At 43.0% G+C, this 287,706-nt stretch overlaps 7 protein-coding genes and 3 pseudogenes across 16 annotated transcripts in view; 4 read left to right on the forward strand and 6 right to left on the reverse strand.

Annotated features, from left to right (window-relative positions):
* The first annotated feature begins 25,497 nt into the window (after window positions 1-25,497).
* On the forward strand, window positions 25,498-158,648 carry TAOK1 (TAO kinase 1). Of its 2 annotated transcripts, none has more exons than XM_037494974.2 (20): window positions 25,498-25,776; window positions 69,326-69,548; window positions 85,550-85,621; window positions 97,598-97,699; window positions 98,879-98,924; window positions 99,501-99,597; window positions 100,704-100,817; window positions 103,524-103,615; window positions 108,350-108,443; window positions 110,272-110,353; window positions 115,986-116,153; window positions 118,786-118,989; window positions 121,232-121,366; window positions 127,304-127,540; window positions 129,020-129,148; window positions 131,363-131,566; window positions 134,218-134,457; window positions 139,388-139,600; window positions 140,538-140,720; window positions 148,769-158,648. In XM_037494974.2, the coding sequence occupies exons 2-20, from the start codon at window positions 69,417-69,419 to the stop codon at window positions 149,228-149,230; spliced, it is 3,006 nt and encodes a 1,001-aa protein (XP_037350871.1). In that variant the 5' UTR covers window positions 25,498-25,776; window positions 69,326-69,416; the 3' UTR covers window positions 149,231-158,648. The 2 variants fall into 2 exon arrangements, with proteins under 2 accessions (XP_037350871.1, XP_054545410.1); XM_054689435.1 differs by lacking the exon at window positions 25,498-25,776 and adding an exon at window positions 25,920-26,385.
* Window positions 33,501-33,655, reverse strand: LOC119232766 (putative 60S ribosomal protein L39-like 5; annotated as a pseudogene).
* LOC119232765 (gametocyte-specific factor 1-like) lies at window positions 63,684-64,869 on the forward strand (annotated as a pseudogene).
* A 1,846-nt stretch (window positions 158,649-160,494) lies between the features above and the next one.
* ABHD15 (abhydrolase domain containing 15) lies at window positions 160,495-168,929 on the reverse strand. The gene is made up of 2 exons (XM_037494021.2): window positions 168,049-168,929; window positions 160,495-165,503 (listed from the first exon to the last, which is right to left on the reverse strand). Exons 1-2 carry the CDS (start codon window positions 168,927-168,929, stop codon window positions 164,978-164,980), a joined length of 1,407 nt encoding a protein of 468 aa, XP_037349918.1. The 3' UTR covers window positions 160,495-164,977.
* Window positions 168,930-170,854: 1,925 nt separating this feature from the next.
* TP53I13 (tumor protein p53 inducible protein 13) lies at window positions 170,855-175,389 on the forward strand. 2 transcript variants are annotated; one of them, XM_037491620.2, is made up of 7 exons: window positions 170,855-170,937; window positions 171,126-171,194; window positions 171,408-171,449; window positions 173,730-173,858; window positions 173,988-174,176; window positions 174,269-174,824; window positions 174,943-175,387. In XM_037491620.2, exons 1-7 carry the CDS (start codon window positions 170,872-170,874, stop codon window positions 175,053-175,055), a joined length of 1,164 nt encoding a protein of 387 aa, XP_037347517.1. In that variant the 5' UTR covers window positions 170,855-170,871; the 3' UTR covers window positions 175,056-175,387. The 2 variants fall into 2 exon arrangements, with proteins under 2 accessions (XP_037347517.1, XP_037347518.1); XM_037491621.2 differs by lacking the exon at window positions 173,988-174,176 and having other exon boundaries at window positions 174,943-175,389.
* Window positions 175,390-175,646: 257 nt separating this feature from the next.
* GIT1 (GIT ArfGAP 1) lies at window positions 175,647-192,048 on the reverse strand. Its single transcript, XM_037491618.2, has 20 exons — window positions 191,719-192,048; window positions 184,813-184,946; window positions 184,285-184,397; window positions 184,059-184,164; window positions 183,346-183,563; window positions 183,168-183,262; window positions 182,788-182,830; window positions 180,881-180,929; window positions 180,386-180,458; window positions 179,714-179,811; window positions 179,171-179,282; window positions 178,910-179,043; window positions 178,590-178,742; window positions 178,254-178,484; window positions 178,112-178,165; window positions 177,869-177,955; window positions 177,715-177,788; window positions 177,419-177,601; window positions 177,222-177,285; window positions 175,647-177,054 (listed from the first exon to the last, which is right to left on the reverse strand). The coding sequence occupies exons 1-20, from the start codon at window positions 191,768-191,770 to the stop codon at window positions 176,842-176,844; spliced, it is 2,286 nt and encodes a 761-aa protein (XP_037347515.1). The 5' UTR covers window positions 191,771-192,048; the 3' UTR covers window positions 175,647-176,841.
* Window positions 192,049-195,489: 3,441 nt separating this feature from the next.
* On the forward strand, window positions 195,490-215,175 carry ANKRD13B (ankyrin repeat domain 13B). 2 transcript variants are annotated; one of them, XM_037491932.2, is made up of 15 exons: window positions 195,490-196,058; window positions 207,934-208,069; window positions 208,231-208,355; window positions 208,439-208,484; window positions 209,092-209,235; window positions 209,324-209,513; window positions 209,591-209,657; window positions 210,882-210,963; window positions 211,751-211,815; window positions 212,053-212,183; window positions 212,316-212,473; window positions 212,593-212,745; window positions 212,852-213,015; window positions 213,095-213,171; window positions 213,709-215,175. In XM_037491932.2, the coding sequence occupies exons 1-15, from the start codon at window positions 195,945-195,947 to the stop codon at window positions 213,947-213,949; spliced, it is 1,893 nt and encodes a 630-aa protein (XP_037347829.1). In that variant the 5' UTR covers window positions 195,490-195,944; the 3' UTR covers window positions 213,950-215,175. The 2 variants fall into 2 exon arrangements, with proteins under 2 accessions (XP_037347829.1, XP_037347830.1); XM_037491933.1 differs by lacking the exon at window positions 213,709-215,175 and adding an exon at window positions 213,462-213,702 and having other exon boundaries at window positions 195,920-196,058.
* On the reverse strand, window positions 206,760-207,837 carry LOC119232935 (60S ribosomal protein L35a-like; annotated as a pseudogene).
* On the reverse strand, window positions 214,897-222,778 carry CORO6 (coronin 6). 6 transcript variants are annotated; one of them, XM_037491936.2, is made up of 12 exons: window positions 222,708-222,778; window positions 222,037-222,077; window positions 221,341-221,605; window positions 219,836-219,958; window positions 219,252-219,381; window positions 218,979-219,160; window positions 217,787-217,906; window positions 217,239-217,343; window positions 217,006-217,151; window positions 216,602-216,659; window positions 216,271-216,501; window positions 214,897-216,178 (listed from the first exon to the last, which is right to left on the reverse strand). In XM_037491936.2, the coding sequence occupies exons 3-12, from the start codon at window positions 221,536-221,538 to the stop codon at window positions 216,056-216,058; spliced, it is 1,416 nt and encodes a 471-aa protein (XP_037347833.1). In that variant the 5' UTR covers window positions 221,539-221,605; window positions 222,037-222,077; window positions 222,708-222,778; the 3' UTR covers window positions 214,897-216,055. The 6 variants fall into 6 exon arrangements, with proteins under 6 accessions (XP_037347833.1, XP_037347831.1, XP_054544878.1 ...); XM_037491934.2 differs by lacking the exon at window positions 222,037-222,077; XM_054688903.1 differs by lacking the exons at window positions 222,037-222,077; window positions 222,708-222,778 and having other exon boundaries at window positions 221,341-222,028.
* Window positions 222,779-227,143: 4,365 nt separating this feature from the next.
* Window positions 227,144-287,706, reverse strand: part of SSH2 (slingshot protein phosphatase 2) — a 263,078-nt gene continuing 202,515 nt past the window's right edge. For both annotated transcript variants that reach the window (XM_037493772.2, XM_037493771.2), the window contains 11 exons: window positions 283,884-284,005; window positions 278,749-278,817; window positions 277,907-277,972; window positions 272,001-272,195; window positions 267,571-267,664; window positions 267,309-267,437; window positions 258,998-259,044; window positions 253,963-254,109; window positions 248,500-248,700; window positions 236,848-237,682; window positions 227,144-234,125 (listed from right to left, as the gene is read on the reverse strand). In XM_037493772.2, the coding sequence (XP_037349669.1) occupies window positions 232,035-234,125; window positions 236,848-237,682; window positions 248,500-248,700; window positions 253,963-254,109; window positions 258,998-259,044; window positions 267,309-267,437; window positions 267,571-267,664; window positions 272,001-272,195; window positions 277,907-277,972; window positions 278,749-278,817; window positions 283,884-284,005 (3,996 nt within the window). In that variant the 3' untranslated portion in view covers window positions 227,144-232,034. The remainder of the gene's footprint in view (window positions 234,126-236,847; window positions 237,683-248,499; window positions 248,701-253,962; window positions 254,110-258,997; window positions 259,045-267,308; window positions 267,438-267,570; window positions 267,665-272,000; window positions 272,196-277,906; window positions 277,973-278,748; window positions 278,818-283,883; window positions 284,006-287,706) is intronic.

Here is a 287,706-nt window from a genome sequence, read left to right on the forward strand (position 1 = left end):
ATGTCCAATACCTCACATCATTCTTTCAAAGATGTTCCACAGATGTTTGGACTGGGGTTTAATACAACGATCTGACTGGACTAGTGAGATGCAGTCGATAGTATACAGCAAGAAGTTAATTAGTACTGATTAAATGAATGAGATCAATGTGGCAGCCCCTAGCAGTGACAGTTGAAGGGGTAGGAGTATAAGAAATCATGGAGGGAGGGCCTCCCTGGTGGCACAAGGGGAGAAGTCTCAGCACTATCAAGCTATTGCCAGCCACTGCAGCATGAGTTTGATCTCCAGCCAGGGAGCTAACCCATATGGCACAGCAGACATCTCCTGTCTCGCCAGCTGCTCCCGTCAGCAGTGTATCTCAGTAGATCCCCTGCTCTGCTCCCCACTCTGTCTTTGGTGAATCCTCTCACCCCCCACACCTCTTGCCTACACCACAGTTCCTGTATGTATAAATAAATAAATCTTTAAAAAAATATATCACTGAGGGAGAAGAGAGAGCAAGAAGAAAAAGGAAATAGCCAAGAACAACTAAAGTCTGATTGAAATTGATCTGATTGAAACTGGTGTGACCAAAAGAGAAATTTGGGTTAGACTCTGGGAGATCCTAAAACTGCTATTTTTAATAAAAATGAGAAGATACTTGATTTTTCTCTCTCTTTTTTAAAGATTTATTTATTTATGCATACAATAGCTGGGATACAGGATAGAGGTACTAGGGTGGGGTGGGTAAGAGAATTCACCAGAGACAGAGTGGGGAGCAGAACAGATGGACTGATTGAAATACACTGCTGAGGGGAGCAGCTGGCAAGACAGGAGAGGTCTGCTGTGCCATGTGGGTAGCTCCTTGGCCAGGGATTGAATGCGTGCTGCAGTGGTGCAGGTAGCTTCATAGGTGTTTTCTTAAGCCCTTGCACCACCAGAAAGGCCCCATTAATTGTTTTTTAAAAAGATTTATTTTATTTATTTATGCATACAAGAGCTGGGTACATAGGCCAGTGGTCTGGGTGGGGTATGTGTGAGAGAAGGACTCACCAGAGACAGAGTGGGGAGCAGAACAGATGGATTGTTGAAATACAACTGCTGAGGGGAGCAGTGGGCAAGACAGGAGAGGTCTGCTGCATCATGTGGGTTAGCTCCCTGGCCAGGAATTGATCTCATGCTGCAGCAGCTGCAGATAGCATCATAGCGCTGAGACTTAATCCCTTGCACCACCAGGGAGGCCCGGATGCACACTAATTTGTATTAAAGTTTCTTTCCGTTAAAGGTCTTAATATGTTTTGTCTTGATGTGACAGATGGCAGAAACTATTTAGAACAGGCAGGCTTGGGGGTTCTGGGGTGCCGCTCTCCCTGCCCTGTAACAGTTTCAACTAGATTGGTATTTTTTATGTTCTCATAAAGAAGACTGGGCATTTTAAAACAATGGGATATTAAATAAAATGGCATTAAGTCATAGGAAAGTTGTCTCTTGCACAAAATGGCTAAGTAGGGTCTCTATAAAGAACTGTAATTAAAGGGGAGTGAAAACAAATTATTTGCTTAAAGTTTCAGTGGGTTTAATTAAAATGTATTTATTGGAAGAGCCAGCCCGTTCCGCATGCAATATGTATCTAAAATACTTAGAGTTCTAGCAAACAAATCCAAAGACACTAGCATAGATCAGTTATTCCTTCACCTTTCTATAGGAGAGGCAGTATAACCTAATTATTAAGATTGAGGACATTAATATTAGACAGGCCTGGTTTTGCTTCTTGGTTGGTCACTTCCTAGCCCTGTGACCTTGTGCAAGTTACTCAGCCTCTCCAGGCCTAATTTTCTTGTCAGTGCTACATAGATAGGTTAAGAACATACTTTAAAGGGTTATTATGAAAATTAAATGTAAAAATTAAAGATTTTAGCCATTGCCTTAAAGGCAATCCCTGGCACATTCCTTTTTTTTTTTTTTAAGATCTATTTTTTTATGCATACAAGAACTGGGGTATAGGCCAGAGGTGTGGGGGGTGAGAGGATTCACCAGAGACAGAGTGGGGAACAGAACAGGCAGATTGACTGAAATACACTGCTGAGGGGAGCAGCGGGCAAGTCAGGAAAGGTCTGCTGCACCATGTGGGTCACCTCCCTGGCCTGGGATCGAACTCTTGCTCCAGTGGCTGCAGATAGTTTCACAGGTTGTGTCTTAACCCCTTGAGCCACCGGGGAGGCCCACATTTCATTTTTAAAAGACACAATAGCAGCAATATCCAGTACTTGTTATATATCAGCGATTGTGCTTAAGTCCTTTAATGCATTATATCATTTAATTCTTTGAAATAGGTACTATTTCTTATCCCATGTAACTTATGAGGAAACTGAGGTTTAAGGAATGCCAGAATCAGAGAACTGTACAAGCATCTACTCAGCACAATCACCCTCAGGTGTGCACATGCAAACATACTCATGCAAACAAACGCAAGGGCATTTACATACCCATTGTTGCCAGTCCCACATTTCCTGGCACTTCCTGACTGGAACTGGAGGTGCTGGAATTGCATAGTGGCATTAGTGGAACTGGCTAGAGGAGCTCCTGTTCAACCAGCATGGATGTTTTAATGAAAAGGATGATGATGTATTGCAAAGGGCACACATCTTATCCTAGGGTCTTGAATAAGTCTTGTAACTAAATCTTTGTACCTCAACTTCCTCAAATGTAAAATGAGGGGGCTAGTACAATTCTAGAATCCTCTAACTCTAAGCTGCCCTCAAGCCTACCACCTTGTATAGGCAGTTCTATACAAACATCCTCGCCCCCATGGCAACGGCCACTGGGCTCTCAGCAGTGCTGGTAGGCCGCCCTACTCCAGCCAGCAGTACTATTTTCATCACAAATTCCTGGGTGAATAGAGGGATTGAATAGGGGAGGGATCTGTGCTGGTCAGAAATCTTAAAGCCCCTGGCTTTAAAAGAAACTCTGGAATAAATTGTCTGTGGGTGGTATCTATGAACTAAATCAGAAGAACAGCATCAGTGTGTAATTCACAAAATCTCCCTTTTAGCAGGTAAAGGAACTGACTTAGCTGAGATAAGATTTAAAGGGTCATTTTGCCACAAAGTGCTGAGTCAATGAGTGGAGAAGACTGTGGCCCAAGTTCATTAGCATTGGCGAGGATGCCAAAAGAACATTGCCAGAATGTGTTTAAATCAATTCAATTTTCTGAGAAGTGATTCCAGTACTTATTTCCAAGCTGGATAGACTAGTAAGACTCTTATTATGGTGGACATTAGAAGTACAGGGACTGGGACAAAGGGATGGAAGATAAAAGTGTGAGAGAAAGAGAGCATCTCTTTTCAAGGAAAGCAGATGTGCCTATATAGATATACTCTCTATCCCCTACTTTCTATTTTCAATCCTTTGAAAGTTGTTTTCTGAGTCTGTTGCTGGTAATGGTGATCATGACAATGCTGAATTCACAGGGAGAAGAAACTCCTGCTTTTTCCTCTCTAGTGCTTTCTTAGATTTGAGCTGGAGAGCAGAAGGAGGCACCATCATTTTATAACTGATTAAATTAAGCAGATGCTCAATAAGATACTAAGATACTGAGTTTAAAGTATGGACTTCTGGTTCCAGAAGAAATGCAAAACATACTTCACCCCTAAGGACAGAGTGCTAGTAAGTCTCTGCCGCCTCTTTCTGGCTGCCCACTGAGGCGTCTGCATTGCAAGGGCACTGAGGAGAGAGGATTGTGCTGTGGAGGTGGGAGGTTGGCAACCAGACTGGTGAAAAGGAGAGGTCTATAGTCACAAACAGAACTGACTTCACAGAACTGGAGGGATCCTAAAGTGATGGATGGTCTCTGCTGAGATACAGGAGTTTTGACATTCAGGGTAAATTAAAGCTGGCAGCTGCTTACAAACCTGTGGATTTTAGAACTTGCTCTTTTTCCTTTTGCCACTAGGGGGTAGAAGATGAAAAGTGATTCGAGATTTCGCACCCTCTCAAACTGGCTATTCAGTCCTGAAAGAATTCTACATTTTGGAAGGAATTAAATCTTGGTCTTGCTAAAATGTTTATCTGGTTTATTGCCTACTTAACATTTTCAATGGGGCCCTAAAGTTTCTAGAATAAACTCAGAGGTGAAAAAAATGGCATACAAAGCTCTTTCCAATTGTCCTTGATCTTCCTTCCTAACTTGACTCTAGCCTACCACTCTACTCCCCACAGAAACATATACAACCCTAGGGGAAATAGTGAGGTGGAAAAGGCAATGATGGGGCCTCCCTGGTGGCGCAGGGGTTACAGACACAGCGATATCAAGCTCATTGACAGCCACTGCATCATGAGTTCGATCCCTGGCCAGGGAGATACCCACATGGCGCAGCAGACCTCTCCTGTTTCGCCCCCTGCTCCCCATGGCAGTGTATTTCAATAGAGCTGCCTGTTCTGCTCCCCACTCTATCTCTGGTGAATCCTCTCATCAACTCCCACCTTTGGCCTACACCCCAGTTCTTGTATGCATAAATAAGTCTAGGAAGGAAAGAAGGAAGGAAGGAAGGAAGGAAGGAAGGAAGGAAGGAAGGAAGGAAGGAAGGAAGGAAGGAAGGAAGGAAGGAAGGAAGGAAGGAAGGAAGGAAGGAAGGAAGGAAGGAAGGAAGGAAGGAAGGAAAGAAGGAAAGAAGGAAGGCAAGGGTGTTGGACCCAACCAAAAGCTAGTAAATCATCCTAGACTCCCCCTTTTCCATTATGTCCACATTCAATTCTACTTAATTCCTGTCTTTTCTACCTCCTAGTTTAACTCTGTGAGGGTAGGAACCACATCTACCTTCATCATTTTTTGTATCCTTAGTGCCTAGCACTCTTGGTAGGAGCTCATTAAATATTCATTGCTCAAATTAACACATGAATAAATCCATCCACACCCCTATTATCATCCTAGTCTACTACCATCTCTCACCTGGTTTGCAATAGGGCCCCAAGGGCTCTCCCTATATCCCCCTTTGCTCCCTGAGATCCATTTTATACACTGCAGCAAGAGTGACTTTCCTAAAATGCAAATTTGCTTAAAATCCTTCAATGACTTCCCATCTTTCTTAAAACAAAAACCATAACCCTTAATATGACCCACAAAGTACGTACAATTTAGCACTTTGGACATTTGCTAGTTATGTTATAGGACAGGGAGAGGGGCAGCCCAAACCCCAGCAAACCTGCCTATTCTAAATGGGTTCTGCCATCCGCCACATCAACACAAAACATATGAGACTTTAATGGGAAGGAACTTTAATAAAACTAGGAAACAATACAGGTAAGGCAAAGAGTCTAGTTTCTAAATGAAGCACCCAAAGTTACCCGTCCCCTCGTGGGTAAAAGTCCATCCAAATGGGATTGGCCCAGAACAAGGCCCCAAAGCCTGCCACAAGTCTACAGCATCTTCCAGTGGGGACCCACAAAATCAACATCAACATAAAAGCTGCCATTGTCACCTCCCCACGGGTCTCACCCACATCTGTGTCACCCAGTCTGTTAGGGGGAAAAGGATGTCCCAAAGCAAATTCCATATAGGCTTTGTGGACTCCACCCCCACCCCAGGTCAAAGCCAAAGACACTGGGAACTCCAAATCCCATCACCACCAAAGGGAAGGTGGCTGGGACCTGAGGGTGAGGTTAAGCAGCCAGGTGGATACAAAAGGCAGACACGTGGGCTTTGGGGCTCTCTCCATTTTTGGCTCTCGGCCAGCTCGCAGCGTCCCGCCAGCTCTGAGAGTGACTTTGGGTTTCCAGGTCGTCGGATTGGGTAGGACGCATTAAAGACTTTATTTCCCTATTTTCTCCCTGAGTTGTATATTTTCCTTATTTCTTTTTCTCTTGTAAATAAACCTTTTATTAACCCTTTTGCGTGTGTCTGTAGTAGAGTATTCATAAGTCCCTTTAAAGCGCGCGGGTGAGGACCCACAGCCAGGAACCCGTTTAATATCGGGGTTGCTCTATAACAAGTCCACGACCAAAAGACAACCACAGTTTCTTCACGTGTCTCTAGGCTCCATGCGCCTCCTCCAGGTCTCCTGGCTCCATCCTGCTTCCTTCCTCAGTCTCTTCTCCAGCTTCTCTTCTTCCTGCTCAGCTCCACCCTCCCTTGGGTGGGGCAGGGAACCTCCCCCTTTCCTGGGGACCACCCTGTTACAATTATGTGATCATAAGATTACTAAATCTCACCAAGTCTTGGTCTCCTCATCTAAAAAATGTGAACAATAATTAGTCTTACCTCATATGGTTGTTGGAAAGATTAAATAAGCTAATACATATAAAATGCTAACCATAGCGTTCAGTTCTGTGTTGATCTGAGTCATGTAGTCCCTGCCTGCCTCTTGCTATTCTCTCCTATTTTTCTGGCAGCCTCATTACGCTAGTTTCAGATCCTGAAATGTGATGTGCTTCTTTTTATTCCTACTCCTTTTTCTGGTTCCAGTGAGTCACAGGGCAAGGGATAGCTTCTAGGGTCAGAAAAGAATAGGAAAAAGCCTCAGAGGAATAAGGAAGCCTCCAGAGATAAGGGCAACAAATTCCAAAGGGGATTAATTCAAACACATCCCCCTGCTAACCCCTACCAGGAGCAACAGGACATTCCCAAACAAGGACAATAATGAAAAGGGACTGTAAGGTAAGGACTGAGATCTAAGATATAATTCTGAGCACAGAGACATTAAGATGGAGTGAGCCCACCAAGAACTAATGAATCACAAAGAGACTGATGGGGCTTTAGAATAATTAGGGGGGAAAAGGTATATATTCCCTGAGGGCTGACTCCTTGCCCCTCCCTTAGCTGGTCCATGGCCAGGAGTCCTACTTTGTTTCTGTTCTTTTTCTCCTTAATAAACTTCCTTATATCTATCTCTATAAATGTATTTGCCTCTTTTTGTGTACTTGTCTGAAAGTCAGCGAAATTCCTACTGCGGCTTCATGAGACACCAACCCATGGTGGTCTAGTGGCTGAGTCTCAGCGCTGCCACCGCAGCCTGGGATCAATTTCTGGCTGGATAACTTGATCTGAAATTATAGTAACACCAGTGTAGAGTACTTCTTCTAAGTCTTTCGTGGCCCCTGTGTCTGGTTCAGGTGGCTCCATAATGGGTTCCTGTAGCATCCTCTATTACATTTATCATGGTGTTTGTTATCCATTCTTGGTATAGTGGCTGACATCTAGCAATGTCTTAATAAATATCTGTTGAGTCAACTTCAATCCCTCTGCACACCTCTTTTCTATGCTCTTTTTATATCTTAGTTCTTATTTCTGTTCTAAATACATCACAACTGCTACATCCATATTTCCTTTACAAAGGAAACTTCCCCACCTACGGTCTCTGTTGAAGAGGCAGACCTCGGTAGTCACAGTTCATGTACAGTTCATGGCCTTAGCTGACTGGACCAAAATTGGCACCTGATGCAACAGTGGAAAATCTAGAACCTCACCAGCAACTTACAACATGGCACCAAAAAAGGAGTTGGTTGATCCAATTCTGTCTTACTCTCTAAAATTTGAGTTAGAAAAAAGATAGAATGTGGCTATTAATAACAAGAACAGGTTCTAAAACAATACATAAAGAAAAGTCATGATTAAACTCAGAGTCCAGATAAGTCATATCTATGAGGAAATAGAACTATGAGGTATAGACATTCACACAAAACAAATAATACGTAATCAGTTGGTAGTGACCAAAGAAGCCCTACCAAGAGAATCATTAAGTTATACTAATGACTGAGGATCAGGATGAAAATACCTAAAGTGCTATCTATCACTTGCTTCTCTGGACTGTTAATATGTATTTGGGTTTCTGTAACATGTGTTTTCTGTTGAATGTATTTTTAAAATAAGATCTTTGCACTAAATGGAGGGAAATGTCTCTTACAACACAGAGTGCCTAGCTAATAAGCTATTCTCTGTTTTGGGAAACCAGGCATCCTTCAAGGCTGAATTTCTGGCCCCTTACAGGTAATTACATTATCTGTAATTAATGCTTTATCTGTCTCTATCATGTGGATATCAGGCTGTGAACTCTTTGAGAACAGGATAACTTGTCTGTGTTTCAAGGCACTACACTCTGTCTAGAGACATGCAGTACTTGATGCATATCACCAAATACTCTTCTAACCACTTTACAAATGTTAATTTATTTCATCCTCATGAATGTCCTCTGGAGTAGAGACTATTATTTTCCCCATTTCACAGATGGGGAAAGTAAAGCACAGAGAAAGCCTTGCCAAAACTGCAAAGTAAAGTATAGAGAAAGGGCCTCCCTGGTGGCACAAGGGGTTAAGTGTCGGCACTATGAAGCTATTGGCAGCCATTGCAGCACAAGTTCGATCCCCAGCCAGGGAGCTGACCCACACAGCACAGCAGACTTCTCCTGTCTCACACGCTGCTCCCCTCAGCAGTGTATTTTTTAAAAAGATTAATTTGTTTATGCATACAAGAGCTGGGGTACAGGCCAGAAATGCGGGGGGCAGAGGCGGTGAGAGGATTCACCGGAGACAGAGTAAGGAACAGAACAGGCACACTGACCGAAATACACCGCTGAGGGGAGCAGCCGGCGAGACAGGAGAGGTCTGTCTCCCCATGTGGTTTGCTCCCTGGCCGGCTGGGGATTGAACTCCATCAGAGGCTGCAGATTGCTTCATAGTGCAGTACTTAGCCCCTTGCGCCACCAGGGAGGCCCTAGCAGTGTGTTTTAGTTATTCTGCTCCCCTCTCTGTCTCCTCTCACCACCCCACACCTCTGGCCTACACCCCAGCTCTTGTATGCACAAATAAAAAAATAAATATTTAAAAATTGAAAAAAAGGTGGAGGAGGGATTCCAACAAGGTAGTTTGGCACCAGGGTCTATGAATTTAATTCCTTTGCTATATAGCCTTTATCTAATTTGGAATATGGACAAGGAATGTGAATATTTGAATACACAGTACAAAGCACTTTCACACATATTGTATGAGGACAGTAGACATCAGTTCTAGCCCCGAAACACAAGCACTTAGTTTCTTCCCACAGGCACAGAAAAATAAAGTGTAAGTAAAGGACACATACAGATCTATTTTGTAAACTTCATGGCCCCTTATTGGGGCTAAAACCTGAAGTTTGGTCAGATTTCAAAACCAGTGTCTAAAAAAAGGATTTTATTAGAATATGAATCCTTTCATCTGGAGCAAAACAGCTACATTCTCATTCCAATAACTGAATCTCTCCATAAAACAGACACTTGCGGGAATTATATGGTGTGGCAGGGCGGGTGGATAGAGTGATGATTCCACTTTGTCCTATTGTTTTTAAAGGCATCTGAGTTTAGGGAGCGCCTATAGATATCTCTATTGGTTGCTTCAAACATTTTTGGGGAGGTTGCCATGGCAACAGGAAGCCAAACTTTGGGGGGCTGTTCATTGGTGAGTAATCAGGAGACAACAGAAAGGAAAGCTCTTTTGAGAAGCCTGGCATTGTTTGGGGCGGCAGTGGAGCAGAGTGTTTATATACTGATAGAGGGTAAATCCAATGCCTCTTGCACCATGCACAAGTAACTTCCTCCAAATTGCCTATATTTGAGAGAACTGAGTCAGTGACCGGTAGAAATGATTGACAGTAGCAAATGTTTACCACAAGAATGTTCTTAAGTATTTTTGGTGCTGTTTAAGGACAGCAAGAGGCTTCAGGTGCCTCAGAAAGTGAGGGAACTACAAGAGATGCCCGTACACGAGTGAATTCACCTGAAAGTGAGTGAGGTATGTATTTGGACTGAATTCCTCCCATCTGGATTTTGCTGACTACATTGCATCAGAAAGTATATTCCTTTTGTGGAGCAATTAGAGTCTAAAGAATTGTGCTTCCTATGTTATCTTATTTTATTTTATTTTTTTAAGATTTATTTATTTATACAAGCACTGGGTACAGTCAGAAGCGCAGGAGGGTGAGAGAATTCACCAGAGCAAGAGCGGGGAACAGAACAGGCAGACTGACGAAATACACTGCTGAGGGGAGCACCAGGCACGGCAGGAGACGTCTGTCGCACCATGTGGGACCCTCGCTGGCGTCCGGGGATCGAACCAGTGCTGCAGAGGCTGCAGGCAGCTTCGTAGCCCAGCGCTCAACCACTGTGCCACCAGGGGAAGCCCACCTTATTTTATTTTAAAAAAAGATTTATTTACTGATTGCACAGAAGAACTGGGGTGTAGGCCATAGGTGGGAGGGGCAGTGAGAGGACTCACCAGAGTGGGGAGCAGATTTCACTGAAATACACTGCTAAGGGGAGCAGTGGGCGAGACAGAGATTTGCTGCACCATATGTGGGTTAGCTCCCTGGCCTGGGATTGAATGCAGGCTGTAGTGGTGATAATGCTGAGACTTAACCCCTGTGCCACTGGGAAGCCCCCTCCTTTCGTCACCTTTAATCTCTCCCCATCATCATCCAGAACTCTTATAGGAAGCCTCAAGATTCCCGAATTCTACCAGCCCCAATTCCTGATCAGGATTAAGGACCTTGATTCTTTCCCAAGCACTTTCCCACATCTCTGATTTTCTCCCTAGAGTAGGAGGCTCTGGGGGCCCACAGCTGACGCTGCCAGGCACAGAGGGTTGAGTCATCCTGCAGGCGTCAGAGCTGTTAGCAGCAGCTCTGATGATCTGTATGCAGCTCCAACTCCCTCTCCAGTTCAGACTTTTGGAGCTGTCTTGTTAGAAAGTAAAGAACAGAACACAGATGGCTGGTAACAGGATCCCACAGGGGCCTCCTTTCCCACTGAGCCCATCCTGCTAATCCTTTTATAAGAGTAGAGAAAATAAATGGTGAATGGAGAAAAAAAATAGGAGCATTCTCCAGCTACCTACTTCATTTCCCAGACATATTCCCTTCCTAGTCCTTCTCATTCACTTCTTTTCTGTTCCTTCCTCCCATTTTCTATCCCAATTCCTTATACACTGTAGTATCTTTGAAACTGACAGTATTTTGCTGAATGCCTTTTATTTAACCAGGAAAATCTAATCCATACATGTACAAGAAAATCAAATATGCTAAAAGTTCAGAGTAGCTGACTTTATCAGCTTTCCCTTATGGCGATCCCTTTAGTTTCTTCTCTTGTACTGAGGTAGCAAAATGTACAAAGAACACAGATTTTGGAGTCCGAAGGAATGGGTTCTAAATCTGTCCAAAAAATGAATGGACAGGGCCTCCCTGATGGCATAAGGGGTTGAACACAGCACCGTGAAGCTGTCCGCAGCCTCTGTAGCACGAGTTTGATCCCCAGCGGCCAGGGAGTTACCCACATGGTGCAGCAGACTTCGCCTGTCTCCCCAGCTGTCCCCTCAGCAGTGTATTTCAGTCAGTCTGACTTCTGTTCCCCAATCTGTCTCTGGTGAATCCTCTTGCCCCCCCCACCTCTGGCCTGTGCCCCAATTCTTGTATGCATAAATAAATAAATCTTTTTTTTTAAAAAAATTAATGGACAAATACATAAAGTTAAAACATAATAACACTGTGGCTTCCTCAGAGCTATCAAGCTATCACCAGCTCCTGCTGCAGGAGTTTGATCCCTGGCCAGGGAGCTAGCCTGCCTACTGCTCCCCTTAGCAGTGTTTTAGTAGATCTGCCTGTTCTGCTCCCTGCTCTGTCTCTGGTGAATCCTTTCAACCCCCTCTTTCCCCAACACCTCTGGCCTATATCCCATTTCTTGTAAATAAATAAAATAAATCTTAAAGAAACATAATACTACTCTGTCATTTACTAGCTTCTCATTTGCTGCTTTACCATTTACTGTCACCTTTGGCAATTTACCTAATCTTTCTGAGTCCCAGGTATAACATCTGAGGATGTATATAATAGTATCTATCAATTGGTTTATAGATTAAATTAAACAAGGGTAAAACATGTATTGGAACATAATAGATGTGCCCAGTAAAGATTATTTCTATTTCCTCCCTTTTTAAAAAAGATTTATTTATTTGTGCGTACAAGAACTGGGGTGTAAGCCAGAGATATGGGGGGTGAGAGGATTCATCAGAGAGAGTGGGGAGCAGAACAGGCAGATCCACTGAAATACACTGCTGAGGGGAGCAGCGGGAGAGACAGGAGAGGTCTGCTGGGCCATGTGGATTGCTCCCTGGCCAGCCTGGGATTGAACTCAGTGCTGCAGTGGCTGAGCGTAGGGTAAGGGAAAAATGTCAGGCTTTTTTGCTCTCCCGCCATTAGGATAGATGATGGATCCTGCGGTCCTGAATGCATGCCTGATGGCGGGCACCTGGAATAGGGTGTGGGCAGATGTAGATAGGATTCACCTGGGCTAAGATTGTGCTTTTTTTTTTTAAGGGCGGCGTCACGGGGACGCTAGTAGAAGCTGAAAGAGAAGCTGAGAGAGCAGCAGAAGCCAAGAGAGAAGCAGGAAGGCCGGAGAGCCCAGATAGAGTGAAGACTTGCTGGGGGCTGGGAGGTCTGCCAGCCTCCTGGGCCCCCCCCAGCACCCCTGCCTGCTGTGTACCTGGTAAACCCCAATAAATAAAAGACCTGCAAAAAAACCACTGAGGACTCTGACTCCTCCTTTACCTGGTCTGCAGGATCATAGAAAACCTGCACCTTGTCTGTTCCTGCCCCTACGCTGAGATAACTTGATAGTTTTGTCTTTACCCCTTGTGCCACCAGGGAGGCCCCTATTTCCTCCCATCTTCTGCTGTAAGTGCCAGATCTCTGATTTTTAAAGACTCTGAAGAGAATTCTCATTGAGAAAGGTAGCATCCATGCTTAGGTGCTGCTAATGTAACTGAAGAGAGAAAGGTGAGTGGGAAGTGTATATACATGCCTCACAAGAAAGAGCATCAAGATTTTGTAACAACTAGCATGCACTTATACTAATGTTGCTTCCTCCCCTCCTCCCACCCTATTTTAGGGATTCTTGGTGAAGATTGTTGGTTTTGTGCTGTTGGTGGCAGCATGGTTGATACTAACTTACTTTCCTTGAAGATAAGATGCTGGGTTTCTGATTCACTGTGTGACTTTAGGTTAGTTATTATCCTTCCCTGGGATTGACCAGGACAGTGTCATTGCTTCTCTTAACTCCAGGAGAGGAGGGTTGTTCAAAGTTTGTGTAAACTCCAAGAGAAAAGTTAAGTGTGGTTTGGTATTATCCTTGGCACTGAGAATACCAGAAGTGCTTGTACATTCAAGTCAAATGCCACTGTTCAATTTATGTGATTACCAAAGACTCAGCTGACACAGGACTGTGGTTTGACATGGTTCCTTTGTTCCATATAATAAACATGTGTAATGTCAATTATACTAATGTGTTTTGCTCTAGTTAAAACAAGGAGGTTGATGATGAGGCCAGGACATGGTACCTCATTCTCTCTGACCAGGCTCTCTCTGACAACACGTTTTTCCTGTCTCTCTTTGTAACTGGTAATTAGGTTCTCAGCTGAGCTGTCAGGAATCTTGACAGGTTTCATAGGCAGTCACCATCTGACAATTTACAACTCTGGACTTTTCACAGCTGGCATGTTCCCTCCCAGGGAACCAAAGTTTCTCAATCCTAAACTCCAACCATTCATAGTCTCAATTGAGAGGAAATCTAGATTTTTCAGTTCATTATCCAATTTCAAGGCAGACTCTTGTGTCCAGTGGTGGTGATGGGAAAACCTCTGTGTTCATGTGTGTTCTCTATAGTCAAGATCAACTCTATGATTTGGCAATGGAGTGGGAGTCATGGAAGCCGGAAGTGACATCAAAGTATGGAAATTCAATATAAGCTTTCAAAAAGAGAGAGAAGAATTGGTTAAAAAGTTGTCCTTTCTTTTATTTTGAAAAGCTCAACCCTGGGCCTCCCCAGTGGCACAGCAGGTTGAGCGCAGTGTTGTGAAGCCGTCCATGGCCTCTGCAGCGTGGGTTTGATTCCTGGCTGGCCAGGGAGATATCCACATGGCGCAGCAGACCTCTCCTGTCTTACCCGCTGCTCCCCTCAGCAGTGTCTTCAGTCCGTCTGCCTGTTCTCCTTCCTGCTCTGTCTCTGGTGAATCCTCTCACCCTCCCACACTTCTGGCCTGTACCCCAGTTCTTGTATAAATAAATCTTTTTTTTTTAGAGGCTTTTTTTTTTATTTATTTGTTTGTTTGTTTTGTTTGTACATGCACTGGGTACAGTCAGAAGCGCGGGAGGGTGAGAGAATTCACCAGAGCCAGAGTGGGGAACAGAAGAGGCAGACTGATGAAGTACACTGCTGAGGGGAGTGGGGGGCGGCAGGAGAGGTCTGCGCGCCATGCGGGACCCTCCTCCAGTGGCTGAGGAGCAGCCAGGGATCGAACCGGTGCCGCAGAGGCTGCGTGCAGCTTCGCAACCCAGCGCTCAACCGCTGCGCCACCGGGGAGGCCCTATAAATAAATCTTAAAAAATAAATACAAATAAAAAGCTCAACCCCTGGGCCTCCCTGGTGGCACAAGGAGTTAAGTCTCAGTACCATGAAGCAATCCATAGCCACTGAAGCACGAGTTCTATCCCCTTTTTCTTAAAAAGAAAATATATAAAAAGCTCAACCCCCAAAATTGAGTAGGAACTTGGACAGATTTTTTTTAATTTAGTTTTTTAAAGATGTTTTTATTTATGCATACAAGAACTGGGGTACAGGCCAGAGATACTGGGGGGTGAGAGGACTCACCAGAGGCAGAGTGGGGAGCAGAACAGGATGACTGACTGAAATATACTGCTAAGGGGAGCAGGGGGCAAGACAGGAGAGGTCCGCTGCACCATGTAGGTCACCTCCCTGGCCAGGGATCAAACCTGGGCTGCAGTGGCTACCTACAGCTCCACAGTGCTGTGACCCAGCCACTTGTGCCAGCAGGGAGGCCCCAGAAAAGATATTTATACACCCATATTCATCATACATTATTCGCAATAACCAAAAGGAGGAAATAATACAAAGTTCATTGTCTGATAAGCAAAATGTAATATATTCACACTACTGAATACTATTCAGTCTTGAAAAAAACAAGCAGAAAATAGAGTAGTTGTTCCCTGAGCAGAGGGGGGAGGGGCAGAAACAGAATGGAAATTGCTAATAAGTATAGAGTTTGTTTTAGAAGATGGAAAAACTCTTGAAAATGTGTAGTGGTGTTGTTTGCACAACAATGTGAATGTACTTATGCCCCTGACTTCTATACTTAAAATGGTCCAAATGGTAAATTTTGTTATGTATACATATCTTACCATTTTTTTCCAAAAGCTCAATTATCTTTGGGATGAGGGTACCTAGGTAGTTGATTAAATAAAATAAATCTGTTTTTCCGAGTATGGATCAGAAATTGCTCAGACGGGCTCTCATGTTTATCTTGATAGCAGTGGCCAGACTGTACCATAAAGTCTCTTGTGTTGCTTATCTCTTATTTTTGTTGCCCAGCATCCATTGCCTCTCTCTCTGGTAATTGTACCTCAATTGCTGGGAACCAGCTTCTCCTCTACTCACAAGCCTCTTCTTCTTGTGAAGTTGACCCTAGGTTGCACTTTGGGAATGGAACATGTTTATCAGGACTAAGCCAATATGTGTACCACATTTTTGACATTTCCCCAGGTCTGGCTCAGGGATATGCAAATGATCCAATTAGAGTCAATGAGATGTGGCAAGATAATTTTTTTTCTGGCATTTTTGAGAAAGCTATTCTTTTTTTTAAAAAAAGATTTATTTATGCATACAAGAGCTGGGGTTCAGGCCAGAGATGCAGGGGGGTGAGAGGATTCACCAGAGGCAAAGTGGGGAACAGAACAGGAAGACTGACTGAAACACACTGCTGAGGGGAGCAGCAGGCAAGACAGGAGAGGTCTGCTGTGCCATGTGGGTTGCTCCCTGGCTGGCCTGGGATCGAACTCGGGCTGCAGAAGCTGTGGATTGCTTCACAGTGCTGTGCTTAAACCCTTGTACCACCAGGGAGGCCCGAGAAAGGTATTCTTATATCCTGAAATTTGATGATGACAATGATAGCTATAATAAAATCATTAATATTTATTAAATGTTTTTTCTATGCCAGGGAAAGTTCTGAACACTGAATTGTTTTTTCATTACTCACCACATTAAGTATATTGGGTAGGTACAATTATTCCCTTTTTATACATGGTAGAACTAAAGAACAGAGCATTTTGATCAACTTATTAAACTTCTCATAGCCAGTAAATTTTGAGGCCAGGTGTTAAACCAGCTTTACACTGAGTTACTGTGCTCTATTGCCTTGGGAGGATGTAAGGATTGGAATTGCTGTTGCCTCTTGCTGTGTGGTCCAGATGAAAGGCAAAAAATTTGAACTCCTGGAGATGAAACTGGATTTAAGTCTCGATGCTCTAACTACCTGAAACCAGCCCTACGTCTGAATATTTTAACTTGTGTGAGCTAAAATATTCCAATTTTTCTTAATACTTTGGATCTGGTTCTGTGTTACTTGCAACCAAAAAGTCTTAAATGACTTATCCCAAGAATAATCGTGATATCTTAGTCATCTCTGTATCCATAGAGCCTAGCATAATGCACATAATTGACATTCAATAAGTGTTTGCTATCAACTCAATTATCCCATAAATATTTATGTGCTAGAAATTGGGTTAGGTGTGGGAGATAGAAATAAGAGTGAGTAAATGAAAGCTGTTAGCCTGGAGTATATGACAGCACAACTGCAAAGGTTAGTGTGATAGAGAACTGTAGGAAAACATATACACACATGCTAGAGTTCCCAGGAGGTTTCTGTCACCTTGGCACTATTTGCCTGACTAATGGGCATTTTCTGGGTTCCTGCACATGCCAGATATTTTCAGGATTGTCTAAGGATTCAAGAATGTCTGGAAGTTTCCTCCCTCCCAAACTGATGTACATACCAGATTTATACCTGGCCTATCATATAAACCACATGTTTTCTGCTGTGCTTCTGTGTTGCATGAGTATCAAGAGTAAACTCTGTAAAACAAGTGTGTCCTGTCCATTGTTCTGAGTTATAGTGAAGATCAAAAGAAGTCATCAATTATAAAAATTCTATTGTGTTTGGGTGATAATTACTTTTGTTTTTACCTAACCACAGCAAGTGCTAATATATTCTACTCTAGCCATCAACCCCACAAACATCATTTGACCTCACCAGTAGTTCTATTGTAATGAACATCTGTTGTTTTTGTCTGTCCAGAATTTCTCCCTCTTCTTCTGCCAAAAAGTATCCTACATTCCTTTGGAAAGTTTCTTTTCAACCATACTGTGTTGTTTGTTACTCTGGACCTGTTGCCACAAGGTGGGCATACAATTCCAGGTAGTCAGTCAAAATGTCTCACTCCTTTTTGAAGTGACTAGCCCATGGAAGGACATATGACAAACAGCCCAATCTAGGCCACTCAGAGCTATTCCTTTGGATTTTATATACTATTATATGAGAGTGAAAAGTTTTCCTTTGCCTTGAGGGTCACTAAACTGGGAGAACGCAAATCTGGACTTATGTGAACATTCCTCTTAATCCACTCTGCCTCCACCCCAGTTCAGCATCCCTCTGGTGCATGAAATAAACTACTAATACTAAGCTGGAAGTTTTCCTCAGTATGATCTATGTGAAGTCTGTTAAAACCTTTTATGGAAATGTGTCTATGATCTGTAAGACCCAAATTCTGATTTGCTCATCCTCATAGTCTCAAATGCCTTAAATTCTATATTTCATTATTTTAAGATTTCTGTCTGAGACTATGAAAAGGAGAAATAAAAGATGAGTTTTTTTTTAAATTTTATTTATTTTTTAAGATTTATTTATTTATTTATACATGCACTGGGTACAGTCAGAAGTGTAAGAGGGTGAGAGAATTCACCAGAGCCAGAGCGGGGAGCAGAACAGACAGAAGGACCGAAGGACACTGCTGAGGGGAGCAGCGGGCTGCAGGAGAGGTCTGCACGCCATGTGGGACCCTCCTCTGGTGGCCGGGGAGCAGCCGGGGATCGAACTGGCGCTGCAGAGGCTGCGGGCAGCTTCACAACCCAGCGCTCAACCACTGCGCCACCAGGGAGGCCCAAAAGATGAGTTTTGTTTTTTTTTTTTTTAAAGAGGCATGTATTATTTATTTATTTGTTTGTTTGTTTACACATGGGCGGCAGGAGAGGTCTGCGCGCCATGTGGGACCCTCCTCTGGTGGCCGGGGAGCAGCCGGGGATCGAACCGGCGCCGCAGAGGCTATGGGCAGCTTCGCAACCCAGCTCTCAACTGCTGCGCCACCGAGGAGGCCCCAAAAGATGAGTTTTTTTTAAGATCTAAAAGATGAGCAAAAGAAATAAAAGATGAGATTTTTAAAGATTTATTTATTTGTTTATACAAGCAGTGGGCACAGTCAGAAGCACGGGAGGGTGAGAGAATTCACCAGAGCCAGAGCGGGGAGCAGAACAGGCAGGCTGATGAAGCACACTGCTGAGGGGAGCAGCGGGTGCGGCAGGAGAGGTCTGCACACCATGTGGGACCCTTGCTGGCAGCCGGGGATGGAACCGGCACTGCAGAGGCTGTGGGCAACTTTGCAGCCCAGCGCTCAACTGCTGCGCCACCAGGGGAGGCCCCAAAAGATGAGTTTCATGATAACAATTTACATGGTGCCATTTGATAACTAGACTAGATCTCTGATCCTGCTCAGAGGTTTGGCCAGCAGTTGGGAAAGAGCAGGTTATATAGGAAAGATCACACAGTGGGCAAGTTTAAGTGGCTGGACAAATTCAAAGTTTGGGACAGGGCTTCTATCACTAGTGATCATAATACAACATATCAGTAAAGGAGACATCTGGTTCAAACCAATGTTAGAAATCTCCTTGATTTATTCCCTATGTGTAAACAGTGTCACTGATAGCATTCAGTCACAGGGTATATTACACTAGGTGGCAGCAGTGGGAAGACCCTCCCCCATCCCCCAACAGTTGTACCCTATCTGCATACAAACCACAGACAACCTTTTAGCAAAATTCAATTCATGGAGAAAAATATGGTACATGGAGTGAAAGAAAAGGGGAGCCAGAGAGAGACCTAACAAAATTCTTTTAGTCCTTGAGGCACTGGACTTTTAAACTACAGGGCCTAATAAAGTTTCTTTTTTTTTTCCTTTAACTGAATTGAATTGTCACTTTCAACGAAAAAACTAATTATTGGGCCTCTCTGTTTGCACAGGGGTTAAAGACAATGTGCTATCAAGCTGTTACCAGCCACTGCAGTATGAGTGTGATGTCTGGACAGGAAGCTGACCTACATGGCTCAGCAGACCTCTCCTGCCTTGCCCCCTGCTCCCTTCAGCAATATATTTCAGTAGATCCATTTGTTCTGTTCCTGACTCTGTCTCTGGTGAATCCTCTCATCACTCCCCCTTCCCGCCCCCCCCACCTCTGGCCTATACCCAGAGGTGTATACATAAATATGTATGCATAAATAAATTAAAAAAAGACTTTTAATTATGATGGTACTACTTAGTAAAGAGAAGGCTAAAGAGGAGGCCCCAAGACACTCCCAGGCCAATAGACTATCCATTTATTTATTTTTTTAAGATTTATTTATTTATGAATACAAGAAATGGGGTGTAGGCCAGAGGTGTGAGGGGTAAGAAGACTCATCAGAGACAAAGTGGGAAGCAGAACAGGCAGATTGACTGAAATACACTGCTGAGGAGAGCAGTGGGAGAGACAGAAGAGATCTGCTGTGCCATGTGGGATCAAACCGTGCTGCAGTAGCTGCAGACAGCTTCATAGGTTGCATCTTAACCCCTTGCGCCACCAGGGAGGCCCATAGACTATCCATTTATTTTACATTTTGATTGTTAGCTGTTTATGTTTCTTTATTTTATTTAAGATTTATTTTTTATTTATTTATGCATACGAGATCTGGGGTGCAGGCAAGAGGTGGGGGGGGGCGGTGGTGAGAGGATTCACCAGAGACAGAGTGGGGAGCAGAACAGGTGGGTCTACTGAAATGCACTGCTGAGGGGAGCAGTGGGCAAGACAGGAGAGGTCTCTTGCGCCATGTGGTTAGATCCCTGGCCAGGAATCAAACTCATGCCATTGCAGTGGCTGGCAATAGTGTGATAATGCTGAGACTTAGACCCTTGCACCACCAGGGAGGCCTGTTTATGTTTATGCTTTATATCCTATATGGCACAACTCTGGTAGGAATTTGTGTAGTTTCCTCTGTGTGTGTGTTTAATCCTAGCATATGTCAGCCAAAGAAAAGGGCATGACAAAATCACCAATTGCTCCTGAAAATGCATTCCAAAAACCTCTCAGTTCACAAACATGCTGCCCAACCCTTCCCACATTCACAGATGTCCCAGACAGTCATGATGCACTCACTGATCATGGGGTGCCTGCCAGAGGGTAGTGTCAGAGCACTAGGCTGAATATTGACCTCCTTACACATACATAATAAGAGCTAACACTTTAAAACATTTTTGTGGGCTAGGCATTTTATGTGTTATCTTATTAAATCCTCACACAGCCTTTTGAGGAAGATTCCCATTTTAGAAGGAAAAGAACACTGCCTGATTATGAAACTGACACAAAGTAACTTAGTCACTGACACTAGTAAGTGAAGGAGGTGGGAGTCCACTGTCAATGTTTTTAACTATGCTGTACTACCTTCACATCCCCTGCTTGATATCTTCAGGGCTAGATTTCTTTTTAGACTCTGGTGTGGTCCCTTTAACTTATTCATGGTTTGCTGCAGATGTTTATCTGATAGACACCTGAGACTGAAAGGTTTCTAGGTCAGGACTTTCTTGGACTGAATGGTATTCTACCATTGTTAGGGTAACTTGGCCCAGCGTTTATCTATTCCTGTGGGTTAAAATGGAAGAATTTGCTGCCTTTTCTGGTAGGACATTTAAAAATGATTGGCCTTTTAAAAAGATACTCACAAAATGGATCCAATTATATGGGAGTGCAGAGAAACAATGCTCACATCAGCCAGTCTTCGGTAGACATGCTTAAGAGGGATGTGGCAACCAGGCTTAAACCTGCATGGGAGGTAAGGAGAGTAGTTAGAAGGCAATTACAGTCAGTACCTCAGGTGAAAAACAGATATATGGACCACCACAGGAGAGGCAGTGGGGATGAAGAACAGGAAAAATCAGAGAAATGTTCATGATTTGGGGCCTCCCTGGTGGCACAAGGGGTTAAGTCACAGCACTATAAAGCTATCCACAGCCACTGCAGCAAGAATTTGATCCCTGACCAGGGAGGTGACCTACATGGTGCAGCAGACCTCTCTTGTCTCACTAGCTGCTCCCCTCAGCAGTGTATTTCAGTCAATCCGCCTGTTCTGCTCCCCACTCTGTCTCTGGTGAGTCCTCTCACCCCCAGACCTCTGGCCTATACCCCAGTTCCTATATGCATAAATAAATAAATCTTAAAAAAAAAAAGAAATTTTCATGGGTTAAAACCACACAGAAAGCATACTATCTGCAAGTGTTCTAAGCATTGACTTATTATTTTCCTATAATGAATAAATTTAATTTGAAAGGGGTAAAATTTTAAAAATTAAATGACTTGATTTTATTGCAGTATCAATTAATGATGTTTTCCTATTGTAAAAATTTGAAGTTGAAATGATACTCTGTTTGTGTGTGTGTGTGTGTGTGTGTGTGTGTGTGATTTGAAGAATTTGAGGAGAGAAGCTTATTAGTACCAGACCATAGATCATAAACACTGTTTTGTGAAAAAAAAAAAAAAAAAAAAAAAAGAGAGAGAGAAATCTTAAGATTCCTTATGTGTTGGGGAAACAGAAAGGAGGGGAAACAGAAGTGGAAGTAAATTTGAGATAAGTAAATACTGGGGATGCAATGTACAATATGATGACTATAGTGAACACTGTTCTATAGTTTATTTGAAAGATAGTATGATGGTAAGTAGATCCTAAGAGATCTCATCACAACAACAAAAAAAATTTTTTTTAGGTATCTATATGAGATGATGGACATTAACAAAACTTATTGTGATAATCACTACACAATATATATAAGCCTAATCATTATGTTGTATACCTTATATAGCACTGTATGTCAGTTATATCTCAATAAAATGGATGAAAGGGATATTTACCACTCAGATGCAAAGTGAGGGACTTGCTCAGATCCTGATTCCTATAAATGGACCATAAAAAAACATTTTGGAAGCTACTAGGGAAAACTGAACATGTACTGGGTGTTAAATAATATTAAGGAATGACTGTACTGGATGTTAAATAATATTAAGGAATTACTGTAAAGGTGTGATAATATTTTGCTTATGTAACAACAAAATCTTTGTTAGCGATACACATTGATGTGTACAGGTGAAATGTTATGTTGGTTCACTAGAGACTGTTGTAAAAACACACCAGGATGGGGCCTCTGTGGTAGTGCAAGGGGTTAAGACACAACCTATGAGGCTGTCTGCAGCCACTGCAGCACGAGTTTGATCCTCGGCAGGCCAAGGAGCTACCCAAATGGCACAGCAGACCTCTCCTGTCTCCCTCACTGCTCCCCTCAACAGTGTATTTCAGTCAGTCTGCCTGTTCTGCTCCCTGCTCTGCCTCTGGTGAGTCCTCTCACCCCCACCCCCTACCCCTGCACCTCTGGCCTGCACACCAGTTCTTGTATGCATAAATAAATCTTTAAAAAAAAAAGAAAGAAAAAAAACCCACTGGGATGGAAAAAATGAAAGTTGTGGTATAAAAGGTGAAATAAGAATGAGAAAATGGTGACAGTAGTTGAAGGTGAGTCATGGAGATTTTTAGCATTCTAGCCTACTCATTTTGTGTTTGCTCAAAAATTTCCACAAAAAATTAAAAACAAATACTATTGGAAAGGCTAAATCTCTTTCTACCCCCAAATGTATGAAATAACTAGACGAGAACATTCTTGCTCTAGTACTTTCCCGAGAAGGGATAGGTGAAGGGACATGGTTTAAGATTGGGTAAAGGTAGAGGAGCCTCAGGGACAGGAAGGTTTGAGTGGTGTTGAAATCAAAGAAGAAACAGTTTCAAAATGGAAGGAGTATCAACTATGTTAAATATTGCAGCTGTCAAGAAGGAAAGAATTAGGATGACTGTATTAGACACAGCAGCAAAGAGGTCACTCCTGACCTTGGCAAGATCAGTTTCAGTGGAGGTGGGAAGATAGACAACTTTTCCAAGTTTGGCTGTGAAGGGGAAGAGAAGGCAAGGTAGTAATCTCTTTTCTCCCCAAAGTGAAAGAAACTAGGGAACTTTTTTTTTTCTAAAGAGTTAATTTATTTATGCATGCAAGAGTTGGGGTGTAGGCTAGAGGTGTGGGGTGGGTAACAGGATTCACCAGAGACAGAGTGGGGAGAAGAACAGGTGGGTCTACTGAAATATACTGCTAAATGGAGCATTGGGCAAGACAGGAGAGGTCTGCTGTCCCATGTGGGTCAGCTCCCTGGCCAGGAATCGAACTCCTGCTGCGGTGGCTTCGGATAGCTTCATAGTGTTGAGACTTTAACCCCTTGTGCCCTTAGGGAGGCCCACAAAGGTTTTTTTTGTTTTTTTTTAGGGAAGTTTTTATAGTTTTTTTTAAAGATTTATTTATTTATGCATACAAGAACTGGGGTGCAGGCCAGAGGTGCAGGGGTGCTGAGAGGATTCACCAGAGACAGAGTGGGGAGCAGATCAGACAGATCAACTGAAATACACTGCTGAAGGGAGCAGCTGGTGAGACAGGAGAGGTCTGCTGCGCCATGTGGGTTACCTTGGCTGGTGGGGGATCAAACTCTTCTGCAGTGGCTGTGGATGGCTTCATAGTGCTGTGATGCAACCCCTTGTGCCACCAGGGAGGCCCCTAGGACAAGTTTTTAATGCTGAGGATGTTTCCATTTGAAAGAGGTCTCTCCACTCCGCAACCCCCCCCAACTCTGACCTGTTCCCAGTTCTTATATGCATAAATAATCTTTAAAAAAAAGGGGGGGGGGGAGGAAAGAAAGGGAAAAAAGGACTGACCGAGTGTGGATCCTTCCTATGAGAGAAACTATTGAGAATAAATTATATGTATATCCAACTGAAACAGATAGCAGAGTGAACTGTGGTTCACTCTCCTAATTTACTGTAACTTGCAATGACTGTTCTGGACTACAGTTTTACTGGTATTTCTCATAGAATACATCTATTAATCTCAGTTATTCTACTGATTGAAAAACAAGATATTTTGGGGGCCTCCCCGGTGGCGCAGCGCTTGAGCGCTGGGTTGCGAAGCTGCGATGATCCCCTGCTGCTGCCGCCACTGCTCCCCTCAGCAGTGTACTTCGGTCCTTCTGCCTGCTCTGCTCCCCGCTCTGGCTCTGGTGAATTCTCTCACCCTCCCGCGCTTCTGACTGTACCCAGTGCTTGTATAAATAAATAATTAAATCTTTAAAAAAAAAGAAAAACAAGATATTTTATGACGGCACTTTGGGCACACCTTTGGATTAAATTATTCTCTTTGTAAACTATTTAAGGGGCTATATACCTTAAAAAATACTTTCCATCTCACCACAAAAATTGATAGAAACTCTACCCTTTTCTTCCATTAGTACTCTTTAATTTGCTGTTCTTGTTCCAATAATTTTCTCGTCCCTCAACCTAAAAAATCCAAAAAGGTTCAAGAATTTGTCTTTTTCCTACCATTACTGACATCTAAGGCGGTCTAGAGCTATATTTCCAAGTTTTATCACCGTTCCAAAAATTATTACGAGCTATTAAAATCTCAGAAGTTCAACTGCACGCGGATACGCTGACTAGGGTTGTACCAAGGTCTGCGAATGTGATATTCTGCATGTGAGGGCAAAGTCCTCAAACGCAGGGTTAGTAGTGGTGGGCGCATGTTTTGGAAATAGGAAGAGAGAAGGAGAAAGGGACCGGGAAACTTTTCTTTCTCAGTGTCCCAGGACAAATTGAGCGCCCCGGCCGCCCCGACGCGCAGGTGTTCCGCCACCTGAGGCCAGGCCGGCTGCGGGGCCGAGGCCTGCCGGGAGACCCCGCCCAGAACAATTCCTTGCGCGCGGCCGCGAGCCCGGAGCGCTCACGCAGCCGCGTTTCACGCAGGATCTGGCCTGTCAGGCGGGAAATCTCGCGAGATCAGAGACTGGGATGACTGTCGGGAGGAGGGGAGTGGTGTTGGGGAAGGGGGGGAACCTGGGCAGCGGCCGGGCTCTGTGGCTTCAGGGCTCGGAGAGAGAGAGAGGGAGGGTGGCAGAGCGAGAGAGTCGGTGCCGCCGCCAGCCTCAGGAGAGAGGAGGGGTCCCATTCGCTTGTGCCCTTAGCGGGCCGAGGGCGCGAGGCACCCGCGAACCTTGAGGCCTCAGGCCCCCGGGGACCCCGCCCCGCAGCCGGCCGGCCGGCCCGCGGCCTCTCCTCTCTTTGTGAGCGCCCCCTTCCCAGGGGTGGTGGTGGTGGCGGAGGGCTGTGCGTGGGCCCTCCCGCCGAGGGGCCGCGGCGGGGGACCGAAAGGGCCTCGGCTGTGTGAGGACAGGAGGCGGCCGAGGCCCGGGCCGGTTTCCCCGAGGAGGCGGCGGCGGCGGCGGCGGCGACTCCCGGCACTTCCCCGCGCCATCTTAGCTAAGCCCCAGCGCCGAGGGCACCTCCTCGACCCCGGTAGTTCCCTCGCGCCCCCCCTCCTTTGCCCCTTGTCGCAGAGCTTGGGCTGGGCGGCTCGCTGGGGCTGGGAGGGGGGGGGCGGCGTTCAGTCGCCAGGCCCCCTCCTCCTCCTCACTCTCCGTGGTCCAGCGTAGCGGCCACCCGAGCGCTGCCAGGGGCTGCGCCTGCCTACTCCGCCCCAGAGCTGTCGGCGAAAGGGTAAGGACACCTCTGCTTTGGGAAAGGGAGACATGGAGGGGGCGGGGAACTCGGCCCTCTCAGGCCTCTGCGCCGGAGGGATGTGGGGGTGGGGTGGGGGAGGGAGACTAGGAGGGTCTGTGATTCTGTGGGTGGGGTGAAGAAGCTGGTGAGCTGGAGCCCTCCCGTTTTGAGGGGCGAGAGCTATTACACTCCCCTTTCCTGAGGGTCACCGGAAGAGGTGGTGGAAAGGGATGTCTGGAGGAAGGTGTGGCTCTCATAGGGAGACTGGGTCGATGTGCACCCCATTTAAAGGCGCGAGGTCCCTTTCCCTTCTGGTCCCCCTGCTCCTCCCTCTCCTCCTTTGTGGTGTCTGTGTAGCCTTGGGAAGGGGGACTGCTCTTCGTAGCCTGCTGAGTAGGTTCCTCCACCACCCCCTCTCTAGAAATCTATACCCCTCTTCTGTAGGGGTGATGGAAGCCTTTCTCCCCCTCCCCATCCCCCTTTGCCATCCTTTAGTCTACTGCAGTGCTGCAGAAGTCCAAGGCAGCTTCTTCATACACAAGACCCGTGTGTACACTGGAGAGCGGGGGAGCTGGAGAGGGAAGTAATGGCGCTTCTCTTGGAAAGGTTACCCTTTTTCCTTTGGTTTTAAATCACTTACAGTATCGGCTTAATACTCTTCTCCTGAGATCTGTCCCTCGGAAGTATACGTTTCTGTTGTTATTGTTGGGGGATATGGCCTATCTACAGCGACCCTGCCATGTTAGAACAGTTTTGCTGTCTCTCTCTGTTAAGCGCTCGATTGACATTTTTTTGCGAGCTTATTGGGTTTTCAATAGCATTCAAAAAATAATTTTTCTTCCTATGTGACTTGTGTATTTCTTGAAGAGTTACTAAAGATGGTTACACACCGACAAGCTGTCCGATGGGCTTTCCTTCTCCCTCAGCTTTGCATTTTTAGGGTTAACACTATTTTGTATGACATTGAAGTGGGAATTTTCTGAAAATGATGAGATTACAACTCTTTCTATAGTGAATACTTTGTTATTTAAAGAAATGAAAAAATAATTTGCTTGATGATGCTCTGATAGGTTATCTTATAGTCATGTTATATTTTTCACTCTTTTTGCTTCATGTCATGTCATATTTGTTTAAAACAAATCATTCTATCTGGTTCACAATAGCACTTGTTTTGTCCTTAGTAGAAATAAAGATTTTTTAACATTCTGGAAATGTGTTGCCAAGTACTTTTTGTCATTAGAGTAGTATTGAAATCTACCATTGGTCCTTTTTTCTTTCATTATTTAGATTTACTGATGAAGTGATTTCAAAATGTTCCATATATAAATATTCACAGGGTTAAATAATTTTTATTTAATAATGAAGTGGTAAAAATGACTAAAATATATAAAGATAGAGTTGTCTTATTATTTTATTTTGATGTTTGAACTTTACTTATTGGGTGACTTATATTTAAGTACTTCCAAGCACCATTTAATTCCAATTAAATGTTGTCCATCAGGGCTTTTTGGGTGTGTTTTGTTGTATTTTGAAACTTGTTTTAAGACACGGATTTAGAGATCTTCAGTGGTAGTTCTAGGCACTTATTTAGTTTCAGTCATCCTAGTTCATGATTTTGATAAAGACACATTTACCATATGTTAAATTAGTTTTATTTTTTTCTCAGAAGATGGAATTTTCCTTGCTTTCTTTATTCCTTTTTGATTTTATCTGAATTCATTTCAACTTTAAACAGCACTACTCCTTTGAGTGGCATGGAGCTGCATGTGATGGTGTATATATAGTTTTCCTCTATATGGCAGATTCTGATTCTCTGTATTATGATTTGTTGATGAAAATAAATCCTATAAACTAGCATATGTAAATCCAATCATACTCTCGGTAAAGAGCAGTATAAAGCTTTTATTATGGAAAGATACAGGTCGAGAGGATTTGTCAGTAAAGGCTACATAACTCAAGGATGTACTCATAAGTAAATTACTTGCTATATTTCAAGCAAGTATATTCATTATCCTTTCTATATTTAGCTAGAACTAAGAGGTACCTTTTAGCACAACTGAAAAGAAACCTTGTTTTCCATAGCTGGTAGAAACCCAGCTCAAAGAGTTGTAAATGCTCCTGATCAATTAGATAAATTCTTTAAAAGGAAAAACGTCTTGAGTGTTATTTCTGCTGATCTCTGATGCCCTCTTAGAAATGAGAATACTGAGAGCTGTTAGTCTGGGTTAGTTGATTCCAAATCAGGATGGTACTTCTTATGTTTCTAAATAGTTCATCTACAAAATGGCAGTGTACATCATCACTTCCTGTTCTTTCACAACTGGCTCTTTCTCTGGATTCCCTTTTAATGACTTAATTTTTGGCATTCTGATATTTTATTAATTTGGTTAAAATTCTCATGCTTTAAATATGGAAGAATTTCTAAGAATCTACTAGGTTTAAAGACTTTGAATAGTCTAAAATGATTTTGATGGTAACTTGCTTACAAGCCATAGTTTTTGCAAATTTAAACTCAGGTTTTAAAGAAATATATCAATGTACAGGACCAAAAATAGAAATGAACTATTGAATAGAATATATAAAATTACATTTTATATAATAGACTTTGGGAAAACTGAATGTGGCAATTAATTGTGTTCTGTAAAACAAACTTTCTGTTTAGCTACATGTTATTTGGCTCTCTGTTATGATGTCATACCACTAATACGAAAGAATTTGATTTAGTTACAGAATACCAGAAAGACTGGATGCTTTTAACTAAACTATGAAGAGTATAATTTAAGAATTTTCTGATACTAAGTAGGTACGAATACATAGTAAATCCAGAAATTATCTGGGGGCCAGTCAATTGTTGGTATTGAAATTAGAGTTGAAATTTGTTAATATAACCTGGAACTAAAATTCTGTTTTTTATTTGACTGGTTTGTGTATTATAGTCCGTTAAATTTTACTTTGTATCTTTTTTTAAAGATTTATTTATGCATACAATAGCTGGGGTATAGGCCAGAGGTGCGGGGGTGGGGTGAGTGAGAGGATTCACCAGAGACAAAGTGGGGAACAGAACAGGTGGATTGACTGAAATACACTGCTGAGGGGAGCAACAGGCGAGACAGGAGAGGTATGCTGTGCCATGTGGGTTAGCTCCCTCCCTGGCCCAGGATTGGACTCCTGCTGCAGTAGTTGGGGAGAGCTTCATAGTGCTAACACTTAACCTCTTGTGTCACCAGGGAGGCCCTTTGTATCTTATCATCAATAATCTTTACTAAGGATAATTTATTGCACTCATCCTAATTTAACCTTTTAGAAATTAAGAACTTTTTCGTATTTATTAGTTAAGGACTGCTGCTTAGTTCAGGATCTCATATGAATTGTGTATAAAATTGAGATTATTCCATTAAATAGAGTGCCAGCAGGTTTGTCTGCCATTTGTTTTGTGTACTTATTCATGGGTGGATTATTTTATATTTTTTATTTTTAAAGATTTATTTATGCATACAAGAACTGGGGTATAGGCCAGAGGTGGAGGGTGGGGGTAAGAGGATTCATTAGAGTCAGAGTGGGGAACAGAACAGGCAGATTGACTGAAATACACTGCTGAGGGAAGCAGCAGGCGAGGCAGGAGAGGTCTGCACCATGTGGGTTGCTCCCTGGCCAACCGGAATCGAACTCATGCTTCAGATAGCTTCACAGTGTTGTGCTTCACATGATGTGAATCGAACTTATGCTTCAGATAGCTTCCCAGTGCTGTGCTTAACCCTTTGTCCCACAGGAGAGGCCCATAGATGGATTATTTTTGATAAGTCTTCAAGATTTCATATTCTTTTTTTTTTAAGACTTATTTATTTATGCATACAATAACTGGGGTACAGGCTAGAGGTGCAGGAGGTGAGAGGAATCACCGGAGACAGAGTAGGGAACAGAATAGGCAGAGAGACTGAAGTACACTGCTGAGAGGAGCAGCAGGCAAGACAGGAGAGGTCTGTGGTGCCATGTGGGTAGCTCCCTGGTCAGCTGAGGATCGAACTCATGCTGCAGAGGCTGTGGACAGCTTCACAGCGCTGCGCTCAGCCCCCTGTGCCACCAGGGAGGCCCAAGATTTCATATTCTAAGTGGAAAAAGATACCAGTATTATTTCATTCCATTATATTCCATTATTGGATTAAAGTATATTAACTTTAAGCGGTACAAATAATGCTTTATTTTATTTTAAAGATTTATTTATTTATGTCTACACGAGCTGGGGTATAGGCCAGAGATTTGAGGAGTGCGCGAATTCACCAGAGACAGAGTGAGGAACAGAACAGGCAGACTGACTGAAATGCACTGCTGAGGGGAGCAGCAGGCGAGACAGGAGAGGTCTGCCGCTCCATGTGGGTAGCTCCCTGGCTGGCCTGGGATTGAACTTGTGCTTCAGAGGCTGCGGATTGCTTCATAATGCTGTGCTTAACTCCCTGCACCACCAGGGAGGCCCTAATACTTAATTTTATTAAAGATGTTAAATACCAGGCCTCTCTGGTATAGAGATTAAGTCTCAGCACTATCAAGCTATGACTAGCCATTGCAGCTTGAGTTCCATCCCTTGCCAGAGAACTAACCCACATATGATGCAGCAGACCTCTCCTGTCTCCCCCGCTGCTCTTCTGAGCAGTGGATTTCAGTAAATCTGCCTCTTCTGCTCCTCACTCTGTCTCTGGTGAATCCTTTCATCCTCCCCACTCCTCCTCCCCCACACCTCTGGCTTACACCCTAGTTCTTGTATGCATAATTAAATAAAAATAAATCTTAAGGGGCCTCCCTGGTGGCATAAGGGGTAAGCACAGCACTGTGAAGCTATCCCAGAGGTCTAGAGTTCGATCCTGCCAGCCAGGGAGCTACCCATTTGGCGCAGCAGACCTCTCCTGTCTCTCCAGCTGCTCCTCTCAGCAGTGTGTTTCTCAGTCAGTCTGAATGTTTTATTCCCCACTCTGTCTCTGGTGACTCTTCTAACTCCCTGCACCTCTGGCCTGTAACCCAATTCTTGTGTGCATAAAAAAATAAATCTTTTTTAAAAAACTTAAAAGATGTGTCATGCCTTTTAAAAAATTCACATGAATTGAAAAGTTGTCTGGAGGGACTGGAAACAATAATTTTCTATTGGGATTTATCTGTCAACATTTGTTAAGTCCTTTTTTTTAAATTAAAGATTTATTCAGTAGCTTCATAGTGCTAAGACTTAACCCCTTCCTCCACCAGGGAGGCCCTGTTAATTATTTCTTTATCACTTTTCCATTTGTGCTAGAAGCAGACTTTTTGTTCTGAAATACAGAATAGGGCTGCATTTTTTTACCTAGTGACAAAATTAAGTGACTCATAAAAGGTGAAAAGGTTTTTCAAAATATAAGTAACTGGCATCTAAATAAAAGTACAAGTTAACATAATATATACCTGTTAAATGTGCTAAAAGTGGTATAGTTATTTAATCATAATGGCTTTTAATTGACCAAACTTTATTTTACTTATTTATTTTTTTTTTATTTTTTTTTAAGATTTATTTATTTATACAAGAACTGGGGTGCAGGCCAGAGGTATCAGGGGATGAGAAGAGTCACCAGAGACAGAGTGGGTAGCAGAACAGGCAGACGGACTGAAAACACTGCTGAGGGAGCAGCAGGTGAGATAGGAGAGGTCTGCCGCACCATGTGGGTATCTATCTGGCTGGCCGGGAATCGAATCTGCGCTGCAAAGGCTGCAGACAGAGCTGTGCTCAACTGGCTGTGCCACCAGGGAGGCCCTACTTATTTATTAATTTATTTATATATTTCCTTGTTTGTTTATTTATTTATTAAAGATTTATTTATACAAGCACTGGGTCAGTCAGAAGCGCGGGAAGGTGAGAGAACTCACCAGAGCCAGAGCAGAGATCAGAACAGGCAGACTGACGAAATACACTGCTGAGGGGAGCAGAGGGTGGTAGAAGTCTGCTCGCCATATGGGACCCTTGCCTGGCAGCCGGGGATTGAACCGGCGCTGCAGAGGCTGCGGGCAGCTTCGCAACCCAGCGCTCAACCCCTGCGCCACCAGGGAGGCCCCCTACTTATTTATTTTTAAAGATTTTATTTATTTTATTTATGTGGAAGAACTGGGGTGGAGGCTAGAGGTGTGGATAGGGAGATATGGGGATGGGAGGGGTGGTGGTGGGAGGATTCACCAGAGACAGAGTGGGGAGCAGAACAGGTGGATTTTTACTGAAATACACTGCTGATGGGTGCAGTGGTCAGACAGGCGAGGTCTGCTGCTCCATATGTGGGTTATCTCTCGGGCCAGGGATCCAACTCAGGAGCTCAGGTCATAGTGGTGACAGTGTTGAGACTTAACTCCGAGGCCAGCCACCAGGGAGGCCTGACCTTTTAACTTTTTTTTTTTTTTTTAAAGATTGATTTATTTATGCATACAAGAACTGGGATACAGGCCAGAGGTGAGGGGCCTGAAGAGATTCACCAGAGACAGAGTAGGGAACAGAACAGGCAGATTGAGTGAAATACACTGCTGAGGGGAACAGTGAGTGGGCGAGACAGGAAAGGTCCCTGGCTGGCAGAGGCTGTGCACAGCTCCTCAGTGCTGTGCCACCAGGAAAGCCCCTCTTCTAACTTTAAAGATGACAAGAAGTTAATTTTTCCTTTTGATAGTTACTCAATGTAATAGTGTTGTGCAGACTTAGAAGTGGGTGAATTGCTTCAGAAAGACATTCAAAGTTTAGTTTCTGAGAAAGCATTAGCTAATAATGAATGCAACAAAATATTTTGATTTGCAGCCACCAATAATAATATAACTGCCGCTTAATATATCTTAGTTTACCATTTATTAGCTGTGTAAGTGATTTATGTAAGTTTTTAAGCTTCATTTTTTCCCAGTCTATAAAATGAAACTTTTATAAGGTTGTTAGGTTTAAATGGGATAATCCTTGTTAAGTACTTAATGGATTGCCTCACACATAGTAAGCACTCAAGTTGTTGGCTATCACATACTGATGGCTTAATAAATGTTTGCAAATGAATACATGGAGTCTGTTATTTAAGAATTAATTTAATTTCATTGTTTTGGTTTTGGATTTATACATTTGAAAAGCAACATTTGTGTTTGGAAGGAATAGTTATCGTTTGTAACCAAGGCTAGGTAGCTTACAAACCTAATTTTTTCAAAGAAAGATCTTACTGAAATCTGCAGCACATGGTGGATTCATTAAGAAAAAGATGCCTGCACAGACACAGGTGGGCAGCAGTCTAAAAGGGCAAGAGCTGCCAGAGATCTCACATTTTTATTACTGAGCCTACCTACTAGGTGCAGAAGCATACAAAGAGAAAAATAATTGACTGAACATCCAAACTATGATGTAGTAAGTGTGATCTACAGTAAGGTGCTGGTGATCTTGGGGCCTCCCTGGTGGCGCCAGGGGTTAAGACATAGCTAACTGCAGCCACTGCAGCATGAGTTCAATCCCTGGCCAGGGAGCTACCCACATCACTTAGCAGACCTCTCCTGTCTCACCCGCTGCTCCCCTCAGCAGTGTATTTCTGTCAGTCTGCCTGTTCTGTTCCTCACTGTCTCTCGTGAATCCTCTCACCCCCTACACCTCTGGTCTGTACCCCAGTGCTTGTATGCATAAATAAATAAGTCTTTAAAAAAAGTGCTGGTGATCTTGATAGACGCATAAACATGTATGCCATCATCTCTTGTGTTTCTCCTTACAGACCTAGTTTTATTCTTTGCCAGTGTCTCCTCTTAGAATTGTACCTGATTATATTACCAGTTTTCGTTTGAGTCCATTGGGAATGGAGTGATTCTGCTTTTGTTTCTTGGCCAGGAATTGTTTGCTCCTGAAAGTGTTGTGAGAAGACATGGCAAGGAACAGAGTCCAAACTTCTTGTACCTATAATGAACTACTTGGTAGTTCCACAAGAGATTTTCTTTTTCCATGCTAGATATAAAGCCTAGTCTAAAGAATGAAATTTACTTTCTCTCTGGTACTTTTTTTTTTTAAAAGATTATTTATTTATGCATACAAGAATTGGGGTATAGGCCAGAGGTGTGGGAGGTGAGAGGGTTCACCAGAGACAGGGTGGGGAACACAACAGGCAGATTAACTGAAATACACTGCTGAGGGGAGCAGTGGGCAAGATAGGAGAGGTCTGCACCATGTGGGTCACCTCCCTGGCCAGGGATCGAACTTGTGCTGCAGTGGCTGTGGATTGCTTCATAGTGCTGTGCTTAACCCCTTGCACTACCAGGGAGGCCTGGTACTTCATTTGTTTATTTAAGAATTATTTTATATCCCTTATCTCTTGGAGCTCTTTTCTCCATTCCTGGCTTTGAAGGCATCCATAATACTGCTTTCCAGATCTTCCCTCCCCCCACAAAGGTATCCCTTCCTTTATAAGTGTGTCCTCATTATGACAGTGCTTTATATTCCACAAACATTAGGTGATGATTATTTGTCATTAAGACGCATTCCCTGAAGGAATCCTGTCTTATTTTCCCAGCTTTTGAATAATTTCTACAAGCTTGATATTTGTAGGAAAGCAAGCACCTTCCTATGGTTATTAGTTCTTCTAACCTAGTACTCTCAAAATTTCAGGTTATGAGCCTTGAGTGGTTTGTGAGTTAAATGTAAAATTATAATAACTTTTTTTTTTTTAAAGATTTACTTATTTATACAAGAACTGGGGTACAGGCCAGATGTGCGGGAGGGTGACAGGATTCACCAGAGACAGAGCGGGGAACACAACAGGCAGACTCACTGAAATACACTGCTGAGGGGAGCAGCGGGCAAGATAGGAGAGGTCTGCTGCACCATGTGGGTTTCTCTGCTGCCGGCCGGGATTGAACCCGTGCTGTAAAGGCTGCGGACAGCTTCACAGTGCGACCCTCAACCACCTGCGCCACCAGGGAGGCCCTATAATAACTTTTTTAAAGTGAAAAATAATAGGAAATATCAGTGTAGTATGTAAGAGCAAGATTGTTATGGAAACTTGTATTTTTATGTGTTCTGGGGAGCCTAGTTTTTGAATTTTTATTTTTTTTTAAAGATTTATTTTTATTTATTTATACAAGCACTAGGTACAGTCAGAAGCGCGGGAGGGTGAGAGAATTCACCAGAGCCAGAGCGGGGAGCAGAGCAGGCAGAAGGACTGAAGTACACTGCTGAGGGGAGCAGCGGGCGGCAGGAGAGGCCTGCGCGCCATGTGGGACCCTCCTCCGGTGGCCTGGGAGCAGCCGGGGATCGAACCCGCGCTGCAGAGTCTGCGGGCAGCTTTGCAACCCAGCGCTCAACCGCTGCGCCACCGGGGAGGCCCAGTTTTTGAATTTTTTTTTTTAAATACTTTTTTTTTTTTTTTAAGAGGCACGTATTTTATTTATTTATTTATTTGTTTGTTTGTTTATACATGCACTGGGTACAGTCAGAAGTGCGGGAGGGTGAGAGAATTCACCAGAGCCAGAGCGGGGAGCAGAGCAGGCAGCAGGACCGAAGTACACTGCTGAGGGGAGCAGCGGGCGGCAGGAGAGGTCTGCGCTCCATGTGGGACCCTCCTCCGGTGGCCGGGGAGCAGCTGGGGATTGAACCAGCGCCTTGGAGGTCGCGGGGAGCTTCGCAACCCAGCGCTCAACCGCTGCGCCACCGGGGAGGCCCAGTTTTTGAATTTTTTTTAAGATTTATTTATACATAGAAGAACTGGGGTGTAAGCTAGAGATGCGGGGGTGGTGGTGGTAAGAGGATTCACCAGAGACAGAGTGGGGAGCAGAACAGGCAGATCTACTGAAAATACACTAAGGGAGCAGAGGGCTAGATAGGAGAGGTCTGCTGTGTCATGTGGATTGGTTCCCTGGCCTAGGATTGAACTCATAATCGTGTGGCTGCAGATAGCTTCATAGTGCTGAGTCTTAGCCCCTTGTGCCACCAGGGAGGCCCTAATAGCACTGTCTTTAACCCCTGCATCACCAGGGAGACCCCCAGCATCAAGCCATTTCTTTATGTTTTAGTTAATGTTTTTTAATTCACTCATGGTAGTAGTTAAGGGTTGGTATTTTAGATTGATTTTCCCTGATTTTTTTACACTGAGATTAAGAGGTTTCAGAAAAAGTTTATGAACAGCATTACTAAACAAGGTCAAGGTTTTTCCTTTTTCACACTTGGGTATTCAGTGATGCTCAAAATTGGATAAACTTTACCTCTTTGCCAGAAATGACCATATCCTTGATTGTAGAGACTAAAATTACTTATTAACCTATAATTGTACTTAAAAGGAAATTTGACTCTTTGCTGTTGCTCTGAAACTCTGTAGGGTATGTGTTATACTCTTTTAATATGTAGTGTTTCAATGATCTCATGCTGTGTAAATCATAGGTGATTGTGATGTTTTATGTGAACCATCATGTTATAGGAGTACAATATTTTAATTGGGCCTCCCCTGGCGGCGCAGCGGTTGAGCGCTGGGCTGCAAAGCCGCCCACAGCCTCTGCAGGGCCGGTTCGATCCCCGGCTACAGGCAAGGGTCCCACATAGCGTGCAGACCTCTCCTGCAGCGCCCGCTGCTCCCCTCAGCAGTGTATTTTGTCAGTCTGTCCATTCTGCTCCCAGCTCTGGCTCTGGTGAATTCTCTTACCCTCCCGCTTCTGACTCTACCCAGTGCTTGTATAAATAAATAATCTTTAAAAACAAAACAAAACAAAACAATATTTTAATTGATTTCGTTTCTTAGAATTAAATAGTTTTGAGTCCAGAGGAGCAATATAATGTGCTTATTTTCAGATTCTTTACTTTTGTTGTTGTTAATGATAATTTTTCCATTATCTAAAAAAAACCAAATAATTTGAAAATAGAGCAGTGAAGAAATTCTTTTGTCTTCATTTTAGGTACTAACAAAACATTTTGTGTATTATGTATGAATGTTCAAGTCTGTAAAAGGATGTGAGAAGGAAAGATTGAAAAATTTCTGTTTAGGAAAGAAATGTCCTGTAGTGGAGAGACTTGATGCTACCCATAGGAAATGACACTGTGATTGAATTGATATACCTATAGATATATATACCTATATATATATATATATCTATATATATAGATATATTGATATACCTATAGATATCTATAGATATACCTATAGATACATACCATATTATATTAAATGGGTTGGGGAGAACCACTACTTTCTAGAATGGCAAAAATATTGATGTATGAATTTTGTTTTTGTAATATATCAGATAATTCAATAAGTTAGAAGAGTATGTTTCATAAGCTTATTGGTATAGTAAAATGTGATTTTTACAAAAACTTGGGTTGTTGTGAAATGAAATTTTCTTTTTCCAGTTGAATAAATCTGAAGTAGATGATGGTAATATTTAATAATCATGTAAGTATAATTTTAAATGTTTCAAAAAATTTATTACTTTCTTTTTGCACTTAATAGTTTTAGTCTAGGAACTGACTTGGATTTTGTGCCTCTGAGGAACATCAGTGTTAATTTGTTTAAAGATTTATTTTTATTTATTTATGCATCCAAGAACTGGGGTGTATGCCAGGGTGTGTGTGTGTGTGTGTGTGTGTGTGTGTGTGTGTGTGTGTGTGTGTGTGTAAGGATTCACCAGAGACAGAGTAGGGAGCAGAACAGGCAGATCTACTGAAATACACTGCTGAGGGGAGAGCAGGACAGGTCTGCCGGACCATGTGACATGTGGGCCAGCTCCCTGGGTGGGGATTGAACTTGTGCTGCAGTGGCTGTGGATAACTTCATACTGCTGAGACTTGAACGCTTGCACCACAAGGGAGGACCAGAGCGTAATTTTATTTTGAAACAGTATTCTTTTAAAAATCTTTTTTGAAACAGTGATTAAGCTCTTTGGTTTACTCTTACTTAACATAGAAATCCATTTCATTTTAATACTTTTTGTGAGATACATAGTTATAATTTATGACTTGTTGATCTGTAGTAGGAAAACACCAAATCAAAATAGTATTTGATGGAATTTTAATTTAAAGAACAAGTTTAGGGGCGTCCCTGGTGGTGCAAGGGATGAAGTCACAGCGCTATGAAGCAGTCCACAGCCTCTGCAGCACTAGCTCAGTCCCTGGCCTGCCAGGGAGGTGACCCACATGGCGCAGCAGACCTCTCCTGTCTCAACCGCTGCTCCCCTCAGCAGTGTATTTCAGTCAGTCTGTCTGTTCTGCTTCCCACTCTGTCTCTGGTGAATCCTCTCAACCCCGCTCCTCTGGCCTATATCCCAGTTCTTATATGCATAAATAAATAAATCTTTTTTTTTTTTTTTTAAAAGAATCAGTTTAGGCAGTAAAGTATGTAGCTTTAGCAGCAAAATAAAATTTTGTAACACATGTGCTTATGTGACTTTTGAATGTTGCATTCTAGGCGCTGTACTATCAAAATAGGTTCAGTAATGATACCTCTCTTTATTTGTACATTTTAAAGTGCTGTTTGCTAGGGGCTGTGCCAGGATACAGAAATGAATAAGAGTTGGCCCCTCCTGTTTTCCAGTTTAGTAGGGATACAGATTCATAAGCAAATACATGTAATAACGCAGTGTGAGATTTCTGAACTGTGATAATATTGGCATTTTAGGTAGGCTAATTCATTGTTATGGGCCTTTCTGTAGTGTAATATAGATATTTTGTAGCATCCCTGGCCTTTACCCACTAAATGCACTGCACCCCCAGTTGCAATCATCAAAAATGTCTCCAGACATTGCCAAATGTCCCCTCGGTAACAAAATCATTATGAATGCTAAGGTTATGGTAAGTGAAATGGAAAAAGAGTTATTATAGTAGAAGGGAAGTAAAGAAATGTTAGGTGGAATGATCCCGGAGGGAATGAGATTTTATAAGGGTTTTGAAGAAAGCAGGAATAGAAAGGGTATTATATACTGAGAACATGAAAGATCAGTATCTAAGAACCCTCTTAGAATTTGACTACTAATGATTTGTGGTTATAGGTTATTTAGATGGTTTGGGATAGATATTTGGTAAGGTGAAGCTGAAAACGTACTTTGGGGCTATATCTTTTTTCTTTCCTTTTAGTTACTTAATTGAGGCACAATTGATGCAGCATAGTACATAAATAATCTATGTAAACTTGTTGAATTTTTGCAGATATATAGTCATATAACCACATGCCAAACAAGATGTAGAACCTTTCTAGCCCCTCTTTCAGTTACTTCCTAAAGCACCATTTTGTTGTGCTACTGAGTGACATGAAAATCATATAAAATTAGGAGCATGAGTTGATCAGATTTGTATTTTAAAACGATTACTCTGTAGGTATGGACAGTCAGAAGTTCATGTGGGAGATTAGTTAGAAGGTTATTATAGAACTCTTAAGGGGAGTAGAGCTGGCATGTATTTGAGAGTGATTAAGGCAGAAAAATTGATGGAAATTGGGACTTACTAGATGTAGAGGAAAGGATATATTGAAGATGACTATATTGCAAAGGGACAAGAATATTTGGCTTTGCTTGTGTACCACTCAGGAGAGATCAGATTATGTTGTGGTAACAAATAACAACTTTCCTTATCTTTTAACAGGACATTTTTTGCCTAACCTGCTATTTGTATAAGATAGGTTGGTGGGGATTTCTATTTTGTTGGTCTTGCTCATCAGGTGGAGGTTCTATCTCCACATGTTTCCATGATACCCATCACAGAGGAAGGACACTGTTAAAAGACTCACTGGCTCTTAAACAAGAGCTTTGCGTCATTTTGGCTTGTATTTTATTGACTACATCTAGTCTTGACCTAAGGGGGTTTCACAGAAGATAAGGAAGTACAATCCTGTTTTGTGTGTCCTGGAGAACTGAAATATTCCTGCTATGGTAGATATTTGTCATATGTTGAGTTTTAGCTTATTTAGTCATTTAAAAACTGAATTATGTTGATATTTATGGTAAGAATTTTAGTAATAGAGCCACCATTTATTGAACTTTTACTGTTTACAAGTACTTTATAATATATTTTCTTACAAATTTTTACAATATCCTTGCAAGGTAGATGGAAGTCCCATTTTATAGTGGGGAAATTGATGCTCGTGAGGTTAACAACTTGTTTTAAGATCACATAGCAGTAAGTGATGGAGTTCAAAGTACAAACATCAACCTTGAGCTGTACTCTGCTTAGTTGAGTAGCACCTAATTGGTGGTAGAATGGAAGGAGGAAAAAATCATTTTTGGTTGACTGATATCCAGTCAAATATTGCTAATTAGACCTAATATTGTTAATTAGACTTAAGTGAGTTAGCAGTGATATTTTTTCTGTAAATAGCACTTTTCTCCAAGATTTTTCTGTAATTTCACAAGTTGGGATATTTCACTATATATATTTTTTTATTTTATTTTATTTTTGCATAGAAGAACTGGGGTGTGTGGGGGGAAGGGGATGAGAAGATTCATCAGAGACAGAGTGGGGAGCAGAATAGGCAGATTTACTGAAATATACTGTTAAGGGGAGCAGCAGTTTAGCTCTCCAGCGCTAGGCCACCAGGGAGGCTCTATTTCACTTTTTTTTTTTTAAAGAACCACAGATGAGAAGCTGCTGTTTGTTATCCACTAATTCTGTTTTTTTTTTTTTAAACCACCGTTTATTTGATTTCTGCCCATATCATTCTGCTGAATCTTTTCTCTGAGACTACCTATTAATTATAAGTATTTGTGTGTAAGAATCTTTCACCTATTCTTCTTTATGCATGAAATGATAGTGTATGTATAATTTACTTTTCTATTACTCTCAGTGAGGATTTCCTTTCAGGTATGTGAATTGCTAATTATATGAGGATGTTGGTAATTAGAATGAGAGGGAATCTGACTGTCGGACATAGAAAAGTTAAATAGAAGCCTGAGTCAGGAGTAAGAATTTTTTAAAGGAAAACAATCTGTAAGATTATCTTTTTAACTCTGTTGGAATAAAGGGGCTTATTTTTGAGAGACTGACAATACTTTGACATGGATAGAGCCAAGGTTCTCTATAGGGGAAGGCCTGTGAGAAGGTAGACCAGATCATTTTCATATTCCAAGATATCCTTACATGTTGGCAACGTGGTTGGTCTTTTGGAAAATCAATAGCATTTGTTTTAAAATCAGAGAGACGGGCCTCCCTGGTGGTGGAAGGGGTTAAAAGTCAGCATTAGGAAGCTATGGGCAGCCTCTGCGGCATGAGTTCGATCCTCTGGCCAGGGAGCTAACCTACATGGCTCAGCAGACCTCTCCTGTCTCACCTACTGCCCTCCTCAGCAGTGTATTTCTGTCAATCCACCCGTTCTGCTCCCTACTCTGTTTCTGATGAATCCTTTCACCCCCGCTCCTTTAATCTACACCCCAGCTCTTGTATGCGTACATCAATAAATCTTTTAAAAAAATCAGAAAGACCTTAAATGATGCATTCTTTAAATTATTTAGAATAAGCTGTAATTAACTATCCATAATATTAAATTCAAAAGCGACAACAAGATACCATGTAAGTTATCTGCCCCTGCCTATCTCTTGCCAACTCATACGCCTTCCTATAGGCAACCACAATTTCTTGTGTATCCTTCAAAGAGCTGAATGATAGATTAGGCATGGGTTGGGGAGGACCTTTTCGTATACATGTCTGCAGAGGAACAATACATTTTTACAAGCACTTAATCAAAATTTTGAGGACATGAAAAATTCATAGTTAGCAGATATATTGTATGACTAAATTAGGATATCTACATGCTATTAGCATTCTCTTAATGATCTGGTGTGTGCAAAGAAATGTAAAAATATTTTCTAAGAGCCTAATTTTCTTCTGACCTTAGTCCTTCTACCTTGCTTTTGTTTTTAATATCTTAAGTGCCTAAAACATCAGTTTATTAGATTTTCAGAGAGCAGGACTTTGAGTTTAGAGAGAGATTGCCCTCCCTTTTTTGCAGAGTGCCATATTGAGTGCTAGGGGGAAAAAGTGTTTATGAAAGACAGAATTCACATGGAGAGCAAGTTCATGTGTGATATTTTATGTCTTCCAAGTCCTTGTAATACTAATGCTTTTTTTTAATTTTTTTAAAAGATTTATTTATTTATTTATTCATTCATTCATTTATTTATTTATTTATTTATTTATACAAGCACTGGGTACAGTCAGAAGCGGGGGAGGGTGAGAGAATTCACCAGAGCCAGAGCAGGGAGCAGAGCAGGCAGAAGAACCGAAGTACACTGCTGAGGGGAGCAGCGGGCGGCAGGAGAGGTCTGTGCGCCATGTGGGACCCTCCTCCGGTGGCCAGAGAACAGCTGGGGATCAATCTATCATTGATCTATCATTATCATGCGCTAATCTATCATTCGCAACCCAGTGCTCAACCGCTGCGCCACCGGGGAGGCCCACTAATGCTTTTTTTGAAAAAAGATTTATTTTATTATTATTATTTTTTTATAGAGTCATGTTTTTATTTATTTGTTTGTTTGTTTATACATGCACTGGGTACAGTCAGAAGTGCGGGAGGGTGAGAGAATTCACCAGAGCCAGAGCGGGGAGCAGAGCAGGCAGAAGGACCGAAGTACACTGCTGAGGGGAGCAGCGGGCGGCAGGAGAGGTCTGCGCGCCATGTGGGACCCTCCTCCGGTGGCCGGGGAGCAGCCGGGGATCGAACCGGCGTCGCAGAGGCCGCAGGCAGCTTCGCAACCCAGCGCTCTACCGCTGCGCCACCGGGGAGGCCCTATTTTATTATTTTTTAAAGAATATTTTTTTTTCTTTTTTTTAAGATTTGTTTATTTATCCAAGAACCGGGGTACAGGCCAGAATCACGGGAGGGTGAGAAGATTCGCCACAGACAAACTGGGAAACAGAACAGGCAGACTGATGAAATACACTGCTGAGGGGAGCAGTGGGCACGACAGGAGAGGTCTGCCGTGCCATGTGGGACCCTCGCCGGCAGGCCGGGATCAAACCTGTGCTGCATAGGCTGCGGACAGCTTCACGGTGCGGTGCTCAACCGCCTGCGCCACCAGGGGAGGCCCATAAAAAAAGATTTATTTTTAAAGATTTATTTATGCATATAAGAACTGGGATACAGGCCAGAGGTGTGGGGAATGATGGGATTCACCAGAGACAGATTGGGGAAGAGAACAGGCAGATTGACTGAAATACACTGCTGAGGGAACAGCAGCTGGGACAGGAGAGGTCTGTAGCATCATGTGGGTTAGCTCCCTGGTGGGGGATCGAACTTATGTTGCAGTGGCTGCCAATAGCTTCATTGTGCTGCCACTTAATCCCTTGCACCACCAGGAGGGCCTAAATTTGTTTTAATAGTTTTCATATCAACTAGGACCATACATGTTGTCTTGTTTTACAAGATACCCTTTTATTCATGGCTGAATAATATCTCATTATGTATTTATGCCACATTTTATTTATCTGTTTATCCATGATGGATACATTGGTTCCATATCTTAGGTTTTGTAAGTAATGCTGCAGTGAACATGCAGTGCACATATATTTTTGAGTAAATGTTTTTGTTTTCTTTGAGTAAATATCCAGAAGTGGAATTGCTAGATCATGATCATGGTTTCTGTTTGTTTTTAAGATTTATTTATTTATGCATACAAGAACTGGGGTATAGGCCAGAGGTGTGGGGGGTGAGAGGATTCACCAGAGACAGGGGGCATCAAACTCATGCTGCAGAGGCTGCGGACAGCTTCATAGGTTGTGTATTTAACCCCTTGCACCACCAGGGATGTCCATGGTTTCTATTTATAATTTTATAGGAACTTCCATACTGTTTTCAATAGTGATTGTGCCAGTTTACATTCCATTCAGTGGGTGCTTAAGGGCTCCCCCTTCTGTACACTATTGCCAGTACTTACCACTTGTCTTTTTTTAATTAAATATTTATTAAATATTTATTAAATGCATCATCTTTTTTTAAAATTTAAAAAAAAATTTTATATTCCCCATACAGTTGTATGTTCTTCATTAACTGTCCTTTTCTCATTACAAAATAATCCTTTTTATCTATGGTAATATTCCTTATTCTGAAGGTTCTTTATTAATACAGTGAGTCCAGTATTCTTTAAAAATTTAAAAACATTGTAGTGAGAGTATCATTTTTATGTTTAATGTGAATATCTTGTTGGCAGTTTTTTAGTTGCCTTTCGCAAAATGGTTTCTTAGTCTACATCTGCCTTTATTTTGGCATGTTCTCAGGCCATTTATATTTAATGAAAATAACAATATGGTTGGGTTTCAATGTTCTTTCCTGTTTTTTTTTTTTGTGTGTGTGTGTGTTGTTGTTCCCTGTTATTTATTTTCTATTTGCCCCACCTTTGAATTGTTCCTTTTGTCCTTTTTTCTGCCTCTGATTATTCAGTTTTATCTCCACAATTGGCTTGTCAGCCACAATTTTTAAAAAAGTGGCGGGCCTCCCCAGTGCTGCAGCGGGTTGAGCCAGGGAGCTACCCACATGGTGCGCAGACCTCTCTTGTCTCGCCCACTGCTCCCCTCAGCAGTTTTCAGTCCATCTGCCTGTTCTGCTCCCCGCTCTGTCTCTGGTGAATCCTTTCACCCTCCTGCACCTCTGGTCTGTACCCCAGTTCATATTATAAAATATATCTTTATTTATTTTTTTTTTAAATTTTTTTTAATAGAGGCATGTTTTATTTATTTATTTATTTGTTTGTTTGTTTTGTTTACACATACACTGGGTACAGTCAGAAGCATGGGAGGGTGAGAGAATTCACCAGAGCCAGAGCAGGGAGCAGAGCAGGCAGAAGGACCGAAATACACTGCTGAGGGGAGCAGCGGGCGGCAGGAGAGGTCTGCGCGCCAAGTGGGACCCTCCTCTGGTGGCCGGGGAGCAGCCGGGGATCGATCCGGCGCCGGCATAGGCCGCGGGCAGCCTCGCAACCCAGCGCTCAACCGCTGCGCCACCGGGGAGGCCCCTATATCTTTAAAAAAAATTATAAAGTAGGTCCTCCCCGGTGGCGCAGTGGTTGAACGCTGGGTTGTGAAGCTACCCGCAGCCTCTGCAGCGCCAGTTCAATCCCCGGCTGCTCCCCGGCCACCAGAGGAGGGTCCCACTTGGCGCGCAGACCTCTCCTGCCGCCCGCTGCTCCCCTCAGCAGTGTACTTCGGTCCTTCTGCCTGCTCTGCTCCCCACTCTGGCTCTGGTGAATTCTCTCACCCTCCTGCCCTTCTGACTGTACCTAGTGCTTGTATAAATAAATAAATAAATCTTAAAAAAAATTAAAAAGTAGCAATATGAATAATAGTCCTCTTAGTTCTTTTTATTTTTTATTTTTCAAAGGTTTATTTATTTATGCATACAAGAGCTGGGTTACAGAACAGAGGTGTGGAGGGGTGAGAGTATTCACCAGAGACAGAGTAGGGAACAGAACAGGTAGATTGATGGAATACTGCTGAGGGGAACACGAGGCAAGCCAGGAGAGGTCTGCTGCATCATGTGGGTCAGTTCCCTGACGGGGGATCAAACTCGTACTGCATAGGTTGTGTCTTAACCCCTTGCACCACCAGGGAGGCCTTTCATTCTACTTACTATCTCTATAGATTTGGCTACTCTAGAAACCTCATATGAAAATTATCTCATGGCAGTTGGCCTTTTGTAATAGCTTATTTTACAGCATTAGGTTTTACATATATATTTTTTATTTTAGCCAGTCTTAGGTGTTATCACCTTTCTTATTAAAGTATGTTTTACTGTATATACCATTCTAGATTGACAGTTTTTTTTCTTGTGCTTAGAAGCTGCTGTGTTATTATGTTGTTATGTTTTGACTCACATAGTTTCAGATAAGAAATCTGTAGTCTTTTTATCTTTGTTTCTTTGTAGGAAATATCTTTTCTCTGACTACGCTTTCTTTTTTTAAACTTTCTAAATATCTTTTCATTCAATTTTCTTTAAATAATGACACGTTGTATACTTTACAGAAACATTGCCTTGAAATGAGGTTTTTTTTTTTTTTTTTTTTCATTTTTCTTTCCGACTCTCAGCATGGAATAGTCTTTTGTAGACAGGACTATTTTTATTCCAAGGGGAATATGATTTATTCTCTTAAATAAACTTTCCCAAACATCTTTCTCTAAACAAATTCCTATATAAACAGAACCAGTCTAAATTCATGTAATGATGTTAGTTTTCTTTTTTTTTAAATATTTATTTATGCATTTAAGAATTGGGGTTCAGGACAGAGTTTCAGGGGGTGAGAGGATTAACCAGAGGCAGAGTGGAGAGCAGAACAGGCAGATTGACTGAAATACACTACTGAGGGAAGCAGCAGGCGAGACAGGAGAGGTCTACCATGTGGGTAACTCCCTGGCTGGGGATCGAACTCATGCTGCAGTGACTGCGGATAGCTTCATACGATGCGTCTTAACCCCTTGCACAACCAGGGAAGCCCCTAAAGTTAATTTCTAATTAATCCCCTGGTGGGGATCGAATTCGAACTGCAGTAGCAGTAGCTTCACAGTGCTGAGACACAACCCCTTTTGCCACCAGGCAGATCCCGTTAGGTTTTTCTTTTTAAAGATTTATTTATGCATATAAGAGCTAGGGTGTAGGCCAGAGGTGTGTAGGGGTGGACACGAAAGTATTCACCAGAGACAGAGTGTGGAGCAGAACAGGCAGATTTACTGAAATACACTGCTGAGGGGAGCAGCACACAAGATAGGAGAGGTCTGCTGCACCATGGTGGGTCAGTTCACTGGCCAGGGATTGAACATGTAGTGATGATAGTGCTGAAGTCTTAACCCCTAGGCCACCAGGGAGTCCCCAGTAATTTAGATTTTTAAAATTCCAGTTTTGTTTTAATGTGACTTTAGGTAAGCTTGAGGCCCTCATCCATAATGTAAATATTGAATATCTAAGGTACCTTTTATCTCTAATGTTCTGCTTCTGTTTATGTTCTGTTATATTTATATACAGAGGTAATGTGCCCTATTTTTATTTTGAAAGCGATTTTAAGAACTTTTTAGTACATCAGTAGAAGAAAAAACAATTTTTATCTTGTAATTTTATGTTACTATTACAGAAAATCTATATATTGAGATTGGGGAAACTCACAAGAACTTTGTTTTCCTTTTGAGCAAAAATGACAAAAAGGCAGGATTTGTGTTTTTACTCTCTGTGAAGATTTAAAACAAAAGTCATGAAACATGTATATTGTTTAACTTGGGTACCTGCCTTTTCTTTTGGGAAAGGAAGGACACAGACTTACAATTGGGTGTTCATGTAATGGAATTTATAATGGAGATAACTGAAAATACATATATCTTAAGTAATCGAAAGTAGTTCATATTTTGCTGTTTATGCCTCTCAGGAATTTAGTATAGGCTCAGTTGCTTATATTTTAAGTTTGGCCCTTTCCACTTTAAAAGCTTTTGTTAGGGGGCCTCCCAGCTGGGTACAGGATTCAAAGGGGTTAAGTGTCAGCGCTATGAAGCTATCCAAAACTGCAGCAGTTCAGTCACCTGCCAGCCAAGGAGCTACCCATTTGGTGTAGCAGACCTCTCCTGTCTTGCCCGCTCCTCTCCTCAGGAGTGTGTTTCAGTCAGTCTGCCTGTTCTGTTCCCCACTCTGTCTCTGGTGAATCCGCTCACCCCCTGCACCTCTGGCTTCTACCCCAGTTCTTATATGCATAAATAAATTTTTTTTTAAAAAAAAAGCTGTTGTTAGAATATCATATTGGACAAATCTTAAGACAATTGTTTTTTCTTTCTTATTTTTTCCTATTTAAAAAATATTGAATACACTCTGCCAATAGTCTTGGTTTATACACAGTCAACTTTGACTCAATAATAGCTTCAATTAAAAATTTACTTCTATGGACCTTGAAGTATAATATTGGACCAACCATTATATTGTTATTTACATTAAATAATTATCTTAGCTTTCACTGTTTATTTTAATCTAGTGACTTGACTTTAGGTTTACCACAAAAAAGTGCTTATAAACAATTGGCATATTCCTGTACCACGTTCCAGAAATTCAGATTTAGTTTTTTTTTTTTTTTTTTCAGATTTAGTTTTGATGAGGGTCCTAAGAGTATGCATTTTAATAAACTCTAGGTAATTCTCATGCAAGGGACTGTGAACCATACTTGAACACAATACAAATGTGCACCAATAAATTATATATACTGTCTCCCTTTCTGCCTATTAAAACAGGTTCTTTTATTGCTTCTCTATATAATTTCTATATTCACACTGACATTTTTTAAATACTTGCTGTTTATGAGAGTTAGATGTGTTAGGTACATGTATTTCAAATAACTAAGGCAACCTCTGCCTTTTTTTTTTTTTTTTAAGATTTATTTATTTATTTATACAAGTACTCGGTACAGTCAGAAGCGCGGGAGGGCGAGAGAATTCACCAGAGCCAGAGCAGGGAACAGAACAGGCAGACTGATGAAATACACTGCTGAGGGGAGCAGCGGGCAGCTTCACAACCCAGTGCTCAACTGCTGTGCCACCAGGGAGGCCCAGGCAACCTCTGCTTCTAAGGAACTTATCTAGTGGTAGAGGAGACATGTAAACAGTTCAGTACAATGAGATGATGTAAGTGCTAATTGAGTGTAAACAAATCTATGGAAGTGGCACATACTGACAAAATTCATATATTATGCCTGGAATAAGAGTTGTCTTAAGGAATTTTCCCAGTGGAGATCATATCCAGAAAACGAAGAAACAAGAGGAGTTTGGTATGAAATGCTTATTGGTTATGCACTGTGTTCTGTACACATACTTCATTTAACCATCACTTATGTCCCTGTGACATAGGCATTATTCTTTTCCCTGATTCAAAGATGGGAAAACAGTGGTCAGTTATTTCCCAACAAATTAGCTCCCAACACTTAGTATACTGGCTGATCAGTTTTGGGACTTAGATAATATGATCCAGAATATGTGAATTTTAAGTTACTGTGAGTTCAAATTCCTGAAAGGATGAACATTGTGAAAAACTGAGAGACCTTTGCCACTAGAAGACAGTAAGTTGAAAGAAGATGAGGCTTTAGTGTTAGACTATGCAATCCTTAATACCACGTTAAGGATTTTTTGTTTCAACTAAAGTACAGTGTAAAGGCTTGGAGTACTTAAATAAAGGAAATGATATAATCAGATTTGCATTTTGAAAGGTCATCTGTTTGTAGTAGACCAAATGAATTGGAAGGGGGCCAAGAGTGGATGCAATGGTACTATTTAGGAGGTTGTTACAGTTAGATAAAGTGCTAGCCTGTATGAAATAAAGACACATGATTGTAGAGATGGAGGAAAGAGGGCTAATTTAAGAAAGGTTCAGGAGGACAAATTTATCTATTTATTTAGTTATTTAAGATTTCTTTATGCATACAAGAGCTGGGGTACAGGCCAGAGATGCGGGGGTGAGAGGATTCAAAAGACAGAGTGGGGAACAGAACAGGCAGATTGACTGAAATACACTGCTGAGGGAGCAGCGGGCGAGTCAGGAGAGGTCTGCTGCGCCATGTGGGTTGCTCCTTGGCCGGCCAGGGATCAAACTCATGTTGCAGAGACTGATTACTTCATAGTGTGGTGCTTAACCCCTTGCGCCACTGGAGAGGCCCAGAAGGACGAATTTATATGACATGATGATGGTTGGATTATGAGAGAAGGAAAAGGGGTGTCAGAAATAACTTAGGTTTCTGAATTGCTGAATTGGATACATTAGGTTGGTTCGCTTTATTTTATATAGGACACAGTAAAAAGATAAGATTGATTTGAGTGATTAGATTATATTAAGTTAGAAGTTTGAGATATTCAAGTGGAGATGTCAAATATAAAGTTTTACAATATCCTTGAACTTTCTGTATAGTAAATAAGATTCCTATTCTTTTGTTCCAAATAACATAGCTTATTAGTACTTTTTCAGGGCCTTATTACCCTATCTCTTGAGTTACTAATAATAAAAAAGAATACAGAGTTTGACTTTCAGTTATTAGAAGAGAGCGTGAAAAGGTTATTCAGTCTAGAAGGCAATTAAGGCATGTATGTACGACAGTTCCTCTTTTGGAGAATGGCAGAACCAAGAATGTACTCTGGAAAAAGACCAGTAGAAAGAAGGTGAAAATGGCTAACTTATATCTGATACAGCAATTTAAAAGCAATCTGTTTTGATGATTGAAGTTAAATATTTCCTTCCTTTTGGTAATAAATTATTCTTGGCTTAAGAAACAATTATCCAAGTTACTGTAGATCCTCAGTTGAAATAATTATACCAGATTGAAAGTGTTCTTTCTTTTCCCATCAGATTCATTGGTGCTGTCTGATAAATCACTGTAGGATTACGTCTTACTTTTGAGCATATTGGGTATTATAATTCCCCCTAAATTTTCATAAAAAATAAGAGGTATAAGTAGTATTTCTTATATAAGTTGAAAACATTTCTAAGAGGTTATTACATTTTGATTATTGCGTTTGTCAGAAAATATGTTGCCACACTTGAAAGTATTGATATTGAACTAAATATACTAAGCTTTTGATGCAAATTTTATAACTTAAATATTATTATTAGTATTTGTGTTATTGATCCTTTAAAATTCTCTAAAAACAAAAAAAAAGGTTTTAAAAGTAATTCATGTGTATGTAGAACATTAAAACATCCCTGATTTTACCACCTAGAGATATCATTGTTTTAATGTACTTCCTTTGCTATTGCTTGTTTCTGTTTTTTTTTTTTGCCATAGAAGAACTGGGGTGTAGGCCAACGGTGGAGGAGATGAGAGGATTCACCTGAGACAGTGGGGAGCAGAACAGGCAGATCTACTGAAATACACTGCTGAGAGGAGCAGCGGGTGAGACAGGAGAGTTCTGCTGCTCCATGTGGGTTAGCTCCCTGGTTGGGGATCAAACTCATGCTGCAGTGTCTGTTGATAGCTTGATGTGCTGAGACTTAACCCCGTGTGCCACTGGGGAGGCCCTCCAATTTTTATTTCTGATTAAAACTCATTAGTCTATCTTTGATGTATAAAGTTTAGGATTTTTATACTATCTTTGATGTATAAAGTTTTGGCATTTGATGTATAAAGTACATCTTTATACTATCTTTGATGTATAAAGTTTTGGCATTTGATGTATAAAGTATAGGAATCTAGTTCAGTTTTTTGAAATAGAAAACCTGGAAATGGGAAATAGTTTTTGCATTCTATTTCAGTTCCAATAAAATGAAAGAATTTTGCAAGGATTATGGATCTGCATCTGGACTTGGGATAATGTCTGGCACATTAGCAGTGTCTTCCATGGGTAAAGGGGAAGATGTTAAAAAGATAGTACACCATTCATAACTGCAATCCCAAAGTTAAACATTTTCCAATATTATTTATTGAGTATTCTCTTGGAAATACCATCTTTATATGAATTCAAAGTAATATTGGTTAGTGAATTTTGCTTGTGTTTTTTCCCTCCTACTACTAATGTTATTAATATGAATGTTAAAGCAGATTTAATCGTTTTCCTATTATTAGGCTTTAATTAAAAAGTTGCAGGACTAGGGGCCTCCCTAGTGGCACAAGGGGTTAAGCACCACACTATGAAGCAATCTGCAGCCTCTGCAGCACGAGTTCGATTCCTGGCCAGCCAGGGAGCAACCCTCATGGCGAGGCAGACCTCTCTCCTGTCTCACCCGCTGCTCCCCTCAGCAGTGTATTTCGGTCATTCTGCCTGTTCTCTTCCCCATTCTGTCTCTCATGAATCCTCTCACCCCTCGCATCTCTGGCCTGTACCCCAGCTCTTGTATGCAGAAATAAATAAAATCTAAAAAAAAAAAAGTTGTAGGGCTAGTACAATGACTATCCCTTGAACTCATATATGTTGACATATATGATAACTTGCTATATCACATATACACACATTTTTTTCCCTTGAGTGATTTAGTTGTAGACATGACTGTGTAAATACTTAAGTATGCGTTACTTTAGAACAAGGATCTTGGTTACTAAGTACAGTAGAATTGCCATTGTCAGGAAATTTATGTTGTGTTTATGTGTGTGTATGTGTATGTGTGTATATATATACTTATATAAATAAATATAAATATAAATAAAATTCCAGTTTGTCACAATACCTTTTAAAACTAGACACCATTAACCCCTATCCCCAATCCAGGACCATGCATTACATTTATTTTCCGTATCTCTTTATTAAATATCTGGAATATTTCCCTGGTCGTGGTGTTCCCCTCCCCCCCCACGCCTTTGTCTTTCATGACTATTTTGAAGAATTCAGGCTAATTGCTTTGCAGTTAGTTTTGACAGAAAATCATCTTTGAGATTTCCAAATCTGTTGGTGTGGAGTTATATCTAAATAGTTTGACAGTCTCTTTCTTTCCTAAGTCTTTCACCCATTAATATTTTTAGAAGGCTGTTTTTCAGTATATGCATAGAATTTTGAAAAGTTTAAACAAAAAAAGTATTTTGCAAAGTTGTAACTTGTGTAGATTTTACAATATTAAATTAAAAAAATTCCTGTCTCATTCCTACCTTGTATTTAAGTTTCTGACACTTCTAAGGATCATCAGAATTCTACTGTTTTTTTATTTATAATTTATTTTTAAATTTTTTAAATTTTTAAAAATTTTATTTATTTTACATAGAGGCATGTTTTTATTTGTTTGTTTGTTTGTTTGTTTATACATGCACTGGGTACAGTCAGAAGCGCGGGAGGGTGAGATAATTCACCAGAGCCAGAGCGGGGAGCAGAGCAGGCAGAAGGACCGAAGTACACTCCTGAGGGGAGCAGCGGGCGGCAGGAGAGGTCTGCGTGCCATGTGGGACCCTCTGGTGGCCGGGGAGCAGCCGGGGATCGAACCAGCGCTGCAGAGGCTGCGGGCATCTTCGCAACCCAGCGCTCAACCGCTGCACCACCAGGGAGGCCCTGTTTTTTATTTATAATTTAAAACGTCACATGAACTACATTCATTGAAGACAAAATAAACTAGAAAATATGGAAGCAAAATGAAAATTAGTCTACTATAAATTTTACCACTCAGATATAACAGCAGTCAACATTTTGGTCAATACCTTTCCAAATTTGAGGGAATTTGTGAGCGAGACATTACAGGATTTTCCATCAATGTAACTGTGCTGTGGTTTGCTTTTCCCTCCTTTAAATAATGGTTACCTGGACCTCCCCTGGTGGCGCGGGCCGTTGAGCGCAGTGCTGTGAAGCTGTCTGCAGCCTCTGCAGCGCAGGTTCGATCCTGGCTGGCAGGGGAGAATCCCACATGGCACGGCAGGCCTCTCCTGTCTTGCCTGCTGGGGGGTCAGCATTGTATTTCAGTCAATCTGCCTGTTCTGTTCCCTGCTCTGTCTCTGGTGAATCCTCTCACCCTCCCCTGCGTCTGGCCTGTACCCCGGTTCTTGTATGCATGAATAAATAAATCTTAAAAAAAAAAAATAGTGGTTACCTTATTAAACAATGAAAGAGTAGAAAAGTATAGGTACCATATGATCTCGCTAAAGGCAAACAACTGGGAAAAGAGGCCAGCATTTAGTTACTTATCAAGTATTGTAAATAATTATTAACGGTGATAGCAATTAATTTTCTAGTTGTTAGAATCTCGATTGGGGGGGGAACTAGAGAATGAGCGCCTGTGGAGAGGTAGAAAACATGAAAATACTAAACTTTGTTTTATTAGGTACTAAGTTTCTTGTAAATGCTATGGCCACAGAATAAAATAGTATCTTTCCAGAAGTAGTTAATTGTATGTACAAGATTTGTGTGTGTAACAGAATACTTACTGATGGAGCCAGAAAAAAAGGACCATTTTGTAACTTCTGAAATTACTGATTTAAGTCATTTGATGAAAGTATGAAGTATATCTCCTTTACATTTAAAATACTGTAATATGATTCTTTCACCAGCTACCTGGAGCTAGTATCAAGATTATGCAGATTTATGTACTTTAGCTACATAGAAGTCCTGTGGTCACCAGACCACCCATACTTCTGACCAGTGCCTCAGTGGCTGGTGATAGCTTGATAGTGCTGAGACTTAGTGCTGGGTCAATTTTATTTAATATAAATTATACCTAATTTAATTTAATTAGAAGGTATTTAAAACAGTATTTGGGTTAAGCAGCAAATTGATATTTATTGATATATCGCAGAGAAGTATTTAATTAGTACTTTACTATTAAGGAGTTTGCAGTATAATTAGAGGGAAAATACACAGTTCTGTACACAGTCACTATATCTTAGAGAGTATTATTGAACCTCAGATATAAGTGCATTTAGTTTTTCTATAACAGAACAATGGCTTCCAAAAAAATCAACATATTATGGTAAATTACACAGTAAAGCCACACGCTTATGGAGTTAGGACCATAAGACTCAAAGCTTTATCAGTGACACACAAAGAAAGGAATCTAGTAGAAACACAGCATGTTTTTACATGTTAAATTATTAATAAAAATATAAATAGTACAATAAATACAACGTTCTCCCTTGAAAGAGACCTTAAATTTGTGGAAATGGATGGTGGAAGGTTTGCAGCTTGAGAGTTACTGTGATGTCATGAAAGACAGGTTATCTTGAAACTGTATAGAGAATTTTAACACCAGAGGTAAATGGGTATGCATCACACTTGTAGTAAACTGAGGTATATAATATATGTCTAAGGTGTTTGTGCTTTATTTATTCTTTCATGACTTAGAGTTTTTATTAGGTTTTATTATTTGGGTGTGATGGAGGCTTACAGTACAGGAGATGACTACCACTGGCTTGGTCGGGAGGGAGCAGGAGGAAAATATGACAATAACCTTTATTTTGATTTCTATAGGAAGAAAGAGGTGAGGCAGGCTAATAAGTTTGTGATTGACTACTTTGAATTATATCGGTAGATTTTGGGATATAGGAGTTGATCTCAGTTGTCTGGTACTGGGCCCTGGGGATTATGGAGAGGGAAATACTGACTTGGTGTGTAAGATGTAGATATACTAGATAGTTGGAAATACGGATTTTGGACTGGCTGGTTTGCATATGAAAAATGTGCTCTTAGGTTAATTTTTCTGTCTCTAGAGTTTCTAGACCTGAGAGGAACAAAATAACAAGGATACAGAAATTAAGAAACTATAGTTATGTGCTTTATTCAGCTACATGCTGTTTTCTGCATTCCTCTAGTGTTTCTCAGGGATGAGATTTCATATAAGTAAAGGCATAACTCACTATATTAAAATTGTACATACTGACTGTACAAAGTAGTATACAATATTTGACACCCCTTCCCTCCTTAGCAGTTTTACTGCAAAATTGTAAATTAAAATATTGCAATTTTAATGCAATATTACATAAATTTTGTTTCATGTTAATGTAATTCCTTGGGACATAGCAATATCTGTATGCAAAATAATAGTATAGTTCTGATCTTGAGAAATTAATCCTCTGAAACGGAGAAGTAGTAGGTATAGAATTAGATATTCTGTATTAAGCATTTTCAAATCTAATAGCCGTATTAAGCATTTTCAAATCTAATAGCCGATCAAATCTTCCACTCCATCAAAAGAAAGCAAGCCCACAAGGAAGGTTTCATTTGAAAAGTATATTTCTTATCTCTAGTGTGATAAAGATTTGAGATCTAGTTCAAAAGGTGATCATTTTTCTCTTAGTGTTTTTCTTTCCTTATTTTATGGACTAGGACTTTTAGTATGATGTTTACTAGAAGTGTTTATAGTGGACATCCTTATTTTTATGGAACACTTTCTTTAATCATTAAGTGTGTTAGCTGAAGTTTTCTAAAAGATAAACTTAACCAGGTTAATGATGTCCTTTTCTACTATGGATTTTTTTGAGAGTTTTAATCATGAGTGCATGTTGAATTTGTCAAATTATTTTTCTGCCTCTGTTGCTGTGATCTTTATTCCCCCTTTTTTAGGCTATTCAGAATGGAGAATTAGGCAATTTTCAAAAGTTAGAACTTTTATATATTACTGGATTTGACTTGGTAATATTTTGTTGAGCATTTTTGCTATTATGTTCATGAGAGATGGTCATAAATTGTTATTTTTAATTTTTTTGTAATGTTCTTCTCTGGTTTTGATAGGCTTATAAGATGGGGACTGATGTCTTTTTAAAATAAGTTTGAAGCATTTATGTAGAATTGTTATTACTTGTTCCTTTAATGTCTGATGAAATTTGATAGTGAAACTGCTTTCACTATACTAGAGTTCGCAATGTGTGAAAGTATGTATTTTTTAATATACATGACTACTCAGATTATTTGTTGTTTAGTGAGTTTTGGTAGTTTTTATATATCAGTTTGTCTTTTTCATCTATATTGTCAAGATTTAAACTTGGAGCTGTTCACTGTATTTTTCTCATTCTTTGAATGTCTTAGGGTCTGTAGTAGTATATATTCCCACTTTGATTTTTGTTTTCGGTAATTTTTTTTTTTAATATCCAAAAGGGCACGTTTATTTATTTATTTTGGGGGGTATGTTTATTTAAAAAAAAAGGAAAAGAAAGGAAAGGAAAGGACACTTGCAAAGACACAAGCAGGCAGGAAGAGCTGCCTCTGAAAGGGACAGATTTGTTAAGTGAGACACCTCGATAGGCACGGGTGGGGCAGGAGAGCTGCATTTTTCTCAGTGATTTGTATTGTTCTTGTTTTCTTTGGTTGGTTTGGCATAGGCCTTTCAAGTTTTGCTCTTTTTTTTTTTTTTTAACCCCAAAGATCCAGCTTTTGGTTTTACTGATTTTTCTCTATTAACTTTTTTGTTTTCCAATTTAATTTATTTCTACTCTGTTCTTTAAAAATTTCTTCCTTTTTTGAGATATAATTGAGAATAACATTCAGGTGTATAATGAGTTTTGATAAATGTACATATAGTGAAAGAGTTCTACAATAAGTTTACTTAACATCATCTTGTATAATTACAAAACTTTTTTCCCTTGTGATCAGAACTAAGATATGCTCTTTTCTTTATATTACTTCCTAACATTCATTTCTTTTTCCTTTCCAGATTATTTTTTTTTTTTTAAAGATTTATTTATTTATTTTATACAAGCATTGGGTACAGTCAGAAGCGGGGGAGGGTGAGAGAATTCACCAGAGTCAGCGGAGAGTAGAGCAGGCAGACTGACGAAGTACACTGCTGAGGGGAGCAGCGGGCAGCAGGAGAAGTCTGCACGCTGTGTGGGACCCTCTTCCGGTGGCCGGGGAGCAGCTGGGGATCAAACCGGCGCCTCAGAGGCTGCGGGCAGCTTCGCATCCCAGCGCTCAACCGCTGCGCCACCGGGGAGGTCCCTTTCCAGATTCTTGAGATGGGATCTTAGATGATTGATTTTAGAGCTATCTTTTTTTCTAATATAGCTTTCAGTACTTTAAATTTCTTGTAGGTATGGCATTAGTTGTATTTTTTTAAAGATTTATTTATTTATGCATACAAAAACTGGGGTATCAGCCAGAGGTGTGGGGCGTGAGAGGATTCACCAGAGACAGAGTGGGGAGCAGAACAGGCAGATCCACCAAAATACACTGCTGAGGGGAGCAGCGGGCGAGTCAGGAGAGGTCTGCTGCACCATGTGGGTATCTTCCTGACCAGGGATCAAACCCATGCTTACAGTGGCTGCGGACAGCTTCCTAGGTTGTGTCTTAACCCTTTGTGCCACCAGGGAGGCCCTGTATTTTTTAAAAAAAAAATATTTACGCATACAAGAACTGGAGTGTGAGCCAGAGTTTGGGGTGGGGGGGTAAGAGGATTTACCAGAGAAAGTGGGGAGCAGAACAGGCAGATCTACTGAAATACGCTGCTGAGGGGAGCAGCGGGCCAGGCAGGAGAGGTCTGCAGCGCCATGTGGGTTGCTCCCTGGCTGGCTGGGGATCGAACTTGTGCCACAGTGGCTGGTGATAACTTGATAGTGCTGTCTTTAATCCCTGTGCCACCAGAGAGGACCGGCATTAGTTGTATTTTTATGTTGTATTTTTATTTTTACTTAATTCCTGTCTCTTCTAGTTTTCCTTAAAACTTCTTTATTGACCCATGGCTACTGAGAAGTGTGTTTGTTTATTCCTAATTTTTTTAAAGTTCTATTTCCAATACTGATTTTAAGTTTAGTCATGCTGTGATCATGTAACATTTTGTATGATTTGAAATATTTTACACTTGTTAAATTTTGTTTTATGGCTCAGAATATAATCAATCTTGGTGTAAATACCATGTGGACTGAAAGGAATGTATACTCTGTTGTTACCAGGTGGAGTATTCTAGAAATGTTCTTAGGTCAGGTTGGTTTATAGTGTTGTTTGATAGACCTACTGATTTTCATACCTTTTTTTTTTCTCTGAGAGATTTGTGTTGGAGTCTTCCAGTGTTGTTATAGTTGTCTTATTTCTCTTTGCAATTGTATAAATTTCTACTTCTTATAACTTGAAGTTCTTTTGTCATGTATATGTGTATAAATAATAGGATTTGATGAGTGGATTCATATTCATTTGATGAGTGTAATTTCACTCTATTCTTTGTGATATTCCTGGGTCTGAAGTCTGTTTTGTCTGATATTAATATAACCAGGCCAACTGACTTTCTTTTTTCTTTTTATACCCCCCCTCTCCACACCCAGCTCTCTTTTGTTTAATATTTTGCATTTAGAGCAGGTCTGCTGGCAGCAGATTCTTTTAGTTTTCCTTCATTGGGAATTTTTTTTGCCTTCATTTCTGAAAAAGACTTCTGCTAGATGATATAAGGGTTTCTGTTCTGGTTGGCAGTCCTCTCTTCTCACCATCTTAAAGATGTGATTTCACTTTGTGCTCTCCATTGTTTTTGATGAGAAATATGTGGTCATTTAAATTTTGTTTATCCTCCTTCTTCTTCTTTTTTTTTTTTTTTTTTTTTTTTTTTAGCATTTTGGTGTGTGTAGGCCTGATTTTCTTTGAATTTGCCCTGTTTGGGATTTGCTGAGTTTGACTTTCTAAATTGTTGTCTTTTGTCAAGTCTGGAAACTTTTTTGCTCTTACTAAATTTTTTTTTTCTGTACTCATCTACTTTTCCTCTCTCTATAAAGCACCAGTGATGTGAAACTTAGATAATTTTCAGTTGTCACACAAATCAAAAAACTTTTTCAATTTTAAATCTTTTTTTCCTTCTCTGTTCTTCATTCAGTTCAGGTAATTTTTGTTACTTTGTAAATTTAGACTCTTTCCCCTGTCATTTGTGTTCTGCAACTGGGTTCAAGCACGAGTTTTTAAAGAATTTTCTGATACTGTTTTTATCAGTTCTGAATTTTCCATGAGGTTTTTTTTTTAATGTTTCTATTTCTCTGCTGAGAACTTATGTCTTTCTAAATATTAGAAATAATTTGACTGTGTTAAAGTATTTATGTGATACTACAACATGAGTCATCTTGAAGTAGGCATCTATTGGTCCTATTTTCCATTGATAATTTGTCACATTTTCCAGTTTTGTGTGCATTATTTTGTTTGTTAATTTGTTCTTATATGTAGAATCATTCTGTACATTTGAATGTTATATTGTCTTTTTGAGTTCTGTTCACATCCTCTGGAGATTCTTGATTTGTTTTAGCCAACAAATGTAGATGACAGATTTGTCTCACTTTCTGTAGTTGGTAGTTCTAATAACATTTTAATTTTCAAAGCATTTGTTTTGCTCTTTGAATTTGCATTAACTTTTGTGAAGTCTGGGTCTTGGGAAGTGGTTTCTTACTTCAGTTTTCTTTAGTGTATATAGCCTTTGCTACCTTTCTTTGAGTCTGTTTACACATACACAAATCAGTATTTGTATTGTTTATACAAATGATACAGAATTAGGAAGTTAGGGATATTTTCCATATCTCCTCTCCAGGATTTATCACATACATTATAGCTTCCAGTGACATTTTCCCACTTCCTTTGACCAGAGAGACCAGTTTCTCTCAGAGTAGTTAGGCCTCTGCATTGTACTGTCCCTCATAACTGGGAGTTGCCTCTAGATGGAGTTAAGGGAAGAGGAAAGAAAAAAACAATGGAATTTCATTCATACTTTTTAGGCATTAGTGTGTCCGCTGTTTCCTAGTTTCTTCTAGCTAGAGAGATTGATTTTCTCACAGTTTTTGTTTCTGGGACAGTACGGTTCTGTGACTGAGACTTTCAGGAGGGAAAAAAGAAAAAGAAATGTGATTGCTTCCTTCTGTCTAGCCCAGGCCACCCCATCCCCCCCACCAGCCCCAATCTGTAGAACACCCTTTTCTTTGTCCTTTGGAAAAAAGAGCAGATTTCTTTAAGGGTTTTCTTGTTGACACCCTCAGTGTAGTTCTTAGGTCAAAGACGTGATTAAAAAAAAGGAAAATAAATTCAAAAACCTCATGGCAAAAACCACTATTCCTTTTTTTTTTTTTTTTTTTAAGATTTCTTTTTTGAGCCTCCCTGGTGATTCAGGGGTTCAAGTCTCAGTGCTATCAAGCTATGGCATGAATTCAATCCCCATCCAGGGAGCTAATCCACACTGTGCAGGGGCTAGCCATGTGCTACCAGGGAGGCCTGAAAACCGCTATTCTTAAGCTTTGACTTCTCTCCCCAGTCAATTATATTTTCTCTTTATGGAATGTTGATATGTTTCCTTTGGTTATTTACGTATTGGTTGGTTACTCTAAGTTGTGTTTCTCTGGATATTTCAGTTTTTCTGTTACTCAGTTTACATAGACTATTTTTTAATGCACTGTCTTTTGTGAGTTAAAAAATTCTAATAACCTTTTGGATGTTCTCCCTAGTTAATGTATTATTCCATGGTGGTGCAGGAGTTAAAGACACAGCACTATCAAGCTATCACCAGCCACTGCAGCACGAGTTCAATCCCCGGCTGGCCAGGGAGCAATCCACATAGCGTAGCAGACCTCTCCTGTCTCGCCCACTGCTCCCCTCAGCAGTGTATTTCAGTAAATCTTCCTGTTCTGCTCCCCACTCTCTCTGGTGAATCCGCTCACCCCCCACACCTCTGGCCTGTACCCCAGTTCTTATATGCATAAATAAATAAATCTTTAAAAAATAATTCTATTTTACTTTTCTCATATTTAACCCAAAATTTCTTCTTCTTCCTTTTTTTTTTTTTTTAAAGATTTTTATTTATTTATGCATACAAGAGCTGGGATATAGGCCAGAGGTGCGTGGTGGGGTTGGGGGGTCTGTGTGGGAGAGGATTCACCAGAGACAAAGTAGGGAACAGAACAGGCAGACTGACTGAAATACACTGCTGAGGGGAGCAGTGGGCGAGACAGAAGAGGTCTGCTGTGCCATGTGGTTGCTCCCTGGCCAGCCCGGGATCAACCTTTTGCTGCGGATTGCTTCATAGTGCTGTGCTTAACCCCTTCTGCCACCAGGGAGGCCCCCAAAATTTCTTTTTTTAAAGATTTATTTATTTATACAAGAACTGGGATACAGGCCAGAGGTGCAAAACAGGCAGACGACTGAAAACACGGCTTGAGGGGAGCAGCAGGCGAGACAGGTGAGGTCTACCACACCATGTGGGTGTCTCCTTGGCCAGCTGGGAATCGAACCTGTGCCACAGAGACTGCGGACAGCTTCACACAGCTGTGCTAAACCTGCTATGCTACCAGGGAGGCCTCCCCCAAAATTTCTTAAAATTGTTAAAGTATTAAGTGATTGCTATTTAAATTCAGATAATACATACTTTCGGGCTACCAAGCAATGCTTTTCACAACCCTTCACAGCCCACTTTATCAGAGAAAATATCAGTATTTCCATATATATCTTCTATACCTAGTTCATTTATGGAAATGACTTTGATTTAAGCCATCTATTCTTTAAAGTTAATTTAGGTGTGATTTGCATAAAATGCATGCCTTTTAGTGTAATGTATACATTGGAGTTTGACATGAGTATACACTTGTATAATTCACTTACCCCAGTCAAGATACAGAATATTTGGGGGCCTCTCTGGTGGTGCAAGGGGTTAAATCTCAGCACTATCAAGCTATCAGCAGCCACTGCAGCATGAGTTTGATCTCTGGCCAGGTAACTAACCCATTTGGCGCAGCAGACCTCTCCTGTCCTGCCCTCTGCTTCTCTTAGCAGTGTATTTCAGTCTATCTATCTGCCTATTCTGTTCCCCACTCTGTCTCTGTTGAATCCTCCCTCCCATATCTCTGACCTACACCCCAGGTCTTGTATGCATAAATAAATAAAATAAATCTTTTTAAAAAGATATAGGACACTTGTCACTCCAAAAAGTTCCTCTAGGTCTTTTGTGCCAGTTTGCCTCTTCTACTTGCCCCAGGCAACCATGGTTCTATCAGTAAACTCCTTTTGCCCATTTCAGAATTTATCATATAACTCATACAGTATGTATTCTTTTGTTTCTGGTTTCTTTTGTTTATCATAATACTTTTGATATTCATCTGTGTTGCTGCATGTGTTAGTAGTTTATTCTTTGTCATTGCTGTGAACAGTATTTCATCATATGAATATACCACAGTTTTTTTATATGTTTGTGTTATTTGCAGTGTTGGAGTATTGATGACTAGAATTGTGTTCAAGACTTTGCATGTGCCTTTGTCTTCATTTCTTTTGAGTAAATAAGTAGTAAAAGGTTTGTTATGTCATATAGTAAATGTTTATTTAACTTGATAAGCATTTGTCAGTTTTCCAAAATGGAAAACTATTTGGCTGTACCATTTTACACTTCCATGAGCAACATAATGAGTTATAGTTCCTCCACATCTTCACTACTCTACTGTTTTTTCTTTTAAATCATCCTAGTATGTGTAGTGGTATTTCATTATGTTTAATTTATGTTTCTCTGATGACTCATGTTAATCATCTTTTCATGTGTGTGTTTGCCATTCTTTTATGTCTTCCTTAGTGAAATACCTGTTAAAATCTTTTGTCCATTTGGGCCTCCCCTGGTGGCGCAGCAGTTGAGCGCTGGGCTGCGAGGCTGCCCGCAGACTCTGCAGCGCCGGTTCGTTCCCCGGCTGCCAGTGAGGGTACCACAAAAAAAAAAAAAATCTTTTGTCCATTCAATAAAAAGTTTCTAAAAGCATACTGTGAATTATTAATATTTTCTCCCAGTTTTTAAAACCATTTATATATTTAAAATCTTTAATAGAAAAATTCTAGTTGGTTACAAAATTTCAATAGTAAATGAATCCTCCTGTAAAATCAATCAGCTTAAAAAATAGCAGCATGTGGCAAATTTTGTTTATACAAATCCTTTCCCTAATCTTTCACTTGACTATTCTAAAGCAAATTTCAAAATATAATTTTATCTGATACACACACACAATATATATGTATTTTATCTGATACACACACTATATATATAAAATATATATATATAAAACCAACTAGAATTTTTCTGTTAAAGATTTTTTATATATATATGTATATACATATATATATATTTACAGATAATGGGACAAAGATCTGATGTGGCCTCCAAAGCCCAAAATATTTGCTATCTGTCCATTTATAGAAAAAGTTGGTTAAACTTACTTTGCAAAAGGTAAGTGATTTAAAAAATCTGAGAGCCATTATTTATCCCTAAAATTAAAAAAATAATAATTCTGTAGCTTTTTCTTCATTCCTGCTGTCCCTAAACTTGTCTCTTTCTTTTAATAAAGTTGTTTGAATTATCACCAAACAAGATTTTTATTAGATTCAAGTTTATTTGTTGAAATATGTCATTGCCCTTTAGGCATTTAATATTACCATTCTTATTAATTCATCCTGAAGTGTCAGTGAACCTGTTTGTATTAACTGTTGTATAGGGCTTTAATTTTGTCCCTGTCTTCCTCTCCCTCCCCCAACCACACAAGAATTAGGTAGTGTTTTGTACTATTCTGTATTTCATTTGGAGACTCCTAAAAATCTTTGTTTTTCTGTGATGTGCAAATAGGTTAGTGGGTTCAGATGTTGTCATATCCCCCATGCCTTTCAGGTAAAGGCATTAGCAGCTATTGATAATAAGTTAAAAATATTTATTTATTTTATCTTGCTTATTTATTTATTTATTCATGCATGCACGCATACAAGAACTGGGGTACAGGCCTGAGGTGCGGCCTGGAGTGGGGTAAGAGGATTCACCAGAGACAGAGTAGGGAGCAGAACAAGCAGATCTATTGAAATACACAGCTGAGGGGAGCAGCGGGCGAGACAGGAGAGGTCTGATGCACCATGTGGGTAACTCCCTGGCCTGGGATTCACCTCATGCTGCACTGGTTGGCAATACCTTGATAGCTTTGAGACTTAACCTCTGCGCCACCAAGGTGGTCCTCTCTTTCTTAAATAAAAGGCAATGTTGGGGTGAAGGTGACTGGTAGAGTGTGCCTGCTGAATACTTGAATTTGGCTCCTTCATTTCCAACATGAAAGAAACTTATGTCAATTCCCTGGACTCTGAAAAGCTATTAGAATACCCCCATTATAAAAACTACCAGATCAGGACCTACAGTCTTTCTTACCAAGTACAGAATCATCCTGATACCACAAACACATTGGCTCCTTGTTCCTTCAGAGCTTGCCACCATGTTCCTTGCCATCAAGTTTCTCAACTGAAATCAGTCATCATATCTCAAGCTGTGAGGATCACTAAAATCAATCATCATATCTCAAGCTGTGATTGAGATGGTGCTGACAAAATTTGTGTTGAGTAGGATGTCAACCAAACTAGGAACCTGGAACAAGAGATTGGCTGGGAGCACATGGCAGTGCCCTATTTGTGATAATGCCTGAGATAAAGACAGATGAGCACTCCATTTGTCTGGGGCACAGCCAACTACTGTTCCAACAAGTCTTGCAAGCAACATAATTATGGAACAGAAGAGTAGACTGGCTTCAAACATACCCAAGACTCTCTTGCATGTTCTGCCATGGAAAAAACAATGAAAATGCACCATAACTGGGTATCTGTCACAACAAATGCCAGATCCTAAAATACTTTTAGTTCTTCCTACTACCAATTTTTCTCCTAATCTGATTATTAGAAAGACAAACTATTAGTGATTTTCAAATTGATGAGTACTTTTTTCCCCCTTCTTCCTTTAAATCTTCTCTCATTTGATTCAAGAACCCTCATATACAAAACTGTTCTAAATAAATGTAGCTAGCTTAAAACAAAAGATAGTAATATATGCATTGTTCTATGCCTTGTTGTTTTTCTCATGAAAATGTAACCTGCAGATTAATTTATACAGAATGTTAAATATACTCTTTTTTTTTTTATAGCTACGTGAATCTCCATTGTATAGATTTTGTATGACCCCTCTCTAAGAATATTTAGGTGTTGGGGGAAAAAAAAATTAATATTCTGTGAAACATGAAAATTGCACAAAATTCAAGTTTGGGTGATAAAATTTTGTTTAAATAGTCACACTGATTTAGTTATATATTGTTGATGGCTGTTTTTATGCTAATGTGGCAAAGTTGAGTAGTTGCAGTAGAGCCTATATGTGATATTTTCATCCGATATTTTCAAAGATCCCTGCTTTGCACACTACAAATTTGAGTATTGCAATTATAACTTTATAATGTTTTGAGTGAAATTCCTATCACTGAACTGCTGCAGCATTTAATTTTTATTGATACATATCCATTATGTCGAAACAGGTAAAGAAAAGTGAACTCTGATGTCTTGATTTTCTTTTTTTTTTAAAGCATTTTTTTTTTTTTTTTAATGCAAGCACTGGGTACAGTCAGAAGCATGGGAGGGTGAGAGAATTCACCAGAGCCAGAGCAGGGAACAGAACAGGCAGACTGATGAAATACACTGCTGAGGGGAGCAGCGGGCAGCACGAGAGGTGTGCGCACCATGTGGGACTCTTGCCCGGTGGCCAGGGATCGAACCGGCGCTGCAGAGGCTGTGGGCAGCTTCGCAGCCCAGCACTCAACTGCTGCACCACCAGGGGAGGCCCAATTTTCTTTTTCTTTTTAAGATTTATTTATTTATGCGGGCCTCCCCGGTGGCACAGCGGTTGAGCGCTGGGTTGCAAAGCTGCCCGCAGCCTCTGCGGCGCTGGTTCGATCCCCGGCTGCTCCCTGGCCACCGGAGGAGGGTCCCACATGGCGCGCAAACCTCTCCTGCCTGCTCTGCTCCCTGATCTAGCTCTGGTGAATTCTCTCACCCTCCCGCACTTCTGACTGTACCCAGTGCATATATAAACAAAACAAACAAACAAACAAATAAATAAATAAAACATGCCTCTATTAAAAAAAAAAGATTTATTTATTTATGCATGTGAGAACAGGGGTACAGGCCAGAGGTGTGGGGGTTGAGAGGATTCACCAGAGACAGAGTGGGGAACAGAACAGGCAGATCTATTGAAATAGACTGCTGAGGGGAACAGCAGGTGAGTCAGGAGAGGTCTGCTGCACCATGTGGGTAGCTCCCTGACCAGGCATCAAACTCATGCTACAATGCTTGGGGACAGCTTCATAGGTTGCGTCTTAACCCCTTGCGCCACCAGTGAGGCCCTGTCTTGATTTTAAGTAACAGTATGGTGTGGATCATTTTGTTATCAAAGTAGATGGCAAAGAATTGTTTTTATTATGTTAAGACACTGTAGCTTATATATGCTTGACCAAGCACTCATCACAATATTATCAATGGTTAAGAAAGCAATGCTTGGGACCTCCCTGGTGGCGCAAGGGATTAAATACAACAGCACCATGGGCACCTCCCTGGTGGCACAAGGGGTTAAGCATGGCACTATGAAGCAATCTGCAGCCTCTGCAGCACGAGTTCGATCCCCCGGCCGGCCAGGGAGCAACCCACATGGCACAGCAGACCTCTCCTGAGTTGCCCACTGCTCCCCTCAGCAGTGTACTTCGGTCAGTCTGCCTGTTCTGTTCCCCACTCAGTGTCTGGTGAATCCTCTCTACCCCCACCTCCGCATCTCTGGCCTGTACCCCAGCTCTTGTATGCATAAATAAATAAATCTTAAAAAAAACATAACAAAAACCACAGCACCATGAAGCTATCCACAGCCACTACAGCATGAATTCGATCCCCAGCCAGCCAGGGAGCTACCCACATGGCGCAGCAGACCTCTCCTGTCTTACCCGCTGCTCCCCTTAGCAGTGTATTTCAGTCATTCTGTCTGTTCTGTTCTCCACTCTGTTTCTGGTGAGTCCTCTCACCCCCCACACCTCTGGCTTGTACCCCAGTTCTTGTATGTATAAATAAACAAATCTTAAAAAAAAAAAAAAAGCAATGCTTGGGCCTCCCTGGGCTGGTTAGAAAATTATTATGTAAAGTAATTCTTGCAGTAAGGATACAGTAACTTCCTCATTCATAGTTTTGAGATAAAGTCAAGCAACACTGAATTTTTAAAATTTTTTTAAAAATTTATTTTGTTTTTTTTAATGCATAGAAGAGCTGGGGTATAGGCCAGAGGTGTGGGGGGTGAGAGGAGTCACCAGAGTGGGAAACAGAACAGGCAGACTGACTGAAATACACTGCTGAGGGGAGTAGCGGGCGAGGCAGGAGAGGTCTGCTGCGCTATGTGGGCAGCTGCTATGTGGGCAGCTCCGTTGCTGGTCGGGAATCAAACTCATGCTGCAGTGGCTGCAGTTAGCTTCATAGGTTGCGTCTTAACCCCTTATGCCACCAGGGAGGCCCAACAGTGAATACTTTAAACAGTCAAATTAATTGCATAGTATAATTTACATGAAATTTAGTACCATCTGCTTATTTTAGGAGTGTTAAGTTAAGTGACTTCCCTCCGATAACTTAATCTTGGAAGAACAAATACTTTGTTTCAGAGAACCTCCAGAGCTGGGAAGTTGGTAAAAGTATTAGGGACAGCCTTGAAAGTATGCTAGGAATAGAATACAAATTAACAATTTAAGTGTTTTTATTGTAGTATAATATAAATTTAGGGAGGTACAAAAGATACATAAGTGTGTTTTGTGTAGTAACAATTTTTCTAGAAGAATTAAAATTGGTTCAGTTGACTTCACTAAAGGCAAGACAGTTACCTGCTTAAGTTACATTAAAGAACATGGGGACAGTGGGCTTGAGTTTTATTTTCCCTAGGAAGTCCTGTGAAATAAATATTGAAGTTACTTTCATATTGGTAAATTTAAGCAGGTTAAAATAGCTAACATTTAATGTAGTGCCTACTGTTCCTGAGTGCCAGTATATGGTTTACATTTATTAACTCACTCAACCCTCACAACTATTGTGTGAGGTAGGTTATTTTCATTTTGCAGATTAGAAAAATGAGGCTACCCAAGTTCACAACTTATAAATAGTGTTGCTAAGATTTTTTTTTTTAAAGATTTGTTTATTTATGCATATAAGAGCTGGGATATAGGCCAGAGGTGTGGGGGTGAGAGGATTCACCAGAGACAGAGCAGGGAACAGAACAGGCAGACTGACTGAAATACACTGCTGAGAGGAGCAGTGGGCAAGTCCAGAGAGGTCTGCTGTGCCTTGTGGGTTGCTCTCTGGCCGGCTGGGGAACAAACACATGCTGCAGAGGCTGCAGATAACTTCATAGTGCAGTGTTTAACCTCTTACGCCACCAGGGAGGCCCCATGTTGCAAAGATTTATATCCAAGCAGTGTGATTCCAGAATCCAAATTCTGAAGTGTCAATTATGACAACTTTTTCAAAGTTGGGAATCTGATATAAAAGAACTGATAGTAGAACTGATAGGAAATTTACTGGTTACTTGTAGTATATGCTTATTTAATGAACCAGATTTGATAATAGCCATATTTTAATTTATTAAGTGAATCTGGTTTTGGGGAATGCAGTTGTCTATATTAAACTTATTCCTTTTGTCTGTTACATTTTTCTTTGGAATGTTTCTATTGAAGTATATGAACATAGCCATATATGGTATCTGAAAGGAAAAGAAATTTACTAAATTAAATCTTTTGTGTATTTTCTTCCATTTGAATATCATTAATAGATGAGAAACTTCCTGTTAAAAACATAGTATTGGGGCTTTCCCTGGTGGCGCAGGCGGTTGAGTGCAGCACTGTGAAGCTGTCCGCAGCCTCTCTAGTGCTGGTTTGATCCCGGCTGGCCAGCGAGGGTCCCACATGGTTCTGCAGACCTCTTCTGTCACACCCGCTGCTCACCTCAGCAGTGTTATTTCATCAGTGTGCCTGTTCTGTTCCCCGCTCTGTCTCTGGTGAATCCTCTCACCCTCCCGCGCATCTGACCTGTACCCCAGTTCTTGTATAAATAAATAAAAATAAAATCTTAAAAAAAAAAACATAGTATTGGGTACATCTTGACTTGTTCATGTTTTTAATAGTCTGTGTTATCTCTTCTGCGGATTGACTATTAGAATTGGATTAATCTTTAAGTACAAAAAGCTTTCTAAGATACAAAGATTTATTAATTTTAAAAATGCGTGTATTGTATATACTTCTGTGTTATGTACTGTAGGAATGAAACTTTTTTTGTTAACCACCATAATTAATTGTGATGGTAAATGAGATTTAGGAACATACTTCTTCATATTGAAATTTTAGACCTCACATACTTTTGCATATGTTGTCAGAAAGTAACCTCATAGTCATTATTCTTAGTAACCTTTGCTTTTCTGACCTTTTTTTCTTTTCTTATTTTTCATAATAGTTTATGCCAACGTGGCTTCATTCATACAGATGAACCAAGGATTGGGATAGCAGTTTAAAATTAGAATCAAGACAGCTGACTGACAAGCAGGATGCCATCAACTAACCGAGCGGGCAGCCTGAAGGACCCTGAAATTGCAGAGCTCTTCTTCAAAGAAGATCCAGAGAAGCTCTTCACAGATCTCAGAGAAATTGGCCATGGAAGTTTTGGAGCAGTGTATTTTGTAAGTGTTAAAGACTTAATGTTAGTAGATATTTTTATTTATTGGACTTCTTGGATTATTGAAAAAAAAAAAAGCAAGTATTATTTTTCCTATTAGTTACATGTTTAGAATTTTTTTAAAAAAAGATTTATTTATGCATACAAGAACTGGGGTACAGACCAGAGGTGTGGGGAGTGAAAGGATTCACCAGAGACAGAGTGAGGAGCAGAACAGGCAGATTGACTGAAATACAGTGCTGAGGAGAGCAGCGAGCGAGTCAGGAAAGGTCTACTGTGCCATGTGGGTATCTCCCTGGCCAGGAATCGAACTTGTGCTGCAGAGGCTGTGGTAGCTTTGTAGGTTGCAGCTTAACCCCTTACACCACCAGGGAGGCCAACATGTTTAGAATTTTTAACACTTTTTACTTAAAAGCCTTATGACTTATACTGCTATAGAGTTAAATATTACAGAATACTAACTTTTATAAAATCCCAAATAGAGTAATGTAGCGTTGTAGAAAACTTAGGCTTGTTATTTAGCAGAAAGATGTATACAGACGACTTTTTTTCTTGTGTATATTTTATGCTAAAAAAATCAAATTTGTAGCTTTAACAATTCTATACTCATAGTATTGTACAACCATTACCACTATTTAAAAAAATAAATTTTTAACCGCAAACTATCAGCAGTAATTCTTCATCTGCCCTCCACTCAGTCCCTGGTGGACGCTAATCTACTTTTTGCTTTATGAAATTGCCTCTTACATATTTTATTTTTTATAAATTTTTAAAAAATGATTATGCATACAAGAGCTGGGGTACAGGCCAGAGGTGTTGGGGGGTGGGTGAGAAGATTCACCAGAGACAGAGTGGGGAACAGAACAGGCAGATTGACTGAAATACACTGCTGAGGGGAGCAGTGGGTGAGACAGGAGAGGTCTGCTGCGCCATGTGTGTTGCTCCCTGGCCAGGGATCGAACTCTTGCTGCAGTGACTGCGGTAATCTTCATAGGTTGTGTCTTAACCCCTTGTGCCACCAGGTAGGCCTGTCACCATCATATTCCTTCCTTCCTTCCTTCCTTCCTTCCTTCCTTCCTTCCTTCCTTCCTTCCTTCCTTCCTTCCTTCCTTCCTTCCTTCCTCCTCCTTCCTTCCTCCTTCCTTCCTTCCCCCTCCCTCCTCCTTCCCCTCCCTCCCTCCCCTCCCTCCCTCCCTCCTCCTCCCTCCCTCCCTCCCTCCCTCCCTCCCTCCCTCCCTCCCTCCCTATTTATTTATACATGCACACATACATACATACATACATACATACAAGCACTGGGTACAGTCAGAAGTGAAGGAGGGTGAGAGAATTCGCCAGAGCGGGGAACAGAGCAGGCAGACAGACGAAATACACTGCTGAGGGGAGCAGTGGGCGTGGCAGGAAAGGTCCGCACACCATATGGGACCCTCGCCGGCGGCCGGGGATCAAACCAGTGCTGCAGAGGCTGTGGGCAGCTTCGCAGCCCAGCACTCAACTGTTGTGCCACCAGGGGAGGCCCATCATCATATTTCTTCTTTTTTTTTTTTTTTAAGATTTATTTATTTGTTTATACAAGCCCTGGGTACAGTCAGAAGTGTGTAGGAGGGTGAAAGAATTCATCAGAGCCAGAGCAGGGAACAGAGCAGGCAGATTGACGAAATACACTGCTGAGGGGAGCAGCTGGGAGGCAGGAGAGGTGTTTTTAGGAATTTGTCCATTTCATCTAATTTGTTAGCATACAATTATTCACAATTCTATCTATCTATCTATCTATCTATCTATCTATCTATCTATCTATCTATCTATCTATTTATTTTTGTGTGGGACCCTCGCCAGTGGCCGGGGATCCAACTGGCGCTGCAGAGGCTGTGGGCAGCCTCGCAACCCAGCGCTCAACTGCTGCACCACCAGGGGAGGCCCTCATAATACTTTTTAAAAAGTTTTATTTATTTTTGCGTCTAAGAACTGGGGTGTAGGTCAGAGGGGGCCGGGGCTTGAAAGGATTCATCAGAGACAGAGTCGGGAGCAAAACAGGTGGATTTGCTGAAATACACTCCTAAGGGGAGCAGCCGGCAAGACAGCATGTGGGTTAGTTCCCTGGCTGGGGATTGAATTCAGGCTGTAGTAGTGATATTGCTGAGACTTAACCCCTAGGCCACCAGGGAGACCCTCATTATACTTTATTTATAATTCTTTTTATGTTTCTAGAATTGGTTGTAATGTTCCCACTTTCATTTCTCATTTTAGTAATTTGAACCTTTTGTTGTTTAGTCTAAAGGTTTGTTGATTTCATTGATTTTCTCTTTTGTTTTCCTAGTCTCTGTTTTATCTCTGCTCTAATTAACCTTTACTATTTTCTGACTTCTGTTAACTGTTGGCTTAGTTTATTAAGTTTCTAGTTCTTTCAGTTGTAAAGTTAGGTTGTTAATTTGGGGTATTTCATGTCTTTCATTGTGTTTATAGCTATAATTTTCTTCTGAGTACTATTCTCACTTGGTCCCATACATTTTGGTATGTTGTATTTTTGTTTTTACTCATCTCAAGTAATTTTCATTTTCCTTGTGATTTTTGGCTTTGAACCATTCGTTATTTAAAAATGTGTTTAATTTTCACAATTCTGTGGATTTCTAGCTTTCTGTTTGTTAATGATTTCTAGCTTTATTATGGTCAGAGAAAATGGTAAATATTTAATCTTACTAGAAATTGCCAAGCTCTTTTTCAAAGTGGTTTTCTATCATATCTTTGTATCATATCTTTATGTGATATCTAATTTATAAAATGTATTTAGACTTGATTTGTATGTTGTCATATGGTTTATCTTGGAAAATATCCCTTGTGCACTTGTGAAGAATGTGTATTCTTTTTTTTTTTAAAGGCTTATTTATTTATGCATGCAAGAGATGAGGTGCAGGCCAGAGGTGCTGGGTGGGTGAGAGGACTCACCAGAGACAGATAGGGGAGCAGAACAGTCAGACTGACTGAAATATACTGCTGAGGGAAGCAGTTGGGGAGACAGGAGAGGTTTGCTGCGCCATATGGGTAGCTCCCTGGCTGGCCGGGATGGAACTCATGCTGCAGAGGACACCGATAGCTTCACCGTGCTGTGCTTAACCCCTTGTGCCACCAGGAAGGCCCAAGAATGTGTATTCTGTTACTGGTAAGAGTGTTCTGTGTAAGTCCATTAAATCTAATTGGTTTGTTGTGTTCAGTCCTCTGTTCCTTATTTCTGTCTGGTTGTCCTCTTCAACATTATAAGTAAGGTATTGAAGTAGACCAGTTATTATTATAGAACTGTCTGTCTCTCAGTTCTCTCAGTTTTTGACTCATATATTTTAATGATGTGTCATGGGGTTTGTAAAGGTTTATAATTGTATCTTCTTGCTGTATTGAACCTTTATCAATATGTAATGCCCTTTGTCTTTTGTAATCTTTTTTGATTTACTAGTCTTTTTGTGGACTTTTCATTGCTCTTGTGTATATTCCTGTGATGGAATTTTTGGGTCATAGACTAGGCATGCTTAGCGTTAATATTATTTGCTAGACTATTTCATTACTAAGTTGTAATTTTATAATCCCATCAACGGTGCACGAGAATTTTGTTTTTCCAACATTAGATGTTGACAGTCATTTTGAGTCATTCTGGTGGGTGTGTAGTGATACTGCAATGTGGTTTTTATGTATATTTCTCTGATGTTGAGCACTTTTTCATAGACTTAATGATGGCCATTCACATATCTCAGGGAAATGTCTATTCAGATGTTTTGCACATTAAAAAAATTGAGTTACTGGGCCTCCCTGGTGGCGCAAGGGGTTAAGCATGGCACTCTGAAGCAATCCGCACCCTCTGCAGCACGAGTTTGATCCCCGGCTGGCTGGAGAGAAACCCACATGGTGAAGTGGACCTCTCCTGCCTCACCCGCCGCTCCCCTCAGCAGTGTACTTGGGTCAATCTGCCTGTTCTGTTCCCCATTCTGTCTCTGGTGAATTCTCTCACCCCCCACATCTCTGGCCTGTACCCCAGCTCTTGTATGCATAATCTTTATAAATAAATAAATATTTAAAAAAATGAGTTACTGCTACTAGTTTTTAATCAGTTATTGGAGTCCTTTGTATATCCTATGTAATAGTATGCTTTGTGAATATTTTTTCCAGTGTGTGCACTGGAAAATTTTTTTAAAAGATTATTTATGTATACAAGAGCTGGGATGCAGGGGAGAGGGTGAGAGGGTTCAACAGAGACAGAGTGAGGAAAAGAAGAGGTGGATCGGCTGAAGTACACTGCTGAGGGGAGCAGCAGGCAAGTCAGGAGAGGTCTGCTGTGTTATGTGGGTTAGCTCCCTGGCTGGGGATCGAACTTGTGCTGCAGTGGTTGTGGATAGCTTGGTAGTACTGATACTTAATCCCTTGCACCACCAGGGAGGCCCCTGCACTGGACATTTTTATATATTGTGCAGTTTGTTGTATGCAACAATCTTTGTATGTGAAGTAGGTAATGTTCATTGATTCTCTCTGGTTATGTTCTTCAGGTCTTTTTCATCCTTTCTGATTTTGTTTTTTATTCTGTTAGTAACTGAAAGGTATTTTAAAATCTCCACTGATTGTGTATTTACCTATTTTTCCTCTTAGTCTGTTTTGTTTTAATTTATACATTTCTAAGTTATGAAATATGCAAATTTAGGATTATTGTACCTTATTGTTGAGTTGTTCCATTTTTACAAAATTTCACTCTTTATCTTTCACACTAGTTTTTCTTTGCTTGGTTAATACTTACATTGTGTTTCTTTTTCCCGCCTTTCTTATTTCTGGAATCTTATTATTTTTTTTTAATAGAGGCATGTTTTATTTATTTGTTTGTTTGTTTTTGTTTTTTTTTTTTTTTCTGTTTATACATGCACTGGGTACAGTCAGAAGTCAGAAGCGCGGGAGGGTGAGAGAATTCACCAGAGCCAGAGCGGGGAGCAGAGCAGGCAGAAGGACCGAAGTACACTGCTGAGGGGAGCAGCGGGCGGCAGGAGAGGTCTGCGCGCCATGCGGGACCCTCCTCTGGTGGCCGGGGAGCAGCCCGGGATCGAACCGGCACCACAGAGGCTGCGGGCAGCTTCGCAACCCAGTGCTCAACCGCTGCGCCACCATGGAGGCCCTATTTCTGGAATCTTATATCTAAAGTGTCTTTGTTGTTGTTTTTCCCCAACATTTTTTTTTTAAGATATATTTTTTATTTATGTATACAAGAGCTGGGGTGTAAGCCAGAGGTGAGGGAAAGGGGTGAGAGGATTCACCCAGAGACACAGTGGGGAGCAGAGTTGACAGAAATATACTGCTGAGGGGCGCAGCAGGCAAGATAGGAGATGTCTGCTGTGCCATGTGGGTTAGCTCACTGGCCGGGGATTGGACTCATGCTGCAGTGGCTGCCAACAGCTTCATAGTGCTAAGACTTAGCCCCTTGCGCCACCAGGGAGGCCCCATTCCCAGGATTTTTTTTTTTTCCAACTTTATTGAGATTTCATGTAAGCTTACAGAACATTTTGTAAGTTTAAGGCATATCTTATTTTGATTTGACAAAATGATATATTGTAAGATGATTCCTGTCATAGTGTTAATTAATATCACTGTCCTGTCACATAAGTTTATTTCTTTTTTGAACATTTCAAATCTACTCTGAGCAATTTCAAGTATAACAATGTCAAGTATATAATACAGTATTAGCTATAATCTCACTGTACATTGATTCCCAGAACTTGCTGTACATTAGGTCCCCAGAAATTATTAAAACTGGAAATTTGTACCTCTTGACTAATAATCTCTCCATTTCTCCACCCTCCAACCCCTGGTAACTAGCATTCTTCTATTTCTCTGCATTTGACCTTTTTAGATTTCACATGTGAAAGGTGGCATATGGTATTTGTCTTTCTTTATCTGGCTTATTTCACTTAGTTTAATACCCTCAAAGTTCATCCAAGTTGTCTTAAAGGATGGAAGTTCTTTCTTTTCCATTAAGTGATTAATATTCCAGTGTGTCATTGTGGGCTATGTAAACAATGCTTCAATAAATATAAGGGTATAGATCTCTCTTTGTGATCTTGATTTCATTTTCTTTGGAGATATACTCGTGGCATTGCTAAGTTATGTAGTAATTGTATTTTTAATTTTTTGAAGTTTTTATTGGTATTTATAGTGACTATTCAAATTTATATTTCCAACAACAGTGCATGAGGTTCCCTTTTATGTACACCTTTGCCAACATTTGTTATCACTTGTCTTTTTGATAGTAGCCATTCCAAATGTTTGAAGTGATAAATCTTACTGACCATTAGTAATTTTGAGCTCCTTTTCTTGTTCCATCTGACTGTATGACTTCTTGAAAAGAATGCTTATTCACCTCCTTTGCCCATTTAAAAATTTTTTTTAAAATTATTTTTATGTGATTTTTTATATATTTTGGATACTAGCCTTATTGATGTTTGATTTGTAGGTATCCTCTCCCACTGAATAGTCTCTTTTCCTTTTGGTGATAATTTATTTCTTTGTGCAAAAACTTTTCAGTTTAATGCAGTCCACTTGTTTTTGTTTCATTTGATACTGGAATTGAGTCCCTAATGATATCTCTAAGGCTGATGTAGTTTATTCTCCTATGTTCTATGTATTTTATGGTTTTAGGTTTTACATTTTAGTTTTTAATGAATTTTGATTTAATATTCATGTATGGTATTAGTGGTCTAGTTTCATACTTTTGCATTTGGCTGTTTAGTTTTCCCAATGTCATTTGTTTATAAGACTTTACTTTTTTCCCTCTTGAAATTCTTTTGGCTCCTGTGAGTAAATTAGTTATCTGTGTACGTATGGTTTTATTTCTGAACTCTCAATTGCATTCCATTGAATGCTATGTTTTTATTCCAGTAACATGCTGTTTTGATTACTGTAGTTTTGTAGTATAGTTTGAGGTTGGGAAATGTGCTATCTCCATTTTTGTTCATTTTTCTCAAAGTCATTTTTGCTACTTGGGTTCTTTTATAGTTCCAAATAAATTCCATAGTTAATATTTTGTTTTATTCTGTGAAGAATGCCATTGGATTTTGATAGGGATTGCACTGAAGCCCTATCAAAGTAATATAGGGTTTTTTTTTTCCCTTAAAGATTTATTTATTTATTTATTTATTTATTTATTTATGCAAGCACTGGGTACAGTCAGAAGTGTGGAAGGGTGAGAGAATTCACCAGAGCCAGAGCAGGCAGAAGGACGAAAGTACACTGCTGAGGGGAGCAGCGGGAGGCAGGAGAGGTCTGCGCGCCATGTGGGAAGGTCTGCGCTCCATGTGGGACACTCACCCAGTGGCCAAGGATCGAACCGGCGCTGCAGAGGCTGCAGGCAGCTTCCCAACCCAGCGCTCAACCGCTGCGCCGCCAGGGAGGCCCAATATAGTTGTTTTAATAATGTTATTTTTTTCCAGTTCGTAAGCACTGAATTTGCATATTTTGTGTCTTGTTTCAACAGTGTTTTTGTAATTTTCAGTGTATAGGCCTTTTGTCTCACAATAAATTTACTCCTACTTTAATTCTTTTTTTTTTTTTTTTTGTGGGACCCTTGCCGGCGGCTGGGGAACAAACCGGCGCTGCAGAGGCTGTGGGCAGCCTTGCAGCCCAGCGCTCAACCGCTGTGCCACCGGGGAGGCCCTTTAATTCTTCTTTTTTTTAAGATTTATTTATGCATACAAGAGTTGGGGTGCTGGGGTACAGGCCAGAGATGCAGGGGAGTGAGAGGATTCACCAGAGACAAAGTGGGGAGCAGAACAGGTAGACGAACTGAAATACACTGCTGAGGGGAGCAGTGGGCAAGACAAAAGAGGTCTGCTTTGCCATGTGGGTTTCTCTCTGGCCGGCCGGGGTTCGAACTCATGCTACAGAGGCTGCGGATTGCTTCATAGTGCAGTGCTTAACCCCTTGTGCCACCAGGGAGGCCCTACTTTAATTCTTTTTGATTCAACTATAAATGGGATTGTTTTCCTGAATTATCTTTCTGCTGGTTCATTATTTGCATATTGAAATTAAGCAGTTCTGTGTATTTTATACTATGCTACTTCATTGTATTCATTTTTTACGTCTCTTATGTTGAAATATGTTACTCCTCTGCCCATTTTTTGAATGAATTTATCATAAATGGATGTTGAGTCTTAGCACATTTTTTTTCTGCATGTATTGATATGATTATATGATTTCTGATGCACTTTTGTGCATGTGGTGTATCACACGTATTGATTGTGTACGTTGAACTATCCTTGCATCTCTGGAGTAAAGCCCACTTATTAATAAATCACGGTGAATGATTTTTTAAAATGTATTGTTGAATTAGGTTTGCTAGTATTTTGAGGAATTTTGTATCTATGTCCATCAGCAATATTGGTCTATGATTTTCTTTTTTCACAATGTCCTTGTCTATTTTTGGAATCAGGGTAATGTTGACTTCATAAAATACATTTAGAAATTATTCCACCCTTTTAATTTTTTTTTTGCAGAGTTTGAGAAGGATTGATACTCTTCTTGAAAGTTTGGTAATACTCACTAGTGTAGCCATCTAGTCCTGAACTTTTTGTTTTTTGCTCTTGAAAATTTTTTACTCTTTCATTAAATTTAGTATAAATTAGTAACAAACACAAAAGGCAGCAGGAAAGAAAAGAAGTTATTTCGGGGGTAGTGTTTTGACTGAATACTCTAATTATAAAGTTAAAAGGAGCTGTCACTACTCTTTCTCACAGTGGTTTGATAGGGCATTTTTTAAATTGTGTATTGTGGATTTGAATAAATGAGTAAATATATTATAGATGGTGAGTAGCAGTTTTCTTACTGCCCAAGAAAGAAGTTACAAATAAGGAAAATGGGGAGGCAAGAAAAAACCCTGTGGTGTTGAATTAGATTTAAGCTATCAGTAGGAAGGAATTGAGCATATACACAACACACAAATAAAAATGCCTGTTGTAGAAGGACTAAAGGATTATTGCTGCAGTCAAGAGCCGTTGATAGATGTTATAATTAAAAATGTTTGAGGACAGGTCCTCCTTGGCGTAGGGGTTAAAGACAGTGCCTTCAAGCTATCGCCAGCTACTGCAGCATGAGTTTGATCCCCGGCCTGCCAGGGAGCAACCCACATGGCGCAGCGGACCTCTCCTGCCCCACCCGCTGCTCCCCTCAGCAGTGTACTTCAGTAGATCTGCCTGTTCTGCTCCTCACTCTCTCTGGTGAATCTTCTCACCGCCCTGCACCTCTGGCTAGTACCCCAGTTCTTGTATGCATAAATAAATAAATGTTAAAAAAAAATGTTTGAGGACAAACAAGGTAAATGCATAATCTCTTAGAGTCCCAAAGGTTTTTATTAATTAAAATTGGAAATGGAGAAACTTGGCAGAGACACTACCTTAATCAGTGATCAAGGTTAATTTCACCCACAGTAAGATCTACTGACAACATGTATTTCCTTTGTGACATGACACACTGAGAAGGATACATCATTTCTGTGGTGCTTTTATAATATTTACAAACTTCATTCAATATCAGACAAATTCAAATTGGGGACCACCATACAAAGTAGTCAGTACTCTTTCAAAGGTCAAAGTTATGAAGAGACAAGTAAAGACTGAGCAGCTATCACAAATTGGAGGAGACCCAAGGCTACATCATAACCAGAGGCAGTATAGGAACCTTTTTCTATCCTAGAAAAAGGTCGTATTTGGAAAAATTGGTAAAATTCAAATAGTTTATAGTTTAATTAATGATTAATAATTTTACTAATGTTAATTTCTTAGTTTTGATAATTATACAAGAATTTAACATTACAGGAAGCTAGGTGGAGGGTATACCATAACTGTACTGTTTTTGTTACACATCCACTAAGTCTGAAATTATTTTAAAGTAAAAATATATAAACTTACCAGTCAATAGTCAGAAGTAGATTTTTCCAAACAGTGACAAAAGAGGAAATAAGTTGACTCTGTTTTCTTCTTTAGAAAAATAATACACACTTTGTAAATCAAAGTTTCCATAAAGGCACTGTTTATTATTTTAAAATCTGTAATTTTATTTTTTTAATATTTATTTTATATAATTCTTACATCATTTTTCATTTTTGCACAATGTATGCATTTTCATTTTGGTTATGTTCCCCATACAATTGCACCCCCCCTTATTTTGACCCTAATCCTTCTTCTCCCCGTGTGTCTCTGGTTTATAGTTGCTGGTTGTAAAATCTGTAATTTTAAAAGTGAACCAGTGAACTCTATTCTAAAACCCTGAAACATCTCTTAAGAATTACTTTCTTAATCTGTAGGGGAAAATTACCCATTCATTATTTCTTCTTCCCATTAGGTTGTACTTTTCCTACTCAAGCAACAAGTATTATATAGATGTTTAATATTTTGGAAGTACTATAGAGTTAATCTTTTCCTTTTTTTAATGGACACCTTAGGGATAAAAACCACATTTTTCTCTAGAAAATTCTAGAGAAATAATTCTTCACAATTTGAACTTTTTTTTTTTTTTTTTAAAGATTTATTTATTTATTTATACAAGCATTGGGTACAGTCAGAAGCGCGGGAGGGTGAGAGGATTCTGCAGAGCCAGAGCGGGGAGCAGAGCAGGCAGAAGGACCGAAGTACACTGCTGAGGGGAGCAGTGTGCGGCAGGAGAGGTCTGCGTGCCATGTGGGACCCTCCTCCGGTGGCCGGGGAGCAGCTGGGAATCGAACCGGCGCTGCAGAGGCTGCGGGCAGCTTCGCAACCCAGCGCTCAACTGCTGCGCCACCGGGGAGGCCCACAATTTGAACTTTTGGTTTATATCCCATTTGTAAATGAAAGACAGATTTTGTAATCACAATTTCACCTATAATTTCACTATTCAGGGATAGCTGTTATTATGTAGGTATCTATCCTTAATCTTTTGTATACATGTACTGTATGATTGTGTTTGATGTTGCTCATGTTTGTTTAATTTTTGGATTGAACACAAAATGAGGGAAAAGGGAGCTAGATAACAATTGTTTAAAAAGCAACCTTTTTTTCCTGTATTATAGTTTTTACCTTCCCACACACACCAATGTGGAGAAGTATAAAGGAAAAATAAACATAGAATCTTTAAAATGGACCCAATACAAGAGTCCCATTGAAAAAAATCCTTAACATGTGACCATTCAGCATGTGCTGGTAGTATTTTTAAAGATGACTGACTTTATAGTGAGTATGATTTATGTACAATAAATATACAGATATTAAATATAATTATGAAATTAGAAAATTATATTCCAGTGCAACCAACAATTCAACACAATAGTGACTGTTGTGGTGGGAAATGGAGTGGAAGAGATAGAGAATAGAATAATTATTGTTTGAGTATATACCTCTTTGAATAATAAATATCATATATTTAAAAGTTAAAATTAAACCAGTGCAGATGGCTTGTGTCACTGAAATTGAAGGCAAGCATGAACAATGAATGCACCTGTTTTTCACACGTTACCACTGTGGGGGAAAAAATATATCTAATGTAAGTAGCTTTTGTGTACATTATTTATCTGTATATGCTTAGTCTGTTAGGAGAAGGAAACTGCAGACAAATCTTGAATTCTTAATTGATGTTTTTTTCCCATATTGGTATGTATATGACAGTTCTGAAACTGTGTTGAAGGATTGGGTAATGAATAGTACAGACATTATTTGAATTCAGGATTCTAACTATAAAAGAAGAGAGATAGAAATGGAACTTGGAAGGTAAGATTTAGATAGGAATTACAGGTATTTAAATCAGTCTTTACATACACACTCACACCCCCCCATATCATTAAATATATGTTATATTTATTTCCTAATTTCCTGCTGCAAGACTCTAGTTGCGATCATAGCCCAGTAACAGTGAACTCACTTAGCATTCAGATCTTGAAATCCTCACTTAGTAAATAAGAGCTTCTTGGAGGAATGGCTCATTTTATTGCTAGGTCAGGGATCATGAAAGCTAAACCTTAGAACATCCTGTGTGAGAAAATTAAAAAGTGCTTCAAAAAAAGGAAGGTGCTGTCAAAAGAACACTGAACCATCTTACCAGCTTGAAGGGGCTCCTACTGGCCAAATCTGAGAAAATTTGAGTGTCAATATAAGGATATGTACATAATTTTATAAAATATAAGCTGTGCAATGAAATAGGAGTCCATAATTTCCATGATAGCTGAGGGATTAATGGATGAAAAGGAGGGCACTTTTTTTTTTTAAGATTTATTTATTTATGCATACAAGAGCTGGAGTACAGGCCAGAGATGCGGGGGTGAGAGGATTCACCAGAGACAGTGGGAAACAGAACAGGCAGGCTGAATGAAGTACATTGCTGAGGGGAGCAGCGGGCGAGGCAGGAGAGGTCTGCTATGCCTTGTGGGTTGCTCCCTGGCTGGCCTGGGGATTGAACTTGTGCTTCAAAGGCTGCGAACAGCTTCATAGGTTGCGTCTTAACCCCTTCCACCACCAGGGAGGCCCCAGGACAGCTTTTTCTTAAGTAAAATACTGAGTTATAAATATGAAGGGAATGATAAAGAGTTGGAAAAACCAACATTTTGTCGTCATCATACTATATAGATTGAGTCTAGAATCATAAGTGGTTGCTAAATCTGGGGAGAACAAGTGAGAAGCAGGTTGTTTAAATGTTTTAAAAGTCTCTCTCCACAAATAGCTTGTTAGATACAAGCTATATAGCTTAAAAGTATGTACTTATTAAAACTATAATCATACTTTCAGAAATAATACATGAAAGATCAGACAAACATATGTATTTATGGAATATCAGTCATGCCAAATTCCTGTTCAGGGAATTTCCAGCATGGTGTCATTCATTTGTGAGCAATTCTTATTTAGACATACACGTTCACCTCCTTGTCCAGCCTAGTTAGCCTCTACTCCTTGATGGTCTCCTTCTGTTACGAATGTGTATGTCTGATTGTCTGCTCCTTAGACCAGACATTTACCTTCCTCATTTCCCAGGCATTTGAGGAGGTCTGGGGCCAGGAAGATAACTAATCCAACCCATTCTTGTGGTGGTGTTTCTAGTGCCCTTTCCATTCCTATCTGTAATCAGATAAATTTCCATAACCTCTTCTTTTTTTCACATCTTGCTGAATGAGAGTTTTGAAAAATAAAACTATAAACTCAGCTATTCCCCAGAAGAAATCTTTTATCAAAGATAATCTCCATGGGGATTGACTCCGACTGTCCAACACTTGTCTAATCAAGATGTAAATTATTTTGCTTCTTGTTCCCTGTCTCCCACTGTCTCTTTCTTTGTTCCAGCATTTAATCCAGGATGTTATATTTCACGTACTATACCAACAATTAAATCAAGCTTTATCTTATACTAATTTTATTCAGCAATCAAAAAAGATAAACTCATGCCATTCTCAGCAACATGGATGGAACTAGAAGGAATTATGCTCAGTGAAATAAGCCAGAAGGAAAAAGAAAAACGTTGGATGTTTTCACTTATAGCAGGAATATAGGGGAACCAAATAAGACATCAGTGTAAAAAAATAATAACAGTACAAAACACAACAAAGCAAAAACAGACAATTATAAATCAGAGACATCCTGCAGGGGAGGAGGACGGAGAGAGATCAGAGGGATGGAGGGAGGGAGGAGCACAGGGGATTGAGGTGATGGTGCACAGATGCATTGGTGAAGGAAACTATGGGGACTGCACCTGAGAGGGTGGGGGGCAGCAAATACTGTTTAAAAATGAACATTGATGTAAGAAATTTAAAAAATTAATTAAAAAATGTGCTATACATATTTTAAAAAAGTATAGTTTCATGCACAACGGTGGAATTTGCGTCTGAACCTCTTATCACATGTAAAAATTTGATCCCAGTGGATCAAAGACCCAAATGTGACAGCTAAAACTATGAAACTCTTAGAATCTTAGTTGGGTTTGACAAAAGATTCGTAGATGTGACACCAAATCTATGAACAAGAAAAAAAAAAAATAATTGATAAATTGTGGGGCCTCCCCGGCGGCACATGGGGTTTCCCTGGTGGTGCGGCGGGTTGAGCACAGTGCTGTGAAGCTGTCTGCAGCCTTCAGCATGGGTTCGATTCCTGGCTGGACAGGGAGATTCCCACATGGCTTGGCAGATCTCCTGCCAATTTAGTTTCCCTAGAAAATTGTTCATTTCATTGATATCAAAATTTATTGGGTTTAAAAGCAGTTTTGATATCCTTTTAGAGCCTGCTGCTCCCCTCAGTATTTCGCCAGTCTGCCTGTTCTGTTTCCTGCTCTGTCTCTGGTGAATCCTCTCACCCTCCCGCGCCTCTGTCCTGTACCCCAGCTCCTGTATAAAAATAAATAAATCTTTAAATAAATAAATAAATAAGACATGAAATGGGATATTATTCAAAAAAGAAAAATTGATAAATTGGACTTCATCAGAATTAAGACTTTTGTAAATCAAAACGATGAAAAGACAACCTGCAGAATAACTGAAAATATTTGTAAGTCATGTCCGATAATGGATTTATATCTAGAATATATAAAAAAACTATAACACAATAAAATAAAAAGTGGGCAGTGGATCTGAATTGACATTTCTCCAAAGAACACATACAGTGGCTAAGAAGCACAAGAAAAGTACCTTATGATAATGTTGAAATGTTGAAAACATTATGGTAAGTAAAAGAAGCTAATCACAAGGATCCATACTGTATGAGTCCATTTATATAAATGTTGAGAATTGATAAATCTTTAGAGAAACAAAAAGTAGATTAGGGGTGGGGGTAAAGAGTCAGTGTTGGGCCTCCCCGGTGGCGCAGCGGTTGAGTGCTGGGCTGCGAAGCTGCCCACAGCCTCTGTAGCGCCAGTTCGATCCCAGGCTGCTCCCCAACCACCGGAGGAGGGTCCCACATGGCGCACAGACCTCTCCTGCTCCCTGCTCTGGCTCTGGTGAATTCTCTCACCCTCCTGTGCTTCTGACTGTACCCAGTGCTTGTATAAATAAATAAATAAATCTTTAAAAAATAAATAAATAGAATTTAAAAAAAAAAGAGTCAGTGTTAAGTGAGTCCTGGAAATAATTAATCAATAATTACCTTCCAATTTCAATTACTAATGAGAGCTGAAAGCTATGGGATTCCCCCTTTTTTAATGGAGAAAAACATTTATTGTGGTAAGACATAAAATTTACCAGTTTAACCATTTTTAATTGAACAATTTGAGTTTCTATTTGAGGTAATGAGAATACCAAAATTAATTGTCTTTTTGGTTGCCCCATCTGTGAATAAACTAAAAGCCATTGAATTGTATATGTCAAAATGGGTGAATTGTATGATCTATAAATTATACTTCAATAAAACTGTTAGAAAAGCTGTTTCAGCTATTGATTAAAACCACGGGACTTACAGGTAAGCAGAGAACATTTTGGGAATTAAAATTTATGGATTTTATTTTTCCACTCCTCCCACCCGCTATGGAAACGCTCCCCTGGTAAAACTATCTTCCACTGAAGATTAAAGATAATTCATTCTAGGGCCTCCCCGGTGGCGCAGCGGTTGAGCGCCGTACTGCGAAGCTGTCCGCAGCTTCTGCAGCAACAGTTCGATTACCTGCCGGCCAGGGAGAACCCCACATGGTGCAGCAGACCTCTCCTGCCTCGCTCGCTGCTCCCCTCTCTGTCTCTGGTGAACTCTCTCACCTTCCCACGCTTTTGACTGTACCCAGTGTTTGTATGAATAAATAAATCTTTAAAAAAAAAAGATAATTCATTATATCACCTTTTGTTTTAGATCAGTTTTAGTAATTTTTGTTTTCTTTAGATCAGTTTTAGTAATTTAGTTTCCCTAGAAAATTGTTCATTTCATTGATATCAAAATTTATTGGGTTTAAAAGCAGTTTTGATATCCTTTTAGATGATGTAGCTTATAAATGCTTTATTCTCAGACAAATATTGCCTAGACTGAATCTTTTAATTTTATAATGGTCCTTTCTTTGTTTACTTAGGCAAGAGATGTGCGAACCAATGAAGTGGTGGCTATCAAGAAAATGTCTTATAGTGGAAAACAGTCTACAGAGGTAGGTGACATGTATGCATTCTTATTGAGGGGTAGTTGGGGATTTTTCAAACTGTGATTTAATATTCTGTTAGGATATTATAGAGGGATTATTAATTTCTAAAATTATGAGCTAGATAAGATGCATTTGACAATAAATTATATTGGATATACTGTTTTTAATGGTTTAGAAATTAAGTGCTATTTTAAACAGAATTTAATCAAAAGGCAATACTATATTTTTTCTATATTCTGATAAACTAATCTGAAAAAACAAAATGCTGCTACATTGAACTTGACCTTTAGTTTGCAAATATTCTGGTTAGTTCTTTTCTGATTATCCTTTCTCTTTAATTGCATAAATTTATTTTTATTGTCTGCTTTCTATATCTAGGATTTGTTGATTTTCAGTTTAAAAATGTATTAGTATTTTTAATTGTGTTAAAATACACAACAATATTTACTTAACCATTTGTAAGTGTGTGTACAGTTTATTGACATTAAAAACATTGACATTGTTTTGCAATCATCACCACCATTTATCTCCAGAATTCTTTTCTTGCAAAACTGAAATTTATACCCATTAAGTATTATTCCTTCCTCATACCAGCCCCTGGCATCCATGATTCTACTTATCTCTATGACCGTGACTACTTTAGTTGTCGTGTAAGTGAAATCATCAAGCATTTGTCCTTTATCACGGACTTATTTCATTAAATATAATAATGTTCACAAAGTTCAGATCATAGTATATTTCAGAATTTTCTGTTTAAACCTGAATAGGATTGACATATTTATAATTGGAAGCTTGTATCATTTGATCGCCTTTACCCACTAGGGGAGGACATTATCTTTTCATGCCTAATACTAGCATCATTAATGAATTTTTTTTAATTTAAATTTTATTTTTATATTCCCCATACAATTACAACCCCCTTATTTTGACCCCAATCCCTCCTTTCCCCGCCCCTCACCCACCATAGAGTGTCTCTGGTTCATAGTTGTTTGTTGATTTCGATATTTTCTTTGTTATAGTTATTCTTCTTCCTGGTCCCTTATTTAAGTTTTCTAGATTCCTGCTATGAGTGAAACCATCCGGTATTTTCCTTTTTCTTTCTGGCTTATTTCACTGCGCATGATCCCTTCCAGCTCCATCCACGTTGCTGCAAATTGCATGTGTTTATCTTTTTTGAATGCTGAGTAATATTCCATGGTGTATATGTACCACATCTTCTTGATCCAGTCATCTATATTTGGGCATTTAGGTTGTTTCCAAAGCTTAGCTATTGTAAATAGTGCTGCTATAAACATAGGGGTGCAGGTGTTCTTTGGAATTGATGTTTCTGTGTCCTTTGGGTAAATACCTAGGAGTGGAATTGCTGGATCATATGGAAGCTCTATGTTTAGTAGGTCCAGAAATCTCCACACAGCTCTCCATAGTGGTTGGACCAGTTTGCACTCCCACCAACAGTGCAGGAGAGTTCCGTTTTCTCCACACCCTCGCCAACATTTGTTGTTGCTAGTTTTTTTAATATGTGCCATTCTCACTGGTGTAAGATGGTATCTCATGGTAGTTTTGATTAGCATTTCCCTGATTACAAGTGATGTTGAACATTTTTTCATATGCCTGTTGGCCATTTGCATTTCCTCTTCAGAGAAGTTTCTTTTTAGCTCTTCTGCCCATTTTTTGACTGGATTATTTTCTTTGTTTTTGTTGAGTCTCATCAGCTCTTTGCAGATTTTTGTGATCAGTCCTTTATCATTAGTGTTGTATGCAAAAATGTTCTCCTAGTCGGTGGGGTTTCTCTTTGTTTTTGTTGTCTCTTTTGCTGTGCAGAAGCTCTTTAATTTGATGTAGTCCCAGCTGTTGATCTTTGCCTTCACTATCACTGCTTTGGGTGATGTGTCTGTAAAGATGTCTTTGATGTGCATATCATGTAGTGTTTTGCCTATATTTCCTTCTATGTATTTTATGGTTTCAGGTCTTATGTCTAGTTCTTTAATCCATTTTGTGTTGGTTTTTGTGCATGGTGTTAGGTAGTAGTCAAGCTTCATTCTTTTGCATGTAGCGACCCAGTTTTCCCTGCACCATTTATTGAACAAACTTTCTTTGCTCCAATGCATATTCTTTGCTCCTTTGTCAAAGACTAGTTGACCATAAATCTGTGGGTTTATTTCTGGATTTTCTATTCAATTCCATTGGTCTGTGTGTCTGTTCTTGTTCCAGTACCATGCAGTTTTGATGATTATGGCTTTGTAGTATAGTTTGAAGTCTGGGAGTGTGATGCCTCCATTCCCTTCTTTTTTTTTCAGGAGAGCTTTGGCTATTTGGGGTTTTTGGTGATTCCATATGAATTTCATCAATACTTGTTCTATTTCTTTAAAGAATGGCATTGAGATTTTTATTGGTATAGCATTGAATCTGTATATTGCTTTTGGTAGGATGGCCATTTTAATAATGTTTATTCTTCCAATCCATGAGCAGGGGATGTCTTTCCATTTCTTTGTGTCTTCTTCTATTTTAACAGTGTTTTATAGTTTTGTTTGTATAGGTCCTTTACCTCTTTTGTTAGATTTATTCCCAAGTATTTGATTTTTTTTGTTTCAATAATAAAAGGGATGTTTTTTTTTTATTTCTTCTTCTTCAGATTTATTGTTTGTGTATAGGAAGGCTACTGACTTTTGCGTGTTGATTTTGTATCCTGCCACTTTACTGAACTGATTGATGAGTTGAATTAGTTTTTCTGTGGAGTTTTTGGGGTTCTCTATTATATTATCATATCATCTGCAAATAGTGATAGTTTGACTTCTTCTTTTCCTATTTGGATTCCTTGTATGTCTTTTTCTTGTCTTATTGCTCTGGCTAGGACTTCCAGTATTATATTGAAAAGTAGTGGTGAGAGTGGACATCCTTGTCTTGTTCCAGATGTATTTTTTTTTAAAGATTTATTTATTTATTTATACAAACACTGGGTACAGTCAGACGCGCGGGAGGGTGAGAGAATTCACCAGAGCTAGAGCGGGGAATAGAACAGGCAGACCGACAAAGTACACTGCTGAGGGGAGCAGCAGGCGGCAGGAGAGATCTGCGCACCATGTGGGACCCTCACTGGTGGCTGGGGATCGAAATGGCACTGCAGAGGCTGCAGGCAGCTTCACAACCCAGCACTCAACTGCTGCACCACAGGGGAGGCCCTTGTTCCAGATCTTAATGGAAATGCTTTCAGTTTTTCACCATTGAGAATGATACTGGCTGTTGGCTTGTCATATATGGCCTTTATGATGTTGAGGTGTGTTCCTTGTATCCCAAGAATTTCAAGGGCTTTTATCATGAATGTTTGTTGCACTTTGTCAAAAGCTTTCTCGGCATCTATTGATATAATATGGTTTTCATATTTCTTTTTGTTGATGTGTTGGATAACGTTGATTGATTTTCGGATGTTGAACCATCCTTGTGTCCCTGGAATGAATCCTACTTGGTCGTGGTGAATTATCTTATGGATACATTGTTGGATTCTGATAGCTAAAATTTTATTGAGGATTTTTGCATCAGTGTTCCTTAGAGAGATTGGCCTGTAGTTTTCTTTTTTGTGTTGTCCCTGTTTGGTTTTGGTATAAGTGTAATGTTGGCTTCATAGAATGTGTTTGGTATTATCCCTTCCTTCTCAATTTTTTGGAAGAGTTGTGAAGGATAGGCACTAATTCATTTCTGAACATTTGGTGGAATTCATTTGTAAATCCATCAGGTTCTAGGCTTTTGTTTTTGGGAAGGTTTTTGATTACCATTTCAGTTTTGCTGCTTGTAATTGGTCTGTTTAGGTGTTCTATTTCTTCTTTATCTAGCTTTGCGTGATTGTAGAGTTGTAGCAATTTGTCCATCTCCTCTAGATTGGTTTTTTTTTTTTTTTGTTTTTGGTTTTTTTTATTTATTTATTTATTTATTTATTTGTTTTGTTTTGTTTTATACATGCACTGGGTAGAGTCAGAAGCGCGGGAGGGTGAGAGAATTCACCAGAGCCAGAGAGGAGAGCAGAGCAGGCATAAGGACCGAAGTACACTGCTGAGGGGAGCAGCGGGCGGCAGGAGAGGTCTGTGCACCATGTGGGACCCTCCTCCGGTGGCCGGGGAGCAGCCGGGAATCGAACCGGCACCACAGAGGCTGCGGGCAGCTTCTCAACCCAGCGCTCAACCGCTGCGCCACCGGGGAGGCCCTCCTCTAGATTGTTGAACTTGTTTCCATATAACTGTTCATAGTAGTTTCTGATTATTCTTTTGATTTCTGCTGTGTCCGTTGTGATTTCTCCTCTTTAATTTGTGATCCTGTTTATTTGTGCTTTCTCCCTTTTTTCCTTTGTGAGCCTGGCTAGGGGTTTGTCTATTTTATTTATTTTTTCGAAGAACCAGCTCTTGGTTTCATTGATCTTTTGGATTGTTTTTTTTAGTTTCGATTTCATTTATTTCTGCTTTGGTTTTTATTATTTCTTTTCTTCTACTGGTTTTGGGGTTTTTTTTGTTGTTCTTTTTCTAGTTCTTTGAGCTTCAAGATTAGGTTGTTTCTTTGAGTTCTTTCTTGTTTCTTGTTGTGAGCCTCTATTGCTGTATATTTTCCTCCTATTACTGCTTTTGCTGCATCCCATACGTTTAGGAAATTGGTGTCCTCCTTGTCATTCAATTCAAAGAATTTTTTAATTTCTTCTTTGATCTCCTCATTAGTCCAGTGGTCTTTCAGTAGTGTGGGTTTCAATCTCCTTGAGGTAGGAGAGTTCCTTGCCTTCTTTTTATGGTTTATTTCTAGTTTGATGCCTTCATGGTCAGAAAAGATGGTTGGTATGATTTCAATCTTGGTGTATCTTTTGATGTTTGTCTTGTGTCCCAGTATGTGATCGATCCTGGAGAATGATCCTGGAGAATGTGCTTGAGAAAAATGTATACTCAGATTTTTTTGGGTTTAGTGTTCTATATATGTCTGTTAAGCCCAAGCACTCTAGATCCTTATTTAGAGCTTTAGTGTCTTTACTTATTTTTTGTCTTGTTGATCTATCCATTGTTGATAGTGGTGTGTTGAAATCTCCTACATATGTGTTTGATGTCTGTTTTCAAAGATGACAGTAGTTGTCTGATATATTTTGTTGCTCCTTCTTTTGGTGAGTATATGTTAACGAGTGTTATTTCTTCTTGAAGTATTGTCCCCTTGATCATAATGTAGTGACCATTGGGATCTCTTTTTACCTTTTTGAGTTTGAAATCTGTTTTATTTGATATAAGTATAGCTGTTCCTGCTTTCTTTTTTTGGTCCATTGCTTGTAGAATTGTTATCCATCCTTTAACTTTGAGTCTATTTTTATCTTTTGTAGCTAAATGTGTTTCCTGGAGACAGGATAAGGTTGGGTTTTGTTTCTTAATCCAGCCTGTGACTCTTTGTCTTTTTATTGAAGAGTTTAGTCCATTTACATTTAGAGTTAATATTGATATGTTAGCATCTCTATTTGCCATTGTGTTTGTCTTTCTTTTGATTTTATTTATTTATTCTTTTAATAACTTTTTTTTTTTTTGGCCTTCTTTTGTTGTTATTCGTCCCTCTGAGGTTCTGGCTTTAGGACTCCTTGTAGTATTTTTTGGAGTGGGGGTTTAGTCATAATGAAAGTCCAGAGTTTCTGTTTGTCTGGGAAGGTCCTTATTCTTTCTTCATAGAGGAAGGAAAGCTTTGCGGGATAGAGTATTCTTGGTTGGCATCTGTTGTCTTGAAGTCTATTGACTATGTCCCTCCACTCTCTCCTTGTCCATAGTGTTTCTTTGGAGAAGTCTGATGTCATTCTGATTGGTTTTCCTTTGAATGCTATTTGTTTCTTCTCTCTTGTCAGTTTCATTATTTTTTCCTTGTCTTGGATTCTTGGGAGCTTTACTATTATGTGTCTTGCTGTATTTTTCCTTTTGTCGTGGAAGTTTGGTATTCTTCTTGCTCCTTGTATATCAATTTTCAGCTCCTTCTTCATGTTTGGGAAGTTCTCGTCAGTTATTTCCTTGAATATTTTCTCTGTTCCTAGGTCTCTCTCCTCTCCTTCTGGGATTCCTATAACTCTTATATTTCCTTTCCTCATGGAGTCAGATAGTTCCCAAAGTCTTTCTTCATTCTTTTTCACTTGTACTTCTCTTTCCTTTTCCGTTTTGGTTCTTTTTATTTCTGTGTCTTTGAGAGTGCTTATTCGTTCTTCCATTTTCTGTATTCTGTTATCACTGTTTTTCCCAGCATTCTTTAGCTCTTCTGTTAATCCTTTGATCTCCTGCATTTCCTTCATTTCCCTCTTTAGGGGCTCAATTTCATTCTTCTAGGCGTTGTTTTCCTTAATGACTTCCATCAGTTTTTCATCACGGCAATTTTAAATTCTTTTTCTGGAAGGCTCAGAAGTTCTTCCAAGTCACCGTAGTTGCAAGCTGGTGGGTGGGTTTTTTTTTTGTGGTGTGTCTTTTTTCTGAGGCGTTGCTACTTTGCTTGTAGTTTTTCTTTTCCCTGCTGCCCGTCTTCTAATTTGCCTTATGTGTTGGGACATTGTGCCGCTGGTACTGGCTGGCATCTTTTTGGTGTGTTCTTTTGGGAGTTTCAGAATCTGGTAATCCAGACGAGTCAAAAACTGTTATGCCAGAAGTCTAGTGAGGCAGTGGTACTTTGAGTACGTTAATGGTCACTGTCACAGAATCTCTCCTCCTTCTGTGTTTAGTTACAAAGGTGCGTCTTGAATTCCCACAGACTTCCCTGGAGGTGGGGCAGCTGGATTGCACTCTGGGTTCCAAATCTCTGGATCCTCCTCTGGGCTCCGACTTCCTGCCAGGTGGGACCGGGCTTGTGGGGGCTTTCAGCTCACCTCTGACTGCGCAGGGAACCTTCTCCCTCTGACTCCACGGGGAGCCTTCTGCCAGATTCAAGCAGTCTTTATTGAAGAAAGGTCCCTGTTCTGAAATGGCGCTTTGGTGACAGGCACACTCTTTTGCGCATCCAGTCTGCCCTGGCCGTGGGTGCCTGCTCCCCCTCTGAGTTCGGACTGATGGCCTGAAGAGGCCTGGTGTGGGCAAATTTCCCAGTTCACCTCTGGCTCCCCTGGGAGCCTTCTGCCAGTTTCAAGCAGTCTTTATCGAAGAAAGGTCCCTATTCTAAAATGGCGATTTGGAGAGAGGCACACTCTCCCGCACGCTGGATCCGCCCCAGCTGTGGGTGCCCTCTCCCACTCTGGGCTCGGACTGCTGGTCAGAAGGGGCCTGGCTTGGGCGAACTTCCCAGCTCACCTCTGACTCCTCAGGGAGCCTTCTGCCGGTTTCAAGCAGTCTTTACTGAAGAAAGGTCCCTATTCTATGGGGTGTTGGTGATTTTTTTCCTGGTCGCTAGGTGGCGCCAGAGATATCTCCTAGTGTCCTTGGGGAACTGTTTTTTTTACCCTGTGGGACAGGGAACAGAGTGGGAGTGGTGGGGAAATCCTCAACGGCTTTGGGGTGCTGTGTCTGCCTTGTGCCCCACTATCATGGGGATCCCATGCCCCGAATTTTGTGCCCCGGGTCTCAGTTCCAAAGCCCTCACGTCCAGGACGCAGGCTGTAGCCCAGTTCAGTGTCCGCAGAAATGGCGCCTTTTGCACCCCACTCCCGTGTCCAGGCGCCTGGTTTCTGATTACTCAGTGAGGGACATTCACCTCAGTGAGGGCCCCCGTGTGTCTCCCTGCAAGCCTAGGTCGCAGGCGCCGGGGACCTGGGCAGCAGTGATCCAGGTATCCTTTTCAAGCATGTCGCTTTTCCCCACAAGCTTACTGGCTGGCCTGGGGCTGTTTGTAGGTCTCTGGGAGTCTTTGTTTTTCTCTAATGGCTCCTGGAGCCATTCGCCCACCACCTAGGCGAATCCTGCAGGGTTCTCCACAGCTCCAATTCACGGGGTGTGGTGGCTGAAATAGTTCCTTTCCACTCACAGTCCTGCTTGATGTGTAGTTTGTTCTTGTTAGTTGTTTTAGCTTTTTTGTTTTTTCCTCCTTTCTGTTGGTCAGAGAGTGCCGACTTTGTGGGTGGGGGAGGGTAGCAGGGTTCTGAGCTTTCCTCCTTTCTAGTGCTCTTTTATGGCAACTTTCTTCTTTGGGTAGTTTGCTGGAGTCCCCGTTTATCTTCCCTGTCCCAGTTCTCACTGCGACTGTTAGGGGGAAAAGGATGTCCTAAAGCTAATTCCATACAGGCTTTGTGGACTCCGCCTGACCAAAGCCAAAAGACACTGGGAACTACAAATCCCATCACCACCAAAGGGAAGGTGGCTGGAACCTGAGGGTGGGGTTAAGCAGCCAGATTTGTTATAAAACCAGACAAGTGGGCTTTGGGGGATTCCCCATTTTGGCTCCGCCAGCTCACAGCATGTGGCCAGCTCAGAGAGTGCCTTTGGGTTTCCCGGTGGCGGATCGGGTAGGACACATTAAAGACTTTATTTCTCTATTTTCTCCCTGAGTTGTACATTTCCTCAATTCCTTTTCCCTTGTAAATAAACCTTTTATTAACCTTTTGTGTGTGACTGTAGTGGAGTATTAATAAGACCCTTTTTAAGCACGCGGGTGAGGACCCACAGCCAGGCAACCCGTTTTATATCCAGGTTGCTCCGTAACAGAACCTGCTGCTTTTCCTCCCTATTAACTGTTTTTTAATGGGAGATCTTAGTCACAGCGTTTCCTCGCTGCCATGTTGATCCTCCCACCTCGAATTTTTGTTTTTGAGAAGGGTTTGTATCTGAGAGAGAGAGAGACAGACAGACACACCTGTAACATGACATTTTGTTTATTCGCTCACTATTTGGTCACTGAACTCTCAGGTTGCTTCCACCCCTTGGTTATTGCAAATAATGCTGCTAGAAACAAATTGGTTTTTTACTTTCTCTTGTTTTTGAGATGATTATACTATGTTTCTGTAATATCACTATGCCATCATTTAGATACCTGAAAGTTCCTAAAACTCCTTAAAAAATTCTATTTCTTATAATTTGACTCTGATTTTGTCATTTAATAGCACTTTAGGACTAGTCTTCACAATTTCGTACTATATTGGACACTGCTTAGTATCATCTCTCTCTTTTTAAATTGAGGTATAATTGATATATTAGTTTCAAGTGTTCAACTAATTCTTTAAGAGTTGTATATATTGCAAAATGATCGCGAGAATAAGTCTAGTTAACATCTTTGTGCATAGTTATAAAAATTTTCCCCTGGTGTCTCAAGGGATTAAACGTAAGCACTATGAAGCTATCCACAACTACTGCAGCACGAGTTCGATCCCAGCCAGGGAGGTGACTCACATGGTGTTGCAGACCTCTCCTGTCTCACCCACTGCTCCCCTCAGCAGTGTATTTCAGTCATTCTGACTCTTCTGCTCCCCACTCTGTCTCTGGTGAATCCTCTGGTGAGAGGATTCCTCTGGCCGTACCTCCAGCCTGTACAGCAGCTCTTGTATGCATAAATAAATGAATCTTAAAAAAATAATCTGCTTTCTTAGCAACTTTCACATTTGAGGTAAGTATGGTTAACTATAGTCACCAAGCTGCTCATTATATCCCTGTGACAGACTTATTTATAGCTGGAAGCTTATATCATTTGATCCCCTCTATTCAGTAGGGGAGGACATTGTCTCATACTAATGTCCTTAATGAAATTTTTTTACATTTTTATTGAGAGTTTATAGCCTCAAGCATTCATATTTGAAATTTATTTTTTTTTATAAAGATTTATGCATACAAGAACTGGGGTCCAGGCCAGAGGTATGGAGGGTGAGAGGGTTCACCAGAGGCAGAGTGGGGAGCTGAACAGGCAGATTGACTGAAATACACTGCTGAGGGGAGCAGCGAGCAAGTCAGGAGAGGTCTGCTGCACCATGTGGGTAGCTCCCTGGTCGGGGATTAAACTCGTGCTGCAGTGGCTGCAGACAGCTGCATAGGTTGTGTCTTAACCCCTTGTGCCACCAGGGAGGCCCCAAATTCGAAATTTAAAACTTATAAAACTTTTTCTGAATTAACATCATATATCTTACACATTTTGTGTAAATCTTTGGGTAGGGACTCAAGGACTTGTAGTTTTAACATTCCCTGGTTGCTTCTTAAGAGTAACAGCTATGTTTGCAATATGAACAAAGGTTTATGTTTTTCCTGGTAAACGTCATTGATGAAGGATATTGATAAAATATGTGGGAAAATGTTTTCATTAGTACTTGCTTTTCCTGTGTACTTTCCCATTTAACAGTTAATTGCTCACTAGTATTTTAGATAATGTGCTTTAGGAATTTACCTAAGTACTTTATTTGCGTTTAAAAACATGCAAACCTTAACATTTGGTAAAAATAAGAAAAAAAACCAGTAAGTGAATTTTATTTTAATTTTTAAAAAGATTTATTTATTTATTTATTTATACAAGCACTGGGTACAGTCAGAAGCACGGGAGGGTGAGAGAATTCACCAGAGCGGGGAACACAACAGAACAGAACAGACTGACGAAATACACTGCTGAGGGGAGCAGGGAGCGTGGCAGAAGAGGTCTGTTGCGCCATATGGGACCCTTGCCTGCGGCTGGGGATCGAACCAGCGCTGCAGAGACTGCAGGCAACTTCGCAGCCCAGCGCTCAACCACTGCGCCAACAGGGGAGGAGGCCCAAGTGAATTTTATACCACATAAATTATACATCAATAAAGATTAAATTAATAATTGGGAAGTTGAACTTCAGAAGAAAAAATGCTAAATGATACATAATTGTCATCAACATTGGTGTGTGGCCATAAAATTTCAGTGACTCATTGATAAATTTTATCATACTAAAATTGTCCTACCTTGAATAGAATAATTTTATTAAAAATGTAATTGAGTTGTAAACTATGTGAACACACAGTTTCTTTTTTTTTCTTCAGCTTTTTTTATCTTTTGATTTAGTTAATGCAAAACTTCTGTATCTCTGGAAGAATTCATGTTTACTAGATGAAAGGCATTGTTTATGGTTTAATACAGTAATTAAAACAACATAAGTTGCTGAAGGAGTTGAGCATCTAGTCAATTAAATTATATACTGTTTTGGACCTATAATTAATACACATTTAATTTTAAAAAGAAACTTTGTATTAGGTCACCATACATTCATACACCAATTAGATACAGAAAAACACAACAAAGTAAGCTCCAATGTGATCCCAACAGAGGAACCCCTTCCATGATCATAAGAGAACCAACTATTTTTAGAAGTTAAAGCTATTGAGTTTATAGAACAGCATAACACTTTAAGCAGAAACTCCTTAGAAGTAATTTTCTCATTTTCTATTCTTGGCATAAATTTTAATTCTTTCCAATGGACCCAAAACCTCTTTAACCTCACCTTTCATTTTCCACCAAAACTTGAACAACTTCTATTTTTGTATAAAATATCCTTTACAAATGATCTGGGCAATTTAATCACCCTTGTTAACTTCAAACTTTTCTTTGCCAAAATTAAACACTGCAACACCAATATTTCTTTTAAAATCTTCATCTGTGACACCTGCTCCTACATCTATGAAGTATTCTGCAGCCAAGACAGAAGGAAGAGCTATCTCAATGTCAGTTTTCATGAGGGCTTTCTCTAGAGGTGGTACTATATAATCATGGGCACTATATAGGTCAGCCTGTGCTAACCTTCTGGTCAGGACAGTAGTTTGTCTGAGAGCCATACAAAGCAAAGCCTTTATAGAGCCCTCCTCCACAGCCTAGTCCAGCTTTCTTGAGAAGATGACCAGTGTTTCTTTAGAGCAAGGCATTGCAAAGCAGAAAGCCTGTGGTGGCAGAGTAGTAGGAGCAAGGGGAGCAGAATGAGCTGGAAGTACAATTTTTTTTTGGACATTTAATATAAATGTTGCAAATAAAAGATGTGTTTTTTTATGCCTTCTTAAATTATTAATTACTTTTTTCTTATATAACTTACTGAGGAAAAGCAGCTGATCATAATTCTTCCTTTATTCTTTTTTTTTCTTCCCACAGAAGTGGCAGGATATTATTAAGGAAGTCAAGTTTCTACAAAGAATAAAACATCCAAACAGTATAGAATACAAAGGTTGCTATTTACGTGAGCACACAGCATGGGTGAGTATCTGGTCTCCCCATATGAGGTTTTAATCGGTTTAAAGTTAACTAATAAGAGTGATTCAATATGGTTGGGTAAAAGCCATGCAAAAACACTCATACTGAGAGAGAAGTGTAGCATTTCCTAAAACTCTTAGGCAAAAAGAAAGAATAGAACTTTTAAGTATACTGCAAAGATTTGGCTAACCATTATGTACCTTTCTGACAGTTTTTAGTAGTATCATTTTTCAGATAGCATTGTGAAAACAACCCTGTTACTTGAGGATGAAAGTTAGCTCATCTTTTTGACATAAATCTGTTGTAACCAATTTAGCCATAAAGAGCATGATAAATCCTGGTATAATTTGAATTATTTTTATAGTTCCTTGTCTGAAGTTTAAAGGTAGAAAAACACTTCATTAATTTTGCCCCGTTACCATTGATATGACAGTAATCTTGCAGTGGTATATTCATAAAAACTGTATCTTTTAAGAGAAAGGCTCAATTTTCTTTGAACAGTAATGATCCTTTATTTTGAATAATTAATAAGCCACACAGAGTATATTGAACTTAGATTTGTAATATTTTGTGCATTTTTATCCTGTTTAATTTTGGTGGAGGTGCTTCTAATCTTGAGTCTGTGGTTAAAGAAAAAGCAGTGGCATTGAGCAGTTTATCTGTTTCTCTACATAAGTCAAGGGTAATAATGGAGCCTGTCTTGTGAAGTGGTTGTAAGCATTAAAAAATAGTTAATATGTATAAAATACCTGGCAGGTTAAGAGGTGCTCTGTTTGTTTTAAAAGAAGCTTTTAAACTGTTACTCTAACCTCTTTACATATTGTTCCTGAGGATAGTTTTAGGCTTCCTAGCAATTTAATCAGTATTACTACTATAGGTTAATAGTAACAGAATGTGTATGTTCCTTTATAATTTTAGTTGGTAATTATATATGAAACACATCTTGTACAAGTGATTATATGTTGACATTGTAAAAGACTAATGTATCATTTGCTGAACCTTATAAGCATTTAACGAATTAAAAAATACATAAATGTTTATTTTTTAATAAACATTTAAATGATGACTAGAAGATTGTTTTATTTCAAGGTGTCTTCGGATTTCTGATGAATTTACTTTAGCTGCAATAGACTCTTTTAAATAATATATCTTAATGCTTTTGTAACTTTTCTTCCCATGTAGCTTGTAATGGAATATTGTTTAGGATCTGCTTCAGACTTATTGGAAGGTATGTTTCCTTTAATCATTAAGGAAAAAGATACTATCATAATAAAATAAAAATTCAGTAGATAATTCTAAAATAATGTTAATACTAATAATTTAAAAACATTTCAGAAAGGGCAAAAATCTTAGTTTTTTCTAGATTTTCACAGTGGTCTGCTCTGTCTTTATTAAATAAAGTAATAGCATAAAATCAGTGAATTTTCTCAATTACTAAAAAAAGCATTTTTATGCATTCTCTGTCTTTTCACTTGTTTTGTTCCTTTTGTTGAAAATGAAATATATGTGAACAAAGGGAGACCTTCTCTTTTGATACTTAAATTTTTATCATCACCAAGTAATTGTTAAATGTTGTTAGAGGAAAGTTGACTGTGAACTGTATTTTAATAGCTAGTTGCAACTGATTATAGTTATGAAGTTTAGTAGCCTGTTTTGTTTTCCAGGGAAGCAAATCCCATCTAGCTAAGTGTTAGTTTTTAAAAATTCCCTATATAATAGGTATGCCTATTTTTTTAAACAAAAATATTCTATATAATAATTATTTTCAAATAAATTCCTTTTTTTTTCCAAATCTTATTTGAAGTTCACAAAAAACCATTACAAGAAGTGGAAATAGCAGCAATTACACATGGTGCTCTCCAGGGATTAGCCTACTTACATTCTCATACCATGATCCATAGGTAAGCACTTTGAAAATTATCATTTATTAATAAGTAAATTATATCTTGCATTTATCAAACCTGAAACCCTGAAATTTTTGTTGGTTGTATATAGCCAAATAAAAGAATTTCAGAATCTTATAAATTCATATTGTTTTAGATTATTGTTTAGATTATTAAAAACAAAATACTAGTATACTTGTCTTTTTTTAGGATAGTTTTTATTTCTGTCTGTGCATGCTTCCAGACTTTGTGAATCATGTATACTTTATATACTTGTGATAGAAATGTAATAGTGGAATCATATCATGCCAATTGGAACGGACATTAGGGATTATGTAGTTTTACTCTATATTTGTACAGATGAAGAAACTGACATCTACTTCATAAATTATATTAGAACTATAAACCTAGATAATTTGTCATCCTGGTAACTGATAATGCCAGATTTGTTCTGTTGACTCCATGACATGGATAAATAACAGCTAATTGAGACTGTATTTTTGATAATCCTTTATAATGGGTAGTAATTTTAAGATTATACCATTTTATAATATAATGCCCCTTTAGCATTGGTATTTATTAGTTTTGCCTTTTTTAAAAGGAAGTTAGTGTTTTTGATTACATATTTAACCAAGGAATACATACTAAGCTACATGGTAGAGTCAGAGTGAGTTACAGGAGAAATCCACATGCTAAGTAAGTGAATGGGAGAGTTGGAATTAAAATCTGTGGTCTTCTCAACTTCAGAGTACCTTCCATCTGTTTTTGCTTTCATTTCGTATTTACTCAGGAGTGTTTAATCAGTTAAGGTAGATTTTAAAAAAACATTGTTTTGTACCAATAAACAGGAACTCAATTATAGATTTGTGTTCCAGTTACCTGGATTTGTCTTTTATTTTTATTGCTGTTTCGTCTTTTATAAAATTGTTACAGTATATTTATTTGGATTTGTAGTCTTTTTGTTTTCTAATTTGGATTTTAATTCTCACCTTGTCTGAGAGATTGTCATAGGATTTACTTATTTTGCTGTTTGCTTCTCTATTTTACAAATTCTTGAGTTTTATCAATTTCAGTGTAATCCAATGAAGGAAAGATGTATGATTTTCTGTGTGTCTTAACCCCAGAGATATCAAAGCAGGAAATATCCTTCTGACAGAACCAGGCCAGGTGAAACTTGCTGACTTTGGATCTGCTTCCATGGCATCTCCTGCCAATTCTTTTGTGGGAACACCGTATTGGTAAGAATAATTCTATCTGGTATTGATCTTTGATTATAATAGGCCATAGGTTGTACTTATTTCACATCTTACCTTTTTCTGGAAATACACTGCTATTATGTACATCATTTACAGTTAATTTTAGGTATAGATTTGGAGTGCTGCCCTTGCAGCTCCTGTTTTTTCATTTGTTGCCCCTATGTTTCTTTCCTTTTATTATCTGTATCATATACTGGGTGTGGCAGTGGAAAACTTCAATAAAAAATTCAAGTAGGGCCTCCCCAGTGGCGCAGTGGTTGAGCACTGGGTTGTGAAGCTGCCCGCAGCCTCTGCAGCCCCAGTTCAGTCCCCGGCTGCTCCCCAGCCACCGGAGGAGGGTCCCACATGGCGTGCAGACCTCTCCTGCCACCCGCTGCTCCCCTCAGCAGTGTACTTCAGTCTGCTTGCTCTGCTCCCCGCTCTGGTGAATTCTCTCACCCTCCCGCGCTTCTGACTATACCCAGTGCTTGTATAAATAAATAAAAATAAATCTTAAAAAAAAAATTCAAGTAGCAGATGATATAAATATTAAGTGGAAATTTGTATGTTTTCTTTAAATTTTGATTTTTCTGTGTATTGGTGATCTTCAGATAAAGAGTACTCATGCTCATCTGGAATTTTTTGTTTTGTCTTTTCTTTATTGTTATGAAGAATTTCAAATATGCATGAGTGTATTAAAGTCTTACACAGTAATTTAGCCTGCATGCAACTTTTTTGCTCTGTGTATTGCTATCTTAGGTTCCCTACATCTTCTTTGCTCACCCGCTGTTCAAATTTCTCTTCTCCCTTTTCATAGAAGAAATATTTTTTTTGAAGAAATATTTCTTACCCACCCTGAACATAATTATTGAGCATCACCATAAAGACCCCTTGAAGAAAATATAGCATCTACAAGAATCATGACATAAACTCTTGACAAGACCCTGTGTTTTTTCAGTCATCACCCTCCTTTCACTTTTACTCCTTGTTTTTTTTTTTTCTCCTTGGTAATCTCTGTCACTTCTTTTTTTTTTTTTCTAGTTTAGAATTTATAACTCAGATGGTTGTCCTGGGGACATAGTAACATGCTATTTACATTGAAAAATGAAGTGCAACTTATTCTGACAGAAATTTAGTCTGATTTGACTCATTGAGATGACCATGAAAGTTGCCTTTGCTAATTAGGCTATATAGTGATAATCAACTGAAAATGTGCAAGGGGTTAGCTAGTTTTTATAAGTTCTTTGGAGGTAAAATTTGAATATCAACTTAACACTGCTCTCGGTGACCAAAAACTTCTTATGTAGAGCCCATTAAGATGGAGTCCTTCCTACTATAAATAGGGTGCTTTGAGAAAATAATAATGCTTCTTGTTTGCCCGCTTTATTTTTTTATTTTTTAAAGATTTATTTTACTTATTTATGCACAAAAGAGCTGGGGAGTAGGCCAGAGGTACAGGGTGAGAGGATTCACCTGACACAGAGTGGGGAGCAGAACAGGCAGATTGACTGAAATACACTACTAAGGGGAGCAGTGGGTGAGACAGGAGAGGTCTGCTGTGCCATGTGGATTAACTCCCTGGCCAGATTGAACTCTTCACTGCAGTGGCTGCAGATAGCTTGATTGTGCAGAGACTTAATCCCTTGCAACACCAGGGAGGACCCCTGTATCCCTTCTTTAGAAATGACTAATATTAGGTATTAAAAGGGTCCTGGAATGTTCTCTAATATAAAACAAAAATTATTTGTTTACCTTTGCTTAACTATTTCACAGACTTTTTCCCCAAAATCTTAAAAATCACATTGGAAGCATCCTTTTAATGACAACTGAAAGTTTATGTATTTATTGATTTGTATAGAGTGTTTTGGGAACACAGACATTTGTATGTCTTTACTATGCACACATATACTCTGGGGTACCTGATAACAATCTAAATGTCTATACTTAATATCAAATACAAATGAATATTAAGTATCGTCAAGATTGTTTAGACACTTGGGCCTCCCTGGTGGCGCAAGGGGTTAAGACACAATCTATGAAGCTATTCGTAGCCACTGCAGCATGAGTTCGATCCTTGGCCAGGGAGCTGCCCACATGGCACAGCAGACCTCTTCTGACTCACCCGCTGCTCCCTCAGTAGTGTATTTCAGTAGATCCGCCTCTTCTGTTCCCCATTCTGTTTCTGGTGAATCTTTTCCCACCCCCACACCTCTGGCCTGTACCCCAGTTCTTGTGTGCAGAAATGACTAAATCTTAAAAAAAAAAAAAAAGATTGTTAGACACTTATTGATGATAGTATTTGATTTTATAACCGAGATACCACTAAGGTTGATAATTGTTTAATTGCTTTAGTCCCAATATATTGTCTGGAAACAACATTTTTAAAGAGTAGTATACATTTTTTAAAAAAGATTATTTATGCATACAAGAACTGGGGTACAGGCCAGAAGTGTGGGGGGGTGAGAGGATTCACCAGAGACAGAGTGGGAAATAGAACAGGCAGACTGACTGAAATACACCGCTGAGGGGAGCAGTGGCAAGTCAGGAGATGTCTGCTGCACCATGTGGGTATCTCCCTGGCCGGGGATCGAACTCGTACTGCAGTGGCTGCAAATAGCTTCATGGGTTGTGTCTTAACCCCTTGCGCCACCAGGGAAGCCCAAGAGTAGTATACATTTTTTTAATTTAATTTAAATTATTATGTTTTAGGATGGCCCCAGAAGTAATTTTAGCCATGGATGAAGGACAGTATGATGGCAAAGTAGATGTATGGTCTCTTGGAATAACATGTATTGAACTTGGTAAGCATTGTTCTTTATTACTATGGAGTAAGTTTTGCCTGGTGTTTTACTTCAATTTTCTGTACCAAATTGTAGCTCTTTATGTCAGTTTCTAAGGGGAGCAATTAAGTTTTCACTTATCTATAATTTTTTTGATATATTAGATTAAATATATCTGTGCTGTTAAATCACATCTAAACTTTTTTTCCACTATGGTATTAGCTAAGTTTGATATATCTTACACCTAACATTAATGAATATTTCTTAGACATCTGGAATATGTCTGTAATTACTAGATTTACTATTTATAGAATGTCTACAAAGTATTCATGAATACTTCCTCTATCTAGGATACTTATTAGAGTTAGGTTTGAAAATTAGATGTCATGCTGCATAGCATATTGTAGCAGTTTGATTTTATGGACATATTTCATTCTGTTGTCCATAAATGGAACTGCTTAAGGTATAATGTTACAACTTACTAACATTCTTACTGTGAGTCAGATAGATACTGAACTATCACTGTAATTCAAGATGATAGTCATCTTCTTGCTCTTGATTTCCCCACCCCCATTCCAATATTTTTTCCTTCCTGCCTTCTTTTAAGAGTGCTCCATTAAATTTTATTTATAAAGTGGAAACTATTGGGAATATTTAATTGAATCATTCTTGGGGTATCATTTTGATAAATCAATGTCAACCTGGGTTTGTCAGTTTTTTAAATTAAGTACATAAGGAAATTGAGGTAAAAACAAAAAGCTTGCAGAAGATAGAAGCTTACACAGAAGGTAAATATTATTTCCATTATAATTACTATTTCTATTGTTTAGTCTAATATTTTTCCAAAATAATGTAATCTATAAATATTTTGACTTTTGTTGGAATTGCAATACTAACCATTTCCTTTGAGCCCCATACCATCATATGTTTTGAAAGTTTGACAATACCAGTAACATATGTCACGCTCTTCTTATATTTGGCCTTAATTTGAAGTTTGCAAAATATTTATTCCATTTGACAGTATTTTTAAGTGTCTGAAACTATTTTTCCCCTTAATTCTTCTTCCCACCTGATGATTCTAACTAATTTCTTAAAAGGTCTGGGTATAACTGTGGAGAAATTGTTTCATGGGCACTTTTTCACACTTATGCTGGCTGATGCATTTATGTTCCCTTTGGTGCTAGTGAAATTGTATGAGTTATCCTGTTAGATATCATTGATTTATTTTCATATTTATTTGACTAAAAAGTATTCATTGGCTACTTACACTGCTCAGAAAGAAATGTGTCTAAGTTATGTAGTTCCTATGATATGACTAATTAGTTTTCCAGGCTTTCTAGCTTTTTGTTATAATTCATAGAATAGAATTCTTTCATAATGGGTATTTTTATGAGTGAGAGATTTTAAATAAATTCTTAGAGTTTTATGGGTACATTTGCCAGCTTGAATTTTTGTAGTCTTTTATAGTACTTTTAAATTTTTTCCTTCTTTTTTTTTTTTTTTTTAAATCATGAAGAACTAAATCAGAAAATATATTTTAAGCTTGACTATTCTGGGGAAAGGTCTAGAATAGCACAGGCCTATAAAACTTTCAACAGTGAAGGAGATGTGCTGTATCTGCGTGGCTTTTGAGTACTTGAAAAGTGGCTAGTGCAACTGAAGAGCTAAATTTTATTTCATTTACATAAGTTTGTATTTAAATAGCCACATGTGGCTAGTGGCTACTCTGTTAAACAGCATAGGTGTAGAAGCATGCTTTTCAGTGCAAATTACATTTGCAGTCTTGGGAAATACATCTCTTACATGCTTTTACTTATGATACTTTAAGATAATTAAGTGTAATGAATTAAAGGAAACTTTCTTAAAGATAAGAGAACAAACTTAAATCAATTATACTGTACTTCATTTTGATAAATATAACTAAGTCAATATAACTGTTTAGAACTTTGAAATAACTTGGTTGTGTAATATGACCAAGAAATCATAAAAAGCAGGATTTTTCATTGGTGAGTTTACATATTTGTTTAGAGTAACTCCAAGGCAAAAGGTCCCTAGTTAATTTTCAGTCTATGTATGTCAATGGACAGTCATTATAAAAGTGGATTTTTACCATTTTTTTCTGATCATAAAGCTACATGTTGAATATATAAAATGTCAGAAATATAAAAAAAGGAAAATTATGTAAAATTTCTTAATGGATGCACAAGATAAAAAGGATGTTGAACTATGACAGAAAATATAAAACATGGGGGTGGACCTGGGAGTAAAAATGCAGTTAGAGAATGCATTCAAATTTATGTTATTGTCAAAAACTTACAGATGTGTTACTTACATAAGGATTATGTTAACTACAAAGCAAAAGCCCTTAATAGATACACAAAAGTAAAAGAATTTAAGTAAACCACTAAAATAAATTATCAAGTCACAAAGAATGAGAGCAAGAACAGAAGGAATAAAGGTATTTACAAAAGGTCAAAAAACAATGAACAAAACGGGAATAATTGCATATGTGGCAAAATTTACTATAACAGTAAATGCTGTATGTTGTCCAATCTAAAAACATATAGTGGCTGAACAAACTGAAAAACAAAACAGACTACTTACATGCTACCTATAAGAGACACATTAGCTATAAGAACACAGAAACAGTGAAAATGAAAAGCATAGAAAAAGATATTCCATGCACATGGAAATCAAAAGAAAGCTGTAATGCGATTTATAATATCAGACAAAATAGACCTTAAGACAAAGATTATAGTAAGAGAGAAGGTCATGATACAATGACAAAAATAACTAAATCCAGTGAGAAGATAGAACATTTGTAAACATTTATGTGTCCAACATAGGAACACCTGAATATACAAAGCAAATATTAACAGACCTAAAGGGAGAAATAGATAACAGTATAATAATAGCAGGGGACTTTAATGCCCTATTTTCATCAATGGATAGATCATTCAGATTGAAAAGGAATTTAAGAGCCTCTCTGGTGGCGCAATTTAAGGGCCTCTCTGGTGGCGCAAGAGGTTAAGCACAGCACTATGAAGCTATCTGCAGCCTCTGCAGCACGAGTTCCATCCCCAGCTGGCCAGGGAGATACCCACATGGCGCAGCAGACTTCTCCTATAATGCCCGCTGATCCCCTCAGCAGTGTTTTCAGTCAGTCTGCCTGTTCTGCTCCCCACTCTGTCTCTGGTGAATCCTCTTAACCTGTTGCACCTCTGGCCTGTACCCCAGTTCTTGTATGCATAAATAAATAAATCTTTAAAAAAAAAGAACAGGAATTTAATGTTGGCCTTAAATGACATGATAGGCCAGATGGACTCAACAGACATAAGCAGAATATTCCATCCAAGAGCAACAGACAACACATTCTTCTCAAAAAGAAAAAGAGGGAGAGAAAATGAAATGCATTTTCTTTTCAAGTGCCTGTGGAACATCCTCCAAGAATATGACACAAGGCAAGTTTTAACAAATTTAACAAGATTTAACTTTCAGCAAACCTCTTTTCTGACTACGTGATATGAAACTTGAAATCACTTATAGAAAGTAAGAAAATTTACAAATAAATGAAGATTAAATAACATGTTATTGAACAACCACGTCAGAGAATAAATCAAAAGAGATAATAAAAATACAGTATACCAGAATTTATGGGACATAGCAAAAGCAGTTCTAAGATGGAAATTCTTAGTGATAACTACAACATTAAAAAAAATAAAAATCTCAACTTAGGTTTATACTACAAGAAACTAGGAAAAAAAGCCTAAAGTTACCAGAAAAAAGGAATTAGCAAAAATAAATGAAATCTAGATTAAAGTGTTAAAAAATATAATGATAATAAGTTAGTTTTTGGAAAAGTTAAACAAAAAAGAGAAACTTTCAGTTATACTAACCAAGAAAAGAGAGTATGCAAATAAAGGAGACATAACTGATAACAACCAAAACACAAAGGATCACAGAAATCAGTCATATTACCTAATGACACATTTCTCCATCATTAAGTGGCACTGTGCTAGCAAGGAATTGGATGACTAATTCCAGAAATCTCCCAACAAACCAATAAGAATTAGCATCTCTGTTACTTTTTTAAAAAATAGTTAAAACCATTTGTTTAGTAGTAGCTTATGATAATTTAAGATGGAAAGTATCAGTTGAATCCATCAAAGTATCAGTTGACTCTACCATGTTTTAGCTTTGGAAATTCTGTATTTTTTAGCTAAGTTCAGTGTTGATGAAAGTTTTACAGTAAAGGACAAAATCCAAAAGTACTCTAATTTGTTATGCTGATATTATACCACTTAATAAATTTGAACTTTCATTAGTAATCATAGAAACAAGTTATTTCTTGTACTCATTCAAAATTTCTTCACTAAGGGGTGTAGGTCAGGTTTGGAGGTGTGGAGTCCTAGGGGGATGAATTGCATTACTCACATATGCAGGTGGCTCAGCATGAGGTGATAGTTGGGATTGGCATTAATGACTTGATTTAATGAATGTGTCATATTTCTTAGTAAAATATTCTTTTTTTATAGGACTTACGTATTCAAGGGATATATTTAGGGGTAGTGGGGCATCAGGTCAGCAGTTTACCCTAAATTGATTTTCTTGAAAAAGTTCTTTTCACTGTACTTGAATATTTGGAGGTAAGTTTGAGATTATTTCAAAACAAATTAAAAAGAAAGAAACTAACAATAGTTGAGTGCCCCTACATATCAGGCACATATTTTCACAGAGGAGTTTTCTGTTTTACAGCGGAAAGGAAGCCTCCTTTATTTAATATGAATGCAATGAGTGCCTTATATCACATAGCCCAAAATGAATCCCCTACACTACAGTCTAATGAATGGTGAGTATTACTAAGAGGTCTGTTACATTGTATGGATTAAATGCTTTTTCATAATTTTAAAAAAATGATTTCATTTTAGCTAATACAATGTATTGATTGAAGAGATATTAAAATAGGTTTATTTTTCTCATTTGTTGCTTATTTTGTTGTTTTTCATAGCACATATACATCTCAGTCCAGTAACAAAGATAGATATTTTCACATGGAAGCATAAGTATTGCTTTTTAAAAAATTTCATTTTTCCTTTGAACTTTGGGAACACACGTAAACCCTAATTATACTATAAATAGCATGATATAAACTGTAATGTTTTACAACTAAAGTATATAGATTGCAACAAACTGTAATGATACTTTATTGGATAATGGTTTATAATTTATATGGTATAAAACATAAAATGACTTACCCAGCATTACCAGATAACTTAGAAATTTAGAATCATTTAAATTTTTTTTTAAGATTGATTTTTTGTTTATACAATAGCTGGGGTACAGGCCAGAGGCGCGGGAGGGTGACAGGATTCACCAGAGACAGAGTGGGGAGCAGAACAGGCAGACGGACTGAAAGCACAGCTGAGGGGAGCTGAGGGGAGCAGTGGGCGCAACAGGAGAGTTCTGCCACGCCATGTGGGAATCTCCCTGGCTGACTGGGAATCGAACCCTCGCTGCAGAGGCTGCAGACAGCTTCACAGCACTGTGCTCAAGCCGCTGCGCCACCAGGGAGGCCCTATTTTAATTATTATTATTCATAGTGATCTGATGTTCCTCTCCTAATACTTTGTTTTGATAAAAACAAGCATTATTATTTAAAGAAGTTTATGGAGAATAGATTGAAAATTTTAGAAAACTGGAATTTTTATCAGTGATAGAAAATTTTAGTAAGAAATTAATTCCTTAAGTATATTTAACATTTGAAAAGTTCTTGGGGGAATATCTAACATAGTTAATAAATATTTTAAAATTTACAAATAGATGTTTAACTTACCAATACTTTACTTTTAAAGATTACATAATTAAGGTGCATTCATTTATCTTTGCGACTTCTATAGAGATATATAAGAGGAATCTTTTGGCATAGTTTATTATTTAGTATATATAAGTAATAAATATTTTAACCACAGACTATCTTTCCACTGTGTTTAATACTTTTGGGATTCAAAAAAGAATTCTTATATACAATAAACTTAAATTTTTATTTGAATATTAAAAATTGTTGGAGTAATCATTACTGCTTTACTCACTGAATTCTAATCAATAACACTTTAATGTTACAAACATTTAATGTTTTTTAAAATATCTTAGTTGTTTTTCTGGATTTAATGGAAGTTGTATCTATTTTCTCAAGGACAGCAAACACTGAGGTTTTAGAAATGCTCCCTCCAAAGCAAGTAGAGAGATGTTCTGAAACATGCTATATAGAAGGATGATACAAGGAGCAAATGAGAGTAGGCTTTGAGAAAAAAAAATAATTGAGAAGAATTACACCTTAGATTTGAATGCAAAAAGAAAAGGATGGACTTCCCTAATTTTGCCTCAGTATCAAATGAGTTATGATATTTAATATATGATATTTAAATGTGATATTTAAACAGAATATTAAAATCTGTAAGTTTATCTTTGAATTATAATAAAGATTCATTGGTTGCTTGAGATAAATTTTCAGACTTATATGAATATAGATTTATATACAATAATGTATAGTGTATCTTTTTTAAAAAAAATTGTTTATTTTCCATTCGACCTGCCACCAATAGGCATATGCCTTGATTTGTGGATGTGTTTTTAAATGAAATAGCAATATGTTCACTTGATACTTTCCTTTACAATAGGTCTGATTATTTTCGCAACTTTGTAGATTCTTGTCTCCAGAAAATCCCTCAAGATCGCCCTACATCAGATGAACTTTTAAAGGTCAGTGCAATTACACTCTAAGTCTGTTTGCCCTAAGAAATTATTTTAAAGGGTCTCCCTGGTGGCGCAAGGGCAAAAGTCTCAGTGCTATCAAGCTATCCACTGCAGCATGAGTTTGATCCCCTCCCTGACCAGGGAGCTAACCCACACGGTGCAGCAGATCTCTCCTGTCTCACCCACTGCTCCCCTCAGCAGTGTATTTCAGTAGATCCACCTGTTCTGTCCCCCATTCTGTCTGGTGAATCCTCTCACCCCCGACACCTCTGGCCTACACCCCAGTTCTTGTATACATAAGTAAATAAGCAATAAATCTTAAAAAAAAAAAAAAAAAAGAGGACCCTCCCTGGTGGCGCAAGGGGTTAAGACACAGCACTATGAGGCCAACTGCAGCCACTGCAGCACAAGTTCAACCCCTAGCCAGGGTGGTAACCTACTTGGCACAGCAGACCTCTCCTGACTCACCCGCTGCGGCCCTCAGCAATGTATGTCAGTCAATCTGCCTGTTCTGTTCCCCACTCTGTCTCTTATGAATCCTCTCACCCCCCCACACCACTGGCCTGTACCCCAGTTCGTGTATGCATAAATAAATAAATCTTTAAAAAAGAAAGAAAGAAATGATCCAAGGATCCTACTTTTAAAAAAATAATTATTTTAAATAATATATTTTGGGGGCCTCCCCGGTGGCGCAGCGGTTGAGCGCTGGCTTGCGAAGCTGCCTGCAGCCTCTGCAGTGCCGGTTCGATCCCCGGCTGCTCCCTGGCCACTGGAGGAGGGTCCCACATGGTGCGCAGACCTCTCCTGCCGCCCGCTGCTCCCCTCAGCAGTGTACTTCGGTCCTTCTGCCTGCTCTGCTCCCCGCTCTGGCTCTGGTGAATTCTCTCACCCTCCCGCGCTTCTGACTGTACCCAGTGCTTGTATAAACAAACAAATAAATAAATAAATAAATCTTTAAAAAAATAATAATAATAATAAAAAGAATATATTTTGGTGCCTCCCTAGTGGCCTGGGAGTTAAGTCTCAGCGCTATCACCATTATTACCACTACAGCCGGAGTTTGATCCACAGCCAGGGAGCTAACCCACATAGGTTGTAGCAGACCTCTTGTGTCTTGCCCCCTGCTTCCCATAGCAGTGTATTTCAGCATATTTGCCTGTTCTACTCCCCACTCTGTCACTGGTTAATCCTCTCACCCATGTACTTTTGGCCTACACCCCAATTTTTCTACGGAAAAAAAAAGGAATGTCTTCTTCTTCTTTAATCTGAATCAGGATTAGTATGCTATACTGATTTTTACTAAAGTACTAATTTTATGTATTGTCCTTTCTTGAAATTTCTCTCAGAATGTGAAGTTTTTTCATTTGTTTTATCAGTATCAACTGTTTCTACTCTTTATGAATAGAATATATAGTTAAATATTCAGGTACCAACCAAATGGCTCAGTTTCTGTATGTATATAGAATACATTTGTGGAATTATAAATTTCAGTTCCTATGGAAGATGTCTCATTTCAAAGTTGGTAAAGCATTGTTTAACTTGGATTTAGTTTATCTCTACTATGCTTTACATATTTTCTGTTCTGTATTAAAATACTGTGAAATTACTTATGGGGGGGAAGAAATTAAGTGAAGACAAGCCAAAATAAAAATAATGGCTTTTATCTAATCTATATTTTTTGTATTTAACATATTAAAAGTCTATCAATTAAAAAAATAAAAGTCTATCAATAAAATAACATGAAAGAAAAACTGCGTAATATATTTACATAAATACTGGCTTGTGGGAAAAGTCATGACATATTTTTTTCTGTTTCCTTTGCAAAAATGTATCATGACCTTTCCAACAACCCCAATATGAAAGAGAAAAGAGATTACAAAACAAACTGTTAGAAGTGGATATAATAATTTTTGTTACCATTTTGGAAATGTAATTTTCTGACTTAGTGAGAATTTTTTTTTTTACAGTTTTTTTTTTTAAGATTTATTTTTTATTTTTATGCATACAAGAACTGGAATACAGGCCAGAGCTCCTGGAGGGGGAGGGGATGGAGGCGGAGAGGTTTCACTGAGACAGCATAGGGGACAGAACAGACAGATTGACTGAAATACACTCCTGAGGGGAGCAGCGGGCAAGTCAGGAGAGGTCTGCTATGCCATGTGGGTTGCTCCCTGGCCAGGGATAGAACTTGTGCTTGCAGTGGCTGCAGTGAGCTTCATAGGTTGCGTCTTAACCCCTTGCGCCACCAGGGAGGCCTGAGAATTTTTTTTAAGATTTATTTATTTATGCATACAAGAGCTGGGGTACAGGCCAGAGATGCGGGGGTGAGAGGATTCACTAGAGACAGAATGGGGAAAAGAATAGGCAGATTGACTGAAGTACACTGCTGAGGGGAGCAGTGGGCGAGTCAGGAGAGGTCTGCTACACCCCACATGCTGTGCCATGTGGGTTGCTCCCTGGCTGGCCAGCGTTCTAACTCGTGCTGCAGAGGTTGTGATTGCTTTATAATGTGGTGTTTAACCCCTTGCGCCACCAGGGAGGCCCCCTGACAATATTTTTAAACTCATATAAATTCTATTGTTTTAAGTAATTTCTTTATCTAATTTGCAAGATTGGCATATGCTTTCTGTTCTCAAAAATGTATTATTTGTTTGGAGCATGATCATTTTATTAATAGCAGTACCATTGTTGACTATATGTATTACACACACACACACACACACACGTGTCCAATAGTAGTATTTGTACCAAAGTATGTAGAAGTGCAATATAAAGTTTCAGTAATGCTTGGGGACTTTTAGGCAGTATGTTTACTCACAGTCTCAGAAATGATGACTAATTTTTTGGAAAAGAAGATATTATAAATAGTGGTACACACCAAGATCTGGCTAAAGCAAAAGAAAGAATGTGACTGATTTCTTATACATGCCTCATATAGGCAAAAGAAGTTCTTTTGGTAATACTGCAGCTTAGTAGGGCCAGGTATTTGGTGTTTAGTGATTGGATTTCCAAGTCTACATGTAGTATACATTTACCTGGTTTGTAGCAAATATTAGCATGACTTTATTTGAAATGATAGAAATATTTAGCAATTCCTTCTTTCCCTTTGTCCTAATTACATATGTATCTCTACTCATCCAAGATAGAGAAAAAATTAATAGAAAAATGCTTTTAAATGTATGAAGCTTTTTATTTCAGAAATAAAAACTGGAAATAGGGGCCTCCCTGGTGGCGTTGGGATTGTCTCAGCACTATCACAAAGATGGGCCACCCAGTGGTCTGAATTTGATCCTTGGCCAGGGAGCTAACCCACATGAGACCTCTCTTCTCTTGCCTCCTGCTCCCCTCAGCAGTGTATTTCAGTAAATCCGTCTGTTCTGCTCCCCACTCTCTCTCTGGTGAATCCTCTCACCCCCCTGCACCTCTGGCCTACACCCTTGTTCTTATACACAAAAATAAATAAAATCTTAATAAAAAACTTGTTTAAAAAAATGGAAATAACTTTAGAATTAGGGTATGGTTAAGTAATTTTGGCATAAATATTTGATAAAATATTGTACAGATGTGTTTATGTACTTGAAATAACACTTATGACAATGAAAGAATAAAATATTGAATAGTTATAACTGCATAGAGAAGAAATAAATTTGATTAATAAATAAAAAATTAATAAAGAAGGTAAAAAATTTAAGAATTCAGACCTCCTCTGGTGGCACAGGCAGTTGATCGCCACGCCTTGAAGCTGTCTGCAGCCTCTGCAGCTCCGGTTTGATCCCGGCCAGCCAGTTTGGGTCCCACATGGCGCAGCAGACCTCTCCTGTCTCACCTGCTGCTCCCCTCAGCAGTGTATTTCATCAGTCTGCCTGTTCTGTTCCCCACTCTGTCTCTGGTGAATCCTCTCACCCTTCCGCGCATCTGGCCTATACCCCAGTTGTATAAAATAAATAAATAAATCTTTAAAAAATTTTTCAAAAATTCAGGGGCATCTCATAAACCCAAGGGCAGAAGGTAGCCTTCTGCATTCTGTGTACTATGTATTAACACAATCTACACATAGAAAATTTGTGAAAAGAACTGTATCCAAATACTATAGCAGTAGGCCTCCCTGGTGGCACAAGGGGTTAAGTCTCAGCACTATGAAGCTATCCATAGCCACTGCACCACGGGTTCAGTCTCCATCCAGGGAGCTAATCCACATGATGCAGCAGACCTCTGCTGTCTCACCTTCTGCTCCCTAGTCTGTGTGTGATGAAGCCTCTCACCCCTCTGCCCCCACACCTCTGGCCTAGCTCTTGGATGCATAAATAAATAAACTAAATCTTTAAAACAAAATGCTGTTGCAGCTATAATTTCTTATGGTAGAAGTGCTCTACTTTTCTGTATTTGATAAGGTTGAGCTTTATTATATGTTAGTGATAAAAATCCCCAATAATGTCCTTCAGTCAGCTGCTAGTGTTTTGTGAAGTATTGTTTATATAACATGTAAAGGAGCCCATGATATCCAGATTTGTTATATAATTATCATTAGGAAATATATTCCTGTTAAAACCACAGTTATAACATAACTCAGAACTGAACTTGTCTTTTCTATGCAGTCAGTACTTCTAAGAGTATGTAAGTCTTTATTTAGCCTTTATCTGGGGCTCTAATTTGACAGTGTTTAGTGATTAATTAGACCTTTGATTATGTCAGCTCTATTTTCAGTTAACCAACAGAGATATTATGTTCAAAGTTCTTAAAAGATACATAGAGGTAGTTAAGTAGGCTCAGTGTACACACATACACACAAATAAATGACAATTTGTAAATATAAGAATTCAGAAGTTGAATAGAATTACATAGCTATAGATAATATGCATTATCTTTTTTTTAATTTTTTTTTTAATAGAGGCATGTTTTATTTGTTTGTTTGTTTTTTTTTTTTTTTTTTAAGATTTATTTATTTATTTATTTGTTTCTACAAGATTGATTGATTGATTTATACAAGCACTGGGTGCAGTCAGAAGCGCGGGAGGGTGAGAGAATTCACCAGAGCCAGAGCGGGGAGCAGAGCAGGCAGAAGGACCGAAGTACACTGCTGAGGGGAGCAGCGGGCGGCAGGAGAGGTCTGCGCGCCATGTGGGACCCTCCTCCGGTGGCCGGGAAGCAGCCAGGAATCGAACCGGCGCTGCAGAGGCTGCGGGCAGCTTCGCAACCCAGCGCTCAACCGCTGCGCCACTGGGGAGGCCCCTTATTTGTTTGTTTTTTTGTTTATACATGCACTGGGTACAGTCAGAAGCGCGGGAGGGTGAGAGAATTCACCAGAGCCAGAGCAGGGAGCAGAGCAGGCAGAAGGACCGAAGTACACTGCTGAGGGGAGCAGCGGGCGGCAGGAGAGTTCTGCACGCTATGTGGGACCCTCCTCTCATGGCCGGGAGCAGCCGGGGATCGAACCAGCACCGCAGAGGCCGCGGGCAGCTTCGCAACCCAGCGCTCAACCGCTGCGCCACCGGGGAGGCCCAATATGCATTATCTTTTGTGATTATTAGGAGAGTAATTCTAGGATCTGAGAAGAGGGTACATTTGTATTAATTGAAAAGATATATAGAGAGTTAATGTGTAGAATTCAAACTGACTTTTACCTTCTACTCTTACCCAGCACATGTTTGTTCTTCGGGAGCGCCCTGAAACAGTGTTAATAGATCTCATTCAAAGAACAAAGGATGCAGTTAGAGAGCTGGACAATCTACAGTATCGGAAGATGAAGAAACTCCTTTTCCAGGAGGCACATAATGGACCAGCAGTAGAAGCACAGGAAGAAGAGGAGGTAATAACTTAGAAATGACTAAACTAATGAGTTTTCTTTAATACTGTTTTCCTTATGGAACTTGTTTTGCCAAGAATATTTTATAAGATCCCAACTGGGAAAAAATTATTGTATTCGTTAAGTTCAACCCCTTCGTGATACACATTGGCATGAAAAAGCACAATGAAGTCTTTTATTTAAAAAAAAAAAAAAAAAAACTCTTCAACTTTAATTATCAGTAACTTAGTCTCTCTCAAATTCTTGGCCCCTGAACCCTTTTTTGCCTGACTTCCAATTTTATGGGACATACTTTTGGAAATATTTGTAATTATAGACTCTGGAATTAAATAACATTTACTCAGAAGTCATTAGAAAGTTACTAACTATCCCTACTCTTACCAGGGATAGTTATACATAGTTTCATTCCACCTTCACTGTTCTAAAATACTCATTTTACAGATGAATAAGGTAAAACTCATAGAAGTTAACAAACTCTCTGTAGTTAGAGTCATATGGCTTCAAATTTATATATCTCTCACTCTTAAGGTCACGTTCTTTATATGTTGCTTTTTAGCTGCAATGGAAATATAAATTGCAAAAAAAAAAAAGTAGTTACAGAACTTTTCTACGAGGAAATATACATACAAAGTTTATAATTTGTAGAATTGTATTTTTTTTTATTTTAAAGATTTATGTATTTATGCATACAAGAGCTGGGGTACAGGCCAGAGATGCAGGGGTAGGAGGGTGAGAGGATCCACCAGAGACAGAGTGGGGAACAGAACAGGCAGACTGACTGAAGTACACTGCTGAGGGGAGCAGTGGTCGAGACAGGATAAGTCTCCTGTGCCATATAGGTTGCTCCCTGGCCGGCCAGGGATCAAACTCGTTCTGCAGAAGCTGTGGATTGCTTCATAGTGCGTTGCTTAACCCCTTCCGCCACCAGGGAGGCCCGAATTGTCTTTTTTATTTTAAATATTTTCAGTTTTGTTGTTTGTTCTGACAGAATTCCAAAGCTCTGATTCATTTCTATTTCTTTTCAGTGAGATAGATTACTTTCTCAACCTAGTAGATATTTCTTTTTCATAATACCACGTAATTGGGCCTCCCCGGTGGCGCAGCGGTTGAGCGCTGGGTTGCGAAGCTGCCCGCGGCCTCTGCGGCTCCGGTTCGATCCCAGGCTGCTCCCGGCCACTGGAGGAGGGTCCCACATGGTGTGCAGACCTCTCCTGCCGCCCGCTGCTCCCCTCAGCAGTGTACTTCGGTCCTTCTGCCTGCTCTGCTCCCTGCTCTGGCTCTGGTGAATTCTCTCACCCTCCCATGCTTCTGACTGTACCCAGTGCATGTATAAACAAAAAACAAACAAACAAATAAAATAAAAACATGCCTCTATAAAAAAAAAAGGAAAGAAAAAGAAAAACAGTGTCATTTAAAAAAAAATGATAAAGTCTCATAATACCACATAATTATGAACTATTAAAATGTAAGACAATGTACAGGTTTTTTTGGTTGTTGTTCATATAATAGTCATTAGAAATTGTATTGGGCTATTTTTGAAATATGAAGTATTTTAGTAAAGTTGTAAAATTAGCAAAATTATTATATAGTTAAATCTGTAATAGCATCTCTGTTAGGCTAGGGATATAAGAAAAGGAAAATATATCTACACATTTACTATGTGTCTATTTTTATTAAATTTTACATATTTCATAGAATTTTGGCATTGGTGAAGTGACTGTTCATGCCCAAATGCCATGATTTGCCAGGTTTGGTCAGGCCAGGTTACTTCAGAAAAACATTCTTATGATTTTGATTAAATACATATATAATTATAAATACATATGTAATATATTATATAATATACGTAATTTTAATTTACATAAAATTTGATAGGAATTAAATTATTTAGTAATAGAAGGGTAGATTAGAGCCTATAATTCTGAGAAAGAAAGAAAAATCTACTTACGAAAGGCTTTAATAAAAAGTAACAACTAAAAGGGGATTGGTTTTTTTTTTTTCATTTTATTTTTTTATTTAAATTTTATTTTTATATTCCCCATACAATTACAACCCCCTTATTTTGACCCCAAGCCCTCCTTTCCCTGCCCCCCACCCCCCATAGAGTGTCCTGGTTCATAGTTGTTTGTTGATTTTGATATTTTCTTTCTTATAGTTATTCTTTTTCCTGGTCCCTTATTTAAGTTTTCTAGATTCCTGCTATGAGTGAGACCATCCGGTATTTTTCTTTTTCTTTTTGCCTTATTTTGCTGAGCATGATCCTAAAAGGGGATTGTTAAAGGATTTTAAAATTGGAGGTCGGGGCTTATTTTAACCAAGGAGTTATTGAGAAATGAACAAAATATGGATATATATACCCCACAAGATGTGTGATATAGAAATGAATTTCAAAAAATGTCTATCTAGGGAAAATGCTACATCACTTTGGAAATAACCCTAAACTGATGAACTCTATCCATGGTTAGGTTTTTTCTGCTTTTCTGTCAATTAGCACTTAGGAAATACCCTGGCCATGATAAATGGAGTTTCTGATGATAGACCAGTGACTTCTTTTCTAGGACTGTGGTCAAACAGTTGTTAAATATTCAAGATTTCAAAAGACATCAATGTTTGAACTAATGTTCTTTTTCCATAGGAGCAAGACCATGGTGTTGGACGAACAGGAACAGTGAATAGTGTTGGAAGTAATCAGTCTATCCCCAGTATGTCCATCAGTGCCAGTAGCCAAAGCAGTAGTGTTAATAGTCTTCCAGATGCTTCAGATGACAAGAGCGAACTAGACATGATGGAGGGAGACCACACAGTAATGTCTAATAGTTCTGTCATCCACTTAAAACCTGTGAGTATTTGGATTTCAGTGAAAAACATTTCAAATTTGATACATAATTTTCTTCGTCTGATGAATTAAAGAGAGATTTCTCTGGTGTATCAATGTGGAACATTTTCAGGTAATTTCTTTTAAAATGGCAATAGGTATGTTAATTCCCAGTGTATTATGTGCATTTGAGAAACTAGTATTTTAAGAATACAAGAATAATTATTTTTTAAATCTGAAGAGGAGAATATATAAATACATGGAAAATAAAATATTTAAAAACAGTAAGTCACAAATGAAATTCACTATAATGATTGTCTTTGGGGAATGGAGAAGGGGTTTTTTGTTTGTTTGTTTGTTTGTTTTTGTTTGTTTCGTATGCCAGAGGTTCGAGGGTTCGGGGTGAGAGGATTCACCAGAGACAGAATGGGGAGCAGAACAGGCAGATTTCTGAAATATACTGCTAAGAGAAGTAGGGGGCGAGACAGGAGAGGTCTGCTATACCATGTGGGTTAGCTCCCTGGCCTGGGATTCATCTCAGGCCTTAGCAGTGATAGTGCTGAGACTAGACCCATAGGCCACCAGGAAGGCCCTAATGGAGAAAAGGGTTTAGAGAAGTGATGACCAAAAGCTTTTTTTGCATTATATGTAATATTTATCTTTTAAATAAATTAGTACACTTATAAATTCTGGGTTTAGGAAATACAGTTATTTGCTACATTATTCTTGATACTTGCAAGCAAAATTAAATTTTTTCTTTACTTGAAAGTCAGTTAACTCCTTTTAGCAATTAAAAGGAATACTTCCTTTTTAACTTACAGCTTGTGTTATTACTTAATAAGTTATTAGAAACAATAACTAAACGTGGAACCAACCTAAGTATCTATCAACAAATGAATGGATAAATAAAATGTGATACATGCATCTTACGGAATACTGTTAACATATAAAAGATCGAAATTCTGGTACATGCTACATGAATGAACTCTGGAAACATTAACACAAGCCATATAAGTCAGATGCAAAAGTACAAATTTTTTTTTAATGAAGTACCACTACTTTCATTCTTGCTAATTTTTTGACAGTATAGGATTTCTCCCTTCAGGTATGGTCACTATAGTTTTCCTACCACCAAGCACCCATAGTCCTCCACCTTACTCCATTGTGCTCTTCCCCAGTCCCTCATCTTACCCCTTCCCATCCCATTCACCTCCTGCATGCCTCAGATTAATGGTCAGCTTTTAAGGTTTGGTGTTAAAGTTTGTCTTTGTCTGATCCTGTTTGGTTTCTCTATATTCCACATACAAGTGAAACCATCCAGTATTTATCTTCCTCCTTCTGATTTCTTTTGCTTAACATAATTCTGCAAAAAGGACAAATGTTACATAATTCCATTTTTATGGAGTGTATGCAATATGCAAATTAAGAAAAACAGCAGATTAGATGTTACTGGGAACTGAGTGGAGGTGAAATGGAGAGTTAAGGCTAATAGCTACAGTTTCCTTTTGGGGTGATGATGAAGTTTTGGAAATAGTGGCAATGGTTGCTCAGCTTTGAAAATGTAATACCACTAAATTACATACTTAAGATAATTAAAATGGAAAGTGTTATATAGAAATTTATATATGTTTTATATATAATTTTTTGGTCATTTTTATGACCAAACCACATATACACTCAAAGTTGTTACAATGATTTAGTTAATTATTAATGTTGTTCATAGCAAAATCATGTTTAATTTTTGTTTTATAATAATAGAAAAGAGTATTACCCCATGTGAGTAGCTCCCTGGCTGGGGATCAAACTCATGCTGCAGTGGCTGCGGATAGCTTCATAGGTTGTGTCTTAACCCCTTGTGCCACCAGGGAGGCCCTATAAAGGAATTTTAACACTATTTTTCCTTATAAAACCGAAGAACCTTAAAGAAATTAATTTTTTACTGCTGTTTAAAATCCTTTTTAAAAATATGCTTTATCATTTTGTTTCTAAGTTATGTTAAAGCTTTTCAATTTTGCATGTAAATCTAGTGTTGTGCATGTCTTTATCCTGACTTTGTGTACTATTTCATTCACTGAGAAAATCATGTCTCCTGAGTCTAATTATGTTGAAAATAAATATGTCATTATTCCTAATATCTGTTTATTTTTGCTTTTTAAAATTATATCTTTGAGATTTGATCAAGTTGTCTTTAAGCTTAAATTTTCTTGTAAGGTCAAGTTAACTGTGTTTGTTCCCCTTATATAGTATTGTCTCTCTCATTGCCTAGGAGGAAGAAAATTACAGAGAAGAGGGTGATCCTAGAACAAGAGCATCAGATCCACAATCTCCACCCCAAGTATCTCGTCACAAATCACACTATCGTAATCGAGAACACTTTGCTACTATACGGACAGCATCACTGGTATGTACTTCCCCTAAATTAAAAATACACTTTTCATGTTGAACCTTGGCATCTGTTTACAAGTATAACTATATCTTATTCTTTTGTATTTGTGTCTCAATTTTGCAAAGCATTCTTTCATTTAAGTGCCTGTTATGAAAAAAACATTACACAAAGTTCTCTGAAAGATGTTAAATTAGTAATATCTTCAAGACACGTGCAAATAATTAATATGTTAAAATGCATCAAATGCTTGAGAGGGCTACAGCTACAAGGTACCAAGTAGGAATTCAAATTATTCTTGATGTAGGGCATAAAGGAAGCATAATAATTAGTTGATTTTAGGCATAGAGTCGAGTAGAAATGTTATCTCCAGGTAAGAATTGACAAGAAAGTACTGATACTATGCATAATGAGGGGAAATAGCAGGTCATCCAATTTTATATACTCTAAATGTAGTTCTTCTTATTTCCCAAATAATAAAAGTACATTATAAAAGTCCAGTGCAAGGTTGTTGTTATAATCGGTACTTATAGCCCTGATCAGTCAGATAACCAATAAAGATCAGATAGCGGGCCTTCCCTGGTGGAGCAGTTGAGCGCTGGGCTGTGAGGCTGCCCGCAGCCTCTGCAGCGCCAGTTCAATCCCCAGCCACCGGCAAGGATCCCACAAAAAAAAAAAAAGATCAGACAGAAAGGAATAAAGATATGGAAATTATCTGATAGGTCAATTAGCAGATTTAGTAAATCCCATACTATGTCCATTAATACATATGATGTTGTGAGGTCAGGAATGCCATCTTCCAATAAAAGTTAGAGCATTTCTGCTATTCTGCAACATTTAATAGCTATGAAGAGAGTAAGTGCTAAAGATTCCTTAATTTTTTCATAACTGCTTTAATAAATACCTAATAGTGGGGCCAAGCTCATGTGAAAACATCTTTGCAACTTAGTGTATATTAAATGTTTCCCAAGAAAGTGTTCACTTCTGGGCCTCCCCGGTAGCGCAGCAGGTTGAGCGCAGCTGTCTGCTGCCTCTGCAGCACGGGTTTGATTCCTGGCTGGCAGGGAGATACCCACATGGTGTGGCAGACCTCTCCTGTCTCGCCTGCTGCTCCCCTCAGTAGTGCTTTCAGTCCGTCTGCCTGTTCTGCTCCCCTCCCCTACCCCCCGCTCTGTCTCTGGTGAATCCTCTCACCCTCTCGCGCCTCTGGCCTGTACCCCAGCTCTTGTATAAACAAATAAATCTTTAAAAAAAAAAAAGTCTTCACTTCCAAAGTTTGGCCCCCTCAGATTAATTAAGGACAACCTATATTATGTATTTTGAAACCTTAAGATCAGTATCCCTAAATCCAGAAATTCCTTGATTTTAAATAAAACGTTTAGAGACTATATAGTTAGAGGTGTAAATATAGCTATATTATTCAGTATAATTACGCTATATAATATTAGTATAATCAGTCTAACTACTACTTCCTCCCCACCCCATACAATAAAATATAATACAGATCTTAGGTATTCAATTTGAAGAGTTTTCACAATCATACACACTTTTATTAATCGTCACCTGAAAAAACAATATACATAGAACTTCTTGTCATCCCAGAAAGTTGCCTTCATACCCCTCTTTAGTCAGTTCTGCATTTCCATGACCATCACTTTCTGTTTCTTCACTATTGTCAGTTTGGATTTGGTATAAAGAAATAACACAGAATGTATGTTTCCTCAGCTCAATGTTTATGAGACTCATCCATACTATTACGTATGTCAAAATTCATTCTCTTTTATTATTATATATACTTTTTTTTTTAAGTTAGGGTTTTGTTTTTTTTTTTTAAAGATTTATTTATTTATGCTTACAAGAACTGGGGTGTAAGCCAGAGGTTCAGGGGGTGAGAGGATTCATCAGAGACAGAGTGGGGAGCAGAACAGGTGGATGTACGGAAATACACTGCTGAGGGGAGCAGCGGGCGAGGCAGTAGAGGTCTCCTGCGCCATGTGGGTTGCTCCCTGGCCGGCTGGGGATGGAACTCGTGCTGTGGTGACTGATGATAGCTTGATAGTGCTGTCTTTAACACCTGTACCACCAGGGAGGCCCTTTTATTGTATATACTTTTATGTTATGTGATCATACCAGAATTTTTATTATCCTTTCATTTAGGAGCATTTGATTTGATTCTCATTTGGCGCTATTATAAAGTTTCTGTTAACATTTCTTGATAAGTCTATATATGAACATGATGTTTTAATTCCTTTTGTGAAATAGATAAGGCTAGAATTGCTGAGTCATAGCATACATGTACATTTAACTTCATAAGAATCTGTCAAACGGTTTTCAAAAATACCATTTTACTTGCCCATTAGTAATGTCTAAAGAGCTCTAGGTGGTCCATATTCTCTCCAAAGTTTGGTGTTATCAGTCTTTCACCATTTTTAGTAGCTTTAAAATAGAATCTAAATGCTTCTCCTTTTTTGCATTTCCCTATAACTAAAGATGTAGCCATAATATTTAACACCTTTTCATGTGCTTATTGTCTGTCATACAATATTTTCTTTTCTTTCTTTTTTGATTTATTTATGCATACAAGAACTGGGGTACAGGCCAGAGGTGTGGGGGGTGAGAGGAGTCACCAGAGACAGTAGGGAACAGAAGAGGCAGACTGACTGAAATACACTGCTGAGGGGAGCAGCCGGCAAGACAGGAGAGATCTCCTGCAACCATATGTGTCACCTCCCTGGCCAGGGATTGAACTCCTGCTGCAGAGGCTGTGGATAGCTTCACAGTGCTGTGCTTAAACCCTTGCACCACCAGGGAGGCCCCATACATTATTTTCTTAATGTGAATATGTCTTCAAGTTTTTTGTTTGACTTCTCATGCAGTTCATGTTTTTGTTTAGGATTTATTTGCCCTTTAGTTTTTTCTTTTCATTTCCCTAATGGCTAATGCTGTTGTGCACCTTTTACTTGCTTGCTAGCCATTTGTATATCTTCTTTGAAGAAATGTCTATTTAATGTCCTTTGCTCATTTTTTAATTGGGGTATTTAAATTGGATTTTAAAACTAAAATATTTCTAATTTCTCATAAGCAACAGTAAGAAAAGAATAGGTAAATCACAAATGGAGAAAAATATTTTCAAAGTATACAATATAATACTTATAGTTAAATAAAGCATTCTTACAAATCATTATTAATAAGATGAAATGGGGCCACGCTGGTGGTGCAAGGGTTAAAGTCTCAACACTATCAAGCTATTGCCGGCCACTGTGGCATGGCATGAGTTTGATCCCTGTCCAGGGAGCTAACCCACGTAGCACAGCAGACCTCTCCTGTCTCACCTACTGCTCCTCTCAGCAGTGTATTTCAGTTGATCCACCTGTTTTGCTCCCCTGTTGGTCCCTGGTGAATTCTTTCACCCCCCTGTACCTCTGGCCTGGACTCCAGTTCTTGTATGCATAAATAAATAAAAATAAATCTTTTTTTTTTTTTAAAGAAAAACTGGGCCTCCCTGGTGGCGCAGCAGGTTGACCACAGCACTGTGAAGCTGTCCACAGCCTCTGCAGCACGGATTTGATTCCCGGCCAGCCAGGGAAATTCCCACATGGCGCCTCAGACCTCTCCTGTTGCGACTGCTGCTCCCCTCAGCAGTGCTCTCAGTCTCGTTCTGCTCCCCACTCTTTCTTTGGTGAATCTTCTCACCCTCCCGCACCTCTGGCCTGTACCCAGCTATTGTATATATAAAAAACAAATCTTTAAAAAAAAAAAAAGGAAAGAAAAGCTGCAATAAAGTTTACCTCACACCTACTAGGATGGCTGTTCAAAAAATGGGGTGGGAATAACCAGAGTTGGAAAGCTTATAGAGAAACTGGAACTCCCGTATGTTGCCAGTAGGAATATAAAATGGTTTAGCTGCTATGGATAACAGTTGATGATTCCTCAAAAAGTTACACATAGAATTGCCACATGATCTGGCAATTCAACTCCCAAGTGTATATCCCAAAGAATTGAAATCATATATTAGTAGCATATACACACATGTTTATAACAGCAGTATTCACAACAGCCAAAGGGTTGTAACAACAAAAAGGTTCATTAATTGATGAATGGATAAACAGGTTATAGTATATGTATACCATAGAATTTTTTTTTTTAAAGATTTATTTATTTATACAAGCACTGGGTACAGTCAGAAGCGCGGGAGGGTGAGAGAATTCACCAGAGCCAGAGCAGGGAGCAGAGCAGGCAGAAGGACCGAAGTACACTGCTGAGGGGAGCAGCGGGCGGCAGGCGAAGTCTGCGCACCATGCGGGACCCTCCTCCAGTGGCCGGGGAGCAGCCGGGGATTGAACCGGCGCTGCAGAGGCTGCAGCCAGCTTCGCAACCCAGCGCTCAACCGCTGTGCCACCAGGGAGGTCCTATACCATAGAATTTTTATTTAGCTATGAAAAGGTATGAAATGCTAATACATGTTATACAACATAGCAGAACCTTAAAAACATTCTAAATGGAAGGAGGCAGACACAAAGTCACAAAGGACTTATTTTATATGAAATACCCAGAATAGATAAATTTAGAGACAGAAAACAGATTGGTGGTTACCAGAAGGAATATAGAGTTTTCTTCTGAGTTGATAAAAAGTTTTGTAACTCGTTGAGGTGACAATTGCATAACATTGTATCTATATTAAATGTTACTAAATTGTTTATTTTTAAATGATCTCAATTTTAAATTATATAAATATCTCAATTTAAAAATCCAATTTTTTACATTTTTTTTATGGTCAGTTTGTTTTTGTGGGTCCTGCTCAAGCAATATTTGCCTACCCAGATCAAGAAGGTAGTCTTTTTCTTTTGCTTTGTGATCTGGGATTTTTTTTTTTTTTTTTTTTATATATATATATTTTTTTAATAGAGGCATGTTTTATTTATTTATTTATTTGTTTGTTTTGTTTACACATGCACTGGGTACAGTCAGAAGCGCGGGAGGGCGGGAGAATTCACCAGAGCCAGAGCGGGGAGCAGAGCAGGCAGAAGGACCGAAGTACACTGCTGAGGGGAGCAGCGGGCGGCAGGAGAGGTCTGCGCGCCATGTGGGACCCTCCTCCGGTGGCCGGGGAGCAGCCGGGGATCGAACCGGCGCCGCAGAGGCTGCGGGCAGCTTCGCAACCCAGCGCTCAACCGCTGCGCCACTGGGGAGGCCCGATTTTTTTTTTTTTTAATACAAGAACTGGGGTACAAGCCAGAGACGCGGGAGGGTGAGAGGATTCACCAGAGGCAGAGCGGGAAACAGAACAGGCAGACTGACAAAATACACTGCTGAGGGGAGCAGCGGGCAAGACAGGAGAGGTCTGCTGTGCCATGTGGGACCCTCGCCAGTCGACTGGGATTGAATCTGCGCCGCAGAGGCTGCCAACTGCTTCACAGCGCAGCACTCAACTGCCTGCTCCACCAGGGGAGGCTCTGATCTGGGTTTTATGTTTAGGTCAAATGATTCTTTTCAGATTAATATTTGCATGTAAATAGAGGACTTGAGGTTTATTTACTTTTTTCTACAGAGTACCAGTTGTTTCAGCAGTATTTGTTTGAAGTTTTCCTCTCTGAATTAACTAGACATTTTGGTAGAAAATCAGTAGGCTGAATATGTGTGGGTCTGTTTCTAGATTGTATGCCTTTGCTTTGACTTATTCAGCCTGTTCATATACCATACCACGCTATTTCAATTACTGTATATCTTAGAGCCCCTCTCCTCCAAGTTTGTTTTGGTTGTTCTAGGCCCTTTGTAGTCCTATAAAAATTTTAGAACTAGCATGTCTATTTTTTTTAAAGACCTGCTGGAAATGTAATTGATAACCATTAATTGGGATTTCTTACATTAATTGACTTAGTAGTAGAGTGATCTAAAATGCTTTCAAAAGAAAAATGTTTTGCTTTACTCTTTCCTCTCCATTGTTGGTATGTCTAGGTTACAAGGCAAATGCAAGAACATGAACAGGACTCTGAACTTAGAGAACAGATGTCTGGCTATAAGAGAATGAGGCGGCAACATCAAAAGCAGCTGATGACTCTGGAAAATAAACTTAAGGCTGAGATGGATGAACATCGCCTCAGATTAGACAAAGATCTTGAAACTCAGCGTAACAATTTTGCTGCTGAAATGGAGAAACTTATCAAGAAACATCAGGCTGCTATGGAAAAAGAGGTGGCTCATTCAGTATTATTAATTTGCTTGTTTTATTTTGTGACCATCTCAGAATTAACCAAGATGGGATTTTAATGTTAGGGTATCTTTTCCTGAAAACCAAGCAAATCAGTTGGGGAAAAGGAGAAACATTTATATAATATGTATAATACCAAGTACTGAGTCTGGAAATCAGTAGACATGGAATCAATCATTTCCTGACACTTGACAGTTTTATAGTATCACTGTGGGTAAGTCATTCAACTGTTCTAGGTCCCAAGTACCTTGATTATCTGAGGAGTTTGGTAGTCTCAAAAGATCACTCATGATTCTCTTCTTGTATTTTTTGGAAACCCTCCTTAAATTTATAGCAGTATTTTTAGATAAGAATAATTGAAGATTATTCTAATTTTACAGTGTTAGAATGAAAGGTGCTTTATTTAGGATTCCTATTATGTGAAATTTTTTTTCTTATGTTTTTAGTGTAGCATGTTTCATTTTATTTTGATAGTTATGTTTGTCAAGTAAAATATAAGTTTCTCCGTAAATTCACTATTGACAAATATGTATGGCTAGTCTATTTGGAGGCATTATTTATGGTAAGTACCCTGTTTAACACCCTCCTCCCATAAATAAGAAACACTCTCAGCAGCTCTTTTGCCCACTGTCGGTGTAAGTATCTTCTCTTTTCCTTTTCCTAATAATGGAAAAAAAAAAGTAATAGTCCCAATAGTAAAAAATTTGACAGGATAATTTATGGTGTAAATAAATACTTGATTTTTAAATAATTTGCTGAAAGAATGTACAGATACTTAGAATCCAGTTGATCATTGGGTAGTATTTTTAATAACAGGAAAGATAGATAACATATTTTGGAACTTAATTCATGAAACAGGATGTGTAATATGATTACAAATTGTTTACAATGTATAGAAAAAATTAGGAAGGGGTGCACCAAAATGTTTATATTGGTTATCTCTGGTTGTTGAATTGTGCAAGATTTTTTTGATTTTCTATATTTTGTAAATGTTCTACAATGAGTATATATCACATTATTATCAGAAATAAAATAATAGCTTTATCATATTAACATTCCATGTTAATGTATAAAGTAAAGGTTCGGGCTTAATATAAGGGCAAATTATTACATTTAATATACACATAAGTCTAGATAAAAGGTCATGATTTAATTTATTCATAGATAAGTATATATTTTGTTTTATTGGGTCAAGGGCAGGTTCCTGTTCATGAAACAAAAAAGGCAAAAACATTTTGACTTTAAAAGATTAACATATTAAGGATAAATTCTACTTTATTGGTTTTTTGAAATTCAAATAAAAATGCTGAGTAACACTAATAATTTGTTGGGTATTCTTATTTTGGTGATTAAATTGATTTTATATTCTTGAGGAAAAAAGGGTATCTTTGGTGATGTATATTAAATTACTGTTTTGTGTCTATATACTTAACTAATTTTATCCATTTAAAATTTTCATATAGGCTAAAGTGATGGCCAATGAAGAGAAAAAGTTTCAGCAACATATTCAGGCCCAACAGAAGAAAGAACTGAACAGCTTTTTAGAGTCCCAGAAAAGAGAATATAAACTTCGAAAAGAACAGCTTAAGGAGGTGCTTATCTTATAAATAATTCTCAAGCCATTTATGTGCTTACTGATTATACCCAGTGGTGATGAACTCATAAAAAACCATTAGGAAAAAATTTTATGATTTTGTTTGATTATATCAGTTTGAATGAAGATATTGATTATAATCAGTTACTCTTCAGTTGACTGAGATCTTCTCCTGAAAAGAATCCTTTCCTGAAAATATAAATCATTTTATTTATAATAGCTTTCCTATGTGTTTAAGTAACTAACTCATTAGTAATAAAAACATTAGAATTGGAAAAAAGAGCTACATATATATATATATATATATATACACCTTTGTATATATATACACCTTTCTTTAAAAACTAAGCATGCTTTCTTACTTTTGGCTCAGAAGATGACAGTGATTGCTTTCTCTGATTTTAAAACATAAATTAAGGATAAGATGCATATCTGTTTATTACAATTTATTTAATAGAACATGCTGATTATTTATGACCACATGATTTCATATTTATCTGCCTTTGTATCTGCTTTCTTCAACTTTTTTTTTTTTAAAGATTTATTATTTATGTATACAAGAGCTGGGGTACAGGCCAGAGGTATGGGGGGATGAGAGGATTCACCAGAGACAGAGTAGGGAAGAGAACAGGCAGATTGACTTGAAGTAACTGCTGAGGGGAGCAGCTGGCGAGTCAGGAGAGGACTGCTGCGCCATGTGGGTTGCTCCCTGGCTGGCCGGGGATCAAACTAGTGCTGCAGAGGCTGTGGGCAGCTTCATAGGTTGCATCTTAACCCCTTGCACCACCAGGGAGACTCTTCAACTTCTTTTAAAAACACATTTAGTCTAACTTTGAAGAGAGCCTTAATTGTTCCAAGGCAATTTCTCAAATCTCCCTTTATCTCTTCTCTTACAGACTGACGAATTTTTTAGTTCATGTCATTATTAGCATACTGATGTAGAAAATTGCCTTATAATCAGATATTAACTTCTATTAAGGATATTGGTGACACAAAGACTTGCTATATATCCTGTCAAGTCATTTTCATTGACAGAATTTCTCCCACTCTTTAGAGTTGTAACCTGCAATATATTCCCAATAATTATAATACAGTACTGGAACATTGCATTTGGAAAGGCTGTAATGAGGGTTTGCAACTGAAATAAAATATTCAACAAAATGCAGTTCTGCAGTTGCATTTCTCAATGAAATGAGATTTTAGTTTTGTGTGTGTGTTGATTTAAATAACCCTTTAGGCACTTAACTTGTCCAACTAATAAATTCATTTAGTTAGAAGCCAGATTCGTGTGTGTGTGTATGTTTAAGTAGAATAATAATTGTTGGTATAAAGAAAGGTACATACTTGAGCCTTGTAGTAAGTTCCCTGGTAGAAGATTTTGAAAAAGATTCCAGGTGATTCTCTGTGTATGTGCCAGTGTTACCTAAATCTTTTCTCATATTGTATGTACGTATACCTTTAAGTTGAAAACTATTAATTTATGTGCTTTTATGTGTTTGAGTATCTTATGAACTAAAGTTGTAAAACATTAGTCTCTTTCTTGAATAACAGGGGAAGGATTGTAAAGTTAAGAGTCTCTAAATATTCATCTTATACCTGGGAATGATGACTGATGTATATTCTGTACTATGTTCATGTTTTTTAGGTTGAATGTATTCTAGTATTAATTAGCATCCTGAAAATTTGTCTCTTTGATTGTATTCTCAGTATTTGCATTTTTTCCTACTATAAATGCTTTTTCATTTGGTTTGTGAGCTATTTAAAATAGTGTAGAAACACATTAGCTTTGATTTGTTTCGTGGTTCATAATGCTGATTGTTGAGTACCATTCTGAAAAAAGTTATTTTGTTCTACCATGTTTTTGTTGATTTTCTATTTTCAATTCTTTAGAAGGGGGGGAAACCAAAAAGTGAGACATATGATTAACTGTATGTTTCTCTTCATTTACTAATCACTATATGCTTTTGAAGCTGGGAACAATCATAATTGTAGTTGTGCAAAGCTAAAAGGTGGGCATGTTTCCAGTGTTCATTTTTCTTTTTCTGTCTTTTCTCATGGGTAACTGGAGAAAAAGGAGTGTTACCTCCTTGAGATCATTACCCTACTTGAGCATTAGGACACAAATATTTTTATTTAAATTTACCAAACTAAATGGGAAATTCATGCTGTTAATTTTTATGTGTTTTGAATTGAGTTGTTTTTATGCTGCCAGGAACTGAATGAAAATCAAAGCACCCCCAAAAAAGAAAAACAGGAGTGGCTTTCAAAGCAGAAGGAGAATATACAGCACTTTCAAGCAGAAGAAGAGGCTAACCTTCTTAGACGTCAGAGACAGTACCTAGAGCTAGAATGTCGTCGCTTTAAGAGAAGGATGTTACTTGGGCGCCATAACCTGGAGCAGGACCTTGTCAGAGAAGTATGTTTGCATGATGTGAAAGTAGAATATTTCCTGAAAATATATCAGTGACATCTCAACCTCAGTACTTTGGCATATCTAATTTCCTCTACCTAAATCCCTCTTCCTCAGATATCCACATTTTGTTTTCCCTTCCTTCATGTCTCGCCTCAAATGTCACTTCTTCAGAAATGTCTTCCCTTCTTTAAGTGTTTTTCTTTTTATTTCTCTGTCCTGCACACAGTATACACACACATATTGTCTCTTGCTCTTCCTTTCTCTTTTGGGGTAAGTCTCTCCCCCAATAGAAGGGAAATTGTATGAAGTCACAGATTTTATTTAGGTCTTTATATCCCTAATACCAACTCATAATAGGCATTCAGTAAGTATTTAATAAACAGGAAGTCAGTGCTTGATTGAAATATTTTTAAATATGACAAAACTAATTGGATGTTTATGCTTTTATTTTGGAGTAGAATTAGGGTTTAAGTTAGAGGTGCAGGGTGTGAGAGGATTCACCAGAAACAGTAGGGAGCAGGACAGGTGAATTTACTAAAATACACTGCTGAGGGGAGCATTGTGTAAGACAGGAGAGGTCTGCTATGCCATATGTGAATTAGCTCCCTTTGCCAGGGATCAAACTCAGGCCATAGCAGTGATAGTGCTGAAATTTAATTTCTAGGCCATCAAGGAGGCCCCCCAATTAATGCCTTTTGATCTGCAGTGGTCACCCTGAAGTTTGTGTTACCACTTTACACATTTTTATTATCATGTCCATATTAATTGGCAAGTATAGAAACTTCTGTGCCAGTGAAAACAATTGTTTACATTATCAGGGATACCTCTGAACATAAATAAATTTATTTCTGAGAATAGCTTAAATTAAGCTCCAAATATAGCATAATCAAATTCACTAATATAGGAAATTCAAATTAAAAATTTATCTTTAGTTAGACAAGATCAATTTAAAAGACTAGTAACATCAAGTCAGAGTAGTGGCACTGGGTGATGAACAATGTTGGATAAAAATATAAATTGAGGGCCTCCCTGGTGGGACAAGGGGCTAAGTCTCAGCACTGTGAAGCTATCGGCAGCCACGCAGAACAAGTTCGATACCCAGCCACGAAGCTAACCCACATGCTGCAGCAGACCTCCCTTGTCTTGCCCACTGCTCCCCTCAGCAGTATATTTCGGTCAATACACCTGATCTACACCCCATTCTGTCTCTGGTGAATCCTCTTACCCGCTGCACCCCTGGCCTACACCCCAGTTCTTGTATGCATTTAAAAATAAATATTTTTTTAAAAAAGAATATAAATTGATATTGCCCTTTTAGAATATAATTTAGTAGTAGCTTTTAAAATTTACTATTTGCTTCCCATTAAATCTACTTCATCCTAAAAAAATAATAGAATGACTATATGATGCAAAATTCATAGGTATTTATTAAAAATTTGTATATTAAGAAGTGGAAAATTTATGATATTACAAAGCAGAATCTTACAATGAAACTTAAAAAGATCTATACATAAAAATCTGACCTGTATAGGGGGCCTCCCCAGTGGCACAGCAGTTGAGCGCTGGGTTGCAAAGCTGCCCGCAGCCTCTGCAGCACCAGTTCCATCCCTGGCCACCAGGCAAGGGTCCCACATGGCGCGCAGACTTCTCCTGCCACCTGCTGCTCCTCTCAGCAGTATACTTCGTCAATCTGCCTGCTCTGCTCTCCCCTCTGGCTCTGGTGGATTCTTTCACCCTCCCGCGCTTCTGACTGTACCCAGTGCTTGTATAAGTAAATAAAATAAATCTTTAAAAAAAAAAAATCTGACCTGTATATATGCCTATAACATTGTTCAGTGAAATTAAGCACATTATATGCCCACAGTGTATATTGTTATTCAGTTTTTAAAACTGTATGTTTTTATATAATGGCTGTGTCACAGTAAGTATGGGTAAGTTTGAGTTGTATTTGCACCTGACTGTTGGCTTCTGGAAAATGTTTACATAGGCAAAAGGGGCAAGTTTGACTTCGACATTGTGTGTGTTTGTGTTGTACCCTTATACTTTTCAGTTTGAAAAGAGAATAATAGCATTTATTACACATAATGTGCAAGGTATTATTCTGAGATACTGCCACTTATGAACTCATATCATCCTCACATTAAATCTATGAAATGCTATATTCTCTATTTGAAAAGGGATGCATCTGAAGCACAGAGAGTTTAAATGACCAACCTTAGGACTTACTGCTGAATAAGCAGATCCAAGGTTTAGAATATACACAGTCTACCTCTAGAGTCCATGTTCTTCACCCTACTACACTATACTGGGTATACTGTATAAAATAGATTTGAATCATTTACTGTGGAGAAATTCAAAAGATCACAAAGTAGACCTCTTCTAATATAAATTTAGGAGTAAAAAAAGAAAGAAAAAGGATGGACATTAAGCCTCGAGATAGATTTGATGTGTCTGTGGCGTATTGCATAAAATTCTATTATTCAGAATAATAAGATAAGGCAGTTTATGGCATTGCTGATTACTATAGTAAAGTTTTAAAACTCTAATATTTACTATGCAGCCATTATTGAATTAAAGGACTACATCTATAGGAGTCCCCCCCTGCATTTATATAACTTTAAATTATACCTTTTGTCTTTTCTATTATGATTTAGGAATTAAATAAAAGACAGACTCAAAAGGACTTAGAGCATGCCATGCTACTGCGACAGCATGAATCCATGCAAGAACTGGAGTTTCGCCACCTCAACACAATTCAGAAAATGCGCTGTGAGTTGATCAGATTGCAGCATCAAACTGAGCTCACTAACCAGCTGGAATATAATAAACGAAGAGAGCGGGAACTAAGGCGAAAGCATGTCATGGAAGTTCGACAACAGCCTAAGAGTCTGAAGGTATCTTTAGTCTACACTTCTTGACAAGTAGAAAAGAGATAAAAAGCCATCCATGCTAACAGTAAAAGTCTAAGACCAATGTCTGTCATAACGAAATTGAAATAAACTTTTTTCTTTACATTTTAAGCATGTTTGGTTAGTTTTATATGGAGTGCTTGAAGGTGTAGACTTTTGCTTATGTATTTCTCAGCAGAGCACCAAATCATGGCCAAAATTTTTAATTATATGAAGGCATAAATAACAATCAGAATTTTTTTTTTTTAATATTTATTTTATTTATACAAGAACCGAGGTATAGGCCAGAGGCACGGGAGGGTGAGAGGATTCACCAGAGACAGAGCAGGTTGCAGAACAGGCAGACTGACGAAATACACTGCTGAGGGGAGCAGTGGGCGAGACAGGAAAGGTCGGCTCGCCTTGTGGGTTGCACCGAGGCCGGCAGGGATCGAACTGGCACTGCCGAGGCTGTGGACAGCTTCACAGCGCTGCACCTAACCACCTGCACCACCAGGGAGGCCCAACAATCAGAATTCTTATTTTAAAAGTAACCAAATGCTGGGCCCTCCCTGATGGCACAGGGATTAAAGGCACAGCACTATCAAGCTACTGCAGAATGAGTTGGATTCTCAGCCAGGTGCTGCTAACCCACATGGCACAGCAGACCTCTCCTGTCTCGCCCACTGCTCCCCTGCTGCTCCTTTCACCAGTGTATTTCAGACAATCTGCCTGTTCTGTTCCCCGCTCTGTCTCTGGTGAATCCTCTCACCCCCCCCCCAATCTCTGGCTTACACCCCAGTTCTTGTATACATAAATAAATCTTTTTTAAAAAAAGTAACCAAATGCCCACTGCTGACATTATATATTACATGTGAACATAATAACTTGTTGGCTTTTCTCTGTTGTTCCAAGTGACACAGTTTTTGAATCTTACTTGTTGTAAATGTGATCTGTATCTAAAAGATACTATGTTCTTAATCAATACAGGAGCCAATGAATGAAAAGTGCCTTTTTAATCCCCTCCCCCTTCATTTTCTCTGTTCATCTTAAGAGGAAGAGTAGAATCACCAGTGTTATTCCCATTCTGCTTATTTTTTTCCTTGCTTGGATAGAGTAGGTAACACTATACCATGGGTACTTGGGATATTTTAATTAGCATGTAAGAGTGGAGCAAGTTGTTATCTTCCCTCCCCCAAACAAATAAGGAAAGACAAGTTTTGGTGATAAATAATACCAAGGGATTTTAAGTTTTGTGTTTTCTTTGAATCAAGTATACTATAAAGGTAAAGGTATCACTCTGTGCCCTTGTCCTTGCAGTTAGCTGGCCCAGCCCCTTCCTCCAAAGTCAACCAGACATGATAAATTGCAAACTTTGTAAGTTGTGATAAATATTTGAAGGAGTGTAATCTCGTGAATCCTAATAAACAACAACCCAAAAAACCACCTACTATGTAAACTTTCATCCATGCGCAGTATCTCAGTCTGCACATTCGGAAATTTTAAACTTTTATTACATGTAGTAACTTTATTTACATGCAGCCATTTTCTTGTTAAACCTTGTTCCTGTTTAAAACTATTCTGAATCTTACATGAATAACTGCTAGAATGAAGTGAAATTCATTCCCAGGGGTAATACTCTGTGCTAAAACCTAGCAGATACATAACCAGGGGCGTCTTCATTTCCCACACAGCTCCAGTCAGACAGGCAGTCCTGAGCAGCACATGGACACAAAGATGCTTTGCCTTTTCCTTTTGAACCTGAGTAAAATTTCACTTTGCTGAGTCTTGAAAACAAGACATCATTTGTAGATTATCTTTGTGGACTGCCAGTGTATAACATTTATTAGGCATTGCTAAGGAAAATTGAAATTCATAATGACTTTTCATTATGTTATACTAGAAATCTGATATGGCTTTATTTCTCTGGGGTTTGGGATAGATAATTGTTTGATGTTTAACTCTTTCTGTCTGTTTCTTTTTGTTGAAACCTTTTCAACTCGTAAGATTTTAAACAATAGTCTAATTGTCACAGATACTATACACAGGTATATAAATAATACTTTATAATCATAGACTGTGAATAGAATGTCTCCTTCTGATGACAAATGAGCTCAAGATTTTCCATAAAGGGAATTTTTCTGTAACATTTTTAGGGAAGACTATCCCTATTTTTGTCTAAGTTATATACATATATTTACTTGCTCAATTTACAGAGTGATCTTTGTTAAAACAGACTAGATTTTAACATTGTCATCTCCTTTTTGTTTACATAAGTAGTAGTTGCCACTTCTGAGACTGTAAAGTCTCCAGAACTTTAAAGGTGGGTCAGAGGACTTTTATATGAACAATTCTTAATGTGAGTTGGATAGGATTTGTGGGAGTTGGGGTACCATTTCCATGGAATGGATTGGGTGAACATCTACTGCCTGCTTTACTATTTCTTCATCTGCCACTTAGATGATGCTTTCTTAGTGTCAAATCAGTAGAAACAACTATAATTTATATCATCTTTTTTTCATCTGTGTCAAACATTGAGGGGTATAGTTTATTTTTGGTATAAGCTTTACTCTTGTTGAAAAATTTTCAAGCTCTTTTTTCTTATTAGGGTTAGTGATATGTAATTATTGCAGTTTTGATTACAGTTTTCTTTGAACAATATTTTATTTTATTTTTAAAGATTTATTTTATTTATGCATACAAGAACAGGGGTGTAGCCCAGAAGTGTGGGGGGTGAGAGGACCCACCAGAGTGGGGAGCAGAACAGGGATTGACTGAAATATACTGCTGAGGGGAGCAGTGGGTGAGACAGGAGAGGTCTGCTGTGCCATGTGGGTTAGCTACCTGGCCAAGAATTGAACTAAGGCTGCAGTGGCTGCTAATAGCTTAATAGTGCTGAGACTCAAGCCCTTGCACCATCAGGGAGGCTCCTGAACAATGTAAAGTAGTTTTTAAAAGAATGGAGGCTGTTACAAAGAAGCAGAAGAAAATGTCTAAATTTCATTATCCCATATTCCTCACTGACTTGGAAGAATTTTGTTAACCCAGAACAATATTAAAGTGTGGTACTACTAATCATAGCTAATCCAAGAGTTTCTCCTTCTAGCTAGACATTTCTAGAACTTCCATAGAATAAATGAATATGTCAATGATCTAGTTAGTACAAGACATGAAAAGGGTATATTTTGATTTTGTGACATGGCGGGGCAGCTTCTTCCTTGAGAAGTGTGTTACTTTGAGCATTATATACATTTCTTGCACAGTTACCAACTGATGACTATTTGGTAGTATTTACATTAAAGTTAAGTAATTCCAACTGTACGATCTACCTCAGTGTAGTAAACAAATCTTATTTGTGTTCTTATTTGTAGTAAACAAATCTTATTTGTGTTCTTATTTGTAGACTCAATCAATAGACCTTGAAAATTATCTTAAGTTTTTTTAAAACCTAAATTCATAGAATACTTAACTTGTGAGTAACCAAAATCTGAAGTCTAAACTCTTCTGTCTCTGAGATCAAACTATTTTATCTCAGAAATGTTTATGTAGTTATGTAGTTCAACCAAGAAAGGTTGTCACCTCCTTCCTTTATAACTTTTGTTTCAAAGATTGGTTAATTCATGTGACTTTCAAGTTTTTGCTTTTGGTATAAATAAAGAGTAAACCATTACTAATTATGGTTTCAATCCAGTCTGTTCCTTCAAGGAAAAAATGATAGTAATAATTTTATTAGTCAATACTGCCCTACTTCTCTAGGATCTACTATAGACTATGTACTTATATTTGAGATTGTCATTAAAAGAAATAGAAGCAAAGTGTCTCAGGTAAGGAACAAAGTATATGGACTTATTTCTGCCTCAGATCTGATAAAATATTCTCTGACCAATATTGTTATTTTAATTTGCTATACTTAATTCATGAGGAGAAATTAAATTTTCCATCATCTAATTTTAATATTCACTCAGGTCACTCAATATGCTAGGCAGGGGCCTCCCTGGTGGCGCAGCGGTTGAGCACTGGGTTGTGAAGCTGCCCGCAGCCTCTGCAGCGCTGGTTCGATCCCCGGCCGCCGGCGAGGGTCCCACATGGCACAGCAGACCTCTCCTGCCACACCTGCTGCTCCCCTCAGCAGTGTACTTCTTTGTCAGTCGGCCTGGTCTGCTCCCTGCTCTGGCTCTGGTGAATTCTCTCACCCTCCCGCGCTTCTGACACTACCCAGTGCTTGCATAAATAAATAAATAAATCTTTAAAAAAAAACTGCTAGGCAGCTCTTTCTGCCTGCTTGTGTCTTTGCATATGTCCTTTATTCTGTCTCCCTTTCCCTAATAAACCTGCTCTTTATTTTTTTTTTTTAATTTATTTATTTATTTATTTATACAAGCACTGGGGGTACAGTCAGAAGCGCGGGAGGGTGAGAGAATTCACCAGAGCCAGAGCGAGGAGCAGAGCAGGCAGAGGGACTGAAGTACACTGCTGAGGGGAGCAGCGGGCGGCAGGAGAGGTCTGCGCACCATGTGGGACCCTCCTCCGGTGGCCGGGGAGCAGCCGGGGATCGAACCGGTGCTGCAGAGGCTGCGGGCAGCTTCACAACCCAGCACTCAACCGCTGCGCCACGGGGGAGGCCCTAAACCTGCTCTTTAAATATAAAAAAAAAAACACAACTCAATATGCTAGTAAAATAACAAGTATTGTTTGAAGTCCTGTGATAAATGGGATTCTTGATAGTCTGATATTTTAGATTAGAGTTTTTGTTGTAAAAATGTATAGAATCTAGTGGTTTGGTCCAATAGCCAAAAGCAGAATTACCAGCAACCTATGCTTTGACCTTTTTGTTTTTCCTCTTTCTCCTAGCTAGCCTTTATTTTTAATGCAAGCCTATGGTATACCAAATGCTGTATGTTAAAATTATGTACATCTATTTGTTTTTCCTTCCCAGTCTAAAGAACTCCAAATAAAAAAGCAATTTCAGGACACCTGCAAAATCCAAACCAGACAGTACAAAGCATTAAGAAATCACCTACTGGAGACTACACCAAAGAGTGAGCACAAAGCTGTTCTGAAACGGCTCAAGGAGGAGCAGACCCGAAAGTTAGCCATCTTGGCTGAACAGTATGATCACAGCATTAATGAAATGCTCTCCACACAAGCTGTGAGTTTGTTTTATTTAGGGAAAACAAATTTAACGCCCCTTTCTTTCTACTACCTGAATGAAATCCTAGCTATTAAATTACTAGTTGGAAGTAATACCTCTCCTATAGCTTAGGAAATAGTGGCAGTGGTCCTTAAACTCTGCTGTCAACATTGCTTGGAAACAGGTATGATACAGAATTCTATATTGATAAAGAATTCTCATTGTTTTATTGAGACATGAGTTTCTAAATAGGGTCTCTGCCTGTGCCTCTGTTAAGCACACATCCCAATAGCTTATCAAGATGAGAACAGCAGTTTTCTTAAGCAGTGGCCAAAAGGTAGTACTATATTGCAAATCCAAATGGTCACATTCGAATGCAAATACAAGATATTTTCTACATAAGGAGAACTTATGTAGAAATAAGTTCTCTATGCAGACTTTTTCTTAAAGGGCCAGATATTTTGTATTTAGGCTTTGTAGACCAGAAGGTAAAATTGAGGTTGTTATGTAGGTGCTTATGTAGTAACCATTTCAAAATATGAGAACCATTCTTAACTAGTGAGATATTAAAGAAAAATTCGATTTTGTCCCCACTTCCCCCCAAAACAAAAACAGGCAGCTGCCTATATTTGGCCCATAGGCTATAGGTTTTTGGTCTCTGTTCTTCAGTTACTTCCACTGGAGAGAAAGAGACTCAGCAGTTTTTATCTTCTAATTAGAACCTAGACTTTTTTGAAGAAAAATATTGTTATCTTGGCATCCTCTAAATCCCTTATGATAGCTTCATACTGCATCATGGTTACCGTGCCTTTCCTTTTCAGAAATGTTTGTTCCAAGTTACAAGAAATAATAATTGTGTATCCTACAAGAGTAGTCCATCTTCTCTCACATCTCTTCCTTTCCAGGTCATGAATAGATAGCTCACACTAGGATATATCTGTTTTCTTTCTTCCAGTTGCGCTTAGATGAAGCACAGGAAGCAGAGTGCCAGGTTTTAAAGATGCAGCTGCAGCAGGAACTGGAGCTGCTGAATGCATATCAGAGCAAAATCAAGATGCAGGCCGAGGCACAACATGATCGTGAACTTCGGGAGCTTGAACAGAGGGTCTCCCTCCGCAGGGCACTCTTAGAACAAAAGGTATAAGTAATAAAAGGAAGGTAATTGTGCTGGTATTCTTTCATCAGAAGCATTTTATAAAAATATTTTCATATTAACAGGGGGCAAATAATCTAATGATAGTTTTCACAATACCATATTTCCTTCATTTTAGTTTTGATATTGTTTCACTTTTTAAAATACTGCTTCAGTCATGAACCTTATAATTAATGAACCATAAGTATCAAGGTAATATAATTAAGTTGTAATTGCTAGAAGAAAGATGTAGGGTTATGTGAAGATAGTCTGTTGAATTATGAGAGTAGTTTTGGTTTCAGTGTTCCTCACTTCTTTTGTATACCTAGCTCTACCTAATGTAATTGGAGGACAATTAGGGTAGTAAAGAAAAAGAACTTTCATAATTGCCTGGGAGAGACAGGTACAAAGGATCAGGAATATCTATTTTGCTTCATACACCCTGGGTGTGGAACTCTACAGATTGGTAGACGATTACCAGTTCCACACAGGTCAAAAATAAGGCTGGAATTGTTACTTCTAGATGTGTCTTGTTGGTTTTTTTCTTCACTGATTCTTTATACTAGAATAAGTACAATGAAGGTACTAGAGAATATAATTAGAATCCCCAACCTGCCATAAGGAAAGGATGATAGTAGAAGATTTTGATAGAGAAAAGGCATTTGTTGTGAAAATTATTAGAGTATCAGCTGTATCCAGGATTCAGAACTATGTTCCAGAATTCCTGAGCCCTAAGTTCCCAAAAGCTAGTGTAGTCTTTAAGTACAAGTTAATGATGGCTTTTTTTTTTTTTTTTTGCTGTTGATCTTCTTTTTTTTTTTAATTTAAATAATAAATTTTATTTTTATATTCCCCCATACAATTGCAAACGCCCCATTCTGACCCCAATCCCTCCCCTCCCGCCCCCCACCCCCCAAAAAGTGTCTCTGGTTCATAGTTTTTTGTTGATTTTGATTTTCACTTTCTTATATTCATTTTCCTGGTCCCTTATTTAAGTTTTCTAGATTCCTGCTATGAGTGAGACCATCCGGTATTTTTCTTTTTCTTTTTGGCTTTTTTCGCTGAGCATGATCCCTTCCAACGCCAAATGATGGCTTTCTTGCCTATTAAAAGTTGTCATTTCTGGACCAATGGCCCATAGATTTTCTCTTTATTTCTTGCAGTTATTGTGATTAAAGTAGAATGACTTACTAAATTTAAAAATGTATTCTTAAAAACTCACTCTGGCACAGGTGTCTTTATTACTGGCTTCTTTGAGAAGTACTTGCTTCCAAATATTAATTATGTTTCTCGTTCAAGATTGGAAAGATAGAAAATTTCTAAATATCTTGTTTGTCCATGTATAGATTTCATAAATTTATCTAATTTCAACTTTCATTTTTAAAACTGAATCTAAAGGTCTATCTCTTATGCTTCAAAACTATCACTGAAAGGAAAACTCCCTATATTATTTCAGGAATAATGTTGTGTTGTTCCTATTAAAGTTTGTATTTTTAGCTCCACCTAGTGGTTCAGAGTGCTAATTAGTAGTCCTATCAATATACAGGGCAAAATCTACTGTTCTGCAAAGCCTGGTAAAATGTAGACACAAAACTGATATCACTTAATGAAGGTGCAGTGACAATCTTACACATTGTGACTGCATTTTGGAAAGAAATTTTGCATTACATATTGAGCTTTGGAAATGTTTGGCATTTTTAGACCTTGAGAATTTATTCTAAGGAAAATATACAACCTATAAAAACAACATGCATAAATATGCTAATTATAACATATTTATAGTAGTTTAAAACACATGACCATCTAAAATAGAGATATATTTAAGTAATTTATGACCAAGCCAATTAATAAATTGACTTTATTTAGACATTTGAATGATGGCAACAAAGACAGTGTTATGGAAAATGCTTATGATGCATTGTATAAAATTAAAATGACAAATCACATTTAAGTGAATTGAAGTAGTAGTGGCTATATTAACATGACAGATTGGTTTGTTTTTCTGTTTTACTTTTTTAAATGTGATTTACATTACTTCGTTTTCTATATTACTTTGATAATAGGAAGTATATTAGGTTATTTAGTATTAAAAATATTAATAGAGGGGCCTCCCTGGTGGTGCAGAGCTTAAACATACAGCGCTGTCAAGTTATCACCAGCCACTACAGCATGAGTTCGATCCCCAGCCAGGGAGCTACCCACATGGCACAGCAATCCTCTCCTGACTCACCCACTGCTCCCCTCAGCAGTATATTTCAGTAGATCCTCCTGATCTGCTCCCCACTCTGTCTTTGGTGAATCCTCTCACCACCTCACCTCTGGTGTACGCCCCAGTTCTTGTATACATAAATAATTTTTTTAAAAAAAATTAAGAGTGCCTCCCTGGTGGCGCGGGGTGTTGAGCACTGCACTGTGAAGCAATCCACAGCCTCTGCAGCACAAGTTCCAATCCCTGGCCAGCCAGGGAGAAACCCACATGGCGCACAGACCTCTCCTGGCTCGCCCACTGCTCCCCTCAGCAGTGTGCTTCTGTCAATCTGCCTGTTCTGTTCCCCGCTCTGTCTCTGGTGAGTCCTCTCACCTCCCTGCATCTCTGGCCTGTACCCCAGCTCTTGTATGCATAAATAAATATATCTTTTAAAAAAACAGAGTGATTAAAAAAATTAAAAGAACAATAGGATAATAAATCTAAAGGGCTCAACCGCTGTGGCACAGCAGTTGAGCGCTGGGTTGCGAAGCTGCCCGCAGCCTCTACAGCGGTGCCCGCAGCCTCTGCAGCGGTGCCCGCAGCCTCTGCAGCGCCGGTTCGATCCCCTGCTGCTCCCCGGCCACGGGAGGAGGGTCCCACATGGCGCGCAGACCTCTCCTGCCATCCGCTGCTCCCCTCAGCAGTGTATTTCGGTCCTTCTGCCTGTTCTGCACCCTGCTCCTGGCTCTGGTGAATTCTCTCACCCTCCTGTGCTTCCAACTGTACCCAGTGCTTGTATAAATAAATAAATAAATAAAAATAAATAAATATAAATAAATAAATCTATAGTGCTTTGAGAGCTACTTGCTATTTACATTTCAAGTGAAGTACATAACTGTAGAGTAGTTAGCCATCAATTGGCAACTACCAAGATCATGTACTCTCTCTACAAAAACTTTGAAAACTCCTAACAGCTATGTTTTCTTCACTTTGTTTGAATGGTTAAACAAATAAGGAGCAATCATCTGAAAATAAACCAGAGTTAATGTTAGTTGTTTCTAATGAATAACAGTTCTATTTACAGATTGCTTTAAGCTTCCAAATGAACAAAGATTTGTTCCTCTAGGTTAGAACCCCAACAAAGTGTGCCTCATGTGACTTACATGTGGTCCCATTATAACTTTTCTCATATTTCATTTACACTAAAATTTTGACAAGATGACAACATAACTCTAAATGTTAAATTTCATGTGATTTTATATATATATATATTATTTCACTAAATTTTCTGCTAATATTTCACATTGTATCAACCTCATAGTTGGAAATGTCTAAATTTTTTAATTTTTAAGAATTTAAATTTGGAACATCTTACATGCATGACCTTTCTTTGTGGAATAGAAAATATTCACACAAAAATACCACATTTAGATTTAAAGAAGATAGGTTGAGGGCCTCCCCTGTGGCACAGCAGTTGAGCACTGGACTGTGAAGCTGCCCTCAGCCTCTGCAGCGCCATTTTGATCCCCGGCCACCGGTGAGGGTCTCACATGGCGCGACAGACCTCTCCTGCCGCGCCCGCTGCTCCCCTCAGCATGTATTTTGTCAGTCTGCCTGTTCTGTTCCCCGCTCTGGTGAAATCTCTCACCCTCCCGCGCTTCTGACTACCCAGTGCTTGTACAAATAAATAAATAAATCTTAAAAAAAAAGAAGATAGGTTGATAGAGTTTCTCAAACATCTTAATTAAGGTAACACTTAGCTATGCCGTGAAAAGAACTTTCTAATTTGTAGCAATAAAAACATGTTTTAAAGGAAATGTGGATTAATGTGATTTATCACAAATATTAATTTTAGTTTTTATTTAAATAAAAAATGTCCTCAGTTTCTTAAATGATGGACTAATCAGCAAACAGAATTGAAGGCAGTGCTTACTGGGTAAAAGGTTGAGAAACATTAATGTGTTTAATACTTTATCATGAGTTTTCTTCAGGTAATATACAAGGCATTCTCATCATTTATTAGATCCCTTGAATTAAATTAGACTATTCTACTGAATGGATTTTTGCAATTTTTCAAAATAAAATATTTAGAAGTATTACTTTGTAGTTCTTTGAATGATAAGTGCTAAGTAAATTTAATTCTATATGAATTACGTTTTTATATAAAGAGATTAAAGTAGTGGGAAAATTATTTCACAACTGTACAATCTTGGGGCCCCCCAGGTGATGCAAGGGGTTAAGCACCACACTATGAAGCAATCCGCAGCCTCTGTAGCACGAGTTCAATCCTCGGCTGGCCAGAGAGAAACCCACAGGGCAAGGCAGACCTCTCCTGTATCGTCCGCTGCTCCCCTCAGCAATGTATTTCACTCGGTCTGCCTGTTCTGTTCCCCACTCTCTCTGGTGAATCATCTCACCCCCTGCATCTCTGGCCTGTACCCCAACTCTTATATGCATAAATAAATAAATCTTAAAAAAGAAACAAATGTACAATCTTTGTAAATATATAGAAACAAATAGAAATTAAAATGCCCTTTCATCCACTACTCAAAAATCACCACCACTTCTTCCTTCAGAAGAAGCATTCATGTCTAAATTCTCCTTCCGAACTTTCATATAAAATACCCCTTTTAGGGCCTCCCCTGGTGGTGCAGCTGTTGAGCGCTGGGCTGCAAGGCTCCCCGCAGTGTCTGTGGCGCCCTGTGGCGCCAGTTCAATCCCCAGCCGCCAGCGAGGGTCCCACATGGCGCGCAGACCTCTCCTGCTGCGACCGCTGCTCCCCTAGCAGTGTGTTTCATCAGTCTGTCTGTTCTGTTCCTCGCTCGGGCTCTGGTGAATTCTCTCACCCTCCCATGCGTCTGACTGTACCCAGTGCTTGTATAAATATAAATAAATAAATAAAGTAAAATACCCCTTTTAGACCTTTGTAATATGTTGGTACTTAAAATTTTCAATAATTTCAAGCTTTTCTTTTAGAGTCCATTCTGGCCTAATTTTAATTCCCCTAGATACTTCTATGCTATCATTTTTCCATGCCTTTGTGCATGTTTTCTCTGCTGAAATATCTTTGCCTCCCCATGTCTTCCTGATAAACTTGCATTCTACTCTAGTCTCTAATATATGAAAATAGTGTATTGAAATTCCCAAATGCTCATCATGTACCTTCAATAGTTACCAGTAGTTTGCTAATTTTTTCTTGTCTGTTCCTCTGCTCTCCACACAACTTTTGAGGGAAGACAGGAGAGAGCAAATCCCAGCATTTCACTCCTGAATATAGATAAGGACTTTTTGATTTTAACAACTATAATTACATTGTGATATATAACAAAATTTTTTTTTTAAGATTTATGCATACAAGAATGGGGGTACAGGCCAGAGGTGCGGGCGGTGAGAGGATCCACCAGAGACAGAGTGGGGAAGAGAACAGGCAGATCTATTGAAATATACTGCTGAGGGGAGCAGAGGGTGAGTCAGGAGAAGTCTGCTGCTCCATGTGGATTGCTCCCCGGCCGGGGATCGAACCTGTGCTGCGGTGGCTGCGGTTAGTTTCATAGGTTGCGTCTTAACCCCTTGCGACACCAGGGAGGTCCCGATATATAACAAAATTAATGCTAAATTTGTAATGTTATCTACCAGTCCATGCCCAAATTTCCCCTTTTATCTTAAAAAAAAAAAAACCAAAAAACAAAAAACTTCTTTACAACTGGTTTATTTGTATTGGGGTCAAATAAGGTCTAGACTTTGCATTAGATTTGTCTTTCAAATCTTGTGGTCTATAATAGGTATCCCCCCCCCCTTTTTTTTTAAATTATGGATTGATTTCTCTGTTGGAATTCTCACAGGCTGACTTTATCCTCATAGTGTCACTTAACGTATTCCTCTCTCCCTTACTTCATATTTCCTATAAACTCATAATTAGATCTAGAGGCATAGTTATTTTTAAATTTAATTTCTTTTAAAACATGTTTTCAGGGGATTTTTTTAATAAGGATTATGGTGTTTTTCCTTTCACATCACAACAGGAGATAATGTCTAGCATACTTTTAAGTGATATTAATACTGATCAGTGGCTTCAGGCATTGTCAGTCTGATCATCTGAACATAAAAATATTCTCCCGTCAACTTCTTTCGAACCCCTTTATTTATTGACTTTATTATGAATTATATTTTAGCCAACTTTATTTAGCCGTAGTACTTTTCGGTTTTCCAGAATTGATTATCATGCCTGTTCAGTACTAATTTCTTGGTATATAGAATATCCTAAATTTTTAAAATTTTTTTTAAAGATTTATTTAGTTATTTATACAAGTACTGGGTACAGTCAGAAGCGCAGGAGGGTGAGAGAATTCACCAGAGCCAGAGCGGGGAACAGAACAGGCAGACCGACTAAATACACTGCTGAGGGGAGCAGCGGGTGCGGCAGGAGAGATCTACATGCCATGTGGGACCCTCACCAGCAGCCGGGGGTGGAACTGGTGCTGCAGAGGCTGCGGGCAGCTTCTCAGCTCAGCGCTCAACCGCTGCGCCACCGGGGAGGCCCTAGAATCTACTAAATTTTTAATGACTACTTTATAGTCTTTTTCACAGAAGGTTTTGGTCCATCTGGAATATACTTTTATAAATGCTTGAGATGGGTTTCCTTTTTTGTTTCCTTCCATATTGTTGACCAATTGTGCTCCTCTTATTTGTTTTTAAAAAAATCTTGTCCTGCATTAAAAACCTACAAACTGAGATCTTCATTCTCTTTCTATTTCACTCATTGTCTGTTCCTGCACTAACACAATATTTATTTTATTAATGACATTGTGGTATGTCTGATAAAACTAGTTTTCTCTCACCCATTTTCTTTTTTTTTTTTTTTTTAAGAAATGGGGTACAGGTCAGAGTCACGGGGGATAAGAAGATTCACCAGAGAGAGGGGAGCAGAACAGGCAGATATACCGAAATACACTGCTGAGGGGAGCAGCAGATGAGACAGGAGAGGTCCGCCACGCCATGTGGATTGCTCCCTGGCCGGCCAGGGATCAAACTCATGCCGCAAAGGCCACAGACAGCTTCACAGCACTGCACTCAACCCCCTGCACCCCAGGAAGGCCCCACCCATTTTCTTTTCCATTCAACTTCAGCTTTTTACCTAATGGATTTAGTAACCATTGATGATGATTATTTAATAATAATCTATTTCAGGGCCTCCCCTGGTGGCGCAGCAGTTGAGCGCTGGGCTGCGAGGCTGCCTGCAGCCTCTGCAGCACTGGTTCATTCCCCAGCCGCCGGCGAGGGTCCCACAAAAAAAAAAAAAAAATCTATTTCAAATTATCTTTGTTTTTTTTTTTGTTGTTGTTTTTTTTTGTTTTTTTAAGTAGAATTTTTTTTTTTTTAAGATTTATTTATTTATTTTATTTATACAAGCACTGGGTACAGTCAGAAGCACGGGAGGGTGAGAGAATTCACCAGAGCCAGAGCGGGGAGCAGAGCAGGCAGAAGGACCTAAGTACACTGCTGAGGGGAGCAGCAGTCGCAGCAGGAGAGGTCTGCGTGCCATGTGGGACCCTCCTCCGGTGGCCGGGGAGCAGCCGGGGATCAAACCGGCGCTGCAGAGGCTGCGGGCAGCTTCGCAACCCAGCGCTCAACCGCTGCGCCACCGGGGAGGCCCCTCAAGTTATCTTTGTTTTTAAGAACTTGGTTTTCATACTTTAAAAATACACACTACATGTTATTCTTTCATTTCTTGGATTTTTAATCTACATAAAATAGCCGGAATTTTTTTATGATTCACTTTGAAGCTGAGTAATTACTGTTTCCTTAGTTTATAGAGTTTAAAAAACAAATCAATTTACTTTTTACTTCCTTTCCCCAACCTCAACAGATTGAAGAAGAAATGTTGGCTTTGCAGAATGAACGCACAGAACGAATACGAAGCCTGCTGGAGCGTCAAGCCAGAGAAATTGAAGCTTTTGACTCTGAAAGCATGAGACTAGGTTTTAGTAACATGGTCCTTTCTAATCTCTCCCCTGAGGCATTCAGCCACAGCTACCCGGGAGCTTCTGGTTGGTCTCACAATCCTACTGGGGGTCCAGCACCTCACTGGGGTCATCCCATGGGTGGCCCACCACAAGCTTGGGGTCATCCAATGCAAGGTGGACCCCAGCCGTGGGGTCACCCCTCAGGGCCAATGCAAGGGGTACCCCGAGGTAGCAGTATGGGAGTCCGCAATAGCCCCCAGGCACTGAGGCGGACAGCTTCTGGGGGACGGACAGAGCAGGGCATGAGCAGAAGCACGAGTGTCACTTCACAAATATCCAATGGGTCACATATGTCTTACACATAACTTAATAATTGAAAGTGGCAATTCCGCTGGAGCTGTCTGCCAAAAGAAACTGCCTACAGACATCGTACCATGAGCCTCCTCACTTGGGTACTACAGTGTGGAAGCTGAGTGCATATGCTATATTTTATTCATTTTTGTAAAGCGTTCTGTTTTGTGTTTACTAATTGGGATGTCATAGTATTTGGCTGCCGGGTTTTGTTTTTAATTTTAACTTTTGGAGAAAGTTTGAAAGGGGGAATTGGGGTGTGTGTGTGTGTGTGTATGTATGTATATGTGTGTGTGTGTAGATATATATGTATATATCTGTATATAGATATGTATATATCTGTATAGATATATATGCATATATATACACACATGCATATCATGCATGTGATAAAAAGAAATTGGCTAGATAAAGGGGTATATTCTAAACAAAACAAAAATAGAATGCAATGGCTTGAGTCATCCCTTTCGGGCAACTATATCTAAGAAGTTTGTGAAAAGATTTAAAGTTTTTCTCCATATCCTAAATTCTTATGAGCCACTCACAGCAGGCAGCATATGCTGAAACATGTTATAGAAACACACCTATATCCTTTTACCAATTTATTTTCTTAATTAAATTGGTCTGACTTCTCAGCCTCATTTAGAGTAAAAAAAGAAAGCTGGTATCTATGAACACTAAAGGGTTGCATTGACTTCTTCACAAAGTAGAAAACAGTTATTTCTTTGGATGCTGCATAGGCTGTTGGTTTTGTTTTTATTTTTGGGCGTTTGTATTCGTGTGTGTGTGTCCATTCAATTGTGCCTTCTTTGTGGCCTGGTGAGATGGAGGTGCTTAAGGAAATCACAGGCTTTGTGGAAATTGCATCAGTGAACCTGTGAGCCTCTAAAGGGAACCAGAGGGTGACAGAGGCTCCTGAAAGTTCATATGGTGGGTATGTTCAGCAGCAAAGTGAGGAGATGAAACCTGTATATCCTGATATTTTGTTGCTTATACTGTGATATCTGTAATCTCTAGAATTCCCAATCCCTCATCAGTAATTTTACTCTGTACAAAAACAAAGACATATAGCCAATACAAATCAAATGCCAGAGGTATTTAAATGATGCCATATTTGCAAACTGCCATCTATTGGAATTCTCATCACACTACATAGACAATTTGATAACACTTTTTTTGGCTTTTGGGATTTCCTGTTTACAAGTAGACTAGCCAATTATTTAAATATTTAGTTGCCATAGTGAACCAGGAATCACTGAGCCAATGACTTTACCAGCTGCTGGCTAATCCTCATCACCACTGTAGATTTTGCTGCATGTGCAGATCCTCCTTTTTTAAAAAATTGCTGTTTTTGTTGCTGCAGTACTTTACAAACTCCTGATGTAAGTCTAGTTCAACTCTAGTTCCTTGAGACTTAATGACCATTGGCATAATGTTAGTGTCCCACAATAGGAAACACCACTTCCGGAAGTCTCTAGCCTCAGTGCTAAAGTACTACTGAAAAGGAACTAGCAAGTTTGACAGATTAAAACAAGAAGAAAAGTAAGTTATAATAGTCAGGGAATCTCTTGACAAAGCTAACTTTTTTCCAGAGAGAGGCAGTTGTGTTGTGTTGTGTTTTGTAATGAAGGATCAACCCAATGCTGAAAGTCAGATATTACTTGGTATTCTACAGTCAAGGTGGAAATTGAGTGGGAGGAGGGTAGAAAGCTGTGTGAATATGACTTGAAGAAAAAAACATGTTCTTTTCAGTGACAGATCAGAGTTTCTTATGAGTTACTGTCTCCCTCCCCAGTTGTCTTGAAGAACTCTTGCTGCTAATGCTGGATCCTGCTTTTCATAAAGTCAGAAGACTCCAAGGTAGAATTCTCTAAACCTTGCTTGATGATACTTTTCACCTAGATAGTCTAATGATCAAACAGTAATCTCTCACTATTGATGCACTGGTTTTCTTAACCAAATTTAAGTCTTCTCCAGGCATATTCCAGTCTCCATAAATCCTTCCCTTTTGGAGTTTCTGGCATTCATTCGATAGTAATTTGAAGAAAGGTTAATATTTTAATGTAAATCTTTTCAAAATCAAGACCACAGAATTCTCAGGCAATTTTAGGCAGAGTTTCAAGTATCACTCTGATACATTTTCCTCTTGGCCATGCTCATGCTCTCCAGTTTTTATATAAACTTGGCATGTATTTGTACGACATGTCTAATGAAAGGGCCTTTTAATTTCCTCAGTATCTTTTTTCCATTAAAATATTTTATAATATTTCAAACAAATTGAAATGTATACCTACTTGGAAGAAAATTATAGGAGAGAGCTTTAGAATTAATAAAATATCCAAAAATATAATGGAATTTGATGCCTTAAAAAATTCTTAATAGAATGCCTTGTTGCATCTGGTCCCTCTGTAGTACTAGAAGGTTGAAATAAGGAAGCAGGTCAGTTTTGCTTATAAACTGTTTAAGACCCAAAATATCCATGATACATGTCAAAATCCACTTGTGGACTTAATCAAACTCAGTTACTGAGTTCATTCGTATCATATGTACTTGTAAAGGTATGATTGAATACTGATTCCCTATATATATTCAGTAGGGCTATATCTAGGTTATTCTGTAAGTTAATTTTAATTAAAACATAGTTTGCAAAAATGATTCATATTAATTGGTTTTCATGTTTGTAAGATCTGATGAATTTCAGTAACATGGCAGGAATCAACAAAAAGTTAAATTTGTAGCAGGAGAGTTTGAAAGATTTTGACAGATCCTAAGGGAAGAAGCAGGTACTTTCTGAATCAGTGTGCAAATGTCAACATTTGATCAAATTAATACTACCTCCTCCCAGTGTTGATGTTCACTCATTATGTATGTGTTTTTTTAAAAAAAATTAAAGTATGGGAAATTTATCCAGCATATCAGAAAGTCATAAATGCTATATCTGGTATCCAGAGCTTGGCAGTAAAAAGTTTGTGTTCACTGTCTCTCCCCCTTTTTAGTTAGCATTTAAAAAATACAAAGCCTCATACCTTGAAATACGTTATTCCTGATTGGGTTCCTTCCCTTTTGCACATCATTTTTTTCTCCCCTGGTTAAAGTTAACTCTAACTCCAGATTATAGTATCTAAAAATATTTTCATTATAATGTTCGCTGGAAAATGTGTTTGCATTATTTTTTGTTAGAGCTGCCATTCTTTTTAGTCATTTCTATGCTGAGATGAAGAGTCCTAATTTGAAGCCACACTCACAGGTCTAATAATTTTATATTCTAGGCCAAGGATAGATTGGTAAATTGTGATTTTTAGCATAATCATTAGGATTTTCGACTGCCTAGACAGGTAAATACCATTCAGTACACTAAAGAAACTGTCTTTTACACTGCTTGCCACTCCCACCTATTTTTCCTTAAACCCCCCCCTTCCAAAAACCGAAAACTCTTGTCTTTTTCATACCATAACGCAGACTTTAGTAACTTTCAACTTCTTTACATACTAAATGTCTGGCATTTTAAACTTTTATAGAATACATTGTGTTGGACACTGGAATAATACTGTTTATTTTCACCTGTGAAAAATAACTATTGTACTTGAAACACCTCCTTTGCATTTCTCCATTTGTGCCATTCACTAGTGGAAATAAATTGTATTATACCATGATTCTACTGGCTTTTTAAAACTGTGTTAAATATGCACATTTTTTGGTATAGCTATTATCATTTGTATGTATATATTGTATATACATATGAGTGTCTGTGTGTATAGATAGATGGATGTAACTCATACTGTACATTTCCATCAGGGCACTTAAGGTTCTGTTACTTTGTTTTGTTATTTCAGTCCTCAGTTGAGAAAAGACTGCATGTGTTTCTTAAGATGAGTACTCTGGGTTGATATTTATGAGAAGGTATTCGCTAGATTCAATCTTTTCTTTTTTAATCCTCTCTTAGCAATTGTGTGAGTGGAAAGAAAGTTAAATAAAATGTGGAACCATAAGTTGAAATGCAGTAAAATTGTGCTGGGAAGGAGCCAGTTAGTGTCTCTGTGAGTTTGGGTTGTTATGCAGTAAAAGATAAGTGCTGCAGAGAAAAATGAACCTTGGAAATGAAAAACACTGATGGTGATTCCTCTGCAAGATGATTAAAAGAAGCAGTCACACAATCTTCATGTGTGCTTTAGATGTATTTCTTAGTAGTAATGATGTTCATCCTCTTACTCATTTAACTTCTTTATTACTAACAGTTATAAATTTTGCTAAGGACCAAAACAGCCAAGAAAGGAATTATTGCTAAAGCATCTAAGGTTCTCCTAAACAATAAAAATCAACAGGAAATGGCCACTGGGAGAGAAGGATATTTTATTGGCATGTTTTTTTTTCCCCCTTTAGTTGCCTCCTCTTGCTTGCTAATAGTAATTTCTTCGTGCACCTTTCACCTCTTCTGAGCCACTACTATTCAAGCAGAGATTTGACCCAACACAGCAATCCTTTCCTGGGAGGTTTACATGGTCCTGCTTTTTGTCCCAGGCTCACAATGTGAAGTGTATAGTGTGTATTCAAGTGAGAAAATAATATATTTAAGATGTGTAAGTGTGAATCTCCTATAATGATGGAAGAAGAGGTTCTTGTTTCTTAGATAAAAAAAACTGCCTTCTCCTAAGGAACAAAGCCAAAACTTGGACTGTCCTTGAATTGCTTACAAAAATACAGATCATTCTTAAAGAGAAACAAATTTTCTTTTTGTTTTCCCTCATCTAACATGCCTCCAACCAGATTGTAGCATTGCCTTTGAAAAGGCACTCATTTGCTCTTAGTTAAGAACTGGAAATTTCCCATCCTCAGATTCCTTAAAGGATGAAGAGTGTGCTGTACACTTAACAGATTTGCCTCTTGTATGCAAGGACTACTGATTGAAGTCTATTTTGCTGTGTGTCTGGTTATGTTGTCTGCACTTTTATGAAATCACTACAATAGGTCTACATTGGATATAACTCAATTTGTAAAAAGGTATATTTTATTAAACACTGTCCAGAAAAAGAAAGTGAAGCTGAGAACTCTTCCTTTATTGTGTTTCATATTTTCTACTGAATTCTGGTAGCCCCCTTTAAAGTCTCATTGACTAATTTTTCTCTGGTTTATATTCAAAATTTTGCAAAATAATTTTTACTCAAATAAGGGAAGAGAGCTATTTGACTTAGTAGCCTTCAGATCATAAGAAATACATGAATTGGTATGCACCTTATCTGCCTGTTGTGGGTTTCTAAAACTTGCACTTCCCTTCCACCCACCCCAAAGTAGATATTCTTTAAAGAAAATAAAGGCAGAGGATTAAAACTGGGGAGCCATTTACTATGTCACCATCACTGTTAACTGTTTCCCAGCAATCCTAACTTTTTGAAGTGTCAGAGATTTGTGTGTGTGTATGTGTCTGATTGTGTTGGGTTTATTTTGTTTTAGTTTTTAAATACACGAAATTTTTTAAATAAAAAGGTTCATCCTCTCTGAAACAGGATGCCCACTGGATATATCAATCTGGACATCTGTAGGTAGTTTGCCACAAAAAAAATGGAGAGAAGAGACTTCTGAATGAATGAAAAGGGTATCTAGGTGCCCAAGAATTCCCCCCAAAGTACGGGTAGTTCAACCTGCACAGTTTCCTTTTCGCTCATAGTTTTTAGCAATTGTGAGTGAAAAATCATGTAATTATCTGTAAATATGTAGCTAACAAATTGACCTAGTTTCTGTATTTTTTTGTTTTTGTACTAAAGTTTATAAGTCTGTGCCAGCTAGAGAGGAGTTGCTGTCATTGCCAGTTGTGGTCCTAGCATCTAACCCTGAAACCATCCTAGGTGACATTTTTAGAATTAATGCTTAAGTGTTGTTAAACAGGGGAAATGAAGCTTAATCATTGGTCAGGTTTTCAATCTTTTGAAGTGAAGTCATTTTATTTAATGATTACATGTCCTCAATCATGAATGAGATAGGGAGCCTCCCTCCCCCAGTGGCCATGTTTACAGAAGTGTGTTTTGTCTATAAAGTGCAAGAGTTTTAATGTTTATGTAAGTTATGCAGGTGGTAACATTATGGCTTGGAACTGTTTATTGGGCTCTCCAGCTGAATTTTCACATGAAATGAACTATGCTTATTGCTGGCACATTAATCCCATTTCTGGAGCATTTTGTCCCTATTTCACTATCCCCACTTAACCTTTCTCTGAATATGCCTTGTAGCCTAACATATTAAAGGCTGCTGAACATAGGCGAGGGAAATACTTTTTTAAAAAATCCATGAATCCTCATTTGTATGTGTTCAGTACTTTTGTTTCTATGGCAACTCTGAGATCAGTGGAGTTTAGAAATGAGATACCAATGTTAATGAAAAGTGTGTACTCTTTGCTTTTGCATGGCTTGGCTTAGCATCAAAGGTATATTAGGGCCACTTGAAAGCATGAAGAACTGTTGTGTGGGAACAGGTTTCTCTCAGTAGCACATTTTGCTTTTTCTGAGCCCTCAAATACATTGCCTCAGCATGAACATTACTGTTACTATAAATTGCACATGGTCATGGAGTGAATTATGTGATTAAAAAGGATATAACTGCTTAGTATTTGTAGATTTTGGCTGGTCCATGTGACTATTTGGCACATATCAAACAACCCTGGGGTATATTGGAACTCTCTAATACCTTTTTGTCATGGACAAGTATATTTCATTTAAGATGTTGGCTGCCCCTGGTGTGTTGCCAGAGAGCTGTTTTGGTACCCATTCCAAATGTGCTTCCTTGCATTTCATAATATCAAAGAAACGATCACACCTTCTCCCCAACAGCATTCTATGTTATACCTTTTATTACACATTAAATGGAAATTGTGCCTACTTAGAGTGCCCCTCCACTTTTATACATGTTTTGGAAAATAATGCAAGCCAGAGACACAAGGTGGGAAAATGGGGGTGGGGAGATCCCCCTTGAGGCCAGTAATTTATCTTGACATTTGCTATATGAGCCTATTAGGAATTGCAGTTGGTTTCATAGGGCAAAATTCAAGTGGAGAGGGTATGTGGGGTTTCTATTAGGAGATAATTTTCTTATTTTACCTTTCCTTTTATGATCCTTCTAAGTGAAAACAGGTTACTTCTCCAAATTTGTTTTTTTATCCTAGGGAAATTTTTACAAAAGCAATGGTCTGATGTAAATAACATTTAAAGTATAGTGCACATAACTTCCCAAGACTATTCCAACCTGATAATTTGTAAATGCTTTAGAATTTTTTAAATTAACACTTGTGTTGCTAAATCCTATTTATGTAAGTCTGCTAAAAATTTTAACCCATTTAAAATTTAAGGAACATTTAAATAATGGATGGGTTACTTTGAGCAATTTAGCTTTCAGAACCCCATTGTTTTAGTATATGAAAAAGATAGCCTAATGCGCATTAATAAGGTTGGAGAGACTATGAGAAATATGTATAGTGTATATTTTAAAACAGCTTTGCTTGTATTGTGAAGATTTAAAAACAAACTTGAGATTTTTAACATTAACTATTAACACAATTTTAACATAAGTTATCCCACTGGGTTTAAGAGCATCTTGAATGTATAATCCTTTTTGTAACCCAGGTTGGTTTCTGCTTTTACCAGTCATCCAAACATATTATTTATGTTTTTAGTTTTATATACTCATTTTCCATTGTTTTCCTCAAGCAGCATGATTTTTTTGCACATGTATTGTAGAAATTTTTAAGAAGAAAAATTAATACATCATTTTCTCCGGATTTTCTTCACTTCTCACTTTCTTTTTACTAACCCCTTACCTTAAAGGCCATATCGCTCCATTTGCATTATTTGTGCAAATGCCAGGGTTGGTTTTTATTTTTATTTTTGCTATTTACCTAAACAAAGAAATGCTTCAGTCAATTGCTTTTTTATTTAAAAAGAAAAAAAGAAAAGAAAAAAAGCTGTAACCTTATCATTTCTGAGTAGACCATTGAGAGATGAATGCACACCTGTAATAGCCCAGGACCAGCTTTGGTGGCTAAAAGGGAATATTAGTAAGAGGTTTTCTTTTGTTGTTTTCTAAAAGTGTGGTATGTATTATTCACAATCTCAGTTATTCCCACAAGTTAAGGGTCCAGATAAAATGAAGGTTATCAGCTAACTGATATGCTATCATTGAGGTTCATCAATGAATTTGTACATTTCTAGTTCCCTTTGGTGAAGGGAAAAAAACGATGATTTTGCAAGACCTAGATTTTGGCTTGGTTTCTTGCCTCCTTTTTGGCAGCCTTCATCTTCTCATCTTCCAAAGCCCTTGAGCCTGTAGGGTTTTCATAGTGGATGGAGGACTTGTGGTCTTTTAAAACTAGGACTGGTTTGTTGTTGGGTTGTTTTTGTTTTGTTTTGTTTTTGTGAGAAATTATGTTGAAGTATGGTTTTCTGCCACTTTATTAAATGACTAGTTTTAAATATACACAGTCCTCACAATTTTCGGACCAAACAGAACCCACAGTGGAGGCTTATCAAGGGTTGCAATGAGGAAGAAGCCTCTCCCTCACTGTCAGTACCAGCTGGTAAAGGTGATTGTACAGATGTGCATTTTCCTTTTGGTAGAAATGGTCCGCAGCACTAACTGGTAAGGCTTATTGTACAGTATATTGTCAGTATTCTTCTGGTTCAACATACCTTATAGTTCATATATAACCTGTATTAATTGTATAGATTGTGCATTTAAAACTGTTACCAAGTTGTCAAAACATAAGAGAGAAAACAAGGTCATATGTAATATTTTGTTTGTAAGTATCCTTTGTATCATAGCAAAGGAAATGTTTAAAAAAATCAACTGTAATAAAGTAATTTTAGTACACAGAGTGTCTGCTCTTTTTTTTTTAAAGTAATTTTATTTCTGAAATGATAAAGTATGATTGAATTCAGTGACTAGCTTTTGGATAATTACTGATGCTGTGCTAGATGCTGTGCTTGAATTTCTGATGCTGTGCTAGATGTTGGGGTTACAAAGTGAGTAAGATATGGGTGTTAACTCCCAGGTGTAGACATCAACTCGCTAGGCTCATTGCCTTAAGTTCTGTTTTCCCAGGGTCTTTTGTGTTGGGTGTATGAGATGATTCTACTTAGGTTCTGACAGTCTGATACAGGTTCTTAAGTTTTATATATAGACCTGTGTTGTTGTCTGCGTAACTACAACTCCTACACAAATGGACATACAAATGTATGTAGTTCTTGAACCTTGTACAAACCCTCAAAAGCTCATTTCATTTGGACTTCTCTTCCCAGATTTGATAATAGTCATAGTTTAGCCCTAAATAGGAAGATCATCTATTCCAGCCTATTGATTAAAATGCTATTCAGTTTTTTGTTTTGTTTTGTTTTTTTTGTCAGACGGCTAATTGGTGGAAGGTGGTTTTGTGGGCTAGGATTTATATGTTCTTAAATAGTTTGTCATTTTTCAAAGATTATCTTATACTTTATTGAGTATTCTCAGAAAATGGTGCTTTTAACAGTTTTTTAACTCCAAATAATGTTAATATGCGTTTTCTTTTGAGATTAACATTTTTTTTTTTTTAATTTATTTATACAAGCACTGGGTACAGTCAGAAGTGCGGGAGGGCGAGAGAATTCACCAGAGCCAGAGCGGGGAGCAGAGCAGGCAGAAGGACCGAAGTACACTGCTGAGGGGAGCAGCGGGCGGCAGGAGAGGTCTGCGCGCCATGTGGGACCCTCCTCTGGTGGCCTGGGAGCAGCCGGGGATCGAACCGGCGCTGCAGAGGCTGCGGGCAGCTTCGCAACCCAGCGCTCAACCGCTGCGCCACCGGGGAGGCCCGAGAGATTAACATTTATAGAGTATTTCATTTACCTGGGTCAGATTTCCAGGCCTTTTATATCCAGCATTCTCAGCATCTCAGCTTAAATTTGGAGAACCTCAGAAGGGTTTAAAAAATAAGATTGCGGGCCTCCCCAGTGGCGCAGCGGTTGAGCGCTGGGTTGCGAAGCTGCCCGCAGCCTCTGCGATGCTGGTTCGATCCCCAGCTGCTCCCCGGCCACTGGAGGAGGGTCCCGCATGGCACGCAGACCTCTCAGCAGTGTACTTTGGTCCTTCTGGCTGCTTTGCTCCCCACTCTGGCTCTGGTGAATTCTCTCACCCTCCCGCACTTCTGACTGTACCCAGTGCTTGTATAAATAAATAAATAAATAAATCTTAAAAAAAATAAAATAAAAAACAAGATTGCTTTGGGCTTCACCCCACAGTGGAACTCTTCAAATTGCAGTGGAAGGAGTGTTATACAAATGTGCTTCTAAGCTGTTTTAGCCCATGTCAACCCAAAACAAATGTTGCATTGGCTAAACATATCAGAGACACTCTGGGTTATTCTTTATGGATAAAAGCCTGTCCTATCTGACAGTAAAAGAAATTTGAACATAAATAAGAATTTACCACAGGGGTTGGCTAGCTCCACTGCCCCAGTTACTACAAACTAATGCTTTTGCCTACATCTAAGTGAAACAAGCTGCAGAACCATGGTTTTCCCTGTGTCCTGATGCTACTGTGTTTCCAGGTACTTGTTCTTAATGGATAGAGGGTGGCAGAGCTGCTGAGAGTGTTGAAGCTGTGCAGTAAGTGTAGTGGTACCTTTTCTAGATTTGTGTGTATGTGGCTTCCCCGTTGATTTGTGCACTCCAGCAGTTCGAAAGAGAAATTCCCCTTTAGTTAACACCGTTTGCATTACAAAGTCTAAAATGGGTACTGTCAACTCAGCCAGTGATTGACTAAGCAGGGGCAGGTAAAGTATGCCATAAAGCACTGATTTGGGTTCTGGTCTTTAGCCTCATCACTAATTGTAAGAAATTTAAAGTCACATCCTCTCTTGACCTTCATCTGTAAGAAACAGATAAGGTTTTGGGCGAGAACAAGTGAACCAACATGAAACCTATCAGCTATAACATGGTTATCAGAGTTGAATGTGTAGGAGCCGGGTATGGGAGAGTTTGCCTTCACTTAGGCAACACAGAACTCAGCCCATGAGTCTCAAAGGTGGGTACTCTTCAGGTCCTTCCCAACTTTATGGTGGTTTTAATAACTGGAACTTTTTGGCCTTGTAAGTATTGGAAAATGGATTCAGATCAGAAAGCAGATGCTACCTCATCATGGAGAAGTCTGTACTCTAGTTAAGAAATTAAATAGACTTGGAAAGTGGGCTCTGTCTGCTTTTACCTGCTCATTATATCCTAAAAATAAAGCTTATAAATTAAGGCCTATACACAGTATGTCTTTTCATACGGAACATCTCATATATTAACTTTCCCAAGGTCAATGAATCACAGATGAAGTAGAACTAGAACCCACATTTCCAAACTACTTCAGCACTCTATCTGACACAAATGATAAATTGCCCGCTGGAAAATAGCTCTAAGTATCATTGATGATCTGGGAATTTTGAGTTTGCTGGGAAATTATTAGCCCAGAGCAGAAGGCCTAGTTGTTGATTAAACAGAGTTGCCACTAGTTAGTGTTAGGGCACAAAAAGGTTAGAACTACAGAAGTGAAGCAACATGCAGTGAATAGAGAATGTGCAGGGAGAGAAGACAAACAGCACATATTTGTTTCTGGAGATTTAGAAAATAATGACATTCCATTGTTGCAGGGAAACTGCAATATATTTATTATTCAGAGGCAAGTTAGAAAATTTTTATTCAGCCACAGTAGTGATAGATACTAGGATGAGGTATCAATGCACAGGAAGGCTGGAGGGGCAGAGATTTCTTTATTATTGGTATGGTAGTGTTTTTTTATAGTTTGTTTTAGTGAAATTCCACCTTCAGAATTGGAGCTCCTCCTAAACACCTTTATATTACAGAATAATTACTGAATATCTTAAAAACATCATCTGGCCACTTTGGCAGTATTATTTTCATTAAAACATTTATGTCCTCTCCCAACTCCCAGAATCCACATCAGGTCTGTGGTCTCCTGATCCTCAAACTCGAGCCAACCAGATGTTTACAACTCACTGAGCTCATTAGTAGTATTTCAATTCACTGACACTCAGCTGAGAAGAGACTTCTAGCAATCTAGGCTCCTCTCATTTCTCAGCAGTTTCCCTCTGTGGTGCCAAGTGGCAATCTATATATCCCACTGATGATGTGGGACTGACTTCTTCCCAAGACACTCATTCCATCTCCAGGCACTGGGGTATAGATAAAACTTCTCAAGCCTTCTTCAAAGCAATCTTATCTCTGCAAATTGTGTTAACAAGTGTGAAAATAATTTCTGATGTCATCTTTTGTGACTTTGTAGAATAATCACTGGTATTGTTAATCATGTTCTATAAAAGTGGCCAACTATATCTGCTTGCTTTAGCAGGGAGAAAAATTCATGCTAATGTTCATTTCTAAAGAAAGCTATTGTGACATTACTAAGGATGACTGACAGAGGATCTTGTGTTCAGGGTGGCAGATGAGTACAGAGGAGCATCTGACTCTGGGGTGGCGTTGAGGTTATATGTAAAGCCAAAATGACACTTCCTGTGTCAAGACCTTTTTTCTAACAGTACTCAAGTCTTAAAAATGCTATCTTCACTCAAAATAGATGATATCTTTCCAAAGTGAAGATTTGATTCTTTGTTTTTCATCCTGTCAAGTCCAGACAAGTTAATCTGGAAAGCTATGTAAAAAGACATAAAATCATAAGTAGGACAATTAAGTTGTAGCTTAGCACAATCTTCAGTATCAGATGTCAGAACTTTCAGAACTTAAAACAGTCTTCAGAGGCAGTTGTCTGCTTCTTGGATTTTTATTTTACGATTTATTTGTGCATACAAGAGCTAGGGTAGACTAATCACTGGTATTGTTAACCACCCATCCACAGACCAGAGGGGTGGAGGGGGTGGTGAGAGGATTTGCCAGAGACAGAGTGGGGAACAGAACAGGCGGATCTACTGAAATACACTGCTGAGGGGAGCAGGGAGTGAGGCAGGAGAGGTCTGCTGTGCCATGTGGATCACCTCCCTGGCCAGGGATTGAACTTGTGCTGTAGATAGCTTGGTAGTACTGAGACTTAACCCCTTGTGCCACCAGGGAGGCCCCTGCTTCTTGCATTCTTATCCAATGGTTAGATAGAGGACTCAGTCTCTGCTTCTGAGGTAATCACTCCCTTTTAAATCATTGCATTTGTTTTCTTTTTCCTTTACCATATGACAGTGTTTATAAATAATGAAGAGACCAAAGGGAAGCAAGCAAGTGAGCAAGGCCTGAGGATCCACCAGGAAAACTTCAACTCAGTGATAGCCACTTTGGGGCTGGGTTTCTTTCTTTCTTTCTCAAAATTGTAACTTATTTTGTTCAAAAGCCACATATTTTCCAGAATAATATGCCCAGGGTTCCTCCATCTGGTGTCACATAATGAGCTGTTGATCAAAGCAGAACCAGTTTGGGTGATGGGCAGGGTCAGCCAAACCTATTAGATAGGAACTATCTTAGCAAAAATGGGCTCTGCCCTAGCTCTGACGCAATTATGGAAAGATGGGAGAAGTAGCTTCCTGAGATAGGCAGCGAGCACATCTGGCACAAGGGGATATGGATAACCACCCAGTAGCCTAGCTCTTCTTCATGATTAGGTCATTAGGGTTTGGGTCCAAAGAAATTAATGGGGCCTGGACTAGGACAGGTCTGCCATTCTGAAAGCTTTAAGGCTGTAAGTTGTGTGTGTGTGTGTGTGTGTGTGTGTGTGTGTGTGTGTACCACTCCCAAGCCCCCCACAAACTGTTTCCTATTAAAAGAGAAAGGAAAAGCAAGCATTATATCTCCAGAAGTTATTATCTTGAAGAACCAGAGTCTTGTACTGGACCTAGGGAAACAACCCAGATTTAATCCTTACACAAAGTACATCAAATCATGGGTTGCTTCCCATTTTGCAGTCATTTCTGTACAATCCTAGGGCAGATGAGACTTTAGGACTCTAACTAACCGAGATTCCCATTGTACCAGGTGCTGGGGGAGAAGTGTGTATGGGCAGATGTCAGCAATTCCCCACTATCAAGCTTAACACTGAGGTGGTTGACCAGAAGTGGGATCTTTAGAGGTCAGTTTCTTTTTATTTGTTCCTGCCTAGAAATGGTGAAAGAAGCTTAGATGGGAATGTGGAAGAGAAGCAAGACGTGAGGAATGAAGATAATTTTCTCTTGGCAAGATGATCGAGTGTTGTCTGCATTTCAGTTTAAATTCTTGGATAGTTTAGAGTTCCTTCTTTATTTTGATCTAGAAGAGCTAGGCTGGTGGATGGTTATCCACACCTGAAACCCTGTCTCTGGGAATTCTTTATAGCTAACCTTTGGACCTAGTTTTTGGTAAACATTATTTTAAAACTGCTTTGCTGTTTGACTCCAGGGTGCAGCTTCCTGTCAAAACAGGTGTCTTCTTTCCCAATGACAAAGCCTCGGGGCAAAGTTTTTAGTAACCCATGGAACTAGATTTCCTGTTGTATTTAGTGACTTAATCCAAACCAGGATGTGTACATCAATCTGTGTACTACCTTATTTTACTCCAATCTTCAGGGTTTATTCCTCATAAAACCAACACCCACGCAGTCACCGAATGGCAAGATCAAGAAAAAAGCTTGTCTACATTTCCACAGATGGCAATGTGAATAGTGAGCAGAAAAAAAGCATGGTAATGTGAAACATTTATGAATTTCTATGTCAGGTCTAGCCAAACTCTAGGTTGTTTTTTCTGGTCCCAATGTTTCTCCAGGCTCTGGGAGAAGGAGTGGCAGTCGTAATATCCAAAAAGAGGGCAGAAAACTGGTCAGAAAACACTGAAGATGAGGTTTATATATTTCACTAGTTAGAGAAAGCCCACATCGCAGGAGAAAAGCAGCTCTTGCTAGAGCTCCCTGGAGTAATCCTTTGAAATGATACCAAGGGAGCAGTTGGAGCGTCTGAGAGTCTGACTTCTGGAGCTATGGTCTGGTAGAACCTTTATACCCTTCTGCGTGAGGACTTCCTATTCCTAAAATTATCCTTCAGCTCTCCAGTGAGTCTTGAGGTTCCCAGCTGAAGGCCCAGATCAATCCTATCCCGAGACTTTGCAGAGTTCATCTGAAAAGCTGGAGCTTTTGGACATTCACACTCTACCTTGTGGCCCTCACCAACCCAGTCTCACTGCAGTATTCACTGCCTCTGCTGCCCTTCTCACTCACGTAAGACAGGAGGCTGCACAGCTCTGTGAGCGCACTTCCACAGCCGCCCATGAAGTCAGCAGAGGCCACAACCACAGAGCAAAATGAGGGAAGTGGGACCGAGACACAAACATCCTGTCCTCGCTACATCAAGTGGCTCCAGTTTGAGAATCAGGGCCATAGAGCATTTACGTGGGACAGAGCTGCCTAATGACATGCAAATACTCATCTTCTCTACTCTGCAGTGACCCTAGTGAGAGAGCACTTCTGAGTCTATGGACTTAAATGGTGTTATTCTCTGGCTTATGAGATCTGTGGCAAGAGACAGTGATGGGGAATGCCCAGCCACTGAATAGGCATCATGACCAGGAATGTGAACAGAGCCTGGACAGGAGTTCTGCTCAGGGTAAAATGTGAGCGCCAGCTTGCTGGAAGTTCTAGCTCTTTCCACAGACCAGTTTAAGAGAGAAGGATTAAGTCAGTGACAAGATTGCTGCTGGCTCCACTTGGTCCTAACCACCCTATCAAGAGTCCCCCAAACCCAGCTCTGCTCTTCTTTGCAGGACTGGGGGTTTCTCTGCCAGGTCTCACCGTGTATATGATCTCTTCCAGCTAAAGATCTCCTCCAGATTGGAAGAGGGTGAGACCTCCCGCTTCTGCATGGCTCCCCAGCGGCGGCGGCCCCCTAGGAATGAAGCTCTGCGCCTGCTCAGCGCTTTTATCCTCTCTTCATTTCGGAAGAAATCACTCAAGGCCCGGAAGTACTCCAAGATGACCTCGTGGCTCCAGGCTGGCAAGGGCTCCTGGCGCAGAAAGCCACAGTGGCCTCCATGGCGACTGAGCAGGAGGAAGAAGTAGGGGTTGCTGTGAAAGAGTTCAGTGGGCAGGAAGTGGTCTGGGGGCCCACATACAGGGTCATCAGCGCTACAGACACAGAGCACAGGTACAGCTGCCTCATCCACATCCCGGAGCGGGTCGTTTCGGTCCCAGTAGGTGTCCCAGCTGATAGGCAAACTCTTGGTGTGGCAAAAGAGCGTCTCCTCAAACTCTCGCAGAGAGCGGCTCCTGAACAGCTTACCAGTGTCCACTATGTCCTCCAGGGCTGTGGTGTACCTAGGAGTGAGAAGTTGAGTGGGAAGTTAGGAAGGAGGGAAGAAAACAAATTGATAGCAGAAGGAACAGAGTGGCAGCCCACAGGCCAGATTCTGGCTACAGGGGCTTTCTTTGGCCACATAGTATTTTTAAAACTTCCATTTCATTGTCTTGGCTATTTCATGGACATTTCACATAAAGTATCTGGCTTCTCTGGGGAAATGAGAAGATCTGGCAACTTGGGCTAGCATTTTTTTTTTTTAAGATTTATTTATGCATACAAGAGCTGGGGTACAGGCCAGAGATGCGGGAAGTGAGAGGACTCACCAGAGACAGAGTGGGGAGCAGAACAGGCAGATCTACTGAAATACACTGCTGAGGGGAGCAGTGGGCGAGCCAGGAGAGAGGTCTGGTGTGCCATGTGGGTCACTTCCCTGGCTGTGGATTGAACTTGTGCTGCAGAGGCTGCTGATCACTTCATAGTGCTGTGCTTAACCCCTTGCACCACCAGGGAGGCCCTTGGGCTAGCACTTCTTAGGGCCACAACCAGGACCCTCCTCTCTCCACCCTGTGTTCCTACCACGCCTGTACATGGCACTACCTGCCCAGCCCCGGGGCAGCATTTTACTGATAGCTGCTGAGCTGCAGAGATGGTTCTCTTTCTGACCTCACCTCTGACCCTCTGGAGGGAACTTGAGATGAACTGTAACCTCCTGAACCCCTCCTAGGAATCACCAGCTCAGACTATGCAGACCAACAGATGACAAACACATCATTGACATTTTACTTTAGGTTATACTAGTTTATTTATTTTAAGTAATAAGCTATCCAGATGATGACAAATGCGTGTGACCTTGATCACACTCAGGCTTCCAGCAAGCCTGAAAGCATCTGCTATGGGAAAGAGGAGTATCTTTTTTGTTTCCCCGCCCTGGAGAGGGCCTGGAACCCTAACAAGGGGACCAGAATGGGGAGCTTGATCCTTTGGGTGCATCAATCCTGCCTTAACCAGTTGAATTTGGAGGTGTGTCTCCTGCAAACATGCAAAGGAGCTTGCCCCGAGTTTTCACTTCCAAACTTCCACCACTGGCGGGGCAGTTCCTGAAAGCTAGGGTTTTGTCTCTACTTCCCTCACCTTTTCCTCCAGCGGTTGCCCAGGGGCAGCGCTGGTGGTGGTCATTCACACATGGAAACTATGGCAGTTAAGCCACAGGAGAACAGCTTGCCCCTCCACTGCTCTGGAGTCTCTGGGTTGCCATGGCAGCACTTTGGGAGGATGTAGAGCTTAGGGTATGACCTCAGAACAGGAGGCAGAATGGGGTAAGAAATAAAGGAATGCCAGGGGTTGCTATCTATGCCCCTACACAGGGCCAGCCCTTCACTTTTGTTATTTTATTTAATGCTTAACAACCTTGAAAGGTAGATATTATTAACTCCATTTAACTGAAGAGGAAAATGAGCTTCAAAAGGATTAGCTAACTTGCTGGAAATTCAGGATTTGAATCCAAGTGGGTCTGGCCCTAAGTCCCAGATCTTTTTGCCATACCACACTGTTGCCAAAACGTCTTTTATTTACCTCATTCTGCCAACTCCTAGGGAAGCAACAGTACAAACTGAGGCCTGATATTTACTGTGGGAATACCATTCAGGCCTCCCCAGTGGAAAAGTCTGACCTGTCACCTGAGTAGTAGCTTTTCTCCTTTTGGAGATTTAAAAAAATTGTTTAGGTAGTCTTTTAATTTTTTTTTTTTTTTTTGGTATTAAATTTTAAGTACAGGGCTTCCCTGGTGGCGCAGGGGTTAAAGTCTCAGCGCTATCAAGCTACTACCACCAGCCACTGGGGCATGAGTTCAATCCCCAGCCAGGGAGCTAACCCAAACGGCACAGCAGACCTCTCCTGTCTCACCTGCTGCTCGCCTCAGCAGTGTGTTTGAGTAGATCTGCCTGTTCTGCTCCCCACTCTGTCTCTGGTGAATCCTCTCACCCTCTGCCCCTCTGGCCTACACCTCAGTTCTTGTATGCATAAATAAATAAAAATAAATCTTTAACAAATACTGAGTACATATCTAGGAATATGTAAAATGTTTGTCAGGGCTTAAGAATTTTAATAAATACCATCAGCTATCTGATTCGTGTCCTCTCCAGTCTCGGACTGTGAGGAAACATTTTGGACAGATAATTCGTTGCAGTTGCTTCCAGAGCCTTTTTGCTGATTTGACCAGCTTTGGACTAAATGGTAAATGTCAGATGCTGCCTCTGCTGCCGGCCGGGCAGGTGCTCGGTTGCCAGGATACGGTGGGTCTGAAGTGAGCTCGGCCTGGGGGCCCCAGGGCAGGAATCCCTGTTCTAGCAGGTTTAAAAGCCATGGACTTTTAAAAGTCCTTGGCTTTTAAACCTGATGCCCTGTTTCTGTCTAGACTAAGAGGTTTGAAAGCTTCAGAAAGTGTGTAAGGAGAACCCTGCCCGAATTGCCCTAAACCTGTTTGATTCAATAGCAGGCACCACTGTTTCTCCATCAGCTCAAGACCTCGCTTCCCCTCGACCGTCCGCGGCCCGGGTGACCCACCTGCTGAGGGCGATCTTCTGGTGGAGCAGGAAACCGCGCTCATAGGGCCAGGGCAGGCCGGCCTCAAACCACTCGCGGCAGCGCAGCACCGGAGAGATGCAGGCGGCGCCGGTCACGTAGCTGGAGGAGCCGCACTCGCCCAGGTAGGACAGCAGCAGCGCGGAGCCGGAGCCCTCGCTCACCGCGAACAGCGCGGCCGCCGGGTGTCGGAAGCGGATGTAAGTGACTGCCTCTTTGAGGTCGGAGGGGTCCCCGAAAGGCTGCAGGCGGGGGCTGACCAGTGGGCAGCCGTAGTGACCGCGACGGTGGAAGATGACTGGGTAGTAGCCGCGCTCCAGGGCGAGCAGGCAGAGACCCAGCACGTTGCGGGTGAGGCGTCCCCACGCATTGGGGATCACCAGCAGCACCGCTGGAAGGCCCCCGGCGTTGGTGACCCGGCGGCCCCGGGCGCAAGGTCCCACGACCCAGTCCAGAGCCACTAGTCCGTCGTCGGCCAACTGCAGGTACTCCCGGGCCAGCTCGGGCCCCGGCCCCACCGGCAGCACGAAGTGGCAGAGGGTCTGCAGGTGGGGCCCGGAGAGCCAGGAGCGCGGGCCGGGCTCCAGCGCTGCGGAGCGTCGCAGGGCGCGCAACAGGCACTGGGCCAGCGCCGACGGCTTACAGATGAGGCTGCACCCGCCGGGCAGCGGCTCGCGCCCGTCGCGGAACTCGTCCGCCGGGCCTCCGCCGTCCGACTCCTCTTCGTCGTTTGGGCCCCCGGCCCCCGGCGGGGTCCTCTCTCCGACGGCTCGTCTCCCGGGGCGCCGCAGCCGCGGGGCGAGCAGGCCGAGCAGGGCGAGCGCGACCAGGAGGAGGGCGAGGGCGGCGCCCCACGGCGGCATGGCGAGGCTGGAGAGCCCCCGCGGCGGCGGGCGGCAGCGGCGGGCCGTCCCCTCGGCGAGCACCACGCTCTGCCCGCGGCTCCGCCCGGCCGCCGGCGGCCGCCCAGCGCCCTCCCGCGCGGGGGGGCGCGCTCCGGATTGGCCGCGGCCCCGCCGAAAGCAGCCAGTTCGGGCCCAGCTCCCCTCGCCCGCCCCCCACTCCCGCCCCCGGCCCTTTGTACAGAGATTGCGACAAGCAGCGGCAGAGGGTGAAAGGAGCCGAGGCCAACAGCGGAGTCGGGAAGGAGTTGGGAGGGCGGCGAGTCGAGGAGAGGGGTGCGGGCGCAGAGACGCGAGGAACACTCGGGGAGCGAGACTGGAGGGACGGGGATGAGCACCCGAGCACCCGAGTCCCCCTTCTCGCCCCCCCGCCGGGGTGGGGGGAGTCGCTGCACCCTCGGGGGCCGCTGTTGAGAACCAGCAGAAGGGAGAGTGAACAAACCACAGCCCCAGAGCGCACTCCCGGCTCCCGCCCGGCAGCCGCAGCCCCAGCCGCCGGCCGCGCCCCCTCCCCCGCTCGCCGCGCTCTCTGACCTCGGGGTTGGTCTCGCCCCGCGGGCACCCGCAACTGCGCAATAGCCCGGCGGCGGGGGGCGGGGGTCCGGCTCAGGGCCAGCCAGGGCCGGGGCAGGCGTCCCGGCCCGACAGCCGAAGAGTGGCGGGTGCCTGGGCGCGGGGGGACGGCGTCCGCGAGCTGTCCGGAAGCGCGAAGCAACCCAGGAGTCTGGCTTCAGATAGAGGAAATCCTCAACAATGATCGCCAGCAAGGACTTCCCCAAAAGAAATCGTCCTAAGCCTCTGAGGATGAGCTGAGGCAAGGGAAGCACTCAGGGTTTCGAGACGGGTGCAAGTCACCCCCGATGGGGGCGTGGCAGGGGTGGGTTGGAACCCCTTGGTCAGCTTGATAACCGGCAGTTACTGGTGGGACAGAGAAAGGGTAAGAAAAATCCCTGTCACAGGTACGCGGGAGACGGCCTTGCTCTATTTCGAAGTTTTGGGATGGACAGCTCAACCCTCACCCTCCACCTACGTTCCCGCCTTTTCTCGAAACCCTGAGCCGGGCCCTGGAGCGGGTAGCAGGGGGCGCCCGCGCCCTGGAAGGGGTGGTCAGCGCTGCCGACTGCAGTGGAAGCCTGTGACTCCTGTATCTCACTCGCGGTGGCCACCGATGCGCCGACGGCTAAGAACAGAGCAGGAGGTGGGGGACACGGCAGACCCCCGGGGCCCAGCCTGCTGCGGCTGGGGCTGCTGGGCGGGGATGGACGGACGGTGGGAGGTGGAACCTGAGCGCCTCCGAGACGCTTCCAGGCCTGCCCCTCATTGCAAGAGCAGGCGTGGACGGGCTGGGGTGCAGCGCTGGAGAGGGAACTCTCTTCTTTCCGCAGCCCGGACGCCGCCCTTCCCGCTGCAGGTCACATTAGCCAATCTGCATCGGGTGTGGGGGGAGGGGGAAGGACCGGTATCCCCTTCTTGGGCAGCCGGGTCCACGGGATCCTATTCTCCACCCTTCGCCCCGTTCCATGGCCCCATCAAGACGCCACAGCTGCGCTCTACCCGCCACCGAGACCCACTAGGACGAATGCCCGGGCGCGGGAGGCGGCCCCTGAGTGCTCGCAATTCCTTGCACTTGGGCCGGGCTCCCGCACGAAACTTTCCCGGCTCGGGGTTTAGGACGCGTGCGCGCACTGCCGGCCGCGGGGCGGGCCGGGCCGGGGCGGGGCGGGGCGGGAGGGGCCGCGCTCCGGGGGCGGGGCGGGGCGGGGCGGCGCGGGGAGGGGGCGGGGCGGCGCGCGCGAGCCCGGGGGCTACGTGGACCCGCGGACCGTCGCCGGGGCGCGGGGGCTCCGGGGCCGCGCGCGCTCCCGTGCTAGCAGAGCCGGTGGCCCGCCCGGGGCCGGGCGGGATGGCGCTTCCTCCTCCCCGGCTGCTTCTCTTGGCAGCGGCGGCGGGACTCCTGGCTCCTCGTGAGGTAAGGCAGCCCGCTGGGGAGAGGGCGTCACCCGGGCTCTGAAAGTTCTTTGCCGAAAGTTCGTGCTGGAAGAAGTGGTGCGCGGGCAGGGTGCTGGGAGCCCTCCCCTGCGGGCCGGGCCCGGGGAGCGAGGGGGCAGGGCCTCGCCGAGGCTCGCGCCCAGCCCGCTTTGCTTCTTGGACCCACAGGTGGCAGCCGAACCGGTGGAGGAGGCTGAAGCCCACTGCCCTGAGGGCCCGTGGCCTCTGCCCCCACAGGTAGGAGCCTGGAGGAGGTGGAGGAGAGAGGATGGAGGCTGGTGTAGCCTCACAGTCCACCCCCTCCACAGCCATCGTCTGAGGACCTCGGTCGCTAGCGTCTCCATCCCAACCCGACTCCATCCCAACCCGACTTGGGGCCTGCTGTCCTCTCTCCATGCTCCACACTAAGTCCCCTGATTGCTCTAAACTCCCTTCTTTCCCCATATGTAGGTGTCGCCAAGAGTGACCTACACACGGATGAGCCAAGAGAAGGTAAGTTATGGTTGCACCAGAAAAAGGGCGCTCCTGGCAGGCTTTCCCCACCATTTCTGCTCATCATCTCCATCCCTTAACACTTCCCTCAGGAAGAGGCAGTGCTCTTCCTCCTGGACCTCCTACCTCAGGTCCCCAGCCAAGAATAGTGTGCCACATGCCATTGTCCTCTGCACTGCTGTCAGGAATGCTGTTGAGTAGCTGTGTGGGCAGGAGGCTGCAACAGGGGAGGTAGTAGAAAAAAAACCCCACACCTCAGCTCCATTGTGTCACTGGGGGAAGTCTCCGGATGTCTCTGCAAGAGAAGGTATTACTACTTATCCAAAAGGAGTAAGCAATAGTGTGTGACAGCACTGTAAGGTATGAAGTATCATGTATGGAATGTGCCTCAGTTTACCAGGCTCCAAACTGTGGGTTTCCATGTATGGCTGCCTATTTGTTTTTGGTGGGTTTTCTTTCAGAAATATCAAAAATTTTTTGATGTTGGGCCTCCCCTGGTGGTGCAGCAGTTGAGCGCTGGGTTGTGAGGCTGCCTGCAGCTTCTGCAGCGCCATTTCGATCCCAGGCCACCAGCAAGGGTCCCACAAAAAAAAAAAAAAAAAAATTTCTTTGATGTTTATGATAACTCTGGGCCGAGACCTCATGCCGCTTAACTGGTTCCTTTCCTCAAACAGTCCTTCCTAATGCGTTCCACTGTTCAAAAAAGGGGCTCCTGGGCCTCCCTGGTGGCGCAAGGGTTAAGCACCACACTATGAAGCAATCCACAGCCTCTGCAGCATGAGTTTGATCCCCGGCTGGCCAGGGAGAAACCCACATGGCAAGGCAGACCTCTCCTGTCTCGCCTGCTGCTCCCCTCAGCAGTGTATTTCAGTCAGTCTGCCTGTTCTGTTCCCCACTCTGTCTCTGGTGAATCCTTTCACCCCCCGCATGTCTGGCCTGTACCCCAGTTCCTGTATGCATAAATAAATAAATCTTTAAAAAACAAAACAAAACAGGGGCTCCTTATTTCCTTATTGTGGCCGGGCTGCCCTCCCTGACTTTCCAAGCCCTGCCTCACCTTACCTCTTTGAACCTTTGGTTCCTCTTCACTCATGTCACCACATGCCTGAGTGCCAGGCCCATTCCCACTGTGGAAGCTTTGCTCCTATTTCTCCTTTACCCCTGGACTAGCCTGACCTGGAGCAGGCCGCTCCCTGCCTGCCCTCTCTATCCACTTCCAGTGCCCAGAGCGGGAGCTAATGCTCTTTTGAGACCTTGCCTGATCATGCCAGCTCTTCTTCAGCACCTTCTCCAAATTCATGTAATGCTTATAACTTATAATGCTTATAATGTTTGTAATGCTTATAATGCTTATAACTGTTACACTTAACAACTAATCACTTGGAGTTTTATTGGTTTATTCTTTCATTTATATTAGTTCTTTTTCCATGAACTTCCTTTACATTCCTTGCAAGCAGAGCCCAGGAGTTCTCTTTAGGCATCTCCTACAGCATCTGGCACCATGCTGAGCATCAGGTCAACTTCATGAAAGGGTAATTAATAATTGATGAAGTGTTCCCATCTGGGGATTGTGTGCCTGCTTCCTGTTTGTTCTGTATTTGGGTGCTTTGGAGAGAGTGAATATATAGATAGGAGCAATAAATGGAAGATCTGATCTCCATTTGGGGGATGCTTATGGTCTAGACTGGCCAGGGAAGCCACTGTTGCAGGCGAGAGGAATACAGCTAAAGAGAGTGACAAGTTTTAGGGGGTTAACTAGGCATGTGGTCTTGGAAGTTGTGAGCTCTAAGGTGCCACTTGATGGGAGCGGAGAGGTGAAAGGAACACTCAGGTGAGAGTTTTTTTTTTTTTAAAGATTTATTTATGCATACAAGAACTGGGGTACAGGCCAGAGGTGCAGGGGTTGAGAGGATTCACCAGAGACAGAGTGGGGAACAGAACAGGCAGATCAACTGAAATACACTGCTGAGGGGAGCAGTGGGTGAATCAGGAGAGGTCTGCTGCGCCATGTGGGTTGCTCCCTGGCTTGGGATCGAACTCATGCTGCAGTGACTGCGAATAGCTTCATAGGTTGAGTCTTAACCCCTTGCGGCACCAGGGAAGCCCGAGAGGGGGTTCTTGCCAGAATCCAGGGCTCTTTGTGCTCTCCTGAGCCCCAAAGGTGGAGGGATCATTTGGCCATCTTGGGAGTCCCTTGAAGCTGGCCTCCAGGATGGGAGAATTTAGGATTCTTAGGGAGACACTTGAATGTGACTTGATATCTCTGTGCCTTTCCTTCAGGCTGAGAATGCCAGCTTCCTCTACCATCCTTGTGCCCACCCCTGGCTAAAGCTCCAGCTTGCTCTCCTGGCCCACATTTTTGTGGCCCAGCCCTCACTGACCCCCGACCCCAGCCTCAGTCAGGATCGGGTAAGTGGTTGATGAAAGAGGGCTGGTACTGGCAGAGGTTGCAGCCCCATCTGCACAGAAAGGGAAATTCAGGGCCTTCCTCTTGTTTGCTCCCCACCTTCACCTTAACTCAGTTACTTCCTTTCATAGCCCCTGATGCTGGCAGCATGGGGGGTGGCGCTGGAGATGGCATGGGTAGAGCCAGCTTGGGTTGCCCACTGGCTGAAGAGGTGGCGGCGGAGGAAGAAGGCATGGTCCCACTCTGACAGCCTTTCTGGGTCCTCTCGCTTGGTACCAGCCCGGGGCAGAAGGAAGCTGTGCGGAAGAGGGTGTGTGCAGGTGAGGGGTGCTGGGCCCAGGTTCGGTTGGTGATGGGATCATCGAGTTAACCTGGTCAGGGAAAGGGTGACTGTTGTCTCTTCTCCCGTTAGGTCCCAGCTTTGGCCTTTACTTTGCGGAGCTGGCGGCCCCCAGGCACAGAGGTGCCCTCTAGAAGGCCCTGGCAGCTTTTTCCTGGTGGTGCCAAGAGGCGTGGGCTGCGGGCTGCCCTTGGTTTCCAGCCCACCCCCTCAGCCTTGAGAGTCCCCTCTGCTTCCCCACGGAGTTTGGAGGACAAGCAGCCCATGTTGGGAGCTCCAGGTGAAGGGAGTAATGCCCCATTTGTGCCCACTGCCCCCCTGCTGCCTGGGGGACATAGAGGCAATTCCAGTTCCAGGACAGAGACTCAGGTGCTCAAAGGGCAAAGCAGCTCGGGGGGCTGTGCCTGTCCAAGTCAGGCTTCCCCGGCCCCTCGGGCAGCTGCGCCTCCTCGGGTAGCCCGGGGCCCCACCCCACGCACAGAAGAGGCAGCCTGGGCTGCCATGGCCCTGACCTTCCTGTTGGTGCTGCTCACACTGGCCACGCTCTGTACACGCCTACACCGAAACTTCAGACGTGGGGAGAGCATCTACTGGGGACCCACAGCAGACAGTCAAGACACAGTGGCAGGTAAGAAGTTCCCGGCACCCCTACAACCCCATCAGCCCTGCTCCCCACCTTTCAAACCCCCTTCCCCTCCCCCCCACCGTGGCTTCTCTGCTCTTGACTGCCCACCCCCTGCCCACAGCTGTGCTGAAACGGAGGCTGCTGTTGCCGCCGCGCAGGGTCAAGCGCTCCCGCGGGAAACCCCTCCTCCCCCCGACGCCAGACAGCGGCCCGGATGGGGACAGCTCCGACTGACCTGCCCCAGCCCTGCCACTGTGGCAGGTTTGGCTCCTCCTCCCGGCCCGGCTGCCGGGACCTCTGCCACGTGGACTGCGTGCAGGGCCGCCCCCTGGCGGCGGGATGGAGCGTCGCCAAGGTGTGGGTTGCCAGGAGGGGTGGCCAAGGAGAGGGAAAAAAGCTGTCCCACCGTCCCTTGCCCAAATTCCCGTTATTTCTAATTAAATTATTTTAGTAGAGCCAGGAGTTGAGCCTCTGCCTCTGCCACACAGACACACTCCCACCCAGGACACTGTCCTAGGCCATTTAAGTTGTTTGAAGTTGGGGTTTTATAAAAACTAGTTGGCACCCTCCCAACCCCACCTTAGATGTGGGTTCTAGGCGTGTGCAAGAACCTCTCGGCCACCATGGGAGGGGGGATGGTGTTGTAGTTACTAAAAAGTGGCTTCCCAGCTCCTTTTCTCAAAGGCAACACAGGGCTCCCTTAGGCCCTCAGCAGCAGGGCAGTCTTCTGGTCTCCCATCAGGCTTGCCCCCCCCCACCCCCCGCCAACCCCATGCCTGGCACTTCCCCACCATCCCCTCGGTTCTCTAAGCAGCAGAAACAACACATGGTCACTTATTTATTTTTGATACAAATGTACATGACACACATTTTGACAGCCCACCCACCACCACACAGGTAGAACCTGGCCCCTTAGGACCAAGGCTGGACAGAAGAGCTGGTGGGCGCTGCCATCTGCCTCTCCAACCTTCTCAGGCTGCAGCCCAGGTTCCGGGTACCCAGACACCACAGACACAGGTGCTGGCATCTCAGAGGTTTTGGGGAAGGGGCTCTTAGCTGAGTCAGGGACCCCGGGGAGCCAGCCCCAGGCTCAGGGGCTCAGTTCTCTACCCCAGCCAGCACACTTTCCCCCTCCACAGGGAGGGAGACGAGATGGAGGGAAGTGGTTTTCCTTTTTAAGTTCATAGATAAGGGGTATGAGTGGGGGGACCTAAGGGGAGTGATGAGGGGAGGCACCGGGCAAACCCTTGATTGCCCCGATGGTCCCTGGCCCCAGGGTGGGGAAGAGGGGGGCTGCCCCCCAATGCTGGTCCCACTGCTCTGGTCCCCTCACCCCTCACAAAGCTCCAGATGGGCCAGTCCTCAGGAACGGCACTGCCGTCCCGCACATTCACACGCAGGCACACTCAGTTACCACAATGTTAAAATTAAGGGGTGGAAGAGAGAGAGAGGGAAAAAAAAAAAGATTTTCCAGTGTTTGCTGCTGGGGACCCCGGGAACACAGGTTGGAGTCTGTGCCCTAGGCAGGGGCCGTTTGGCATTAAAGGAGAGCAGCAGGGGGCTGGTGGCTACAGGGCAGGGACATCCAGAGATTATGTACAAATGGGGATGCCCCTGCTCAGCCCCCAATAGGGCTGAACTGGCTCATGGGGGGGTGGGGTGCATGTAGGGGGAATTGCCCCTCTTGGAGTGTCCCCACTTGACCCCTTGCTGAGGGTGGCCTGGAGGGCAAGGGGCTGGGAGTGATGCCTTTCAGGCCCCTGCTTGCTAGAACGGGGGAGGGAGATGCTATGTACAGGAAGGAAGTGCATGGAATGTGGGGGACAGAAGCTCCTGCCACTCCACTTCCCCATCCTTGGGGGAGGGGGGCAACACCAGGGCGCCTGGCTGCCAGGGTAAGTGGCAACACTAAGGGCACTTGCACCAGTGGCTCTGTTGGGGTGGGGATTAGTGTCTGGAGTGGCCCAGCTCCCATGGCCAGTGAGGTCTCAGGGTGGGGGTGAGGGCACAGGGAGAGTGGTCATTGCTTCTTCTCTCGGGTGGTGATAGTCACCAGCTGCTTGGCGGCCTTGGCGATGTCATAGGCGCACTGGATCACCTGCTGAGTCAGCAGCTGGAAGTCCACAGGGGCGCCAGGTTCTGGGGGCACTGTCTTCCGGCACTCACTCTGCAGCCGGTAGGCGCTGGCGTTGAGGAGCCGCAGTGAGCTGCGCACGGGCTCCAAGGCAGGCCTCTGGCGGGAGGGAAAGGAGGAGGAGGGCCTTGGGCCTTGGACTTCAAACCATGAGCTGTGAGCGTGGCCCCATGTGTTCCAGTCTCCACCCAGGTAGTGGTCAGATTCCTTGCACCTGCCCCACCCTGAGGCCCTCCCAATCCTGCTCCCCTCTCTATTCCCTTTACCTTTGGGAAGAGAGAGGCCATCTCAGTCACAGCCAAATGGATCTTCTCTGAGCAGGGAACAAAGCTGTAGGGGAGGGGAAAGAATAAATTAGCAGGGACCCTCAAGGACAATTCCCGGAGACAGTGGCATTCCGGCCCTTCTCTTGCGCTCTGCAGCACCGCAGGACCTGATAGGAACCTGTGCCCCAGCCCCATACCTGTCGTGCTTGAATTCCTGGGCAGCCCTCAACAATTCCTGAATGTTCTTGGTGACCTGTTCTGTCTTCAGGATGACATCCTCTGTGCTGGGAAGCCCAGGATCGAGGTCTCCATCAAGGCTTTCCAACTCTGGGTGGAAGTCTTCCTCCTTGCCCAGCTCTAGAAACCTCTTCCCTTCCAGTCTGAAGCCCCAGGTTAGAAAAAGAAACATTCCAGCCGTGAGGGTGAGGTTGCTTGCCTACACCTTCACAGCCACCATGGGCCCGTTCAACCTCCTTCCCCTGGGGTGCCTCACCCAAGCAGCGGGTCCCCACTTTGCGTGTTCTCATAGTCACTGTCAGCACCACTGCCATGGCGGGAAAGCTTGCTCTGGAGGGTGCAGGGAAGGTAGACAAGGTAAGATACATGCTCAGGGCCCACAGCCCCCATCCCTTGGGCACAGAATTTACCGTGTGGCGGCTTCCTTCTTGGGAGCAGGAGAGCAATGGGGAGGAGGGAGTGAAGGGCACAGCTGAGGCCGACACCCCCTTCCGGATCTGAAACCCAGGCAGGTCTGGAGTCAGTGTCTCCTACTCCTCACCTCCCACTTCTAGCTTTCCCACAGTGAGGGTGAGAACCCCTGTGCTCAGGTTTTAGCACAAAGCCTGGATGGCACCCACAGGGACTCAGAACCTTGCCCAGGCCCTGCTTACCCGGTAAAGGCCAGCAGGAACGTGCACTGAATAGATGGCATCATCCTCCAGCTCCTGGGGGTCAGCATAGTGGGCATCAAGGAGGGTCCTGTGGTGGCCCCAGCCCCGTTTCCCTGTGCCCTGAGACCCATAGGCAACTCACGGTGCTGTGGAAAGGTTGTAGTCGGGTGGTGAGCTCGTCCCCAGGTGGCCCCCCAAAGGGCTTCAGGGCAGAGCCTGGCTCATACATGGAGAAAGCCTGGCGGTCCCTGCGGTGGGAACTCCCGCCAGGTCCCATGGACGTGTGTTCTGCCCGTTCACTGGGAAGTGGAGGTGTGGGCACTGGCCCTGGTGGCTGCCGGATCTGCAAGTTCTCTGCCTGTAGCTTGTGGATCTGAGAATGCAAAATGCAGTCAGAAACTCTGGAGGCTCCAGGCAGTGCCCCCATGACAGGGAGGGGGTGATCCTCCCAACTCCTACTGAGGCTTCAGCTCCTCACCTCCCTTTGCAGCCTCCGGAGCTCATCACTCAAGCTACTGTTGACCTTCATGAGCTGCTGCACCTTGGCCTCGGAGGTGGCCAGAGCCTTCTTCAGCTCTAGGTACTCCTGCAGCGTCACAGCCCCGTCGGACAGGTCTGAGGAGTCCATGCTCTGCGGAGCAAGACACGAGCCAGTCAGCCACCGGGGCAGGGGACTAATGCCTCAGAGGACTGCTGTCCAGGCTGCAACCAGCCTTGTCCTCGAGGCTTAAGCTATGAGAGGACAGAGCTGGGCCTTGATGTAGGCCTGGGGAGGGTTGGGAGGGCAAGTGCTCAGACCCGGGCACGGTTGTTCCGAGCCGCGCTGGTGCTCCGCAGGGGCTCCTGGTCGGTGTCCTCGTCCGAGGCCACGCTGTCGTAGTCGTGCTGGTCGTCAGGGTCACTCTGGCTCCGCGCAGACAGCTCGAGATTGTCTGAGGGTACAGGCCTGGCACTCAGAGCCCAGCTACACACCCTATCATGTCACCCTCGAGAGGGAGCGATGAAACAATGTCCTGGAACAACTCCTACCACCCACGCCCCCATTCACACCCTTCCCACCTGTGGGGCTGCTCAGGCTCTTGCCCTGCTGTCTCCGCTTGGCCTCACTGAGGATGTCGATGATCAAGGTGGCAAACTCTCGGGCATTGAAACGGGCCAATTTTTGTCGTCCCTGTAAGGCAGAGAGCGCCAGGCCGGTGTGAGGGGCACCCTCGTGGCTGCTGAGACCGGTGGGGGTGGGGTCACCTCAGCAAGGCAGCAAGGTCCCTGCTATCTGATTTACCCTCCATATTAGAAGCCCCAGGCTGCTCCCTTGGCCCAGGCGGAGTGGGGTATATGATAGATTCCAGGGTGCCCAGGGGAGTTCTCAGGGACAGACTGGGACATCCCCCAGAGGCTGCTCATTGAGTGCTCAAAAGAACAGCCTCTTCCTCATTCCCAACCCCAGTGCCAGCTGGACCCCAAGGGAAGCCTCGACTAGGGGCAGAGAAGAGCAAGCTGGGCCCTGGCCTGGACAACAGCAGGCCAAGTAAGGGTAGGGCCCACAGAGCTTGATCCCAGGAGGGGAGACCACCACCCCAGGCCCCCAGCCAGCCCCCTTACCTGATTCCGTGTGGCTGAGTATTCGGGGTTAACAGGCAAAAAGGGCACAGCGCTTCGTTCAGTCACCAGAGTGCTGTGGTTTTGGGTAGCCAGCCATACTGTGGGGGAGGGGCAAGGAGCAGCTCTTTCACAGTGGCCAGGCCCACTGGGTGGAGGTGGGAAGGTGCTGGGCACAGTTTTCCTAGATCTCCCCACACCCACCGATTGAGTGTCTCATGTTCAAAATGGGTGGTCTTCAGACACTCAAGCCAGGCTGGGTCAGGGCAAGGCTGGGAGAGAAAGCTAGGGACTGACGAATTGAACAAGGCGACTGCCTCCTGCCAGTCCCCACCCAGAGTCTGGGCTGGAATCTGGCTGTGGCCAGGAAGGAGTGATGCAGGGGGTGGAGCAGGACTGGGGAGAGAGCCAAAGTGGGAGGCAGCCAGAGCAGAGATGAGCCCTAGGCTTGGGCGGGGGTGGGGGGGAGCAGGCTGGCTGCCTCTGGCTCAGCACACACGCTGTCCTGTCCACTGGGAAGCTGCCCAGGGAGACTCATAGCTGGCAGGGGCTACCTGCAGGCCTGCTGGGCAGCTGCGAACTCAGGCACCCCTTTTTAGTACCAGGTCCCAGTACTTCCCCAGCAGGTAGGTACTCTTATCCCAGCCACCCAAGACCTCCGATGCCCTGGCTCACCAGCATCATTTTCTCTTCGATCCACCTCATCATATACATCCATGGCAAGTTCTTCAAAAAGCCGGTTACTGAGCTAGAGGCAGAGGGACACAGGCTTTGTCAGATCAACACTGGCCTCCTATGCCGGCAAGGCTTGCTCACCAGGATATCATGAGGTGCAAAACTGCTTGTGTCTCTTGTGCCACCCACAAGCCCCCATGATTTCCAAACTGGAAATTGGGATATGGGTCTGCATGCCAAGCTCCAAGGCAGGAGAGGACAGACAGGAGACCAGACCAGTGAGCTCCCCCCTAGGTCAGTGGTGAAGGTGGGGTCCTGGGAGCCTTTAGAGGCCAGAGCCAGGGTCAAAGACAAGAAGGTGAAGAACAGACCAGGAAGTCTAAAGGGGCAGGCCAAAGACTTAAAAGAGGGCATGCCAGAGGAAAGGGTAGTGATGGCAAAGGGGTCAGAGATGGGGAGCAACTCCAAGTTTTGGGGGCCCATGTGAGCACTCACTGCCTGCAGCTTCTTCTTGGCAGCTTTGGCCAACTCGGACAGGTCGAGGCTGAGGACAAAGGAGCGAGATGGGAATGAGGACGTGGCTAGGCCCCTGACAGTGACCTCCCAAACATGCATGGCTCCCGGGAAACCACATCTTGGATGCACACGCCAGGTACCTCCCGGCCCCACCCAACCCCCAGAGCCTGTGCCCACGACAGGCACCATATACCTCTGAGACATGCACTTTTGCCGAGATCTAAATCCAGAGGAAGGCAGCAGAGGGAAGAACAGGACAGAGGAGCAGTTACCCAGGAGCAGGCAGTACACTTTCCCGTGCCAAACACAGACCTATTTCTGTGCACACGCCAGGACCCAATTATAGAAAACCAAATTCATCCTCTCAACCTGTTCCTCACCTGAAGCCCTAGCCCTGGCCACGCTTTCCCCAGCTTCTACCATCACTCCTCTTGCCTGGGCTGAGTTCATCTTCCTGTTTCCAGTCTTGCCCTTACAGTCTTTTCATTCAGCAGCCAGGGTGATCTTTTCAACACATCCACCTACTCTACCTCTGGTCTTAAAAACACTTCAATAATACCAAGTATGGATGGCAGATATTAACAAAAAGCTCACATAGAAAATATGCTAAATGCTGTGCATATATTATTTTATTGAATCCTCTGAACAGCTCCCAAAAGGTAAGCATGATTGCCTGTATTTCCTGGTGAGGTGACCAAGGCTCAGAGAGATTAGGTAGCCTGCCTAAAGCCACACAGCCAGCAAGCATTAGTGCTGAGTCCACACCCCTGTGTCTAGAATCTCTCAGTCCTCAGTCAGGATGGCTGCAGTTCCTTTTGGGGCTCATAGGACTGGCCTTGCTCTTGCCTGTGTCTCTTCCAGTCTTACTCCTAGGATTCCCTGTCTCTCACAACAAGCTCCTGAGCTGCTGAAGTCCTGCCACTTCATTTCTAACATCTGCGCCTTTGCTTCTCTCGCTGCACTCCCGCCCCCCGGGCTACGGCTGTCTGAAAAGGCCATCTCATTCTCAACTGTCAGCTCCTTAAGGGCCCGGATCATCTCTGCGTCCCAGTGTAGCAGTTGGCACTGGGAAGGCACTGGGCTAGCATCTCACTGAGTACGTGCCCATGTGTTTACCACAAACCCACCCACATGGACACAGTCACACACACCAGGCAGCATTAGACCAGAAAAGTAGGGGGTAGTCCTGCAGTCTGAGACCAGAGGAGGTCTGGATTTAGGGATCCAAGGTGCCTGCAAGGTCTTGGGGAGGAAGGAGCCACCTCTTTCCAGATCCAGGCCAGCAGGCACAGCTTGCCATGCAGACGTGGTCATCAGAGGTGGCCACCAGGTGGCACTAGCATCCATCCTGTGAGCTGGGTAAGCGGGTGGAAATGTCTCCTGGGCCTCAGATGAGAAACACCTGTGCCCTCCTCCCCTAGCCCAATTTGAGCACACCGCAGGCCTGGCAGTAGTCCCAAAGTGGGTCAAATCTGTGTACCCACCATCTTTTTATCTAAGAACAGAGTTTGTCTTGAGATTTTTACTTGGGGTCACAGCCACCAGAACCAGAACCCAGTGTTCACTGCTCCCAGGGGTGTTCCTTGTACACAAGCCCCATGGACTTGACAGGCCTGGAGCTTAGGCTGTGCTGGGTGTGTGCTGACATTTCTTCCATGCCTCAGGGCCCAGCACTGGAGAGTGAGGACTGGAGACTGAGGTCTGGACTGTGAGGATTGGACTGTGAAATGCTTGTGCCTCTAGTCCCAGGGGGGTTTTGGGGGCAGGGGCAAGAGGTGGTGCCCTAGTCCCCTACAGCCTGGGGAATGGCAGGGGTGGAGGCTCTGGACTCAGAGACCCAAATGGCATCCCACAGCCTCTCTGGAGAACATCAGGTGGGCACTCACCTGTCAGCCATCTGTGGGATGATGTAATGCCCATTCTTGTGATCTGAACAAAAATAAAAATGCCAAGTCACTGGTACTGGGTGGCTTTAGCTGCTGGGAGCCCACCTCACTACCATGAGGAGGGCTCAGCACCCATAAGTGTCAGGTAAAGGAAGGAGGGCAGGCCACCCCTAAGAGCCCTGGGAGCTGGCTGGAAGTTGGGCCCACCCCCACTCCCTACCCCAACAGTGCTGCAGCCCAGAGCCTGCAGCAATTTCACAGGAGCCAGTTGCCTAGCAACGCTGTTCCCCAGCCGGCTTTGTCACCATGGCACCTGCTGCTGGGGTGTGTCTGGGTCCCACCTGCCTGGCCTAGCCAGGCCTGCCTTGCACTCTGCTCACCTGGCTTGCGTCCACAGAGATAGAAGGCCAACCGGTCAGTGAGCTCATACTGGCACTCGACTAGCCTTTCAGCCAGTTCATGGTGCCCCGCCTGCCTGTGGGGTGGGGGCATGGCTCAGCACTGCAGGAGCAGTCCGCACCCCCACCCGCCAAGCCTCACCCTTCAGCAGACCCTCACCTGGCATAGTCAATGGGTGTGCGGCCATTAACGTCAGGAGAGCCAGGGTCAGCCCCATACACTACAAGAAGCTCAGCCTGGAGCGTCTGCCCCGCCTTGGCAGCCACGTGCAGAGGTGTGGTGCCCTTCTCTGGGTGGAAGAAGTTGGCCTGGGCACCCAGGGACAGCAGGCGCAGACATGTCTCCAAATTGCCTGTCCGCACGCTTGAGTGCAGTTGCTGCAAGGAGTAGAGTGTGCAACAGATATGTGTGTGCCTGAGGCCCTGCCCCTCAAACTGCACTAAGTCTAGTAGCTCCTGGACTCCTACCAGTTTCAAGAGGCTCACAGAAGTTAATGTCAATAATAACAGCCATCGGTCACCAGCTACCATGTGCTGGGTGCTTGAACACGGTATCTATGAGGTGGATGCTATCATTTCTTCCCCATTTTACACATGAGGAAATAAGGTCTGTAAGGTTATAGAACTACTCAAGTATTCCCAGCTTTGGAGAAGCAGCTGAGGCGTTTTAGCCACGCAAGTCCACTGGGGAGCTGAGTGGCCTTAACCACATGCAGCCTGCCCATGGACTATTACCCTTCTTCTGTGCCCACTGTTCTTGCCAGATCACACTGTTCTTGGGGCCGGGGGCACAGTGGTAACGTAGGAAAAGCCTTAATGTGTCATGTGTAAGAAGGAGGCAGGCCCACCCATTCATTGTGGGGCCCCTCAAACCTTGCTGAGGTCTTTGGCAGTGACTCCATCATCGTCCCGGCAGGGAAGCTTGTGCACAAACGCCAACATCTGGTACTTGGCCCTGATGAACTCTGACTTGATGGGGCTGCATGGGGCATGCGGGAGGAAATGGGGAGCAGGGTAGGAGAGGTCAGTCACCTGCACCTCCTAGGCCTTTGTCACAGACCAAGAGGCCCCTGTGCACCACCTGTCCAGCCCAACTCACTGGACTTTGTCTTGGGGGTTGGCTTTGCGCCGGCCACTCTGCACTTGTGCGGGGTCCAGCAGGGAATGCTCCCAGATGGAGTTGGCCCCGTTGCTGGCGAGCGTGTGCACCATCTGCAGAGGAGAGATGCCAAGTGAGAGGGCCCACTGTGTGCTGGGCACTAGGAGAAACACCTTTGAGTGGTCGCTGCAACAGGTGTAGCTAGAAATAGGGCCAAGGGACCTGCTGTGTGCCTGGTACCATCACACCTCCCTCCAGCCAGGCCACCCAAGAATATCGGATCTGTTTGGCACTTCGGGTACATGAGCAGGCTGAGGTTCAGAGAGGATAAGCCACTTGCTGAATGGTGTGTGGCAAGGTCGTGAGTGGCAGAGCTGAGGAGAGTGCCCAGGTCTATAGGACTGAAGTCCTAGAAGCCTCCACTCTGTGTAGGTGGGGGGAATGGGTGGAAAGTCAGGGTGAGGCTCTGCCCTGGGTTGATGCAGGAATGTGCCAGTGCCAGTAAGAAGCACCAGCCCAGTCCCATACCTGCAGCAGCGTGGGAGGCCAGGCGCTATGGCGAAGGTGCTTGACGATGGAGATGTGGCGTCCCAGACTCCGGTGCACACTGCAGCACTCGTCACACACCAGCACACCCCTGCTGATGGAGGCCCAGCCAGGGTCTGCAGGGTGGGGACAAGGGTCAGCCACGGTCCCACGATAGATAGATCCTCTCCAGCACCACTCTGGGCCAGCTCGAGGCTTAGGACAAACCATCCTGACAAACCCACAATAAGTCAAAAATGCATTTAATAAACCTGACCTAGGTCTCCCTGGTGGCACAAGGGGTTAAGTCTCAGCAATATCAAGCTGTCGGCAGCCACTGCAGCAAGAGTTCGATCCTCAGCCACGGAAGGTGACCCACATGGCTTGGCAGACCTCTCCTGTCTCACCCGCTTCTCCCCTCAGCAGCGTATTTCAGTAGAGCTGCCTGTTCTGCTCCCCACTCTGTCTCTGGTGAATCCTCTCACTCCCCCACACCTCTGGCCTAGACCCCAGTTCTTATATGCATAAATAAACAAATCTTAAAAAAATAAAACAAAAATTGAAGTTCAGTTTCTACTGAATTTATATCATTTTCACACCATCATAAAGTGAAAAAAATCATAAAATAGGGGACCATATGTACTCCCCACAATGCAGTCACTCTTTTGGTGCCCAGAAGGTCGGCTAGCTGAGCTACAGTGGTGGAAGGGATTTCCCCAAAGACTGGCAGCCAGCAAGACACAGAGCCAGGGCCTACCCTTCCTAGCCATCCTTGCCTCTGAGGATGTATGGTCCCCAGGGCCCTGCTCAGTGGCACAGTTTCCTGTCCTGCAGCCACAGCTGCTGGTCTCACAGCCTTCCCCCAGGTAATGAGTCTGCTGCCCCAGCCCTTCCTCTGGAAGGAAGGACTCCCTAAGGAATGCAACTCCAAGGCTACACTCAGACGTGGCACCCAACTGTGACACTTCAATTGTGTTAGGGGTGCCATATCTGCCTTGTGTCTGGGCTTCTACTGGAACCACTGCCCCCCTCCCCTTTCTGGCCCAGTAGGCCCCTCCACAAGCTCCTGCCTTTACCGCCATCCTGGCAGGCAAGAGGCCTTTTCATGCCTGAAACCTCTTGCCACTATTGCTGATGGAGTGAGCTGGAACCCCTCTTAAGAGGGATGGAAAAAGCAAGGAACACTGACTGAGCACCAACTGTGTACCAGCAGGGTTCTGTATGCATGACACCTTTCACAACTGTCAGGCAGGGTGGGGAAAGCTACACTAACTTTACTGATGAGGCAGTGGCTCAGAGAGGTCAGAGGGCTTGCTCAAGGTCACACAGCTAGCTAATGTTGAGTAGGGTTTCTGGAATGTGGACAAGGGTACTCAGAGTCCAGAGACTAGGCCATGTGTATAACTGATACTATCCCTCTCCCGCTACCCCAAAGAGGAAGCCCCAAGTAGGTGAGAGGACTGGAAGGGAGTCACTCTCCACTCCTTGGGGAGAAGTGGACTTTGGAAATAAAAAAGACAATCAGAACAGGGTGGGAGCTCCTGGGTTCTCAAGGGCAGGGGAGATGCCACCCATCCCAGGCCCCTTGGGAAAGGGGAGGAGACAGCTGCATACAGCTCGGGCTCTGGAAAGGTCATAGGGGAGAAAGCAGCCATTGTGTGCCTCAGAGAGTGGGGGCAGGGAGCCTCTCTCCCAGGACACTGTGCTCTGCCCAGGCCCCCCACCGCCCTGGCTCAGGAAGCCCTGTCCTGGGGGTAGGGGGAGTAGGCTGGCTCTCTGTCTACCCATAATGTCCAGAGAGTCCAGAAGTGGGGCTCCTCGGGGAGGGGCACACTTGGGAGAAAGGGCTCTCCCAACCAGAAAGCAATTCTCAGACTCATCCCACAAAGATTTCTATCAAAGTTCCCAGGAAAATTTTAAGGAGACTGAGTCAGTGTCCAGCCTGAGCTTTGCCCAGAGTGTCCCCTCCACCATGCAGAAATAGGCAGCAAGAGGGGGCACAGGAATTTGGGGCTGGGCTTCTTTAGGAATCCCTTCCCAAAAAACCAGGGCAATAGAGGGATACACAAGATGCCTGCCATACACCTTCCTGTGGAGTGAATTCCAGGGACCTACCATTTGTGCCAACAGGGGGAGTCTTGGCTTTACCCAGATAGTGAGGTACCCTCAGACACGGAAAGCTCCCTCTCCTACTCTCAAACACCACTGGGTCAGGGGTCTGCCCACCAGCCACCTCCGGCAGCCCAGGCAGGAAGCTGGAAATGACGCAGCCTAAATTCCTCTTGTTGAAATGGTGGGGTTTCCTGTAAACGGGGAGCCGCCCAGGCCAGGATCATAAATGGGCTGCCCTGTGGCCTCCACCCCAGGCCTGTGGCCCTACCAGAGAAGCCAGGTCTGGAAAGACCAGCCAGATATCCAGGGCCAGACCAGACATGGGGAGCCCTAAATATGGCAGTAACCAAGAGACCTGGATCCGGGCAATATGGTTGAAGACTATTCGACACTCCGCAGGCTTGGGAGGACGGGTCCTCCTTCTCTTCTACTGCGACCAGAATTGGGGGGGGAGGGGGGCGGGTAGGCAGAGGGACACTGTTTTGCTCGAGGGCAAACTGGTGCCAGCTCAGTTCTAGACACACACAGGTGATGGATGCGTGCACCCCAACACCATTACAGGCGGTCCCAAGGCCCAACTAGGCCAATTCCTAAACAAAAGACCCAGAAAGGATTTCTGAAAGTCAAAAAGCTATTGTAGCTGAAGGCTAAGGGACCTCTTGCCCCCAAGAGGCCATCTGGTCCAAACCCAGGGCTGAAGGGATGGGGAACATAAGGGCTAGGGGATATGGTAAACTCAGCCCCCCCCTCGCCCCCGCCCCGGTCCACCTGCCTCTAGTGAGGGTGGGCGAACAGTATGGGTAAATGGCAGGAGGGTCCTGGGGTAATGTTAGTTAACCAGTGCCATCCCCAGGGAAGCCTTTACTAAGCCAGTGAATTCAGATCACCATCCAAAGCCCCCTCTAGTAAGTCTGCTATAAGCGCCAGTTTCTCCTGTGCCAGAGATCAGATCTTCCTTCCTAGACAAGAGGGAGAAGCCCACCATCTGGAAAGCAGGCGAGAGTAATCCCTGGAGACAGAGACCAGAATGGTGGCCACCTTTCAGGGGCACTAACTTGGAGGGGGCACAAAGCCTCCCCAGAGTGATGGAAATGTTCTCTCTCTTGACAGAAATGGTGACTGCACAGGTATATACATGTGTGACAGCCCCTAAGCTAAACAGTAAGGTGCAGGCCATATATAAGTTAAACAGTGGTGTCCCTTATCTGCAGGTAGATATTCCAAGACCCTGAGCAGGTGCCTGATACCACAGATAGTACTGAACCCCATATATATTGTTTTTGACTATACATGTATATCTACAGTACAGCTTAATTTACAAGATTATTTAGTTTACATAAGAGGTTAACAAGAATTGCTAATAATAAAATAGAACTATAGGGCCTCCCCGGTGGCGCAGCGGTTGAGCGCTGGGTTGCGAAGCTGCCCGCAGCCACTGCAGCGCCGGTTCGATCCCCGGCTGCCCTCCGGCCACCGGAGGAGGGTCCCACATGGCGCGCAGACCTCTCCTGCCGCCCGCTGCTCCCCTCAGCAGTGTACTTCGGTCCTTCTGCCTGCTCTGCTCCCCGCTCTGGCTCTGGTGAATTCTTTCACCCTCCAGTGCTTCTGACTGTACCCAGTGCTTGCATAAATAAGTAAATAAATCTTAAAAAAAAAAAATAGAACTATAAAAATATACTATAATAGGGCCTCCCTGGTGGCATAGGCGGTTGAGCACAGTGCTGTGAAGCTGTCCACAGCCTCTGCAGTGCTGGTTCGATCCCCACCGGCCTTGGAACAGCCCACATGGCCAGCAGATCTCTCCTGTCTCGCCCGCTGCTCCCCTCAGCAGTGTATTTCGTCAGTCTGCCTGTTCTGTTCCCCACTCTGTCTCTGGTGAATCCTCTCACCCTCCTGCGCATCTGGCCTGTACCCCGGCACTTGTATAAATAAAAATAAATCTTAAAATATATATATATACACTATAATAGAAGTTACATGAATGTAATCTCTCTAACTTATATACATAATATTTTCTAACTGTGCTTGACTGCAAGAATTGAAACCTCTGAAAACCTAGATAAGAAGAGATGACTATACCTCAATGAAAGAGGAAGAAAATCTCACCATTCACTCCACCCCCAAAATCTACGTTATGAAGAGAGAAATGAGCCTGCAGGTTGTCCTGTCCCATGGGCATAGCCAGTGGCCAGTATTGCACATCTGAGGGGCCTGTGGGATGGCCTGACAGCTGCCATGGCTTCTGTGCCTGGGGCTGGCAAAGCAGAAAGGTCGAGCTGGAGGCCCCCAGGATAAGAAGCAGGGCCAGGCAGTCTCAAGTTGGGATTGTGTGGCAGGTTGACTGGAAGGAAAAGAAGGGGGAACACACATTGCCCAGAGTTCCCTAGCCCCTTCCCCTCTGGTCGATTCCCAAGGCCAGCAGGGACATAGACAGTGCCTGACACCAGCTGCCAGAGCAGTCATGCCATGTCCAGCTGCCTTACAGCATATTCATACTGTCCCCCTGTGTGCCCAGGCCTAGGAGCAGGAGGACAGGGGGCTTTCCTTCACGGTCAGTCTGTACCTCACTTTCACCAACACAATGCCCCCAAATCAACCCTTACTCTGAGGGCTGGGACCACATGGTTCCATCACAGTGAAAGAAGCCGATGACTCTGGGTCGGGGATATACACTGGGATAAGTCTCTGGGCCTGGGTTCCAGACTGCCAGCTCGTTACCCTTAAGCCACTCTTACTTGGGCTGCTACAGTTCCGGGGGGATAGGGGTCGTCCCAAGTAGCCAGCTGGGGTCCTGACAAACATCCAAACATTGGGGGCACCTGCTCTATTGGGTGATGAGTAAGACTTTGTCAGCACTCTGCCCATCTTACCTTCTTACCACCTGTTTCTTTTTGACCTGTATTATGGATTGGGAGAAAGAAGGTGCACAGGCACCAACGCCTTTGCAGGATGAGGACCAAGGATAGAGGCTGGGCAGTTGAACACATCAGGTGCACACCACTCCTCCTCAAATGCACTGGGTATGCAGAGGCTTCAGTCAAACAGTTAAATGCAACTCAGAAAGGACAACCGTGTTGCTGATGCCACTCTATGTCCCTCTGACCTAGAATCAGGGCCACAGACTTGAGCTGAGAGGGTTCCCATAAGCCATTTCTACTCCAACTTCTTTGCCCCATAGTTGAGGAACCAGAGGCCCAGAGTGAGGAAAGTTTTGCCATGGTCACAGAGTAAGCTGGAAACCAAGGCAATACTAAAATCCAGACTCCCCATAGGGTATCTGCTAAGGCCTACTCTGTGTCCCCTATTCCCCCTCCCGTTTCCCAAAATATGCCTGCCCAGCAGAAGTGCAGGACAGCCTGGGACTGACATACAGAAGGCAAGCTCTCTTCTGAGCTCTTCCATCCCCAAACCTACCTGAGATTGGGGAAAGGGGTTGAGAGTTGACACTTAGTCAAGAGTAAGGACATATATGCAGTTACTTCCTTCAGGGCCCTCCTGACCATGGCAGGTCCTGAGAGGTGGCCTCAGGGTCATAATCACCCACAGAGTACCATGCCTCTGCCAGGCACACAGTTTCCAAACTCTTTAGCTTGGAGCCATCAGAGCCACCGAGCATCTGTGGGCCTCAACTTTTTGGGATCCTGAGCTATTTATTCTAAGGGGTGGCTGGAAGTTTCGGGTCCACACAGAAAAAGCACCCCACACTCACACTTAAATTGTGCCCATAATCCCCCAATATTCACAGACACCCCCCCCCCCGGCCCAGCCCAGCGGTATCCCTGAGAGATAACTCCTTTTCCAAGGAAAGGATGGACAAGGGCCAGAACTTCCTTCCCCAGGCCAGCTGCTGAGCCCCATCTTTGACAGTGTCCTCCCACATCAGAAGGGAGCAGCCTCTAGGGTCACTGATTCTCATTTCCTCAGCAAGTCAGGGGAGTTTCACACCAGCTTGGGCCTGACTCTGCTGGGAAGAAGGAAAACACCACGGTAAATACAGCCAGGAGGAAAGCCAGCTCTATCCCAGGAATCTAGGCACCCCTGCCACGGCCCCCTCCCCACTTCAGGCCAGACTGGATTAGGGGACCAGCAGCATCAGTGCTCAGGTTCGTACAATGCCAAGCCCATCTTCTCCTGCAGGCCTTGCTGGGGCACAGGAAAAGCCTAGTCTAGTTGTTCCGGGTACCTATGCAGCCTGGGGACGCCTCCGGGTAAGATGCCCAGGCTTGGACAGGCCCCGAACACCAGGCCCTGCGAGGAGCCCCAGCCTTGGGAGGCAGGAGCAGGGAGTCCTGGAAGTCGCCACCTCCTCAGGCCCCTCTGGTCCATCTGCTCAGCTCTCTGCCCCTTGCCCTCCACCACTCGTGCGGGCGCGCAGACCATGAGAGCAGCAGGTGCAAGACGCGGGGGCGGCACTGAGATGACACAAAACCACACTCGCCCCCTCCTCCTACCCCAGCCGGCCTCCGCCACAGCCCTCCTGCCACCCGGCTGGCGCTTCCCTTTGGATATTGAGATGGGGGCGCAGTGAGCCGCCCGCCTCCCTCAAGCTGAGGGGTGGGAGGCGCGCCGGGAATGTCCTTCCTCGCTCGTCCACGGACGCGCGGGAGCCGCGGCCCCCGGGCCGGCCCCCCCTCCAAGGACGCCGCCGCGGCCCGGGCGGGGGCCGAGGCCCGAGGCCAGAGGCCGCAGCCCCCAGCCCCGCCCCGCCCTCCGGCCCCGCACGGCGCTCCCGCCAGGCCCGGAGCCCGCCCGGCGGCGCCCTCGGTGCGCGGTCCCGCCCCCGGCCCGGCCGCTTACCCGGGGCGCTGCAGTCCGCACACACCTCCGCTCGCGGCCCCTTCCGGGACATCCTCAGCGGCGACGCGGCCGCAGCCCTCTGGGCCAGCGTGGGGGGCGCGGGCGGCGGGCCCGGTGGCGGCGGCCCCTGCTGCCCGGCCCGGCTCCGGCTCGGCCCCGGCTCGGCTCCGCGCGCCCGCCAACCGTCCGCCCGGGGCTGGCCCGGAACCCGCCGTGCCCGCCCGCCCGCCCGCTCGCCCTCCGGCGCCCTCCGCCCCGCGCCGCCCCGCGCCGCCCCGCGCCGCCCGCCGCTCGCTCTCTCCGCCCCCTGCGCGGCTCCCGGCCGCTCCTGCAGGAAGCGGCGCAGGCCCAGCCCACGGGGGAGGGGCGGCCCGCACCCGCGCCCCGCCGCCCGGCCGCGCCTCCCGGAGAAAGGAAGCCCGGAGCCCGGCCGGAAGAGGGCGGGGGCGCTTAAAGGGGCCGCGCGGCCGCGGGATCCCGAGCGGCCGCGCCGCCGGCGGCCCTAGAGTCCGCTCCCGCGCTCCCTGGCCCGGAGGCAGCGTGAGTCACCCTCCCAGGCCCCGCCCCCTCTCTCCGGAGTCGGGGAGCGGCCGGGGGGTCTGGGGCCGAGGGACGGTGATCCCTGGGGCTGGGGAAGAGAGTGAAGAGCTGGAGGCCTGGACCTCCCTCCTCCTCAAGGGGCTGTGGTGTGTCGGGGAGCCCGACAATCTGTTTGGGATGAAGTGCACGTCCTGGCCCCAGGTGTCCACATCTGTGTGTACAGGTGTGTGCGTGGTCACACCCTTGCTGACGACGCACTCCGCCAGCAATATGGAGGCCCAGGTGCCACAGAGGTCATGGAGTTTATTCCCTGCCTCTAGACTGAAAATACATCTCTCTCTTCCATGCTTCCACCCTCAGAGGAAGAAGCCGGGCGGTTTTTAAAGACCTCCCGAGGAGTGACCACTGCCTGTGTGCAATAGTATCCATTTGGCATCTGTGCAGTAACATCCAGGTTTTTCTGGGCCACCGGAGGTGCTTGTCCGTGACATGTGTATTTTACACACAGGGACCTTGTTTTGTGGTGGCCTTTCCTCCAGGACTTCACATGGAGACTCAGCGGGGGTGGGGGCAGTGAGGTAGGACAGGGAGCAAAGGCACGCTGGACTCATGTGGGTGCACTGAGCATGCTCCCCCATACACGTGTGCCCCTTGTGCACCCAGCCCCCACCTCTGCAGCAGCAAAAGGCCAGAGCACTCTGTGGGGAGAGGGCAGAGGTGCCTGACTGAGATCAGGCTGGGGGGCTTAGGTCAATGGTGACACAACTAAAAGAGGGTTCCGAAAGGCTGGGAGACCTCTGCTCAGATACCGGGGGAGGGGCGAGTCCTTGGGCAGGGGTGCGGGAGTTGGTCGATTTTATCCCAGCGGTGCCTGAGCAGCAGTGATTTGTGGGTGGGCAGACTGCTTCCCTGGGGGAGACAAGTAATGCTCATGAGTCACACCACCCGAAATACATGCAAAAGCTGCCTCCATCGCCTTTTGCTGCAGCCCAGATTGACAAGTTTGTTTGAAATCGCCATCCACGAGGTTTATTTATAATCACACCTTAAAAAAAATCTTGCAGGTCTCCCTTCCACCTCCCCCCACACCCCCCTTGGCCAGACTCAGTAGGCGGAGCTACTGCCAGCAAAGATACATCAGGGGGAGGGGAGCTTGTAGGGGAAAACACCACTTACTGCCCCATTCTGCACCGCACCCAGTGTCAGTCCTTGGACTTAGTAGCCCCAACCAGGGCGACAGGAGTGGCCTGGCTGCCCGTACTGGCATAAGGCCCACCAGCGGTGGCGACCCATTCACCCCCATCGACCCCAGCCATGGAATTTCATTTATTAAATGGCGAGGCGGCTGCTGGCAGCCCCATCACTTGGCTGTCTTTGTTTCTCTTGCTGTGTGGGCGCGTCTCGAGCACGTGGCAGCTGGAGCGCGCAGGCCACAGGAAAAGCTACCTGGGTTGAATCTATGGGCCCCCTGGCAAACACAGCCCGGCTGCCCAGAGGCCAGGGCCCCTAACCCATGTCAAACTCCCCCCTCCTTGAGCTCTAATATTTTGCAGGGTAAGGATGATTCACCCTGTCTCTCCACGTCCAGCCCTATCTCCGAGTTGGCTCCCCATTACCTGGGAGTGGCCCAGAATGGATCCATTCTCCAAACTTTCTTCCCCAAAGCCCCCAGTCCCGGCCCAGCTTTTGGGCCTGGGATTAGGGAGGAAAGGACTTCAGGATTTCCCTTCGGGAGTTGTCATCACCCCCAGGAAGCAGGACAGTTAAAGAGAAGTCACACACAAGGTTCTAAAACAATTTAATGAGGAGATGTGCAGGCATTCTCTCAGCCACTCCTAGCCTCCCCTCGCCAGCTCTAGCCCCCTCCCCAACTCTGGCTGCAACCACGACACTCTGCTGACCCCTTGTGGTCGAGGTGGGCACTGTCCCCGGCGGACGTAGACGCCGTTGGCTCCTCCCAGGCTGGAGAAAGGGGCGAGGCTGTCCACTCCTCCCTCACCCTTTCCCGCCCGGGCCTGGCACCTCAGGGTGTGGAGGAGGAAGGAAAGAGGACCACACAAAGAAACCCGGGAGAGGCGGGGAGAGTTTGCAAGCTTTTGCAAGCACCTCCCACACAAACGCGTCTTGGATTGCTCTGTGTCGGGCTGGCGTGGAATCCCTTATTCCCGTCTGGTTCTAAGGTGGGTTCACGAAGGCGCTGTGCCTGGTTCTGCCACCTGTCTCAGTCTGGTCGGGGGAGCAACGCTCAGTTTCCAGGGCAATATCTGTCCTAAGTCACCACAGGAAATAGTATCCAGAGCTTCATTTTAAAGGTGAGTGGTCTGAGGAACCAGAAAAATGAAGCAATTGGCTTAAAATCACAGAGTAAGGAAGATTCTAATTCAGTTGCCTCTAACATCCCAGTCTCTTCACCCTCGAGGGACTGAGCCAAGCCTCTAGTTCCACCAGTCCTTGCAGTAGGGCAGCCGGCAGAGACCAATCTCACTTTTATCACAGCGTCTGCAGGAACCCTTCTGGAAGGACCTCTCCGCCCTGGGGTTATTCAGGAAGGAGACAGTCTGGAATCAGTCACTTCCTCTCCTCAGGGGACCACCTGAGGTGGATGTGGGGAGCTGCCACCTGCTGCTTTCTCTGGCGAACCCTACTCCGGTCCTTGCAGAGGACAGTTCTGGGGCAGGGCTGTTCTCCCAGCTTCGTGTACATTCTCTTTCTAAGAGCAGCTGTGGCAGATGGAGTTAAATCGTACAACAGGACAGGGAAGGCTACTCCATGAAATTTCAAGTGCCAGACCCCTGGTTACTCAAATAACCCTTGGTACTAATGTCTCCCACCTTTCTGAGTCCCTCCCTCCCTCGCTCCCCCCATCGTCGCTGTTTTCTGGCTATCTGGACCCCTCCTCACTTTCCCCCCACCCAAACTCCATCCTGAAGGCCACACCTTCCCCTTCGTCCTAACACCGAACGAGGCCTGGAGCCCCCTCCCTCGTGAAAGGCAAAACGCCAGCGGCCGGGTGGCGCCCCAGCCGCGGGTGTCGGGGCGCTGGCACCGTTTGGCCGGAGGCGCCGTCTGCAGCTCGCGGGAGGCGCGGGAGACCGTGCGGGACCCTCTGCGGCCCCCCGCCACCCCAGCTCCACGAGGTGGACTACAAGCCCCATGATGCCGCAGGGCCAAGGGCTACAAACTCTGCCCCGCTCCCCGCGCCCCCTCCCCGCCGCGCGGCGTCTCCCCTCACCCGCGCCGGCCGCCCGGGCTATGCGGCTGCGAGGCGCCGGGGGCTGCGGGCGCGCGTCCCTGAGGCGGCGTCCCCGGGCCCGCGCCCCGAGCGCCCCCGCGCCCGCCGCGGGCGCCCGCTCGCTCCGCCGAGCCGCGTCTTTGTGTGCGGGGGTGTGGAGGGAGGCGCGAGGCCGCGCCGCGCCGCCGAGTGCCCGCTCCCCGCGGGCGGGTGGGGGCCGCTCCGCGCCGCCCGCCGCCGCCGCCGCCTCTCGAGGACGCCTGCGGCCCGCACCGCGCCGGGCGCGCCGCCCCCGCCCGCCGGCGCCGCTCGCACATGCCCGAGCCGCAGCCCGGCGAGCAGGCAGCCGGCCCCGCGCCCCGCGGCCCCCAGCCCCGCCCCGGCCCCGGCCCCGGCCCCGGCGCCGTCCCCCCTCCCGGGCCGGGCGCCGCGGCCCCGGCATGAGGAGCGGGCGATGATCCCTGCCAACGCCTCCGCCAGGAAGGGGCCCGAGGGCAAGTACCCGCTGCACTACCTCGTGTGGCACAACCGCCACCGCGAGCTGGAGAAGGAGGTCCGCGCCGGCCAGGTAGGGGCGCCGTCGGGGCGCAGCGGGGACCCCGCGGCCCGGGACGCGCGCCCGGCGTGGGGAGGGGGCGCGGCGCGGGCTGTCCCGCCTCCCTGGCGAGTTTGCAGCGCTTCTTTGTTCACGACCGCGGCTTTGTGCTTGTTGACCCCGAGAGGGTGAGGGGAGCGGCCCCCGCCCGCTCCCCGCGGGCCCGAGCCGGGGGCCCACGTGTGTCTGACCCTCCAGGTTGGGGCGGGGGACACCGTGCGCCCTCCGCCGGGGCCGGGAGGGCGGCGGGGAGGGGCTGTCTGTTCCGTGCGGTGGGAGGGTTCGCGCCGCTCAGCCGAGTAGCTGCACCTGCCTGCCGTGGGCGCGGGCCAGGCCTGCGTGGGGAGGGGGTCGCAGGTCAAGGATCAGAGAATTGGCTGCGAGACACTCCCAGGCATCCCGGCCCCACCCAGTACCCTCTGCCCTGGGGGTGAGGGCTGAATCTGTTTACTCAGGCTGGTCAGAGTCCCATGATCCCCCAAACCCCACCACCCACTCAGGAATGGGGACTGAAGACCGAGAGACCCCCGCTCCCCTTGGGGACGCTCAGAAGGGCCTTGTCCAGGTGCTGAAAGGCGCTCTCCTGCCCTCTGGTGCTGGGGTCTGGCTTCTGGGAACTGAGGGAACTAGGGGTCATTGGCTACAGGAAGGATTTGAGGTTCTGCTAGTGGGTGACAGCGGGTGGGGCAGCCAACTTTGGCTGGGTGTTGGCCTCCAAAAAGACAGGGTAAAGGATGGGATCTCCTGGCCATTCTTCATGAGGAAGCAGGTACAGGTCGCAGATAGTTTCCAGCTCTGTCCTTGGCTCCCAGGCCATAGGCAGGCACTCCTGGTGTGGACCACTCACCCAACAGCCGAAGCAGGAGTCAGTACATGTCCCAGCCTGCCCTGGGTTGCCCTAGCTTGAGGCCTCCAGACCCAGTGCAGGTTTTGGGATTGAGGCCATGGGCAAGAGTACACCCCTTTGGGGATATGTCTTTCCAGGCCCACTTCCTGAGTCACAGGAAGTTCAGTGGAGGAGCTGTCTGCTTCTCAAGGGATGAGTGAGCAGGACTTCAAGCTGGGTGAGAGTCAGTGTCTCTGAAGTCCACCGCTGAGCCCTCAGGCCAGCACGGCATGCAGCTCTGCCTAGCAATACCAGGAAATGTTGGGGTGACCTGAACTTCCAAGGCTCCAGGCTGGTGCTTACTTCCTGCCTGCCTCTGCCAAGTTGCTTCTTAGACCATGTCTCTGTTTATCCATCATAAAGTGGTTTGCAGCCTTCATGCCTTGCAAAGGAAGAGTGCTTGGTCCCAGGGAACTAAGAAGACCCCATTTTGATGATTGTGACTTGCAGGGTGCTAAGAGACCACTCAGTCTCTTCTGGCTCTTCTCTACTTTCTTCCCCTGAGGACAAAAAACAAGCCTCTGAAAGAGAATACAGCTGGGGTGATTTAAATCTGATATTAGAGGAACTTCCTAATGGGATGGTGGAATGATTGTTAGGCATAAGACTAGTCACTGAATTTCCAGAATGCCTCAAATCCCACTCCTTTGTCCAAGGTGGGATGGATGGTCCTTTCCCTGCAGACACTGGAGAGAGGCAAATGCCCTAGAGGAAAAGGCTTTTTCACCCTGGCCTCCGTGATTGGTAGTCCTTAGGTTAGCAGCCATCTTGCTGGAGTGAGTGTGAGGTGGGGAGCACTGGAATCTGCTGGAAGTAGAGAGGGTTTGGAGCTGCCGAATGTGTCTCTCTTCCTCTCCTCTTACGCTTCCTTAGAAACCAGGCCCCAGGTTAACCCCTCCTTTCCTCTCACCTGGTGCGTTAGTGCCTCCTTGAAATGGACACCTCCTGCCTTGATCCAGACCAGAGGGAATATAGAGCCCTGGGTGAGGTTAGGGCCTGTTCAGCCACAAAGGAGAGCGGGGCCAGTTTTCTCCGTCACTCCAGGGGTGCCAACAGGGAAATACCAGTGAATCTGGGCGGAAAAGACCCCTGTCTGTACCCTGGCTTCAGGGCTGACCCAGAGTGATGATTGCATCCAAAAGTACATTCTCAGTCCTCAGGGTGTCAGGCTTCCTGGGTGCCCTCCCCAGCCATTTCCTGCAGGGAATTGGAGGCCGCTGCCTAGATCATAGTGAAACCCCTGTGGATCCAAGAGGTCCAGTGTTCCTGACCTCTGTTCTGCCTGGCACTAACTGTCACAGAAAACAGCCAGGCTTTCCCCAAACTCACAGCAGCTGGGTTTCCCTGGTCCTCACTTGGCATAGCTGCCTCTTCTTCACTCCAAGCAGCCCCACAGAGGCGCTCCCACAGGCAGGCTTGGCAATGCCAGTTGACTGATGAGGGGATGGCATGGCAGGCCTCAGAGCAAGCTCATGGGTACTGCTCAGCCCCAGGTAGTTGTTCTGGGGACAAGAAACGGAATAGTAGAATGATGGAAGGTATTCGTGGGTGTTTTTTGGTGAAGAAAATGGTCCTTGACGGGTGAAATGGGTGGTGGGAATTTTAAGGTGACTATAACTAAGTTGAAAATGCATCCATTGTACAAAAATGAAAAATGATGTAAAAAATAAATAAAGAAAAAGAAAGAAAAAGGTCTCTGACCACTCCTAGCTGGCACCTGACAGTGTGATGCTTATTGGGTGCCTTGCTTCCTGCCATGCACATGCCTTGCTAGGTTCGGAGGGGGCGAGGGATTTCAGGCCAGTGGATGTGCCAGTTCTCCCTTGACTGGCACAGCCCTGAAGTTGGCACAGCCAGCTGGGCATGACCTGGTGCCAAAGTCACGAGTCCCTAGTTCCCTGGGGACTCCAGGGGGAGGTTAGACTGTAGCTCCCTGTGGGAGTGCTGAGAGGGGCAGGTTCTTCCTCTGGCAGCAGGAACTCCGAGGAGCCAGACAGTGGGCCCAGGGAAACACTTTCCTTCTTTTTGGGACTGCCTCCACCATGGGCCTCCATCCTGCTTTCCTCAGTTCATCCTTCTAACCTCGAGGCAGGCTGGTGGGATTGTGGGGCCTCAGGTGCTCAGACAGAGGCTGTCCCACCCAAGGTACCAGTTGTGTCCAGGACCTTGGGGAGTACCTGTGACCCTCCCCCTCTAACGAGGGCAGCCCCAGGTATGGGCCATCACCATAGCTTCTGAGTTGGGAGGTTCAGGAGAGGGAGCCACAGATTCCAGGAACCCAAAAATCAATATGGGATGAGGGGGAGGAGCTGCGTGGGTAGGTGCCACCCCCACTTGCCCACCTCAGCCTGAGGAAGCATTCTGCCCATCCCTCCTAACCCCCTCAGTGAGCTGAGACATAGCTGCTCCTACACCCCACTTCAGTGCACGTGCAGGAGCTGAGAAGTGACCTCATCAGACTCCAGCTGTCCTCTCAGGGGCTGAGGGAGAAAGGGGCAGGGAAAGGGGATGGAGGCTGAGCAGGCCAGGTCCCAGGGTCTTATTCCCTGACCCTTCTTCTCCAGCACCCATGTTTAGTCTATATGTTTGGTGTGTTCTTGTAAGGTTTCACAGGACAAAAGCATTCTGCTAATGTTAAACAAGTTTAAAAATATCCTGCTGGTGCATGTGGGTGCAAGGGGTGTGCCGGTGCATATAAGCTGGCAGTGACCGCGTGCGCGCATGCGTTACTCATGCAGAGCCTCTGCAGAGCCAGAGGGCAGCTGGGCACACATGTGCTTGCACAGTCAGGGGTGCACATGTACTGTGAGTGAGGTAGAGGTAGCGCACGTATCCTGTTAGTACTGTGCACATGTGTGCATGTGTGTGCATGCAGGTGTGTGCCTGAGTGGAAGCAGGGAGGCTCTCTGCCCAGGGAGCTCCAGCTCCTAAGCTGCAAAGACCCCTATTTCTGACTGCAGCTGAGGCCTACTGGTATGAGAAGTTTCCATTCTCTTGGGGGAGAGGGCTGGGTGTTGGGTTTCATGGGAAACCTTTTCATTCCAGCAATTAAATAGCTGTAGGCCTTTGCTGAGGAAATTAATGAATTCTTCCACCTGGGTTTAGGGCAAGGTGCCACTTCTAGTGTGGGCCCTGCTCTGGGTGGGAGCCGGTGGGAGCTTCTTTAGGGTTTGGCTGGGTATATGCAGGGTTTACATTGGCCCTAGAAAATAGCAGTGCCCTGGGGACCCTGTGTGTGTGGGGGGGGGGCTGTCGGGAGAGCTCCTAAGTAGTGTGGGTAGAGAGGGCATCCCTGCTGGGAGGGTGGCAGCAGCATCTGGAGCCCTGGGGCCCGGCAGGGTGCCTCGCCAGCTCCCTAGGGCCTTGTTAGCAGCAGCAGCAGCAGGGACAGGGATGGTGAGGGCATGGTGGCTCAACTGTAGCCCCATGGGAAGGCCTCCTCCTAACTTCTCCAACCAGTTCAGCGTGCTCTACAACTCCTACCCAGGGCTTAGGGACCCCCCAGGTCAGGACCCCTTTGGAACCCATAATGGGCAAAGAGTAAATAGCATTGCTCCTCTTCGATGGAAAGCATGTGGAGGAGCAATAGGGGGGCTACCTAGGTCTCAGAGTCACAGCTTAGAGGGCCAAGGGGGTCAAGCACTTTTTTTTTAACCCTCCTAGTGTATTTAGATATGAAGAAATGGGGCCTCCCTGGTGATGCAAGCGGTTGAGCGCAGCACTGTGAAGCTGCCTACAACCTCTGCAGCGCAGGTTTAATCCCCTCAGGCTGGGGAGATACCCACATGGCGCAGCAGACCTCTCCTGACTTGCCCACTGCTCTCCTCAGCAGTGTATTTCGTCAGTCTGCCTGTTCTGTTCCCCACTCTGTCTCTGGTGAATCCTCTCACCCCCCTGCACAACTGGCCTATACCCCTGTTCTTGTGTGCATGAATAAATAAATCTTAAAAATAAAATAAAATAAAATAAATTTGAAAAAAATGAAGAAATGCCAATACAAGGTTATAAAAGTCATATAAATAATTTAAATAATTTTTAAAAATTGCAAAGGAATTTATACTCATGTTTTTATAAGTATGTAATTGTTGCTAGAAGATTTATAATGAAAACCAGTGGTCTCCACTCTGCCTCTCCCCCCAGCAGCAACCACTTTAAACTCTAGGCTGGTCAGCTGTTTACTTCCATGATTATAACAATATACTTCTATGGCTATTTCTTGGTTTATTAGTTTTACACTTAATTTCTCCCCCTCCCCACATTCTTCAAATGTAGTCATCTATGCATTTTTCAAACAAATATTAATTAAGCACCAGTTATATGCCAGATACTGTTTAGGTCCTGGGGACAGGGCAGATAGGGCCTTCCCTTTGTGGGGCTTACATTCCAGGGAGACAAGAACAGTTTAATGCTGGATAAACTAAAGCAGGATAAGGGGCAGTCGATCGGTAAAAAATACCTGTCATTGGGGCCTCCCTGGTGGCGCAGGGGGTTGTCTCAGTGCTATGAAGCTATCCACAGCCACTGCAGCACAAGTTCGATTCCTGGCCAGGGAGCTACCCACATGGCACAGCAGACCTCTCCTGTCTCACCTCCTGCTCCCCTCAGCAGTGTATTTCAGTAGATTCACCTGTTCTGCTTCCCACTCTGTCTCTGGTGAATCCTCTCACCCCCCACACCTCTGGCCTGTACCCCAGTTTTTGTATGCATAAATAAATAAGTCTAAGTCTTTAAAAAAAATAGCTGTCCTTTAAGACGTTGTCAGGACTGGCCTTTCTAGGGAGGTGACATTTGAGTGGCGACCTAAAGGAAATGAGGGAGAAAGCTTCATCGCCATGGAGGGTATCCAGAAGATGCTTCCCAGAAGGCCAGAAGGCTGTGTGTGGGAGTGGAATGGGGGAGATGCGGGGGCACACAGGAGTCCAAAGAGACATCCAGGGCTATTGGATTCTATTCTAAACAGGCTCACAAGCCATGGGAAGGTTTTGATTTGAAGACTGGCAGGACCGGAGTAACATTTCACAGGAACACGATGGCTGTGACTAGACCAGAGTAGTGGAGAGAGGGCCAAAGGCGCCAGGGAGAAGGCAACAAAGCCACCAGGTGAGGGATAGGGTGGCAGGGACCAGCATGGTACCCTGAAGGTGTGGAAAGCTGAAAAGGCTTTGGATCTGTTTGATGGTAGAGCTCATAGGGCTAGGTTTTGCTGATGAAGCAGACATGGAGAATGAAAGGAAAAGAAGAGATAAAGACAGGTTTCTTACCTGAAAAGAGAGTGAAGGGAGGTACTGTTTGCTGTGATGGAGGAATCACAGGCGCAGCCGCCCTCGGATGGCTGGAGTGTAGAGAGCAAGGGAAGAGAGGTCATGAATGGCTCATCTTATTATTCATTCAATTATCTTTTCATATTTTTCTGAGGATGTAAATTACTCTTTCCTCTCCCAGATTGCTTTCTTATATAGGTTTCCCCTGCTACCTGAATGTAGAGCATTTCTATTTGGTACAATGTGGTCTGGGAATGCTGTTGCCATTAATTTATATGAAATAATTTTTGAGCATTTCTAGATTTCCAAAATTACCTACCAAATACTTTCAAATATTGAGGGAAACCTGTATTTCCTGCATTGACGTGTGTCCCTTGAGTTTTTAGCATCTGTTGGCATGTTTTGGTATCCTTCATGTTGGCAGCTTTCTCCATACATCCAGTCACTCCTGGCTGGGAGTGTGGTGCTTACTGATTTACTGGAAGATGACTGGGTGGCAAGCTGGCCTGCTTATTGTAGGATTCCCACATGTCTGTACCCACAGGTATTGGACAGTAGTTTCTCCAAGGAAGAGTCGCCAGTTCCTGCTAGGAGTAGGACGGGGCAGGCTGGCTGGCAGTGGTTCAGCACCCGAGGTTTCACTATTGACCAGTTTTCAACCCCATAACTTCACCCTCAGGCCAAATCATCTCAGGCCCATTTTATTTTATTTTATTTTTTAAAGATTTATTTAGGGCCTCCCCGGCGGTGCAGCGGTTGAGCGCTGGGTTGTGAAGCTGCCCGCAGCCTCTGCGGCGCCGGTTCGATCCCCGGCTGCTCCCCGGCCACTGGAGGAGGGTCCCACATGGCGCGCAGACCTCTCCTGCCGCCCGCTGCTCCCCTCAGCAGTGTACTTCGGTCCTTCTGCCTGCTCTGCTCCCCGCTCTGGCTCTGGTGAATTCTCTCACCCTCCCGCGCTGCTGACTGTACCCAGTGCTTGTATAAATAAATAAATAAATAAATAATTTATACAAGCACTGGGTACAGTCAGAAGCGCGGGAGGGTGAGAGAATTCACCAGAGCCAGAGCGGGGAGCAGAACAGGCAGACGGAAGTACACTGCTGAGGGGAGCAGTCTGTCTCACCATGTGGGACCCCCGGAGCCCCCCCGCCCGCCCCGCCCCCCCCCCCCCCCCCCCCCCCCCCCCCCCCCCCGGGCAGCGGGGACCAAACCGGCACTGCAGAGGCTGCGGGCAACTTCGCAGCCCAGCGCTCAACCACTGCACCACCAGGGGAGGCCCTCAGGGTCATTTTATACAGAGAATAAACCCCTGGCATCCTGTGGAGAGAAGGGAGCCATCTCCCAGCTTTGCAAGTTTGGTGATGATGGGGCCAAGGAATCTGAATTTTCATCAGTCTCCCTTGATTCATCTCTGCGCCTTTCTCTACCTCTGCCATTGCCACCGGCTGCATTTCAGAAAGGCTTACTGAGCACCGGGGTTTGTTCCCCTTTATGAGTACTTGGGTTCTCATCTGCTGATCTCTCTTTTCTTTATTCTTATGGGTTTTAAATATTTTATTGATATTCTGATACTCACAAATTTACCATTTGGGCACTCTTCATTCCTTTGTATTGATCTAAATTTCTGTCTAGTGTCATTTTCCTTTCACCTGAATAACTTCCTTTAACATTTCTTATGTGTCTTCCGGTGATATGTTCTTTTAGCTTTTGTTTGTTCACAAAAGTCTGTTTCCCCTTTATTTTTTTTAACTTATTTTTAAAATATTTATTTATACAAGAGCTGGGGTTCAGGCCAGATGCACAGGAGGGTGAGAGGATTCACCAGAGACAGAGCAGGGAGCAGAACAGGCAGACTGACAAAATACACTGCTGAGGGGAGCAGCAGGTGAGACAGGAGAGGTCTGCTGTGCCATGTGGGACCCTCGCCGGCCCGGCCGGGATCGAACCGACACTGCAGAGGCTGCAGACAGCTTCAAAGCACGGCGCTCAACTGCCTGCACCACCAGAGGAGGCCCTCCCCTTTATTTATGAAGGATATTTTCACTGCATAGAGATTTCTAGGTCAACAGTTTCCACACCAGCACTTTGTTTTACTTTTTAAAAATAATTATTTATTTATGCATGTAAGAGCTGGGGTGTAGGCCAGAGGTGCAGGCTGTGTGTGTGTGGGGGGGGTGGTGGTGAGAGGATTCACCAGAGACAGAGCGGGGAGCAGAATAGGTGGATCTACTGAAATACACTGCTGAGGGGAGCATGTGGGTCACCTCCCTAGCTGGGGACCAAACTCCTGCTGCAGTGGCTGCGGATAGCTTTATAGTGCTGAGACTTAACCCCTGTGCCACCAGGGTGGCCTCACACCAGCGCTTTAAAGGATCTCATTCTATTGTGTTCTACAATAGCTTGCATAGTTTTTATGATAAACGATTTTTTATATTAGAGTATCGCCTCTATTTGTTCTTCCACATATAATGTCTCTCTCTCTCTTTTAATGCTTTTAAGATCTTTATTTTACCACTAGTTTTCAGCATTTGATTGTGATGGACCTTTGTGTAGTTTTGTTTGTATTTGTCTTGACTGGAATCCATTGATTTGTCCTTGATTTGTCTATTGATGAATCTTGTGGATTTATCATTATATTAGTTTCTACAATAAATTACCACACTCTAGGTGGGTTAAAACAACAAAAATGTATTCTGTCACAGTTTTGGAAATCAGAAGTCCAAACCCAGCAGGATCCCATCCCCTTCAAAGACTCAAGGGGAGAATCCTTCCTTGCCTTTTCCAGCTTCTGGTGTTTCCAAGCACATTTTGGCTTATGATGCCATAACTCTATAGTTTCTACATCCATCTTCACATGGAATTTCTCTCTGTGTATGTCTCACCTCTGTGGATCTTACAAAGATACTTGTCATTGAATTTAAGGCTCACCTGAATAATTAAAGCTGATTTTATCTTAAAACTCTAAACTTAATTAAATCTGCACAAACCCTTTTTCAAAATAAAGTCATATTGACAGGTTTAGAATGTGGACATTATTTTTGGGAACTACTACCATTCAACCTACTACAGTTGTATAGTATATGTACATGTATATGGGTATATACATATATACACACATATTTCATAATAGCTTTATGTTCATATATATTTTGTAATTCTAGAGTATACTGAGCTATTTATCATCTTTTATTTCTGACTATGCTTCTGTTAAATTATTTTTATGCTAACGTGGGTCATATTTTCATACTTCTTTGCATGTCTAGTTATTTTTAACTGGATGTTGGGCATTGTAAATGTGATGTTAAGCATCTGGATTTTATTGTGCTCCTTTAGGCTTTATTCTGGCAGATTAAGTTACTTGTAAATCAGTTTGATATCTTTGAGCTTATTTTTAATCTTTGTTATATTTAGTCTAGGTGAGCCTTTTCTCTAGGGATAGTTTAGCCTACTACATAACCCTTGTCAGAGCTCCAGTAAATACGCTGGGTAATCAACAAGGATATTCCACTTCAGAGGCCTCCCTGGTGGCGCAAGGGGTTAAGTCTCAGCACTATGAAGCTGTCCACAGCCACTGCAGCACAACTTCAGCCAGGGCAGTGACCCACATGGCACAGCAGACCTTTCCTGTCTCATTCGCTGCTCCCCTCAGCAGTGTATTTCAGTCAGTCTGCCTGTTCTATTCCCCACTCTGTCTCTGGTGAATCCTCTCACCCACCTCCCCGACCCTTGCACCTCTGGCCTGCACCCCAGTTCTTGTATGCATAAATAAATAAATCTTTAAAAAAAAATAAAAGAGGGGCCTCCCTAGTGGAGCAAGGGGTTAAGCACAGCACTGTGAAGCAATCTGCAGTCACTGCAGCAAGAGTTCAATCCCCGGCAGGCCAGGGAGCAACCCACATGGCACAGCAGACCTCTCCTGTCTCATCCACTGCTCCCCTCAGCAGTGTATTTCAATCAATCTGCTCCCTACTCTGTCTCTGGTGAATCCTCTCACCCCCGTACCTCTGGCCTGTACCCCAGTTCTTGTATACATAAATAAATGAATCTTTAAACAAATTAAATTAAAAAATTAAAAAAATAAAAAAGGATATTCCACTCCAGCAGCTAGAGACTGAATGTCTGTCTGTTGTGGGTGAGCTCTATATATAGGAAGTTTAGTATTTAGCAAAGACCCAAAGGGACCTTATGCATATTTATTGAGTTTTTTTTTTTTATAACTCATTCTTTTCTGGAATTCTGTCCTGCAACTTCTAGCTACTTTGCCACTCATCCCTCTACCCTAAACTTTTCTTAGTTTCCACAGCTCCTCAGTGAGACCACCCACAATTACAGCCTAAAATGTTTCTCCCGCTAGAAATCCAGGCAACTTTAGGACATACCTTGTTTGTTTCTCTTACTTCAGGGATCACAGTTCACAGTCCTGAATTACTTGATATCTAATGTCTGAAAACAATTATATATATATATGCATACACACACATATATACACATACACACGTATGTGTGTGTATGTATGTATGTAACAAATCCACTATTATTTATTAGTTTTTCAATAAGTTTAAATCCTTGACAGGCACAACATCATGCAGATTCTGTGTCCTGTGGCCTTAGCAGGAAGGTTGCTTCAGAATTTGGCACAAACCACACTGCTGTTGCCATGAGCATGCGTTCCCTTTCCCCAGATGACTCTAGTTTTCTTTGGTTCGCCACCAGCACTCACTGTGTAGTTCTTTGCTTTATACACATAAGCACATCTCTTGCCTAAATATAATTTATTTTCATGAGCCTAACACCTTCACTTTTAAGAAGAGCTGTCTATCCCCTCTGGGTCCAGAGACCCCACTTGGAGCCGGCAAGAGTGGCCTTGGGCCATAGCTGTCCGGCTGTCTTTTACAAGTCCTCTTCCCAGCCAGCCCCCAAGATGGCAGAAAGAGCTTATTTTATTTATTTTGAAGCAATTGTTTTCTCCGTGATGGGAGGGTAATCTTAGTTTTCTCATCATGGTTGGAGGAGGAGTCTTTAACTGGCATTTTAATGAAGTTGTGGCAGGTGAAGAGGAATTACATGCTGGTGATCATTACTGTATTTAACTAGAAATTCTAAACTCCTGAAATATATTTAAATATTTAACAGCCATGTGCTTTTATCACTCAGCAAAACTCTCATGTGATTATAATCATGCTATTCACAAAATAGTGATGGGATTTATAGAACATTTTAATGCATAGTATATCCCGCAGGCACAGGCCATGGGATTGAATGAGTACCTTGAACATATTCTTTCATTCTTATCAATGTATTACTGCAACGGTTTGTTAAACTTCACTCAGTGATAATGTCAGTGACCCATTGGTGGCTCTTCCAGAAGGTGTGGTCTTGGACAACTAGGCTAAGTCCTGCCCCAGGTGCCCTTCTTGGCTGACAACCTCTCTAGCTCATCCTTTAACCCCAGGCTCACTCTTCACAGGAGCCCACTGGGCCTTGGAGGAGTGACCCCAGGCAGGGGACCTAGGTGCACAGGAAAGCAGAAGGTCACTCCCTTTCTCGGAGTTACTCCTGCTCTGTCTTGCAAGCCCTTTCTACTCACCTGGCCACAGCTCCCCATGTCTGTCTTTTCCATTGCCTTGTGAGATGGGCAGGGCAGGGATCAGACTGACTGCCTCAGAGGTGACCAGGGGTACATCTTCACCTCCTTCTCCAGGTGGACATCGAGCAGCTGGATCCCCGTGGCCGGACTCCCCTGCACCTGGCCACCACACTGGGGCACCTCGAGTGTGCCCGTGTGCTCCTGGCACACGGCGCAGATGTGGGCAGGGAGAATCGCAGTGGCTGGACAGGTGGGCAACCCTACTCACCCGACCCCATCTCCAGGGTCTCCCTTATATATATATACATATATATATATATATATATATATATATATATATATACACAATGTCCTCACCTCTGGTGACTGAAGCGAGCCTTAGCAGGGTGACAGCGTTTCCCCCTCCCCCAGTGCTCCAGGAGGCTGTGAGTACCCGGGACCTGGAGCTGGTGCAGCTGGTGCTGCGGTACCGGGACTACCAGCGGGTGGTGAAGCGGCTGGCGGGCATCCCCGTGCTCCTGGAGAAGCTGCGCAAGGTGAGCGTCAGCCTCAGCCTTCCCACCATAGCCCTGGAGCCCTATCTAGCGCAGGCTCAGCCTCTCTCTGTTTCATCCCCCAGGCCCAGGACTTCTACGTGGAGATGAAATGGGAATTCACTAGCTGGGGTAAGAAGGACCGAATGGGGACCTTGGGGCACTTTCCCACCTCAGGGCTTCTGCACGAGCTGCTTCTCTGCCTGGAGCACTCTTCTCAGAGCTCTTCTGTAGTTCCTCATCTTTTAGATCTCAGCTCAGCGCCACCCCCTCAGCGAGGCATTTCCACACTGCCTCAGACACTGCCTCCATTCCACTGTTATTTCCTGCACTCTGTAATGATTTTTTTGTTCATTACCTGTCACTCCCTGTTAGAAAGGTAAGCTCCAGGAGGACAGGGGCCCTGTCTTCTTCAAGGTTGAGTTCCAGTAATTTGGACAGTGCCTGGCACACCGTAGTTGTCAAGAAATATTTGTTGGAAGATTGGATGAGTGAGTGAATGAACTGACAAATGTAGACCGTAGGAACTTGGTGGTGGCCAAACAGGCTTGTCTTTGACCTAAAGTCTCTCACATCCGAGTCCGTAGTCTACATTTGTGTGTGGCGAGTTGGGGGAGGGGCTGTTCTCCCATCAGTTTCCTTGCTCTTCCCTGGCCACATCACTGACCCCATGTCCTGAGATGGCCGCGGCTGTGCACATCAGGCAACAAAGCCACCTCTGACCTTCCCTTCCACCTAGTGCCCCTGGTGTCCAAGATCTGCCCTAGTGATACCTACAAAGTGTGGAAGAGTGGGCAGAACCTGCGGGTAGACACCACGCTCCTGGGCTTTGACCACATGACATGGCAGCGAGGGAACCGCAGCTTTGTCTTCAGGGGCCAAGGTCAGGCAGACAGGAGGTGGGGCAGGGTGGGAAGACCGGGAGACGGCCCTGTGTCACCGTGACCTCGATGCTGTTCTGTGGCTGGCAGACACGAGTGCTGTCGTCATGGAGATCGACCATGATCGCCGGGTGGTATACACGGAGACTCTGGCACTGGCCGGGCAGGACCGTGAGCTGTTGCTGGCTGCTGCCCAGCCCACTGAGGAGCAGGTCCTGAGCCGGCTCACTGCTCCCGTGGTCACCACGCAGCTTGACACCAAGAACATCTCCTTCGAGAGGTGAGTGGGTATGGCCTCGGTAGCCTAGAGTCCGCCTGGTGGGGTGCCCCCTCACCTGGACCACTCTGCTTCCCCAGGAACAAGACCGGCATCCTGGGCTGGCGCAGTGAGAAGACAGAGATGGTGAATGGGTATGAAGCCAAGGTGAGGCCACAGCTCTTGGGTGGGTCCCAGGCCCACATTTGCCTACAGTGAGCCGGCCAGTGGCTTCCTGACCACCCTCTCTCAGCCTGGGAAGTGCACAGCGATGCAGCGTGGAGGGAAGGGCCTTTGAGAGACAACTGAGGAGAATGACCAGAGCTTTTGGAGCCCTTATAGTTATGGCCAAGGCATGGCACTGCCCTCGGAGAGGTGCTGTTACTCATTTTACAGATGTTTATTGAGGCCTTTCCACAGTATTCCATTTAATCTTTTTTTTTTTAAAGATTTATTTATACAAAGATTTATTTATTTATACAAGCACTGGGTACAGTCAGAAGCACGGGAGGGTGAGAGAATTCACCAGAGCCAGAGCGGGGAGCAGAGCAGGCAGAAGGATCGAGGTACACTGCTGAGGGGAGCAGCGGGCGGCAGGAGAGGTCTGCGCGCCATGCGGGACCCTCCTCTGGTGGCCGGGGAGCAGCCGGGGATTGAACCAGCGCTGCAGAGGCCACGGGCAGCTTCACAACCCAGCGCTCAACCACTGCGCCACCGGGGAGGCCCCATTTAATCTTTACAGTAACTCTAGGTAGGCATTATCGGCCCATTTTATGAAGAGAAAATGGAGGTTTGGAGTGGTTAAATGACCTGTACAAGGTCACAGTCGTAAGTGGCAGAACTGAGGCTCAGAACCTGGTTGCCTGACTCCTAATAAGAATGGGTTGATTACTCTGGGATCCCCATGTCACCCACTGGGGCCACACGGTGCACTGATGAATAAGGGACTAGCAAATTCTATAAGATTTTGTATTGTTGCTTCCTCCAGGGAGCCTTCCTTGGTTCTACCACTGGGCAAGGCCTCTGCTTTTTGTTCCCATGTCCTGTGCTCCTCCCACCAGAGTGTATCATATTATGACTGTCCGTTTTCTTATCTCTTCAACTAGATTGTGAACCTCAAGAGGACAGGGTTCCTGTTGGCTTATTCATCACTGTATACCTGGTGCCCTCCTCAGTGTCTGGCATATAAAGGTTCCCCACAGGATCTTTGTTGAATGAATAAGAGAATGAATGAATGACTTCATGCATTTACTTGCGCTAAGGCCTGGAGACTGGAGCAAACACCTCTGCCTAACCTCCACCCCGTTCCTTGCAGGGAGTGTTCAGAATGCCTTGGAGGCGGGGGTAGGAGCACCCGAACTGTCTCTGAGTCCTTTCCCCATCTGTCTTTAGGTATACGGGGCGTCCAACGTGGAGCTCATCACCAGGACACGGACAGAGCACCTTTCCGAACAGCACAAGGGCAAGGTCAAAGGTAATGAAGCAGAGGCAGATGGGGGAAGTATTGCAAGACTCAAGAAACCAGCTCCCCACTGAGTGTCTCCATCAGTATTCCCTCTGGCGCCCTAGCAAATGCCAGGAGAGTTTATTGAGGCAAATAGGTTTCAATTCAAATACCAAGTCCTAATGGACTGGTAGCGACTGCCTGGAGTGCGACTACGAAGAGTCTAAGGTAATATTTGGGCTCAATGGGAAGGAATGCTACAAGTCATTACTAATGTTTAATTTGGAATTGGGAGGGACGAGAAATGTTAAGTATGCTACTAATTGGCCATTCTAGTCTAGTGGGATGTACTCTAGGCAGAAAGTCAGGGGGCTCTGCCTCCGGTTTTCTGTGTCCATTGATATACAACCTGACTCTGGGTATTAGTCTGTCTGAAGTAGAAACTCCTACCCCCGGGGGTGGGGGGGACAAAAGGAAGTCATTAGTATGGAAATACCTGCAGGAAAGCATCCACACCCATGTGCACAGCTAACCATGTGCACATTCACACCAAGTATTTTTTTGTCCAGCGTCATCAATCTGGAGAGTGATAATTTTGGAATTTTCTCCTGACTCCAAGGCCTATTTTTATTCCAGGACCACTTCTAGTGGTCCTGGCCCCTGCCCTTTGGAGTCCTCAATCACTTGCAGAGGAAGGTGCTGAGTATGTGGTGTGGGGGAGTGCTACCTGTCTGCAGGTACTGGCTTCCTCTCTAGGTCTGGGCTGCTGTCACTCCTGAGGGTTGCGGTATCCTCTGAGGTACTGTATTTCTTGTAGGATGTAAGACACCTCTTCAGTCCTTCCTGGGAATTGCTGAGCAGCATGGGGGCCCCCAAAATGGGGTGAGTCTATGCCAGGGGCACCCCTGTGTAGAGGGATGTGGATATGGCTCAGGAGGAGGCCTGGGAGGCATCCTGCTTGGAATGGCCGACTCAGACCTACTTTGCACAGTGCCCAAGGCCATGCCAGCTCCACAGTGGCCAGGGGGGAGAGGAGAGCTCAGGGACCCATGATACCAAGTGTCTGGCCTGGCATCAGGGACTGAGAAGGGCTCGTGGGTCCCTCCCTGTGTGGTACAGACCCTGATCACTCAGACTCTGAGCCAAGCCAACCCTACTGCCATCACCGCAGAAGAATACTTCAACCCCAACTTTGAGCTTGGCAACCGTGACATGGGCCGCCCGATGGAACTTACCACCAAGACACAGAAGTGAGCCCCCCTGCCGGTGCTGGGAAGGGGTGGGCAGGGCTAGGCTGGGCTGGGCTGGGCAGGGCATCCAGACGATGCTGGAAGGTCATGGTGTCCACAATGTCCCTCATCCTTTGGGATCTGGGGGGGCAGGTTCAAGGCCAAGCTGTGGCTGTGTGAGGAGCATCCCCTGTCCCTGTGTGAGCAGGTGGCCCCCATCATTGACCTCATGGCTGTCAGCAATGCGCTTTTCGCTAAGCTCCGGGACTTCATTACCCTGCGCCTGCCTCCTGGCTTCCCTGTCAAGATTGGTGAGGCTCCAACCCCGTGCCCCTCAGTCTCTGTTTGGGATTGGGGTTTCAGTGAGGTTAAACAGGGGGGGTGAGATACATGGGGTGAATGATGGCACCTGCGGTTTTGTCATCCTCAGAAATCCCTATCTTCCACATCCTCAACGCTCGTATCACCTTCGGGAACCTCAATGGCTGTGACGAACCGGTGCCATCCGTGCGAGGCAGCCCAAGCAGCGAGACCCCTTCCCCAGGCAGCGACTCTTCCAGTGTCAGCAGCTCCAGTTCCACGAGTGAGCACCTGTCCCTCCCTTCCCCTCCCCAGCAGAGCCCCTTCCCAGGGCATCAGGGGAGGGCTGGGTCTGGCCTACACACTGATGCCCAGCTCTGTGCCCTCAGCCTCCTGCCGCGGCTGCGAGATCTCCCCGGCCTTGTTTGAGGCCCCACGTGGCTACAGCGTGCTGGGTGGTCAGAGGGAGGCGGCCACTCGTGATGACGATGACGACCTGCTGCAGTTTGCCATCCAGCAGAGCCTTCTTGAGGCGGGCAGTGAGTACGACCAGGTGCGTCCCACAGCTGTGCCAGGCCATGGGACTGTGGCAGCACCGCCATAGCTCACTGGCCCATGTTCTCTCCCTCCAGGTCACCATCTGGGAGGCCTTAACTAACAGCAAGCCAGGCACTCACCCCATGTCCTACGAGAGTCACCAACAGGACAGGTCAGTGCCGACCAGTCCTGAGAGGGTTTGGAGACGCCTTCCCCCCAATACACATGCACAGAATACCCCAGTACCCTGTCACCCTGGGCGAGGACACTGTAGGCTGAGCAGCCCCTATTGACCTAGAGAAACTGTGGTACCTCACCAGGGACCCTACACTACCAAGGTGGCTTCTACCATCACCCTTTCCTGGCAGTGGAGTGGGCCGTACCTGGGTGGGCCGGCAGTATTCCAGCTGTGGTCAGGGAGTGGGGTTCAGACCTCATGGCTTTCAAACCCTCACCATTTAGGAGGTTGGGGCAGGGGTTCTAGAAGATGCAAATGCTCTGGGCTGCCACCAAGAGGGAGACAGGGAGAAAGGACTCTGAAGGGCTGGGATCTGCCACAGTCGCTGCGAGGCAGGAAGGTGACTCGGGACACAATTTCCACTGGAGGGGTGGCCAGGCCTGCTGTGCCCTGGGGCCTCCGCGCCGTCTCCCTGCCTGGCTCATGGGCAGGTGCACCTGGGAGCCCGCGACGTGTCTTACCCGCCCCCAGGAGCGCTCCGCCCACGCCGCAGCGCCAGCCTGCATCCCCTGCGTCCCTGACGTCGTCGGTCTCTAGCCGAAGGCCCAGCCCGGGGCCAGGTCCAGGTGGCCACGTGTTCCAGAGCTACGACGAGCAGCTGCGCCTGGCCATGGAGCTGTCAGCACAGGAGCAGGAGGAGCGGCGGCAGCGTGTGCGCCAGGAGGAGGAGGAGCTGGAGCGCATCTTGCGGCTGTCACTGACCGAGCAGTAGCACCCACTGCCGAGCCCCTTGACCATGCCACGCCAGGCCCGCCCCGAAGTGAGATCAGCCCCAGCGGATGCGCCCACCGAGCTGCAGCTGGAAACTGGAGCGGCGGCCTCAGGGGCATAGTGGAGCAGCCGGTACCAGATGGGGAGGAGTTTGGCAAGGCTGCAGGGCACCTTTCTGGGCTAGGGCCCTGAAGGCAGCTGGCACGGCCAGATCCCCTGCTTTGCTGTATCCTGACCCTCACCCCTCACCTGGGGCTTAGACCTGTTGAAGGGTGGAGCCAGGCGGTCCTGAGGGGGAGAAGGGTCCTCAGAGGAGCAGAGTCCCATCCTTGCTCCTCCTGGCCGGCCCTCCCTTCCGCTCACTGGTCCCCCTCCAGGACACTGCCCGTGAAGCCTTTGCATCTCCCCTCTTCACTCCTGGGGCGGGGACAGCTGAGCTCCCCGCGTGCTGTGTTGCTGCTTTGTCCCAGACACAAACCAGCAAGCACGTCAAGGGCCCCCACCCCGGCATTTCAGCGTCAAGTGCACTTAGCGGGGTGCCGGGCTCCCCCAGCCCCCAACCCTCCGGGGTCTCAGGGTGGTCCCAGCTTCTTGGGCGGCCAGAGGTTGAAGTCCCCATCCCCAAGGCACGATTTTGTAATCAGGGAGGGTGTCCAAAGCCCCCCCCTCCACCCCCAGCTTGGACACAACCTGACTCCCTCATGGTGTCTTGGCAAATGAGGGGGGCATATTGGGCTGGGGGCAAGCACTAGACCCTATATATATACTGGGCACAGAGGGGTCTCCCAGGGCCTCGGCGCCACCACCCACTCCTTCCCACCAGCTGCTGCTAGCCCTCTGTGGTTGTGTGTCCCACTCACCCCTACGCAGGGGCTGACTGTAAAACCCTTCATCCAATGGTGCTAACCCCCGGCTCTCCCCGCCCTGCCCTGCCCACCCAGAGAAGCACAGACCCCGCCAGGGGCAGAGACCCACTGCACACCCTTGTCCGGGTCCTCTCAGACTGGCCTTCCTGGTTCAGCCCTGAGACTCAGAAGGGACACACAAGGAATGGAAGAAAAGACAAACTGTTCCTCTCCCCACTTCCCTGATGCCAGGGGCACCAGACTGATTCTGAGGCACAAATAAAAGAGGCTTCAAACCCGATGCTTTTCCTACCTGCTTTACTGGGGCAGACGGCTCACCTGCGGATCGGGGTTCCTTCTGAACCTGGCTGTGGGGAAGGCTCTGAGGTAGGAGGGCACCTGGTGGGTCCTAGGCCTGCAGTTGCATTTGTCAAGGCCCCCGGATGGCAGGGGGTAGCATTTTCAGAGTTTGGGGGTCTCATTACCCTCCCTCCCACCCAGGCAGGAGGTTCAGACAGATATAACTTAATAAAATATTTCATTGAGTTCATTTTGTTCCCCCCACCCCCCCAGAGTCAAGGCCACAGCAGAAGGCCAGGGGCAGTGTGTGGGTCAGGGGGTGGGGGTGGGGGTATGTGTGAACCTTCTTCCTCATGCCAGTTCTCTGGTTAGTTCTCCTGCTGGGGTGCTGTGTGGAGGCGGCCCTGTCCCCTGCGGGTTGAGAGAAGGAAGCGAGCCCTCTCCGCAGGCGGCCGGGTCCGGTCGGTCGGTCAGCCACCGACTGCCGCCAGTGAGTTGTAGGTGTCTGTAGAACTGGGGTGACGACCGTCTGGTTTACCACTTGGGGGGGTGGGATCAAGTGAGCCGATGTGGAGGGAGTGCTGTAAGATTCCCCCGCTTCTTTGGGGAAGCCCATCTAACTGCCTCCGAGTGAGGCATAAGCTCCTCGATATTCCCAAGCACCTCGCTATTACGCACCGCCCCTGCCCTGCGTTGCTGAGGCCCCAGTCACCCCAGGCCTCCCAAGGCCAGCCCCGCTGAGAACCGGATGAGGCCCCTGGCCTGGTGGGCGCCAGACCGACGTGAGTCTCAGCGACGCTCCACTTGTCCACTACTCCCGCGAGGGGGGCCTTCCCCGCCCCGTCCCGGACGGCCCGGCCCGGCCCCTACCGGGAGGCTGGTCAGGACCAAAAGCCAGGGCGGGGCTGAGTCCTGGCGCCCCGCCCACCCGGCTGAGTCCTCCGGGACCCCCCCAAGCGCAGCTAGTCGGTGCCGTCCACCAGCTCGCAGAGCATGTTCTCCAAGGCCGTGATGCGCTGCTCCTGGGCCTGCACCTGCGCGCGGAGGCCCTTGATCTCCTCCAGCAGCGTCTCCAGGGTGTGCTGCTGCGGGGGCGGGAAGGGCAGGAGAGGGGGTGTCGGCCCGGGGGCAGAAGGACGCGGCGACGGGGCGCGGGCAGAGCCCAGCCGGGTCTTACCGACAAAGGGGCATCGCTGGACGACTGGCTGCGGCGGGGCCCTGCGGGCGGGCGCGCGTCCAGGATGTTGCGCTTGGTGACGCGGAGCTCGCGGTGCTTGGGCGGCACGTAGCCCTCCCTCAGCGAGATGAGCACGGGCTCGGCGTCCTGGCCTGCCAGCCATTCGTCCGCTTCAAGAGCCGGTTCGGGACCCGGTGTATCTGGGTACAGGTCGTCCTGGAACAGGTCTGACTGTGGCGGTGAGGGAGCAGACGGACGCGTGTTGGAAGGATGCTTCTTTTCTGCTCCTTTCTGCCTCAGGGCCCTGGCCGACCCCCTCCCGGCGTCTCACCTTTCTGGGCACGGTCATGATGATGGGTTCACACTTCCTTTCGTGCAACTTGTAGAACCTGAAAGGGAGCCAGATGTAGCACCCCGTGGCCTCCCACCCCCCCTAACTTCTGTCTGGGATGGAGGGGTGAGAAACCAGCACTCACTGAGCACCCACCATGCACTGCACTTTAAACATAGTATTGGTCCAGCTCTGATGGGGCGTTTAGCATCATTGCCAGATGAGGAAAGTAAGATTCTGAAATGTCAAGTTAGCTAGTGCCAGGTGGGCACTGGAAGCGAGCCTTTTTGACCGCTCCCCCAACTCACTCTTTTCCAAAGATTACACTGCTAGGGAAGTCACTGTGTCTTCCCCCTGGGAGGCAGGGACAGAGGCAGGCAAACACAAGGGCGAAAGCTGCTGACCGGGCAATCTCACACTTGCTGACGTCCAGCCCCCGCTTAGGCATGAAGCCCATGCCCCTCTGCGGCTCCTTGCTGCTGAATGTGTTCAGGTAATGCACGAAAGGTGGCTCCTCGGTTATCTCAAAGTACCGAATGCTGCTGTCGCCCTGCAAAACCAGCGGGTTCAGAGAGGCAACCGAGGCTCTCTACATGTCTGCCCCACGCCTTGGTCTCCCCCCCCCGGCCGCCAGCACCTTGCCGCATAGGTAGACGATGCTGGAGTCAGGGTCGTAGAAGGGCAATAAAACCCCATTGCTCGTGTCCATCTCCTGGAGTGCCACGGGCTCCTCAAAGTTGTTCTGCCAGAGCATAAGAGACGTGACCAGCCCTGTCCTGCCCTCTGTGACACTTCTGGATCCACGGAAGCCCCTTGGCACTTCCTGCCCATCCCAAACCCCAAGCGTTTTCAAGCCAGTTTAGGTGAACTGAGCTGCAGGCCCTGCCCCGGAACACATGACTCATAGTCCCTGGCACCTACACCCTCTGCGCCCCTGCCCCTGCATGCAGTCACTGCAAACCACCCCCAGGGACACGGCATCACCAGGTGGGGGCACCAGCACAGGCTCCAGGTGACGCAGCGGAACTGGGCAGAGGGGTCGGTGTGGGGATGGTAAGTGCTGCAAAGGGGGCAGCAGCCTCCAGCTCTGTCCAGGTGGGTATGCCCTGCGGGTGGGGGGCTCCTCGCCCCTTTCCCGTGATGCCAGTCCCCGGGGCACACACCCCAAGCTTCCAGCTGCGTTACCGGGTCCCACAGGCCCAGCTCTCGCTGGCTCATGCGGGTGAAGCCCGTGGTGAAGATATGACCCTGGCGCGTGAAGACAGCCCGCATGGGCCTCATCCCCTCGTGGGCCGCAAACCTCTCCTGGGGGGAGGGGAGACAGGGTGAGGTGTTACCCAGCTGCCTGTTCTGGGGAGCCTGGAGGGCTGAGCAGCCAGCCAGCTTGCTGACTTGGATGTGTTGGGTGCGGAGTGGGGAGGCGAGACAAAAGAGGGCCTAAAGGTTCAGCTTCCTGGGGGGACCCGGCTGGCCCCAGGCCCGGAGAGCGTCTGAGCTGGGTGAGCGGGAGATCCACGTCTCTCAGCAGATCCCGAGCCCCTAAGCGTTCTCAGAGGCTGACTCCCCAGCGCAAAGGCTGTTTACTGGCTCCCCAGGGTTGCAGCAAGGCTTTCCCCCGACTCGACTCGCCGCTGCGCTTCAGTCCTCTCGGGTGCGGACTACAGCCTGGACAGGCGCTGACCCAGAGAAGGCGCGAGCGAGCCGCACCCGGGGCACAGCCTGGCCTACCGGGTCCCAGAGCGCGAGTTGCCGCTCACTCGTCCTGCTGAAGCCGGTGCTGAATAGCTTCCCGTCAGCGGTGAAGACGGCCCTGAGCGGGCGGGCGCCCTCGTGAGGCCGGGCACGTTCCTGCTAGCGGGGTTAGTGGGTTAGCGCCGGCTGGCGGGCCTCCTCCGCGGCAGGCATGCAAGTACCCGGGGCACTCGGCGTTAGCTTGAGGCTGGTGAGATGAACGCGGCCCCTCTCTCCCGGCACCCCGCTGGGCCCGGCCACGCAGGGTCGCCCTCTGTCCTCCACTCAGCGGTCAGCGAGGGCAGCAAGCTCCCCCCACCCCACTCCAGCATCAGGCCCCAGACCCTGGAGGTTGGCGCTGGGTGCCAGCGAGGGGAGGGGCCCAGGAGCTCACGTTTCATGCAGGTTCTGGTGGAGGACAGAGTTTACAACTTCTTCGTGGGGGTTTCTGGGATGTTGGGGGAGGGAAGAGGAGAGGGGAGAGGGCCAGAGACTTGCTTGCTGGGGGCTTCTTCAGGGCAGGGGAGCAGTGGTTGCAGATGGGTGGGGGTGGAGGACTCATCTCAGGTTGGGGTGGGGGAGGGGAGCGCTGGGACGGGTCTGGGAAACTTTGGGTCCCAGAGGTAAGGCCAGGCCGGTCACTCACCGCCACCACCTGGCCTTTGCGGGGGTCGATGATGCGCAGGGTCTTGTCCTTGCAGGTGGTGGCTAGCAGGCTACCATTGCTGTTCCAGCACACGCTGTGGATGACGTCCGGGTGCATGTCGTCCAGACTCAGGAGCACCTCCCCAGTGCCCACGTTCCAGATGATGATCATATTGTCACCACCTGCCCAGAGTGGCCAGGCACTGTCACTTGGCCTGCCTTTGCCACCCTCCACCCAGCCTGACAGTAGGGGCCGCTCCCCAGGCACCCAGACCTGCACTGAGCAGGACATTCCGGGCAGTGGGATGCCAGGAGAGGATGCCCACGCGCTTGGAGTGACCCTCCAGTGTGATGATGGGTTCCGTAATGTTGCGCACAGGGGTGTAATCTGGAATCTGCCACACCTGGGTAGGAGGAGCAGTCACAGGGTGGTGAGATGAAGGATCTGTTTGGTCCCTCCTCCCCTAATTTTCTCCCCTCTGCACCCTCCCTCCCCCACTGATTCTCTGGAGTGGCTCTGGTTACAAGCAGGGCTAGAAGTGCTGGTATCTGCTGGAGCAGAAACAGCTGAGAACCAGGAGGGGGCACTGCCAGCCCTCCAGAGCCCCCCACCCGCTTAACTCCAGCAGGGAGACTTCAGAGCACTGCCCCCCTGCTCTTCAGGCCCCAAGTTGGCCGTGGCTATAATTAGTCCTAAGCAGTGCATCTTGGGAGGGGGTGGGCAGCCGCTAAAAATAGCCCGGGAGCTGGGGAGAGCAGGGCCCTGGGATCCAGCACCTCCCTCGCCACCTTCCCTAGCACAGGTAAGGCAGCCCTTCCTGCTTCTCTGGTCTAACTTGCCCAGTAGCTGGCTCCTACCATGATGGTGGTGTCGTCAGAGGCACTGGCGATGACGTTGTCATTGTGTGGGCACCAGTCAATGTCCAGCACAGGAGCAGTGTGCCCAGTGACCAGTGGGTGGTTCTTATCCACTCGCCCTGTCTGGAGGGGTCAGAGAGGGAGTTATGGGACCAGCCTCCTGTATTTGGACTGGGTAGTGGACCTGTTTTTACATCTCAATTTTCTATCTCTTTTCTCTTTGCAGACCCCTCCCTGCACCTCCAATCCCATCCAACTTCCTGTACTTCACTGAAGGCAGACAGAGTTGCTGTAATTCAAACTCAGAGAGGAAAGATAATTTAACCAAGGGCACACAGCAAAGTGCTGGTAAAGCCAGGTCGAGTCCAGTGCTCTACCAAAACATACCCACTTTGAGGAGACTATCCTCAGAGCCCTTCCCCTAATTGGCATATCTATGGGAAGCCCCTGGAGGACGAGGTCAAGGTGAGGTGATATGCAGTAAAGTGCCCTCCAGCCCACTTCCTAGCCACCCTGGACAGACCTCTCCTTTGTCACTGCCTTTATCTTGGAGCCACCAGCAGCTGGCACCCCTGGCGCCTGCTATCCCCCAACCTGAGCAGGGGTTTTTCTATTTTTGGTCTTTATGGGCTGTTTGTGGGGACTCTGAGGCCTTGCAGGGGCTGGCATTGGCCCAAACGAGGCAGTAGGGAAAAGGGGGTAGCCTTGTGCTATTAGAATCCCAGTCATACTGGAGGAGTGCTCCAGCAGAAATTCGAGCCCGGGGATGGTGTCCTTGGATGGTGTCTGCATTGTCCTGGAGTGAGTCACTGGCTATTGTCAGGCCTCTTCCTGACCCTGCCACCTGTGAGGCCTCCCTAAGATCGTATAGGGGCCAGATCCAGGTCAAGGTCACACCTTGAGGTGGCCATCCTCTGGGGGTGGAGATCGTCAAGGGGCTTGAAGCTACTCAGCAAAGGTGGTGATCATTGCCTGACCCCCATTCCTCGGGGAGGGAGGGCTCTGGCCTTGTGTGCCATGTCCCCCTCCTTGCCCATTGCTCTCATTCTGCCTCACTGTAAGGTCCAGAGTGGGGAGGTGGATACAGCCTGGTCCTCTGCTCGGCATGCTCCTCTGGGGTGTGAGTTAATCCAATGGTGGTCCTTGGCTTGGGAGGAAGATTCCCACACCCAAAGTATGAGGGGGTGTGGCATTAGGAGAGATAAGAACTGGCTCCACTCTTTCACAACTATCTCCATCACCCCCTCCTGGTCCCTGCTGGGAATAGGGTGCTGCATGGAGAAGGGTGTGAGTGGTGCAGGCCACCTGTGATCCTGCTGCTCAGAGAGGGCTGAGGGAGCCTCTCAATCGGCTCCTGAGGGCCTGGGGAACAGGAAGCAGCTAGTCTACACCAACTGCCCTCCTGACCGAGGAGAGGAACTAGGTGAGAACACAGGCTGCTGTCAGGGGTCTCCAGGGGCCACAGCCAGTGTCCTCCCTCCTGCTCCCTTCCCCTTGTCCCTCACCTTGGCCAGAGACAGGACGATGAAGGCACCCCCACCTCCAGCCTCCACAATAATGGCCAGAAATTTGGGGTTGACGGCACAGAAGGAGCTGTCCCATGTGACCTTGGACACACGGATGTCCTCGTAGGCCTGGTCAGCCTTTGCCGCCTGCCCAAACACATGGCGGAACTTGCTCTGCCGAACCACACGCCGGCTCATGGCTGGGGGCAGAGATGGAAGATCTCGGTGCCCAGAAATGCCTTTCTTTGGTCCTTAGTCCTGTGAGCTGTGGGAGGGAGGAAGAGTGGAGGGTGCAAGTGAGACGGGTTATCTGGCCAGGAGTCAGGTATAAACTCATGGAGCATCTGGACTTAGAAACGGGGAGCTGCTTCAAGGTGATGAAAGCATGGGGAAGTCCTCGGCCACCTAGAACGTGCTGTTTAACGGGAGGGGCCTTAGAGAGAGACCCAGGACAGTGGAGTCTGACCAGGCCGGAAATCTCCTGAAAGTTTCAGCCGCGTTGGGAGAAGCCTCAGAGCGAGGATGCCCTCCCGCTGCAGCCCCGATGAGCATCACTTAACTCAAGTGGTTTATCCCCCGGAGGCACCTTGTCCAAAATCAGAGACCTTGGTCCTTGGATCTTAGCTCCAGACCAGCTGTGGGTCCTTAAGGGTTGCCCCTCAAAAAATTTGCGAAGAAGTTCCCGCGTCAGCTAACCTGAGTCCTGCTGCTGCCGGTTTCTTCGGTCTCCTCCGGGGCTGCCGGGGGAGGGGGCAGGCGCGCAAGGTGCTCTCTCCGGCCTCCCCTCCGCGCCCCGCCTCCAAAGGGTTCTGGCTTTGCCTACCCCGCTTCCGCCCAGCTGCGCCTGCCTCCGCATCGCCTCTCCAAGGAACTCTGTTGGGGGTGGGGTCCTCGGGGTCCCCCCAACCTCCTCCGCAAGAATGGCGGGGGTGAGGAGGGTCAGGTGCCTATTTTCCGGAGGGTCAGGGCCTGTCCTTCGCCCCCCCCCAGGGGACCCCAGAGCTCTTCCAGGGCCCCAGCCGCTTCTGGGCACCCTGACTTCTGCCCCTCCCCACTCCTGGGTATCCCTGTGCCCTTCACGCCGCTCCTGAGGTCCCGGGCCTGAGGCCCGGCCTCCCCGCACCCTCCTCCGGCCTCTCGGCCCGGCGCTGCGTTCCTGGGAGACGAGGCGTCTGCGCCCGGCGGGCTCCCGGGCCGCTCTCCGGCCAAATATAGACACCGAAGTCCGCCCCGCCCGGGACCGAATTTGGCGGCGGCGGGGGGCGGGGCGCAGACCCCCGTCCGCTCCAGAGACCCCCGAGACCCCAGCCGCTCCGCCGCGACGGGGGCGCGTGTGTGGGAGAGGAGGGTCGAGGGGGGCGCGTTACCTGGTCCCGAGCAGGGAGGGGTGCGCTCCCGCCGTGACTCCTCTGCGGAGAGGGCTGGGGGCGCGCGGGGGGCCGAGGGCGGCGTCAGGGCGCCAGAACCGCCGCTCCCGGGGCCCGCCGCGTCTGCAGCCCGGGCGTGCGCCGCGCTCTCCCGCCGCCGTCTGCGGCGCTCCCGGGCGGGCTCCGCTGCAGTCCCAGCTGCCGCTGCCATCAACCTGCGGGGGCGGGGCCTGGCGGGGGCGGGGCGGGCGGCCCCGCCCCCCCGGCGGCGGGAAAGTGGAGCGCGGTGGACGCGGGCGGCCCGCGGGCGGCGGAGCGGAGCCCCGAGCAGTCGCGCCGTCCGCGCCGGGGTGCGCCGGGGTGCGCCGGGGTGCGCGGGTTCCGGGCGCGCCGCAGGGACTGGGGCTGGGAGCCGGCGCCGCGCTAGGTCAGGGCTGCAGTCCCGGCCCCGGCCCGCTGCGGCGCACGCCCAAAGCAGGGCGGGCTGCGCGGGGGACCCCACGCCCCGACCCCCCTCGGAGGAGGTCCAGCAATAGGCTGGGGCAATCGTCTCAACTCGTGGATCAGGGCAGCTCCACGGGTAGCGGAAAAGGGACTGTGAATGGTACTATTATTGTTATTAATAGCGAGAGCAACCGTTTACCCTAGGAAGCCGCCTGAAGACGGGGCAGGAAGGTGAATTCACTTTGACCCCCTGGGAACACCAGGTTCCAGGGGAAGCAGCGTGCGCGGATTTTGAGACACGCAGCTGGACCCCTGAAGTGTTCGCATATTAATTCCATATCGGATGACGGCTTTCTGAGATGGGCACTGTTATCATCCCTATTTTACAATGAGGAAATTGAGACACAAAGAGGTTAAATAACTCTCCCATCATTCGACTGTTTGAACTGGACTCTACTTTGTTCCAGGGAAGCAACACTACTACCCCCCTCAACCCCCCTTCGGAATGTAAGTACTGACCAAGGTTAACGAGAGAAAAAGAAACCTGGTCAAAGTAGATCAGGTGCAGAACAGCTAGTCCCCGTAGCTGTTCTCTACCCAGCACCTGCCCACTGCCTGGATTTCTTTCTTTCCTTCTCAGGGCCCTTCCCACTCTCCAGGGCACACCCGGAAATCAAAGGGACACCGACTTCTGGCGGGCAGAAATCTACACTGGGGTAAAAGGGAGGGAAGGTGGTAGAACCTCCAAGGCTGTCACAGTAAAGCCCCTTTGTTCCTCAGGAAGAGACCACGTCTACGGTGGCTAGTAGGGGAATGTAGTACAACAGAAACAAAAACAAAAACAAACCAAAATCCAACAACTGCTACAGGTGCTCCAGAAACAATTTGTGACATTGGGGGTAAGTGGTCAGGAGGAAAAAGGGTTTCTCTTTTACCTAAGATTCTAGGCACATGATTAAGAGGAAAAGACCTGAGTAACTCAGTTGCTCCCTAATAACAATAACTCACCCTTATTTTGTTCCAGACACTGTACTAAGGGCTTTACACATATTAATTCCATATTTGATAACAGCCTTCTGAGATGGGTACTATTACTCCTATTTTACAGATGAGGAAATTGAGGCACAAAAAGGTTAAATAACTCAACTTACTCAACTGGCAGTAGATGGAGCTGAGATTTTTTTATCCAGGTGTTCTGGTATCGGGATCCATGCTTTTCAGCACCATGCATTTATTTCTGCTTCTCCTTGAAGGACAGTGCCACTTTATCTCACAAGTGCTGATATTGAGAGTTATACTTTGTGGCCCAGTGGAAAGGATGCCTGGACTAATTAGAAAACTGGGGTTCTAGCCCTGGCTCAATCATTCTTTTTTTTTTTTTTAAGATTTATTTATTTATGCATACAAGAGCTGGGGTGTTGGGCTTCCCCTGGTGGCGCAGTGGGGTTGAGCGCTGGGCTGTGAGGCTGCCCGCAGCCTCTGCAGCGCCGATTCCATCCCCGGCCGCCAGCGAGGGTCCCGCATGGCGCGGCGCGACAGACCTCTCCTGCCACCCGCTGCTCCCCTCAGCAGTGTATTTTGTCAGTCTGCCTGCTCTGCTCTCCCCTCTGGCTCTGGTGGATTCTCTCACCCTCCCACGCTTCTGACTGTACCCAGTGCTTGTATAAATAAATAAATAAATAAATAAATCTTAAAAAAAAAAGAGCTGGGGTGCAGGCCAGAGATGCGGGGGTGGTGGTGGTGGTGGTGATGGTGGTGGTGAGAGGATTCACCAGAGTTGGGAGCAGAACCGGCAAATCTACTGAAATACACTGCTGAGGGGATCAGCAGGCGAGACAGGAGAGGTCTGCCACACCATGTGGGTCACCTTCCTGGCTGGGAATCGAACTGGTGCTGCAATGGCTGTGGATAGCTTCATAGTGCTGCCTCTCAACCCCTTGAGCCACAATGGGGGCCCCTTAGTCATTCTATTTTTGCAGCTCTCTGGTTTGTGAAATGAAGAGGGCTGTGTGAGTTTCTTTCAAACTCTGTACCACTTGTTGACAGAGGAGCTGCATCCTCTGCAGCATTTTTCCATCCCCTGCCTCCCTCACCTTTAAAAAGCTAGGAACTAGGGCCTCCCTGATGGTGCAAGGGTTTAAGCACAGCACTATGAAGCTATCCGCAGCCTCTACAGCATGAGTTCGATCCCCTGCCAGGGAGCTAACCCACAAGGTGCAGCAGACCTCTCCTGTCTCACCCGCTGCTCCCCTCAGCAGTGTATTTCAGTAGATCTGCCTGTTCTGTTCCCCACTCGGTCTCTGGTGAATCCTCTCACACCTCCGGCCTGTACCCCAGTTCTTGCATGCATAAATAAATACATCTTTAAAAAAAGAGCTAGGAACTAGAGGAAAGGGTGCTGGACTAGAATGCAGGAATCCTTCAGCTCATCCCACCTTCATTTCCATTATCTGGGAAAGGGGATGCTCCTCAGGTTACAGCAGCAGGGATTCCCAGGGATTGCTTGGTCCCCAGCGCGGCTCAGTGCTGCCCTCTATAGTGTCCTTCAGGCTGCCAGGGCCTGGCTGAATTGTAGGTGGGCGGAGCCAAGCTAGAGTCAATCAGCGGAAGAAGCCACTTGGGCTTGGTGCTTACCCAACTGTTAGCTGGGCTCCGAGCTGCAATCCCTAGAGACAGACATGGATTTCATCACTCACAAGGCTGTCTTCTCGAGAAGGTGGGCTGGCAATTTAGACGTGATGTGGGCACCCCGAGCATATTTTGTGAAAGATCTAACCTTCACCATCATGCACTCACACTCCAGCCAGACAACAGTGGCCTCCCCTCCCACTCGAGAGGCATGATTTAGAATGAAGATGACTTAACAGCTCAAGGCAGGGTTTTCTCCAGAAACCAGGAAATTGTTTTGCTATCAATTTGAAAATTGAAAACTTAGCCTTCCCTAGATAGCAGTGTTGCCTTGTATGTGATGAATGGTACCACTAAGAATCCTCCTGGGTTTGTGGAGGGGTGAGAGAAGTGGGGAACGCCCCTTCAGCCCCCCAACCTGGTTTTTTTTTTTCTTTTACTTATTTATTTTTTAAAGAGGAATGTATTATTTATTTGCTTATTTGTTTGTTTATACATGCACTGGGTACAGTCAGAGGCACGGGAGGGTGAGAGAATTCCCCAGAGCCAGAGCGGGGAGCAGAGCAGGCAGAAGGACCGAAGCACACTGCTGAGGGGAGCAGCGGGCGGCAGGAGAGGTCTGCGCGCCATGTGGGACCCTCCCCGGTGGCCGGGGAGCAGCTGGGGATCGAACCGGCGCTGCAGAGGCCACGGGCAGTTTTGCAACCCAGCGCTCTACCGCTGCGCCACCGGGGAGGTCCCCCCCCCCAACCTGTTTTAGAGAACTGCCTGTTGGCTCCTCCCCCACCCCTTTCTCCACCACTAACACCATGTTTCTCTCCTAATGGCTGAGGGAGAGGGTTAAAGCTTTCACTTCTTGGGAAAGCCATGTCCTGTTTCAATAAGGAAAACTTTCCTTGAGCTGAGGTGCTTGTATTAAGTTTGCGAGCTCTCGCTCAGTAATGTCCAGAGAGGTCACACGCCCAAGAAATCCAGTCCCCGTCGGGAAGGTCACAGCAGCTGTCCCAGAGCAGTCACTCTGCACCACAGATGGCAGAGGAATTTGGTTCCTTTGCTTATTCATTCTCCTAACATTAAGGTGGTGGCTTTGGCAAGGGCTCTTTTTGACCAGGCAAGCTCTCAGCTTGGTCATTTGATCGGAGCCACGCTGTCTGAAATATCTGTAGTGATCTTATTTCCCAGTCTTTATTTTGTGGGAAGTAGAAAGTTTTATCTTTTTTTTCCCCCTCAGAGCTCAGCTATGATTGATGGAGGTCAGTCAATGAGAATTGCTCCATGCTTACCATGAGTGTTCTCTTCTAATCCCCCCACCTTCTCCAGTATCGCCCCCCCCTTGTTGCATTTTATCAAGTACACGTTTCATCTTCAAAATAAAAATTTATTCAGTCTGTAACAAGAACATTGAATCTGCACATTTGCGCACAAGTTCACATTTAAAAACAGCTGAGCACATCAGTAATAAAAAAAAACCTATGATACAAGTGGAACATCCCAACCACCGGGAAGATTAAGGAAGGAGATGAGACCACTCTTTATATTCTGTTTCAAATGCCTCAAAAAGGTCCCAGAGATTTCAGGGAGCACCTGCTTTAATAAAATATGAGCGTAAAAGTTAGGGGTGGCCTGGGGCAAAGGTAACAGTCAGTGGGAAAGTCTTTTGGACTTGCCTTCCACATTTAGAACAAGTCCTACAAAGTAAAGTAGAAAGAAAAAAAAAAAAAAGGCACCTTAAGCTATGCCAAGCAAACCAAAATCCAATGAAACAAACCAAAATCCAAACAATTCTCTGCGGGCTTATTGATTTGGAAACATTTCAGAGCTGGTTCCCCAGGTTTCACATGAGTAATCAGCTTGAGTTGAACCCTGGACATCAGCTCTGCATGTGCACACAGGATGCTGCCATTAGTGTCACTGTGAGGGCACAGATGGCAGCACGAGTCATATGCCCCTTGGGGGAATCTTCAGGCTGATGAGGGATGATTCCAGTTTAGAAATCCTGTCCTAGATCTCTGGGGTACTGAGAAAATGAGGCTGGTTCACCTTCCAGTGACCTTCCACCTTCAGGCTAGAAAAATACAGAAGCACCTCACAATCGCTCTCCATGGCATCAAGGGACCACGCGCCCTGGGGGAAGGGTTAGGAGTGTGCAGCTTCCTGCTGTGGTGGCAGGCTTTTTCCTAGTGTGGGCATTCAATGAGTTGAGGCAGCAAATACATTTATGCCTAAGACATGCCTGATTTTTTAGTTTGAAAGGGAAAACAAAGCCCAAGATGCTTTTAAGTTAGATTGGTGCTAAAAGGGCTAACATTTCATCTCAACTACCATCAAAAAGCAAAACAAAATTTAACAAAAATGACACTAGTCATTCACCATAAGCCATCATTATAAGACACACCATCACTGAGGAAATGACGACTATTTCCATACAGAGTGCTGGCTGGGAGCGCAGGGCACAGGTGGAGGTCAGCTCCAGGTTTTACCCATTTACCTGTGAGGACTGACCATCTGGCCTTGCTCTGTGTAGGGACTCACAGGACGCCAGGGCCAGGTGATGGAGCAGGAAGAGATCGAGTGGCTGTCAAGATGATGCACGTTTTAATACTCACAATGTAAACAAAGTATCCACAAAGAGTTGTCCAAAAAAGCCAAAGAATGGCTTTATTTAAAAAATTTTAAATGCCCTTAAAAGTGACCCTTTTTGCATAATGCTTGCTTTCTTGAAAAGAAGAAAAAGAAACAACTCTCACAAAAACATTTTTACCAAGCATGCGTAGATCACTTCAGAACTGAAATCCTCACAGGGAACAGGGGAAGATTCCTGTCAGCTGCTCCGTCTCAGAAGCCTCAGGTCTACCCAATGGTGTCTGCCTGGGCCCTTCAGCAGGAGGGGACCTCAGTGCCTGGGCTGTCTATGCTCAGGCTCATCCTTGGTAGTTCCCAAAGTGAGGAAGAGGAAATACCAATTGGGGTAAAGGTACAGAAGCAGGAAAATACTAAAGAGCCTGAAGAAGAGGCTGGAATACTAGGAGTGATGCTAAACATTCAGAACCTGAGAGGCAACTGAAGTGACGAGAGATGACTGTTACTTTACTACAGTACTACAAGTCGACTATAGTATACACCACCCCTAAATGTTTCTAAAATCAAGAAGAGGTTGGGTTTTGTCTCCTTCCTGCTGAACAGGTAACCATCCAGATTACAGCTCAGAACCTGTGTGCTCCTGGGCCTTTTACCCACACACCAAAATGTTACTCTTTTACACACACACTCTTTCTCCTCCAGAGTAACCGAGAATTAAACCATGATGGTGGTTTTCAAAAGAATGACAGCAGCACTGAGCAAGAGATCCAGGCTTTTCTTAATTATCTCCGTCAATCTACCACATCGCTGTTCCCAGACTGGGTTTTCCGCAAACAGAAAAGAGAAATAAGCCACTGAGATTATCAAAAATTTGAAGAGAAGAAGAAAAGTCTGAAAAGTCCTCTGTTGCTTACTGTGCACTTCTCCTGAACCATGCTCGGCTCTGTAAATAATACAAGTATACCCAGTTGTGGGAGTTTGGGAAGGCTGGCAAAACCCCATCACATCGCTGAATCACAGATACTCCATAGAGGATAATTAGGCAGGTAAATTAAATGATAAAAAAAAATGTAATTAAAAAAAGGAAAGGCAGAGCAAGACTATTTCCTCACTTTAAAAAAAGAAGCTTGCTTTTCTTCACAGCATTAGAGGGTTTCCTCTCCATCCTTTTATTTAATGCTTTAAAGATGAACATTAAACACAGTGGCAAGGAAGAGAGAACAGTGAAATACTGCCGATGCTCCTTACACTTAACGGGAGGGATGCCACCATCTCAAGGGGTTGCTATGAGTGGATACCACTTTCTTAACCTCCACGCAACTCTTCCTCTCTCCACCTGTCTTGATTTCCTGCCCCTTCCCCATCACATTGCCTCCTGTTGTCTTGCTTCAACAACACAGGGCAGCTGACATGGATGAGCGCTGGAAATTCATAACCCTGTCTAGCAAGGCTCCTCACACGGGTACGTACCACCTAACAAAACACTGTACAATACATTCAGTAACCAGGAATCACAAAGCTGTGTGGATGTTACATCTCTGAACATTTATGGAAACTATTTAGGAACAGCACAGATACAAATACTTATCCTAGACCAAAAGACACTTCTAGCAGGTTTCTGTCTAACGTGCCTCCTGGCAGTGATGTCAGATGCAACCTTGGCTTCCACATGTGCCTATGAGTGGCCTCAGTCCGTATTTTCCCTCTTCTTTGGGTTACCCTACCGCCTGCCCCCACCAAACTCTGGTCTCTGACATCACCTTGACAGTCTATGCATTTGTCAGTGCTGGGATGAACCAAAAACCTAAATCTTCAGTCCGTACTTGGTCAGTCCCTCAGCAATGTGGACATCAACTAATGCAAGCAGGAAGCAAATTTGCAAACCTCTTCAGATTTGATGAGCTGAAGAGGGTGTTTTATTCCAGACTAAATACGTTTTCTGTAAGGAGCTAAAACAGGCTTATTTATGGCAGGGGTCCTGTCTTAAGGATCTCCACAATAGCAGCAAAGCAACAGTATCCTAAGTGGAGTCATCGAGGGTACCTGTCCTTGGCTGAGGCCTCCCCGCAGCCTCCATTAGGCGTTCTCTCCCTGGCCGTGGTTCAGCTACTGGCAAACAACTTTCTGGAATTTATTCTCAAAGAGAAATCAGTCTTTAGTCAAAATGATCTAATGGGAGCTTTTAGGAATTTCTCTGAGGAGGAAGTTATTTGCACAGAATTTGGCAGGAGCTAAGGATCAGAAGTCTCCATTTAAACAATTAAAACCACCCATCAATACACTTTGCAGATTCCTACCAACACCCACCAGGGTTATTTCTGCGGTATCTGTGTGTTTTCCAGTTGCAGCTTTACACTTCTGAAAGAAGATATATCAAAAGACCCTACAACATCAAAACATTGTAAGAAAGTGACATTATGTACATAAATACTGTGTATAAACTGGAAAAATGATACATCTTTCAGGAAAAGAAAGGAAAATAAACTATGTCAAGTGTTAACAGTGATAATATTGAAAAGAAGACTTTGCATTCAATGGAGGTTATACATATGTAAAGTAACAATTCAAATATCTATGACGTTAAACCAAACAGGCAGCACTAGGGAAAAATGGCACAGAGGGCGGAAAATAAAATGGAAAAAAAAACATGCCCATTAAACTCAGAAGGCCCAAAGAATTATTCAAGTAATGGGAGAGTAAGACCCTACATATGTATCCATTTTACAAGAACACATTGACTTTCAATTGCTGTTTTTCAATTGTGCCTGTTGCATTTTAGGTGGGAGGACCACAGAGCACATTTCCAGTCAGGAAGAGCTGGGACCATCACCGAGGTGGCGTCCACAGACCAGGAAGATAACAGACAGTGGCCTCTATCTATGCATTCACTTCCTCCTATTATGCTTTCATCCTTTCCAGAGGACCTCTCAAATTTCATTTGGGGTTCATTTTCAACTCAATAAAAAATTATCTGCTTGGGGAAAAACTATTTTTTGCTTGGGAGGTTTATAAAGCCCACCCATAAGCATGTCTTTCTGTAATGATACACTCTGGAATGCTGTAAGAAATGAATTCTAGAAGAACCTCTTTTAAAGCAAAGCAGAACCTGCCCACTTCTGGAATTCCAGCGGGCTGGGACTGGGGGCAGAAGGCTGAGTGTGCTCTGAGGTGCTGCTGCCCTCTGGACCATCCAATGCATCAGGTCTGGAAACCCAACCATCATCACACTGTCCCGAGAGGGCATTGCCAATTTCTAGCTTCATGGCCACCCTGCGCACGTGCTTCCTTCCTCAGCCCTTCCTTTTCTCAGAGGGCAAAATGAGGAAGCAGGTGGCAGTTGACTGAAAAACAGCAATTTGCCTTTGATAAAAGGTGTTCCTTGAAAATGAGTGATTTTTTGAGGTTTGAATTTTTAAAAAATAACAAATGAGAAAATGGTCTTGCTATCCGAATCTCTCTCTCTCTCTCTCTCTCTCTCTCTCTCTCTCTCTCTCTCTCTCACACACACACACACACACACACACACACACGAAAAAACCCAAACCCTGCATGCGCCAAGAACAGTAAAATGACCAAAATATTATAAAATTAACCAATAAAGTGCATGTTCCTTACATATTACACCTGCCCCTTTTACAAACATTTCTTTTAGAAAGTCACATGTGTAGGCTCAGATCACATGGTATTATAGAAGGGGTTGGTTGTCCGTTTTTTGTCATTTGCCTTTTTCAGTCTCCGAAGCGGGTGAGTTCTGCCATGCTGTTGACGGGGCGCCACCGCCAGCTCTGGAGCTGGGCCTGCACAATGCAGTACCTGGGTCTGTAGCAAAGGAAGGCCTCCCTCAGAACTAGTCAATTCAGGTCCTGCCCTGGGGAGCAAACACTGTTGACTGTAACCAAATTCTTTGGCATACTGTACAAGGGGTCTCTTCACTGGCTTGCTCTGCACGATACACTCTGTTGTTTTGAGTTGCTCTACAAAATACTTGGTAGGCTCTGGGTTCTGGGGGACATTTGGGTTTTCTGGGGGCCCCTGAACCTCCATGGAGTGCATGCCTGAGTCCGTTCTGATGAAAGGCTGAAGCAGTTTGAGATGAGGGGACTCAGAGGAGACAGGCTCCCTCTCTGGTAAATAGTCTTTACAGAGGTCCAAGTAACCTAACTTGGCAAGGGAAGCGGAACGCCTCATTTGGGATGGTTTGGTGGGCACTGCCTGGCAAATCACTCGTGACTCAATTTCTTTAGCACGCTCCTTCACCACACCTGGGCTGTGGCTGAGTCCCTTTATATTGTCACTACTAGAGCTATGTGGGAGTCGACAGGTTACGGAGGATGGGTCTGACTTTACTTCTAAGTCCCCAGAGTTGTCACCAAGTTTGCTGATCAAACCTAGGTCTTCACTAGTTAACTCAGAGCCCTTGAATGGCATTTCTTTGCCACTGGAGAGGGTGCCCTCCTGACTTTCTTCCCAGCTACCCCGCTCTGCAGAGGGCTCATTTTCTGTGGTGCTGCTTTGCTCTGTGCAGCCTTCCAGGTGAACAACAGTCTGGGGATTCAGGTAATCCAAGTTGGCAGATGGCACATGGGATGTGTGACTGACAAAAGGTGCCACTGCCTCCCGGGCCACAGAAGGTCTGTTGCTGCAGTCTCCAGGAAAGCCCGCGGCGGAGGTCAGGTTGGTGGGCCTGCTGTGCTCAGGAGAGGATGAATGAAGCAGAGGAAGGACTTGGGGGTACAGAGAAACCTGCTCAGGGCCCAGAGTCCTGTTCAGATTCTCATCCAGTGCGCAGAGGACAGTGATGGTCTTCTCCACTTTTACTTTCCTCAGTGCTTGCTCCTCAGTCTTTTCACTGGTGGCGATTTCACCCCCTGGTCCAGTGTGATCGGGCGATATAACTGTGTGGGTAAACTCAATAATTTCTATCTTCTTGGGAAGGGAAAGAGGGAAAGCCTGTGTCTCAGATTCCTGGCATGAAACCACAGTCTTCTGCTCCTTCAGGACTACATCCTGCTTTGTTCTAATATCTAACCTTGGGCACTCCTGAGGAGCTGGCAAGTGGTGAAGTTCCTGCAGCTGGGGTGCTGGAACAATGGTAATTTGCTCAGAATGGGGTAGTGGACTAGTCTCCACCCCACAACATTTCTCTTTGCCCTTGTTCATCTCTGTTTCCTTGGGGTCAAATGACTGTTCTAGAGTGACTTCATCATTCTTCCCTTTTGGTGCTAGGTCTGCCACAGAAGAATCATTCTTGGAATTCTTGCGAGTAGACAACAAGGTACAAGCAGAGGCAGCACCATGGTGCTCTTGTTCCTGCCGCAAGCGCTCCTCAAACTCCAAGGTGGCTCGCCTTACAGACCCAGGGCACCACTTGGCACTTGGGGGTATCCCTGGGCCCCAGGGCTCTTGTTCTCCCTCAGCTGGCTCCTCTTCTTCCAAGTCTGCGGTAGATGAGTATATGGTTAGGCAGCTTTCTGGGTCCCACTTCCCTGAATCATTGGCTGGTTCAGGCTGGACTGTGTAGGAACCCTCATTCTGCTCCAGATTTCCAGATTTGTTCTCCAGGGTCTGGGGCCTCTCAAGGGGCACCTCATGCATGGCATTCTTCTTTGGTGTGTGGCATGGATTGGACAGGATATCTCCTTTCAGTTGAATCTGTCCAACTCCTTGACTGATGGATTCAATCTCAGTGACAATTTCTTTGACTGAAATTGCATTTTCTGAGTGAGACTGCATGAAGATGTCAGGGCTGACCAGTTCTGAGATTGCCTAAGAAAATAGTGAGATGGTTATGGCAAATTGTAGTCCAATGAAATATGCCAGATTTTTTGCTTATTAATCTTGTGATCTAAGAGAACCTATCTGGCTATGAGGATACAAATCACAGAGTGCCTTGGACCACTCTGTGCCTGGGACTGTACTCTGACCATCTGTTTTGTTATACAAGAAAAAATGGATTTATCAAAGGCAGCTCTATACAAAATTACTTACAGATTGTCTACTATATTTCTGCTCTGTTTACTTAAACAGGATTCCTCCAATCTAATATCTTGCTCTCAAAATGAGTAGTAGGGGCCTCCCTGGTGGAGGGGTTAAATCTCAGCACTACCACCTCTAGGGCCTGAGTTCAATCCCTAACCAGGCAGCTAACCCACATATGGCACAGCAAACCTCTCCTGCCTCGCCTGCTCCTCCCCTTAGCAGCGTATTTCAGTCTATCTGCCTGTTCTGTTCCCCACTCTGTCTGGTGAATCCTCTCACCCCCTGCACTGGCCTATGCCTCAGTTTTTCTATGAAAAAAAAAAAAAAAAAAAAAAAAAAAAAAAGTAGCAAATAGCCTCAGAAGCTCCTATAATCCTTGTTTTCCCACAAGACCATGAGCCTTCAGGATTTAGACCATATGGGGAGAAATGAAACCTTTCTCCTCTGTCCTGTCAACTTCAGCTTGAACCTAACTTAGTTTGTGGGAAAGAGTTTCTCAAGGCCTCAGTGTTCACCTAGTTATGCTGATTGTTAGGGCAAGGTAGAGAAGGCTATCATCTGATGTCTGATTTAGAGATTCACTGCTTTCTTCTTTCTGCTGTCTCATCAGTTTTTTTTTTTTTTTATAAAACACTTTATTTATTTTTTAAAGATTTATTTATACAAGCACTGGGTACAGTCAGAAGCGCGGGAGGGTGAGAGAATTCACCAGAGCCAGAGTGGGGAGCAGAGCAGGGAAAGGACCGAAGAACACTGCTGAGGGCAGCAGCAGGCGGCAGGAGAGGTCTGTGCACCATGTGGGACCCTCCTCTGGTGGCCGGGGAGCAGCCGGGGATAGAACCGGCGCTGCAGAGGCTGCAGGCAGCTCTGCAACCCAGCGCTCAATCGCTGCGCCACCGGGGAGGCCCTGTCTCATCAGTTTTTATCCACATTCTCTCACTGCTTCTCTGAGCAGCAGTATCCCAGTACATTGAAGGCACCTGATTTAACCAAATAATTCCTAAGTTTCATGTGGCTTCTTCTAGGAAAAGCTTACTTGGTTTATGCAGCCAAGTGCCTGGGCAAACTTACAAACTGTGACACTCTCACATTTCACTGTTCTACCAGTTATGGATTTCCAGATGCAAAATCAAAATCTGGAAATGGCCCTTAAATCAGTGATATTATGGTCATTAATTTACTTAGACTGTTAACATTTTTTATTAGCCTTCAAAATACAGTATTTCCCTAGGAATTATTCTGGTCTTCCTTCTTCAAAAGAGACTCAGAGTTAGCACAAACTAACAAGGTCAGTTTTGCTTTTTGGGAAAAATCTGATGGGACATCAGGCAGAGGAGGCAAATTTGCCAAGACTTGGAGAGAATCAACAGTGGACTGGAGTTTACACCAGCTGTGGAGGGAGTGCTCATATGACCAAGGACTTTGCAGAAAAGCTATTTCTGCCAGAGCTGCTATAGTCATTTGTTCACAGAAGAGCTCGGCATTCTGATTTCCCAGCAGACATGAACCACAGGCAATGACTGCCCTGATGTAGTTAAGGAGAGAGAGAATAGATGATTGCTCATGGTAAAGATAAACAGATAGACATCAGGAGACATCAAGAATCTAGTTAGGTCTGCTGACTTCACTAAATGAAGTTTGGTATGTTAAAGTAAATCTGTCATCATTTACTTCCCAAATATTGTTTAGTTTTAAAGATGCATCCCAATTTCGGAAGTGTCAAAATGAGAATAACTATGAGTGTCAGAACTGATGATACACAGTAATTCTTTCCTTGTTGAGATGGTTCATTAGAGCTCATGTACCACTGAGAAGAATCTTAGGATTCTGTCTGCTCTCAAATCACTTTCCTAAACCATCCCCTCAATTCTTGAATACCATGGGGTCTGAGCTGAGGAACAGTCTAGAAACATTATTAACAGTAAGAACTTGGTATGGGAATCAGCTGCTACTCCAACAACATTTCTAGTCTTTGATTTTCTAAGAGAAAGAATTTTCCAAATTCATTTTACTCAGGTGGTGCTTGAGTCCCTGGTGAGATTCGATCTAAACTGCAGAAGTTCCAGGGAGGGAAGCTCTCCTTGTTTAGCAGGGACATTTGTTTTGGCTAATCCCCCTTTTCCTCATCCCTCTCAGAAGCGCTTCCAATGACACTGAAAAAAACCTGGCAAGATAAATTCTTCGAAAGGCTCCGGATTTATTTATTTATTTATTTATTTATTTATTTTTTCTGAGTTAGTATTTTTAAAATTTTTTTTTACATTATAAATTTTATTTTATTTTATTTTTATTTTTTTATTTAAATTTTATTTTTATATTCCCCATACAATTACAACCCCCTAAAAGGCTACTGATTTAAACCCTAAGTTTTCAGGGAAGGACTCAGACTGTTTCTCCCAAACTGCCTTCCTAAATCTTTAGCAATATCAAAAATACAGTAAACATAGCAAATTCCCAAATATTTTGTCTTCAAAGAGAATTTCATTAGGTAGAGAACTGTAGTTTTTACCTTTGACTGTTCTTCATCTATTGAAGATTCTTCAGATGCATGGGGAGTATTACTCAAAGAGCTGCTTCTCTGGTCATCAGCTGTTACTTCAGAAGGGGCTACTTCTACCACGGAGAGTCTACAGCTCTCACTTCTTCCTCCACCTAGTTCCTCCATCCTTGAGTGGGAAAAAGTTCGGGCCCGGGTTTCTTGGGAAAGTTCTACAAACTTCTCTAGGGCACTAAAAAAATCAATACGATCTGTACTGAAATCTGAGACTTCAGTCTGGCAACTGGGTTGGGGACTTGGTGACTCAGGATCAGGAGACATGGGGAGGTCTTTTAGGCGAGTTGTCAATTCTTCCATAGGCAGTAAATGGACGCTCATGTCTGCTTTCAGAGCATCTGTCTCCAAATCTTCCACTGTTAAGTCTGGGAACTTGTTTGCCATTTCTGGGTCATGTCCAGGTTGGATTAAGGCTTTGGAGGCATGGCAGTTATCAAGAGGGAATTTTGATTCATTAAGACAACATCCTGATGAGCACCCATTGATGTCATTTAGGTTCAATTCATCTTCGATCTGTCCAGCACGAAATTCCCTCGAAGTAAACTCCAAGCAGATCATTCTTTCTTTGGTATGCAGGCCTTTCTGATGTTCATCTTGTGGGACAACATGTTCCACAAAGACAGGAGGTATGGGTGGGTGACTCTCTATGGTCTTCACCTCAGTAATCTGGTCTGCTGAGGTGGTGATCTCCTTCTTGTTGAGTTCTAGTCCTGGTTTGCAGATGGGTTCGTGGTGATCCGAGAGGTCACTATCTGAATGAGATCTCCAGAGTTTGTTATGCCGCTGTTTGCTGTGGAGGAAATATACAGGAAACATCTTATTCTGGTTTGTGAAAATAATCAATACCCTCCCAGGAATCCCAGGTAAATTTAACTCTTAACCTGAAAAATTCTTTGTTTATGCTCTATGGAAGTAAGTAATAGACATGTGAAAAGATGCTTAATTAACAGCAAAAGAAAAAAAGCAAAACAACAAAAAGATGTGACTTTTACCTATAAAAATGCTAATACCCAACAGACCTAATAAATATTTGAAAAGATGCCCAATTTAACTAATAGCAACAACAACAACAACAGCAAAAACGAAACAACCAATGAGGATGAAATGTGATTTTTTTTTAACCTATCAGACTGACAGGAGCTATAATGGTGTTGACGATGGTATGGCCAAGCAAGCCCTCTTATACATTGTTGGTAGAAATGTGAACTACAGAATTTTTAAGAGTTAATGTGGCAATAGCTTTTAAAATTTAATCCTTTTAGTTGGAAATTCTTCCTTTAAAAATTTTCTTGGATAATACTATTTAACTGTGCAAAAAATACATATAAAGGGCCTCCCCAGTGGCGCAGGGGTTGAGCGCTGGGTTGCAAAGCTGCCCGCGGCTTCTGCGGTGCCGGTTCGATCCCCGGCTGCTCCCCGGCCACCAGAGGAGGGTCCCACATGGCACGCGGACCTCTCCTGCCGCCCGCTGCTCCCCTCAGCAGTGTACTCGGTCCTTCTGCCTGCTCTGCTCCCCGCTCTGGCTCTGGTGAATTCTCTCACCCTCCCGTGCTTCTGACTGTACCCAGTGCATGTATAAACAACAACAACAACAACAAAAAAACAAAAAAAAATACATATAAAAATGTATTTTATTACACTGTGGTACTAAAAATTAGATACCAAAAAAGGAGAAATATATTGAAATTAACTCTATACCTCTATATGTGGAGGCTGTTAAAAAAATTGGGTATTTCAGTGGAATGACATCCAAGATATACTATTAAAGGAAAACACATTTGGAGCTGTCAGTTCCCAGGTTAAATAGGAAAATATCTGGAGGAAATCACATCAAACTGTAACTGTGTTTGTTTCAAGGAATGCAGAAATGTTTTCAGGGAAGGCTTACCTTCCTATGCAGTTTTTGAGTTTTAACATAATAATAAGAAAAATAATCTAAAACAAAGTAACATTCAAATAATACAAAGAGAAATACTCTACTGGAGCTCATTATTGAAATGAAGAACTAACGTAGAAGTATTCACTGATGTGGAAGTGTGAGAAGGGCTGCTGAATTAGAAAGCAAAGATGAGGCAAGTAAATATGGGAAAAAAAGGTAAGGTAAAGGATAAACATAAAGCACAAGCCCCTTGTAGAAGGCTCATTAGATAAAAATCATCAAGGTAAGACGCATCTGGAAAAGAGGTAGGGCAAAGGAAGACCACACATATACACATTCATCCTTGGTTTCTTTTAGGAGAGAAGGTCTAATGTGGGGGTGAGATTTCATTTCAAACCAATCACAAACTAACAAAGAAGCAACTCCCCAAAGCCCCAGTCAAAAAAGAGAAAGGTGGACAGTGGTTGATCAGGATCACTTGCCTGAGAACAGCTCACTTAATGTGCTGTTTGGAGGTGCAGTTTCCACGACTCACAAGCTGATGAAGAGTTACCTAACTGTGGAATGGAATGGGAAGCTGCCCAAAACAGCAAGCCCTGGCGCAGGCTCAGCGCCACGCCTGCTCTGGCTGCCTGTGAATCTCTGCCGAGTCATGTGCCTGCACTAATGTGAACCCCTGTTTGTTCTCAACTCTGCACCTGCTCTCAGCTCCCCCCTGTCTGTCTGCTGCTTGGGTGGGGCTTTCTGACTCAGGCCTGAGGAGAAGGGTGCTTTTCCTGGCAGGGAGCGGGTCAATCTGTTTATGAAGACAAGCTGTAATCAATCAGCTGAGTGTAAGGTGGGATTTTCACCCCTTCCAAGCTGCACCAATTCTAGTCACCCCTAGGAGGAGACAACATATCACACATCCCAAACAAGTGAGCAGCTGTCGGGAGGGGCAAGCTCACTGGTTAGATAGGTGGGGCCTAAATTGTACATTATGGCTTATGTGTTTTCAAGTTTTCCCTTATGTCCAGAATACCTATATTTCCTTGTCGTAAACATGCCATTGAGCTCCAATTTCTATACCTCACTTATTATGAGGATGTTTATTTTTTATTTTTATTTTTTAAAGATTTATTTATTTATGCACAAAGATTTATTTATTTTGACTCTTCCTACAGTCCCTTCCTGATCCCCTCTTTCCTGCCTCCTATCCCCCCAAGGGATAACCACTGTCCTGAATTTTGCATGTATCATTCCCTTTCTTTTCTTTACAGTGTCATCTCATGTTTTGTTTTCAACAATAAATTGTTTAGTATTGCACATTTTAAATTTTATAGAAATGACATCATTATGTATTCTTCTACAACTGCTTTTTTTGCATAACATTAAGATTCAAAGATGTATGTAGCCGTAATTCATAGAGGATAAAGAACATGTCATAATTTATATATCCATTTTGTTGACAAACAGTTTCAGCTATTACAAGCAACAATGCCTTGGAAATTCTTTTTTTCTTTTTTAAAGATTTATTTATTCATGCATATAAGAACTGGGACACAGGCCAGAGGTGCGGGAGGGTGAGAGGATTCACCAGAGACAGAGTGGGGAACAGAACAGGCAGACAGACGAAATACACTGCTGAGGGGAGCAGCGGGCGAGACAGGAGAGGTCTGCTGCGCCATGTGGGATTCTTGCCGGCCGGCCAGGGATTGAACTCACGCTGCAGAGGCTGAGGACAGTGCCACCAGTGGAGGCCTGCCTTGGAAATTCTTGGGCCGGGGGTTACTTTGGTTTCTTAAAGATGTTATATACAGGAATGGAAAAGGTGGGCCAAATGGAGTCTGTGCATCATCAGTTTAACTCGGTAATTCTAAACTGTTTTACTATGAAGCTTTTCCCAAGCCAGTTTATTCAAATGCCCTATGACTAGCAGGAACAGATATAAGACATCAAATCACATCTATTATTTTAGACTAGTAATGTTCAAATTTAGCATATCTCCTCCCCCAGCCCACCACACCATTCACATAGGTAGCAAGTAAACATGTTGCTAAAAAGCGCTTCAGAGTTGGCTTGCATAATGTGTCCGGGAGTCTTCCCTTGCTTTGGTGGCCTCTGACTTGAATTTGACTTCACATAAAAACACAGATACACATGAGATGATCAGGCCATTCTGGTAAGAATTTGTCCTTTCACTTAGTAAATGAACAAGAAGGAAATCTAAATGACACGATGCATGCAATATCCCAGTCTTTTACCTCCACTTTCTTATTGTTATATGTTTGGTAAAGCACCAACTACAGGGACCTCCCTGGTGGCACAGGGGTTAAGGTATTAGCACTATCAAGTTATCAACAGCCACTGTGGCATGAATTTGATCCCTGACCAGGGAGCTGACCCATATGGCGCAGCAGACCTCTCTTGTCTCACCTGCTGCTCCCCTCAGCAGTGTATTTCAGTAGGTCTGCCTGCTCTGCTCCCCACTCTATCTCTGGTGAATCCTCTCTCCCCCGCACCTCTGGCCTACACTCTAGTTCTTGTATGCATAAATAAAAATAAATCTTGGGCCTCCTTTGTGGCGCGGTGGGTTGAGCGCAGCGCTGTGAAGCTGTCCACAGCCTCTGCAGCACAGGTTCAATTCCCAGCCGGCCAGGGAGATACCCACATGGTGCAGCAGACCTCTCCTCTCTCACCTGCTGCTTCCCTCAGCAGTGTATTTCACTCAGTCTGCCTGTTCTGTTTCCCTGCTCTGTCTCTGGTGAATCCTCTTACCTTCCCGCACATCTGGCCTGTACCCCAGCTGTTGTATAAATAAATCTTAAAAAAAAAAATAAATCGTTAACTAAAAAAAAAAGCACCAACAATATTGGAAAAGTTATATAGCGGATACTACTACTAAGAATGAAGTATCAGTTATAGTAAAATCAGATTATTTATGATCACTGAGGGTATTAGGCCACCTATAGAAAAGAGGGGGAAGAGAAAAAGCATCAACTGAGCATTTCCTGTGTGCTGTGTATGGTCCTAAATGTTTTAGTATTATTTCACTGAGAAACTATTAAGAAAACCCTTTAAATCTCAATTTTGATTCGTGTCACCTAACCACGAGTCCATGTCCTCTCACTCAGTCTTCCTCCTGCTAGCTAACCATTGTGTCCAGGCTAACTAGACTTTGTCTCCAACAGCAAAGCCAGGGTAAAAGACAAGCCTGGTCTTGGTGACAGGGGCATTCAAAGAATCAAAACTGACATCTATGAGGACATGTGGCATGAACTCTCCTTGGCCACCACCCAGTTTTTTTCCTTGCTCCCTATACACTGAAACCTAATATCACAGACACATGGTCCAGCTTGCAAATGCTTGACATCTGAACTTGTCTAATGGAACATAAATCTGCAGGATACCTGCATGAGCAGAGTGCAGAATAACAAACAGGGCTGCTGGCAGTTTAATAGACTGTTTCAACAAACATACACCTCTCCTCCTGCCTTGCTCCCATCCTCCAGCTATAAAAGCAGAAAAAAAAGTGGTATCAACAAGATCAGTGGCTTTATGATACCCTCTTTTTTAGGTCTAAAGGATGACATTAAATACGAGCCTTCCCCAGGCTCTTAAATATGACAGAAGATGTAAAAAGTCCCTTGTATTTCAGAGGGGCTGCCACACCCTCACATTCTGATTAAGAGTGTAAACAATTCATAAATCACTAAAAGATCCTATGTCATTTTGGTAAACTTTTCTTCTACTAAGGTCAAAGTACCAAAGTAATACTCTATATAAGAGGGCTGTCTCCTTAAGTTAAATAAAGCTAGAGAATGCTAGGATTAGCGCTCTCTGAGAAAACCACCACATGCTTCCTGGGCAGGTTCCAACAGACATACCCCTGGACAGGAAATGGAATTTCTCTGCAAACAGAATGAATGGGATTTTTTAAAAAGGACTTTTCTTTCCTGTTTAGTTAAGCTGTAAGACTTGACAGAGCTTTTGATAGCTACAGGAATCTGGGGCTTTGCTCTTCTAAGCAGGCAAATCCTACGGCAGCACTCTAGGTAAGAATGTGCTGGGCCCAATCAGAAGAGCTAAAAAGAAACGTCTCCAAAGAGGAAATGCAAATGGCAATAGGCATATGAAAAAATGTTCAACATCATTTGTAATCAGGGAAATGCAAATCAAAACTACAATGAGATACCACCTTACACCAGCGAGAATGGCACATATTAAAAAAACTAGCAACAACAAATGTTGGTCAGGATGTGGAGAGAAAGGAACTCTCCTGCACTGCTGGTGGGAGTGCAAACTGGTCCAACCACGATGGAAAGCTGTGTAGAGATTCCTCAACCTACTAAAGATAGAGCTTCCATATGATCCAGCAATTCCACTCCTAGGTATTTACCCAAAGGACACAGAAACATTAATTCCAAAGGGCACCTGCACCCCTATGTTTACAGCAGCACTATTTACAATAGCTAAGCTTTGGAAATAACCCAAATGCCCAAAAATAGATGACTGGATCAAGAAGATGTGGTACATATACACCATGGAATTTTACTCAGCAATCAAAAAAGATAAATTCATGCAATTTGCAGCAACATGGAAGGGATCATGCTCAGCGAAATAAGCCAGAAAGAAAAAGAAAAATACTGGATGGTCTCACTCATAGCAGGAATCTAGAAAACCTAAATAAGGGACCAGGAAAAAGAATAACTATAAGAAAGAAAAAATCAAAATCAACAAACAACTATAAACCAGAGACACACTATGGGGGCGGGGCAGGGAAAGGAGGGATGGGGCCAAAATAAGGGGGGTGCAATTGTATTGTATGGGGAATATTAAAAAAAAAAGTCACACATAACTGAGAAAAAAAAAAAAAAAAGAATGTACCAGGTCCAATTCACCTGGTAGTTAGCTTGGCAGGTAGCCTATAAGTACTGTTTCTTGACCACACATCATAGAGCACAGACCCTAATGGTTGCACATGCAGCAGGCACTCCCACTTTTTTTACTTACTGGCAGAGGCTTGATATGGTTTGCATGTTCATTGTACCATGAGTTCAGGAATGTGGCACTTCCCTGCCACTAGAGGGTTAGTGTGAATTTTAGTCCAGGAAATTCTATTCTCCAGATCAATGGTTTTTAGTTTCAGGCATATGACCCAGTGTTAGTCAATGAGTTCTGGGGTGGGACTCTATTGGAGAGTGGCTGGGAAAGGTCTTTTTGTTTGAAATACCGATTCATTTGGCTAGAGGCTGAGGGAATCCACTTGTAGATGGCTAGAAATGTGACAGATATTTGGCAATCATAAGAATCAAAGATGAAGATGAAACAGAAAGATGAAGAACACCAAAGACCCTGATACATCACTGGGTCATTACAGAGTCTACTGCTGTGCTTCTAGTTACAAGAGATGATAAAGGGTCAGCTTTTAAAATGACCTGCAGCTGGATGTTGAGCCAGATATGTTCTATTTGTCCTTGCAGAGCCACTTCAGCTTTCCTGTCCTGCTCTCTACCCTGGAAGCTGATCTATGGACCACATCAGTAGGCCCCTTGTCTTCCGACTTCCACAGGGTTTGGCTAATGGGGAGCAGCAGACTAAAGGGAAGAGAGTGAGAGGCAGGCCATTTATTCCACTAGTTTGCTAATCGCTGTCAATTCAGGTTGGTTCTGGCCTTTGACTGAAGGTTACTGCTCATCTTGGAAGATGACTTTCTCTCAGGGAGTTTCCTTCCATGTTCTAGTAATTACTCCTTCCCTCTTTGGACCTAGGAGCTATTACTACTATTTGAACAGCTCTGCTGATATAAATCCCTTTACTCCGCTTTTATTCTACTTTGCAAGTAGTCCCTTTGTAAAACCCTCCTTGAGTAATCCTAATCTGGGTATGCAGGTTCTTGTTGAGATCCTGATTGGCCCTATTACTTATAGTGGAAAGCAGCCTAAGTAAAGCTAGATTCTAGTTCTTAAAACCCAGAAAACATCACAATACAGGAAATTCCAGAACCACTTCCCATTCCAGTTTCTAATGGAGTTAGTGTGTCTCTGGGTGGTGGGAGGCAGCAGTTGGAATTGGGAGGCGGAGATAATGGCACGTGCATATGTGGGTTTCTGGGTAGCAGTAAAGGAAGGAGATGAAAATCACAACTAAATAACCCTTAACAGTACATCATGTATATTTACACACATTTTTTTAATATACAATGACCATGAGGTAGGTCTCTTGATTTTCATTTTATAGATGGAGTGAGGTGAGGATCAGAACTGTGAAGTAACACCTCAAAGTTGCAGCAAGGGGGTAAACTAGGAATAGAAACAAGATCTACTAACTCAGATTCTGTGGTTTTTCTCACCAGGGCTTGTCCCTTCCTCTACAAATTAAAACTAGGAAAGCAGGATGGATTCAAAAAGGAAAGGGATGTAGAAGGGTGATCTATGGATTTATGCTGCCCTTCTTATCCTCATCTAAGATTTTTCTGAAATTCCTTTAACATCTAAGAAAAACCACATATGCTAAAAAACCCAACCCAACAGCTTGCAGTAGCCCGGGATTCCAGAATAAATAATGAAATTGGCAGGACACATAGTATCCTTCCTCTCAATGGGTCACGTGAGGACATTGCCTAACATCCGTCGTGCGTGTCTGGGAATATGCAATATTTATGTTTTCTCCAACCCTCAGATACTTACTTCTTATGCCAAAAAGAACTGCTGTGTCCTACCTTCTTCTAATCTAAAAATGTCATCAAAATCTGGTCGCAAAGACCTTCTAAATTTTTTTTTTAAGTGGAGGAGCCCTGAGTATCCTCTCAGTTGCCTAAGAAAAGCTGAGATGAAATTATGCCAAGTACTGAGTAAACGGGAGGGGTTTTTTAGTGGAAACCATAATGCTATGCTGTGGCCACATTTTCACAATACTTCAGGGGTGGGAGCTTAATCCCTTTGTGTGGATAGGCTGGGAGACTATTTCCCATTTTGTTCAGGGGAAACACAGCCCAGATTTAAAAGTCAAAAGCAAGTCATGAGACTCACTGGAGTCAAACTCTGGCATCAGTTCCAGCTGCTTCTAGGAGCTGTGCCTTCACTCTGACAAAATCACCTAGAACATGCCTACATGAAAAAAGAAAGCAAAATCCAGCATTCCACAGAACTTCAGCATGTGGCATCTCAGGAAACTTTTCCCTGAGCACATGAAGGTGACATTATTGCCCATGGGGTAATAATTAACATAGTGAAATTATCATTTTATAACCAATTACCACATTATTGGTGAAACAGCTGGTTCTTACTAATACAAAAAGATGTTCAAGGGCCTCCCCTGGTGGTGTAGCGGTTGAGTGCTGGGTTGAGAAGCTGCCTGCAGCCTCTGCAGCGCCGGTTCGATCCCTGGCCACAGGTGAGAGTCCTACATGGCACGCAGACCTCTCCTGCCGTGCCCGCTGCTCCCCTCAGCAGTATATTTCGTCAGTCTGCCTGTTCTGCTCCCCACTCTGGCTCTGGTGAATCCTCTCACCCTCCCGTGCTTCTGACTGTACCCAGGGCTTATATAAATAAGTAAATCTTTAAAAAAAAAAAAAAAAAGATGTTCAAGACCTGGTACTGGGTAGACAGAGGAAGACATCGTCTATGTGGTATCTAAAAAAGCCAAACTCTGGGCCTCCCAGGTGGCGCAGCGGTTGAGCGCTGGGCAGCCAGGCTACCCGCAGCCTCTGCAGCGCCGGTTCAATCCCCAGCCACTGGTGAGGGTCCCACATGGTGTGCAGACCTCTCCTGCTGCACCCACTGCTCCCCTCAGCAGTGTACTTCATCAGTCTGCCTGTTCTGCTCCCCACTCTGGCTCTGGTGAATCCTCTCACCCTCCCACGCTTCTGACTATACCCAGTGCTTGTATAAATAATCTTTAAAAAAAAAAAAAAAAGCCAAACTCGGAGAAACAGAGTTATGGTTACCAGAAGGTACAAGTTGGAGGGAATGAGGACACATCGGTCAAAGAGTACAAACTTTTAGTTAAAAAATTAATAGGGCCTCCCCCATGGTACAAGGGGTTAAGTCTTGGCACTATAAACTACTGGCAGCCACTGTAGCATAAGTTTGATCCCCGGTCAGGGAGCTAACCCACATGTCACAGCAGACCTCTCCTGTCTTGCCCACTGCTCCCCTCAACAGTGTATTTTAGTAGATCTGCCTGTTCTGCTCTCCACTCTGTCTCTGGTGAACCTCTCATCACCTGCACCTATGGCCTAGACCCAGTTCTTTATGTATGCATAAATAAATAAAAATGTATGCATAAATATGTATGCATAAATAAAAAATAAATCTTAAAAAATAAAAGATTAATAACTTATGAGAATTAACAAGTTAATTACAGGTATCTAATGTGGTAGTATTAGGTTGTTGGAAAAGTCATGATGCATTTTTAGATAGAAAACAGAAAAAAGTCATAACTTTTCCAACAGCCCAATACTATTGTGATGCAGCTAACAATTGTCATTGTAGCTAACAAAATGTATCACAAACTTGAATGTTGCTAAGAGAGATGTTAAGTATTCTTGCCATAAAAACAAAATGGTAATTATGTGAAGGGGTACAGGTGTTAGCTGTGTTATGGTGATAGTCAGTTTGCAATGTGTAAAGGTATCAAATTAACAAGTATATCTTTTTTTAAAAAAAGATTTATTTATTTATACAAGAACCGGGGTACAGGCCAGATGTGTGGGAGGGTGAGAGAATTCACCAGAGACAGATCGGGGAGCAGAACAGGCAGACTGATGAAATGCACTGCTGAGGGGAGCAGCGGGCAAGACAGGAGAGGTCTGCCTCACTACATGGGGCCCTTGCCGGCAGACTGGGATGGAACTGGCACTGCAGAGGCTGCGGACAGCTTCACAGCACGGCGCTCAACCACCAGCGCCGCCAGGGGAGGCCCTAACAGGTATATCTAAAACTTATATAATGTTATATGCCAATTATATCGCAATAAAGATGGGGCAAAAAAGAGAAACAGTGATGATTAAGTACAACGTAATTGCTCAATAAATGTTACAGTGTTTGTGAAAAAAAAAAAAAAAATCCATTGATATATGTGATAGGAATAAGACCTAGAGAAATAGGTATGACAACATTAACTGCTGTCTTCAGGTATTGAGTTTATAAATGATTTTTCATTTTCAAACTGATTCTTCCCTTTATAGTTTTCTATAAGACCCCTATTTCTGGTAGGCACTTTTCTACTTCAAATGGGTTACAGATGCCTTAAGTGTCCTGATTTGCCACATGACCAAAATTACTAGCATGGGCTTAGTGAAATAAGCAATGAAAAAAAAAAAAAAAAAAAAAGCTCAAAGCAGCAGGAGGTATTCCTCTTGGTTTTTTTTTTTTTTTTTTTTTAAGGAATGGTTCAAAAAATTTCTAGGATTTTCAGCTAAGACTAGCATTATCTTGGGAACAGTCAGCATCCATTATGATACACCAGTTGCATTTGGGTTTAGGAGGTGCTGAGAAGTGTTTGTTAAAATCTGATTGCACCTAATTGAGAACCAAAATAAGGTATTTCACACTTTGGTTTAGATTAAATGCTTAATCCACTCTGGTAATCCTAAATGCTTATATGTATCAACCGGATTAACAGATTTCAATTTAAAAGATAACAACACCATTCAAATTAGACTGAGAACTAGCTACAGAGGACATTCCACTTTGCCTTAGGTAGCATAAAGGAGAAAGATCCAAGAAAGTCATTTAAGGACTCACCTTGCCAGCAAGATCCCCTGGTACTCTTCCAGTTGTCTCATGAAGCTAGGGTTGGGCTTGGTCACTGTGCGTCTCTCTTTCACGTAGTCATAGGCACGGTCCAGATTCCAGCCATATTCCTTCATTGCATAGGCAATCACAGTAGAGGCTGAGCGACTCACCCCCATTTTGCAGTGCACAAGGCATTTAGATCCATGTTTCCTAGTTTGGGGAGGGGTGCATTGAGATAAAGAGGAAAACACAATAGCAAGAATATTTTAAAAGTTAGGTTCTAAATGTTTCCAAGTTTTTCTTGTCCTGCCTTCTTCCATTTTCATGGTATGCAATCCATCCCACTTTAGTGTACACCAGGACATATTTTGAAGGAGGGTATTCTTGCCCTCTGAGGATGGTAAGCAATTCAAAAGTAATATTTAGCAATATTCAGTGTTAATAATATTAAATATCTTTAGTTCACTCAGCAGACATTTATCACATGTAAAACAGTGTGCAAGGTACTGGGATGTAAAGATAAGTAACAGTTTTACCCTGGTGGAAGAATCAGACAAAATTCAAAATGGTAATCATAGTGACAGTTGGTTACAATGTGTCTCAATTTGAGACGTTAGTCTCAATTTTCAATTGAAAGCTTGGCCTCCATTTTGTGTGTGGTTGGAGGTCTGTCCCTGTTAGCCCTAGAGGTGTGCTTTATGGTTCACACACTCTTGAGTTATAGGTGTGGCAGTGACTCATCCAGTTTATCCAAATGTTCTGAGTTGCTTCCAGTTCAAGTTCCAGTAAGGGTTCTGTCCCTGGAGGAAAGCACAAATCAGATGACAACAACCCTCCATTCCTCTCTGTTCAGATGCAGCCCTGGATATTACTTTTCACAACACCATCACCAGTGCACCATTATGTAGGGCTACACAACTGGAGACGAGGGATGGGACTATGAGCTGTACTAGAGGCTTTCTCAGTGAGGAGACAGAATGAACAACTACCTGTTTTCTTGTTTTTAAACAGGGTGCACTATGGTGATGGTGGATGGGTAAATTGGTGGTAGAAATTCTATGGGGACTACACCTGAGAAAAGAAAGCAAACACCAAAAAAAAAAAAAAAAAAAAAAAAAAGGAACAATGATGTACATTAAAAAAATATTTTTAATAAAGTGATAAAAAGAGGGCCTCCCCTGGTGGCACAGGTGGTTGAGCGCAGCGCTGTGAAGCTGTCTGTAGCCTCTGCAGTGCTGGTTTGATCCTGGCCGACCGGCCAGAAATCCCACATGGTACATCAGACCTCTCCTCTCTTGCCCGCTGCTCCCCTCAGCAGTGTGTTTTGTCAGTCTGCCTGTTCTGTTCCCTGCTCTGTCTCTGGTGAATCCTCTCACCCTCCCTTGCATCTGGCCTGTACCTCGCTTCTTGTATAAATAAATAAATAAATCTTAAAAAAAATAGTGATAAAAAGAAATAAGGTGAATGAGAAAACAGTAAAAAATCCCCAAAAAACCATGCCAGTTTTTTAAAAGATTTATTTATTTATTTATTATTTTTTATATTCTCCATACAATTACAACCCCCTTATTTTGACCCCAAGCCCTCCTTTCCCTGCCCCCTCACCCGTCATAGAGTGTCTCTGGTTCATAGTTGTTTGCCAATTTTGATATTTTCTTTCTTTTTTTTTTTTTAAAAGATTTATTTATTTATTTATACAAGCACTGGGTACATACAGTCAGAAGCGCGGGAGGGTGAGAGAATTCACCAGAGCTGGAGCGGGGAGCAGAGCAGGCAGAAGGACCGAAGTACACTGCTGAGGGGAGCAGCGGGTGGCAGGAGAGGTCTGCGCGCCATGTGGGACCCTCCTCCAGTGGCCAGGGAGCAGCCGGGGATTGAACCGGCGCTGCAGAGGCTGCGGGCAGCTTCACAAACCAGTGCTCAACCACTGCGCCACTGGGGAGGCCCAATATTTTCTTTCTTATAGTTATTCTTTTTCCTGGTCCCTTATTTAAGTTTTCTAGATTTCTGCTATGAGTGAGACCATCCGGTATTTTTCTTTTTCTTTCTGGCTTATTTCGCTGAGCATGATCCCTTCCAGCTCCATCCATGTTTGCTGCAAATTGCATGTGTTTATCTTTTTATACAAGAATTGGGGTACAGGCCAGAGATGCGGTGGAGGGGTGGTAAGAGGATTCACCAGAGACAGAGCAGGGAACAGAACAGGCAGACGGACGGAAGTACACTGTTGAGGGGAGCAGTGGGCGAGACAGGAGTGTTCTGTCCCGCCCTGTGGGTTTCTCCCTGGCGGGCCAGGAATCGAACTTGTGCTGCAGTGGCTGTGGATTGCTTCATAGGTTGTGTCTTAACCCCTGCGCCACCAGGGAGGCCCAAAACCATGCCAGTTTTAACATGCCAGAGTTTATTACCTTGAATATATACATTCGGTTATGCTAATTCTGCTAATAATAGTGTTTGGCACAGAGTAAGCATTCACATATTTGCTAAATGTATGAACAAACCTAAAAGGACCTGCTGATTAAAACTTTAGTTATAAGTAGGTACATTTTAAGATCTGGAAAAAACAATGGTCACTCTTATCACTAGCATATATGGGTTGGAACCCTTCTCAAGTGGCTATTCCAATTTAAAAAAAAAATGCACATCTGCCCAACAGGGGAAATCTATTCATCCACTCACTGTATCACAGTAGACAAATTTCCTTACAGAAGTTTATAATCCTTCTGCTGAAGATAGACACATGAAAGAGTTAAGTACTAATGCAAGGAGGCATGAGGTTAAGTACCAAAACCAGAGTCAGATAAACTATAGGAATGCAGAGAATGGTTTGGAATAGCTGAAACAGTTTCAAAAGGAAAGTAAGATTAACTTGTTAATTAGATACAAAATTTTGGTGTCCTAAAGTTCATGTGGATGTGTGTCTTTGTGTGCTTACATTATCCAAATGACCAAGAAATACTTGTTTTTCTTATAGTATCATAGGGTTTTTCATTTGGATTACAGTTGGGAAGCCAATACACAGTGACGCAGATGGAAGTTCAGACATGTGCTCTGTATTGTCCCACCAAGCTCTGACAACTTTAACCTCATGTTTTAGGTCTCTACCTACAGGCATGAAGGCATTGCTCAAACGTGAACAATTCTAAGAAAAATACAATCATGAAATCCACTCCCACAAAACATTTCATTATTTTGAACCAGGTTTTTTCAGTGGGTGGCTTCTAACTCAGGCAATGAAGGATCTTAAGTCAGTCTCAGCTAATCCAATTTCACCTTTCAGTATCAGCACTGCCTTCCATGTGCTGATTAATTCAGATTAAGCTATAATCACATTAAGGGCCTCCCCTGGTGGCACAGTGGTTGAGCGCTGGGTTGCGAAGCTGCCTGCAGCCTCTGCAGTTCCGGTTCGATCCCCGGCCGCAGGGCGAGGGTCCCACATGGCACACAGACCTCTCCTGCCTCCCACTGCTCCCCTCAGCAGTGTATTTCGTCACTCTGCCTGTTCTGCTCCCTGCTCTGGCTCTGGTGAATTCTCTCACCCTCCCGCGCTTTCGACTGTGCCCAGTGCTTGTATAAATAAATAAATCTTTAAAAAAAAAAAAAAGCTACAATCACATTAGAATCCTAAAGTAGGGCCTCCCAAGTTTGGTGCAAGGGGTTAAGACACAACCTATGAAGAAATATTTCCAAATACTATAGCAGTAGGCCTCCCTGGTGGCACAAGGGCTTAAGTCTCAGCACTATGAAGCTATCCGCAGCCACTGTAGCACAAGTTTGATCCCCGGCCAGGGAGCCACCCACATGGCGCAGCAGACCTCTCCTGACTCGCCCACCTGCTGTTCCCCTCAGGGGTATATTTCTGTCGGTCTGCCTGTTCTGCTCCCCAATCTGTCTCTGGTGAATTCCCTCACCCCCCACACCTCTGGCCTATACCCCAGTTCTTGTATGCATAAATAAATAAATCTTAAAAAGAATCCTAAAGTGATCCATTTTTAGGTAGGGTCTGGAATCCAGGGCCCTAATTAAGGTGACACACATGAGGTTCCCAGGGTGCCATTTAAGAAGGTATTCGTTCTCACATGCTGCCCTATACTTGCAGGAAAGTGAGTGCCTGCTTAAATGTAATTTAGGTGTCAGTCCTGCTGAAATCAGTTTTCTGTTGGGATTGGGGTGGGGGGTGGTCTCAGTTTACTGTGTGCCAAACACTGTATTATGAATAAAATTAGTATTACCTAATGTTTACATTCAAGGTAATAAATGCTGGTTTGTTAAGACTCAAGTCATTTGAGTCAGATTGTTGGGATCACAGCCTCCCTTTTTTTATTTCCAGTTCCCTTTCCTTAAGGAATTAGACTTTTCCCATATATTGATGGACTCTGAAATGAGATACTATTTTACATCCTATTTTCGTCTCTACAGTCCTCATCTGCACAGAAGGGTGACAGTATTGTCACTGGGTTTTGGAAATTATTACATGAGAGAATACAGGTAAAGTATCTGGCACACAGTAAGCAAGCCATGAATGGTATTATTATTGAGACTATTTTAATATTAGGCTTCAAGAATCTAAAATACTCTTTCCATGGTTGGCTCGAGACTGAAGGAATGGGCTCAAAGCTAGAATATATGGATTCAGGGTAACTAAGAAAAGGAATTTCCAGGCCAGGAAGGCACTTGAGAGAAGTGTGGAATTATTCTTGAAGGAGGACTTTAAAAATGAAAGTGTTTCTCATTTGCCAAAGATGATTTGAAAGCGGTCCCACTTTCAAAAAAAAAAAAAAGGGAACATGGAAAACACACTCATTTATGATTCCCTATATTAAAGGAATAAATGGGAGTGTCAAGGTAACCCCCAGGGACTTAAAAAATCAGTATTGACATAATACTAACACTAAATTAAATTATTAAATAGTTTTACTGAAAAGACCCACAATTCAAGGAAGATAGAATGGCTAAAGAATAGAATGGCTAAAGCAATAGAATGGCTAAAGCAATAGAATGGCTAAAGAAAATTCCATGATTCAGAGTATCACAAAAATAAAGTAAAACAATGGGAAAAGATTTCCAAAATTCACTGTTTCTTTTCTCTCACTTTCTTCAGAGAGGAGCTTGTATACTTCCAATTTAAATTCTGTTATTATTTTATAACTTTCAAATGTCCCCAGTGGCAATGTAAACATTTCTTTTAGAATTTCTTCCTTTTCTTATTTCTATTTTTTTTCCTGCAGCTTAAGTTTATTTTCTCTAATTTTGTGCTTAAAGGACATAGCCGACATGAGGTCATCATCTTTCAGGGGGGTTTCATTTAGAAGAAAAGTATTAACCTACTATTCATCTTTCCCCTAGTATTAGGGAATCTCAGTTTCTTGCTTCCTTTACTTCTTTAGGAAGTTATTTATTTCTCTCAGCGTCCAGCCATGAGTTTTACATAAGGAACAGGGATCAGTGTATGTGTTTAGGACCATTACTCACTTTGCTTTAGAGATGAATTTGTAAGTGTCATTCCAGTAAGCCAGGAGATCTGTTGCCTCTTCATCATATACCCGGATGTTATGATACTCAAAGACTCCTGGGAAGAAGTTATCTATCTCTCGAGTGACGTTCAAGATATACCGCACCCTGCGAGGAAATCGAGGGAGAAAGACTCAGGTGAAATCCAACTCACAGCACTGTTTTTCTTATTTAAAACTTGTTTACTCCATAGCTGTGAAATAAATACTAAGAAACTAATGGCAACACTTAGTGTAGAAGCTGTGTAAGAGGGTCTTGGGTATACCAGGGCACCAGAGAGTCACTGCGAATGAAGTTGTCTACCAAGTTCAATACCTAAATTCCATTTTCAGTTTCTGTATACTTATAAAATTTTATTTTTGAGTCTTTTGAAACTATGCTTCATATTTTACTCCAAAATCAACCCCAAGCCCAAGATCTGACCATTTTTCTTTAGTGACTAAGATTACCGGTAACACAATTTATTCTTTGAAAGTCATTTGTTTTAAATCAGATTACTGACATGTACCCTCAAGTAAAAAAAATCAGAAAAGGGAAAATTTTCCTCTATCTTTCTAAATGCCAGTTTGTCAGATTTTGCTCTCTTAGCCTTCAGATTACATGAAAGACAAATGAACCAGAGCTGGGAGCGTCAAAGTAAACTTGGACTTAAAATCTAACTCTATCTAGGTTACATTCTTGGCTGCTATGGCAAGGGATGTGTCTGAGATTTCTCCCATATTGAGATGCTTGCAAAAAAGGGTTTATGTATCAAAACTTTCTCTGCTATCTCTCTTTACTGCACATTCTGAATAAATGCTCAGATTTAACTTGCCAAAGGATTATCTTTTCTCAGTGTTTTGTGGACTCAAACATCAGTGGAGTTTTCCCCAACAATGCAACAGGGCCTCACTCATTTCTCTCTGTAGAAGCTGCTTCCTTCTCAGAACCACTTTTACAAACCCAAAATCTGAAGTCAAAGAAATAAATACAGAAAGGGAGAGCCCTAGTTTAGGGGTTAAGGTCAACAGGTTCAAGTTTTTTTCTGGGACATTATTTAAAACTGTTTTAACTTAGCACCAAAGTCCATTGCTAGAAAGGATTTTTTTTCTTTTTAATTTGAAAATCAAGTAAGTACATGGAACCGTGAAGAACAGTTCTCATGTAGCAGTTTCCTAAAAGGTTAAACATGTAATTACCATAGACCCAGCAATTCTTATCCTAGGCAAAAACCCAAGAAAAATGAAAACACAAGTTCACTAAAAATATTCATACATAAATGGTCATAGCAGCATCCATAATATAAAAAAAAAACCCAAATATCCATCAGCTGAGGATGAATATAGTATTTATCCATAAATTAAATATTATTTGGAAAAGAAAAGGGCACTTAAGTGTCACAAGTTACAACATTGATAAACCTTAAAAATATGTCATGTGAAAGAAACCATTCTTAAAAGACTACATATTGTATAATTCTACTTGTATAAAATATCCAGAATAGGCGAATCTATATATAGAGAAAGCAGATTTATAGTTTTTAGGGGCTGGGGAAAAGAAGGGAGGTGGGGTGAATGCTGAACGGTTGTTAATACACTTAAAAGCCAGTGAAAATACATTTTAAATGAGTAAATTGTAGGATATATGAATTATATCTCAATAAACTGTTACGAAAAAAAGGCAAGCATAACACTCTAATTTTATTTAGAATAAAAATGAACAATATCCCATCTCCAATTCCATACTTTAGTAATGGATCTTGGCAGGACACAGTTTCCCAATTTTTATCATTACAGAGCTCCAAGCAGTCACCTACTGGAATTGACACTCATGGAAACTTCTGCCATCCCTATATGATGTAGCATTTTACATGGAGTTCTAAAGTCAGTTGATTGTGGAAAAAAGGCCTTATTGTCAAAATTACAGTTGAAATCCCTTAAATCATCAAGATTTAGTATATGTGTTTTTTTTTAATTTTTTTAAAGATTGATTTATTTATTTATACAAGCACTGGGTACAGTCAGAAGCATGGGAGGGTGAGAGAATTCTCCAGAACAGGGAACAGAACAGGCAGACCAACAAAATACACTACTGAGGGGAGCAGCGGGTGCGGCAGGAAAGGTCTGCGTGCCATGTGGGACACTCACCGGGTGGCCGGGGATTGAACCAGCACTGCAGAGGCTGCGGGCAGCTTCGCAGCCCAGTGCTCAACCCCTGTGCCACTAGGGGAGGCCCCGTTTTTGTTTTTGTTTTTAACAGATCCCTTAACTGTAATTATTTAACCACTAAGTTTAAGAATCAGTGAATATCAAAGATGTAAGTATAAGTCAGCATAGAACCATACTGTTTTTAAGATAAATAAAAGCAACTGTGTTTGATAATTTAGCTTTTTAAATAGTCAATGATATGTCTCACCTCTAGCTGGGGTTATAAATCAGAAGTCACAGTCTATGTCAAGCACAAAGTGATTCTAATACATTTGGCAAACACTGCTATATCAAATTAAACATTCTATCTAGATGCTGGTTTTCCATAATGATGGAATTTTTAAAGCCTGATGACTTAGGAGATTGTCAAAATCTTTACCCCACCCCCAAATAAATCTTAAGCAGAACCCCCGTATATAAAGAAGATAAAAGATGTCATTACTCTGGCTCATCTAGAAATCCTCATACTCAGAGGAACCTTTGTTTATTTTGATTAATTTTTATTAAGGTAACATTGGTTTTCACTATATGTGATTTAGAGGAACAGGTTCATGCCTCATCAGGTGTATGTCCCACAGCACACCCACCACTGAAGCACCCACAGTCCTTTATCACAGACCATTGGGGTCCCCTTCCCCAGAAGGGGAGCTTTCAAGGATCCTAATCAGAAAATAACTCATCTGGGATCAGGCTTTCTAGGTCCAAATAGGGAAAACGGCAGACACAGGATTAGGTCTTTTGAATTCCCAGCTTCATTTACTAATTGATTTCCTCCCTTTCTTAACTGGCAAGTCACAGTCCTCACATATGTCAAGTTTTCCATCTTTCCTCCACATTTACTGAGTGCCTTCCTGGTATAAAGTTCTGAGGTAGACATGACTAAGACAGTCTCTGCATTCAAGAATGCTAGACCCAAGGCTTATCAATTAAAAACTTTCAAGTTCTGGGCCTCCCTGGTGGTGCAAGGGTTAAGACGCCACTTAGGAAGCTATTCACAGCCTCTGCAGCATGAGTTCGATTCCCAGCCAGCCAGGGAGCAACCCACATGGCACAGCAGACCTCTCCTGACTTGCTTGCTGCTTTCCTCAGCAGTGTACTTTGGTCAAACTGCCTGTTCTGCTCCCCACTCTGTCTCTGGTGAATCTTCTCACCCCTGCATCTCTGGCCTGTACCCCAGCTCTTGTATTCATAAATAAATAAATCTTAAAAAAAAACAAACTTTCAAGTTCTATTATTTATTTTCTTATCTTAAATTAAGTAATCCACCTCCACCTACCCCTCCTCATCCCCCTCAGCCCTGAACATTTTGTGTAATTATTTGGCTTAAGCCCTGTTCCAAGTTCTTTTTAGCAATTATGACATACCTTTCTTCTGGGGGAAAAGTTAAAGATAACCAGAAAACTGACTTGTAGCTGAGAAAACAAGTGGTTAGCAACCAGTCAGGAATCCATCATTATCTCTCAATCTTAATAGGTCTTATATTTGTCTACAATCAAGAGTTAGCAAAGCCAGTTTCCATACATAATTTTCTCTTGATGACTTGACCACGTTCAGTGAAAAACTTAGGAATTAAGAAGTAAAAAGCAGAAAGTTTTTGCTTTCTAAAAGTTCACATACACTGTGGTCTCAATTGCTACCATCAGGGCCTCCCCTGTGGCGCAGCGGTTGAGCACTGGGTTGCGAAGCTGCCCGCGGCCTCTGCGGCGCCTGTTCGATCCCCGGCTGCTCCCCGGCCACAGGAGGAGGGTCCCACATGGCGCGCAGACCTCTCCTGCCGCCCGCTGCTCCCCTCAGCAGTGTACTTCGGTCCTTCTGCCTGCTCTGCTCTCCGCTCTGGCTCTGGTGAATTCTCTCCCCCTCCCGCGCTTCTGACTGTACCCAGTGCATGTATAAACAAAACAAACAAACAAATAAATAAATAAAACATGCCTCTAGAAAAATTAAAAAATTAAAAATCAATTGCTACCATCAAACCTAAATTTAGGGATACATTTCTTAACACAAGGTAGGTCTTGTTAAATTTCAGAAACTTGTCGCTTTTACATTTATAATCTATTTAGTCTTCAAGCAGCTTACTAGAAAAGGATATGGACTGAGTCTAATTTATCTTTGGGTCCCTAGCATCTAACTTTGTGCTTGGCCCATAAAAGATACTTGATATATATTGAATGAACAGCTCTGTGAACCCAACATATGCAGTACTCTTACATAAAAATAACAACCAAGGACAAAACTATGAAGATAGTAAAAAGATCTGTGGTTGTCAGTGTTTGGGTGTGGGGGAACAAGTGGCCAGAGCACAGTAGGATTCTTAGGTCAGTGAAAATACGCTGTAAGATAGCATAATGACAGAATGCTATTATACATTTGTCCAAATCCACAGAATGTACAAGTGTGAATCATAACATATCTATGGACTTTTGATGATTATGACATGCCAGTGTTAAGTTCATCAACCGTAAAAAAATGCATCACTCTGGTGGGGGGATGATGATAATGGGGAGTGGGAGGGGACAGTCTGCATTTGTAGGGGTACAGGCATATGGAAAATCTCTGAACCTCCTCCAATTTTGCTGTGAACCTTAAACTGCTCTTAAAAAACAAAATAAAAACCAATAACTGCATTTGGCTTTAAATAGCACCAAAAATTTGCACATTTGTTTCTGAAAAAACAAAGTCCACTGAAACAGTTGGTCTTTTTTTGGGAAATAGGGGGATGAAACAAAGGGAGAACAGACATTTTAATTATTTACATTTGATTAGATTCAACTGGAAGAAACTCTTAAGCTTAGCAATTACTGTGTACTTACCCTCGGTTCTGTAAGTCCTCTAAGTTAGAGGCATTCCACTCTGAGCCCTGTGGAACCAAAGAGACAAGGTTAGGGAGTATTAGCAAATCAACTAAATATAAAACTTGAAAAGGAGTCCTGTAAGGGAAGAAGCAGAATTTCTAACAAGAAGATCAATAACATCTGAGTTTCCTCTCTGCGTGCTTGGCACTTACATTAGTTTTCACAAATGACAGAGTAAGATTATCATCTTCATTTTTACAGATAAGAAAACCAATCCTTATAGAATTAGAGTAATTTTTGCTGAAGATCACATTGCTGGAGGTGTCTCTTACCACCCTCCAAGTTAGATACTTGTCATCCTTTTTCATATTACTGTGATTTTTTTCTTGATAGCATATAGCAAAATTTGTATTTACATGTTAATGTGCTTATTTAATAACTCTGTGCTTTACCATAAAATGCTTCTTGAGAGGAGCCAGGTGTCTTGTTTCCTATGGAAACCACTGCACAATACCTGGCATCTGGCAGGTATACAATAAATATTTGTTGAATGAACAAAGTGGCATTATTATGAATTAAACTCAGATTTCATTCTAAATTTCACACTCTTTCTAGTGCATTGTGTTGCAGCCACGGAACTGGAGTGTGTGTGTGGTAAGGAGAGAGGGAAACAACAGCTCTGTCAAACAAATGAGGGAACCGTAATATGCAAATTTAAAGAAGGGGGTTCAATATTGTCTGGGAGATATTTCAATTGTTAACCTTTCATCACACTTGCTTTCTTTTTCCTTCCCTTTCCTTTAATGCTTTTTCCTCTGAACCATTTGAAAGTAATTTTAGCCACTGTGGCATTTCATTTCTGATCTTATAACATTTAACAACAAGAACAGTCTCTGACATTATTCCATTTTTACAACCAAGAAAGATAACAGTCATCATTCATATTTGAATTTCAAAAGTTGTTCTCAAAATGTCCTTTATTATATACACTCAGTCAAGGATCACACTTTGCATATAGTTACCATGTTTCTGCCACCTTTAATACAGAACAGTGCACACCTGCCTTTATTTAGTCTTTCATGATATTGACATTTTTGTAGACTACAGGTCTGTAATCTTGGAGAATTCCCTACAATCTGAATTTGTCTTGACTGTTTCCTAAAGGTTAGCTTTAGGTCAAACATTCATGGTAAGATTATTACAAGAGTGATGTTGTATACTTCCTAATGCATCATGAGGTATATAATGGCAGTTTGTTCCATTATTTGTGAAGCTGAGTTTGAATTCTTGGGTACCTTTGTGTTTGTCACATTGCTCCATTATAAAGGTTCCTTTAAAATTAGTAATCTTTGGGCCTCCCCTGGTGGCGCAGCAGTTGAGCACTGGGTTGCGAAGCTGCCTGCAGCCTCTGCAGTGCCGGTTTGTTCCCTGGCTGCTCCCCGGCCACCGGAGGAGGGTCCCGCATGGCGCGCAGACCTCTCCTGCCACCCGCTGGTCCCCTCAGCAGTGTACTTCGGTCCTTCTGCCTGCTCTGCTCTCCGCTCTGGCTCTGGTGAATTCTCTCACCCTCCCGCATTTCTGACTGTACCCAGGGCTTGTATAAATAAATAAATAAATAAATAATAAATCTTTAAAAAAAAAAAATTAGTAATCTTTGAGGCCATGTGGCTATCCTGTTTCATAAAAGTCTTACATCTTCAGCATCAACTGATAATTTTGCCCAAATCAATTATTTTAGTGGAGGTTTCTGATCCCAGTATTCCTTCTGTATGTCAGCTGGCATCCTTCTGTAAAAGGGAGCTTCACCTAATTAATACTCCCCCGCTTTATTTGAGAGTCTCTATGGACTTTGGAATTCTTTTTGTATTCAGTATGTTATAATCCATAACCACCACTATTTTGTTTTACTTTATTTTTTGGACACTCAAGTTGTCCTGACTTTGGCCAGTGAAAATCTCATCAAGCAGACTCCTTTTGATATGATCCCATTAAAATCTTTGCACACTCTCTTGATTTCTACACTTGATCTTAGCCAAAAGGCCAAGAAGCGATGCACACTTTCTTGCGATACACAACATTTCTATTCAAAAAGTTGTTCCAGATTCACTTTATAAATGAAAGCAGGCATTTCCCAAGGAGTGCTGTTTTTTGTTAGTGAAGAATAATATTTTGTAATCAAGATCTGGGCATTAACTATTAATAGATACGCTCATTACTACTAGGTGTCATTACTTCTAAAACTTTTCAGTGGACAGATCTAGGAAACCTTTCTAAAAAAATATTATCTTATATTGATACCTCCAATTCAAATCCAACACCACAAGGTTATTCCTTTTTTTCCTTCCCATCTTCCATCATTTTTTTATCTCCCTACTTTACAGTGAGTATCTTGGCTCCCAACAACTCAATCCCTTTGCTTATAAAATAGTTTCAACATTATTATACTATTATCACAATCAATGGTAAACCTATTAAATTCAAATTTTCTTTGCAATTCCTTTTTTCTTGATTATATCCCATGAATGGGTACAATCATAGTATTATTTTTAATCAGAGTATTATGTCTAAAACTTATTTGAATTAATTTATTTGTGTGGTATCAATTTAACATACATTTGGGTTTATTTGCTCCTGTTTGTGTTCAGCTTTAGAGTATGCTTTGCCATTATTTTCTATTTGAGTTTTTGAATATGTAAAACTTTTACATAGTATATTGAAAGTAAGAAAGTTTATTAAAAAAATTCAGTCTCCCACCCTCATATCTTCTTCAACCCTCCTGTGTAACTATTTTTTATTAGTTTCTGACTTACTCTACCTATGTTCTATTTTGAAAAAATATAAACAAGTACATATTTATTACTTGTTACACAAATGTAATATATTAACACAAATGTAATATATTAATATTTTTTAAAAAAAAATTTATTTATTTATACAAGCACTGGGTATAGTCAGAAGCGTGGGAGGGTGAGACAATTCACCAGAGCCTGAGTGGGGAACAGAACAGGCAGACAGATGAAACACACTGCTGAGGGGAACAGTGGGCAAGGCAGGAGAGGTCTGTCGCTCCATGTGGGACCCTCGCCGGCGGCCGGGGATTGAACCAGCACTGCAAAGGCTGCGGGCAGCTGCGCAGCCCAGTGCTCAACCGCTGCACCACCAGGGAAGGCCCACTAATGTATTTTTTTTTAGCTCTTTGCTTTCTTCACTTTATAACATAGTCTCAAAACCACTCCACATCACAGTCAACAGAGATCATCTTCCTTATATCTGCATAGTAAGTAATTCACTGGTTAGTGATGTAATAGTTTTTTCAACTATAGTCCTATGAATGATGCTTCATACTTGTAGAAGTAAAAGTAAGACTGCATAGTTTTCTTAGACATTGCTCAACTCCATTCGAGAGAGGTTGAGACATTTCTGCATGCTCAGCAGCAATGCATGCACGTGTCACTTTCCCCACAGCCTTACCAACAAAATGTATGGCTAAACTTTGTTTTTGTCATTCTGATGTGTGAAATGTTATCTAATTATAATTTCAATTTGCATTTTTCTTACTATAAAAGGGTTGCAGAGTCAAAAAAAAAAAGGATTGCAGATTCAATGTCAGGTCTACTTCTGTCTTTGAGCAATCTGTTCATGTCTTTTGAACAGATTAGAAATTAATCTGTTAATCTAATCAAAAATTAAAATTTACCTATTTCAGAATCATGCATTAAATGTAATTTAGCATTAGCAGATTTGGGTTCAAGTTCTAACTCTCCCTCCTACTGTGGGGTCTTGGGCAAACTGTTTAACCTCTCTGTCCTCGCTTTCCTTATCTGTAAAATGGAAGGCCTCTCTTACCTTAATGCTAATCATTGAATGGATACTTTCTCTTCAAATTATGAATTTATAGCTTCTCACATATTAAAATGGAAAAACTGTTTCTTCATCCTGAATTCTCCTCTACAAACTATCCTTTTCCCTTTCTTTCATAACCAAGATTCACAGAAATAAAAGCCAATACTCACTTTCTCTAGTTCCTTATTTTCCATGTCTTAACTCATAGTTTCTGCCTTCATCACTCTAATGACCTCTCCTAATTGTCTAGTCCAGGGGTGACCTTGGTATCCTTATTCCACTGGCTTTCTCTGAGTATCTATCTGATACTATTCATTACTCCCTCTTTATGGAATTAGATCAGAATGTACAAATATCTAGCTTCATGCATTGCACAATATAGTGGATCAACTAGTGTTTGTTGACTGAATGATAAAATGAGTTAAGTAAATTAAGCACTTGGAAAATTGTCAAGTGTTATGCATGCACTATCATTGTATTACAAGTGGTCTATTTGGACACTGAACTGGGAGATATGAAGGTTGCTGTGCTGAAGTTCCATTTAGGAAAAGATCAGTAAGTGATAGACAACTGATCTTTCCTACAGATGAGGGTTCAACTAACTTTCAAAGAATATGGGAAGTTCTGAAGGCTCTGTGCTCAGAACCTTTGAGAAAATCAGCTTTCCTATGGCAAAGAAAGATGCACAGACTTCAAGGAGACAGAAGCCAAGCAATAGGGCTCCGTTGCTAAACTGCTACCAGGGAAATGCGACCACCTCAATTCTTCATTTAGAAATCAAGATCTTCTGCTGAACTCTGTCTACTTAGATGGATATACCTTAGATATGATGAAAAAAGTACATGGTTTTCATCTACCTGTCCACCAAGAATTCAATTTGATAATCTGAAGTGACATATGCAGAAATAAAGTAAATTAAAAGAACTGGCTACTGACTCAGTGAAGTCTGTATAAATTGACTTGGGCTATGGTTAGGGCTGCTTCAAGTTCAACCAGAAAGCAACTGGACGTCACCATGATATAATTACTTTCCTGCCTCAACACAAATGCCAAGTATATTACTCCCTAGAGGCCCTTCACTGATACAACCTCTACTCCCATGGTTCTTGGGCTTACAGTGACATAATTCCATGGGAATTTTTACCATGTTCAATGTAATTATGTAAAGCATATTATAATTTTACTTAGTGTAAAATGAAGTCTTGATACTATGATACATTTTTAAAGTAAATTCATTTCCATCTTTCACTCTGGTTCTCCTACACTGTAGCCTGGTCCAAAGACCCAAGTAACTGATTTCTTTGAAAATATTATCCTCAGGAAGTAGCCTTGCTGAGGTTCAACTGTCCAAAATAGAGGAGGAGAGCACATTTATGGCAAATGAGAAGGACTATACTGAGGGTTCTGCTAAGATCAAGATGACCTGGCAAAATGTCCCAGGACTGTATCCCTATCCATACTTTCTTCATCATACCATATCACTAGTTCAAGGCTGTGAGTCATAAGCTCTCTATTCACTTTTTCTTCTAAGAATAGTTTTTGCTACACATCTCCAGTTGAGGAGCTATTTTAATTGTATGGATAATTTTTGTCCATTTGATCATCCTCATCTATTTACATATTCTCTATTTCTCTGATTCTAACCACCAATTTGAGGCTTAATTTTTCTTTGAAAACACTATTCCAAAAGAATTTACAATGTCAAATCTTGAAAAAGATAATAATCAGCAGTAAAAATTGGAACTACCTTTTTATCCATGAACAAACTTACTGGTTGTGTTCAATATTCCTGTGCTTCCACTTAGGCAGTTAAGATTAAGGTAAGGTGCCTGCCTTTCTGCAAAGTCTCTCTGGTCACATCTAGCTTTTTCTCAGCCAAATTGGACAGCCTCCAGGAGAGCTGTTCATATTGAGAATTGGTTGGGCAAGGATTTTCGGCTCAGTGAGGTTGTAAACTCTCCAGGTGTGGAACAACCTCTTTTTCTGGAAACACCCTGACTTCCAACCAATCATGCTTTTTTTTTTTTTTACTATAGATTTTCTTTAAATTATACCTACACTTTTTCTCTCCATACCAGTGGGACACCTTTCCAAATAAACATCTCTGTGCAGTGGACTGCAACATTCTTCCAAACAGAAAGGAGATGATATCCTGCTGTCTCCCTTCATATAACCGGCTTGCACTATAGGCATCACAACTACGCACAAGATGAAATGACTTTGCAGAAAATTAACACCACCACTTGCAGCTCAGATAAGACCTCTTTTTCTGTGTCAGCTTCTGGGAAAGTCAGCAGAGCACAGACTCATTGGAGAAGAGACAGCTGTTTGGACAGAGGATATGTTGGTGTAAACAAAGGGAGGAAGCCATCAAGGAAGAAGTACAATAGGATGTTTAGAAAAATTTCTATACACTTATTTTATATTTGGATAAGCATTTAATTTCAGGATTCTCTGGTTTAAAAGTTTTTTTCCCCAAATAAGAAAAATATTTACAACAGAAAGAACATGTCCATTCTCTAGAAAATAGAATTGAAATTGAATTGATTTCCCATTTTTCCAAAATAGGTATGTAAATATATATTAAAAAAGTAAAAAAGACCGGAGGCAATATTATATAATTAAAGATAACAGTGCTTAAATCGCTAGGTGATGACTGAAAGTTCATTTATTGTCTTTTAAAATTTTCTAAGTTTTCTACAATGAGCAAGGATTATTTTTATTATAAGAAAAAACCAAGACAGAGAAATATGCCTTTAATCATGAAATAATTGCATGGCTCTACTGGTAGAAATATGCAAATGCTTTTGTAATTGATTAGGGAATGTATTCTGGGGAGGGATTATTCTTTCTGTTTAGGATACTATTAAAATTTGTGCATATGTCTTAAAAGATACTATTTGAGGAGGAGTTAAGGAGAGGGATACATGCTTGAAGTTAACAGGTTGATTGGTCAGATACTGGCTGCTTTTGATAGTCATCATATCTATATCCTTTTTAGGTATTAAAATCTAAGCTCAATGGGAAAGTGATTTTCAAATTTGTAGCTCACTTTCTAACATGAGCTGTTTTTGGCTATAGGCATTTGCCCTTCATAAAAATTAGTCATGTTACATAGAAACAGTTGGGGGCAAGGCCCATATGAATGACTCAGATGTTCTATAGATAACACAAAAATCCTTTCCAACAGCACAAGAATAGGTAATACTTGAACTCTCATTGGAAGCATACACAAAAGGCAACAAAGCCAAGTGCTTTGCAAATGAAAAGGTCAATGACAGTTGTACAGCATGATTTACATCCAGAAATGGCAACAGACATTGGTCAAGTTAAAGTAATGGAAAAAATGTTGCCCTCCTGGCTCACAGCTTTTCATGAGTAATTTCATAGCTACACACCACTATGAATCATTCTTACACATATACTCTAAGTATCAACAAATTAATTCAGGACACAAGCCTTCAAGAGCACAAAGTCTGACTGCTTGGTGAAATAAACTCTTGAATGATTCAGGGTGAGATGATTCAGTTTAGTCAGTTCCTGTGCATTTATTTCTCTTCTTACCTGTTCCCAGCTTCTAATCATTTTATAGTTCACAAACGTTCTCACCAGAGAAAGGAAGTGAAATTCAAACCAACAGATTTAATTCCATGTTAGCATTTTTTTTCATAAATAAAAATGAGGTTTTGGTGTTCCCCACTGATTTAATTATTCTTGTTAGCCTTGTACCCACTAGCATGTATAGAAGAAAACTAAAACTAGTTAACATTTGAGTAGAAAAAAGGTCTTAAGATTTTAGAAGCTTTCCTAGTCCATCTGTAGAGGTCTCCTTGGACTAATTATAGGTCACTGATGTTCAGGAACCATGAAGCACAATTTTAAGTCACTCGGTTTTTGGTAATCACAAAAGTATTCTGGGGACTCAAAATGTAGCTACAAGATTACAGATGTTTAGAAGTCCAATAGCCTCTCAGTTATAAGTATGATTTGATCAGCTATATGAGACCTTAGACACATTTGGCAAATTTGAGAGAGTGACCTTAGAGGATCATCCACTTGTTTACACCATATGAAACTACTGTAGGCCAGTCTGTTTTTGGCTTTAACTATTAGGAAGAACAAACAAGAAATTTAACAACCCCAGGCAAAAAAAGGCAGATCTGTAGCATTTGCCAATTTCCCTGGTGTAAAAATTCCCACCATAGTCAGTTTTAATCCACCAACTTTACATCATTGAATGAGGAATTGGGAAGAGACAAGGAGAAGCACACCATTATATAACATTTCTACCACATAATAGATGTAAATAACCCTAAAAGCATGGATAATAGTGAAATAATTAGGAAGTGATGAGGTTTGAGTATTTATTACCTTTCTTTTTAATGTAAATTACATTTTATTTAAATATAATAAAATTTAACAATTGTCCCCATGGATTGGTATGGACTAATTTCAGCACACCACTTAATGTAGTCCAAAGACTTACCAAGAATACGTGATCAAATATCTGTGTAGGGCTATCCATTTGACCAAGGATCACTATCATTTCATTGTCTATAAATTCCTTGAATTCTCGCAAGTTGCATACCATTTGCATTTCCAACTCAGTTCGTATCTGAAACAAAGATGGCATATGGTACTAATTTCTGTGACGTCCATCTGTATCTTCAACCACTCACCATTTCTAGCCCATTCCTACTGTTATCCTATTCCAAGCCTTGGAACAGTGAGGACTTAAGGTCTCTTACCTCTTTGGATGTGATATTCTCCAAATCCTTCTGCATCATAATCTCTCTTAATTTGGTTTTAATTAGCCTTTCAGTTCGCTCACGTTCAGTTGGGCTGAGAAGAAAAAAATGGTGATTTTTCTTAGGCAGGAATTTGACTAAGTAAGTTAATAGGCCATTTGGTTTTGTTTCCAAATTGGTAGGCCTTGCCTCTACAACCCTCAAATTTATATAATACTGGAGATATGGCAAAAAATAAAATTAATTAAAAAAAGTTTCTTTTTAGTATGTGTAGAATGTAAATATGTAGGAATTAATTTGAGGGGTTGCACACATCTAAGAGTCCTTAAATACATTCATATATATATGCATATATCCATGAGGGAATAAAGACACACATGAGTGTTAATACTCCTGAGGAGCACTTGTTGAACTAGAATGCTGAGGTGGGTAGACCAGTGATATGACCCATTATTGGAATGGGTCTTCTGTAGGTTAAAATGCCACCTTATGCAAATTTTCACTGCCAAGTTTTAGAAAACAGGAAAAGGGGAAAGAGTGATTCCTGTCTTCATTGAGGCAAATTCTCTTTCAAAGTGGGTTTCAAGGATTAACTAAGTGGAATACTTCCACCCAGAAAGTTCTCCTTTTCATGACAGTGCATAAAATCTCTGTGAACCTGTTACCCCATTTTATAAATAAAGGAAATAAACAGTAAAAGGTTAATGAAATGTGAATGATCACAAATACCAGGAGAATCAGAACTCTCAGCCTAGCCTAACACTCTACCTGCAGGATTATGTTGCTTCCCTTAGTCTTCTGAAGCTCTTAAAAATAAAATTATCCTTGGAACTTTAACATGAAATCAAACTAGGCAGTTGACTCTCCAATTACTAGAAAGATATTGGTTCAATGTAACTGGATGCTTCTCTCTGAAAGCATTATTTCATACTATGTAGAATTTGAGTGAGGCTGACAGAGAGCATTTTCTGTCTCATCTTTCCCTTCTAACATACTCAAGAAAGGTACTTGTTCTGTAGCTCCTTATTTGGGGATGGAAATGGACTAATAAGCCTTTAGGCATTCTGCCTGCCCTTGCTGTCTACTGCCTTATCACTGGCTGTGAAAATAGCTTTGGTAATCTTCAAAGGTGGCTCTGACCCCACAACCTTGGAGCTCCCCACCACTTGCATTCTCACCACGAGTTCTCATGAACTCTGCAGAATAGAGCTAATACCTGGGCCATTTTCCTGTCTATCAACCAAGACCTCCTTGCCTTTTTTTTTTTTTTTTAACTTTTACTTTTTTTTTTTTTAAAGCATTTTTATTTATTCACTTTCACGTAGAAGAACTGGGGTGTAGGCCAGAGGTGTGGTGGGTGAGAGGATTCACCACAGAAAGAGTGGGGAGCAGAACAGGCCCAATCTACCGAAATACACTGCTAAGGGGAGCAGCGGGTAAGACGGGAGAGGTCTGCTGCACCATGTGGTTAGCTCCCTGGCAGGGGATTGAACTCAGGCCATAGCGGTGATAGCCTGAGACTTAATCCATCGGCCACCAGGGAGACCCACGTCCTTGTCTTGACTAGAATTAAAATTCTTTGCCATGCTCCCACCATTTTCCCTAGAAAAAGTTAATTCTAATCTTCCATTAAAAAGAAATACAGATAGAACAAAATTTAGCACCTATGTACATGGATACTCTAATTTAGCCGTTTTCCTCCTAATCCTTCATACTTGTTTGAGGCAGAGTGATCTGGGAGTAAACACACTGGACTTTATTTTCAGCCCTGCTACTTACTGGTGGTTGTGACCTTGACCAAATCCCTTCCCTTCTCTGAGCCTCTGTCTCCTTTTCTAAAAAAAGAGGACAGTTGCCCAGGTCTGCACATTTATGCGTGCAGAGCACTTGTTGCTGCAAAGGCATTCAGGGCTCCCGCAGGGACCTGCTTTTCGTTTCTGCCACCCATGCTGGTGGGCACCTCCTCACCACGCTCTCCCACCCCGCAGAGCCAGGCATAGGGGCCCACCCCTAACAGCGGTTCAGGGTTACCTGAGAGTCATTCACCACAGGGAGAAACAGTACAGGAGGCCTGATAAGACCCCTGAAGAGTTAACACCAGTGAGAACAGTCACAGGCTGCTGGCACCTGCGACACTAAAGTAAATGCCAGGCTATAGAGCCTTCAGCGAAACGTTTCCCTCGCGCAACGTGAGCAGGCAGCTCTGACAGCACGTTATTTGCTCACGCATGTGAGCATGTGCTGATGGCATGGGACAGGCGCTGGAGACTCACAGCACAGATGGTTTTTAGGGCAGTGAAAATATTCTGTGGGATACTATAACGATCACTATGTATTTGTCCCAATCCACGGAACATATAGCACCAAGAGTGAACAAAATGTGAACTATGGCCTTTGGATGAAAATGATGTGTTGACGCAGGTTTGTCAATTTTAACAAATGTACCACGGGGAGGTGTTGATCCTGGAGAAAGCCATGTGTGGCGAGGTGGGGGCAGACAGAAAATGGGAAATCTCTGTACTTTCGCTCATTTTTGCTGTGAACCTAAAACTGTTCTCAAAAAATTAAGTCTTATGGAAAGAATATAAATAAAAAGCTTGTGGTCCAGTGGGGGGGGGGGGAAGAGGACAGTAAGAATATATCTCCCTCAAGAGGTTCTTATTAAATGAGACACATATGAAGTGCTTAGCACAGCCTTTGATGTTGAAGGGAGTACTGTATATGTATATCCTTTCCCCTCTTCCTTGGATTTCAAAATATGAACTTTATTGATAGTGCAGCAATTAAGTCCACAGTGGCACACATTCTTCCTGTATTCTCAGCAGTCTTTTTTAGGGTTTTCCAGTCAAACTTAGAGAGTAGAAGGGAGTGGAAAAAACCATTACAATACAAACACACATTTTCCTCCCTAATTTCACTAGAGGAAAAAATTGTAAAACACATCAAAATGCAAAGAAAATAATCACTAAAAAAATCCCTCAATCAGAAATAATCACTACTAATACACTAATTTATAGCTTTCAATCTTTTTCTATAAATAGCTATATTTGTTTATTAAACATACATAACAAATTGGTATTATATTGTACAACAAAGAACTAACATTTAATGATCTACCTTATACCAGGGACTATATATATATATATATATATATATATATATATATATATATTTTTTTTTTTTTTTTTTTTTGCTTGAAGAGCAAAGAGCGATTATGGGCAATTTAATTTCTTATTTTTTGTGTTGCAGTTTCTAATAAAATCAGGAAAAAATGAGAAAGATATTCCTTCATATAAGCTCAGTTCAAAATGTCCATTTTTGAGTCAGATGAGACATCCTTTCATACCCACCAACCAGCTATAAAGCATGAAATCAATAAGATTTCCCAAGGTTTGAAAGTCAGATTAATCCTTATCTTTACAGTGTGGGATCTTGAAAGAACTAGGGCTACTGAAAAGGTGGCCCTAGTACAAATAATACTATGCAAAAAAGCCTCCACTGCCTTTTTTTTTTTTTTAACTGTTTCAGTCATACATTTCCTAGAAAGTTCACTTCTAGTAAGAAAACATTTATTAACTTTTATTCAAATAAAGTCTTTTTTTTTTTAAATCATGAATTGTTTTGGCATCAGTTTAGGAATCTGAAGGTGAAAGTTTGTAAGTCAGATAGTGAAGAGCTATACTTCTTTCCCAGGTACAGAATACCTGAGAAGTGCAGAAAGATCAGTTCAGAACAAAATGAACATCCTGACTATTTCCAAAAGCAGGAATTAAAGTGTGAAAAAATTTCCAAAATAGTCACATAGGTTTAAACACATAGACCTAAAAAAGGAAATAGACATTAGCTCCACCTTAGGCCTTTATCCAACTCACAGCACACTAGGGAGATTTAATAAAATCTTGCTGACAAAGACTTAATAAGGCAAAGATGGAAATGAGTAAGATAATCTGAACTATATAAAGGGTAATTTTTTTGAACAAAAATAAGTTTAAAATGAGTGTAGAAACCTTAGCATTCTCTTAAATTGACCAGAAACTGTTTAATTAAGTATTAGAAACAGTCCTCTAAAAGTTTCTCTTATGACTAATTTGCTTACCAAATATTTCTTTCATGGGTAATGCAAAGGTGGGCTGCAGTCCAATTCCTTTAAACTCAAATTTCAAGTTATTGGAATCTGAATTAATGGAATGTTATAGTACTACAGCTCTTAACTATGGAGATTCCACTGTGCCCAGGAATAAAAATCCTCAGGTCTTTGCAGACAACAAAAAGAACAGGGTTCTTTATGTGTAGCAGATATGTGATATAGACAATAACAGGTATCACTAAGATTACTTCTTGGAGAGGAGAGATTAGTGAGGAACATGCTATTTACATCCTCCTAGCACACAACAGAGAAGACTTTCATAATCTTTTTCAAAGTGACTTACATGTCAGTGAAGAGAGCTGGAGAGTCGGGCCGGTGGGACTGCACATCTTGCATAGCATTCCATTCATTGACTGAAGACTGATCTGAGTTTATATGGCTCTCGTAGTAACTCACCCAGGTGAGAAACAGGCTACCTGGGTAGTAGTTATGCATTCTGGCCACTTCACAAGCTTTGTGTAGACTCTGCAGCGCAGACCTGAAAGATAAGATGGGAAATGAGCACTGTAGAATTGTGGGGTACCAGAAGGCTAATAATCTATATGTATCCCCAACTCCTCAAATTTTTAAATCCTTGTAGAATTGGTGTCTAGAGAATCTACTCCCTAGGATTCAAGATTCTCTGATTCTAATCTGTACTATATGATCTAACCATACTACTTGACTAGACATTTCTTGTTAGAAGATATGATGCATTATTAATGGGAAGTAGAGGGAAAGCAGGAGAAGTGGCAACCCATCAGTGAAAAACAGGTCTGGGTACATACGGAACTTGTAATCCTAGAGCTGGAACCATGAGGTGGCTATATCGTTAGACAACTAAAGATTTCAACCACTTATTACAGAAGATTCATTCTGAGTCACAGATGCATACACTCCCTATCATTCTTTTTAAAATATTTTTTAAAATTTTATATATTTTTTACATCATTATTCATTTTTGTACAATGTATGCATTTTCCACTCCCTATCATCCTTAAAGTCTCCATAAAGACCACACAGATGTCCCCAAACTTTGAGGACATGTCCTTTCATGTCCAGAAAGTACTGCTCTAATGACATTTATCATTCTTGCTGTCCTTGTCTCCTAGTATCTTTAAGCCATTTATTAATACTTGAGCTACTTTTTAAGAATAGCTTTGGTTATTATGTGACTAATTAAATCTCTAAATATGAACTCAGGGACCCAAGAAGTGTAAATCAAATGAAAAAATACCTTTTGGTTACATAGTTGGGAAAAGCTAAAGCCAGAAATGCTAGGAAACTAGTTACACAAGAACAGGGATCTTTCTATATTTTGTTTACTGAGGTATCTTACGTGATTAAAAGAATGCTGAGTTCATAGTTGAAGGATAGTATTTGTTGAATGAAATGTCGTAGTTATAAACCAATGTCTCTTTTCCAAGGACAAAAACAGTATGAGAGAATTCTAGGGCAATCTATTTACATTTTTTTCATATAGACACATTTTTATATTTTCTCTCATAACAAAAGAAATCTGTGTTTCCTTTCCCTTAGAAAAGTTAAGGACCTCAGGTAAATGGCAGAAATATCCTGTAACATCTAGAAATAAGCATAGATCTTTTCAGTATTTTTGTCTGTACATAGATATATGATAAAGATATGATCATATTTTGCATTCCATTTTAACTTGCTCTTTTTTAACTTACTTTATACCTGCCATCAACATCTTCTCAAGTCAATAAACTAGATCATTTTTAATGGTGCATAATATTTAGTAATGTGCTATACCATAATTTAACTAGGTTTATTTTTCAGTCATTTAAAGCTGTTTTCCAATTTTTGCTATACTTGAAAACAGATAAAACATTCTTATGGTTAAAACTTTTGTACACACCCATGATTATTACATAAGAATAAATTCTTAGCAGAACTACTAGGTCAAAGGACATGTAAAAATGATAAGGCACACTGGCAAATTATTCTCTAGAAAGCTCTATTTTATTCTCCCACCAACTGTGAATGATAATGTTGGTTTCTTGAATCCTTACCAATCCAGTATAATGTAAATTTCTTAAAAATTACAAATTTGGGCCTCCCCGGTGGCGCAGCGGTTGAGCGCTGGGTTGCGAAGCTGCCCGCAGCCTCTGCAGCGCCGGTTCGATCCCCAGCTGCTCCCTGGCCACCAGAGGAGGGTCCCACATGGCGCGCAGACCTCTCCTGCCGCCCGCTGCTCCCCTCAGCAGTGTACTTCGGTCCTTCTGCCTGCTCTACTCCCTGCTCTGGCTCTGGTGAATTCTCTCGCCCTCCCGTGCTTCTGACTGTACCCAGTGCTTGTATGTATAAAATCAATCAATCAATCAATCAATAAACAAATCTTTAAAAAAAAAATTACAAATTTGATGAAGGAAAGATTATGCCAGGTTTTTTTTTTTTTTTTTTTAATTAGGGAAACAGGTTTTTCCTTAAAAACAAAATTGTAGATTCCTTTAAAATGCAAAGTAAACCAATGTCCCAGAGAATTCTCAGTGAATTTAACTTTCATTACATAAATTCAAAGGTAAGGACCAGCTTAGTGCAATGTAGATATTTAATGCATGCTTTCTTCATTTGGGAAACACATTGTTTCAACAGCATACACAAGATTCTTGTGCAAGTGCCCTAGAATGCACTCAAGGCTTAGCCACCTCAGACTCTTTAGCTGCATACAGGAAAGTAGCTGCTGCAGCTATTTTCTGTGGAGGAAACACCTGGTTTAAGTGCTGCTTTGATTCAGACATCATCTTTTTTTTTTTTCTGTGACTTTCAGTTCACTACTCCACATGTGGTACACCCCCTCAAAAAAAAGTTTACTACAAAAGCTAACAGAGCTAGAACCAGTCAGTCTACTTTAGAATATCAAATCTTGACTAAGGTTATTAACTGAATCTTCACTGTCTTAAAAATTTAGACTACTTTATATTTCTCCCCAAAATGTAACTGAAAATACTGATATTTATGGGATTCACTGCAGCTTGGTTTTACTTGGTACCTGGGAAAAAAGGTGTAGTTGCCTTTAACTGGGCCTTAGTTAAAGTGGGACATTAACTTTTCCATGAAAAATTTGGATGTGAAATATGCTCAGAACTGGTCTAAACACATGACCTGAAACTTTGTCCTACAACTCAATTACTGCAAAAAATGGTAAGATGGTTGATTGTTCAGTTGACAGTTTTAGGACCCCACACATTTCAAGTTTATCAATTCTGTTATTCAATAACATATAATTGTCTGAAACCTTTTTCAGTATCCTTTATTTCTTGTTTGGCTTGCCTTCTGTCCACTCTGCTCATCATGGGGACTTCCACTATAGTAGAGGCAACTGAATGAAGAACTAAAATTCAAGTCCCTGACTGGGACTTGAAATAACCACTGTTTTAGTGGTTTTTTTTTTTTTAAAAGATTTATTTATTTATTTATATAAGCACTGGGTACATTCAGAAGCGCGGGAGGGCGAGAGAATTCACCAGAGCCAGAACGGGGAGCAGAGCAGGCAGAAGGACCGAAGTACACTGCTGAGGGGAGCAGCGGGCGGCAGGAGAGGTCCGTGCGCCATGTGGGACCCCCCTCCGGTGGCCAGGGAGCAGCCGGGGAATCGAACCAGCTGTGCAGAGGCTGCAGACAGCTTCGCAACCCAGCGCTCAACCACTGCGCCACGGGGGAGGCCCTGTTTTAGTGGTTTTAAGGTTTTAGTTAGCTTAGTGGTTTTAAGGTTTCAGTGTAGATCTTTTCAGTATTTTTGCACTCTGATTCTTTGCATTCTGAGTTACAACATTCCCTTATTGTATTAGATAATTCCTGGATATTCCAAAACAAGAGAATAAAAATCTATTCTGAATGTAAGAGATATTCTCAGACCAATTACATAATATCTCTAAAACCTCAATTTTCTTATCCATAAGATGGTACTAACACTATTTTGAGAGGCTGATGATGTAACCTGTGTAAGGCACCAGGCACAATGCCTGACACGTAGCAAGTGACTGCAAAGTGTCATTACACCAGCTGATGGTTATTAACAACTATAGTGCTTTTTCTAGGCTTTACTTGTATTATGTAAACAGTCATCAGCAACTTAATGGAAACATCCATCTATAGTGTTAACTCCATCAATGCTATCCTGATTATCTCAAGACACTGAAATTTGCTTATTTATTTATTTTTTTAAAGGGCAGGACTTAATCTTTATTTACTGGGTACTGCAAGGTATGAAATTCCACACAGAACTAAGAAACCCATTGAGAGAAGAAACTTCATACAGTAAGTAGTTTGGAACTGTTCAAGTATAGTTTTGTTGTAAAAAGTGCTACAACTCCAAATTACATTTAAAAAGGTCTTAGTTGAGAAATAGTAAGACAAACTTAAACCAAACACAGTACACAACAAACAACTTTATGCCTCAGCTGTACAATCTAAAAGTTAAAGGTCCCAGTGTCAGGGGGAAAAGATGTCCCGCGCAAACTCCATACAGGCTTTGTGGACTCCACCCCCACTCCATCAAGACTCTAGGAGCTACAAATCCCATGATCCCCAAAGGGAAAGTTGTGAGGACATGAGGGCAAAGTTAAGCAGCCATTTTCTCTGGTTTGTATTTATAACCAGCTATCTGAGTGGGGCTCGCTCTTGGCTTGTGCTCTTGGCCAGGCAGCGCTTAGTTTCAGTGGGTCATTTGGGATTCCAGGTCAGTGGAATGGGTAGGATGCATTGAAGAATTATTCTCCCTTTTTTTCTCCCTGAGATGTTCATTTCCTCATTTCCCCTTTCCTTGTAAATAAACCTTTGATTAGCTTTTTGTGTGTGCCTACAGTTTAAGTCCCCTTTAAGTACACGGGTGAGGACCGACAGTCAGGCAACCCGTTTTATATCAGAGATGCCCTCTAACACCAGGAGTGCCATCTTGAACTTGGAATGTATAGCATTCAGAAGTAGTTTCTGACACAACATTTTATAGCACAGGTGTGCTGGATTTTTGTAGTGAGAAAGATTTGAAGTGTCCTGGTAAGATGACACAAGTAACCACATACTAAAGATGACATATCACTATTGGCAAGAAGAGCCAATAGTGGTTCAACTGCACCATACTTGATAACTAAGTCTTGGAAAACTGAGCCATCACCTGCAATGTTTCCTAGAGTCCAAACGGCTTGTTCAATTATATTAGAATGGGGAGATGTCAACAGAGAAATGAATGCTGGGATAGCACCTCCATCTACCACAGCCTTTGTTTGTTCTGATGTCCCAGAAGCAATGTTAGTGCCCAAGCAGATTCAAACTGAATGGGACTACAATCAATTCTGCCCAAGGACACAAATTTTATATTCAAACTGCTGGATTATGTTGTCTATGGGGGCTGTTTTTCCCTAGAAAGTAGTTTCCTAGTGGCTTGAGTAGCGTGGAGCTGGCTTTCCAAATTGTTGCTATTTATGCCTTTGACAGTGTCGTCAACAGACCAATTTACAGGGCTCTGGTTGTTTAGGTTTTTCTGCAGTGGAGAAGTAGGATTATCAGGAAATGAGCTTATATTTCTTCTTTTCAGCAGCTAGTCATCTTTCTTTGCTTTCCTCATTAACTTATATTTTGTGCTTCCTCATTTCTGTACTGTTTTCCCCCTTGTTCTTAAATCTTTTAAGGTGGGTAGCTGATGAATTAACATTCTTGCTGGTGGACACAGTTATAAGACAAAGAGAAAAACTTTAAAGCCAGCCCAGGCTTCCGTAGAATTTGGGACTCACAGGGTGCAGGGCCAATACTCTCAAACTGTCCACCTCAGTTCAGCCTGAAGATAGCGTGGTTCATGTAACTGGCTGGCATGATTTTCAACAAACTGAAATTTAATGCATAGTAGTGTGATTTTCAAGACTTGGCTCTAGACTGCTACTAACAATGTATCCCTATAAAACTCAGTTCCAGCTGGCTATCTGATCCATTAACTATCTTCCAGAGTTTAAGAATACTTAATTTCACTTGTTCACCAAAACTTAAGGCATTGATGATATCCACAGCGATAACCCAAAAGTTGAACTTTCAGGTAATCTTTAACTATCAACGACACACAAACAGATCACACAAAATTCTATACACGAAAAACAGATCATGTAGCATTTCCATAGAGAATTGTGCCATACCAAATACTACTTCTCACAGACTATCACTCTAGTACTATCATAGAGATAATAAAACTCTTCTTACCACATTGCCTGCACAGATACGGGTTTGAATATGTGGACTCTGTTATCTGTTGAAACGCTGAATCCTCTGAGAAAAGAGAATGAGACAAAAATACACAAATGAGAATGAGTCATTTCAATTGTGAGTTTTCAAGGTTGTTTTACAGCTAGCAACTGCACACTTAGAATCATAAAGCACTTCATGTGGAAGTTAACTGGAGTATAGCACTTGACTGAAAAGTTTCAATAAATTGCCTGATTTTATCTGCTAAGCAAAATGAATGACTCCCACAGTGGAGTTAGTGAATTACATACAGTTTCCCAGCTGTAGCTACGGACAAATTGTTCTGCTGCATATTTCTATTTGGAAGTCTTATGGGTTCTTAGCAAACCTGATCCTGGTTTATAAACTAGAGCAAACATCTTGGTCTCTTGGGACACAGTCTAAAAACACCAGGAGGTGGGAGGTGGAGGGTCACTGGGGGGAACTGGCACAGGAAAGGGGTTATACTGTAGGCTGACAGCTGGCAGAGGCAGCAAGAGGTTATTTGAAACAGAACATATCCTCTGGGAAAGCACTGCAACAGCCCCACATGCTCAGATTGAAGAGTGAGCCAACAAACTCATTCTTTTTTGTTTGGATTCTTACCATAGTTATCCTAGAAGAACAGAAGTGAGAGGCCCTGGCAAGTTTTATTTTTACTCTACTCCACAAAACAGGAGTTTAAAAGGACTTACTAAGCTGCTGACATGACCATTCAATTGGGCACACGGGGCCTCCCATTCAGCTGAATGAATGGGCACTAAGATGGAACACCTCCCCCACGGGCTTTCTGTAGGAAAATAAAAAGGGAAAGTTCTTACCCATCACCATCCAAATGAATGAGGGTGTCACTCCAGAGAGGCAAGACTAAGCCCATGGTACAAGTGCTACTGCAAGAGAAGAGATAGTCTACAAGTTACTTCCTATTATTCCAGGAAGCATTTCGTTGTTTATTAACTTTTAATACAGACATAACCCCCGAAGCTCTAAATTTTGACATTGTCAGACTAGATAAATCCAATGTATATGCTCAGCAACTGTTTTAAACAGGTGGTTATTAGAGGTCCTTATATATTTAATAAAGAAAACATATTAACCGAGTATCCTGAATTGCCGTTTTGCAAACAGCCACTGTCTAAAAATTCCTAGTGATAGTAGCTGACTTGCTGATTGGTAAGTTGTAGCCTTCAAATTAACCCCTAGAATTATTTCTAATCCAAGAATTACTGCTGAAGATCTCTGAATATGTGATTTGCTAGATTCTAATAGAAATTGAACACCAGAATAAACTCAATAGTCTAAAAGGGAAAAGGAAATAAAAAGTAGCTGTTATTGATTTGTGATCAAGTTAGAGAGACCATGTAAGTAAAACAGTACTTGATGACTATGCACTGAACTACCACTGCTAAAATGCAGAATGAACAGGAACGCCAACAACCAATATAAGATTAGCTCTGGCACATTAAAATTTTATTTAAATCACACCCTGGTCCAGGGAGAAAAGTGACTTTTAATTAATGGAAGAGGCTGGGATAGGAAGTTACAGAGGTTGGACATATGTACAGTAGTCCCCCCACCCCCGCCGCCATAAATTCTTGAAACTACAAAGAGTACCAAACCTTATATATACTATGTTTTTTCCTATACATCAGAAATAACTTAATTTATAAATTAGGCACATTAAGAGATTAACAGTAATAACTAATGAAACAAGTTACAACAATATACTATAATAAAAATTATGTGAGTCTTGTCTTTCTCTCCCAAAACCTTATATCATTTTAGGACTACTGTTGGCCATAGGTAACTGAAACTGTGGAAAGTGGAGAGTAAACTACCCCAGACTTCGGCCACTGACAAACCATTTTTCCCTTCCACCCAGTCTCCCGAAGGTTCCCCCACTCTCTCCCTACCAATAAAGCTAGATAAGCAGCTACAGTAGAAAAAACTTTGGGCTTAGGAGGTAGAACAGTAGAGTATGGTTAAGAGCTCAGGCTCTGGAGCCAGATGGGCTCTGGAACTTGGATTCTGGCAGTAACTGTATAAATTTAAGCAATTACTTAATTGCTTGGTGTTCCAGTTTCCTTACCTGTAAAAAAATACCTTCTTTATTGGATTTCTTCAAAGATGAAATTGGATAACACACAAAAATGTGTACAACAATGCCTAAAACATAACAACTACCCTTCACTGAGTAGCTGTACTATGTCAAAAGATCTGGATTTGATCCTTCTAACAAATTATTTAACCTCTCTTAAAATTCAGGTAACAAAAATTTCCCTCCCAGTGTTATAAAAAATTTAAATATTTAAAGTGAGATAATATGCATGAACGTATTGTCATGTAAAACAAATGTTGAATATGTATCTGTAGTGAGTGCTCTAATACAAGTGAAAGTGGGATGGGGATGGGGCTATTATGCAGGAGATGGGGGGCTATTATGAAAATGCATTAAAAACAGAACTACTTCACTATTGCAGGCACTGCAGGGCTAATGAAGGCTATTCCTTAGTTGGGCTGTGTCTAATGCTTTGCACTGCATTTGCTGGCCTGTGTTACTCAACACCCCACTAGTAATTCCAGAGTTCTCTAGGAGACTCAAATCAAGATTGGAACAGCTTATTCACATTGGGACCCTAAGCCTGAACACCAGACACACTTCTATCATGCCAGAGTCTGGAGGGAGTAAGACAACTTCACCACTGTTTTTGCTAGATGAGATGGGGTGAGCAAAAGGAAAACTTGTCTTGAAAATGGCTTCCTAAGGTGGAGTGGGATTATTTTTAGGGAATTTTTTTTTTCAGTGAGTGCTCAGTCAGGTTCCTAGCAACAAGTATAATCTGGGTATAAATATGAAGGGCTGATAGCCTGGTGACCAATCTAGAAATTAAGAAACTACAGAAGGAGATACAGAAGGTCTGAGAGGATACAATTTATGAGCTTGTTACTAGACACCAGTTAAACTTGGACAAGTGACAATGATATATAGGAATCAAATATCATTTTCAGCTTGTATTCAGGTCACAATGTTTTTTTACATTAAGAAGTAACTTTTTCATACAACAGGTGAGAGCCCTGAATTAGGCATACCTTGTATTTTTATCCAGCTCATGAGAGTCTTATGGGATTTTTCTTCATTAAAGAATAGTGGCATGAGGGCTTAAGTCTCAGCACTATGAAGCTATCAGCAGGCACTGCACCACAAGGTTGATGCCCGGCCAGGGAGGTGACCCACATGGCGCAGCAGATCTTTCCTGTCTCGCCAGATGCTCCCCTCAGCAGTGTATTTCAGTAGATTCACCTGTTCTGCTCCCCACTCTATCTCTGGTGAATCCTCTCACCCCCCTGCACCTCTGGCCTGCACCCCAGCTCTTGTAGGCATAAATAAATAAATCTTTTTAAAAAAAGAATAGGTATTATTTAATAAAAACTCATTCCATTCAACAAATACTTGTTGAGTGCCTATATGCACAATAAATCTCTAGGTGTTGGGAGTACAAAGAAAAATTATAAAACATAACCATAAAGTTCTATTATTTTATTTTATAACTTTTATAACTTGAAATATATCGAATGCAATTCAGAAATCAAGGGTATGCTATATATTATAAAATGTTTGTTGAAAATATAAAAAAAACATGTCAATAGGATTAAATAAATGGACTGGAAAATAACTCAAGAACCACTTGGGAAAAATATGTCATATACAATCTGGTTCATACTTTGGTTTAATACTATTTTGAAACATTAACTTTTAATATTCTCAAGAGACAAAATGATAAATTCCTGCAATTGCAACTGAGATAGAAGTGATATCAGAGTACTTGAGCACCTGTATTCAGAAGTGGGCAATATTTCTCTTACTGTTCAAGGAACTTATTCAGGGGATGTATGGGAATTCACAGTACTAAGTTTACCAAATGGAATGAAAACTAGTTTCTATGGCTTTTTATATCATACTTTGTCTTCTATAAACTAAAATTTTCTTTTGAAAGTCAGGTATGATTCAGGCAAGACTATTAGTGAAGGATGATGCTATTCTTTCAAAATAAATTAGTGGGCATCTATATTAATGAGTGTTCTTTTTGATTTCTAGGAATATTTAGGACAAAATAAAGGAGATATCTATCTGATTTCTCACACTTGGGTCAGGGGAAACTAGCGGAAGACTCAAGTAAAGTTTCCATGCAGCCCCAGTTTCTATTTTATGGGGTTTCCAAAGGAGAATCCGGGAGAACCAAACAAAGGAAGTAAGGTCTATTACAAATAAACAAAGAGCAGTGCTGTCCAATTAACCTTTCTATAATCTATCCATGGATTGTCCTATATGACAGTCTCTAATCACATATAGCTAGAATACTTGAAATGTGGCTAGTAGCGACTGAGTAATTACATTTTTAATCTGTTTTTAATTTGTTTAAAACCCACAACATGGTAGTGGCTTCTGTAATGGACAGCAGAGATATAGAGATAAAAATCCCAATTAGGGCATCCCTGGTGGCACAGGGGTTAAAGTCTCAGTGCTATCAAGTAATCACCAGCCACTGTGGCATGAGTTCGATCCCTGGCCAGGGAGCTATCCCACATGGTGCAGCAGACCTCTCCTGTCTCGCCTGCTGCTCCCCTCAGCAGTGTATTTCAGTAGATCCACCTGTTCTGCTCCCCACTGTGTCTCTGGTGAATCCTTTCACTCCCCACCCCTGCACCTCTGGCCTACACCCCAGCTCTTATATGCATAAATAAAATAAATCTTTAAAAAAAAATCCCAATCAGAGGTCTTAAAATCCTAATGAATATAAATAAGTAAGGTAGGTTTTCTTATAGGATGCATGTTTACTGAAAGGTCTATTTCTTAGCTAACATTAGAGGTTAAAACCAAGCAAGACAGAAAGATTTCTAAATGTGGTTTACAAGGCCCTTGTAATTTCAGAGCTGTAAGTGGTATACAAGATAACAACTCTGGCCTGTGAATCAATTAGTCATTTTCAGGATGACTAACTATATACAAGTTGAGGTAAACACTACTTACTACTTTGAGAAACTTTATGGTGACAATGTAATATCCCCTTCTCCCATCTTCCCCAAATGCATCACCCTCAGTATCCGCTTCTCTTTGTGGCTAAATTCTCCCAGCCCTAGGTCACACCCCTAGCTAGTTGGCAGTTCCATTCTAGTACTCAACCAGGAAGTCAATGCTTTGAGACATCTGGCAGGATTTCCTGAGGTTTATTATCTAGAGTGCAAAGATCTGCTTAGCAACCACATTCCACATCTTCCCAAGATTTTCCCCCAAAAAGTAGAGAAATAAAAGGAAAGCAACAAACCTTAGGGACACACAAAAAAATCTAGGCTCTGTGTGATATGTGAATCTTTTATCATAGGATATAAAGTACCACCAAAGCCAGATGTGCATGATTATAAAAGGTTCTGCTTTGAGTTTAAAGAATAACTCCTCCCCCTCCCCCCCCCCCACTTTTAACTCAGAAGGAAAAAGGAAGCATAACATTTGGTAAAAGCAAGGTCTAAGGCTATGGATAAATATAAGAGATTGAAGTTACAGTAGGCTCCCTGTGAATTCAGGACTCACTGATGTACTATCACCAAGGGTGTGTGCTCTTAGAATCACCTAGGTGAATCATTACTGCTTAAAATAAGTGGGCTGCAAAGAAAAAGCAGCTTCTCTCTCATTACTCCCCATTTAAACCATTTGCTTTATATCATCACCACCTAAAGATGAGAGGAAGGTAAGGAAAAGAATGGTAAATTAGGAACACATAACCACAGACAGTCAAAGCATTTTCATCTCTCAAGATGAATGGCTACGATATTTTTGTGTTTTCTAAGTTTATGCATTGAAATTTAAGAGTAGAATGTGTAAAATGTTTTTTGTGATAACTCAAAAGGAATAGGTTATCTAAAAAGGAGTTTTCTCACCTTCCCTTTTGTGGTACCATACCTGTCATTACAGGAGAAATCCATTCCTAAGACAATGCTTTCTTCAGTGTCTTGTCTACCATTAGTTGAAACCACTACCATATAGCGTGTTCGATTCTGGTAAGTACTTTCTAGTCTGACAGCCTGGAAGTTAACAGACAATACATATATTAAGAAGGTGAATTTCAGATTATTCAACCCTTTTACATCAATATATTAAAGCAAACTCAGAAGTACAGTGGAATCAGTAGTTAGAAGACTTTCATTAAAATCCCAGCTCATGTATTAATTATACAATTTTCAGTAATTTACTAATAAGTTAACTGAAAAATAATATAATTGCACCTACCACATTGGGTTGTAAGAATCATATGAAATAATGCATGTTCAGCACAGGGTTTGGCAAACATAAGTTCCCAATAAATGTTTACTATTATAAATTATGCTAATTTATAATAATAACAGTTACCAGGGCATGTTCTAAAGACCAAAGAGGGGAAATGCGAGGCGTATGAATGTGAGCATGAGACTCATAGATGCAAGTCCCACAAATAATAATAATCTGAAACAAGCTATTAATATCTAAGAGGACTATGACCTCCTGAATTTTTGCAGGTTATACACTATAAATTTTTTTTCCTTTGCTTCAATGATAATTAAGGAAAATTTCTTTTTTCAGAAGTGCATATTATTTTTACCAAAAAGTTTTAACTTATTGCTTATTTATGATAGTTTATTTATTTTTATTAATTAAAAGTTTTTTCTAACATTGTAGTCCCCATAGTTTTCCTGTCACCATATCACTTGTGAACCATCACCAGATTCCCTTGTATTCTTCTCTCCCCTGTTTCAACTCCTTTTCCTCCCCTCCTTTGCTGTATGCCTCAGTTCTATTGTCAGCTTGCTAGTTTTGACTTTTTCTTGACCTTTTTTTTTAATGATAGTTTAAAATAAGCATCAGGAAATTTGAATATAGATAGGGTCTTAGAGGATATTAAGGATTTAGTATTACTATGATAACTGCATGTAGTTAGGCATTTTGTTAAGTATCTGGAGTGAAGTGATCTTATCTAAGTTTCACTTTAAAATATTCCAACAAAATTCAGTTCAGTAGGTGAATGTATAAACCTGTGTCCATTCAGACAACGGAATATTATTCAATGCTAAAAAGAAATAAGTCATCAAGCCATGAAAAAACATGGATATTACTAAGTGGAAATCAATCTGAAGACTTTACATACTGTGTGATTCCAATTACAAGACATTATAGAAAAGGCAACACTATAGAGACAATAAAAAAGATCAGTAGTTACCAGGAATTGGGGGAAGGGAGGGGTAAACAGGTAGAACGTAGAGGATCTTAGGGCAGTAAAACCCTACTGCATGATACTAAAATGATGAATACATGTCATTATACACTTCTCGAAATCCACAGAATGTACAAGAGTGAATCTTAATATAAACCATGAACTTTGAGTAATAATGATGTGTCATTATAAGTTCAACAATGGTTAACAAATGTACAGCCCTACATTTGATAATAAGGGAGGGTATGCATAAGTGGGTGTAGACAGTATATGGAAAACCTGTATCTTCTGCTCAATTTTGCTATGAACATAAATCTGCTCTAAAAAAATTAAAAGTCTATTAAAAAATTTGATGAGGGTAGATCTTATGTGTTCTTAGAATAACAACAATAATAACTAATAAAAAGGGTTGGAGGAAACTTTTGGAGTTAATAGATATGTTTATGACATAGATTATGGTGATAGTTTCATGGGTATATACTTATTTCCAAACTCCTCAAGTTGTATGTATTGAATATCTACAACTTTTTGAATGGCAATCAAATCTATTCAATAAAGTGGTTTAGAAAAATGCAACAAACAAAGAGAAAAATGGGGATAGCTGAAAGAAAAATCTGGCAAATTGTTGATGGTTATTAAAGTTGGGTAATAGGTTCATAAGGATATAATTTTGGGAATTTTCTTAACAAGAATGCCCAAAAGGTAGTTATAAACCTTAGAAATAAAATGGTTTCTAACCAATTCATTAAAATATTTAGGGTAGATTTATTGTGTATACAATCAGAGTGCAATGCTCAGGATTCAATGGTGGAAGAGAGAGTATACAATTTAGACTCTTTACATCTGTTAATTAAAATCCAAGAAAATGTGCATTGGCAGCATTTTCCTCTGTGTGAAACACCTGTCCCATTCTTTATCTCAGAGAGAAAAAGAGTTCCAATACCATCAACCTGCTGAAGACATTTGTCAGAAATTTCTATTTGAAATGTTTTCAGTGCTGTTCTTTTGGAGTCTCCTTCACCTAACCTCTGCCATTATTCCAAAAGGGGCTAGAGAGAGAGAAAAAGAGTTGCACAACTCAACAACCCATCTAGCAAGGCAAGTCAGACTCCCATGGCTTTCTGTCTCTGTCCTGATACTCCTAGAAGTGCTGAGAAAGCAGAAACAATAGAAACGGCTACATTAAAGCTTATTTCTAGTGAGGGCTGATACAACAAGAATATAATGTCCATCATTCTGATTTCAAGTAAACAAAGTAGAGTCCTATTACTAACTTAACAGTTCCATGAAGTAACAGAGCATGTCAGGCCAAGTTCACTTACAAGAAGCTAACAGAAAGTAATATTTAAATGGCAAAGGTATAGCATAGTGGGTTGGGACTAAGCGAGCATTATATACATTCAGGGAGCTCTGAATTGTAGCAAAATGCACAGGAGGAAGACCTGGAAGCAGCACTGACTGATTCTACAAACACTCCGCAAAATAACTTACCAGAAATCCAGTGCAGGCAAACTCAGATATTAAAGATCTCAGATACTGTATAGCTAGATGTGGGCTTGCTCTGAGCTAACTGTTCAGTTTGCTGAATATGTTAGAGGCTCTTTTATTCTACGTTAAGGTCTTGAGAATATCTGGCGAGGCTTAAATACAAACGGGCACAGGAATAACTGAACTCTATTTCTGACGATTTATCTGCAGCTTCTACACCAAGCAGGGCCAACTGATTGGCAAAGCTAAAGCTGGCAAAAGGAAAAAAATTAACCTCCTTAAATATTACCTGTCATATAAGTTTATAAGGTGGGGCAGTAAATATCTTTGTGATGCCGTGCAAACATCAGTTGCTCATTAGTTCTCTCTTTTTTAAAATTTTATTTTCTTATATCACTGTTCATTTTTGTACAATAACTGGTTTCTCCCTTCACGTATAGTCTCCACAGTTCTCCTACTGCCATATCACCAGTGATCTTTGTGCTCTTCCTTCCTGTGTTTTGAACCCCTTCTTTCCCCTTCCATTGATGTATGTCTTAGATCTATGGTCAGTTTGCAAAATTTTGTCTTCTTCCTGACCTTTTGTTTGGTTTCTCTATATTCTGCATATAAGCATAACCATCCAATATATTTTTTTTTCCTTCTGATTTATTTTTGGCTAGCATAATCCCTTCTGGCTCCATCTATGTTGTTGCAAATGACATGAGTTTGTCTTTTTTGATTGCTGAGTGATATTCCACTGTCTCTTTTTGTAAAGTGAGTTAGTGTGTTTTATAAAGTGAATTATGTGTGTTTACAAATAAATAAGAAGATATCAAACATCTGGCGCTGCCTTGCTTCATTTAAACTTAACAAAAGATATCAAATCTAACTGGAAAAGTCCTAGTCATCTCACATTGATTTAGGATTGAGGCATATCTCAGATTTTTAAGCTCAATTTTAAGCTCTGAGATGGAATAGCACATAGAGGTCTTGGGATTTGATCATGGACCTCTGATAGTACCTACAGTAGTTACTAAATTCTTGCTAAAGAGAGCCTCTCTGGTGGCG

This window comes from Talpa occidentalis, unplaced genomic scaffold (assembly GCF_014898055.3).
Source record: "Talpa occidentalis isolate TD23 unplaced genomic scaffold, MPIMG_talOcc4v2.1 talOcc4.7, whole genome shotgun sequence".
NCBI lineage: Eukaryota > Metazoa > Chordata > Mammalia > Eulipotyphla > Talpidae > Talpa > Talpa occidentalis.

Coding starts and splice junctions, on each gene's coding strand:
- CORO6 (XM_037491934.2), bottom strand. CDS start 221,538: ATGAGCCGGCGTGTGGTTCGGCAGAGCAAGTTCCGCCATGTGTTTGGG. Junction 219,959..221,340: donor TCGTCCTGTCTCTGGCCAAG/GTGAGGGACAAG, acceptor TGACCCCTCCAG/ACAGGGCGAGTGGATAAGAA. Junction 216,502..216,601: donor TCATGACCGTGCCCAGAAAG/GTGAGACGCCGG, acceptor TCACCGCCACAG/TCAGACCTGTTCCAGGACGA.
- ANKRD13B (XM_037491932.2), top strand. CDS start 195,945: ATGATCCCTGCCAACGCCTCCGCCAGGAAGGGGCCCGAGGGCAAGTAC. Junction 208,356..208,438: donor TCCTGGAGAAGCTGCGCAAG/GTGAGCGTCAGC, acceptor TTCATCCCCCAG/GCCCAGGACTTCTACGTGGA. Junction 213,016..213,094: donor CGGGCAGTGAGTACGACCAG/GTGCGTCCCACA, acceptor CTCTCCCTCCAG/GTCACCATCTGGGAGGCCTT.
- TAOK1 (XM_037494974.2), top strand. CDS start 69,417: ATGCCATCAACTAACCGAGCGGGCAGCCTGAAGGACCCTGAAATTGCA. Junction 127,541..129,019: donor AGGCTGCTATGGAAAAAGAG/GTGGCTCATTCA, acceptor ATTTTCATATAG/GCTAAAGTGATGGCCAATGA. Junction 131,567..134,217: donor AGCAGGACCTTGTCAGAGAA/GTATGTTTGCAT, acceptor ATTATGATTTAG/GAATTAAATAAAAGACAGAC.
- ABHD15 (XM_037494021.2), bottom strand. CDS start 168,929: ATGCCGCCGTGGGGCGCCGCCCTCGCCCTCCTCCTGGTCGCGCTCGCC. Junction 165,504..168,048: donor CAGAAGATCGCCCTCAGCAG/GTGGGTCACCCG, acceptor TCTCACTCCTAG/GTACACCACAGCCCTGGAGG.
- GIT1 (XM_037491618.2), bottom strand. CDS start 191,770: ATGTCCCGGAAGGGGCCGCGAGCGGAGGTGTGTGCGGACTGCAGCGCC. Junction 184,165..184,284: donor AACCCCCAAGACAAAGTCCA/GTGAGTTGGGCT, acceptor TGCCCCATGCAG/CCCCATCAAGTCAGAGTTCA. Junction 177,602..177,714: donor AGTGGGGACCCGCTGCTTGG/GTGAGGCACCCC, acceptor CTGGGGCTTCAG/ACTGGAAGGGAAGAGGTTTC.
- TP53I13 (XM_037491620.2), top strand. CDS start 170,872: ATGGCGCTTCCTCCTCCCCGGCTGCTTCTCTTGGCAGCGGCGGCGGGA. Junction 173,859..173,987: donor CCAGCCTCAGTCAGGATCGG/GTAAGTGGTTGA, acceptor TTCCTTTCATAG/CCCCTGATGCTGGCAGCATG. Junction 174,177..174,268: donor GCGGAAGAGGGTGTGTGCAG/GTGAGGGGTGCT, acceptor TTCTCCCGTTAG/GTCCCAGCTTTGGCCTTTAC.